Source organism: Poecilia reticulata, chromosome 17, assembly GCF_904066995.2.
Source record: "Poecilia reticulata chromosome 17, P_reticulata-male-v2, whole genome shotgun sequence".
In the NCBI taxonomy this organism is placed as follows: Eukaryota; Metazoa; Chordata; class Actinopteri; order Cyprinodontiformes; family Poeciliidae; genus Poecilia; species Poecilia reticulata.
The window spans coordinates 15,735,876-15,995,712 of record NC_088846.1 but is presented as its reverse complement, the minus strand read 5'-3'; the positions used below and the strand labels follow the sequence as shown (position 1 = coordinate 15,995,712).

At 38.7% G+C, this 259,837-nt stretch overlaps 4 protein-coding genes and 1 long non-coding RNA gene across 15 annotated transcripts; 2 read left to right on the top strand and 3 right to left on the bottom strand.

The window, feature by feature from the left end:
- Positions 1-22,873: 22,873 nt before the first annotated feature.
- Positions 22,874-120,047, top strand: LOC103479583 (A-type potassium channel modulatory protein DPP6-like). 5 transcript variants are annotated; one of them, XM_081598135.1, is made up of 27 exons: positions 22,874-23,008; positions 23,177-23,253; positions 87,373-87,487; positions 90,655-90,753; positions 96,846-96,940; positions 99,131-99,205; positions 99,304-99,356; positions 99,696-99,777; positions 104,968-105,088; positions 110,050-110,204; positions 111,028-111,125; positions 111,239-111,365; positions 112,354-112,392; positions 112,539-112,646; positions 112,736-112,827; positions 112,904-112,951; positions 113,039-113,151; positions 113,505-113,552; positions 114,411-114,509; positions 114,586-114,655; positions 116,090-116,284; positions 116,387-116,441; positions 116,560-116,662; positions 117,571-117,626; positions 117,735-117,807; positions 117,921-117,994; positions 118,895-120,047. In XM_081598135.1, exons 2-27 carry the CDS (start codon positions 23,197-23,199, stop codon positions 119,039-119,041), a joined length of 2,397 nt encoding a protein of 798 aa, XP_081454261.1. In that variant the 5' UTR covers positions 22,874-23,008; positions 23,177-23,196; the 3' UTR covers positions 119,042-120,047. The 5 variants fall into 5 exon arrangements, with proteins under 5 accessions (XP_081454261.1, XP_008432319.1, XP_008432317.1 ...); XM_008434097.3 differs by lacking the exons at positions 22,874-23,008; positions 23,177-23,253 and adding an exon at positions 32,840-32,958; XM_008434095.3 differs by lacking the exons at positions 22,874-23,008; positions 23,177-23,253 and adding an exon at positions 39,576-40,509.
- An 819-nt stretch (positions 120,048-120,866) lies between these two features.
- arhgap21b (Rho GTPase activating protein 21b) lies at positions 120,867-155,605 on the bottom strand. 4 transcript variants are annotated; one of them, XM_008434100.3, is made up of 24 exons: positions 155,389-155,605; positions 153,559-153,745; positions 143,544-143,726; positions 143,408-143,429; positions 141,088-141,180; positions 140,749-140,827; positions 140,614-140,668; positions 134,993-136,550; positions 131,592-131,738; positions 131,301-131,403; positions 131,173-131,215; positions 130,785-130,910; positions 130,395-130,694; positions 128,992-129,053; positions 128,725-128,870; positions 128,505-128,644; positions 128,239-128,397; positions 128,073-128,151; positions 127,909-127,982; positions 127,724-127,813; positions 127,466-127,633; positions 127,108-127,213; positions 123,976-124,007; positions 120,867-123,773 (listed from the first exon to the last, which is right to left on the bottom strand). In XM_008434100.3, exons 2-24 carry the CDS (start codon positions 153,628-153,630, stop codon positions 122,265-122,267), a joined length of 5,346 nt encoding a protein of 1,781 aa, XP_008432322.2. In that variant the 5' UTR covers positions 153,631-153,745; positions 155,389-155,605; the 3' UTR covers positions 120,867-122,264. The 4 variants fall into 4 exon arrangements, with proteins under 4 accessions (XP_008432322.2, XP_081454258.1, XP_008432324.2 ...); XM_081598132.1 differs by lacking the exons at positions 140,614-140,668; positions 140,749-140,827; positions 141,088-141,180; ... (2 more) ...; positions 153,559-153,745; positions 155,389-155,605 and adding an exon at positions 137,685-138,427; XM_008434102.3 differs by lacking the exons at positions 140,614-140,668; positions 140,749-140,827; positions 141,088-141,180; ... (2 more) ...; positions 153,559-153,745; positions 155,389-155,605 and adding an exon at positions 137,940-138,427.
- A 2,696-nt stretch (positions 155,606-158,301) lies between these two features.
- Positions 158,302-166,386, bottom strand: prtfdc1b (phosphoribosyl transferase domain containing 1b). The gene is made up of 9 exons (XM_008434105.3): positions 166,228-166,386; positions 165,904-166,010; positions 164,501-164,684; positions 163,988-164,053; positions 160,722-160,739; positions 159,271-159,353; positions 159,057-159,103; positions 158,876-158,952; positions 158,302-158,707 (listed from the first exon to the last, which is right to left on the bottom strand). The coding sequence occupies exons 1-9, from the start codon at positions 166,273-166,275 to the stop codon at positions 158,660-158,662; spliced, it is 678 nt and encodes a 225-aa protein (XP_008432327.1). The 5' UTR covers positions 166,276-166,386; the 3' UTR covers positions 158,302-158,659.
- Positions 166,387-170,823: 4,437 nt separating this feature from the next.
- pbx1a (pre-B-cell leukemia homeobox 1a) lies at positions 170,824-238,783 on the bottom strand. 4 transcript variants are annotated; one of them, XM_008434106.3, is made up of 9 exons: positions 237,954-238,783; positions 236,527-236,600; positions 187,525-187,769; positions 184,058-184,248; positions 183,432-183,567; positions 182,677-182,836; positions 180,478-180,590; positions 179,237-179,335; positions 170,824-172,617 (listed from the first exon to the last, which is right to left on the bottom strand). In XM_008434106.3, exons 1-9 carry the CDS (start codon positions 238,136-238,138, stop codon positions 172,525-172,527), a joined length of 1,296 nt encoding a protein of 431 aa, XP_008432328.1. In that variant the 5' UTR covers positions 238,139-238,783; the 3' UTR covers positions 170,824-172,524. The 4 variants fall into 4 exon arrangements, 3 of the variants coding, with proteins under 3 accessions (XP_008432328.1, XP_008432329.1, XP_008432330.1); XM_008434107.3 differs by having other exon boundaries at positions 179,246-179,335; positions 237,954-238,774; XR_535964.3 differs by lacking the exon at positions 180,478-180,590 and having other exon boundaries at positions 237,954-238,780.
- Positions 238,784-250,113: 11,330 nt separating this feature from the next.
- On the top strand, positions 250,114-252,454 carry LOC145548093 (uncharacterized). Its single transcript, XR_014084386.1, has 2 exons — positions 250,114-250,331; positions 250,585-252,454. It is a non-coding gene; the product is annotated as an uncharacterized LOC145548093 (long non-coding RNA).
- Positions 252,455-259,837: the final 7,383 nt, after the last annotated feature.

Below are 259,837 nucleotides of genomic sequence, written 5' to 3'. Positions count from 1 at the left end.
GTTGCCCTGCGATGGACTGGCCACCTGTCCAGGGTGTACCCTGCCTCTTGCTCGAAATGTCTTGCTGGAGATAGATACCAGCACCTCTCTCCTTACTCCACTAGCAACATGGATGTGAGAAGATAGATGGATGTTATAATTGTTTAGAGAGAGAAGCAAGCCTCATTTGCTATAAAGTAATAATATGTTCAAACATGTTCTAATTTCTAAACCAACACACTGAACACTTTTTTGCATATATTTAAGTGCAGTTTGTGTTCACAGCAGACAGAGGGCAGTATGACTCTACTTTGTACCATTGTGGAAACAAGCAATATCACATTACTCTTTGCTATGTAATATGAAAAATTAAGCCAGGCAGTTTTCTGTCCAGGTCTAAAATCTTTTTATGTATGAAATAAGCAGCGGATTGTATGTACACTTGATTTATTTCTTCCTATTTGAGAGGTGTGAATATTTGTGACATTTTAAAGACTTAATTGTGCAGATTAATTAGAAGCTAGTAAAGACCATTAATGTTAAAGCTAATTCGCCTTTACTGAGCTGTACTTCAATAATTTCAATTACTGGTTGAAATTCAGGTGCCCAAAAGAGTCTGTACTCTTTTAGTCAGTTTAAGCAATTGCTCATGTTTGAGATATAACAGGCAAGCAAATGTTGCTTTCAAAAACAAATCACTTCAGTTCATCATGCTAAAGCACAATCATTACACCCAGGTACAGTAGGTAGACAGTCAAGGAGCTCTTTTCAAGCTGTTGAGACTAATTGATGACCTTTGGCCATCAGCAGTAAGGACATTTTCAAATGAATACAGTGACTGAGAGATTAAAAGAAGTACTTTGTGAGGATAATAGCCTGCATTTTTGTGGCCTTGCAAGTCATATGTGGGTGTAAAGTTTTAAAAATAAACTGACTAATTTATTGGCGGTTGTTTTGGATAGTTCTAGTCGGAGACCAACAGGGGCCTAAGCCCCTGTAGTGATGCTCCTGACCCCTGTTGTAGCTCTATGTACCGAGGAGATGATGGCAAATCAGTTTCTTATGATGCTATATGGTGACACAGAAATCATAACTAATTGGACTTGATCGGATTTGATTTCGTATCTTCACAGTTGAATCTTAAAAAAATTGCACTTTTAGACCTGAAACCCGCAGAACTGGCTTACTTAATATATTAAAGGAAGAGATTTTGCCCTGTTTTTTTTCTTTTGTTTTTCTGTGCCACCTTGAAAATATGTTTAAGCCTGCATGTATTAGTTTGACTGTGTGTATTAGAGACAATCCAAAATAAAGCTATATGTAGTAGCTATATGTAAGCATCATAATACCGCCCTATAAGAAAGGATGGTTTAAAGACATCAGTAAAAGCACATAATTAATACAACATTTATGTCCACGATGAGAGAATGAAAGTCTCTGAGTGGACTGCACCAAAATGTAAAAACAGAAAGAGTAGCATCTTGAAAGAGTATCTGCCCTTAAATGACAAAGAAAATTCTGCTAATATTAGATTCATAAACCACAGATTGTTTTTCATGTTCATGTTTCTCTCTAATGGGTGTGTTTTAGAGATGTACTAATGGTACTCAAGGTAGGGTAAAAGGCAGTTGCAGAATAAAAGGCCAGCTGCCTGCTGAGCAGATGATAATATAATAAAGGAGTCAAGAAACATGAAACCAGATGTTGGGTGAGCTCTTTGTGAGTAGAGGAACATGTATTGTTCAATTCAGTCTTTATGGTCATATTCAATAAATCTGTAAACATATGTACTGATGAGACTTGGTGCCAGTCTCATATTTAACACTTTTAATCTGGTGTTAAACATACTTTCAATTAAGTCTCTGTATCCCAAATATATATTTTTATTGGTGTGAACATTGGTAGAAAAAAATGTATTCTCATAAAGACTTAAAATGATTTATACTTGAGTAGTCCCAATCGTTTATTAACTCAGTTATTTTAAATAATGCTACCTATTCTCAGTCTAAGTTCCAGCAAACAGCTGATTTACTACTTTTCGTGTGGTGAAAACCCTCCATTTAGAAGATTTTGCACCCCTTAAAATTGTTTTCAGTGAATTCCACATTACAATCACAAGTTTTCATGCATATAATTTGGATTCAATGATATAGAGCAGCAAAAAGCAGAGAATGTAGTCTGCTGATAATATGTAATTTTCAAAAAATTTTCCAAAAATAAAATCTGAATTTTTTTATGCGGTATCCTTGAAAATCACCTTTTGCAGAAATTACACTTGTAATTCCTTTCAGGGAATTTTCCAGAGACAGAAATTGCCACCATGACAATTTCAACACCACCATGTTTCAAGTTTGGAACTGTGTGTGTGTCATGTGCAGTGCTGGCATATGGAGTACGGTGTTGACTTTTTGCTACAACTCGTTTTTCCACAGATTGTAGTCCTTATTTTTAAACCTTAATCTAAACTTGCCTATGGGTTTCCTTCATGAAGGCCAGATTTGTAGAGAGCGATGACGATGCTTCTGTCAACAGGTTCTCCCACCTGGGCGTGATTCTCTTTCTTGTTTTGGATTACGGATCAGACAGTGCTCTGCAAGGCTCGGCATGTGTACACAAATGGTTGTACCTGATTTTATTTCACGATGTCACATTAAACAATACTGAAAACATATCTCACCTTTCAGACTTTTCTTTTTGAAAATGTGGAAAAGTGCATCATTTCCTTTTGACGTCATTGTTATGAGCTACGCTGTCTCACAAAGCCCCCGGAAACACATTAAAATTTAAGGTTGCAATATAAAAATGCAAAGAATTTCAAGGGATACGAGATGTTTTGCAATTATAAAAAGGCATAAGAAGATGAGTCATTAGCTAGATAGCAGAGCATTTTTGGTTTGAATCTGTGGAGCAGCACATTTAGTCTAACTGCCTGCGTTATTTACGTAGGAGGCAGAAGGACCCAATCCTGACTGAGACTTTGAGGCTAATTTTGATGTGTAATGAACTGAGAAAATGAGATACTGGTGCAAACTGCTCACAGAAGTCAACACTGACAAGATGAGGAAAGGAGTAGGGCTTCAGAGACAGAGTCTTAGCCTACTGTTATGCTCTTCCTCGTCTTGAGAATTGCTCCTTCTTTCAAGTACTTACAGCTGAATTATTCCCAACAAAAAAAAAAACTACCAGATCTCAGCATAGAATTAAGAAGACGTCACAGGCGACTGTCCTCTGGTGTAATGTGGAGATGTGGGCGTGATCATATTACAATATTCCTGGATCCTTGCTAACAAGCTGAGTGGAAAATAAAAGGGTTAAGCCTAATCAGTTTCTTATCCTGAGGGTTTTATTTTGGGAACATAATCAAAAATATGAAATTTTGTGGATCAGGTTATTGTTTTATTTTTTTTATTTTTATTTTTTGTATAAGCAAGTGCTGAATGTGGACTTAAAATTATTAAAACATAGAGAGGAAATGAAAAAAATGCTCAATTTACCAGGTAAGTGAACATCAGACACTGATTAAACTAAAAACTGGTTTAAATGTCAACTTCTGATTTTGTGTGACTATTCCTCACTTGGTCTGGTGGACCTTACGCTACTCTCAAAATACAAGGAAGATATTTTTTTCTGTACTGATGAAGCACATGAAAATTAATCACTGCTCTATGAAAAAAAAAAGAAATTGAAGCTGAGGGGGTTTGATACTCTTCTGGCTTATACACAAGCTTAAAAGTAAGAAGTCTTCTGAGTGCAGTGATGAACAATTCTATTGCCCATGGCTGGAAGAGCTAATTAGAATCTATTTATAATCATAGGGGAACATATCCAAAGAGTTAGGGGAGAATAGGGGACAGAGAACAAAAAGGGGGTTGCTCTAAGAAAATTTCTGCAAATGGTGGAACAGTGAAAGGTTCAGCACAGGATGACCAGGTTTTAGTCAAGACTTTCCTCCCTGAGGAATAAAACTGCTGTTTACTTGAGACTCAAGGTGTGGATCGTCAAGAAGGCTGTTTAACTGATTTAAAGGTATACTTTTCTGAAACGTTTCATGACATCTGAGACTGGATGTTATGCAATGATCTCAAGGGACAACACAAAAAGAAAAAGCGAGTCATGGGGAAAAAAAAAAAGTTTAAAAAAGAAAGCAAGGAAGCGACGAAGAAAACTGTTCTTATTTTGCTTCATACTTTAGTATCAACATTTTGCAATAAAATACAGTACATATTAAACAAGAGAGGCGAGAAAGACTAATTTCCTTTTTTCTCTGAGTCTCTCTGGCTTAATTTTCCCTCAGCACTTTCATCATCAAAGATTCCTGTGAAGAATTGGCTCTTCTTTAGGACTGCAAACATACATCTAAGTTGCCGGCTCTCTGCTGGCTGCAGCTTATTGTTTATGCGGTGATGCAGTTAAGAACAGAGACAAAGTTCACTGTGGATCACCCATCATCTGCTTGTAGGCATTAAAAGTCTTAGAATCACAAGCAAACACCAAACGGTCTGGTGCTGTGCCTTGCAACAAGGATTTCCAAACTTTTTATAAGATCTTACAATCATGAATTCCAAATTATTTTATTCAGATTTTATGTGTTAGACCAACATATAGTAGTGACTGTAGTCATTTTGAGATGTCAATACTTGCAAGGCACCGTATAGACAACAATGTCACAAACACTGCCACATAATTATCACATAATTTGAACTGTACTGTATTTAATTTAAAACAGCATTCGGATGTATTGCACTGGTATGAACTGGATAGATTTTATTTTATTTTTCTGCATAACTGGATGTAAATTGGGCCTTTTTATCTTGTGAAAGTGTCTTTGGAATACATTTGTCATAAACTGGAGCTTTCCAAACAAGCAGAACTAAATTGAAAACTATTCGAATCTACCCTGCTTTCACAGAAAGTTGATGAAACACTATGAAATACGAAGCAGTAGCCTAGAAGAAAAACTGATTTGGGGTTATTATGACCAAATGTTTTTTTTTTAATGTTTTTTTTTATGCTTCCTATGTTTTTTAGACGACATAAAAAAAATAAATCATTCTTTTATATTAAACACAGTGGCCTGTGTCCACTGTGGGGTCAAGACATTCAAAACTATACGGAAAGAATCGGGGAGAAAGGTGACAGAAAAAAACCCAAAGTGCTGCAGAGAACGTAATTATAGTTAAGGATAAAAATAGTTTTGACTAAAATAGTTCAGTGTTATTGGATGTGATGAGAAGAAACATCTACTCAGCTTTTAAATGGAGCATTCTGTCTATTAAACATGCTGCTGACCTGTAATGCCTTTCCTTCTGTCGCAGTGTAGAGCCACTGTGCCCTGCTCCAAGTTTTTTATGTAAAAAAAACAGTAAGAAAAGCAGTGAGCTCCCACACATGCATCCCCAAGAGGCCCTATTAAAGTCAAGGTTAAATCCCATTCTGCGCTGTCTCACACTTCACACTAACACCCTCTCTGAAAGTTCTCTAATATCAAGGATCCTTTGCGGCACTTGAAATCCTCAGAGACACACAGACATTGGTATAATACTACTGGTGGTGTTCTTGCAATCCAAGGTGAGCTTTTCGCCCATTTTTGCCTGCAACCTACCCTCACAATGACCCACCATATATTTTTTAAGCAAAATAAAGCATTTCAGACTTTTTTTTGGCTTGAGTCTATTTCTTTTCATCTTTCAAAGTAGACTTTTTTCTTTCATTTTGACAGAAAGAGGGAATCAATCTTCCAGGACTCCCATGTGGGAGTTCAGCATTGTCATTTTTTGTTGTTGTTAAGATACATTTGTGGAAAAAAATAAAAGATTTTCTGCCTCAGAGACTTTGCTTGTGAGAAATGTCATGTAGGATTGTCTTGAGTTTCCAGAAAATTTCATTTGTGACATTGACCATTTAATGTAGTGTTTTTGCAAATACATTTATCAGATGTATGAATCAGTCGAATAATGCTTGTAATTTCTCAAACCTGATGCTGCAACATAACAGAGATGAATTTATGGAAAGCATGCTTTTAGTGTAATCCCAGCAGAGAAGGGAACTGGACTGTGACAGAGCTGGACTGATGCAGTTTCACCTGAGTTACATAGGAAAATGAAGTGAATGTGAGAGAGAAAATTGAGATGGGTTTATGATATTATGTAAGTCTATAGATTGCAGAAACTCTATATCAACCAAGGGGATGAATGCATAAATCTAAAAAAAAAAAAAAAAAATTCCCCATGGGGTTAGTAAATTTGCTCTACCTCTTCAGGATTATGTTGTTCATAATGTTGATAAAACTATGATAAGATGTTCTATAACACTTGCTGCTAAGTATATTTAAACCGATGTGATCTTTCACGTATATGTTCAAATGTTCCTGAACATTTAACTTTTCAGCTTTTGAAACATTTGAACATCTCAGTGTGAAATTAAAATCTTCTGAATCCATATTAATGTTGTTGCTTGCAAAACTGCTGGCGATTCCAAAGCTTTGCAAAAGTGATTTCTTAGATAGCACAGTAGCAGACTTTCAAAGTGAAAGGAAAATCATTCATTGGTCAAATGAGACCGTAATGGAACTTTTTGGAGCAAATACACATGACTCTGATTCCTGCATGACGATGGCAGCATCATGCAATGGGGATGTTTTCTTCGACAGAAGTATGAAAACTGATTAGAGCTAACGGGAAGATAACAAAGTGATCCTGCCATATGAAGGCCTCATAAAATAAATTTTAGCCTTTGATGTTAAATTGCTAAAATGTGAGAAAGGCAACTTTTGCAAAAAAGTCACTCGAAAAAATACTTTAGAATTTGTTTCAGTTTTCAAGCTTTCTCGTGCATTAAATCTAATACTGATGAAGCTGTTACACACACTGTTTCCATAATGAACACTGAACCCTCTAGCCTTCACGTTAATATTCTATTGACTTTTTTTCCGACTGCTAATTAGAACCAATTAATGAAAACTGTTGTGCTCATTTCCCTGTTTTGCTTTGTGTGACAGCAGAAGGAAAGTTTTTTTAAAGAATAATCACACATCACAAGAAACGAAGGTGGATTTATGTGTGTTATACAGCCTGTTGTCCATGAAAATGAGACTGCAGAATCGCTGAATATTCACACAGTGCACTGCAAGTGTGATACTGAATACCAGACAGGAAGAATAGTTTGCTCATATTTCACCTTTCACACTGGTGTGTTGTGTGCTTACAAAGCAATGAGTGAAAGCGTTGACTTGTTTTTCGAAGTGATTTCCAGACATTTATATTTCTCTCATTACCGCTCTGAACAGGGCAATATGTCAGACACAATATTGCAGATTAATAACTGTTATGTTAGTTGTTTTTTTTTATAATAAATGTTGCCTGAGTTCTTCTGCATGACTCTGTGTTTATTATTATGCATGCTGCTTGAACAGGACAAGCAGTTAATGGAAATTATGCCTTGTGGATTTAATTGTTGGAAAGAGAAAAGTGAAATGCTGCCACCAGGCACTTAGCAGAGTGGGAAGTTAAGAATGAAAGAACAATTTCTGTAATAATTTGTTCATCTGCTTATGAAGCATGCACTGTGTGAGAGATGGACAAGTTATTCTACTAATAAATGTGCAACTCTGATTCATGCAGAACTAATAAATGTGATGACTTTCATGGATGACCAATTAGGTATGATTCCTCATTCTGGTGCCTATTTCTAGTGGTCATCTGTTGGATGCAGGAGATACCCTGAACAGGTTTCCAGTGACTATATTAACTTGCAAACAGTAAAGATTTTTTTTTACATACATGTTCCTGTGGTGCACCTAAAATGCCACCACAGTATTTTTTTATTTTTTAAATTTTTTTATGATTTTGAAATATTTTCTTGTACAATTTATTATATTTTCTTAAAAAAAATTAACAAATTACATTTTATTTGCAGTTCGGTATGTCAATCTGCCTGCATTTATAGTACTTTCCTGAAGTGGGAAACGGAACCTTTGCTTGGGGGCGTTTCTTCCAGGTTGGTTTTGGAATGGACTTAAAAACTCAATCCATAGACATAATATAAGAATAGATGCCTCATGGACTGCTCTCGCCATGTTGTTAAATGTTTTCCTTATGAACAGAGCAAGCAATTAAGGCAAGACATGATATGTTTAAGGGGATCCTCCTCGCTCACAGTTTAAAATAGATCAAGCAGATGGCTTAGAGCCAGTTTCTAAATGTGACTCATGTGTGTCTAACTTCTGGAACTTACTCTATAAAATACTTGTATTAATTTGTTTGTTTATGGTTATTGTCATAGGTAAAATCTTAGATTTTTACATGTATGTATGAGTTGAAAAACAGGACAAATACAAAACTTAAATTTATACACATTTATTGACTTGCATTCACAAATTTAGATGTCTACGCATGCATTTTTAATTGACAGTAGTCTTATCTTATACATAACTCCTTGTGTTTCCATAGCAGCTAAAACAAACAAGAACCTGACACAGGTTGCTTGACATCATCATGTCATCAATGTTCTCATCGAGGATGTCATAAAGGTTCAAAAGATTATTATTATCATTTGGAATACAATAATTCTCAGTTTGCTTTTCAACTTTGTTGGAGATGCACTTTGAGAGACGGACAATTTCAAACGCCAATTTTAGAAACTATTTCAAATTCAGTGAAAATGATTCTTACTATCAGTTGGGGCCTTGGTTATCTGGTCACAAAGGGAGCTAAAAAATTACTCTGACAAAGTATTGAAGAAGAAGAAGACACCACCACAGAGAGCTTATTCTGACGAGAGATTTGAAAATGGTTTTGCTGAAGAATCCGAAGAATACATGAGATGGAAATACTTCGGTTTTGAAGAACTTATTCCTGAAGATCATAGTGACATGGACGATTCCGCTACAATTTTCAGTACCTCTTCAGGTATCTTGACATATTTTACAGTCAAGACTCCTGAGGACATTGTGGATTTGGAAATCGTAAGTGTTCTTGATATGGAGCTGGACTTGGAAACTTGCTCTGGGGACACAGACTGATTGTGAAAGTGTTGACATTCCCGTTGAACAAATGGACCTGGCTGTTGAAGCGAGCTGTGACAGCAAGGAAGATGTGATTAATGTTGAACATGTCTGAGGATTCATCAGTGGAAGAAACCTCTTCTGTTGATGGAAACTCAAAACATACAGTTCAAGATTACGCAGACCATTTTGATGGAATGGACGCTGAAGATATGGACGTTTCCTCTAAGGAAGTCCATTCTGTAAACACAATTGCTGAGGATGTTGTGGCACATATTGAAGATGTTTCTGAGGATTCTTCAGAAGAACTATATTCAGAAGAAGAACTCCTCCCATGTCTGAGATTTTGCCAAAAAAACTCGGGAGAGGCCATGGAGACCACAAAACACATGTAGTCTCCATGGCTACATGGCTCCACCCATGTCTGAGTTTTTGGCAAAAACTCGGGATTGAGAGGAGTTTGGAGAGGCCATGGAGAAAGTCTTCCGTACAGCTTCGAGGCAATTCTGGTCCACCATCTGGCATCTCAGGAGGGGATAGCAGTGCAGCACCAACACTGTTTATAGTGGGGATGGTGTGCTGCTGACCTCGACTCAGGACGTTGTGGGCCGGTGGGCAGAATACTTCGAAGACCTCCTCAATCCCACCAACATGCCTTCCACTGAGGAAGCTGAGCCTGGGGACTCTGGGTCGGGCTCTCCAATCTCTTGGGACGAGGTCATTGAGGTGGTTAATAAGCTCCTCAGAGGCAGGGCCCCGGGGGTGAATGAGATTCGGCCAGAGTTCCTTAAGGCTCTAGATGTTGTAGGGTTGTGTTGGCTGATGCGACTCTGCAATATTGCATGGACATCGGGGGCAGTTCCCCTGGATTGGCAGACTAGGGTGGTGGTCCCCCTGTTCAAAAAGGGGGACCGGAGGATGTGCTCCAATTACAGAGGGGTCACACTCTTAAGCCTCCCTGGCAAGGTCTATTCAGGGGTCCTGGAGAGGAGGGTTCGTCAGATAGTTGAACCTCGGATTCAGGTTTGTCCTGGCCGTGGAATGCTGGACCAGCTCTACAACCTCAGCAGGGTCCTGGAGGGTGCGTGGGAGTTCGCCCAACCGGTCTACATGTGTTTTGTGGACTTGGAGAAGGCGTTCAATCGCGTCCCTTGGGGAGTCCTGTGGGGCGGTCCTCCGAGAGTATGGGGTACCGGGCCCTTTGATACACGCTGTCAGGTCCCTGTACGATCGGTGTCAGAGTCTGGTCCGCATTGCCGGCAGTAAGTCGGGCTCGTTTCCGGTGAGAGTTGGACTCTGCCAAGGCTGCCCTTTGTCACTGATTCTGATCATTACTTTCATGGACAGAATTTCTAGCCGCAGCCAAGGTGTTGAGGGGATCCGTTTTGGTGGCCTTAGGATCGCATCTCTGCTTTTTGCTGATGATGTGGTCCTGTTGGCTTCATCAGGTCGTGATCTGCAGCTCTCGCTGGAGCGGTTTGCAGCCTAGGGTGAAGCAGCCGGGATGAGAATCAGTGTCTCCAAATCTGAGGCCATGGTCTTGAGCCGGAAAAGGGTAGAGTGCCTTCTCCGGGTCGGGAGGGTGTCCAGCCCCAAGTGGAGGAGTTTAAGTATCTGGGGATGAATGAGGGAAGAAGGGAGTGGGAGATCGACAGGCGGATTGGCGCTGCGTCTGCAGTGAAGCGGGCGCTGTACCAGTCCGTCGTAGTGAAGAGAGAACTGAGTCAAAAAGCCAAGCTATCAATTTACCGGACGATCTACATTCCTACCCTCATCTATGGTCACAAGCTTTGGGTGATGACCAAAAGAACGAGGTCCTGTATACAAGAGGCCGAAATGGGTTTTCTCCGTAGGGTGTCTGGGCTCTCCCTTAGAGATAGGGTGAGAAGCTCGGTCATCTGGGAGGGACTCAGTGTAGAGTCACTGCTCCTTCAAGTCGAGAGGATCCCGTTGAGGTGGCTTGGGGTCAGGATGCCTTCTGGACGTCTCCCTGGTGAGGTGTTCTGGGCACGTCCCACCGTGAGGAAGACCCAGGACACGCTGGAGGGACTATGTTTCTCTGCTGGCCTGGGAACGCCTTAGGATTCCCCAAGAGGAGTAGGAAGATAGATGGATGGATGGATGGATGGATGGATGGATGGATGGATGGATGGATGGATGGATGGATGGATGGATGGATGGATGGATGGATGGATGGATGGATGGATGGATGGATGGATGGATGGATGGATGGATGGATGGATGGATGGATGGATGGATGGATGGATGGATGGATGGTTGGATGGATGGATGGATGGATGGATGGATGGATGGATGGTTGGTTGGTTGGTTGGTTGGTTGGTTGGTTGGTTGGTTGGTTGGTTGGTTGGTTGGTTGGTTGGTTGGTTGGTTGGTTGGTTGGTTGGTTGGTTGGTTGGTTGGTTGGTTGGTTGGTTGGTTGGTTGGTTGGTTGGTTGGTTGGTTGGTTGGTTGGTTGGTTGGTTGGTTGGTTGTTGGTTGGTTGGTTGGTTGGTTGGTTGGTTGGTTGGTTGGTTGGTTGGTTGGTTGGTTGGTTGGATGGATGGTTGGTTGGATGGATGGATGGATGGATGGATGGATGGATGGATGGATGGATGGATGGATGGATGGATAACTTATTACGTTATTACTATCTATCTATCTATCTATCTATCTATCTATCTATCTATCTATCTATCTATCTATCTATCTATCTATCTATCTATCTATCTATCTATCTATCTATCTATCTATCTATCTATCTATCTATCTATCTATCTATCTATCTATCTATCTATCTATCTATCTATCTATCTATCTATCTATCTATCTATCTATCTATCTATCTATCTATCTATCTATCGGGCGGGCGGGCGGGCGGGCGGGCGGAGGGGCACCGGACTTATCTTCTATTTGCAAAAGAAGATAAGTGAGAGTCCAAAGAAAAACACAAGGAAAAAAAATCAACTCTGTCCAAAAGAAAACAAATCAACATGGTCAGGGCGAGGCCTGCCATGCACTGTCTGGTGGATCACGCAGGAGGCGGACCCATGGTGGCGAGTCTGGAGGCAACGAACGGCACAGGAGGCAGACCTGTTGTGGCGAGTCCGAAGGCCAACAACGGCGCAGGCTGGACCCCCGAAGAGCCAGAGGCTGGCGGCCAGGTGGCTGCACAGACCCACGAAGAGGCGGAGATGGAGGCTGGGCGCTCTGGCGCAACTGGCAGATGGATCATGAGCTCCGACAGACTGGAGTCTGCCTGACTCCAAGCAGACTCCGGGGCTCGAAGGGAGCACTGGAAGGCTCACTGGGAGAGCTGGAAAACTTACTGGGAGTGCTGGTAGGAGATGAGTAGTCACTGAGAGGAGACAAGGAGTCACTGGGAGGAGACGAGGAATTACTGGATTACTTTATCCTGGTGGTTTTATTGTGCTGCTGACTGCAGTCAAGTGAACCTCTGAACGCTTGAGCAGGGAGTTAGAGAGTGGCTGGCCAAAATTAGCAATCATATATCAGATCAACCTTGAGCAAAACTCCTTTGCTCGGCGAATATTGAAAAATTAAATATCCAACTCTAAACTAACTTCACTGCAGTCGGTAACACAACAAAACCACCGGGATGAAGTTTGTTTTGGTCTGTGGCCTGCAAAGATGGCACCGAGCGACTGCACCTAAATGCCCCACAATGTCTGATGCAGTGACGTTGGTTCCAAAGACGAGATTTAGGGCAGCAATCTTGGAGCGGTCAACCGCTCCATTCAGCGTTGTATGTTTGGCAGGCACAATGACGTATCAGCGCATTTAATCGATTATAACATGCTTTGTTGTTACTGGAAACCATAGTCAAACATCTATCAGAACTACATTTATAAACAATTTTATTTTTTAATTGTATTGTTACATAGTTTTTAAAGTATTTTTTAATTGGATTGTTACATAGTTCAGCATATGCTTAGTGGGGAAAACAATAGAATAGGAATAGAATATTCTGATGTATGATGAGCATTTTACAAAGCACACAGCCATTCATAATTTATTTAATAAATTATTTAGTAATATCAATACATATATAAATATACAAACACAAACAAATAATGATTAATACTGAATAATATATATTAGATACATGTTTATATTTATATGTACATACATAAACATGCAGAGTCTAATATATATTATCTGTCGGGTGTTTTCCAGTTATAGCTTCAGAGTGATTCAGCATCTGAGACTGAGTCCAAAATCCGATGCGAGATTCATCCGTGCTGCAGTGAATCCGTCTCTCTTTAAAGATATCTCCCTCTTCTTCCTCACATTGTGTCTTTATGAAACCTTAAAAACAAAAAAGGAAGATTTGTGAGGTATCTTACTTTTGACAGAGTGAAAGAATTACATATAAATACCAGTCTTTACCACCTGTGTAAGCTTTGCTGATGAATGTTATAACAAGTAATATAAGTTTTATAATATATGTTACATTGTCACGTTTCTAATGTAGGCTCTTGTGTCAAATAATCAAAGTCTGAGCCCCGGTATTACACCAAGCACTATAGCTAGTAATAGGTATCTCACCGGTGGACATAAATATAGTAAAGTGATGTTCTAAACACAATATATAATATGTCCATCTTACTTGTGAAATGTTGTCTCGAGCCCTCACATCAATAGTCCATCAATCCGAACCACAATATTCCTCAGTGCTGAAGCATCTAATGCTGTTTTGGTTGAGCAAAGTAGGAGGGACGACCCATCCAAGATGGCCGCCGTATTTCCTGCGCCGGAGCAGCCAATGCGGGGTCTACTCTTATATTATGTCTATGACGCAATCTGGATGCTAACGACAGCGCTTCGGTCGTCACCGCTGACTTCTGTTTATTTGTCCTTCAGGTCAGTATACGGTAAAAAAAAAAAACCCAAAAAAACAACAAAAAACACCAAAACTACCCTGTAAGATGCTTTAATCGACCAGAATATATCACTGAGTTATGGTGGGTAACGTATGAGGTTCATTGTTGCCTGTGATGGAAGTAGACCAAGTTTATAAGACAATGGTAATGTAAAACATTAATATATTGTAAAAGGTTTGTTTGTTAACAAATAAAAAAAAGCAATCTGGATGCTAACGGCAGAGCTTCGGTTGTCATTGCTGACTTCTGTTTATTTGTCCTTCAGATTGTGTCATCACTATTACAGCAGTCCTGACACTCGGGACTTGTAACATTTCCATAAAACACTTGTTTTTTTGCAATTGTTGTTGGCTTTTATTATGATGGTATGCCATAAGCCAACACAAACTAGTGTGTATTATGAGAACATAAACTATACATACATTTTATATGTATTCTAGAATTGACTCAAACACCTTTGAGTCAATACTTTGCATACCCATTTAAGTGTTAAATGGGTAACATATCTCTAAGACAAGAGGTAACCAAAACCCTTTTGGTATATTTAGTTCAGTTTTATTATTTGAAATGTTGACTTAATTTACCTATTAAGCCTAGGAGAGTCCCAGGTTAAGTTATTCCAAAAGGGCATAAGACTAGCTAATTTAAGGTTCTGTGTCCAAAACATTCTTTTAGTTAGAAAAAAAGTAAATTTATGTTTTTTATATATTGCTGAAAGATAAAAAAAACCAAACAAAAAAAAACAAACCTATTTGTGCAATAAGTCGTGCTCATCTCCAGAGATAAATAAAAGCAAGCTTAGAATCGATAATTTAGCTAAATATTATATGTGAAGTTCAAATGCTTTTTTAATTCTCATGATCATAAATATGGTTTTGAACAATCCATCCAGGGAACAAAACAAGGAATAAATAAGTGGGTGAAAACTATTTCAAATTCTAGTGTGGAGCTGAATGTGAGTCTGCTGAATAAGTCATGCAAACCCGGAGTCCATTAGGGGATTGCCAGAATTCTTTTTGCTGGCTTGCAAGGGATCACTTCAAAGTTTGATGAGGCAGGTGATGAGACTGAGGCAACACACATCTAACAAATGTTTTTCCAGTTTTTTTTTTGGTTAATCTACTTGAGGGTAACAAAAAGTAAAGTAACAATCTTTTGTTGAATTCTATATTTATTGACCTGATGAGCTGTCTGACATACACACACGCACACACACACGCGCGCACGCACATACACCTATACATATATGTATATATTGTATATAGCTATAACCCTCCAGATAAAAAACGATGAGGAACCACAGGGATTCTCTGGGAGGAAGAAGAACATTTCTGTTTGGTGAATCGCTGAATTTTATAAATTATGAATTGATGTTTAACAAAAAGCAGTGCTTTAGGTCTCCTCTGAGCCTCAAATAAACACGTCAGGAAGTGAGTGGATTTTCATTTTGGAGGGAGGTTGTAGGATGTAATCTGTTCATATTAGAAAGGAAGACACAAAGGCATATTTGCTTCCCCGTAGCATCTCCTCTGTTTTTTTTTTTACCAATGAATTCTAGGTTGAAAAAAACTTTTCATTTTGCTGTACTGGTAACACACAACCTAATGTTTTGAGGCTCTCTTTGTTAGATTTTTTTTAAATTTCAAAATGCACCAAAGTTATCTGGAAGTCACATAAATACACAACAGTATTTTGTAGGTGTTTGGTTTAGATTAAGCAAGCATCAAGTAGTTTTTTCATATAAATGAAAGCCATACAATGAAAGTTCATTTCTTTGGAGGGAAGCTTTTCTCTGTCATAATTCATGATGGCCAAGGCAGTAGGAGGACTTAACCAAGCAATCGCCATGACTTTCAAATCTTCAATGTCTAACCCATTAGCTGTTTTCAACCTCCATGGACACCAACTGAGGTACTTGTGTATTTGTGGCGGTACCACCACATCTTCTGTCTTTGCTTTGTGGATTCAGCTCAGATTCCCCACTGTGTCAGGATCAGCACTGCGACTTTAGGCTTGTGTTTTTTCTTAAGTTGCATTCAGATCTTGTGAAAGCAATTTTTTGGGCTTGTTTTAAAATGTAAACTTGCATATTTGAACTTAGGATTTTGTTTGAGAAAGCCCCTTTAGCTCCCAGCTCCCAACAATTACAGCAAAACACTAGTGGCAGGTAGTTTGTCCTTCCAATGCTTCCATTTTGGCATCTCAAACAACTAGTTTATTCAACTGGATTCAGAGATTTGCCATGAGCTGGTCCAAACAAAACACAGCAGTCTCTTAGTTGTGTGTTGTAAGTAATCTGTCCTATCATTAGCTTTGTTGGCTAACAATAGCATGCTATGGTATAATTAGGTTAAAATGCTAGCATAAGCTACTTTTATTTCTAAGACTAAATGGTTTAACTTGCTAAAAAAGCTAACACTAAAACTCACATTATTAGGTATTGTGCCTCCAACAGTATGTTAGCAACTATGTAGAAGATTGAAGTAGCATGTATCTGAAGAGTGTGATTTTGAATCCTTTAAATTATCATGTAATGTTTTGAAAGCGGAGCTATAAACATTGTTTTCTTCTTAATAATTCTTGTGTCTCCTGGGTTTGTAAACAATAACAAATTTTCTCATTTGTCCAAAATTTCCACAGCTCACTGTAGTGTAGTAATGTCCAGCAGTGTCTGTTTATTAGTTCATTGTTTTGTCCTCCAATAAAGTTAATAAAGTTAATTAAGTTAAAAGAAACAACCAAACCTTCATAGATGCATTTGGTAATGCGGTTTGATTAAAGTATATGTACTTCTGATCCACCGTAAAGTATGGTCAAATACTGTAGATTCATTCAGGGAGAAAATGTTACATCAGCTAGTTGCAATGAACAAAACAAGAAATAAAAGAGTCAAATAGCTACAATTTTCTGTATCCTAGTAAACATTTCACAATCTCTCATGTTTGCCCCTTCCATACTACTTACAGCAAACTCAATATGAATGTTTGTTTTGCAATGAAATATTCATAAACACAATACCGATTATTCCCAAATCCCAAATATCATTTATCATAAGCCACAAATCACCTCAACTTCAAATCTAAATATCTGGCTTTTCAGAGTTAGATTAGCAAAAGTAAAGCAGCAAAGAATCCACAGTGTCTCCTTACATTCATAATGATGAATGGCTCATCCTCATTTCATCAAAACAACAAAGCACCCAGAAACAAAAGGCGTTGGTAGTGAATAATTGTCCTGAGTTGGAAGATGTAGACCTTTGTATGTGTAGAGCATTTCTGTCAACATGAGCTATTTCGTTCACTTTACCCTTTATAATTCCACTCCATAAAGTGAACTCAATGCACTGCCAAGGTGATGCATGAAATGGGTGTCCACAGAATAATGAGATGGAACTATGTCAGAGTGCAACTTAGCTTTGTGAGGTGACCTGATTGGAGTAGAGATGACATCTTGGCCTCCTGATGCCTGCGATAGGCATCAGGAGGCCTTACCGTCGTACCAATATTACCCCTAGAATTCAACTCATTCAAGAAGGCATAATAAAACTCAACAACATCTACAGCACTGTAGGCCTCACTTGCCCCAGTTAAGGTCAGTGCTCAACAATACGATTCAACAATAAGAAATGGACTGGGCAAAACTGGCATCTATGAGAAATTGAGCAAATAATGTGTCAAAAAAAGTCCCCAGAATCAGTTTCATAAAAAATTTTGACTGCAGTTTTAGCAAAGGTGGCATAAGCTGTTATTCCTTTTACATGTATTGCTTTTAAATAGATGGTTTGAACAGATTTAGTTTATTTAATAAATAAACTTTACATAGCTTGACATAACTTACGTCATTTCTGTGTGATATTAATTTCAGTTTGGTGATCAGGAGCATTTTAGTGTCACAAAAAAAAGCAAAAACTGAAGAAATCTGTGAGGGAGAAAAGACTTTTCACATCACTTTAGTGAAGCTGACAGGATTGAAGCTCAGATGATAAAATTGAGAGATTTAGCCATGAAATATGAAGCTTTCGTGACAGCCACTCTCGGTGTGTGTACTTTGTTCATGTTATTTGGTCTGCTTTTAAGCGCTAAACGTAATCATTTGAGCCCACACAAATCAGATTTCTTCCAGGCTTATTTTGGGCCCTATTCGTCTCTTCTCATCGACTAGTGGATAAATTCTATAACGGAGCATGACAGCTTGTACAATATTGAATTGTTGGCTCATTTTAAAGATTTATCCAGGCCAATGTGTTCCTTGTGGCAATGTAAAGCAACACAACCACACAATGACACACAATTTATTCCCCAATCACAGTCACTGAGAATTCCTGACTGTGAAGGGAAGTTGTCGTTATTTCCGTGGGGTTATTGCATCTGTGAAAGTTTTGTCAAAACTTTATAAAGACATTTGGCTGATTGGCAACAAAAGCAAATGCAAATAAGCATCTTTATTAAACAGTGGCACATAAGCACTTCCACATAATAAAAGAGAAATGTTTCCGTCTCTGGTCTGTGCCTGATAAGTAAACTCTCCCAACACCCATGTCTACTTCCATTCTGCAATAAATGGCTTAGCAGAAGAAGTTTCACTACCTTCAGAGTGGATATTTCATTTCTTATTACACTAATGCACTACAGTATCTTGAAAGGCTTCCACATAAAGAGCCACATTATTTCCTTAGAAATCCAGGACATACAGTCTTGTAAAGATGCTCTGTAATTACCGATTGGTTGTCTGTGGTAAATAGGAGCTCTCTGGAGATGTGCAGCTGAAATACGATAGGAGAGGAAGTCTACATGTTACTCTTGATCACAGGCTTGGATTAAATTGCAGGAAGGTCAGTGACTTGGCCCTGAAAACTGATGCAGGCTGTAGGTCAATGTGGGATCATTTCTGGTGTGTTGGTTTACGTGTAGTATTTGGTTTCAAATATTTTAAGAGAGTCTTGATTTAGAGTTTGTAGGAGAAGAAAAATCAGTAGAATCCATATACTGCCCAGGACTGGGAAATCAATGTCATGTTTGTTCCATCTATGGACTGAATGAATATGAATAAATTATTGACATTGTTCTCAGCTATGCCATTTAAATTAAAATTAAGGTAGATCTAGTAATTGAAAAATTAAATGAAATGTCTAACTATGAAACTAGTCTAATAACAAATAATTGAATTAATCTGAAAACCCTGAAGATGCCAATGCTATTTCTGTTTCACATGTTGCTTTCTACAATTTAAAATAGCTTTTGATAAGGAATTAAACTTTGTAGTTAAAAGATTGAGGACCAGAGCTGATATGAGGTACTGACATCAAACTTCATGGCTGCCAGGGCTCGCCTGCATGCTTAGAGGCGACAGAATATGTCTTTTTTAGATTGGTGGTGCTTGTGGCTTAACTCAGAGACGGGAAAGAAGACATGCAGATATGCTGCAATGATCTGAGTTTTTTTTTAGTTACACCCGGGGAGCTGAGCCTTGCTGTGCCCCATCCTGGAGAAAACTGAATTCACACACAATATGCTAAAGAAGAACATCACAATTTGACAGTTTTGTTACCGAACTGGGCTGCACAGTGGCGCCGTTGGTAGAGCTGTTGCCTTGCAGCAAGAAGGTTCTGGGTTTGATTCTTTTTGCATGGAGTTTGCATGTTCTCCCTGTGCATGCGTGGGTTTTCTCCGGGTACTCCGGTTTTCTCCCACAGTCCAAAAACATGACTGTCAGGTTAATTGGCCTCTCCAAATTGCCCCTAGGTGTGAGTGTGTGTGTGTGTGCATGGTTGTTTGTCCTGTATGTCTCTGTGTTGCCCTGCGACAGAGTGGCGACCAGTCCAGGGTGTACCCCGCCTCTCGCCCGAAACGTTAGCTGGAGATAGGCACCAGCAAACCTCCCGACCCCATTAAGGGATAAGGGTGCAAGAAAATGGATGGATGGATGGATGTTACCGAACTGAGACATTGTAGTCTGGCCTTCATATTTTTCATATTTTTCTTAGCGAGATGATCTTTATACCCTTAAAACATGGCACACTTAAAGGTGGAGATTGTGAATGAATGTATGCTGGTTGATTGAAATCATTTTATTTACCTTCATTTCCAGAAACCAAACGTTTTTGTCTTCTAGAACGGCACTTTTATTTCATTTTTTGTGAAATTTTTGCAGTTAGTATAAAAAAACTGAGCTTTGACTGTTGAATTGAAAATAGGAAATAATTGATGGATGAAAATAAAACAGTTTTAACCCGACCTTTAAAGATAATGTGTATTAACTGTACTGAAGCTCTTCTCAAAATGGATCTTTGGAATGTGACTCAGCTGCTAAAGTGCTTTTCTCCAGGCATTACAGACATTACATGACCTGTGCGTCAACAGTACTTCCAGGTAAAATGTGGGAGTGAAAATGAAAGTTGAGGACACTGGCATGCTGTCAGGTCATTCATGTCAGCACTTTATCAGCCATTATATTGACATCTTTTTTTTTTTTTCCAATGCCACGGTTTTGTCCAGTTGTTAAAGTCTTCGTCAGGACAGGACTTGATTTTCCACATTTGTTTTTTGTTCCCCAGATGTTAACAATGAGGCATCAAGTTCATTAAGTCAAACATTTTGAAGCAAAACCTTCTCTGCTGGCCCAACAGTTCCCGTGGTCAGTGTTGCTGGTATTTTAATGAGAAAAAGGGAAGACCCACAGGGAAAGAAATTGGATTTTCAGCAAGGGCTTAATGGTTTATTTCCTGTTGGCGTTTTAAAATTGAAGCTGGAATAAATAACTCACATTTAGGAGAAATGCATTCTGATTGCAAAAATAACGTTGGGTAGCTACTGGATTTTTGATTTATTAATGTTAAAACTGCAGCAATTTATAACATTTTCTTCAAATCTCTTTTGAGCTTGCAAATGAAAAAAAAAATGCTTCCATGTTCACTTCATAGAAGCAAGTACCGTACTTAGTCTCAGGTAATTTAAGGTCTTTTGCAGACACAGAAGCACGATCTAATACATGCAGCAGAAGCTTCACAGTTCTCTCTAATCTGAAAGGAAATGTGTTACTGATAGCAAGGTTATGGGAGTTCAGTGATGATTTTAATCAGAACTTTCAGTTACACTTATCAGGAAAGCAAATTACTCACATGTATCAGTAGATATAGCTTTAAATCTGTTTCCCACGAGTAATCCAAAAATGTGTATTCATTGACATGTTGATAAAGCTGCAAAAACAAAGTCATAAACAAGAGCAAGAGTAATAGACATAACATCTGTTATGCAGATGTGCCCTTCTTCTGCCCCTTCCACTCGATTTAATCCATCTAAAATCCCAATTTATTTGTGTTCTGTGTAATTCAGTTCCTGGTCTGAAACCTCTACTCCACTTGAGCATTTCCACTACACTATAACAACTATAATTGGTCTCCTGTGGCTACAGAACACCCTTCCCAGTTCTTCCATTAACACCGCCACAGTGCTGCCTGGCTGCTGTCCATGGTGCTGATCTGTAACCGATATGGGATTGGGAAGGAATGCTTTCATGTTACCAAGTTCACTGTCTCGTATATCACACACATTTTGATACCTCCAGCCATGACATTTGTGATTTTTTTTCCCCTTAAAAAAACGTTGAACAGAAAAAGCATACATTTACATGCAAATTAAAGTGCGATAAGTAGAATGCATGTATGCTCACAAGTTCCTGAAGAGATTCCTGCTTTTTAATCCAATCTTTTTAAGTGTTTCATGAATTCTACTGAGGTATTCTTCAATTACAGCACAGATTGCTCAGTGTATGACAGAGAAGTTGCAGGAGTTTGCATGTTGTTGTGAACATCTGTGTGTGTGGTTTGGGGGGGGGGGAGGGGGATCAGGTCTTAATATCAGTCATATTTTTCTAGGACAGGTAAAGAGTCATGCTTTATTTCATGCAATAATCTGTCTGATATAGCTTACCTCTTTAAACTATCCAGCCCAGGATAATTCGTATTTGGAGAAAGCACCACTTTTCCTCCTTCAGCTTAGCTAAATTCACTTACTTTGCTTTCGGCAAAGAACTCTTCAGCATCCTCTACCTCATTAAGCTCCTGGAGAAATCCTAACCACTGTGGGGCTGAAAGGTGACACGGTTTTGTCTTTAATCACTAGCCACGACTAAAAGCTGCTAATTACCTGCTAAACGTGGGAGTCACTGTAAAATAAATGCAGAGGGTTAACGCTCTGCACACAGAGACGGATACTTTTTACCCGGCTCTAAATGGCTACAAAGATATTTAAGTTACAAACATGAGTATATTTGCTTCCACCACAGATATCTGTGTAGGCATGTAGGTTAGATCACTTATAAGCACGATCTTATATATATATATATATATATATATATATATATATATATATATATATATATATATATATATATATATATATATATATATATATATATATATATATATAAATAAAAATTTTGACATATTCTTGACCAATTTATGTAGAGAAGCTCAGGCTCATTGTCATAAAATAGTCCTACATTCTATGAAAAAAAAAACAATAACAAATTAGGTCATGCAAAGTCATTCCAAAATACTTGCCCAATGAGCCAGTAGTTCAGTCACACTCATCATGCTTATCAGGGGTTGAGTGGAGTGGAGAAAAATTCAGCCACTTTAGAAAGTGAAAATTGTTGGCTACTTATGCTGCATGTAACCTATTTCTATCAGAAATAGAATCTGAGAAAAGCATCAACTCCAAAGCCTTGTGGAAATGTGATTACATACAAACTAACAGAAGAGTTTATTATTGCAGCTGCCACCATGTTTCAAACACACAGCAGCTATATTAGATTTTCAGGTAAGGTTGGTGAGAAAATTCATCCCTACCTGAAATTCAGGGCTTCAGGAACCCTTATTGATGCCCCCCCTTCCCGGCCCCCTCTCTTTACTTTCGAGTGGGAACTTTTGGGTGACGGTCTACCTTTGCGCATGCACAAAACGCGCACAGCTACCTGGAATGAGTTTGCGCATACTTTGATTTATCATTGGACAACACTTTGAAAAAACACATCGCCACAGGTGGGTGGTACGTCGCTCATAGTTGGACTCCTCTCACTGGTAGGCGGGTGTTGCGATTCTTCTTTCCCCGTGTGCCTCACCGTGCAGGTTTGTTTTCTTTTTTTTTCCAGACGAAAACCCACCGCGTTTAACTGGCTTTGTGACCGTAGGCGTGTTTTTAAGCGAGCCACTGACAAGAAAAGAAAGCGAAAGAGAGAGATTGCAGGTCCGACGTGATCATTCAGGCGACTTGTGCTGATTATTCTTCTCCTGCAGACGGGGTTTTAGATAGGACCATGAACTCATCAGCAGGTGCGGGAAACTACCGCAGGGGATCCCCCAAAGGAGACACGGTAAGATGCATATCAGTTTAGCTGGAAATTAATTTGTATGCATTGATCTAAGATCCACTGTATGACAAAAAAAAAAAAAAAAAAAATCTTGCTGATAAAGCGCTGCATCTCATCTCCAGTGAAAGAGGACGATCAGACTCTGTAGAAATGCAGCGTTGACACAGTTTTGTTCTTAAAAAGACTAGGAGATTTTCTGAGAGTAGTATGTGCTGGAATGAAGGAGTAAAAAGATTTGATCTTTTACTTGCTGAAACTTTTTGGTTCCGATTCAGCAGAAAGAGGCTCTGTGACTAGATGTGTGGGGGGAAATCGCTTTCTGGTGCAACTTTTTCTAAGATTTGAAAACAAAACCTTAATTCGCAGCTTTACTTTTAATTTATTATAACATTTGTAAATTATGCTCATTTTTAAAATTGTGTAGCTCTACATCTCCATGGAGCAGTTCATTTAGGTATACTTTTTATATCTCTCCCTTTCTTTTGACCCAAAATAAAACATAACAAGTGAACATACTGTGGGTAAAAACGATCTTTTTTTCCCCCTCTCGTGTTTCCAGTAATGGTTCAGCAAAGCTCTGCTATAATGTCATTTCCAACTCACAAAATGGAAGGTAACTCATATTACACAGAAGTCACATCGATTGTCATTTCAAAAGGGGCAAAATATGCTGACACACAAAATCAGGTTTCTTTCTTGTGATGCTCTGGGGAATCTTTATGACAATTTCGTCCTGTTGATGTCACTACAAGGAAAACGTATCATATGTTATGGAGAGCTGCTTTTACAATAACAATGTTGCAAGGGTTGTTTTAAGTTGTATCTTTTAAAAGTTATATAGGCCTATATATATATTTACTAATATTAATGAACAGAATAAGTAGATTGTTGTTTTTCCACTTAATCCATTATAGCATGTATTTTTCCTTTAAGTTGTGTGTTTGAGGTTCTTTCGTGGCTTTTGTAGTCTGTTGGTGCCAAACTGTCTTTACATGATTTTAAAGGACTCTTTGAAGAACAGTTCAGGTTAGAGTTAGTCTGCCCTCTGCTGGAGAGACCACGCTGTTATCAGGCTTTCTTGCTCGCTGCACAACCCAGATTGATTCAAACATATTTAACCACTTTCAGGAGAAACTCCGCCCTCGCACCTATATCTGGTCACACCACTCACAGCTTAATGCCACGAAAGCCCTGACTTCTGGAGTTTCTGAGACCAATTTTAGTCTTCAAAGATACCTTAGAATATTCTTCCATAATCTCCTGTCAATTTGCATAGAAAAAAAAAAATTCATTAAGTGTCACTGGGATTTCTGGACAGCTCAGCCATCTCTCAGGACAGAACAGCTTCTGGAGTAAGTGCTTGAATATATTTCTTAAATTTGTTACGCATCATTTAGTTGGGTTTCTTGGCAGAAAAAAATAAGGAGAAAAAGATAGCTCCTTTTTTTTTTTTACAAAGACTATTATTGTTAGCTTATATAAAATGCACCCACATTAATTTTTCTCCCTTTTATTCCCTCTTGCTTCTTACATGATAAAATTAAACTGATACAGTAATGCTGCTGCTCAAAACAAAATCAGATCTCATTACTTATTCCGTTTCAAGTTATTTGTTATGTAAGTAATTTATTATCTGTCATTAATTATCAAAGGGTGAATATCAAGCTCCAACTGAAAAGTTTTTAATATATCCTGAAGCTCTTTAGGAAATCAAGAAATTCAACAAAGATAAATTTGTGAGCACATTTAAAGACAGCATTCATTTGAGAAAAAAGCTAGAGGAATCTTCCAAAAGACATAAAAAATGAACAAAGAGTGTGTGTGGAAAAAAGCACCATGTTAAAAATTATTTTTGTCCTTCTTAATATTTTATGCAAAAAATAAAAAATAAAATCCACTGGCAAGTTATTCCAGAAAACGGCAATCAGTGCAGCAGCAGATATTAACCAGTGTATAGTCAGTGAGGGTTCTTGGTGGCTTAGAGGTGCAACATGGGCAGCTGCCATTCGCTGCATGTTTTCCTCCTCTCTCCTTCCTATTTCCTTTCTATGTACTTTTCAATAAAGACCACTAGATCAAGAAAATCTTAAAAAAAAAAAAACTAATTGATTTGATCAAACTTATATTCAGTGTCAGTCTTAATCATTTAGTGTAGACATAGAAGTGGCTTGGCTGAGACATAGCAACATCGCTGCCTGTAGATGTTTAATATCTGCCTATACTATGCTCTACACTATGGTTGTGAATATTTTCAGTTTGACCTAATTTATTTTGACTTCCACCACTGATGATTTATTTGCTTGTTTTACAAACTCACTGTTTCTTTTAACAGGTAAAGGAATTATTACTGTAGATAACACTCAAAAGACCGAATGAACCTGGAGCCCCAACCTTCGGTTTAATATTTTTAAAATCAATGTCAGCTATTTTTGGAGGAGATCTTGCTGAAATGAATGGCTTTATTTTGGATCTTCGAAACAAAATACTTTTTCTCATTTTCCAGTGTTATTTCTGAGCTGTCAGTCTTGCTGGATGGAGGACAACTTGACATTTTAAATGGCAGCGGGTTTCCACAGGGATTTTCGCTGTTTACATTTATTAAGAGGCCAGGAGGCATGAGTCTGGAGGCGAAGCCGATTCCGTTTTACTGTCTCGTAGTCGGGCAAAAATGCCTTGCAGCACATATCTTTCTGAGAACATAGGTTTTTGCTAATACTTTGTAGCACTTTTTTGGCTCTGGTTTTGGTCATTTTTGCATTAGGAAAAAAAAAAAGAAACCTTGACCATGAGTTTAGTTTTTAGTTTCCAGTCAGTTTGTATCAAGTCAAGAGTGGCTCAAGGGGTGGAGCTACACTAATGTATGCAGCAGTGTTCGTACCAACGAACAGCCTTTCCGAAGCTCTCAGCATTCATCAGGTGAGTCTTCAGTTCTTCTGCATTGAACCAATGCAATTTGAATGTTTGTATTGCTTTGCAGCAGCATAGTAACCATTACAGAATGACTCCTCTTTCCTCAAGTGCACGTAAACACAGCGCTTACTTCGATACCGTCTGCCTATTCTGCCCAATGACTGCAATGACGGCGATAACGCAGCCACGAAAAATAGCACATTGTTCAATGGAATGAAATTTGTAGACAGAGAAGCAATCAGGGATGCGTGGTAGAAAGGGACAACACCACTCAACAGCAGTCATTTGTCACCACTAACTGCAATGCTGCGTTTTGGCTCCTTGGGGAGGCTCTGGCACAGATGAGAGCCTTGTTTACAAAAACTTTCCAGGTTCTGCAGCTCCTGGCTACCCTCTGGCACATAAGGCTTTTAATCCCAGACCCTATCATGCTCCTGCATTGATCCCGGGGGCGAAGGTCTTCTTCTGTCCCTGTCACTTGTGACAGATGACCAGATAGCTGCTCATCTTGAGGAATGGGGGTGCGGGGGCTGAGCTCTTGCATCTGGATGATACAAACACAGCAGAGGCTGATAAGCATGCACACTTCGACTCATTCCTATTCTGACAAATGTCGATGTGTTTTCTATTCATATCTTTGCACCACTGCCCTGCCCTAAGATGGAGCCGGAGAGCATACTAAATAGAGCAGCGTCTTTGGGTGGAGTTTTGGCTGCTTGGAGCTTTTGATTCGATTAGCAAGGGAAGGGCACTCCAGTTTGCCTGAAGGTCAAGACTGGACCGGGGCTGAGGACATATCGGAGTGTTCTGCAGTCAAAATGTAAACTCGGCACAAACTGAGCACTCAAAATTGACAACAGCATACACGGGGGAGCTACATTTACATTTCTGAATAGCTTGCCTTTTAAAGTCGTCTTAAAGATTAAGTGGTCTATTTTGCTTGTTTAAAATTCATACCATTCCTAACCTTAGTTCACACATTTTAGAAAAAAAAATTCTAGATTTAGGATTTTAGTATTCTCACAACACTAAATATTAGTTCTTGTGTCTTTGAAGGACTAAACTTGAAGGTTTAGGTAAATCACTGATGAAGAGCATCAGCCTTCTGCTATTATAACCACAAAGTTTAAGATATTTTATTTTGCTTTAGTGAAATGTGGTTGATCAAGACAACATTTTACATTTTTGTGAAATAAAAGAAGCTTTACGTCTTTCAGATTTTCACACATATTATCAAATGGATTTACTGTAAAAATGCTTTGATCTAACCATTCTATCTTATCTCTGGCTGTATGTCTAAGGTCTTTGGTCGGCTGAAAGATGAACCTCTGCCTGAGTCTTAATTCTTTTGCAGCCTCTAAAAGATTTTCTTCCAGGAATGTTCTGTTTCATTCACTTTAACAATCACTCTGACAAGCTTCCCTGTCCCTTTTAAAGAAACAGTACCCCCACAGCATGATGAAACCACTGCAGTGTTTGCCGTAGAGATTATGTTAAGAGAAATGTGCAACGTTAACTTTGCGTGCAAAGTTAACTTCTCCTTGTAGGCTTCAGCTCAGTTAAACAGGAAAACAAAGGCTGGATGGTCTTTAATTCTTTCCTTGCACATCCTTTCTGTTTAGGCTGACTACCATGTCTCTGGTTTGAAAATGTGCCGTTTTATTTCCATTTTCAGATCAAGGTTTGAACAATAAATCATGAGGTGTTCACAGCTGTGATTGTTGCTTTAGAACATAAAAATCCTGGAAGCATTTCCGTAACTTTATTCCTAATCTATCTGGTGTATTCCTCAGTCTCTGTGACGCTGTTTCATCACTAATGTGAATTACTAACTGAGATTAAATGATGCACATGTGGACTCCTTTTACAGATAAAACGGACTGAACCAACAGCAGGTAAAATAAGTATTGAACAATTTAACGTTTTTCTCATTTTAGATATCCCCAATGAAGCTGTTGATACACGATTCACACCAAATGTTGGGAACCATTCAAGTTATCCACAAATACAAGGACATCAAATGAAATTAATCCACAAATGAAGTTATCTGTTAAAACAATGTACACAGTTAATAAGTATTGAACAAATGAAGAAAGTAACACACAACTTTTAAAGAAAACGAAATAGCAAGTCATTTGCTTTATGCAAATCAGCATCAGTATCAGGTTTAATGTTAAATGATGGACCACGAAAGGGTTTCTCGTTACCAACAAATTGCAGAGTGGTGTGATTGTTGAAAAATTAAAGAGACCTTCAGAAAACGTCTTTCAACTTCAAAAAATGCCAATGCCAATGATAACAGCTGCATTTCTAGACCTCTGAATGTTCCAGGAAATGCATTTTAAAAGAACATACTTTCACCAGAAATCAGGCACCCCACATGAGTTTACTGACAGAGGACTCAAAAGAATCATTAAAAAAGTTGAAGTAGCCCGCAAGAACTCTCAAAGAGCTTCTGAAAGACCGCTCTTAACCAAAATGGTCTCTTTGCACAATCACAGCGTAAGACTTGCTGAAGTAAAAGGCTTTCAAAGGCTGTTTAAAGTTTGCTGCGAACAATAAGAAAAACGCTGTGAACCACTGGAAGGAAATTACTTTGGTTAGATGAGGCTATGAAAATTGTCATTGCCATACAAGGCTTTCCACAAAGTATTTCATACATTTTCCACAAAAGTTGTATATATATTTTTTTGTAAATGATTACTGATTTCTTTGTCTGCGTGGATTATGTGGGTTGTTCTGGAGTGAACAACCCACATGCCTCTGACATTTTGTTGTCAGAGGCAACAAAATGTATGGAATACATATTGACATATTCAGTTTTCTTTTTACATTGTTTTGCTGTAATTTTTCTAGTTATATTGAGGGATTGCATTGTGGAGCAATTTCTATCACTGTGATATTGACTGGGTGATACTGACTACTCAAAGCTCAAGGTAGATCAATGTAAATGCACACTTAATTTTACTTCATTTGTAAAAAAATAAATAAATATGCATATCGTTTCCTCCACTTCTGCTTTGTGTTGGTAAATCATTTCAGATATCAATAAATGAAACTGAAGTTTGTGATTTTAAAATATTAAAATGCAAAAAAAGTTCAAATGCACATGGATATTTTAAGCACACACTTTGATGCTTTCCTTTGGTAAACTCCATCAATTATGCCAAAGATATCGATGTACAGCAAATGTTTTGTAAAGAAAACGCAAGGACTATCCTAAAAGGAGTGAAAAAGCATCCAAATTCTAAAAAGCCTTCTAAGATGGTGAGAGTTTGACTCATTTAAGTGCTATTTTTTAGGTGAGGTATGTTAATTAAAAAGCAAAGCAAGATTATTTTGAATTTCTAAGTGTGAATAGGAACAAATTCCTTTCCCATATATATAAGAATTTTTAAGTGACAGCAGCTTCTAAAATGCTTTGACAGCAGCTCCACACTGTGGGGATCAGCCTAAGGAGAAGGACTGCAGGTGACGACACGAGGGGCAAAAAAACCCCAAAAAAACAAACACAAAGAAATCCAGGCTGTGAATTGTTAATGTTCTGTCAGTATGATAAAATGGCCCGTCACCTCCATGCTTTGGAGCAATAACCGCGCTGACCTTTTACGCTAATTGCAATTAAAGTGACTTACTGTGAGCCGGCGATATTCATAATCATGGAAGTGTGTGTCAGGGCCGTTAATGTGGCAAAAATGAATAAAGAGGATGACCAAAGCAGAGCTTGTTTAAAAGGCCTCGGGAGGGAACGCGGCGGCATAAAATCAGCTTGTTACCAGCGGTGGCTCTAAGTATAACCACCATGTCCTGTATGAACTCAAAGACTTTATTATTCCCCATACAGGCAACTGGGCAATTACTCTTTGTGATGAGAACCTAATCTCTTGTGGTGTGCATGCAAATAAGAACTTCAGCTCATCTTTATCTTGTCTTTACATGACAGGCTTTTTTATTTATTTATTTTTTTTACAGAGAAAAAGAAAAGCGCAGCTGTTGCTCGTTCTATTTTTTTATTGTCTTATGTTCTGTGATTATACGGCCTGTCTGTAAATACGCAGCCGTAGCTGCTGTTGAGTGATTGTTGTAGGTGTTGGAATCAAGCACGTAAAATATGAACCCATCAGCCATTAGAGATAAACTGCTGCAGCTGCGGAAGGGAGATTCCTGCTATAAGTGGACCCATGAGCCACGGTGGATAAGAGATTTGGCTGACTTTTTATATAAAAGTATTTATGAGGTGCTGTGAAACCCCAAGCCAGTTAAGGGTATAAAACATGCCGCTGTCCGTGAAATAAAAAAAGTTTGGCGCCTCAAACTTTATTGTAATTCACTTTTTTGCTGAGTGATTGTGAAGGTCACGCTGAAATAGTGAACATTTTGCTCATGGCCATAAAATTATACAACTTCTGTATGGGAGTGTTAAAAGTCCAGGTCGCACTTTGCAATATGCAAGAACTTTAATGTCCCCACTTTGGTGTGTGCTCTCTTGTTCCAGGCTTATTTAATGTGCAAGCAAATGGTTAAATGGCAGCAACAGTCTGAGGAGTGATTTGGTTTCTGAGTCCATTTCTGCTGAGAGTGAAGGAGAGAGTGTGTCTGTGGGAAGCTTTGTGACTCACCCATTTTTAAATCCACATTTTGAAGGGCAAATGTCACATTTCAGTCTCATAAAACCTACAAATTTTGAAACAGTGTAACGTAAACAAGTCATAATCACCCATTCCATTGTTTTCAAACCAGATAAGTTATTCTAATGTGAATATTTGTTATGGATGTGTGGCTGTTTATGTTTTACACAGAAAGTAAGTGCAAGTTGTAGTTTGCTACTAAAATCATCTAAGTAAGAAAGGTTGGTGTTCTCTGGGAAAGTAAACAGAGGAAGAAGACAGATTTCTCCAGAAAGTCTCTCAGTTGTAATAAACATTTTGCTTCAGGTTTAGGAAATAATTGGAAACTTTAGTTTGTGTGGATTTTTTTTTTTTTTTTGTGGTTTATGAATGACAGTATATTGCTTCAACGAAGCACTTTGTTGCCTTTAGCTGGGAAAAGTGCGACGTCAACAGATTTTACTTACTTTTATTTGTCAACTTAATTTGCTGTAGTGTATAAAACCAGGATGATTATGCGGAGAAAACTGAGAATTACTGAATCTTTGCATGGTTGGCTAACATAAATGATGGCTATTCTGGTCACATATTTTATAGGGCGGAACACACTGATGCATACCTATGAGTGACAAAATAACAATGCACACCAGAAGTCATGTTGAACTAGTGCATTGGCATTTCAAATGACAGATTTAGCCTCAAGTTGTCTTTTTCAATATGGATCACAACATAAAGGCTTTTAAATGCGTTCATAAAGTGTTGGTTTGTTTGATTCTCTAAGCTACTGCTCTCACTAGTTTAGCAGGCAAGATTTTTCCTGACTTTCTCCTCCGCCCTGAATAAATTGCCATATAAATCTTCATTTTCTTAACCTGAATTTGAGCAGGGGAATTTGCTACTACTACTGTCATCGTGGACACCCATTGTGTTATGTGCTAATATCCAAGTACGGCGTCATGTATAAAGTTATGATTCTCAACTTACTTTTCCTTTATGCCCTCTTACATTTTTCTCCATTCTATGCATCTCCATGAGAGGCATGTGACTTTCTCCTAACTGCATTGAAGCTATGAGCCTGAAGGTAATTAAAAGTTGTAAAAATATTGAATTAATGAGTTATCAGTACTTATCCAAACAGCCTCCAACATTTCCACTTTCCAAAGAGGCAGAGTGATTTTTGAGTTTTCATTAAGAAACGTTTGTTTCTTCATCTCTTAAGGCGGTGGCATAATTTTAGATGAATGGGCCGCTTAGTCAACTTCATCCCTGAAAATTTCAATATACAAGACATAAATGCAACATATATAAATCAGATGTGTTTCCTTTGCCAGGTTCCTGTCCTGTTAGCATGACTTGATGAGTGGCTGTGTGTGACTGGGAGAAGGAAGGGAGGAGGCGTGTTTTATGATGTGGAGGACAGGCGGCATAAATATTACTTGTGCCTAATCAAAACCCAGCTGCAAAACCGGCTGAATTGATCTGTTTTTTTTGATGTGCATACACCAGCATTTGGAAAACACAACAACCAGGACGTGCATACACAGAGGAAAAAATGCAGAGTATGCAGTATTGGTTCTGATGGTTAGAGCCCCATTACTAAGTGTGTGTGTTTGCGTGTGTGTGTGCGCGTGTGTTTGTAGAGGAAAGGGAGGGAGAAAGAAAGGCTTTCTCACATTGAGCTCCATTTTGTTCTGTGAAAACTCTTGCTAAGAGAGTTTACGATTATGTGTGAAAGTAAAGCTGAAAAAAGAGGAGTGTTGGTATGGGGGGCGGGGGGTGTAGTAAGGACCAGAGAGATAAGTAGTGTTTGGAGCAGCCTCAGCAGATGAGACGGACCCTCCTCCTCTTCCCTCTTTCTTATCCTAAACCCGTCAACGCCCCCCCTCCCCTCCTGTGTAGGCAATGCCAGCGTGTGTGTGATTGATTCACCCGGCGCAGAGGAAGGAAAGTGTTGTGGTTGGGCTTCTGGACCCCCAGGTCATCCCTTGCTTGTAAGCTGCAGGGGAGGGCTGGAGTTGAAGGAACAGAGGGAGAGAGGAGGGGTGGTGTCTGAGACACCTCCAGCAGCCCCCAAACTTCACTGCACAAAAGGTGGGAGAGTGGGAAGAGGGGACTGCGATTGGCACTTCTCAACATGTCCGTCCTCATTGCCACCCAGCTGAAGATAGACACCAGCACTTCTTCCAGAAGGGTAAGGGGCCCTTTTAGCATGCACGGCACGCTGTGGGGGAATGTCTGTATTTATGGGTGAGTCTCCTGCTGCTGACGAGAAAAGGCTGCTGGCTGTTTTTGATAACAAGTGGACAGGCAGGAGGAGAGCAGTGGGTCCCGGTGTCCCCCTTTGAAGATTCTGATTGATAAATGCTTGTTGTTTACATTTGCTTTCCAGTGCCGACTTTTAATGAAGGCTTGGTTACATATGCTGTGGAGAACACCTACCCGCCTCATTGTTATTCTTTGTGATACCGCCACTTAATGATTTGAGCGAGGACTGGACATGTTGGACAAAAGTTGCGCATAGTTGCGCGCATGCATTGAATGCAAGGGGTTTGTGTAATACAATTCTTGAGACGTTAAAGGAAACATTCAACCACACTTTCATTCTTTGTTTTGAGAAATTTAGACTAAGCATTGGTCTCGTTTTGGCAAACAAACTGGGTGTAATTGATGCACAGAGGAAGTTTGGAATAACTAAAGAGAATTTCCTGGAAGTGTTTTTGCTGTTGCTATATAAGCTTTGAAGCTAAAAAAAAATCTATCTCAGACAGAGAAGCAGTGTGATATTGATGGGATTTGTTTATATCCGAGAACATATTTTTCAAGGCACAGGGGGAAACCAAAAGAGCTGTTTGCAACTGAAAAATCAGGAGATGCAGAATAGTTTAGATTGTGCCTCACTCTAGCAATACAAGCTTTTTCATTTCATTCATCACAAACACTTTCACGCCCATCCCTTGGTTATGCATACTTCCTTTCCTCACATATGACAAAATTGTTTTGTTTTTTTTTCTTTCTGGTTGCTCTCTCCCTCTCTCTTAGTTTTTCTTCCTCACCATCCACCACCATCCATAGCTGTCGTCTGCAACTTCCCTTAAAAAAAAAAAAAAAAGCCAGTCAAAGTCTATTCGTACAAGATCAGCCAGCATTAAACTCCATTTCCTCGCTGACTTATCTTCTGCCATTTCAATTTGGGCTCAGTGCATAGCTCCTATTCATTTGGAATATGTTGCACTTATCCTGCGTGGAAGATAAGATTCCAACAGGCAACTTGCTCATGCAAAATAAAAAAATTAAAATAAATGCACACAGGGCTTAGAAAATTATGGATTTATTGTGAGTTATAAATATCATCTGCTGGAAAATCTTGTTATTTTCATTAACTCGCAGAAAAACTTTGATGAAATCCATTAAAAAAAATGGATAAATCTCCATGTTCGTGGGTTTGTATTGCTTGAGTAAGCGTGCCGTCATGCAAACGTGCATTTGGGATGTGGTTTTTATTTGCTCATACATTAGAACTCCTGTTTTAGAGCTTCATGATTACTGCTTTATATTTGCCTTTCAAAACTATTGCATGCATTTGTTTTGGATAAATGGGCTTGTATCATCCTTTTTACAACTTTTCCTTTTCAGTTATCTTCGAGCTTGTAGCTCACAATAGTTGTATTTCCTTTCCTTTAAGTAAAAAACCTGAGTACAAGGGAACCAAGTGTAAGACAAACATTTGCTTAAAAGTGATCTTATAAACAGAAGACTGAAATGTGGTATTAATACATATAGAAAAAGGCAAACCAACCAAAAAGTAACAGCAAAGTCTCCCTTGTTAAATGTGAGTGCACGAGTTAAATATTTATTTGTCAAGTTAGGAGGAAAACTCAGGAGAAATATTTCTAATGAGGAGTCTGTTGTCCAAGCAACTGTCCACTCTCACCACATGCTTGTCCAGAAAGAGTGAATGCTGCAAATCAATGACTTGATGCAATCTGCTGAATTTGCTTAGATGGAAACATCTTTGAACCAACTTGAATGATAAACTAAACATTGTTTTTGATAACTAGGATCAAATGGATCAAATAGAAGTTCAATTGGATTGAACTGATTTTTTTAAAGTGCCTTGAGGTGACATGAATTGTGAATTGGTGCCATATAAATAAACTAAGTTGAACTGAATTATTAGATAAGTATGCTACCCAGGTATTTAAAAGAACTCTTGCAGATGTGATTTATGCTCCTCTTCTGACAAGCATTGTTACTCTTTTAGCCAGATGCAAGCTTTATTGTCTTACACCCCTCAAATTGGTCAGCAAAAAACTTGTCATTAGCAATTCATGCTGTAATTGTTTGGAACCCTTTCCTTGTATCACGATCTTTGGGTTGAAATTGTTGACAGCAGACTGTCTATGGTGGGTGAGAAGAACTCCTTCCTTTTCACCTGCTTGTTTCACAAATCACATCCACTTCTCCAAGCACCGCAGAATCTACGTATATGGAAGGTAAGAGAGATCTCTCCATAATTTTCTGAGTTCCCGATAAGCAGCTGCACATCCTGTTGACACATTTCCATTTGAGAGGTGTTTTTGTCAAGAAAATAATTTGAATTTGTGGAGAGGAGAGGGCTGTCGGGATTGAGATCGCGAGCTGTTTATAATTTTGCACATAATGTGGTTTTGTTGACATTTTTGAAATAAGCAAGTAAAAAAAAAATCCTTTCTTTCTTTAAACAGCTGAAAGTTGTACTCCGTTGTTACGCAATCATTAATGAAATTAATTCTTTGTACCCTTATGAAGGAATAGGCATCATTAAACTCTGACAATTGGATGCAACTGACTGACTTCACAATTTAGGTGGTTTTATGTTCACTTCCACCAAGTTTGAGGGTAAACTGGGGACAGACTGATGATAAGAGTCTATGTGTCCAGGCTGGAGTACAGAAGAGACTATAATCCGACACACATGCCGAAGGATGATAGACAGAAAAAAAAAAAGTTCTTGCCACGGTTGGCTCAGTTCAGCATTAAGGAAAATCATTAGAGTCCACCTAATACCAAATGGAAAATTGTGCAGAAATGTGATTATGGTGGGCTGGAAAGCCAATATATCAGCGACGTGTAGCGAGAGGGTTTGGTAATTTTCTTGTTCATCTGAGGGATGTTCAGAGGAAATTAAATATTACTGTAGTCCCTGCAGACACGACCTGATTGATCTGTTTTCTCCCCCCGTCTAATTAATTTGTGTCATTTTGTTGTGTTGAGCTGCATGCAAATCAAAACAGAGCAAAGTAGGGTCATTTCAGTTTATGCAAAATTCATCAATGTGCCTGTTGTAAGTATCTTGTGTTTTATGTTATTGGATATTGAACATTGCTAATAATGTTTTTAAAAGTTTTATAACTTAACTTTGTCTTCTCTGCAAAAAAGTGTTTATTCAGCTACCTGCATATTATCTGTCGTTCTTTGGAGCATAGTTAAAGCACATGAAATGACCTTAATGTTCATAAATCAACCAGTCTAAACATCAAAAATTGCCCTCGCAATTTGAAAATTAATTCCACATTTGCAGAATCATCACTAAAGTGAAGACATCAACTAACAACCATTAAAAGAATAAAAGAGAAGTGGGAGTGAGTAATTAATCTAATCTAACAGTAATAAATGAAAACATCAAAACTAATCTACACAACTGTTACTGTAAAAGTGTTTTTTTTTTCTTAGTAAAGAGGTTTATAATTTATCAAGAGTCTTTGGTCCTTCAGGAGTCAATGAAAATGAGTTTTACAGCTTATTTATTTAGCCCAAGAGAAGAGAGAAAAAACAGAGGAGGAACCTAAAGTTTTAGAAACTCCTGAATCTGTCAGCGTCCAACACCAGAGCTGCCAGGGGAAGGAATGGAAATGATCTATAACTAAGCTCTTAACTCACGTCCAGCCTCGATGGAAGAAAACAGAAATCTTAGACAGCTTTACACATAATCAGACAAACACAGACGTAACGTAGCAGACAGCTCAAACAACATTTTCTTAAAACAAATTGTGGGTTTTTCTCAGCTTTCATATAAATAGAATGTACAATGACAAAGAGCAAAGTATTTTTTTCATATTTTGGAGAATCTAGAGAAATAAAAGGCTTCCTTCACTGGATTTAAAAGTCTGGCAAGGGAATTTCAAGGTGAAAGAAAGCAACACTTTCTAAGTTAAAAGTCAGATCTAAGTTTGCTTGTGAACAGTGACGTGATCACACACACACACACCATCATTTGATTTCAAGAATTAGAAGAAAACTTTACTTTTTATTTATTTATTTGTTTATTTTGCAGTCCTGGAGTAGATTTCCCGGTAACACTTGTATGAATATTTCACTGCAACAGAAAATTAACTCACCCCGGGGAATTCATTGTATTGAAAAGCCTCATAAAACCCTCACTTGCCGTGTCATAAAGCTTTTAGATCCCGCACCTTATCACTCAGATTAAAATGCATCTGGTGTGTGCAGGAAATTTAATTACGCTGTTGCACAGGTCGTAGTTTGTTCCAGCTTCAACCACCGCTGTCGGCTACCCGCAGAGGCATTACACAAGCCAGTGCCGTCGTCGTTTTTATAGCTTTTATTACAAGCCTCTCCAAATATTCCACCACCCGTAATGCAGAACTTGACTGCAGCGGTGTTTGTGAGAGTACATAGCTTCAGCCGGCTGTTCCATCTGTTACACGGCGATAGGGAAGTCAAGCTGAGCTCTGGCTCCCTGGCTCGGTCCTGAGGGGAGCGTTAACGCAGTCAGGCAGTTCACAATAGCTCCCCAACAAGGTGAGGGAGATTGGAGGACATCTATCAGAGAGGCCGAGGTGGATGTCAAGTGGCTCGGACCTATTTCCCAGGGGCGCATGGGCCTGAGAAAGGCATTTATGAACCAGAGGAACAAATAATGACAGGGAACAGGAGTGTGGTTAGGGGAGACAGCAGGAAGCCAAAAGATTTTCAGTCCTCAAAACAACACAAGCATACAGAGAAATGTATACTCTTTGATGCATCAAGGGGAAATTGGTTTAAGCAACAGGAAGGATGATAGGAGGATTTGTTATCGTTTTTCAAACGTATATATTCTGTATTCTATACCCATTTCCTTTTATTTGGGTTACATTCATTATTCAATCTCAGAATCGGTGAGCCTCACGGAGCATGAGACGACTCACCATTTATTAAAGAAAATTAATGGAAACTCCCGCTTTGTTCACACTTCAAAACAGAATATTTTCATCTCCACCGCTGCACTTGCTCCATCTCAATAACCCTTTCTGTGAACGATTGCAAAGTAAACTTGATTTCACCTAATGGCAGACCCGCAGCAGTGGCATTCAACAAAAAGTCTTTTGAGCTGCTCTTTAAGTGCGGCTTTTGAAGTTGTGCCCCCGTGAAGATGACCTATTTCGCAGAAATACAACTTGGCTCGAGTGGAGTGATAGGTTGTGAGCTATCACACAGTGAGAGGCTGCCTGGATGTCGGCCTGGGTCATTCTTGACAGGGATGGCAGAAATTCTAACATTTTGACCCCAAAAAAGCCCCCACCCCCCGTCCCCCACTGTTTCCTTCCCGTGTAAAAGCCGTTATTAGAAAGCTACATAGAAGCGGGCGTTTCTGAGCATGAAATCACTTGCAGTATTCTGAGCTGAACGACGTGCAGGTGTGAGCTGACTGAAATGACAACAGATGAAAGAGATGTGTGGAGCAATTAAAAGATGTCAACAAGTATTTAATGCAACTACAATTTTATGTTAGCTGACATGCACAGGAGGCAAAAATACCACTTATGGTTATTTTGGGAGGATGTTTGATCTCTTCTTTACCCTCATAGGGCTTGCTTTTTCTACAGTGCTTTGCAGAAGTATTCATACTTTTTGAACTAAATAACATTCGTCATGTAACAACCACAAACTTGATATATTTCACAGCCTCTTTGCCGGTTCTTTTTCTTTTCTGCATTCAGCTCCAACCAGCTTCCGATTAACTTTGATCAGATTCCCTTTGCAGGGAAATCTTAACATGTATTTTTAATCTATTCTGATCGACTTCTTAGATTAATACGCTCCATGACTCGTCTGCCAGCTTAGGTGCATACAGGGTGTTGGAAGGTTTAGATTTGTGTGATACTCTTTCTGTTTTCACACGATGGACTGAACTCTGAGATGTTTAAAGGGCCATTGTTACAGGTTGGGATATTGTTTTAGGCCTTAAACTTGACGTAATCCGCTCAACATATTTACCCTGGCCTGTCTGGTGTATGCCTTAATCTTCACAATGCTGTTTGGTCACAGTTTTGCTCAAAAAGGACCTTTGATGTGTTGGCAGGAAAGATGTGTTTATTCAGAGATTGACCCTCATTTGTTCTCCACTAATGAACTGACTTCTGAAGGGCATAAATGATCAGACTTAAAGTGCCTGAACATAAATGCATGCAACACTTGTCATATTTTTCAAGTGAAAAGTTCCGAAAACCGGGCATCATCTTGCTTTTTTTGTTCCTCAACTCTCTGGTAGTTTGTGATGGTTTATCAATAAAGTCCAAAGATTTTTTTTTTTTTTACGTTTGAGGTTGTTATACGCATAACTAAAACGTCCAAGAAATGTGCATTTATATTAAACAATAAGTAAAGGAAAAACAGTATATTTTGTTTTTACACCCGAAGTAGAGTCCCTGCCAGGTGTGTGATCACCCCGTAGCGCCACAGAGAGGCACCAGTGCTCCGTCCTGTGGGACTACGTGCAATCATTTTTGGAGAAAGGGGGCTGGGGGGGAGTCGAGCCCTCACGTACGTAAAAGCATTAACAAATGACATTTGTTAAACAGAGCATTTAAATGAAAGCGCATTCAGAGAATCCGCGCACTATTGGCGAGTGATTGCGCGTTCGGCGGCGCGCAGACCCCCGGCAGCAAAAGCGACTCCTCTCTCCGTGCAGGTCACTTCTCATGCAGAGCGCGTCTGGGAAGAATACCGCCAGGCTCTCTCTGCGTCCTTCACACTTTTGTATTTTATCTCCCTCCCTGTGCATAAGAGCAGCGATGGAAAATTAGAGCCAAAAGAGACGAATGATTATCTTCGGCTCTTTTGTTTTTCTGGACAATCCCTCCGGGTCTGCTGAGGATCGAATATCTGATGGAAACTCAGCGCTTCCGCCTGCTATCTGGCTGTGAGGAGGCATCAGGAAACTGAAGACAGGAGACAACGTGTTCTGAATACAAAAGAGGGCAACTATTGACACCTTCAAGAGACCATCCGCCGTGCGCCTGGACAAAGGGGAAAGGACGTCTACAAAGGATTCAGTTTATTATCGGTTCATCACTTTGTTTGTCCTCTGCCAATACCATCTGTGGGCGCCTAATAATGAGCCAAACATTCTCATCTTATCAGAGGTAAAACTGCCTTCCCTTTTGTCTTCTTCGCATCTCCTAAAGCGCTCGAAAAACTAATACAAAACGAACAACGCAAGACTCGTCTGCAACCCTGCCATGCTGTAAAGTGTTTTTTAACCTGATTAAAAAGAAAACGCAGCACCGACATGGCTTCGCTGTATCAGAGATTCACCGGGAAGATCAATACGACCAATTCGTTTCCGCACCCACCTGAGGCCAGCCACCTTCTTGGAGGACAGGTCGCAGACGAGGAGAACGGAACCAAGTCATCTCACCAGGGAGCCGAGGGCCGAGCTCACGTCCAGTACAGGAAAAAGTGCTTACGGGAAGATGAGGATGTAAGACACTTGTTGTTTATTTGCACCATACTGACAGATTGTAATGTTCCCAAAAGGTGCTTTTTAGGTATTTTCCCTTTAGAAAGTCAGTGAAACGTAAACATGTTTTTGCAGATAAGTCTGAAGGTCCTTGCCTTGTGGTTGGTTTGAGCGATTACTTTGTGTGTCTCAGTTAAACATGGATCATTTCTTATCCAAGTTACTTCACTCTCGATTTGTTGCAATTCTTTACATGTGCACATAAGTGTGCATTTTCCGGGGGCGGGGGGGTTGTGATGATTTGGAGTTCTTTGTGGTGCTGACCGTGGTCCTGAAGCTGCACAGTACTTCAAAGTGGCAGAAATCTCTTCTTTTTTTTTCTCGTTACCTCACTCTGTGATTTGTTTAGAAAAATATGGGGCATCTGGATTATTTTTAACACTAATCCACCGGGCTCAGGCAAAATACATTTGCTATTCTGGCGTGTGCTTTCTGAGATAACTTACACTTCTGAGAAGGAAGTGCACCAACATAAAAGGGCCTTGTTCCCTTCTGCAGAGCAGTGTTTGGCTTTCGTATGTATTTATTGTAATAATAACTAAAGTGATCTTATGAAGACCTTTCAAACTGAGTATGGATTAATAAAAACAAATGACAAGGCTGAACACATACAACTAAATAATAATAATAAAAAAAAACAATCCAGATCTGTAATCCATTTTACGGTATAAATAGACTAAAGAAAGAACATAACAATCAAAATAAAGGTAAAATGGAATACTAAAGAAACAATTTAAACAATCATTGCATCATTAAAAGTACATACATTTAAAAAAAGCTATTTAAACAGAGTGAAAAAAAATGACAGCAATAATTGCTAATTGTTTAAAATATACAAGACACATTAAACAATGAATCAATAAGCTTTGCCTTAAAAACATCAAGTTACCTTTGATGTACACTTCTAATATCAATTACAAATGTTGTACATGTATTCAATCTACAGTGATAATTTGAATATTACTTTGGATGTAGATGCAATTTATCGGCGCCAAGTATGGTGTAGATTCGTTAGTCCTGTCCTGTGTGTGACGTGTGTCGACTTGCGGTTTGAGGTCTTTGTTGTTTGAATATTCATTCTGTGTTTGGACCTTATCAATAGAATTAAAGCAGTTCAAGATCTTTGCATAGTAAAAGTGAAATTACCAGCTGGGTTCATAAGATGCCCACAATAACCCTTTGAACTTTTGCATAGTTTTTTTTATTTTTTTTACAAAAAATAGCTGAAGATCAGTCAGGCATGGCTGAAAAAGGACTGGTGGAACATACAGCTAATAGTTGTCTTTGTCTGAGTTATAGTTTTCTAATTTATCTGACATGTCGGGTGCGTTCCTTGCTCTTTGTGATGCTGTTTGCTAACTAATCTGCCTGAGAAATATCTGAGGCCTTCAGAGTAAAGTTGTGTTTTTACTGAGATTAAATGTCACACAGCTATACTCTAGACTCTGAAGTCTGAAGGCAACTAGTTGCTCTAGGTTTTTCTTTGGGTTGGCTGTTTGTATCAGGGGTATGAATACATTTAGAACAATCTGTATAAAGCTTGTTTTTATCTTAGACAGTTTCTACTAAGCACAGTATAAAAACATCCTTTTAATTACATTTTTATCAATCAAAATTGTTCTTATCCAAATACCTTTTTTTGTAACTTTCTCTCAGGTTGGTAGAGCATAGAGCAGAGGTATTTACTAATTAACCATCCCTGGTATCAACCAACAAACCAAAACTGCAGAATGTTTTTGGTTTGCTCTGCTTGTTTGCAGAGAAAAAAAGTTTCCTGCCTTGAACAAATATGTATCTTTGAAGCTCCTTTGATTTATTCATTCCTGTTAGTCTAGTGAGTAGGCTGGCAACAGACTGAGTACTCACACTCTGCAGCCGTCAGTATCAATAACAAGAGGAACAGCTTAGCTTGACACAGAGCAGGCAAAAAAAAAGTAAAAAAAAGAAGGAAGATCCTTTCTCCACTCCTTCAATTCTGGCTCATTAAAACTCTTTTTTTTTACTTTAACAAACTTAAGATTGGATTTTACAGCTGTTATTGCCCCACTGGACTTCCAAGATATTCCTTAAGTTTAGGCTGTTAACCTTGAGGTGACATTCACTGCTGAGGTTCCCTGGAGTTGTGGTGGAGCATGAAATTGCCTTGTGCCTTCGGAGATGGGGAGTCCATTTCATGGAGCTCCATTTTTCCAAAACAAGTCTTGGTTAAAGATTTAAGACACTGCTGGTGTTGTCATTCATGCTGTGGATGGAAAAGCAGAAACAATAACTCAAATAGTTGTCAGGATTCACTTTTCTTTGATCTGAGCTTAACCCTTTACAAGCAACATTTTTGAAGCAATGCTGCTACTTCAAATGCTGGACTAATAGCATTTGAAGTTAAGGACACAAATAAAAGAGCTTACTTTTTTGCAAGCAATTGTGATATTTTATTAATGCGTTATTTTTTTTCTGGGCTTCTGAGAGACCTTTTGTGTTTGTTGTGAAATTGATCAATTGTTTTCATTGTCTGTATGCATCCATGAGGGTTTGCTGTTAAATCCAGAGTCACAGATAGGTTAGACTTTACAAACAGTTTATTTTTCTCCTCGCTTCCTTTTCTGCAAACACAAACCTAATTAACTGCCAAGCCTAAAGGTTAAACATTGAGATATTTTTGCCCACAGATCAAAGCCTGAGGGCCTCTGACAGAATCCTGCCTACATTAACCTTTTCTGGATGGTAGGATTAACATTGGAAAATGTAAACATTTCTGTTTCTTCACAATTGGGGCCGATATTTGAAACCCTTATGATCGACGTCAGTTTCTGCGATGTTTAAAACCTATTTGTACCTTCAGAGATGTCTCGTGTTTCACTTTTGTGTCACATTTAGATGTTGTAGATCATCAGTTTAAGATAAACTGATTAAAAACAAATAACTTTTAAAATTATGATTTAAACTAAATGGCTTAGTCAAAGTATGGACTTAAACCCAATGAACATACTGTTGGATGATCTGAGATAGAACTTTTATGATTGAAAACCCCCATTTTTAGCTGAAATAAAACAATTTGGCCAAGACTGGAGCAAAATTCTTCCACAGTGATGTAAACATAGTTATCAATTCCTCCTGATAGCATCAGTTACTAGGTATAGGGATTGTTTACTTCACCACATAGTGCTAGATTAGCTAGCTTTCCTCCCTAATAAATGAAATACTATTTTTTGAAAACTGCTTTTTGCTTAGTTAGGTTGGTTTTGTCTGATATTGAAATAGTTTGAAGGAAGATTAAAATGCAAAAGGAGAAGAAATGTGTAGCGTTCCAAATACTTTTTTCACAACGTCGTATAAAAACAATTACGCATCTAATTTTTCTTTCTCACCTGTTTAATCACCATTCTTTAATTAAGTCCCACTGAGAGAATAATTAGGATCAATTTAAGACAGAAATAAACAGTAATCAGATAAAAAAAAAGGAAGAAAAGTGAGAAAGCGATATATATTTTTCCTGCCGGTTTGTTGTGTTAACTGAATAGAAACAAATAGGCTCCTAAATCATATATCCCTCTTTTGATCGTGCGCTAAAAGTCTCTGACAGCTTGTGTGAACATCCCTGAATGATAACTATAACAATGCTTTTTTCAGCCCTAATTTTCTCCTGTGTTTGTATTTTGTACATAAAGCAGTCTTTTTTTCTCCAAAGACAGCTCCAACAGACCTCTCGCTGCTTGTGACTTAATAATGACAGCTGTGTATCCATGTGTAACTATTAGCAGTCATTAGTGAAAGCTCATTTCCCTCAGGGCCACCTTATTGTCAGGGTGGCACGCTGCAAATAAATGACTTGTTTTCTGCCCCAAGGCTGTTGTCTTAAACAACAAAATTATTCCAGAGAAGCACTTTAATTTCCTCTTTTTACCTTGCCTGTTATGGTTGCTACAGTGATACCTGTTTGATGCGTCCATGTTATACAGGAATCATGGGATTCAGTTTGAGGGGTGATCCTTAGTGCTACTGCATCTCCATGTACTCAGCTGTTTAAAAAGCAGACATACACATAACAGCAAGCACTGAATAAGTGTGCATGCTTCATTAAAAAACAAATAGTAGAGAACTTAGAGCCTCGATACGGTTAAAGGGGGCTAATTAGTGCGAACTATTTATGATCTCTTTCTGCAGAAGTGTGATGGAAATCCATTGAAAAGACACTGCCCTATGTTTAAGCTACATAGAATGTGGTTGAAAAGTGCACATGGAAATGTTCACTGACCTTGGATGTGGCTGAATCATTGTTAGACATAATCAAGCCTTGTTCAGACAGGGTTATATACAGGGTTAAAAGTCACATTTTCAACACGGTTTTCTGGTCTAAATTAAGGTACCACTTGGTACCAGACCTCAGTGTCACATCCAGCAGGTCGGAGGCCCATGTCGAAAGGTATCAGGTGAGGTGAATCAGGCATGTAATCAGGATGCCTCCTGTTCTCCTCTCTTTAGAGGCATATACCACCGGGAGGAGCACTGAGGGCAGGTCCAGAACTCACTGAAGGGGTTTATATCCAATCTAGCCAAGAATTTCACTGCTCCGCAATGAGCTAGACAGGGTTGGTGAAGAGAGGGATGTCTGATGTCACCCCCGTGATCCAATCACAGGTGGATAGACGGATGGATGGATAGACAGACAGACAGACAGTTTACAAATTTGGAAACGGAAACTAATGTTTTGTTTTAGATCTCTGTACTCCCAATGTGTTTTTAAAATGTTATCAGTAGTAAAGCATTTCTTACTCTTTGGAAGCGTCTGTCATTTTCTAATGAATGCCAGTAAATTGCATGTTTAGATTAAAGAAAAAAAATAACATAATAATTGTAAAGCAAGGCATTGCAAGTTGGAAATTACGAGTAAAAGAAGCAAGCCACAACTGTAAAGACTGTTAGACTTAAAAGTGAAATTTAATCACATTGCATGAGATCGCCCAGGGCTAACACACACACGCGCTCTATCTCAGACGCACACTCTGCCTATCCTCATACGCCTTCTGCTCAGAGATATTCCAGATTTGAGCGAGAGACTTTGGCCCAGTTCCAGAGTCTCGGCTCAGGTCTGTGCTTCCTTTGAGATGTGCAGCTGAGATAAGTCAGGCAGACGGAGCTCAACAAGAGCAGCCAGATAAAAGAAAAGAAGGCAGCGAAAAGCATTCGGCTATCCTTATCATCTCTGCGTTGAGGTTAAAAGTTTTCTTCAGGTGATGACTGCTCACTGAGGGCTGCACTAATCCAGAATGATCATCCGTCCGGAGACGCCAAAGCTCTCTCAACAGTGCAGCGAGGGATGGTTGTGCATTTTAACTATGTGAAATGGATGCAAAACTGGGAGTGACGGTGGCTTATGTTGTGCATGATCGAATGAATACAGTTTTAATTGAAAAGTAATTCTCGAAAGTAATATTCATTCTAAATGTTGCTATGCTAAAAAATACTAATTATCATAAACAAGTCAGCCTCATAATCTTTCAGAAAGCTGAATTTTATTTGTCACCCAGCAATCGCTATAGCAAATTAAAGAAGCAAACAAATGACTATGCATTTCTGAAGATTTATATTTATTTAGGATGAACAGTTATTTACACTACAATAAAAATTTCATTGAAGTGAGAAAATGATTGAAAAGCCCATAATCAAGAATGTATTCATTATTAATCAAAGAGCTATTCATAAGTAATTTCAGCAAAGGTTTGGTTTAGATTTTTTGAAGTTAGGTTCTGTGAAGTTGTTATTAATAATGTTAGTGGATATTGTCAATAATTTAGTAAGAGACAGTTCTATTTTTCTTTTTTTTTCATCTGAACAGCATCTTTGTGAATTTACACTGATTGATCCTGCCAGGTACATAATAATTAAGTTCAGTAAAATACAGGTTCAAAACTCAGAGTTTCACAAATTATTTATTATATAAAGCAGGGCTGCTTGATTTCAATAAAATATTTTATGCCAATAGTGTTGCGGAAAATTGTGGAATCGATTGTGAATAATGCTCATTTTCAAGCCACTTTTCTTTCTTCACTATGACACTGCGTCCCCAGCGTTCTCCATGAGCTCCAGCATCAGAAACCAAAGAAATACTCCTGGTTTGATTATTAAAGGCAGTTAAAGTCCCTTTAAATTATCAGATACATTTTAACCATGCAGATGATAAATGCGTGACACTTGTGGTGTCATATCCTGCTAAATAATACATCCAAGCAGAACTTTACAGTCGTGATGATGCAAAAAAGAAATTGCCACCACAATTTAGATTTAACAAATTGTGCTTCTTTAATTTAAAACTAATTACATGTAGGTATAGATTATTTCAAAGCTTTATTTCTAAATCAGCAATATAACATAATTCATAAAAGAAAACTTTGACACATATTCAGAAAATACTCTTTTGAGCGTCTATAAATTCATGTTGTGGAAATTTGGAGATGCTACTTGGGAGGGATAAGAGATTGCTCTGGCTAACTCTTAAAAAGTTCACAAGGACATTTTTGAGCGATCTGGAGGACAGCAGTCGTTGTATGCGACAGGTCAAATCTGTGTGTTCCTGTGCGCTAACCTATGAAGCTCAGCAGTGTTTATTTTGGTGCTGCTTCGGGCTGCTATCAACCTGGCAGGATTATATTATAAACTATATTTTAAATCTCCACAGTCCTTCCTGGTTTAATAATCTACTCACAATAAAATCTGAAACATATTTATTCTACAGCTAATTTAAAATGGTGCTGGATTATTTAACAAGTCAATGCAAAGAAGAAAAAATAGAGTAATAACACTTGTTAGAGCTGTTGCCTCGCACGTTCTAGGTTTGAATTTTGACCGTAATATTTCTGCACGGATCTACACATTGTCCCATGTGTGGGGTTTTCGCCATGTACTCTGACTTCCTCCCATAGTCCAAAAACATTCATGCATAGACATTTCTTCTAGTCTATTACTCACGATGTAAGAATATTAGAAGCATTTTATGAATAAGAACACTAGAAATTGTGATTGTTCTCATTGATATCCATCAGATAAAATCTCTAAGCTAAGCAGATGAAAAAGATTTATCACGTTTTCTAATGATCTTGTGAGTGAGTCCGCCATCAGACAAACACTGAGGAACAGTGCTGTGAGTGACAGATTTGGAAGGGCAAAGCCACCGCTGTCTAAAAATAAGTGTGCTGCTCAAGTGAAGTTTGATGAAGGCACAACAAGCCAGAGGGATGTTTAAAAAAACAAAGTTCCTGCTGTCAACAAAAACAAAACATTTTACATTGGACAGCTTATCATAAAAGAAGAAAAAAAAACCACACCGAAACCTAAACATAGCCATAAAACAAGATGATTATAGTTTTCAGGATTAGAAAGTCTGATCGAATAAATAATTTAGACTTAGATTTACTCCTACCTACAAAAGTAAAAAATGTTGCTTTGCAAAAGTATTCACACCCCTGGAAACATTTAAAATTTGCTGTTATACATCCGCAAAGCGTATTTTACGATTGTCGACACAAGGTGGCACATCTTAGTGAAATGAGAGGAAAAGGAAGCATGTTTTGAGATTTAGATTAGAGACCAGGACACATTTATTTTTTGTATGCTCAACTTAATTTTCTTGAACAAAAGAGTCCCGACCTTTTAAACACCAAACTAAAAGCCGAGACACAAAGACAGAGTATTTTGCTTTGGAAAGAGTGGCAAGTACAAATCCAAATCAGAAATCAAAACATTAGAGCTTACTGAACATTTCAGCCAGTATTTGGTAAAGGCCACTGAAGGCAGACATGCTGTCACCCAGTGCAGCTGCTCCCCGCAGGACAACAAAGCATCCCCAGCAGGACTTCCTGCTCAATGTTGCCATGGTTGCAAAGGTGGGGAGGGCGAGGCTGTGAGCCCTGTGGACTCACAAACACACACTCAGTATGTCTTTCTGTCTTCACAGGGACTTTGCATTGACTTCTCCTTCGCCTTACTCTTAACCTAACCATCACCAGTGCGTGCCTACCCCTAAACTCATTTCACACCTTAGTCCTAAACCTAAAACAGCACTTCTCCTCATTGATCCCCAAACTGTACAGTCGGTCCCCACAGCGTAGTATGTGTTAGCAAAATGGTCCCTACAATGTATCAAATACCAGACAATTCATACACACGCTGCAGTTTGCTGGTGGCTCAGAATGCCATCTGGAGATGACACAGCTTTCCCCTGCTCGTGTCACGGCAAATGCCATCCCCAGAGATGATCACATGTGGGTTTTTATTTTTTTGTAATAAATCCATGAATAAGTATTTGCTGATATATGCCCTCTCTTCTTTTCATGTGTTTTAGACCCCGCTGACAGACTTATTCACTATCGATCTTTGCTTTTCGGTTCCAGAAAGCATCTCAACAGGTTGTCCATCCCCCTGCCCAGCACCTCTGTGCTCTGGTGACACGCCATCGATCATCCCTCTCTCTCCCTGCTCCCCTCCAGCCCCCTCAGCAGACCTGTCAGCAGCATCTCAGCAGGCCGTCTGTCTCTCCGTTTAATGTCTCTCTACCTCTTTATGATTTACTGTGAGATTACGCAGGCAGACAGGTACTGTCATTCAGTGTTTCAATGCAGTAAAAGTCTCTTTATCCACTAATGATGGTGAGCTTTATTCTCCTGTGGTACATTTCCTGCTCTTAAAATCAGGTGAAATAACATTGCGAGGTGTCATTAAGCCTCCATATGAGAGTTTTTAGATCAATTTCATTCACATTACACTCCGAATGCCTGTTATTATGTTTCATTTATGCTTCAACTAGTTTGAGCTGGTTGAAAAAGGAAAAAGAAGAAAAAAAACAACCTTATTTTGTCCAAAATCATTTGCGTCATCGTAATGAAAGATCTGCTGTTGCTTCTTTTGTAGTTCACCTCTTAGAGGACCATAAAGATTTCTGCTGCTTTTAAACACTTTTATTTAGCTAAATATAACCCAGCTTGCTTCATGTCACCGTCTTCGCCTATTGTGTCCATATCAGGTTTTTATTTTAGAACCTCAGGTTGCATTCATTTTTTTAGATAAAGCTAGAAGAACCACAAAAATTGTAACATCTCGTGCCTTTGGAGTGCTTCAGGAGTTCTGCAGATCAGCCATTAGAGTGTATTTGTTGTATAAATCCTTCCCTTCACAGTAACAGATTTATTCCATGTACATGTTGTCTCCGAGGATATTTTAGATACAGGAAGCAATTTTTTTCCAGAGCTGCATGCACTGTGTCCACTTTACCACTAGAGACTGTTGTGTTACAGTCAATGGAGGACTGTGCGCTGCATAAAGCACCAGCAGTGGGAATATTCCTCCCTGTTATCTTTATATTACCTCCCTTACTCCAACACATAAAGAGTGTTTGCTGTCCCAGATAAGCTTCTGTAAATAAAGTCACGTAATTAAAGGATCCAATATTGAGCCAGGAGAAAACCGATAGTGTCACATCTCAAAGGGACTGAAAAAAAATATACAATCATGAAGTCACATAAAACATGCTTTGACCTGAGGATACAGAAAACAATCTTTGTTTGTTGCCCAAGTCACCAATACTGTTCTCACCTCTGACATGTAATTCAAGCAGGTGAGAGGCCAAGCCACCATATCGGTTGCAATGAGCGTGACAAGAAACCTGAAAGCAAGAGGTGCCGCAGCCCGTCATGCTTACTAATCTTTGTTTTTCGAATAAAACAGGAAGAATATTTGTTTGAATAACAAAGAGAGAGAGAGAGAGAGAGAGAAACGTCCATTTTTGTCAGCAACATTTCTGTTGGCTGGAATTACAGCAGCGGCTGTAGCTGCAGCGTCTCTTGAGTCCTTTCATACTTTTTTCCCCCCCTTCTGGGCTGAGACCAGGCAGCAGTAATGTGTTGTGTCACAGAGGCAGATTCGCTTATTGGCCCTGGCATAATATTCCTCCCCAAAGAGACACACGGATGCGCATGATGAACTGAGATGTAGACACATTCATAGGCTACCAACGGCATGAAAGATGGTCAGCGATGTCTTTTTGCAGGCTTGCTTGGCTTAATCTTTGCAAGACTTGGCAGAAACTTGAATTTAAGTGTTTTAGAAAATATCTTTGTAGTTCTTGAGAAAAAAGGATAATAACTCTCAAATCAACTACAATAATAAAGTTGTTTGCCAATGAGAAGCCCTAATCTAGTTAGATCGTGAAACAGGAGTTTGGCTAATCCCAGTTCATCACAAGGGTTTTAACTGATACTTAAAGTAGAAGCAGTTTTTGTCCACAGATTGAGACAGGACTGAAACTGCTGTTGGTTTTTGTGTTGTTAAATAAAAGAGGAAATATGTTAAAAGACATCAGTTGTGAGCTCTGTTTGTATAATTATCTATCTAAAGCCAAACTATTCCGGAATCTGTAATAAGAACTCAGCACCCTGCAATTTCACTATTTTCCACTTTTTGGATCCTGTGTAACAAGTTTAATTTTGGTATTGTGTTTTCAGGTCTTCCTGTTGGTTTAAATGATGGCACAGAGGGCTCTCTTCTGCCTCGGGGCTCTTGTTTTAGTCTTGTGATGAATAACACATGAGATAGGTTTTCACGCTGCGTCCTTGTTGGACCCGTGTGTGTGTCCCACTCTTCAGAGGAGTGACAGGAACATGACCGTTTGTCCCTCTTGCCATGAAGGTGGGTTTCTGGCTGTGGTATTCTACTTTATCTCCAAGCTGTTCTCTGTATCTGCTTTAGCAGTAACGCGTTGCATGTATCAGCTTTTATCTGTGGGGCTTTCCATTTGAGGACAGGCGCATGTCAGCTTGGACTACTTTCTTTGAAGACTCAGTTTGTATTTCATCACTTTTGCAGCAGGAAAATAATCATCTCCAGTCGATATTTCTCTCATGGATTCCTCTGAATCCAGGCTCAGGAGTCTGAATGAGGCGCAGAGCTCATTCAGGGGTGGGTCACCTCACTCCGAGCTGGCAGCCGAAGTGTTCAGCGTATGGCTCGCGTGGAGCTGAGCAGAGATGTGGGAAATAATGACTGTTTGGTGGGGAGCACTGTTGAGCGATTCAGTATTCTGAGAGTTGACAGGATGTCAAATGGTATATCCACCTAAAACAGGAGCGGCGAACTGCCTGGATTGATGTTTTTCTGCTCACCAGGTTTGCTTTTGCATTGTTGGGATGTATTTTCTAAATTTGCCCATTTGTTCATGATGGTATTTTCCAGCTGTGACATTGTCATTTGTAAGTTATGCAAAGTCATATAATCTGTCCAAGGCTCATCAATTCAGTCAAGACCTCTGTATCTCTGCCAGAGGGTCTGGATGGTATAATCTCCACGTAAAGCTTTTATTTTTTTGCCCGATAGCAATTTTATTATGTTTGTCAGTGATTTTTTTTTTTTTTCCTCTTAGGTAAAATGTTCTGTCGTCTTTGATTTTTAAATAATTTATAAGCCAAAAAAGCTTGACATGGAGTTGTCATGTCACACAGTGTATTTATCATTCCTGCAAAGCCTTGCGGGTGCAGATTGTGTGTACAGATTTGAGACACCTTATGGGTATCAGCTCCTGAGGGACACGCAGACTGCCTGCATCAGCACGTTGAAAGCGTTGAAAGCCCTGGATGCAGGGCTTCCAGCCCCATAAGATGAGTTGCTATCAGGACAGAGAAAGTTGGTATTGTGGGGGGAAACACTGCTGGCAAGGGAAAGTTGAGGAGAGACTTTTGACTGTTGAAATGGTCTATAAATTGGCAGAAGCTCTGTGTGTGTGGTGTGTAATGCTGATCTGTGCTGAAGGCAAGATGCAGCTAATGGCCCAGGTAAGTGGTTCAGTGCTGATTGTTGAGGAGGGCCTGAGCGCTCTGGCAGCACTCCTCACTCTCCTTTCGGCGTTGTGTTGCAGGAACGCGTGCGAGCGGCGGCGGCAGCAGCCACGATACGTCTGATGTTCCCTCAGTGATCCGACCTCCTCCACTGTGACTGTGGAGGTGTCGGATTTTATGCTCTTTTCTGGGGAGAAGCGGGGCAATATTGCAGTTAGGAACAGGCCACGGGGACAACACGCGCACGAACACGCCAAAACACTTTGTCTAATTGCGCGGAGTGTGGATGCTGATGCTGGGGTTACGCTTAGTGGCCTCCTGAGGTGTGTCTCTTTTGTTACTTTTTTACCGTTTCTTGCTGCTTCCACGTCACACGTTGTTGCCTCTCTGACAAAATGAAAACACACAAGTTGTCACGGGTGGAGAAACTCTGGAAGGTAAGTGTTAATTCCTCTCAGGTAAGTGTTTATCATTTGAGCCTCTTTTTAATTATATATCTCTGCAGTTTGGCATTGAGGGACATGTTTAGCTGAAACTTAAAAAAAAATGTAGGAGGTCTTGAGAAAGTGGCACGGCTGTTTATTTAAATATTTCGCTTTAAAAGAACTCTGATGATATAATGAGCACTTTGATGACAGCTCCCATTGTAGTCATTGACACTGGTGGGCACCAAATTATAGCCTGTAATTGTTAAACTTGTCAAATGTTAAGTTTAGGTCTTTCTGATTATGTATTGTAGGACAAGTTTGTGTTTAATTAATTGTTGCTGCATTGCTGTTTACAACTTAGTTGAGAGACTATTCACCGCCCAAACGATTAGGTACACCTCGTAATTACTGGGATGGACTCTTTTGTCTTCAAGACAATCTTAATTTATGACATCGATTTGTCAAGGTGTAGGAAGCCTCTCTCAGACATTTCGGTTCATATCAAGGTTATATTTGCTGTCTGCATATGCATGAAACCAATCCCTTATTCCACCACAACCTGAAAGGACTCTGTTGGATTTGGATCTGCTAACTGTGGAGGACATTGGACAGCAGTGAACTCATTGTAAATGTAATATGGTGCATCATCCTGCTGGAAGTAACCATCAGAAGTTAAATATTCAGTGGCTTTAAAGGAGTGAACACAGTCAGCAACCAACTCAAGCCAGGCATTTAAAGCATGCTCAGATGATGTTGCCCTAAAGTGTTCCAACACCATTACACTATACAGCAAATTTGGAAATGTTCCATCAACTCCTACAGAGTTAAATTCAACACTTTGAAAGTGTCTATATTGGTCCACTCAGGATGGTGTAGAAATTACACTTTTGAAAGTGTTGTTTTTGATATAGTTGAATCAACACTCACCGTAGTTGAAATTAAACACACATCAGTGTTGACTTACTCAACACTAGTGTATATTGTCAAAAGTTAACATTATGGATGTGTTAATGTAACACAGAACAGTGTAAATTATATATTAACATAGAAATCTGAGTTTTGAAATACTACGGGCAGGGTATGCTATGGTGGCACAGGGGTTAAGCACAACCCACATATGGAGGCTCTCGTTTTCAATGCAGCTGTTGTGGGTTTGCTTCCGGGTCTTCCCCTTCTCTCATTACTCACTTGTTTTGTCAATTTACTACCAAATAAAAGCCACTAGAGCACTTAAAACCATTTTTTATTCAGAAACTACTGACCATCAATAATCCCCAAATTCATTTTAAAAGACATTAGATGCCACTTGAATCAACAAAAACACCAGCACCAGTTGCAGTATATAATCTTTTATTTCAAAACATCATCAAAGAGCACTGACAGCAATATACAATATACAACCACAACAAAGGTCATACAATCATGGTACTTTGCACTGAAGGTGAAGTGTGCTTTGAAAGTTCATTGGAAGCGGCCATGGATGGTCTTGTGATCACTGATGGTGAAGTGTCTTTGGTGCTGCTCTTGTTTTTACCAACATGAAGGAGGACTTCCAGCTTGGAAAGAAAAACAGGAAATATAGCAGAAACATTAGGATAATAAATAAATATTTTAAAAAGAAGTGTGAACAAAACTAATCGGACTCACCTGTGTGTGCCACCGTCATATTCATTCAAATTACTCCGCCCACCCGGTTTACTAGATAAAGCATAAAAACGTCAGAAATAATTAAGAAATTAGTCAGCTTATAGAAAAAATTTTGGACAGCATTAAAAGTCGGGCCAACCTGTCTGAAGAAATGTGTTGAAGTCATCATAACAGGCTTCAGTCACCAACATGACACACTAGTGATGGGCTATCTGAAGCCAGGCTTCGCGGCATGTACCAGTAAAAAGGGGGCGTGTGCCATGAAACCCCGCTTCGAGGCTTGTGATGTCTTGCTGAAAACCACGTGACTGGCAACAAACGATGCCTCACATTGCATGGGTCACGTGACTGCTTCATTTTGCGTGTCGATTTTCAAAATAAAAGCGCGATGAGCCGTGCTGCTTCATGTGTAGTTGTCCATTTTGTCGCTCATCAGAGGAGAATATTTGCCTTCAGTGGCCAAAATAAAATATCTCTTTGAACTGCATTGTTGCTGAAACGTGCTACACAAATAAACTTGATTGATTGTCTGAAATGGAGCCAGCGAGAGGAAAATCTCTGACTTCTGAGAATTCTTTGAGATTATCACTCACAATAAAATTCTTCTTAGATAACAATAATTAACACCTCCACCTCCCAATTTCTCACCTTCTGGAAAGTTCCACTATTATTTGTAGTCTGATTAGCAAAGATATGACACACTAACAAAGAAAAAACATTTAGGCAGTTTTTAGATGTGCCACAGGTACAAAACACCAGAGTCAAATGGCTCAATTGCATAGATATGTTCTCCAGAGTCCTACTAATCACTTAATTATTGTATTCAGGTGTGGTGCAGCAGCAGCACATCAAATTGTTGCAGGACAGTGGCCCTCCAGGACTGGAGTTTGACACCTGTGGCATAGATCAAGAAAATCCCCCATTTTGCAGTCTACAGCCAAAAACTTAAAGAAAACGACCTCCGCAGCTAAATAACGTTAACTCAAATGGCCTCCAGATTTTCCTGACAGTTTTAATGTTTGGTTAAGATGATAAACAGTGGTATATACCGTGATATCTAAACAAATAAACGCACGTTTATTTGTTTACTCTTGCGTAAACGGACTATTGCCTCGAAGCCTGGCTTCAGATAGCCCATCACTAATCTATATGGTTTTCAACAGGTGAGGGCTCTCCTTTCACAGTTCTAATCAGATGTGATTAAAAAAAAAATTGGATCCCTGAAGGCATGTTCGGCCATGTGGGCTCCCTGTAGGTCCAGGCCAGGGGCCTGCTGCAACCCCTACCCTATCTGTTGCTCCTTCCCTGATGTGATGTCACAAATATGTTACAATTGTAGGAGGAACTGTCTGATGTTGATTTCTAAATCAACACCAGACTGAGTGTTGATTTAGACTGTTGGTGTTAATTTAGAAATCAACACTGGACTGGATTGCTTTTTGTTTAACTCTTTGGAACTCTTTGGTGAGTGTTAAGGAAACTAACACTCTTGTTATTGAATTAACACTGTATTTTTAACATGCAACACTTACACTGGAAATCTAACACCTGTCTACGCTTTTGACTGACTGAAGGATCCATGTTTTAATGTTTTGTACAACAAATTCTGTCTATATCATCTGAATGTGGCGACTGAAATCTAGACCCACTGGCCCAGGGAATACTTTTGTAATCTACTGCTTCTATCATGGTAAACTTGTGGGAATAGTAAGTTTTAGCTGACAATAGTGGCACTTGATGTTGTTTTCAGCTACTATAGCCTATATTTTTGAAGGTTTGACATGTTCAGAAATTACATTTGCATACATTGCCTTTAAATAGTGGTTATTTGAGCCATTGTTGCCTTTCTTTCACCTTGAACCACTTTGCAATTTTTCCTGGAAGCTACCAAAGTCATTTAAATCCCTTTTCTTATCTAAGGTGTCTGAAATCCATGTATGTCATTTATGTTGCAGATATTAGATGGTACACATCATATGGTTTGTTTTTATTTTTCTAAATATTCAACTTTACAGAAACATAAAAAGTACAGTTTGTGGTAGGATTTTGCCAAGTTTTGCAGATATTTTGCTCCTGAGTTCTTCCCAACTGTGAATTACGAAAGTAATTGCATTTTATTTGTTTAATATCTACCAAAAAACAAACAAACAAACAAAAACAGTCTCTAAGTAAAAAAAAAAAAAGACTACAACTTGTTTCAAGTTTCACAATCAGCCAAGGTTTCCTTTTGGCACTTTTGCTGATTTCTTTTGATTTTTCCATGATGTCAGACAAGGAAACAAAACAAGAACTCTTATGACAAAAAATATGTATGTATCCAAAAAGCCCTAAAACAGCCCTTTTATGTTTATACAATGAGAATTCATTTAACAAAAATGCATTCTGTTTTGAATATACAGGAAATTAGAAAATGTATAAGAAGCATCTGAAAATTCACATTAAGCATAACTATAAAATATGTAATGTAGTGTATTAGTATCCTAGGTTGGAATAAACATGTCAAATATATTTTTTTAAATGGAAGAATATTAAAGAAATTTCTGATTTAAACAAGTCCAGTATTTCTGAGTACTTCTGAATTTGAACTGCCCTTGCTATCTGATTAAAGATACAGTACTCCTGGTATCAGGTGCTGGTAGACACACTTTGAAGCTCTGCAGGGACGGATATTTTACCAAATCCTGGCAGGATCTCTCAGAGAGCACAGGGTGACAACTGTGTCTGTGTCTGATTTCGATAAACTCAGGCTACAGCTCATGAGCTGATGCTGATTCGGTCAGGCAGCCCCGGTCGGAGATATGCATCTGCTTTGACATGAACTTGAGCTGAGAAAGGAAACACATAAGTCCCCACAGAACTGGCAGCGTTCAGGCTGCATCAGTATTACCTGTTACTAATTCCAAGAAGCACTATCAAGTTCCCCAAATTTACTCAGCTTTTTAAAACATCATTCACATTAAATATTGTCGGTAAGATTGTGATGGACACTTTACCAAACTTGTAAATCTCATGAAATTTATACTAGTTGACAAAGATTCATGCTGTATCTCAAAAATAAGTGAGTGACATTATCAAATATTTGCAGAGAAAACTTGCCTTTCATACGTACATTTTATTATGAATATTATGCAGTACTGTATATATATTTAAGCAACAGTATATCTTGAGTGTTGCTTTGAGATCCATCAGCTTTAAGCTGTACATGTATTAAATTCTGTGCTGTAAGTGTTAGATAAATATTTAATGCAATGCAATATTGTGTGCAGGAGTAGCTGATGCAGCAATAGCTGCAACTTTTCCACTGTTCATCAGTGATTCTCATCAGCTCATTTTGAATCTGTTTTCTTACTTCTTATTAGAAGAGCAACTGTAGGATGACTGTAAGGTTTTGTTTTTCCTCGTGAACCTTTTCTTTCATTCTTTTCCACAGCAGTTCTTTAAATTAAGATTCTTCCTGGTTGATGATTTTTAAACTAAAATGTTTGGTGGTTTTGAGAAGTTACATGCATGAACATATTTTAATTATTGACTTAGAGACTTTAGATAAGTTGATATTTTTTAGTGTTTGCATTGTTTGTCTGCGAATTGTGTGCATGATGTTTAAAAACCTTTTTTCAGATCGATAACTTGGCAAAGTAATGCAGTGACCAAATAAAGCATTAAAGTTTCTCCCTCCACTAACTTTTTTATAAGAACAATCGGCATGAACAAGTAGAAAGAATCTGCCCCTTTATGGATTCCTTTTGTTTTGGCCTTTTTTATGTTCTTAAATGTTTTCTATCATCAAAAAATGTTTAAGAAAAGACAAAGTAACCTCAGTAATCACACAAATCACACTGTTTTTGTATTTAAGTCCAGTGTGGCCCAAACAGTGACTACAGTAGGTTTGGGGAGCAATTTTTATATTGGGTTATGTCAGCTTAATAAATTAAATTACATCAGCATTTGAAACCTGTGTTTTAAGTTTACTTAAGTCATGTTTGATAATAAAATAGTTTGACGATCTGAAAAAAAAAACCTAAAGAAACCTGTGATTAGAAATATAGTTTTTTACATCAATATAGAAAAAAAAAAAAAAAACTCTTTCTCATTTTTCAAAACTTGAACAATATTTAACATATTTTCAAAAGTCTCTTATTAAAACCAGTTGATGTTCTGGTTCATTAAAGGCTTGTTTCATCCAAATTACACAATGAAACTTAACATTTTTTTAACCTGACAAATTTAACCTTCCCTGCAGGCCCAAACTTTTAATTGACATTAAATGTGCAGCTGGAAGAAAAATGTGTAGTGTGTGTGTGTGTGGGGGGGGTGTATGCGTGCATGTTTAGGTGTGTGTGTGTGTGGGGGTGTATGCCTGCGTGTTTAGGTGTGTGTGTGTGCGCGCACGTGTGTGCCCTTAATTGTCTCCTGCTGTCCCTTGTTATCCTGATTACTCCTCTGTGTATTTAGTCACATGTGTCTGTGTCATGGCAAAATGAAACATATGTAATTTTGTGAATTAAAAAAAAAATCTATGTGGATTACTAGAACTAATAAAGAGATGGAGAGAATCTCTTTGTTAGTCAGGATATCTGTGGAGGCCACAATAAATGAATGAAGCTCTATTTACGCATAAGCTTTCAATTGCTATTAAACTATTCTCCAGTGTTTCTCTATCGATAACTCTTTAAAGTAATAAAAGAATACTGATAGATTTATGCAGCTTTTATTTTCCTTCTGGCAAACTGAGCTTCTGCAGTTATGACCTTTGCTATTTAATCTTTTGTAGCTCCCAGTTTTAAGCTGCTGCTGATTTCTGCTTTATTGCTTTTCACCATTCTTCTTGGTTTCCAACTAAATCCTTAAACAGCTGCAAAAATCTGCCTGCAACTTGAAACTTTCTTTTCCTTCTTCAATCTTACGACCCTCTTGTAAGCTATTGATGCCCACACAGAAAGTTTATGAGGCTTGCAAGTCCGGTTTACGAGGACTGAATCTGCAAATGATGCTCTGTAAACTCATTCTGACTCACTTTGCTTGTCTCTTTTTAATATGCATCTGCTGCCTGTGTGGCATCCTTAATGAACAAATTTATAGCTTCCGTGTTGCCAGCATTTTCTCACTTTTCTTTTTAATTATTTCACTTTCACCATCGAATGTCTTTAAGTTGTGCCCGGTGTGATCATTTGCTGTCTTCTGATTGTGTTTTCTCTCAGGGAGATCACACGGGTTTGTTAGCTAATACTGCCAACATCCAAGATAATTTTTAACGAATGAAGTCGGGACAGACATGGAGATATTTGGTTAAACACACTGAGTTGAAATGAAACACAATGACGACTGTTTTAAACATACATTGCATATTTTGTTTATGTCTGTCAGTTGAAAAGAAAACTTTCCTGACAGAATACACCCTGCTTTTTTTGTACCCCAATTTATTGCAATTGAAGTGATTATTACAGTGTTAAAAGGATGCCAATTTAACAAGTTCTTTTGTTTTTAATTTTTTTTGTGACACTGAAATGCTTTGTTAAATGAGTAACGCAAACTCAAAATGATGATTTAATTTATTACAGTAAAAGAGCTAGTCAAATGAATCTAGCCTTGTGTGAAAATATAATTGCTTTCCTTAATTGCTCATGAATTGAGGATTTAGAGCCACACTTTTAGTTACATAAATAAAACCTGTCTGACAACATTAAGAATGGAAAAAGAGCTCAAAACACATTATAGCCTTATCTAAAAAGTTTAAAGAACAGATGACAAAGTCACAGACATACATCAGTCTGGGAATAGTTACTAAGTGATGACACATCACAAGCGCTGCATGCTGAGCTTGCCTCAGTTAAAATCTGTGTGTGTGACTCAAAAATACCGTAGCACTTTTTAGGTAGAGCAAATAAACATGTTGGTCTCATATGACCAACATATTTGCGGTGTCCACTATGTGGGTGGTGGCACACTATAAATGAGACTTCCTATGGTTTTCTTCTTGAGAGTTTCCCAAAGAGGTCATTTTGTGGAGTCTACAACTTATTGTTGTCTTGTTGTTACAGCTGAGCTGTGCATCTCTGCAGCTCCTCCAAAGTTAGCAAAGTTTAGCCTGTCAGTTAAAACTGTGTAGATTCTGCTAAATCAAAGCTTGGGATGTTGTTTTATGACTTAACTCAAGTATTCAAAACCTACATCCCTAAGCCAGCTGTTGTATTCCCCATTGTTTATGATGCTGTTTGTTCATCACTGCTGTTTGTCAATAAGGAAAATGGATATTAAAGTAAATGGGGTTAAGTTCAATTGCATGTCACACCATTGATATTGTTTCTGTATGAAACAATGAAAACATGAAAAAATTATGTTGCGGTTCCAATGCGGCATCAAGTCAAAATAACTTTAAAAGGTGGATACTTTTGCAAGGCGCTACAGAAACAAGTTCTAATAACCGACAGCTTCTTTCTTTAACCTCTGGATGAAGATATCTGTGGTTTTCTCTGCACAACATCCCTCACTCTTCCAGCTTCCTGTCCAGCTTTTATCCTGTGAGCTCTGAGAGCTTTAGGATGGTTTCTACCAAGACTATTTTACTGAAGGATGCATTATCCTGGAAACGCCAGGGTGTGTCTTTGGGTTTCATCTGGAGGAGACTGAGATTCTGAATTTATAATAAGGACATAAGCTGCTTTGTGGTGAGATTAAAGTTCAACCTTATCTAAAACCGGAAAAGAATGAGGGTCTTGACATGCTATAAATGGACTGCAGGGATTGTGTGCAAAAGTTGAATAACCTCTCCAGTTTGATATTGACAGTCTACTTTAGAAAGTTTCTCTTATAGCTGTTTTCCCCAAGGACACAGTTTGTCCTCGTAGGAGTCACTTGCACCTTTGGCATTAGTTTATGTGTACATTTTTTCTGCTTTGTGGTGTGTTTTGTTGATGAAATCAAGTTTTACCTCAGAGACAAATGTTGCATTGACTCAGCTTTGGGCCTATGGGAGGCTTTGGGATCGTTGTAAAAGATTTATAGGGTAATTCTTTTATTATTGTATATGAAAGATATAGAAATTTATTCCAAGGGACAATTAGCAGCATACTACATTGTACTGCAGTGAAAGCTACTGTTTTCAGTCTGACGCAGTCATAAGAAAAAAAGCCTAAAGTAAACTACTATTCACAGAAACCTTAGGTTCAATATTGATTTACCTTGACACGCACACACACACACACACACACACACACTCACACACACACACACACACACACACACACACACACACACACACACACACGCACACACACACACACACACACACACACTCACACACATGTGATTTTATAGACTAAACTATTAGCTGTGATGTCAGGCTAATCACATCCAAAATTAAGATGACACAATTTGATAAGGCTCAAATTTGTCAAAATCTGATTTAATATGCATTCATGGACTTTTCTGTTATTGTCAGTGCATATAATTGAGACTAAAAGACCTGTAGTTAATGAGGTAACGTTTGTGTGTGTAGAAGCGCCTTCTGTGAACCCACACTGTGTGGTCAGAGGTTCTCTCAGTGTAGGTGCAATGCAGGTTATTTCTGAGCAGCAAAATCTCACAACTGTGAGAAAATAAAATGTTTTCAGATGCAGCCAGAGTTGATAGATAGGATGGAGTCAGTATAACCTAACGTGACCCGAAAAACATACTATGAAAGCAACGCTGGAGTCTTTGAAGGTAAAGAAGGAAGAAATGCTTTGAGGTTAAAGCTTTAAGGACTCACAAACATGTAATGACTGAAAAAAAAACTAAACTGCAGAAAAAACTTGTGAAGCAGAGCATCAGCAAAAAAAAACACTGTTTGATGGTCAGTTGATTTAAGCTTTCGGGCATGTTTTTTGTAAGATATATAGTATAGTGTTCTTTTCAGTTACAATTGTACACACATAGAAATAGTTTCTGCATCATCTTTCATTCCCTAAGCTTTAGAGCTGTTCAGTCTAAAGCTATTAATGCCTCTATTTAAATAAAACTTGTCTAGACACCCAAATGGTTCTGTAGAATTTGATTTAAACTAATACTATGTCATGTGAATGAAATGTTCATATCTTAAATGTTTTCATTTTTCAAAGTCACAGTTTCTTGAGTTTCATTTTAAAATGGGCTGCTTATAGTTACTACATTTTAGCATAATACAAGGCTGACAGCTGTACAAAACTATGAAGTCAGTTCTCATCATTTTTGATTATTTTCCTGTTCATCTATTGGCGTTTCATACATCAGCCCTAAATAGAGATTTTTTTTTTGCGTAAAGAAAGTGTTTATGTTGTAACACATGACATTTGAAAACTAAAAGCAGAACAAATAGAATAAAAATAAAAATAAAACAGTTTTTTGGGAGCCCTAGCTTTAGGGAGCTCATAAGGTGCCATTTTTCTCTCTTTATTAGAATTTTATCTTATATATATATATATATATATATATAAGTTGTTTTGCTGTTATGATCTCTTATTGCACATTAGGTTCAGTTTATTTGTTTAGCTCATCAGTGTGGGTAGGGGCAGTGGCCTTCATCTAATTCAATCAATACATCGGGATTTTATGTCATCCTCAATTTGCTTTGCTATGTGATGCATCATGCTGGACTCTCCACTCCACAGGTTTCTGGCACAAGAGGTGGTGCAGCTGTCAAGCAGCATTCATTCCACCTGAATCATGTGTTCTGTGCTTCTGTACTTGTTTGTGTGGACATTGAGTTCACCAGCAAGGGCGGTCATTTTGGAAAATCAAACTCGGCACATGCTGTTGCTAATTATAGAAATCCTCCTTATCTTGGTTGGTGCACGATTTGGATGTTATTATGAAAATATGATTAGGATTAACCCATAATCACATAATCACATGGATTGATTTCTGTTTTCTCTTTTAGATAGTTAGAGATCTTTTCTCATATGTAGATTTCTTTTTTGGGGGGGCTTTTATTGCTAAACGGGGCTTTGAAACTGAATTACTACCTGAATTAAATGTTTTAATGTGTATGTGTTGAATTTGCACCAAGAAGGACCTCGACTGCATTACAGCATCAGGTTATTTTCTGACAATATTTGTTGATGCATCGCACCTGAAAAATGTATCCAAGCAGTTTTAATATAAAGACATTGATACTAAATTCTGATTGTGATTAAGCAGTTCTAGTTGTTGCATAAACAGAAGTGATGTTCTATTTATTTGATGGCCAACGGTTCCTGGGTGGTTAGACGCCAGTTTTAATGCAGTGTTTGGAGAGCATTTTCTTTCAATCATCAAACAAATCTTGGCTTTACTCTCACCAGACTTATTGATCATCAACTTTATGTCCATGTCTGGTGTTACAAGATGGTAGACAAATGTCCATACTTGCTGCAAGCAGCTTTAGCCCAGCTAACAATCCATTTTCTACCAACACTCTGAGTTGCCAGTGCTGGTGCTCCCCCTGGAGGCAGCACCAGTAGTAGTGAGTAAGCAACAATTCAATAAAATCCATATGATTTATTTCCTCGTTTCTCCTTGTTTTCTGCTTATGGTCGACTTGGCGAGGTGCCACCCTCCTCCTTTTGCAGAGGAGCTCAAGGTTACCTGCTTCCTTTCTCCGTAATATAGGAATAACAACACATTATTGGGAAATGAGTCTGCCTCTGCGAGGAACATATTGGCAAGCCTCCTAAAATAAAAGCCCTAAAAGCCCTAATTTAAGTGAAATAGACCACTCAAAGAATAAGCATTATTTGCTTAAAGACAGAAAAGTATAAAATAAAATAGACTTGTGCATATTCCAAAAAAAAAGCATTATATGTTTAAAGTTTTAATGTAGTTTGTCTGTAAAAATTATACATTTCCTAAGTGCTCCATTGCAACTGAGCAGGCTTGCCTTCCCACAAGTATCGGTGAGGATAAAGAAGGGATTTTAAGAGGGCAGAGAGTTACACAAAGTTAATTTATTTTCTATTGTAAGCCCGTGTGCACGTATGTGTGTCCAAACAATTTTAGACAAGACAATGCTAGATTAATTGTTTCCTCTGAAACGTCCTCTCTTGGTAAAAGACCAATAATCAGCCTGATTAAAGACTCCAGTTCTTGTTAATTACCCATCTGTAATGTCCAGACAGTGAGAAAGTAGCTCTGCCTTCAGTCTGGGAACTTCTCTGCATTGAATCACTTTGCGATGCACAGAAGCGTGTGTATTTTTATTTAATTTTATTTTTTTCTTTTGTTTTGTTTTCAGTCGGATTGATGACCTGAGAGTACAGTAACGATCTGCGATGAAGTATGAGGCCGGGTCCACTCTGCGTTTCAATGTGATTTGCAGCAGCAAGAGAGAGAGACAGAGAAAGAGAGGAATTGAGAGAAAGACTGAAAGAAAGAGAGTTAGATGGCAGCTGCACTTTACCCAGAGTGAGACAGGTGCTCTGCCAGTCGGACAGCTGAAGGAGTCACGGCCGGCCAGAGGGCGAAGGCGGCATGACTGATGGCTGATTTGGCTGCACTGACAGCCGGCAGAGTGGCAGAGGGGGAACAGATTGTTCCTAAATCAACAGCCTCTAAAATCAGAATACATTATGCGCGGTTAAAACGTCACTCACGCTGATGTACTTTTATTTCCTTTCTTTGCGTGTTTTAAAGTCAATTTTCCCTCCTGTAAAGGGTCACCCTGTCTTGTTCCGGTTTTACTGAAGTCCAAACAAAGTCGAACAAGTTGTAATGAAACCAAGATCTTCAACGTCCAAGAACACAAAATTCACTTTTCATAGAGAATAATGATTGTCATCACTTTGATGCAATTAACTTCTGTTGAAATCCTTGAAATACATCTGGTGGTTAACATTTATGTGATGGACCAGTCATTAGTTTGTTCCAACCTGCACACCTTCAGCTCAGACTGTCTCGATGCAGTATGGAAACGCTGGATCACACCCAGTCCCATTTGTTAATCTTGACACCGACCCTTGCATAGTTTTAATATTGATCTTGCATGCTTGGCTTTGCATTATTATATGACTACGATAGTTAAATTGCTGATGTGCAGCATAAGTGTATGAGCCACAGTGGAGCCTGATCTTTGAGCACTTGTCTCCTCTAATATCTAAGCACTCTTGGATTACGTGAGACAACTGGACTGTTTCGGTGGACGTCTCTCTGGATTTTCTTTGAAGTTATTTTTCACAAATTTGATAAGAATTTTTTTTTTCCCAAAATCTTAACGTGTCTGTTATTCTTTTGGTGCATTTAAATGTTTACGTGTTTAAAATCCGTAATTTGATCTAAATGTCTTTGATCTAAATTTTCTTATCTGAAAGATTGAACAGTGTCATAAAAAAAAGGGCATTTTTAAAACGTAAGAATCGTATACTATTAGAAAAGTGCAGGAAACTAAATTCACTTTGCTTATAATGTTACTAAAACATAAAGGAAGGAGAGAATTGTATATGTAAAAGTAGCAGTAGCTGACTTACTCAGCTCTAAATTGTTACAGTGTTGTTAAAAAGAAGAGATAACACAACCACATTTTGAAACTCAAGGAACAATAATAAGAAAAAAAAAACATTCAAAAGACTTTTCACTGTACCAACTTGTGAGATTGGTACATTGGTTTAAAAAATGTAAACCAATGCCTTCTCTTTTAACAGTGTTTTTACAGTATCCCTGCATTTTCAGAAACAGATTTGTAGTATATTTATACATGTTGACCGAAGTTTCAGTAATATAAAACGACTTTTCTTTGACAACAGTAAGCCTTTTATGATCATAATACAGTTAGCGTCTTCCACTTTTTATTCCCTTTCATTTCTTCCGATGCCATTTGATAGAAGCGCAGTGTAAAGTGCTCACCATGATATTTATGACAAAGTCTGAAACAAACACGAGTCTTCAGGTGAAATGATCAATTTATAAACTAATCAAGTTTTTAAACTGACTTCATAAATGTCATAGATGCTGGGATGACTTTTTTTAATACCAAAGTGGAAAATCCTTTCAATATTCCATTGACTTTAACTACCCTTAAAGATCAGCAAATCTAATATTCATTGCAGCATTGGTTTATGTTGCATTAGATTGGCCAGGTATTGATGTCTTTCATCGGAGTAGCAGCACTACCCTGTCTTTATAATGGAAATAAAACTCCTCTGTGATGTATTTATGCAAACATGGAAGGATGATAGTTTTCCAGAGGGCAGCTGATAAGCATCACTTTTCCAGGAAATATGTACCAGCTTGTGTTTAGATGTGCTGCCTCATTTTTTCTCTCTCCTTATTCAGACTAGTGACTTTGGCTGCAGGTAAACCTAAGCAGAGGGTTTCATTTCCCATTCAGAAATCTTCTTACAGCTCGTGTAATAAGGTTTAATTTTTAGTTTCTGTAATTACAAAGAACTATGCACACAACACACTATTTTGTACCTCACGTTCTTGTTTAATTTTAGTCTGGACTAGCATAAAGATGTCAGATAAGTAGTGATCACTGGGGGGAGCTAGCATACAGTAGAAGAAGACTGTCAGGTCTATTGGCAGTTACATGAAGAGCTGAAAGATACTCCCTTGAAGAAAAAAACTTTAGTAGGAATGCATTCAAAGCTCAGAGCAGTTTTTAAGCTTCAATAGGATGGATTAATTTAACAAGGTCTGCCTGAAAATGCTTCATAGTGTAAGACATACTCACCATGATATGAGTATATCATATCATGGTGATATGATATACTCATATCACTTAGTACGGAGTACTAAGTCGTTGTAAAAAGGTGATACAGAAGTGATGCTCATATCCTCCTTTAGATTTTGAGTTGATCTGTTTTTTTTTTCTCAAAACAGATCTCAAAATTAATAATGAAAATTTTCAAGTTCAAATTCACTCCTATCCAGCATGTCGTGACTATTCCTCATGTTTCCCCTCTCTTGCTTTTTGTTTACCAGAGCCTGCCTCCTTTCTTCCGCTCTTCGGTTGGTTGCCTTCCTTTTTTAACTTAATGCCAGATTTATCTCCATTGCTGCTTTTTGTTTAGACTTTTTTTTTTTTTTTACCTCTTTGAGATCTCCAGATTGTGAGGCGAGATTTAATCTCTCACTAAATAACTTTTGGGAACATGTTGCTTTGAGCTTGAACAGATGATAAAGGGAGAGAAGTGACCGTCACACATAAAGGATTAAACAGGCTTTCAAGCTCAGGAGGCAGTGGAGCTGTTCACAGCAGTGGTGCTGAACTTAGTCTTGGCAGGGAGCTGTTCATGGACTTCCCTGCAGGCCATGAGATGAACTGTGCAACCATTGTTGGGGTTTTGTGCAGTCATGTTTAAAAGTGTTGTTGTTGCCAAAACATGGTTAATCTGCTGCATTTTGAAACGATATCTGTACACATCTGCAGGGTAAACGTAGGCCATGAAACTTTGTGACGCTGGAGTGTTTTTCTATTGTGTTTTGTCTTTTATGCAGCTGTGTTATGAACAATTTAGCTTTCTGTAACTCAGTGAGGTGTGAAGACAAGGAGAAAGCAAGGTGAGTTCAAGACCAGCTCAAAGCTGCGTGGGCCCCTCAGCAGTTTGATTCGGGAGCCATCTGGAAGTTAGTTCACTCATGGCCTCTAGGGGGAAAAAGCTTAAGACAGAGCATTCCACCTTAGCTTTTAATTTATTTTATTGTAGTTTAGTTTTAATCTGTCATATAAGATATTTTTACGATATTATTTTTATTGCGTTTTTAAATAATTATGTTTGTACTGTTTTTGGTTGGAAATATTTTTTTGTTTTGTGCTTATTTTGGCTAGCCTGGTATTTATGGTTCCTGTTCAAAGCACTGAGTCACATTTAGACAGGAAAGTGTTTATGTAAATAAATAAGCCCGCCTCCCACCAACCGCCACTGCTTAATTGTTTGAGCAGTTTGCATTGAGAACAGCATCTTAAAGGTTTAACAAGTGAGGCCCAAACTACTTTGCTTAAAGCACTGCTTGTGACCATCGTTAAGACGTTTGTTAGCTAAATGTCATACTTTTTGTTGGAACTAATAATACTTTTATTTTTAATGTTTGAATTAACTCAGTACATTTAACACACGGCTCATTCTTGAAATGTTCACTTTTTAGATTTTTATCATTTGCAAGATCTATATCATTTTCTTTTCACTTCACCACTGTGTGCTAGTGTGTGTTGGTCTATAGTGTAAAGTCCCAATAAAATACAACAAAGTTTGTGTTTGTAGCCAAAAAAAAAAGAGAAGTGGCAAATACTGTGAAAATTTAAGGACTCTCGGTGGCCCCCCGCTTAGCTCAGAGACCACAAGTGACGACTTAGTCTACTTACGCCTCCGGCTGGCTCTGGGTTAGTTGTGCTAGAAACGCTTTCTAGAACAACCCGAGGGACCGGGAGTGTGTTAATCAGTGGGATGCTCAGCTGAGTGGGTAATTTAGATGGCAGAACAAAGAGTTCATGAGGAGTTTCTAACTAAACCCCCCCCAAAGTGGCTGTTATTACTTTTCGTTCATTATTATTCTGCAGATATAAACTAATTCTGAGGTACATTTGCCTGTGGAAGTTGTCATTGTTTAGGATAATAGGGAGAGGAGCCAAACTTATTTTCTGCAAAGGTGATAATCTTCTACAAAATGCACTGCTTTGCATATGCAGAGAAAATATCCCCCTCAGATTGATACCCAGCATTTTCCTGTGCCACTGTTTCACATCATGGACTCTCTTTTTTTCTGTATCTGAGATTGTTTGTTCCTTTTCCTCTAACAGATGACTGGTTCAAAAGGCTAGGAGCGCTGCAGAGGCTGTGCACGACTTCTGAGGAAATACTTTCACGAGCAGGAGAGCACTTTGTGTGTGTGTGTGCGTGCGTGTGTGTGTGTGTGTGTGTGTGTGTGTGTGTGTGTGTGTGTGTGTGTGTGTGTGTGTGTGTGTGTGTGTGTGTGTTGTGTGCATAGCTCAAATAAGCAGACAAGCTGTGCTAACAGGGATGTGGATTGTGCATGCATAGATGTGACACATTCTTACAGCACAAACAGTGTTTTAGAACTGGAACTATTTCTGCTCGATGTGGGAGGACGGTAACTGTGCTTCTCCAGAGCCAGGCCAGCGGCAATGCTTTGTTTTACTGGCAGACAATACAGCAAACCTGCCAGGAAGCTGTGGTTGGAAATGATTTTTTGCAGGTATGGGCACACTATATGCAAAACTTTTATCTCCCCAACTTCATCAACCGTATGGTATAGAGAACATTTTTTAATCACAAATGCATTCTGACTTCAGCAAATTCCACAAATCCCACAAGAAACAAACCGCATCAAACGCACAAAGGCATTTTCTTTTTCTTGCATTGATTCCCGTTTCCATTTCCTGTGTAATGGTCTTGCCAGTAATGAGTGCCTATAATGATCTGATACAAGCTGACAGGTCTCCATATTATCAGTTACTGCAGCTCAGAGCTGAGCAGTTGCAAATGAACACTGGTATAATTTAATGCAAGTCCAAGTAGAAGGACGAAACCTTGGGCTCTCCATACCCAAGTGGAGCAAAAAATGGAGGTGTATCAGGCAGTGGTTCAATTTATGTGGGTAATGTGGCTCACCACACAGGGTGCTATTCTGTTAGGGGGTAGATACATTTTATTTGTTTATTTATTTTAAATTTTTTAAAAACAGGGACATTTTTGGTAAATTGAATTCCAAGTGGGTTTCCTGTTTTCTGTACATGTGTGTTCTCAGGAGCTAACCAAACCTAATTTAATGCTTCACACAGGAAGCCTTTACAGCTAAAATGCCATCAACTGCAGTTCTGACAGTATTAATTACTTTAATTTATAACTAAGAGAAATTCTGGGTTTGAGACAGGACAAACATCTAGTATCTAATGGAATATTGATCATTTCAGCCATTAGACAGAGCAAATAAAAAAAAAGAAATGATCTTGACTTAGACTGGAGGCAAAATACTCACAACTTAGAGTTTGGATAAGGGGTGAAGAACTTGGAAAAATGACTCAAATATATGTGGTTCTGCTACAGAGTAAGCACTGGCCATACACAACAAAAGACTAACAACATAAAAATGTTTATACACAGTGTTTCACTCACTTTTAATGAATGCATACTCCTTAGAACACAGTGTTAATTTGGAATGTAAAATTAATTTCAGGACCAAAAGGAAGGAGTTGCCAAGGGTGAACATCTCCTCTGCAGATTAAAACTTATTGTGCTCAGTAGTAATCTACCATAAGATATATACCTGAGTTTTACTTTGTTTGGTCTACGCTGTCTGAGAAATTATACAACTAAATGTATTTTGACATTTCATTTGTTTAATTGTGTCTGTTTCAGTAAGAATGATAAACAGACAACTTGGTAACGTCTCTGAGCTCTGAACATCTTGTACTTCTAGGAACTCCAGGTAGGTTGCACTCCTGGAATATAACAGAACTGGAAGACGGAGAGCTTCCTGGTGATTTCATGCTTGATTTCTCTGAAATCCATGGCAGTTAATTTGCAGGGTCTTCTCTCAACAGGTTTCTTGAGACCCTGTTGATTATTTACAGCAAAACATTTGGTGATTCTGTGATCGCACCCCAATATCTTAGCAATTTACAAGAGTGCTGCATCCCTCTGAGAGACTGTTGATAATTTATGACTTTTTTCAGAGTCAGTTAAAAAAAATCTCATTCTGGTTTATTTTGCCTAAAGAAACAAAAGTGCCTCACAGTTATGAAGATCTTGATACAACCTGTTGACCATGACGACCACCAGCATTATGCAGCTACACAACACCTGCTGTGCTTAAATTCATTAAGCATTCACGTTTATCCAGTTTTATTCCTCGAAATGATATGGTCAAAATACTGACTTGTCTAATAACTGTGCAAGCAATGTAAATTTTAAAAACCTGTAAAAAAATATTACCCCCTTTTCAAAGACAATGACTCAATTTTCAGCAGCTTGTTTTTTTGTTTGTTTGTTTGTTTTTTGCCTTGGGAGGGAATTTTTCACGCGTCCACTGAACCTGATTTGCGCTCAAATTGACGATATTTGAATAAATGCATCTGATTAAATGCCACACATTTCCAACAACAAACCCGAAAACAGTTTACAGTTTGCAGCCAGGAGTCAGTGATGATGACACCCTGAAAAGGTAGGTACACGCTGAACCTCCCACATCTCAGCGCCACGCAGCTTTTCAGCCACATCTGCTGCTGAACCCTGCGCCCACGGTCTCTTCATTATTTTACCAAATCACTGGATCTCCTTCAGCACTCCGAGCGGCTGTCTCTCCCTCCTCCTGTCTCTCCGTGTGTCGGTCTGTTAGTCTCCGCGCTCGCTCTCTCTCTCTCTCTCTCTCTCTCTCTCTCTCTCTCTCTCTCTCTCTCCCCGTCTATCTACCGCTTCATTATTCTGCACCTGCAGGCAGCAGACGTATTCTCCTCTTTCCCCCTATCCCTAAACGTCTTTTATTCACCGCCATGACTTCCACGAAAGACGCGACCGGGTCGGGAAAAGTGGCTCAGCAGCAGCAGCAGCAGCAGCAGCAGCACGACCAGGTGAGTCCCAAGGCGAAGTCGCTCGCTCGGTTTGTTCGCCTAATTACGCGTTTAGCGCTCATTAACGACACATCGCAGCTCTGCCGCAAACTGTGTGTCCAAATAAACTGCACATATTAAATTGGTGAAGGTTTGTTCCCGTTTCATCACTTTTCCCCTCACATGTTTATACTTTTATGATGTTCAGACCTGCTTCAGTTTGTATGTATGCAAGACTGTTAAACTTCCGCATCAACATCTTTGCCCGCTCCATAAGCCACAGTTGTTTTTTTTCATAATAACAGCCTGTTTGACTTTACAAAAACAGATGAGTGCAGTGGTTGTTACGGAGAGGTTTGCTAAGATAAACCTCACATGAAAATGAAAATGTCCAAAAATCAATTGCAGGAGAAACTTGTTATATTTTGTGCTTTTTTTGTTTTTACTGTATTATTTAGCTGTAGCAACTCATGCACTCAATTACGGAAGGTTAGTGGTATCAAATACGCTATTTATTCCTAGATTAAGTTGCGCAGACGTAGATTAAAACTTAGATTAAAAGGCATTTTAATCTAAGTCATTCCTTTCAAATGGATTAAAGTCTTTTTTTATGCCAGAGAAACTGCAGGGATGTTTTCTCCTGATTTATGAACCCTAGAGTCTGGCAGGATTGGCTCTCCCATCTGTTGCTGCGCAGTGCTGGTCAGCTGCCTGAACAAAAACTCCTATTTCCTGTTGACATGAGAGACTTAACTTATTGTTAGATATGTTTCCTGTCAGTTGTGGTGTTGGGGTGGGGGGAGCATTGTCTAGTAGCAACCTTTTTAAAAAGATGTCGCAACTAACTTCACTGCTATGATAGGCCTAGCTCTAGCTTTAACTCTGTCTATCATGTTATCGACAGTTAAAGTTTTTATTTAAAATATTTATCAATGACAAAAAAAAAAGCTTGTGGAGAATCGTTTTTGTAGGTGCTTCTTGGTAACACTGACCAATAAGCCACCAGCGACATGTTAATTAGCTGGGCTCAGGTAGCTACGCTAGCAGTTAGCCAGGCAAAAAACAAACACAGTTAATATCAACTTTATACTCCCAGTGTTACTATATGAAGAGCAACATGAAAAAAAGTATGAAATGTTGTGCAGTTAGCAAAATTTTGCAAGTCTTTGGTCTACTTTTTTTTAAGCGCATGCATCAAAGTCAAAATGCCTCTAAATAAATATTGCAGAAACCGTTAGATGTTTCGATCAAGCCGTGGATTTTGTTGAGAATTTTCTTTTACTTTTTTTGATATAAATGAAAGCAGTTAGATGTTGTGTATTTCATTTCATTTTTTTAGTTGAAAAACATGGCAACCATGATGTTTCTACTCAAGGCTATGTGACCAGGAAAACATCATACTGCTCCATACCTATTGCACTTCGTGTGAGGGAACAGAGGAACAAAAAATGGACAAAGCTGCATGTAGACAACCAGACCACTTCTGGGTTTACGTAACCGTGCTTCTAACACTCGTATCATAATTTAAGTTGAAAGGTGTTCTATAAAAATAAATCCATGTTTGCCCAAATGTGGAGGGAAGCCCTTGACTATTGCTTTAGTTGTGCAACAGCCGATAATCGTCGAGTATTTACCTCTAAAATGCATTTGCAAAGGCTGAAGTGGGAGCTTTTCATTACAGCAACTGAATGGGCATCAATTGAGAAGCCTTCTCTGCCTCTCCAACATTTCATTGTGTGATATTTTGTTGTTGTTTACTTTATTGGATGATGTTTTCCCTATTATTTCTGAACATTTCAAGCCTAAAATGTTTACTTTTGCATCCCACTTGCACACTTATGAAAGCAGAACTGCAGAGTCAACAGCAGCGCGACTGATCCCTAACCAAATTCTGATCAAAAATAAGGGAGCATGAGCTCCTTTTGAAGCTTGAAAGAAAATCGAAGCAGAAAGTGAGATGCACACGGGTTCGTCTGCACATCGAGGCGGCAACACGTGATCCTCAGTTGTTATTCGGCACAGGCAGCAATAATTTCACCTCTGCTAAAAGGAACCATATATGAATTTTATATCCGACTGACCTTAGTGCTCTCTTGTTTTCTTCCAGTATGGACAATTTGTACTTTTGCCTGAAAAACAGTCTTGCTCTTTGGTAATATCAGTTTCAGATACCTTCCTGTACATATGCTCTTCAATTATGCAAGGACTGAGAGATAGAGAGAAGGTGAACATATCGGTGCCAAGAAAGGAAGGCAGTGATAGATTTGTGAGTTGAAGTTCCTCCTCCTCTAAGAATCCACAGTGGAGGATTAAACAGTGTCAGTGGAGATTAAACAGCAAATCAGTCCATTCAGTTTTAATCTAAAGAACATGTGAATTGAAGGATTTTACTTTTCTTAGCAGCTGTGCTATAAACTGTCCCTAGCATTTCTGCAGATGATGTTGCTACAGCTGTCCTAAAGCAGTACGCTGTTGCTCTAATGTTGAGTTTGTTGTACGGAAACGCGTCTCCTTAATTACTGTACAGAACGCTGTTCAAAGCACACTGATTGTTTTGTTCAAGGCAGCATCAAAACAAACCTGTTGGCTGAGCTTTGGTACGACATGAACAGTTCACCCCACTTCAACACAAATATGCCATCATTAAATCCACTTTTTTAGTTCCATTTTTTTTCTTCTTCTTCAAACTTGCATCAAGCTGCATCTGTGCACAATTATTCTGAGAGCATAATAGAGCTCTTATCTTTTCTGTAACTCGGAGTGGATTTAATTTTCAGCTACATATTTTTCAGGAATATATTCAGCCGAGGGTAAAAAAGAAAGAAAGGTGGAGGAATAGCGAGAGACGTATTTTGAACTGATCTATTCTTCAGTGATTCAGCTTCAGTCGTGTTGTTGTGCACTGCGGTTCTTCTGATGATTAAAAGATACGACGGCAGTTTTGTCCAGACGCAGGCGGTAATTCATATGCTCTGAGAAGACACTTTTTTTCCCCCTCTTTCATTCTTTCTTTGTCTCGTTCATAGACTGATTAAAAGCAACAAAACGGGAGCGACATGCAAGTGGCCGTCTGAAGTTGTCATTTATTTGTGGACTTGAATGTCAAAGCAATATTGGGCTCACTATGGTTCATTTCCTCTTGAGGGGCAAAATGAGTGCATGTCTTCCATTTCTATCTGAAGAGCAAAACAATTTGGTGCAAGCTGAAAATTTAAATGAAATTTTCTCTTTTGAATCAAAACCTTGACCAGGTTCAAGTTTCTTATTGAATATGTCTATTTGGTCCTTTGGCAGAATCAGCAAAGTATTTTATCTGTAGGCTTCATGAAATGGATCTAAATCTTGAAGAAAGACTCATTTTAAAATTTTTCATTGTTAGCTTTTCTATTCTAACAAAAAAGGAACATGTTTTCATGTCCACTTTTATACTACAGTAGTTGTATTTCTTCATTATTCCATGCGATTTATTCAGTTTCTCTAATTCTATTTCAGAGCTTCACATGTAGCTTTCTTTTGGTGGCTGGAGGCAGCTAAAGGAGACATAGCTAGGAAGAGCATGCCATTGACTGACCTGCTCTGTTTAGACAAAACTGGGCAAGTGAAGTTTTAACTTTTACATCTGAGGTTTAGGGCGTTTTGTCGAGCAAAATTACACAACTGTGGAGCATATAAACTTTTAAGTCCACAAATGCTACCTTGGGCAACACACTGTACAGTGTAAAAGAATGCCGCTCTGTGTCACATCCGTGAGTACAGTGTTTGCTAATTGCTGCTGTCACTAGTCTAAAGGAGCTGAGAGGGGGTGGGGTTGGAGGAGGGGAGCTCTGTAAGGTTGAAGTTTGGCTGGAGACTGCAGCTCCAAGAAGGAGCTTTGTGGAAATATGCGGTGCTTCGTGAGAGCAAGCATTTAGGGATCCCAAATGACTGCAAGGGGACTTTGAAGAATACTTCAAACATGCATGAAAGAATCAAAGCAACACTCCAGGCATGCCTTCTGAGAGGATAGCGCTATAACATGAAATAAAGCTCAAAAAAGCTGATTTTGGATAATGCCTCACCTTTAAAATTTTACTTTTTGATTCTTAAGAGACTTAAGACCATTTCTGATTTTTAAAAAATCCTCTAAATGATTGGACATGAACAGAAACTCTAAGGTGGAATGAGGTGCAGATAGATGTACTTATGCCCTAACAATAAAATCACAGCTGTCTTGTCTCAGTCACCGCTCCAAAAGCTTTTTTTTAGGGTTTATACACAGAAACACTGGTGTTTTGCACCTCCCGATATCTTGCCAAATGTTACAAGTGGATTGGAGATCTTTGGCATGTGCCCATTCTGGCTTATTGAGCTTGAAACCATTCATTGACTTGCATTGTCACAGACTGTGCAGAAAGAGATGTTTTTCAAGCATAAAGGAAAAAGAGATCTGTTGAAAAAAAAAGATATCCAAAGTGAAGCTGGAGCCAGGAAATGCTATTAAAGGCTTCCCCTCTGCTCCTTTCTATAGGCAAAAGCAGTAAAATACTTTTTAATATGCAACTGCTTCTGTCTCGGATGACAACTTGGCAGTCTGGGGCATTATAAACCTCACTTTGCCTTTGTTGGTTCTTAAATTTAGATAATCTAAACCTCCATATTGTGAAACACTCTGTTTTGGATGTATTACTCTTGTTGGTGTACTTGTACTTTCATGACTCTGTGCGTTGCACATTTCAATGCGTGCTCTGTGCAAAAGCTTTGTGAACAAGCTACCAGCTGTTGCCACAAGCTGGCAGTTAGCAGAACCTCGCTCGATCATTGTCGTAACTTGAGGTCCTTCACAGGACAAAGAGAAAACAATAATTTAAACATTTTAGGTTCGGGTAAAATATTTATATGCGACTATTGAAGTGGGAATAAAGAGGTGAAGTTTGTATTGTGACAGTGCATCTCTGGGGATACAGTAAGCACTCCACAGCAAGAGAGAGGAAAACAAAACAAAACCTGTTAAATTCTTTTCCAGACATTTTCCTGCTGCTTTAATATTAATTTATTCCACATAGACTGGGATGGATTTTGTTGCCCATCTGTTTTGAGGACTCTTTCCAATAATTAACTTCAGCAGAGACGAGCCGGTGAATCGATGCGCTTTCACTACTGGCACACCATGTAAAGCCCATGAAGTCACCCTTAGCTGTGGTTTCACTTGTAAAACTGCAAATAACTGAGAAGTTGTTTGTGTAACATCTCCGAGGAAAAGAGCAATGTTTAAAACAGCAATTTATCATCTTTTAGATGTGCATAAGAACGTGGTCCCTCCTGTCCCTCGGGGGTTATTATTCAATGCCAGTGTTTCACTTCACTTGGCTTCACTGTCATTTCACTGCATGGATTCAAGCTTCTAAAACTCTGCAGTCACCACCACCTGCTGCTAACCAGTGGAGCTGAGCGCTGCTGCACAAATGAACGACGCACTTTAGAAAACATTTAGGTCTCATGAAAAACAGAAAAGTGGTAAGGGATGTTATTGTTAAATTATTTTGAACACATAACTAACATTTCTTTTTCAATAACATTGGACTTTTTTCTATTAAACTCAGATGGAGAATCATTTTTGAATCATTTCCCAACCCCACTCTTAGTGTGTCTTCATAAAGACATCTTATAGTCAAAGCTTCCGACAGTGTGTGTCTGCTTCTGTTATTATCAGTTCCAACTTCGGTGATCCCTTGAGTTTTCCTTCCCACACACTTGGTAAAGTTTCATAGGCACAACTTTGTTCCTTTGAGGCCATCCATAATAAGATTGCGTCGCTTACGGTATTTTTAACTGAGACGCACTGGCTGGGTTTAATTTAATTCAGGATTGTCAATTTAGGGAGTAGCGTAGTTGACTGGAAGGATTTAAGTGTCTGGACCACAGAGGAGAAAAACATCTCATCACTTATTAAATCATTTATTTCCATATGGGCTCAGATAATGGCATAAAAGCCAGAGGTCTAAATGATTTAAAGATATTTTCGACATGTTGTGAAAGATTTACTCCGTGCACTTGCAATGCATCTCCTTCTCACTTACTGCACTACATTTGTGTCACTGGCAAAAACCATATCATTACCTGTAGATCATAAAAAAGTATGAGCCCCGACGTCCAGGTGACCTCATTGGGTCGGCTCTATGATGGAGGGTAAAGTTTATCCCCAAGTGCAGTGAATGTGAGGGAATAGCAGAGTCTGGGTTAGGTAAGAATAACAATTCAGAACTGGTCAGGGTCAGGCCAAATCATTTTCTTGTGAAGATCGCCACAGATTTTTCTCATCTAAATGTGATGGAATGAACAGCTGGCCTAAATTCACACGTGCCAAGAACCAAACCAAGTCCAGGAGCAGTTACTAAACCAGAATATACGTAATCCCAAATTATGACTCTGCTTTTGCCCACTTCTGCTGCTCCGGCTAGTCTTTCCAGTGATATGTTCAGCTGAGTTCAACTATCCATCTTTAAACAACCTGTTGTTTCTGATAATAATGAGTATTAACTACATGACACTTGTCCTAATAATGTTAAAAAATTGTTTCCAATAAGCTGGGAGTTGATGATGAACATACTCAGTTTTGCCAAAAGAGCTTTTACAACGTGAACAGATTACATAAAAGAATTTAAAGGTGACATTACGTTCCTGAAAGCAATAGAGGAGAGTGACATAAAAGCTATAAAACAGAAGGTCTTTTCGCCTTTGTCACAAACTACGGCTTGAAAATTTTAATAATAACATGGCATCCATAGTTGAGAGGCTACAAACGAGGTCAATAGCTTTAATGTATTATTTTAAGGGCGTAGCCAGTAGGAATAAACGCAGTGGTGTATTTCTCTATGTTTGTCTTGGTAAAACGCTTCCAAAATGTTGTAAGAAATCTGAGAAAGAGGAGTCCATTCTACAGTAATCCAGGCAATAAAGAAAAATATATAATCTCTTAATAAGCACGTAAAGTCCCTTTCACCTAATGCGTATAGAATTATTAAACTGCTAAATTACTTGTACTTATCAAATAGTTTTTTCTCTGTGCTGTTTTTCCGCCGTACTGCCCTGCAGGTCTTATATAAACATATATTATATACATATGTAGCCTTAAGGGGAAACAGTGTCACAATAAATTTGTGGGACTTGCTTCAGTACAGGTCTTTCTGACTGTCCTTTTGAAAGCTAATCTTCACCACCTGAGCCACATTTTTCTTTGCCTTTATTCAGCTTCAATTGAGTTTGTCCCTCTGAGCCCGACTTTCCAAAAGAGTTCAAAGACCGGACAGTTAAATCTACAGACAGGCTGATGCCCGGCTATTCACGAAGCAAAAGGCAGGCTGCATGAATTCTTAATCTCACTCATGAATGCACATAATTTATTGATGCCGTTCCAGAGAAAAAGTTTATCCCCAAGTCTGCAGACTGCTGCTTTGCTCTCGGGTTTGCTGCTCCTAGACAGTGACTACATTACAACAGAGCTATATATCATGTGTCAAGTGTCCTGTATCTTTAGACAGCAGCGTTTTGCCTTTGTTTCCAGTGTTCCTCTTCTCTATTGTCTTTCTGGAGTCTTTGTGAGGACTTTATCTCTTCAGACCCCATGCTTCCTCCCACACTTAACAGCAATATTAGTTCTTGCTGTACTGTTCACCAGCAGACTCCATCTTTGCTGCAAATTTGACTCAAACAACTCTCTTGGTTCCCTTGGAAACCAGGTGCTCAGAGATCAGGAAAGATCCATTTCACACTTCAGCAGAGAGACAAAGAGATGGTTAGACAAAGGGGAGGTAGGAGGGAGAGAGGATTAGACGGAGTGAGAGGTGGGGGTAAAGGAAGCTTGACCTTAAAAGATGTGCCATTGTTTGAGCTTTTTTTCTTCCAAAAACAGAATGGAAATAGCAACAAATAGACAGAGAGAAATGTTGTTGACTCTCCTCGTGGGATTTGTCTGTCCTTTGTAGCTGTCAGAGCTGAAATGGCCTGGGTTTATTTAGAAGCGTTTGCGGAGAGGAGGTGAAAATGGCTGTTCTCATATGTTGATGCGCCTCCTGTTGTTCTAAAGCACCGATGCATGCTCCTAGAAGACGATGGCCAAAATGAAAATAATTGAAAACATTTCCCACAGGTTTTAAACTTAAATGTTTCCGGTCATCAAACTAATTTTCTTACCAGTCAAAAGATGATACAAAAGCTGTTTTCAGAGCTGTGCAAAGCAACCTTGTCCTTTGTGAAAATATACCCGTTCTCTTTTTAAATCAAGGATTAAAAGATTAACCCAATCATTTTGCCTCAATTTTATGAGCCACACCCAAGATTACCGTCTGACCTGTTAGGTCAAGAAATCAATTTAGGATGAATGACAAAGTGACATAAGTAATAAGATTCATAAAAGCAACACATGACGCCCTCCATATGAGGAAATTGAAGAAAAGAAATGACATCGATCATCTCAAACAAAGTTGGGATACGCAGATGGGGCTTTTTCCACATAGTGCCAGCTTTTTTACTTTCATTTGAAAACTATTAAAAAAGTAAAAAATGGAAGAACTCTGTAAGTCGGCAAATAATCTTTCAAGGCAGTGAGAGCTGCTTAAACACATCTCAGAACGTAAAGATGGATTTTGTGTGCCTGTGTGGGATTATTCTGGAAACAATGCTAATCTTTTTTTATACATTTTTTATGTGAGTGACTTCAGCCTGAGTTTGGAGCTTTGTTTTAGTGCCTGAGTAGGTGGGTGAAACGCTCTATATTTCACACAGAGATAAACCCCTCTGCACAGGCAAAGCAATCAGAGTGTATGTACTTAATAACAGCAGACTGTTTGAGAGTAAAGTGCAGTTTTAAAACGCGCTCCGCTACTTTCTAGTCTGACTCTTACATACCCCCTTTTTCAGAATTTGAAGTAGAAAGACAGAAATTGGGTGAATCATAAAGCGACACATTTGTCTACATATTTTTTTTTTTTAGATCGTAGCTGTAAGAGAGAACATGTTGTGTAGCTTTTTCTGTGTTTTCTGACAGTGATGGTGTTTTCAGAGAACATTGATGACATATCAGATTCATATCCACACTCTGTGGGAGATTTCACCAGGACAGCTGATCAAAAGTGCAGAAAAGTGGCCACTGTCAGAAAACTGGGTCACCTCTTCACTTATCAAATACACCCGTTTAGCTGCTTTATTATTCTACATTGTAACACTGTAAATGCCAGCGGCACACATGGGGATTATAAATACATGCATCAAAAATGGCAGAGATGCTTTAACTCTTGGACTAGACTGTCTTTTGCACCAAACAAAAATAGAACCACCCTCTTATTTGCAAGTAAACATTTTCTGAAAAAGAAAGCAAGAGATTCACGACTTTCCCCCTGCAATCATTCCCACATAGGAAAGGATTTCTTGCAGAGATTCTGTACATTCTTTTTCAAATGTAGGCTGTATTTATATAGTAAGTTGGAGTTTTTTGTTCCATGGTGTAAGTGCATACTTCGGCACTTCTTTGTCATTCCCTTTGTATCTTAAACTCAGTTACCTTTCTTAATGGGCTTTAGTTCACCCCGTTGCATATTAATACTCCAATTTTGTGCCCACACATTGCCATTTCTTCCCCGTCTACTTTCTTTTCATACTTATTAAAAGAAATCCATGCACTTAACCATGATGCATGAGTTTGGCTATGCATGGATGTAAATAAATACTACAATGTTCAATTCAAATAAATGTATTTATTTAAATTGTAGATTTAACATATGTTATATTGCAGCTTATTTTAATTATTGTGCCTTTAATAAGAATTATGTTCAGGTAAAATCTGACAGATTAGAAACCCTGATTAAAACTAACTCTAACTATAATAGACATATACGCATTTCTTCACATAATTACTTATCTTCAGCTTCCTTTAAATGCAGCTCATCTTTATGTACAAAAAGTTGTTTGAGACACAACCAACAGTGCAAAATTCCAACATGGTGGAGGGGGTGAAATGACTAGCAAGTGTTTTTGTTAAAGGTAATGAAAATGTGCATGTTTTATTAATTTTGAGGTGTAATCACCAGCTACATTTACCTGGAATTTGTTTAAAGAGATATGTTTTTCTTCTGTTTTTGACTCTCTCTCTGAGGGATTCAAAAAAACAACACTGTAAAATCTGTCATTCACCTGGTTATGTCACATTAAAAAACAAAATAACTGGGCCCAGAGCATAACTGAAAGTTTTTCATGCAAATTGACTTTATCTCACTTTTTTTTGACAGTACTTACCATTTCCTCATCCACATTTACGTTCCCATATTATGTCTGAACTTTTTTGGAAACAGAGTAATAGCAAGTAGCTCAACTTATCATATCTATAGATACCCCTATAGATACGCCTAATACATAGGCGTAGTGAACAGGACACCTCTCTGAGGGTGCGCTTCAACTCTTTGTCACTTTTAGATCACAAGGCAGCAGAAGCAAGAACAGCGTCGTTATCTGCAAACTTGCCAAAGTATTGGAAAATGTTATTTCTAGCTCAGGGAGAGGTCGGCATCAGCATGTCTCACCCATCAAAGAATGATATCGTATGGGAAATAGGATCATTTAAATCTAGGATGTTCACCTTATTCTGAACACATTTTTCCTCTGCAGCAATAAATCAGCTTATTGATGCAACTGCTGGTTTTCTATGTGTACTCACTGGCTCCAGTATTGATTTGCCTTGCTGTTAGGCAAACTGCAGAGACAAGAGGTACAAAGGCAAAGAAAACACAGGATCATTTTTAGCATTTAATTGAAAGTAACTGGCAGCGTTGCATTTTGGAGGCTTCAGAGACGCAGTGAACGCTCTCTGCCGAACAGTCGAGCTGTCTCGTTTTCACCTGTGCATGGACCCCTCGTTAACTTGTGGACGGTTCGCTGAGCTGCCCCATAAGCACTCTCGCCACGACAGGCAGCCGGAGACCAGGCCTAATTGGTAACATGGTTATGAACAGCTGGACCGATACGGGTGGCTGGAGCTCCTCAGTATCTGTGAGCAGGAAGATTAATGTGGAAAGTTGCTGTTTGTGTACACAGATCGTGACCTCCAATTTAAAATCTCTAGACAGAAGCCCTCTAGTTAAACCTTACATTTTATTCTGAAAGGGTATTTATTAAACCATTGAGTGAATATAGGTGCAATTATTCCAAACTTGCTCATAAGCAGAATAAACAATTCATGATTCAATATTTAGCTCAGGTGTGATGCAGACATTTTTAATGGCCCGTTTATGGACTTTGAGAGCCGGGTATGTGACCTCTTGCCTATTTGGATACTTTTGTTTTGGCCTTATCTTAACATTCACAATTTTGTCTTATTATTTGGCCTAAATCCAAACTCAGTAGTTTACTTGTACATGTCAAATCCTGCCTAATGTCTCCATACTATATAGATTCAAAATGTCAGATATCCTGTTGTCCTGAACTGCAGCATCACCCAAAACAAGGTCCAGCACAACTCTGAAGAAACTTTAGGTCAAGTCTCTCTAAGGAATAAAGTTTTAATAGTACGAACATGTGGACAGTCTTACCATTGGATGGAAGAATTATGATCAGGCCTGCCACAATAACACATTTTGCTGGATGAAAAGTTGTCCCAGAAGTTATTGCCATAAATGTCATTTTGAGACTATTGTTAACTAATAGCATAAAATGTTCTAAAAATGTAGGTACAACCTACATTCTTAGAACATAATTTCTAAAGAGCATTTAACACTGGAACTACAAGACATTTTAAATGCATTTTAATTAAGCAAACCAGAAACGAATAAAATTGATTATAAAGTCTTCGTAAACAAACTTGCCCTTCAAAATGTCCTGCAGTAAACAACCTTTTTTATTACCTTTGTTTAAAAAAAACTGCTCTGCTCTGTGGCATTTTGGGGAAAATTGCCACAGATTTTTGTTGCCTCCAAAGTGGAGGCAACATGTTGCTCCTGATCAGACTACCGGTCTACTGAATAAGTATGTAAATGAAGCAGTGCAAACACCTAACCAGGATTAACCTGATGAAATGAGGTTTTAATGCCACATAGACAAAATATGGAGTAGTTATTGTCTGAACTGTTCATTAGAATCCCAAGTCTGGTACCTTGCACACCCAGGTTGATTAGTTAGACACAGGAGCTCCTAACAGTGTTGATTTATAGTCACCTTTTCACTTCCCACTGGCAGCCTCTCCGCTACAAGCGTCAGCCTGACCTGGATCCCTGCTAAAACCAGATCTGCTTTTAGGAAGAACACAGCCTCATTAAAACACGAGGCTGCTGCAAATCGGTTGAATGTGGGTGTGAATAGCTGTACTTTTAGGTCATTAGTGAAGTTAGAAAATATCTTTCTTCTAAAATTATCTGTCAATTATTATAGGCTATTGAGGATAACTAATGAAATCGCTGATGCAAAAAATTACAAATGACATTTATCAATTTAGTTGCAAATATATGTTAACAAAACGGAGAAGGGGAAGAGAGAGAAAATCCAGGTAACCCTTATTTTTTTTAAAGTTAGCAGTAACTTAAATGTCTTGTTAATTCGTGCAAATATGAAAAAACACTGAGAGGATTCGGGACATTTTTAATGAGTCGTTCACGGCATTCATATAAGCTTATTAGACTGATGTCTTAGGTTTGACTAGGTCACTCAAAGGAGCTTAAATGTCACTGTAAGACACTTTAACGATGCCTTAGTGGTATGCTTACAGTCATTTCATGTTATTTCCACTGGATAACTCTGCCATCACCGTATCACTGCTACTTTGAGAATTGTGTTTTGGTACTGAAGACTTTGATTAAAGTAATCTTTGGTATTTACTGTAATATCTTTTTTTCATTTAAGGCCAGTCAAGCATCTTACAAAGATAATTTAAAATATCCAGTCTGTTTTGATCTATGTTTTTCCACAGAGATAATCTTTTTGGGGATCTTTCAGGGTAACGTCTCTGGGAAAGTGAAAGAGTTCCCATGTCTTTCCATAACCCATTCCAAGTATTTACTCTTCAGGTCTTTGTCTCTGACCTGCATTAAGAAATTCTTCATCTTCTTTTTGCTGCTTGATTGATTTCCTCTCCCCCATCCTCACACAATGACAGGTACAAATCTAATTATACCTTGTGACATTTAGATTCCCCACTGGTGCAGTCAGGTTTTGTTTTTGTTTTTTAAATTAGGTGACCTTGAAAGGTGAATGAAGCACCAGGTTTTTATTTAGGGCTTCGATTGAAGGAGGATGAGTTTAAGTGCATGCGTTTAAGAAACAAAATGAATTCAATTTAATTTGGAGTACTTTGTTTATGTGTTACATTCTTAAAAGAAAAGTAATTCAATCACATTTTCTATGGTAACAATGCTGTAAGAACAAAAGCAGGACCTGTTGGTTATCATGGAACTGGTCTGTCTATCATTTATCAGAAATTGATTCCTCAGTAGAAGGTTTTTATCATTTATCTACAGACTGGAACCACAGATAGCAGAGTAATCATTCAACAATGCCATGAGCCTGAACATTGAGTAAATTGGCGTTTAGCTCTCATCCATTGCTACTTAGTAGACCATCTGTTTCGAATGGACACAATATGTTTACAAGTGGTTGATGGTGTGTGTTTGTGCCAGGGGAATCGCACAATAACAGCACTCAGATTGCCTCCATAACCAAAAAAGTTGAAGACATATGCTTTTGGGTTTGGGCCAGTCATCTTTGGCTACCAGTCCGCCGCCTCCCACATGTCTGCTCTTAAAATGTTTTCTGTGTCCTGTGGATTTTTCCAGTAGATGCGCCTCAAACAGTGCTGATTAGCTATCTACCATCTGCTGGGCTGCGCGAGGGGAGCGGCTCATTATTCTGCCCGTTGCGCCTACTCTGAAGCCGTCGCTCCACTCCAGCTATCAGGCAAAGCTGCGGGGACTCCTCGCACGCGAGCAGCAGGGAGCGGCTCGATGATTGCAGAGTTATAGTGCACGAAAAGTGGTTGAGTTGTAAGCATCTGTCTGTCAGAGAATGGGCTGTTCTACGGCCAATCTCTGCTTCCCAGCTGCGGCGGCACAATATGCTTGTGTCTTATGTGTGATGAGATGAATTTTAAAACACCAAGTGCATCCAAGGTCATCCTGAGACATTATGTGAGATAGATCACCCCGTCTCGTGAAAATGTTGTGTTTGTGAAAGGGCTATATTTTATTTTTTTGTGATGCAACTCATGGCTATTTTAAATGACTTTATTGTCCAATGACCATGTTGTCTTTGTATTTATAAAAAATAAATAGAATACAATATACTTTATTGATCCACAAGGGGAAATTGCTTATTTGTTGAAAGCTACTCCATCTTAGATAATAAATACAAAGTCTGTAAAATATATTTATACCTAAGAGTGATAAGTTCAAAATGACTAGATATAAACAAATAAATAAATAAATAAATAAATAACAAGCAATCACATGCAATATATTAATCAATAAATGACCTATAAATGAGCGCAGAAAAAAATTGAATCAATTAGCACAGACTTGGGCATTGTAAAGCCTGATGGCAACAGGCAGAAATTACTTTCTGAGGCGCTCTGTGGTGCACTTTGGCATCCCTCATAATATATTCACATTAATTCCAATAAGTATTTCTGAGCCTTTTCAAGGCATTGCAACTGTACTGCAAGAAGTGTGGATTTTCTATAATTTTATGATTAAAATGCAAGAATATGTTTCACATTCCGTTGTTGCTAAAAATGTAAGCATTCACATCAGAATTCATGGAGGACAAGGCGTAAATCTGGATCGGACGTACTTCTCTGGCCACAGAGGACAGCATTGATACTATTGTTTGGTTTATGGTCTCTTTATGATGCGATGGTCTATTTTGCTCCGGGTTTGGGTTTGTGGAAGTTCTTCACTTTGGATTCAGACTCAGGTTGTGATTCCAAAGAGGGTGCACCAGAAAGGTTTTTGAAGAAAGCGACGCACTACAGAAGATGGATGGAAAACATCGTAATGGTGTCTTGCAGAGCTTAGAAGTTAAAGTAGTGAATGATGCAAAACAAAAAGGGTGATTAATGCTTAATGCTTGATTAAAAAATACTACAGTCATATGCAAGAGTTGAAAAGGACTAATTTAAGTAGACAAAGTAGTGTTTCACCACAATACCAGGTATGTGCTCATATCTGTCTGTTTGTACCGAACCTTGCAATATTTTTCTGAACTACTTCAACAGGGAGGGTGAAACTAGCCTGAAAAGTCACATGTTCTGTTTTTTTTTTTATTTTATTTTTTTTAGAAAAGTTTTATTTCAAGATAGGTGTTTTATTTTGACTGAATCATTAAACTCAGCTGACCAGCTTAAGCTGCCAGGAGCACAAAGAATTTTGTAATATTTAAAATGTCTATTAACATTGTATGTGTTTGTCATGTCATATTTTTGTCGTTTTAGGACCTTGTGGGTAGCGCGCCACCTCAGAGGAATTGGAAGGGAATAGCAATCGCCCTCCTGGTCATCCTGATCATATGTTCTCTGATTGTCACCTCTGTTATCTTACTGACCCCAAGTATGTATCACACAACAAAACTCTGCTGCTCAGTCAACACTTCCTTAAAAATAGTACTCTGCTTTATAATGCAAGACAACATGACCTCCTAGTGATGCATATAAATAGTGTATTTTTACATGTCATTTACTTGCATTTCAAGCTTTCTGGAGGCGCTTTCTTGCTCTTTAAATGACGACAAATCTTGTGGGTTTACTCAAACTGCAGGAAAATCTCCTCACTCTTCAACCAGACATGATTATTCGACATATTTTAACTGCGCTATTTTATCACACCGGGCATCAGAGTTTCATCTTTTCACAGAACTGCATGCGAGAAAACATAGAAAAAAAGGAAAATAAAGGAAGCACGCTGTAAACTTCTGTCCCCTGAGACATGCTTGTGTCAGCTGGTGTGATTTGCATTAAAACATGTCATTATATCTGCTCCAATTCTTCCAACCACTGCAGATGAACTGGGTCAAATTTTTAACTCAGGGTATTACCATAAATGTATTACTGATATTTAGACAATTAGTTTCTGTACTGCGTGTGTTCTAATTGAATTTTTCTAATCGGCAAACGATGCATAACAATGCAGATTCAAATGTACTGATTTGCATTAAGTGACAAAATATGTGTAGTTTGGACATTTTGTACAAATTTTATAAAAACTGATCAAAAATGTTAAACGTCTAGAGTACTTAAAAAAATGTTGCACCAAACTAAATTTTTCATTTGACTACATATTTCACACCATTTTACATATGCAGTGTTGGCCTCATTCTCTGCCTTTTGATGTCTGCAAACCTTTAACGTAAATGTCGTTTCATATATTCTTTCTGAATTTATTTTTAGAAATATCAAACTTTTAGTTTATATTTTATGTAAGTTATGAAAAGAAAAATTTAAATCATCCAATTTTCTTTGAGCTAATGTGTTAACTATGACTTCCTGTCTCTCTGGGGAACAAATCCTTCCTAGAACAAGATAACTGGTTCTAGATTCATCTCAGCCAAGTTAAGATGATTCATGCTCATAGTTTGACACAATAACAGTTTGGGCAAAGCTCACGGTTCCAAGTTGAACTAATTGTTGATTTATCATGTTTTGTCTGCAATGAAGCTTAAGGGTATATATATATAGAGGTCATAACATAAATCGCAAATTTGCATATTGATTACGCCATTTCCTGGAATCCTGTCATATTCCCTCATGGTGTATTTGCTTATTGAAGTTGTTCCATATTTTACTTTCTTATCGCTGGAATTTTATGTTTGTAAGTGCTGTCACTTTTGCCACTCTTACTGTCATCAAGTAAGCGGTGACGGGATTTTACATGAGTTTGTTGTTTGGCCTTTAAACTGTTATTTCACTGTCAGAAACACACAGGAATACTGAAGAATTGTCAGATACTGAAAGGTCAAAAAAACAGCAGCGGCACATGCTAATTGCACATCTTTGATAATTCTGCGGCCAGAAAAACTGAATAAATTCAGGTGACTCATGAGGGAGTTGAATTACCATAATGCTACTCTTTAATAAAATCCTGACTGTATTAAGCACATTAGAAGTCAAAGCAATAATGCAGTTAAATATTTATTTTAGGGCTTTAGGCACATGTAGTTGAGCCAATAAATGTAGCTGCTCTGTCATTATAATTCAAATTATGCTTTAGACTTGTGAATTAATAGTTTCTTGGAATATAATGTAAATAAAAAAAATAAATAAAAATTTCACTATGGGATTAAACATTTAAAGTGTACCAAATTAAATGATTTGATTAAACTGTAAGAGAGTTATCTAATATAGCTACTGACGGTAAAAAATTGTTAAAACAATCAGAAAGCAGAATGTTTTTTGGAGCTGTGATAAGAAAATGAATTGTCATATTAAAAAAACAACAACATTTACTTTAAAAAGGAAGGGACGTTTATCTTTTTGATACATGTCGACTGTTTTGCTACTCCAGATTAATGAAAATCTGTTAAATTTGTGAAACACTCATAATTGCCATGCAACCATGGGGACAAGATGAGACACCTGTTCAGCAGCATGAATACACACGTTTTCTTGCACCCATGGCTGACTTTACACTCAGCCCTGCAACCTGTAAACTCACCTCATATGATTTGTCACGGCAGCAGCGTTCTGCAGGCTCCTGCAGCTCAGGCAAGCTATTTTAATTTGATGACCCTCTTCCAGCAGGGCGCGTTATTACAGACAACACCATGTCTTTGGATGGTGATTCTGTGCTGGTTTATGCACAGAGACAGGCTCATCGTTTCACTGGATAAAAGGTCTTTTAATGTGCAATGCCATTTATGCCTGTATTAATTGGGATGATAATGCAGTAACAGCTCCAGCCTGATGTCAGATCCAATTTTCCTCTACAAATCAGCCTTCTCATGCTACCCCAGCTTGCAAGAGGAGAGAATTTCTCTGATTTCTTATATGCTGATAAACACTTTACAGTGTTTGACGTGGCTTCACACATTTATTGCTCGCAAACAACTTGAGGCCTGTCAAAAGATTTTAATTATCCATTTGCAAAATAATACCAAGCTGTCAGTCTTTGTGATAGCTGTTGTTTCTAAACGCAGATGCAACAGAAAACTCTGAAAGACTTCACATATTGGCCTTTTTTCCTTTCTCCTGGCCTGGCTCCCCCCGTCGTTTGCTCAAACCGCGGTTCATCTGCCAGCTTCACGTCTCATTTTGACCTTTGGGTTAACAAGGCGCTGCCAACCTTCTGCTAGATAAAAACCCCAGCATGCTACTCGCAGACCAATTGAACAACGCCAGAGATTTCTTTTTCTCTTTGCATTTTGCTTTACTTTCTAAGTTTAAGGCATGGAACAGATGTTAGAACTACTGTGATGTCTGCGAAATGGCAGATTATGCTAAAATGATAAAAATCTCACAGCAGCTTGATTTCTTACATTCTTTTCTTTGAAAATTGCTGAAGGAAAGCATTTAGAAGTTGACCTCAAAATCCCTGGAGCTTTTATAAATTCTAGCCAAAATCTTGGTTGTTTTTACTGCGATAAACCAACGGACAAAGAGAGAAAAAACAATGGTCATGTGTCTTAATTAAGCCTATCTGTATATTTGATTTCCTCAACAGAAGAGTTTATAAAGCATTTAATATATCCATGCTTATTTATCTAACTCTGATGCATTTGACAGGTGAAGATGACAGCCTCGCTCATAAGAAGAAAGTAACAGTCGAAGACATCTTCGGTGTGGACCTTCAAATCCATGACCCGGATGCTGAATGGCTCAGTGGTGCGTTTACAGTTCAGCTTTGACATTTAAAAACTGACTTCTTTGTCAAAACACAACCCACACTCAGACAGTTTGACATTTTCCTTTTTGACTCACAATGTACCATTGGTATTAAAATCTGACACATTTTTTTCAGAGGTGCAGCTTCCTGAATAACCAGCACTGATAAGAGCACATGAGTAGTGAGATTAGCGCAAATTTAAAACTCAAACAGGTTATTTTAATCATTTACAAAGCAGAGATCAAAATCAGATAAACTCATTTGCATCTAGATAAATTTAAAGTAGTTCAGGCAAGTGAACCTTGCACAGTGTGTATACAATTATCTTTTTTTTTTCCAAATTGTATCTATAGGATGTAGACCACAGATGAGATCTAATTCATTTAAAAAGCTGCAATAGTTTAGCTTTGTGAGTGAATATGAAAAACTGAACTTTCTTTGTTTTCAGACTCATTAATTCCAGAACAAGCATAGTTAAGTATTTAGTCTGTCTCTGTAGGTAATACTGTTTCTTAGTCACATATCTGTGACTATTTGCTTTCAGACAGCAAATACATTCTGACATAATGCAGACTAATTTCAGCTGCAAGTTTAAAGAATTAAAAACAGGCCATCATAACATGCAAAAAATGCTAAGCACTTTAGGTTTCTTGTTGTTTTTCTGAAGTAACAGCAGAGATCAAAACTGTCTATGTAGCTCATCCATGTTGGATCAGGAAATTTAGCGTCCCCTGGTGTTCACTAGGAAGATTGCTCCACATTATTTTAAACCACAACATGGTGCTTCTTCTTTCTTACATTTTCTGCAGACAGCAACAAACAATGTTGTTTTAATAAAAAGATTGAGATTATACTTGCTTAATTTCATTGAGAAACCACAAACTTATTTCAGTTTAGCAAGATAAAACACAGAGAAAATGCATTAAATGCTCCTTCAGGTATTGTTTCTGGTTAACTTATATCTGTGTTTAAGTTCCATTAATGAGACTTGCATAAAAGAAGCACGCTAGAAATGCACAATAAAGTAGGATTATTTCAGTACAAAACCACGACAAGTGTTGATTTTTTTCCCTCTGTTTTTGCATTACAGATTTGTATAAATTAAATAATTTGTAAGTTGCTCCTTGACAATAGCTTTTTATCCACTAGATGTTTTGGTATTGCTTTGTACACTGCTAGTGCAAAGAAAATGTCTGTTTTCAAAAACCAATTAGATAAAGTAATTCTTTATACTCATGTTAAGTATCTTGTTGTTTTTGTGTTTTTCTGCTGGTGCTAATTCAACAGAGCATTCAAGATATTTAAAGAAGGCCCCATGTGGGGGTCAGTTCAATTCAATTCAGTTAAAAAAATAATTAATCTCACAGGGAAATGAGAGCTCTCATCTCAGTTTCTTCAAAGAATCCTTATAGAACCTGATTGATGTGTAGCGCTCTGTGTTTCAGATATAGTGTTGTTTTAAACCTCAACTCATACAGGGCATTTCAATCAAAATCAGCTTTATTTGCCAAGCATGTGAACACAAACAAGCAATTTGACTTCGGTTTTGCTTTTGCACTCAAGGAAGACATTTAAAATATACATTTTGTAAAAAAAATAATAATAATAAAAAAAAATTTAATTGTAGAATTTAAGTACACAATTCTATGCTACACCACAGAACTTTAGAAAGTGACACCAAAACGAGAGTGAGAAATTTCAATCTATTACTAAAGTCTGCCATTTGGGAAAATTATGTTTCTCATTCAGCTAAAATTAAAGTAGGGTGGACCAGATCAAAACTGAATCATTTAAATGTCAAAACTCAAGTGACTTGATTTTTTTTTTAGTCACAAGTCATCTAAAAGTCTTATTTAGGCATTCCTGGACAACAACAACATGGCAATTTTCAAATGTTCTATAACGACTTCATTTATTTACATCTCTAGTAGGTTCTGGACATACTTTTTGAAACAATGGAAAATGTTGAGAATTACATAATTGTCCTAAAGTGCAAACATTCCCTCTTCACAGCTACAGAAAGTAAAAAAAAATGTCTTAATATACAACATTTGTCAACATATGTCTGATGTGCCCTTAATTCAATAAATGCAAATGTGCAGCAGGTGCAACATTCTCTGCCAAACATACACAGTGTTGAGGAGCAAAATCTGTTAATGACACTGCAAGGCAACCAGACCAAATACACTATTTGCCTTAGTTTTCATGGCATGAGCAAAACAAATAAGAAATCTAAGAAACAAAACAAAAGCAAAATCTAACAAATATAACATTTGTTTTCTGTCAGAAAACAAATGAAGTCAGCTGTGCCTAGCTGCACTAACTAAAGTAAACATGTATTCTGTTTAGGTTATCATCTTTACTTGTTATAATCCTCAAACTTGAACAGAACTCAGTGTTAAATAGAAAGAATAAACTAATCACAAATGAGTTAAAGCCGTTTCCTTTGGACTTGCTAACAACTCCACAGGAACTTGACCTGGTGACATAGGAAAGCTATTCACCAATAAAAGCTTTGCTAAATTATCATTGTGCCCTTTCAAAGGTTTGATTAAAAAATATATATGTTTTTAAGTTCAAACATCTAGTTAGCAGCTGGAAACATTACACTCAGCTTTGATCAGTTTCAGAGGTTGGACTGGTAAAACGGATGCAGTCTGGACTAAAAACTGCTGCAAAAGTTTGGAGAAGCTTGGAGAATTTTAGCTGTCAAACTGAACCATCCAATAAGAATAAAACAAAGAAGGAAACGATCACCAGGAAAAAAAAGACAGTGCCAGATTACAAACCAATTCATCCGAACATACAGATAAATTAACTCGACTTGTAAGCAAATACCATTGTTTAGTGAATCTACTTTGTGGTTTGACTTACTGCAGTGGTTTTAACCACAATGCTATAGCTTGTCTCATTAAATGCTGTTGCTCCCACACTTCTCCCGTCCACAAACACACTTGCTGCTCTAGGCTTGTTTTCAGTCTGCTGTGTGTGTGTTGACTCTACAATTAGTCTTGGCTTTGTCTGCTCTACACTAGGAGAGGATTAGAGTTGTTTATGTGACATTTATTTAAATTGGAGAAATGTTAAGGGGTCTTATTGTGTTTAGAGGTGTTCAAATAAAAAGACAAAGAAGTTTGTGCTGTCAAATAAAGACAGATCCAGGGCTCAATAAAGATTAGCCTTTTACTTTGTGAATCTTCAGGCGTTCCTTTAGAGAGAGCATAAATATTTTCTTTTCCTTATTTGACTGCAATCCGTTTCTTCTGCGTCCTCCATCCAATGAGGAAGGACCAAAATGTCAAAATGTAATAGAAATCATAGAGGAAAACCCAGTCAGTTGTTTCGCCATCTTAAAAATTAACTGCTATTCTTTACAAGCAACAAAAACTCATTTTTTTTTCCAGTGTGTTTGAAGATGCTTGCAGTCTATTGTCTTTAGAGAATTGGCTGCGGTGGAAAAGTGGCAGAAAGTCTTTAGAGTGCATGAAAAAGGCTGAATCCCATTTACTACTTTTGGGTCGTGGGCTGAATTTAATGTTTATTTTTGCTGTATTTTCATAAACTAACTGCAAACATTTCAAATATGTTATTTGTTGCCTTGACTTTGTTGAAGCCCTTAGCTTAGCTTAACTTCTAATACCTTCTGCTTAAAATCAACTTGCATGTGTACGTCTGATTGAGAGATGGCATGTAATGAACAGAACCATCTGTCCCCGTTTTCTGCCGAGCAGATTATCCTGTGATTACTTACATTACCTCCTTATTAACATATAATTACTTACATTCTCACGTGTCTGCGCCCTTCATTTGCAACTGTGATGAAAGCGCCTTCAGCACCTGACGAAACTCCCGCAATCAATTGTGTGACATTGCACTTGTCATTTAAGTTAATGCAATCAGCATTCATTTGTTGCTAATGACCTTCTGATAAGAAATCCGACGGGACAGCCTCTCACTCGGGCGGCTCTCATCAATATTTTGTAGACTTCATTCACAGAGGTGTGTAATTGATCCCTGTTGCTCTTTGATCACTTTCCGCCTCTGAAGTCTCTTGCTCACCTCAGAGTTTCTCACTCACTCCTGGCTCCAAACACAATGATTCAACCTTCACATTGATCTCTAAAACAAAGAGGCGCTGCCGTCTGTCTCACTGGCGTTCTTGTTTTTGAGATATGACGGAATATATAAAAAAAGAACGGTGGGCCCGCAGTGGTTTCAAGTCCCATCTATTTTATTAAAATATGGTTTAAAAAAAAAAAACCAAAAAACTTCTTCCAGATATAGTACAAAAAATATGGAAACTGCAAACATTTCACTGCTAATTAGTATTTGTTTTTGCCTTTTGTGCAAGGTAATATAGCTTGTTGGAATAATTCAAGAAACAGGATTCCTGCAGAAGTAGCTTTGTGGTTGCTGTTTTAAAAACATCAAAGGCATTAGAGATTTGGAGCATGGTTTTCTCTGACTTCTTTTTTTTTCCGCAGAATTTGTGTTTTAAAATTAATGCCTAACCCAGCACACTTCATACTCTACATTATCATTCAATGTGTGGGTCATGATTCAATGTTAAGATCCCACTGCTCTGTTCTCTTTCTGCACAATGAAAGCTGGCCACAGAAAAAAATGTGGCAGCTGTGCTCATCAATGCTCATCAATTTCACAGCCAAATTATTAAGACATAAATAAAACTAATATTTTGTTTCAGTTTTAATTTCTGCTACAATCCAAGTGCTTGAAATACTGTCCTATCTGTGGTTTATTTACAAAAATAAAAGCTTTTCAGTCAAGCATGCTTAGATATCGTAAATATCCACCTTCATTTTCTGTCATCTATTATACAGAACATTGCATAGAATATTACATAGAGCATGCTCTAGCTGGTTTAGTTTTAAAGCCTTTAAATAAAAAAATATATAAGCTACCACTCATTTGAGCATGAACACAGTTTGTAGAGTATGAACCACTCACACACACACACGCACACACACTTGATAAATAATGAGGATATCTTTTCACAGGCAGGCATTTTAATTAAGAGACGCAATTAATGCTAGTTTGTAATCTTTAATGTCTAACAGGAACACACTTCAGAGTAATGAGTCTCTGTTTTAGGTATAAAAGGATCAACTCTGCTGAGACATATCCCAGAGATTCCCAGTGAAATTAAGATGTGGGAGAAAAAAAAAGGAGTGTAAACAGCGTGTTTTAACTGCACCACCGGATGGCTGAGAGGCAGTAATTAATCAAAAAACCTAACTAGCTCCAGAGCATGTTAGGTGTCCAGCATCAGTGGCCATAGTGATGGACCCAATAAAGTGAGCCAACATAGTTACTGACCCAAAGTTATCTTAATAAGACACTGATTGGGGATGTCAGTGATTTGAGCATTCATCAATGAAAAAAATAAAAGACTTCTACCCTATTACAGAGTACATAACTAACAATGTGAACCGTAGCAGTTTTTAGATGAAACTTGAATTAAAGAGAAGGGAGCAAAATTACACCAAGCTTCATGAAAACTTGTTAAAAGCCGTTTTCTGACTGAGTTCAACGCTTCACCCAAAAGTTATTGGACATAATTAAGGCTCATGTTGAACCATGTCTGCATTTCTAAATGTTCTGTTCATTTCTATATAGTTTGGGAGCCATTGGTAATGGGACTGAAAAGTGTCACTTCACCTCTGCTTTACTCTGTTGACTGAGCCATGTATTCTCTCTCTCTGGTTATATTTACTGGATTTTTATTACTGTAATTATGTTTGTTTATTATTCAACAATCAAAAGGATTTATACTATCGATAAAGAGACAATTAAATCACAAATGAGTTCAGTGTGGCCTTGTGATGATAAAGAATTAATAAAATAAAATACTGTGACTATCTATGTAACTCAACAACGTTTGGAAATAAAGGATTGCTTTTAACCTTTAATCTTAATGAACAAAGGCTTGTTTACCATAGTTTTTGCTGGTTCATTCACAACTTTGTTCCGAATCTGGATCAAACAAAGTGAAAGAAAATGCTGTAGAAATGACTAGTGGAGTCATGAGATGTAAGTCTCAAACTGTAATGTCTGATTTCTGAATTGACAGACAAAGACCTGCTGTACCGATCGAGGAATGGGAACGTTCTCCGGCTTAATGTTGAGACGCAGAAAGAGGATACTATTGTGCCAAGTCAACTATTTGTGAGTATGCCTGACTGATACTGGTAGAATATGTTGCAAGAACTTGTCTTCTTAAAAAAAATAAAATTATATATATATATATATATATATATATATATATATATATATATATATATATATATATATATATATATATATATAAAACAAAAGTGTGAAAAAGAAAGAAAGAAAGTCCAGGGTTTTTAGGTGTAAGTTAAGGCATAGCTGAAGTATAGCTTTTGTGAACTTGAAGTTAGACCATTTACAAAACTAGATATTGACAGAGGCTGTTTTTACCAAGGCTTCAAATTGTTAACATGGCATTCACATGATAAAAAAAAGAAATGTCGCCACATATCAGTTCGTGACAAGAGCAGAAATTATGTTTCCAACTCTGAGGGGTTAAATAAAAACAAATGTAAACGGGTCAGTTTGTACGACATCAGTCATACGACACACTGAAAACAGCACTTGATGTTTTATAATGAGCGAGCTATCAGAACTTGAGAGGAAAGATAGATATATATATATATATAGAGAGAGAGAGAGAGAGAGATGAAGCATTAAGTGCTAAATTACACAAGAAGACAGGAGTGCATATTCTTCATCTCTGTCAAGTTACATCTTAGCGCTGATTCCTCCTTGAGCTCATACTACTCCACTCTGAAAAAGTGCACCTTTTGACTTGTTTTTTTTCTTACTACAACCACAAAGTTGAATGCATTTCATTACGGACTTTTTGTAATAGATCAATAAAATGTAGCGGACAAGTGTGATTTTAAAAGGAAAGTGATTTTCCATGGTTTTCAACATTTTTATCAATAGGATCTGGAAGGTTTTACAGAGACCGCCTGTCATTAATTTAATTTCAGTAAAACTCCAGCTATCCTGTGAATGCCCAAGTTTTTCTAAGAACATTAGTGACCAAACAGCATCATGAAGACTGAGAGACAGAGCAGACAGGAAGTTGTGGAAAAGTTTAAAGCAGAGTTAGGTTATAAAGCCCCTGCTGAACATCTCAACAAATACTGTTCAACCCATCATGGGAAAATAAAAAGCATGACCTAACTTCAAACCTACCAATACAAGTTTGTCCATCTAAACTTATGTCCACAGCATGAGCAGGAAAGCATTATGGCCCATGGTTGCTGTGGAGTCGGTGGATAGGTTCACAGATTAGGAAGAGGATTGTGTGCATTGTACTAATTTATATTAGAGTTTAGAGAAGAAATCTAATGTTGAAAGAAAGCCAAAAAATTCAGTTTGCTTTATTTTAGCTTTAAGTACATTTAAACATTTGGAAGAAGGGGCGCTGGGCAAATAAGACATGAACTCAACTTTGTCCCCACACTGAAAAGTGCTATATGTAGCATTATATTCGCCATTTAGACAAAATTATGGTGACAGCACCACATTTTCCTCCAGCATGGACAAGGAAGCTGGCGAAGGATGAAAAAACAAAAAATGAAGCTAAAAGAAAAATTGCTCCAGGCTGGAAAGGGCATAAGACTATGGTGGAAGTTCACAACAACCCAAAATACACAATCAGAGCTTAAATTGAATACTTTGTATCAATCTGTTATGACTGAGTTTGAGTTATTTTGGATAAGACTTTCAGTCAGCCAGCAGATGTTCAGAGCTGGTAGAGGTATGACCTGAAAGACTTGTTGCTATGATTGCAGAATATAGAGTCTGCATAAAGTAGATGCTCACATGCAACTCACACATTTGCTTCACTTTTCTGGATAGGTCTGTATCATAAAATCTCAATATAATACATTAAAGTTTGTGTGGCTCTAATGGGACAAAGGCTGAAATATTTCAGGGGTAGGGATAGTTTTGCAGTTTATATTCCCTCAACATTCAGGTTTCCCTTCCTGTCCCAGATATTCAATTTATCGAAGTTCGGCCATCAAATATCTGGGCACGTAATCCTCATGTTTTAAATGAGCTCCACAGTCAGCCAGCCTCAGTTCAAACACTGTCTGTGAGATCTATGAAGTGCACTCATGCAGACAAGTCGGCTCTGACAGTTCTGGATAATAAAAAAAGGATAATCTGTTTTCTGAAATTTGTAATAAATCACATACATCAACAAAGTTCTTCAAATCAGTACACACAAGAAAGTTTTATTATGACAACAGTTCTGAAAGTAAGATTAACCAAGCCTCACTGTATTACTAATGTTTCATTTTTTAAAACCTTTTTCAGGAGAGGTCAAAAGCTGCCAGATATCAGTTGTCTCCAGACATGAAGCATGTGCTGTTTGCCTTTGATATAAAACCGGTAAATAAACATCCACGATAATAAATATTACTGATGCATCCTATGGTGTTCGGATTGTGAGGTTTTGCCTGTCTAACCGATTCGGTTTGTTTCAACAGATCTACCAATACTCGTATTTGGCCAAGTACATCATTTACAGCCTCGTGACACAGTAAGAGTCTCCTCCCTCGTGCTTTCTCTCCTTCCTCCTTCCACTCACACATCTCTGCCCTTAATCTGACCTTCAGTTCACTGACGTCAGCCACATTTACCTGCTCCCATTGCTACGTTAAGGGACCTGCTTTCAGTTTAGTTCAGTTTGCTGAACTGCATTGTTTATTGCCTGTTCTTAACCCTGTACCCATCTGTGTCTGACCAAGCAGTGCTTGTCTTTAGAAACAATGTTGTGGATGGATTGGCCAGAGGAAGGGAACAAAGACAATTGAAGTGCATTGTTGATGTGCTTAAGTGTATATGTAAGTGCAGGTTCTATAAACTGTTCTCTTCACAGGGAGTCTTGGCCTTTAAATCCCCCCGAGGTGAATGAAGCTGTCCTGCAGTATGCTGGATGGGGACCCCAAGGCCAGCAGCTGGTAAGCACCCAAACCTGCTGATTGGTGGCACAGAGACAGAGACGCAGAGTCAGAATATGAAACGGTAGATATTTGTGATGCGTCTCAGTTGAATTGAAAAATGCTGTGGTGATAATCAACACTTTGTGTTGTACAGCGAAAATATTATGAGCGATAAAAGTTGAAACTCTGTCTGCTGTGACCTCCATCAATGTCAGGCAGTTTTATTTTTACACCACTCCTGAGCTGGTCGGAGCCACAGAGGCAGATGGCATCTCTGTGGCTCAACCAGTGGCTGACTCAAACGGAGGGCACGGGACTTTTTGGTTGAACTGCCAAATGTTAGTTAGCAGTACAACCTTATGCAGAGTACTGCTTAGGTATTCACATTTCACTTTTCAACCACAAACTGCAATGTGTTTTTAAAAGGTTGTATGTGATGAATCAACATAAAGTGTGCATGATTGTGAAGAGAAGAAGCAATAAAGTTTGTTTTTTTTTAGTACCAAAACATTTTTTTATAAGATTTAGAATCATCTTTCAGCTCTAAGTCGATACCCAGACCACTCCACTGAAGCTCTGGTTGTATATTTAAAGTTGATATACTGCAGTATAAGTCTTTTGCTGCCTCTAGCGGGTTTCTCACAGGATTGTCCCATTCTTGGCTCCATCTATTCTTTTATAATCTCATTGTTCCTGCTGAAGGAAAGTACTCCCACTGAATGATGTTTCCACCGCTATGCTTTGCACTGTCACTATGGTGGATAGTTGTTATTTTCAGCAGAATCTGCTTTATGTGTCACATATTTAAAAAATGTGAATATTTACTCCCAGGGTTCATTATTATACAGATATTTTGTTTTTGTTGCACATATGGTGGCCACAGTCATTTGTTGCCCTTTGGTACAGTTTTGATTTGAGGTTTCTTTGGTTTTCTAGTTAATGTCCAATATTGCAACATATTCTAAAACATCAACATTACATGAGTTAGGGGGTGGGGGGGTGGAACTATGTTTATCTACGTGATTTCCATGTTTCTGAATAATTTACTCTATAACCCTATATATAACTCTAATATAGTCTAAGGGACCTAAACCACGAATGAACCCTTAGCAGCAAACTCCTTTTAAATTAACATTTGAAAAACGCTTTGAAAATGTTGTACAACCAAAACGTGGAGCCATAGAAATGGTAAATTGCCTGCTCTTGGCTATGTACCACAAATAAATTACACACTAAATTGTAGCTGAGGGGCTCTAATATAAAATGCTTGCCTGCCATTTAGAGCAGCTTTGGATTTAGTGTTGGTACAGTAGGAAGCTGAACTGAAGCTTCTTATTAGTGGGCGGTGTGGTTCCTGATTTAAAAATATATATACATATTTGCATTAGATGGGAAAAGATGTCATTGTGAATTGCCCTTAACTGCATTAATTCGGTGAAGAAAAAAATACAACAAATTTTTAAATATAAAATTAAATTATTGTAAATTCAACAGCAGAAAACAAGTGGTTCTAAAAACATTCAAACACTGAATGAATGAAACGAGCTTTGAGGGTCTTTAATGGTCAGCTACATATTATTGGCCAAATCTGACATTCCTTCGCTTATGAAAATTAAAACAACTATCGGTTCAAACTGTTTATGCTTGTAAAAACAGTCGCCCTGTTTGAATTTTAGGGTTTTAGCTGGGACATAAGATTACCCATAATGTGGGTGTTTGGAAGGATTGCCAGGAGAAAGACTCCTCTCTACAGCAGAGTTTAGGTTTGCAGAACTGAATCCAAATGCATCACTAGATTGTGTCACTTTGACCAGTTGGAGCCAAAGAGATACTTTGCCATAATGCACATGTATGGAAAAAACAAAAAAGTGAATCTGCACAAATGCTTAATATTTGTTATGCAGCCATAGTCTTATCTGGCAAACTTAGATTCAACAATTTAAAATATTCTTGAGTCAAATTTAAAGCTGAAGAACTTGGTCATGCAACAGGATAATATCCCAACACCACAACTAATCTTTTACAACACACCAGCTGAAATAAAGAAACTCTTTGTAACAATGGACCAGACAAGTTGAGGTCATACTGTAGCATCATCCTACTGCCACTTCAGAAGCACATCAATTACAGCAATTCTCATTTTAAACCTTTAATCTCACAAAGACAGAGAAGTGCAGTAGAGCCCAAACGAGCAGAACATCCCAACCAACACAGCAGCACCATCAGTTTTGGCATTGTCAAGCCATTCTTGCAGCAAGCATCAATTTCTCATCAGATAGAACATATGCCTGTAAATATTAATGAGCCAAAGCTATGTAGTGATGAAATGGTTTAAGATTCATAAGCAACAATATGAGAAGGCCTATTGAAACAGCTAGTCTTAATGTTCCAAGCTAATGAATCATCTTTTAGTTTTTGACAGACAGCTTTTTTTGTTTTGCATTAATGTAGTTTTAATGACAGAGTGGAATATATGTTTCAGACACTTGAGCTTTAATTAAAAGAGTACCCAGAGAGAACTCATGTATGGACACGGAGAACATGTAAACTTCATGCAGAAAGGTCCCCGACAATTCAAACCCCGTTAATCTTGGGCAACAGTGCTACAAATGTACCAGCTTGTGGCCCTTTCATGTTCTATCAAATGAACGCAGTAAATACTCTGCTGTTATGAAGACCAAAACACATTTATGTCTTTAATTTTGTCTAACTAAATGCAGACCAGATCACTGGCTTTGCATTTTATAGTTTTATCTACTGAGAATGAGCAAAATATTTAACGCAAAATATATTTTTTTATATAATACACTTAAACATTTATGTTGTATTTTGAGTATTTCTTCGACTTAATCCTGTGGATTACTTATCTGCATATTTAGTATAGTTTATTATTTTTTACTTTGCTATTGTCAGGAAATTGTCTAATCCTTTTAGGCCACAAACTGCCTCCCTGGAGACAAATCTTTTGTCTGTGTTTTGTGTCTCTGTGCCGTTTTAAAGCTTTACATAGCCCATTTGAGAATATATTTGCAAAAAACAAGCCACAAGATAAACTCAGATTATCTTTTGTTATTTATAACAAGGCCTCTGCGGTCCACTTTGCATCTATTCCTACATTCAGTACATTGTGTTCAGCTCTACATTGGTGTGGTAATACTGTGCAGTTGGAAAAAGACTTGCTATTTTATCTTACTTCAGATGCATTTAGACCATGTTGTCGTTTCAGTAAAAAGAAATTCTTTCCCTCCTAATAAGATTCAAAAATAGCAATAAATTCAAGCATATACAATCTTTTTTATTATTCTTAACTTTTGTATTGATTTTTTTTGCTGTCTTTAAATTTGTTTTTTTTATGCATTTCTTTATCACACTCCCGTGTTTCCTCAGCTCCACTTTAAAGCATTCTCTTCTATCATAATTGCTCTTATTGGATAACGGCTGAGATTACAGATGCATTTCTCTGAGAAAACATTAACATTTTGAGCGTGTGATGAGACTCTGTCTGCTGGGAAAGACAGTAGATTCATTTACATACGGTAATGGTACACCTGATTGTTTCTTTCAGAGAGCTGTAGCTGCAGCTCTGCTCTTGATTTAATGAGCCTCTGAGGCTGTGCAGGAAAACAGAGATGAGCTCTTTTTTTGTCTCCATCTGACCCGGAGATGTCAGACATGTTTGCTTTTTTCCCTCCCATCCACAGTTTGTGAATGTAATGATTTCCCATTAAGTTTATCAGAACTGGAGCAATTCATCATCAAGTGTTACATCAGTGTATAAAAGCGAGGTGCGTGTTTGTGTGCGGCGGTGCGCTGTGAAGCATCAAATGTACAGGGAGATGGATCCTGCAGTGTTCTCCTCATTAAACGTCTAGCTTTTACTCTACCATGACACTCCAATCAGCCAAGCTAGGTCAACACACACCTAAAAAAAGAGGTCATCCTGACACAGCAGCCTGGATTTTACTGAATAAAATCGAAAGGAGTTTTGTGAGAATTGAGCATCTCACACCTGAATTTCAGGTACATAAACATGAGTCGTAAATGTGAGCTCCACGGCTATCTCTGATCTTTTGCTGCTTTAATCTTTGTGCCTTCAAGAATTGAGTCTTTTCAAATCTTTAATTCATCTTTAGTTCTCTCTTGTTCTTATAAAACCTAAAGGTGAATGCAGACTAAGGGAATAACACCTTTTTTTTTCCAAATTAGTGAAACTTCAGATTTTGGTAGCTTCTTAACCGCTGAGAGCTTCTTGTTCTCGTTCAGTCATTTGGTTTTAGTTCATCGAATGTAAGTTGATATTTTGAGCTTTGAGACGGCTTTAGATCATGAATCTTGACCTGGAGCTGTTTTGCAGCACAAGCAACCCAGCAGCTTTTCTCTTTTTTACCAGGTTCTGTATTGATTAGAGAAGCACTGATGAGAATGTTGATGACTTCCAACTCAGATTTCTTTTCATAGCTTCGACCTAGATTTCGGCCTATCACAGCTTCTCTGTTAGAGCCACAATGTAAAAGCCTTCCTGCTTCAACCAGGAGAAGCAACATCATATGCGGTAGTGCAAACATTGTGAAACAAGCTTTTGCTAGAGTTGACATATTAAACATCTTGTTAACATTTAGCATGGTTAACATGAAAAAACAGCAGCGTCTGTGTGCGTGTTCATGATGTTTAACTCAGATTTCCAAAAGATATCAACATGAGTGCTCAAATATGTTAAACACAGAAACTCTGCTGTACACCGGTTAGCCTTCCTGTTATCAACTGATAGTTTTGCTCTCCCAAGCTGTCTCTGACAGTATTAATGAACTTCATGTGTCGTAGAAAATGCAGTTTCCTGTTTAATAGCTTCCTACATCTCTGTGCTTCCTCTGACTTCAAATTCAAAAGTACTTATAATAACTAACGTTTGGTGTTCTTTCCTCCAAAGTGTCACGCACATTCAACAGTGAAAATTAGCTGATTCTGGTCAACACTCAACTTCTCTATATTCCTCTAATTTTCTAAGATTTGGTCTTCTTTTTCCCTTCAGGCTACAATCCCATATTAACCCAGGCTGGTTTTGTTTTAATTTGTTGTCATGTCACTGCTAATGTATTAGCAGCTTCCCACAAAATGTACACTTTCTGTGCAAATTAATCACACGACCATCTTTAATAATCACTGTACTCTAAGACAGTTTACTTGACATAGAAACTATTTTTTTTCCAGATCTTCATTTTTGAAAGCAACATCTACTACAGGGCAACATTGGATACCCGATCAATCCGTCTGGTTTCAACCGGTAAAGACGGGGTCGTCTTTAATGGTCTGACTGACTGGCTGTATGAAGGTAAGGTGTCAGTCGTCAACAGTTTGGGGATTTTTGTGATATAAAAATATGCAATTTGTTATTTGGCATCTTGGACACAAGTTTCTATTTTTTCAAAATATTCACTGTAGCCTCAATACTTGTAAAGATGTCACTTTTCAAAATGGGATTGAAAAGAAAACATGTCATTCAGATTTGGCGGATGTGGGTATAAAGACATCACTACTTGCTCAAAGTTGTTCACACACACAGTAAGAACAATGATTAATATGTTTTCATCAAAAGTGAATTATTCGTCAGGAGTTGTTTTACAATACCAAAATTTGTCAGATTTTACAGGCAAAAAGAAAATCGGACAAAGTTATACTCATGTTTGTCATGACATTTCACTGTCAAAGAAAAGACATTTTCCTTCAAATGCAGGTATAAATGTAAAACTTATGAAAGGTGAGTTAACCAAGAAAAATGTTTTATAGCTTTACAGAAAGTGTTGCACGTCTTACCATCATCATGCTACATGACTAACTATGCTGCCTGAGGTGCGTTCAAGTGCAATAGGAAATACTCACTGCTCACGTCAAATACGTAGTACTAATAAAAAAAAATTTTTACATAACAAATAATGACTGATTTCGTGGAATTCAAAGCTTAACTTAAAGTAATATAATTAACCTGTTACACTAGCATAATACTTTTAAATACAGCATTTGTTTTCACTCTCAGTTTGGTTACATTCAGGAATTTAAAACTATATTATGAGTTATTAAAAGCAGTACCCTTCTAAAGTATTCATTTCGCTTGAACACTTTATGACTTTGTCAGAAAATAACAATGAGAATTAAATTTCATGGGATTTATTTAATTTTCAATTCAAAACTTTAATAATAGATGTGGAACTCCATAATTACAGAAAATAGTTATAAGATTTCTATATTGAACTATTAATTAATTAAAGAGAACACAAATTAAATGCATAAAATAGATAAATGGTGTTTATTTTGAATAAACAAAAGCTTATACTTTAACGTGAAGTAAAAAGAAAGAAATCACTTCTTATTACGTTTTACACATAATAAGAATCTATATTTTGCATATTTTTTTAAAGTGCTCCTGTCATCCATACCCCTAAATAGCATGCAGTGCTTTTAGAAGAGCAGTAGTAGAATTAGCTATATGTTCATTCATTTGAGTATTAATTTAACTTTGTATAGCAACTCCTCAAATTGTGTAACAAGTTTATTCAGCTTATGGAGTATTTTTTAAAAATTCCTTTCACAGTATTTGTGAAATCTTTGCTCTTGTTCCTGTTCCATAATTCATATGTGAGCCAGTCTGCTGTCAAAATATTTCCATCCATTTCAGCTCAGCAAAGTGGGCAAACTATGAGAAAATTGAAAAATGTAGCATTTGGAGCTGCTTCCATACAAATCCTACTCGGCAACCACCGCTTTCTTCATCTGCCTCGAGTGCTGAATGATTACGATCACTGGGGCTCTTCCAGTGGAAACAGAAACCTGTTTGTCCATAATCTGCATCCTTGTTGACATGTGCTGTATTTACCCAACAACATTTGAAACAAATTTTTAATTGAGTCTTTGGATTCGTGCCTCTACCCACAGCAGCAGCCTCTCCCTGAGGTGAACGGTGTGCTGTGTGTGCATGGTTTGATCTGAAGCTGCACAGCTGGCTACATTTCAGTGCGCCTCCTTCCCTTTACCTCCCATCACTTGTCATTGTGTTCAAGCACTTTTAATTAATTCATGTGCACAGTGCTGCAATCTCATCCAACAGATGTTAAAAAGCCAGTAAACTTGTAATTTAATGTGAGACATTTTCTGATTACAGCATATGTGGGACAGACGTTCTAATTACAAGCCCCTTTGATAGCACTTTCTTTACAAATGCACTGAGAATAGTAATTCCATTTAATTTGTTTCTAATAAAGTTCATGCGCCTTTTGTTCCGAGTTCTCAATCCAGAATTATTAACTTGTAGTTGATTTCGAAGCAATTTGGGATGATGACTGTGAGGATAATGTGATTGTAAATTGCAGTTATTTTGAAGAAAACTTTGTTACAGTGCATGAACTTGGGGGAAGACTAAATTAGATTTTTTCTTTCATTAGATTATGTCTGTTTCAGACAACACAACATGACACATGTAATCTATATTCTTAAGTTAAGGAAAGATTTGGCTTCTTGGCTTCTGCTGCTGTTTAATCACAAGGATTTTTAACTAGAAAACAGCTAATTTACTTTTATTTTTACACTTTTATTATTTTTTTTATGTATAGCTTTACTTAGGTCAGTCAATACCTGTAAAAAGTTATTACGGATTTATGATGAAGTTGACAATCAACAAGGGCTATATAAATATCATAACATAGAATGTAACAAATATAGGACATTTTAGAGATAAAGAAGAGACACAACACAATCACTTCTAAAAACATAGAATATGACACAAATTTACAACTGTAACAAATGAAGAAACATAAAAATGACCAAAAAATTACAAAAAACTGTAAAAGAAATTGCCAGCGGCTAACAAAACCGGGAAAAAATCTTCAAACATATATGCCCAAAATACATACTTTTATTACTTACTACATAATCAGTGCTACAGTTTCATTACTTCTCTTTTGATAAAACTACTGGTTAAAAAAAAAACTTAGAATTATTATGGATGTCCCGATCAATTCCTTTGTCCCGGATAATAATTTGAATCAGCTGAGTTTGGGTATTTTTCAGATGTCATGTCTCAGTACCAAGTGCAGTTCAGTGAAATGTTTGACATCTTAAAAAGCACAATATATGCCACCTATTTCACCCTCTAAATGCAGCTTTCACTTTCCATTTATTTTAAGTTACTGCGATTTTGTACCAGAGTTTCAGCTCTTCCAACACACCATTGCCTAAGTTTTAATGTTCTCACATTGTTGTTTGTTTCGGTTGAATTCCAGGTTATTGTTTGAGAGCAAAACACAGAAAATCTTTTTTTGCTTCACAAACTTAGCACTTTGCTTTGAACACCATAAAACAAAATAATAACTAGTGTTTCAGCTGCTCTTTGTGCAGCTCTCCCCTGCAGAAATAGCCGGCAGAAAAATATCTAAGCTCATAGAACAGAACCACTCACATCATAAAAACAGGCAGAGATCTGCAGCAGCCAATATATTCTCTCTTTCATTGTAAACATCAGAGCTAAGTGTAAAAACATATGATTGACATGCAATCCTATCATTCATTAGATATCCAGAGTTGAGTTTAGTCTGGGACTCCGATATGGATCATTTTTAAAAACTTTGCTTTGCACATCCCTCATCTTAATCCATTCTCCCAAAGGCACTTTTGTGTGTACTGGGAACAGCCAAAAAAAGGTTTAAAAAGCAAGTTTTGAAATTACAGAATATCATGCTGATATTTAAAGAGAAAATGCAATTTACTGGCTTGGAATTGCTCTTTGATGTTTGACATCTTTGTCGTGTCGGCTACATTTTTCAGTTTCAACACCTGCCTTCAAGCAAAGAGTTTACACGTGATCTCTTGGGAACAGTTCTCAGCCAACTATAATCTGTAAGCTTTTGATGTGATTAGTGTTAGTAATTAGTCCTCAGTTGTCAAAACAGAAATCATACAAACTAAACATGACTTACGCTCATGACTGACGGATGAATACCACTAAATTCAGAGAATGGGACCTGAAAAGGCGTCATCAGGAGGTGGTGCGTTTGCATATCCTTTAAAGATCTGAACTGAGTGGCTAATTTAAAAAAAAAAAAAAAGGTTGAAAAGCTATTTTCTTTTCTGCTGTCCGAGGCTGTCATCGGACCATCGGATGCACAGCCAACGCCTGAAGTGAACATATTACAGGGTGTGTTAGGGTTCAAAACGTACAGTCTAATTCAACGGCCGCCAAAGAATAATGACTAACATTAATCACATTATTCATGCTCTGCTTTGTGCTCAGATGGTGTAGAAAGAGCTTATTTCAGCCACTAGCCTTGAAATTCCTTCTGCACTCCAACAAGCTCCACTCGACCTTAGAGTTAGAAATCTATTAAACGTACTCAGTGCTCAATGTTTTCCTGAGTCCACTCTGACCTCACATTTGGAGCAGTGTCAGAAATAATTATAGACTGATGACAAACATGACCACACTGCTCACCAAGGCTGATCCAATCTTTTTTGTACTGAGAGAAGGTTGTCGTTTGGAGCTCCACATGTGAGTGCTGTAGTCTGTTCTGTAGTTAAAGTGTTTTTAAAAGAGTTCTTCTGCCCCCTGCTGGAGGGAGTGTTGCACATTGGGGAGTAATATACAGTATTTTGTAAAGGGATTTAGTTAATTAAATATTTTTTATGCTTTATCTGAAAACTGATCCAATAATCATAAAATAGCAAAACATTTTGAAACTATAATTTGCTTATTTGGACTGGCTTTATAGAGGGAAAGTTTTGTTTCTATAGCATTTTTGTGGAAGGATTATTCGTAATTTAAAGGATGGTTGAAAATTTGATTTATCATATAGAATTTCTAATACCATATATATTTAAAAACAATGTAGGTACTGTTTCCACTGGCATTTAAATTAAGCCAACATTTTTTTAAAAGGACTTTTTCACATGATGTAAATGCCTTATTCAACTGCTGGGCTGCAATATCAATGCAATCAATATAACCAAGTTTTGTGTAGTTCTTGCTTGTTTCAGCATTTATTCTTACAAGATCGTTACATCTCCTGATGTCTAAATTTAAGAAGAATGCTTTAAAAACTATGTCAATTTATCAGAACGTATTAATTCTGTGATCATTTGTTTTGTTTTAGACAAATATGTCACTTTTGATCAATAAAAATGTTCTAAATAAGAGTATCATACATTAATGTTTGCCTTTTCTCAACTTTTCCTAAACTTTTACAGTATCCCAAACAAAACAAAAAAAACTTGTATATTCTTTGACACTCTCTATTCTTGTTTTAACAGAGGAGATCCTGCAGACCCACATTGCCCACTGGTGGTCTCCAGACGGACTCCGTTTGGCCTACATGACCATCAATGATACCCTGGTGCCAAAAATGGAAGTTCCATATTTCACTGGCACACCATATCCTGGCAGCCAGGACTATCATTACCCGAAGGTCAGACTGGGGCACAAACCATCACGATGGTTATACAGTTCAGCAAACTCAGGGTGTATTTAATTGATTTGCTTTGAATAAATGCATGAGATGAAAGGGAAGTCAAAGGGGGCAACTTGTAGCTGTAGTGAGGATCCTCCAGAGATGCAAACCTGCAGCATGACTTTAATAAGCAACAAACAAACACGCCGTCTCAGACCAGAGACATATGCAAGTGGAAGGGGCTTTCACAGTGTGATAAAAGGTGTTACTTTGAATCCCTTTGGTACAGGAAGTGAAAGTCCTACCCATCTTTTTTTTTTTTTAATGTTTGACGTCTGACACCTCATGAAACTCTCTCTTTGTTGAATACTCAGGGTGAATGTGTAAAACTGAATTTACACATTCAGTTTACAGTGTGAGTTAAACTTCACAAGAGGGAACAATTATGTAAGTGATGGGTATGAGGGAAAATTATGATCAGGTGGAGGGAAAAAAAATCTTTTGTGCTTTAAGATAAAAAAATATTAAGAACAAAATGAAAATCATATCTTGAAGAATTTATTTATTTATTTGCTAAAAGAGATGAAATTGCTCTATTGTTAAATCTTACAGTATGAAGTTTCAAGGCCATGTGAGCTTGAAACTTTATCCCGTACGCTGCTAACGCAGGTCTTTCCACGAGTGCTTTTAACAAGTTTTTCTCATTAATCCAACCATTTTCTTTCCTTAATTTGACTGCCTCTCTCATCATTTTGTCCATAATATTTAAACATAGATATATTACTTAATACAGGACACCATTCTGATGTTTAAATACATCTGTCTCTGGTTTTTGTCTCAGGCTGGAGAAGAGAATCCTGTAGTTCGCCTGTCTGTGGTGAGCCTCCATGGTCCTCTGCACACAGTGGTGATGAAGAAACCCGACGACCCTCGGATAGGGTAAGTGACAGAAGGGTAGCACCTCTGTGTTTGTGACACAACAAGTGACTACCGTCGAAGTAGTTTGTTAGAAGGGACGGAGGCTGTTAAAGGTGTGATATGTACTTTTCCAGGAGGGAATATTATATCACCATGGTGAAGTGGGCCACCAACACCAAGTTGGCTGTTAACTGGCTGAACAGAGCCCAGAACAACTCCATCCTCACGTTGTGTGAGACCACCACCGGAGTCTGCATCAAGGTGACGCAAACTGTGACACATTTCTGCTGCCACTTATGTTCCGTTGCCATATTTCACTTCTTGTATCCTTCTCCGTGTCTTCTTCTCTTTTGGCGCTGTAGTTCATTTTAAATAAAAACCTCACACACTATTCTGTTTAGAAACAGTCATCCGCTTTAGGTTTTTTTATTTAGTAATTTAGCCTGGAACTGAATGAAACACCATCCGGTCCAACACAAAAGCCTCTCTAAAAAGACACCAAAGTCAGGTTGTATGTCCTTTTCTTAAACCGTCAAACAAAATTAAAAGTAAAGTATGGCCATGTTTGAAATATTTAACAGACAAGACAAACCTAAACATTACATCCTTACTGCAAATTTTGTAAAGATTATATATCAAATGTTAAAATTTTGAAATATTTCATATGTTTCTTTTGACACAGTTAGCAATTGCTATGAATGTCCTGTTTGTAGACTATTTTTCACAACAGAGTGTGTTATATACATGTATATTAATATACACTTATTTTTCTTATCATTACGTTGGATACTGTTTTTTGTCAGTGATATCAACATCCCATAGAAAAACATTTTTCTTTATTTTAAAACCCAGAAATACAAGCCTATTGGAAGTTCTTTAAAGATGAGAATAATATCCGTGCAGATATTTATCAAAAATTATAAGTTGTCTTTTTGATTTGTTTAGTTTTGTTTTTTCCAAAAGTTTATGTTGCATTTGTGACTTTACTAGTTTTATTTCGCTTTAGTGAGGGCATTAATTGCCCTTATGATTGTAAGGATCGCAAACCCCTGGAATAAGAAAAGCAACATATTATTTCTATGCTTTTCTTGAATCACAATTCAGCTTCCTATTCCAATTATCTCTCCATGGCTCTCTGTAAAGAGGTGAATGACTAACATATTTTTATTTTCACTCTTGGTTTTTCCAATCAGGGTTGGTCGGGTTTTTGTGGCGCAGTTTTATGTTCTGACATTGTTATTCTTTCCAGAAACATGAAGATGAGAGTAATAGCTGGCTGCATCGACAGGTATGCGAAGGACAAAACCCCCTCCTGCTCCGTACCAAAGTAGTTGGTTATGAAATGCTCCCTCTGTTTATCTGAAGAAGTACAGAGATATTAAATTCAGAGTAAATGTTGTTTTTTTTCTAAAATTACTTCTCTCACCTGCGCAGAATGAACCTCCACTGTTTTCTAAAGATGGACACAAGTTTTTCTTCACCAGGGCAATCCCTCAGGGAGGGAGAGGGAAATTTTTCCACATCTCTGTTTCCACCTCTTTGGTAAAAGTGCAGGCATGACTCAGATTTTAAATTTTTGTTAAATACGTGAGGTTCAAGAAAAACATTTTCAGTGTGTTGTTATCGTTTAGCCTAACACCAGCGCAGACATCCTTCATTCTCTCACGTCTGGAAACTGGGACGTCACAAGCATCTTGGCCTACAGCCACGAAAAGAACCTCATGTAAGCAAAACCTCTGCACATGCGAGAGCGCTCGTTCTTCTAACCCACAGTTACTTGACGTCTTGATGATTTTCAGATATTTTCTGAGCACAGAAGACGACCCGAAGCGACGGCACTTGTACAGGTAGCGTTCTCGTAAAAGTCGTCTGGCTGCTTTTTGGAGTTTCTGGATGGCTTTGGAGGAGCGTATTAACGCCGTGTCATCCCACAGCTCCGACACGATCGCCCCTTTCAACCGCTGCTGCCTGTCCTGTGAATTCAAGTGTGGTTATGTGGACGTTTCATTCAGCCATAACATGGAGTACTTCTTGCTCAGCTGCAAAGGTGGGAGACATCTACATTCAACCGTCGCCCTGCAGTATTTCTGGTAGAGAAAATCCACAGGATTAAATCTGTATTCTGTGGAAAGCTCGATAGATTTTATTTTTTTATTGGTGTCAGACTGACGGTTAAAATCGAACAGGTTGTAAAAAGATAAGGTTAAGCCAGCTACTTACCGACTGAAAAGAGTGAATGATCTAATTCTGTGACAACTCTTACATTAGCATCGCTGATGACGTTTACTATGTGGGTGTATCTTAATAGACAAGATGATAAGTGTCAAAGTATGTTGCTTTTCATAATAAATTACTTTATATACTGTACTTTGTTAACCAATTGTGTCACTTATTATTCAGGTCCAGATATACCAAGTGTGGCTGTTTACAGAACAAGAGACAAAGAGAGTAAGTTTTTGATTTTCAGAGACAATGGCTCAACTGATTTTAGTTCCCAGCCAACATTTACATATTAGGGCTTCTGTTTGTTGGAAATCAGCTGAAAAATTGACTCCAGATGAAATTTTTCACAGTTTGTATAATAATTATTAGCTAATTACCTCTAAAGGGCTGATGACAGCTTTGAACTGATTCAGTAATTACCCATTTAAGATCTCACAAACAGCACCTTGCAAAAAGATTCATAGCACTTAAAGTCTTTTGTATTTTGTGACATTACGGCCACAAATTGTAATAGATTTTATTAGAACTTTATGTGAATGAAATACACAAAGTAGTGCATAATTGTTGAATTCTTTGTGAGGATGTCTCTACAAGCTTTGTAAAACTAGAGAGTAAAATTTGTGTCCTTCTCACTACGCAAAAAATAGCAAGATAAAATCCACTAGTTCAATCATAGTAGATGGAAAATATCAACAAACAGGAATTTTCAAGTGTTGCCACAGATTCTCACTTGGATTTACTGCTGGGCTTTCTTGCAACATTTCAATAATCCTGCCAATCCTCCAAAGAAGTCATATTTGCAGAGTGCACCAGTCATAGATGTCATTTTGAAAGATTTTCACACCTGAGCTCTGGATTTTTGCAGCTCCTCCAGAATGACCACAGACCTCCTGGCTGCTTCTCTGAGTAATGCTCTCCTTGCTTGGCCTGTCGGCTTGTTCTGCCAAATGGTCCGATAAAGGACCATTTGGGGCAAAATTCATTGAGCAGTCATCCTGCTTCAGCAGAACATCCACACGAGCTCCATACTGGCTGGATTACACTTACTGAGAGCGTCTGACTGACTGTTGTCTTGATCTGCAGAGGTGTTTGACGTGGAGACAAACAAGAAAGTAAACAACACGTACAACAACATGCAGATGCCTAAAGTGGAGAATAAGACCATCACCATCGATGATTACAGTATGTGACCCTGTACACAATATGTGTGTGTGGTCATTTCATGGGACGCCCACTGACCATGTCCTTTCTCTTGCAGCTCTGACGATGCAGATTCTAAAGCCAGCAGGTTTTACAAGCACAGCCCACTACCCTCTACTGCTAATAGTGTGAGTGTGACTGCACACTATCTATCTAGAAATGGATAGTGTGTTCTATCCATTTCCAAAAATGCTTTGTACATTTTTTCTGCTCCATCAATGCATGTAAAAGCTGTTACAGTGTTACAGGGCCTCCACCAATGAGAGCCTTTTGCCTTTGGAAAAGACAAAAAATCTAGTCTGTGTAAAATATTTTGCTTCTTGCACAAGGTCATCCTCTTTCTCTTGATGAAATAAAACGTCTCCCTTGAAAGTGGATACATAGAAATGAGCCAGTTTAATTGGCACATTTCAAAGTACGAGAACTGACTCAAATTTCACTGAAGTTCAAGTTGTCACTTAGAGAAAATGATTTTTAAAAGCTTAAGGGTTTTACAGAGATGAAAGCTATAATAAACAATCTTAGATACAATCTAAGATAGACGTTATGAAATTTCTTCTGCACAAAGCAAACCACAATGCTTGAAAAAGGAAATATGAAGAAGACCTAATTCTAGATATCCAATATACATACAAAATTACAGATAAACACAATGCAGGATATTAGAAAACACTATCTCTATCCCCTCACCGACATAATTGAATATCTGTGGACGAATACGTTTAAAGAAAATAGCCTGAGAACCTGAGATTTATATAAAGAGGCAAGTGAAAACATGGATTTCTAAAATAACCAAATTCTGTCTGTCAGTTTCAGGGCCCTTACAAAACATTAAAAGGAGAGATTAGGGTCTTTCCAGCCTCTTTTGTTCTGTTAAAAGCAGTTAATATCTTACCTGCAGCAGATTACTCTTATAGCATCTTCATTTAGCATAAAACCAGATTAGTTGATTCTGGAGGCTTAACCTTACAGCTAGTCAAAAAGAGACAAAGTTCAAAGCAGGCTTCTAGTGTCCTAAAATAACTCCTATCCCAAAAACTTCATGGCAAAATTGACTTTTCTGAGCTTTATATCATGTCTTCATTAAAACATACCTGGAGTTGCTTTGGTTCTCTCGTGTACTGTGCCTATTTACCCAAAGCTCCTTCTTGGAGCTGCAGTCTCCAGCCTCATTCATTTCAACGACACAGAAAGACACAATAGGAACGGAAAATAATCCTCTGGCATCGGCATCCTTCACATCTGACACTGTAGAACACACAACGTAATCCTCAGATTAACAGTCAGTCTGCAACTGAAAAATCTTATCAGTAATTACCCGATAATATTACTTGATCTCACCGTACACTTTGCTGTCTGCACTAAAGAAAATTTCCATATTGCATGCTGGCTTGACCTAGTGGCCTGGTTAACTGGGATAATATTTATTTGACTACTTAAAGTAGTCAAATAATGTAATACTTTAAACCTAGAAAAATAACAAATAAAAAAAAAATACATGGATGTTTTATGATATTGCAACTCGCCCAATCCGCCAGTAAAATACAATTCTTCCCTCACAGTGATGGCACACCTGGTGGGCAGATGGTGACGGAGCAGTTCCGAGTGGACTGGGCCACGGTTCTCGTCAGCAGCTTCAGCACCATCGTCATCCGCTTCGACGGCCATGGCAGCGGTTTCCAGGGCACCAACCTGCTCCACAAGGTCCGCAGGAGGCTGGGGAAGCTGGAGGAGAGGGACCAGCTGGAGGCACTCAGGTGAAACCTTTACTGCAAGTGTGAGAGGCTGCAACTCAAGGGCCTGGATATTTTCAAGCTCTCTTCGTTACCTTTTTTTTCTTTTTCTTTTATTCATTTCAGGTTCATATCCAAAGAGCCTTACATCGATAAGAATCGAATGGGAGTTTACGGGAAGGTAAAAGAGGGATGGCATTCATGTTAAATGGGATCTTCACTCCAGTTGGCCTCTGCTTTCATTGAACTAAAAAGCTTGCTCGGTGGATCTGTGTTTCTGTTTGTCCTTCTCTTTTCAGGCCTACGGCGGATACTTAGCCACAATGCTTCTGAGCTCTGAAGAGTTTACGCAGCTGAAATGCGGAGCGGCCGTCTCACCTATCACAGATTTTGAGCTTTACGGTATAATTTTCCAGGGTTTTTTTTAAGAGCAAGGGCCTGACTATTTTCACGTTGACATAACCTTGCAAGAACTTTGATGCTTCTTGAACAATTTCGCATGCTGTCTGTATTGTATCCGCACTCGATTGTCCGACAAGTAGAGGAGTAGTAGAGGACGGTATATGAAATTTAATTTTACCATTTTGCAAGGCTCTATAAATATGGGGAAATGAATTAATGTGGAAAAAAGCATTTGATTTACCTGAAAAAATCTCAAGGACAAGCTCTGATAATACAGAAAAAATGTTGTGGTCTTGATGGATTTAATGAGATTTAAATAATGCACTTATTTTCAATTAGAATCATGACAGGTTGATTTTATGGTTGTGGTGTATTTTAGCATTTTGGCTTTTGATTTACATACTGAATTCATTCTCATTAAGGAAAGGTTTGAACTCTAAATTCAGTTCTAACTGGGCCTTAGGTTCAGTTTCAATACAGTTTTTATTCATTTGTTTTTTTTTTGTGGGGAATGTCTGACAAAAGGTGTCGCTCCCTGACGAGTAAGAAGTCAATTTCTGCATTGTTCCATTTCATGAATTATGTGATCTAGAGAACAAAAGACTTGATTTCCACTCAAGTAGTTAAGGGTTCATATTTTGTGCTGAAAAGTAAAACTCCAGAATTGTGAGTTTAGAATTTTGAAATTCATCATGGTCTGTAAAACCATATTTTGTCAAAAAAAATTCAGAGATTTATATTCTTCTCCTTGCACTTTAAAATCATGCCCTATTTTGTGTTGGTCTGTTCAATAAATTCTCTATAAAACAAATAAATATGCTTCTGATAAAGTATCAGAATGTGAAAAAGTTCTAGGGTGTTATTATTTTGTTTTTCCATCTAATTTCTCCCCCCTCCCAACATTGCAGCATCTGCGTTTTCAGAGCGATACCTTGGCCCTAAGACAGATTCCAGAGTATATACGGTGAAGTGTTTTAATATTTACTACCCAAATTTTACCACACTTCTATATGCAAGTTAACGTTCAATACTGATTGAACTTCAGATACATTTTCCTTTTTCTCTCCTCTAGATGTCTAATTTGGCTCACAGAGCGGGTCGGTTGCTGGAGAAACAGTTCTTAATAATCCACCCGACAGCTGATGGTATCATATTCATAATTGTGTTTATGATTTAACGTTACAACATAAGAAGTGATAAGAGTCTGTGTCCCTCAGTCTCATGTGTGTCTTTGCTCTCGTTCTCTCCACCAACGCAGAAAAGGTTCACTTCCAGCACACAGCAAAATTCATCAACCATTTAATCAGTGAGAAGGCCAACTACACTCTACAGGTGAGCTTCTGTTACTGTAACTGTTTGTTTTTTTATGAAAACGTTTTTTTGTGACAATTTAACAGTGTCTTATCAGGCAAAATGAATTTAAAGATGATTATTTTCCAGTTAAAAATCACCTACTTGTAATTATGCTGCACTTTTGACTCAATGTTTTTGTGTGTATGAGACAAACATTTGTTTTCTTTGGCCACGTTATTCTACTACTACTACAGTTTAAACTTTACCTTAAATAACATAAAGTTACCTAATTTTTAAAGTGCAATCAGTAATACTTTTACAACAAATTGATATCAGTAATGATTTCTTGGTTAATGTTAAGTTGTCATAACAAAGACATTTTGAATAATGTCAACTTTGCATTAAAAGTGTCATACTTTACCGAATGACGCTCTATGACAACAGTCATAAATATTCATGAAGGCTTATTCATGTTCATGACAGGTGTTATGTCATGTTTATGACAGTGTCATGTGAGTCTTATTCACCCCCCTTCTAATAAAGTGTTACCGGTGAGGTTAATCTCTGTTAGCTAAGAGATTAGTTTTAACGTTTTTATAGCCATTTCCTGGTGGAGTGCCCCAGTTTCAATGTAGACTGGAGAAAATGCAGCTGCAATTGTTTGATCTGGACCTCTTTGGTCCTTGCTAACTTCAAACTGTTTTTGGTGGCAGGCTTGTGTATTATTATTTCTGAACATCTTGAAAAATGTATTTCTGGTGACATTAACAAAATGGGAATACATTCAAATGACTTGTTTGTAAATGTTTACTGATTTTGAAATCTCCAAATTTGACTCCCAGCAATTTTTCTTGATGTGTAGATTATGAATCCTTGTTTTTCTACTGTACGCTGAATCACTGCTTAAGTTTAAATAATAGTCCCATTCCTGTTTCACAGATCTACCCGGACGAAGGCCACTTCCTGCACAGCGAAGGCACACAGCAGCACCTGAGTCAGTCCCTTGTCAACTTCTTTGAGGAGTGTTTCCGAGAGCCAGAGACGCCCAAGGGTGACGACCAGGATGAGGTCGAGGAAGACAGTTAAACCTGGGCCTGCCAGGCAGCCGTGGCCACCTCCTCAATCACAGCACAATATGCAACAAATCTTTCTAACCTAAAGTCTACGCCGCCTGCCGTCCAATCTGATTTTAGCTCTATTCTGAAGCACCTGCATGTGCAAACAGGGCGTCGGGCCCGATCCCCCCTGTGCTCGACTCAACGCTGGCTACTGTTGAAGAAACCGGTCAGACAGAGGCTGAATAAAACTCCGCTAAGAGCAGCTGTTATCTCTCTCCGAAAAGCTGGACCAGTACTCCCTCTGGTGGACAAACAGAGGATCGACAACCCAAACAGGCAGGCTAAAACAAGTGCTTTGCAGATTATTCCCATGAGAAGATATAACTCTTTGATGGCTGCCAGTTCGTGATAATCTTGCCAACTAACTTAAATTATTGTGTTCCTGGTTATTCAGAGTTGTTTTTCAGATTCTCTGTTTAGTGTCTTACTGTGTGTAAGTGGATGCATCAGTCCATAGTGGCTTTAGAAGATGAAGGCACAACGTTTAAAGCTGTAACACTCAAAGATTGTATAAATAATGAAGTTTTAATAATTTCTTTGTGCCCACATTTCTCTATAGAGCTCTTGTTTTTGTCACTGTGCCTTACTGTGGGGAAGATGTTCACGTTATGAGCCCACACGACACTATGAAATGAGGAAACATGGTCCGAACAGAGACGTCTATGGATTTTAACTTTTCTTTTTGTTTTGTTTTCTCACAATACATCGGAAAGAGCGCCATATAAAATAAACAGACAACGGTATATTACAATCCCACATATGTAACCATTACTTAGTTTGCAGTTTCCCAACGTTAAACATAATTTTCTGCGTTTAGTAAGTTCTTTGCTGTATGTTCTACCAAGTCTTTTCTCCTCCCTTCATTTCTGTTTGTATTGTCTGTGGTTTCCAGTCAGCTGCTGTATAAAGTGTATAAAACTGACAAAGTCTCCATGTTATATGTTCAACTTGTATATAAAGCATTTTGAAATGTATTTTGTCTTAAATTTGTTTTCTAAATCTAAACCAACAGACTAACGCGTACAGCAAGAAATAATGCATCTTACCTGACAGATAAAAACTTCATTTCTATGACATTTACGATTAAAAACAGACTTCTAGTTTGAAAAGGGCTTATTCATTTCACGTAAAAGCAAAGTTGATGTTTGTTGTGGCCCTTTCAACATGGACCTTTTCCACATTCATCCCTGTTGTGGCGTTAAGATTACATGTAACCATGTTACACATTCATACATCAGCCGCTTAACATGAGCTTCCCAGTGAGATGCCCCAAATAAAAGAAAAAGTCGAATTTTGGGAGATTTCAGAATGTTTTTGAATTTGACACCTTTATAAAAAGCAGGAAGTACTTAAAGAAACAGGCCAATTTCAAGGCATCAAATTGCAAAGTTAAATTTCTTTTATGTTTGATATATTAAGTATTTTTATACAAACCGAAGGTAACAGTCACTTGATTATGCTACAAAATGCCTGGAAAGCTTGCAGTACGTCCTACAAGCTTCTTGCATGATTAAGGCCTACAATTGAACATAGATTCAAAAGATTTTATAAATCATCACTTTTTGTTTTACATAATGCCCCAACTTCATTATAATTGGGGTTGTATCAATGTTATAATTCAAGTTAATTTAAATTGGTTAATTTTCCTGGTACTAGTCCACATTTTTAAATAAAGTTCTCAAATCGTGTCATTTTTTATAACAAATATTCATATATCAATTAGGTTTCCATGCATATTTTTATACTAAGAAAGGACAAACAAACAAACAAACAAACAAAAAAATACTGAACACTTGAATTTCTACCATAAAATTTATTTCCAGTGTTTCAGGAGTCTGTGCACATTCTTCACAATCTGAGGAACATCATATACATACAAATAACCCCACTCAATGAAATATCCCTCCTCCGTCTCCCCACAGCGAACCTCTCTGCACAGAGAAGTACCAAACTGCCAACAACACCCACCATCATCGTTTTACAATACTGTACTTGAATCCTGGGATCTGATGGAGATGCAAAGTAAAGCAGCTAAAACATGGCATATTTGTACATTTAAATTACTCTCTTAATTTTCACAATGAACATTTAAAATTCAAGTGCCGTTAAAAACCAAGAGATGAAAAACGAGAGGGTGTATAAAACCTTTAAGACCAGAGTGGAATGCCTAAAGAATGGAAGCTCGGCATTTTTTTCCGTTACCAGCAGAATGACTGAATTGATGAAAAAAATTTAAAAAAAATAAAAATGTCATTCACAGCAACATCTTCAACAAAGACAGTATGGCACCCTTAACATTTCAATGTGAGGCACTTTCTTTTTGTAATTAAACGTTTCTTTTCCTGATTGATCCTCAGAACTTTTCATTTCATTCCACTGCCGCCCATTGAGAGATGCATGACCCATTAAATCCATCGAGTCTGAAAGCACAGCGTAACACGTGCATCGAAGGGATGTTTACTGCTTTTTTTCAACCACACAGCAGGAATGAACATGAACCGTATCAACTATTTGCATAAGTCCAGTGTCTTCTGGTCACCTTTATACCCTTGGAAAGGCCCCTTTGACAGCAGAGAGCTTGTAGGCAGTCAGTCGCACACAGGCTGTACCAAAAAACACTCTTCAAGTACACAGAAAAATAAGAATATGTACACTTTAGAATGAAAACAAGCATGTAAAGCTCTTAGTCAGTATTACAGCAAGCATGTCTGTACATTCTTCATTTGGTTACAGACAGCCTCGCTGACTTTAAACATTGTAACTTTCTTAACACAAAAATAGTTCCTCTGCGATACTAAAAATCTGTACTTTTCTTTTTTTAAACTACTTCCTATTTTTCTAAGTCGGATCCTCCTTATAGCCTTTCAACTGCACCTTATAACGTTCACTCATCCTTCAACATACTTCACTAGCTCATCGCTTCATTAGCAACAGGTCCTTTTTTTTTTGACTTATTTTGTCATTAAAAAATGAGAAAATTAAAAAGATACAAACATTTGTTCCATGCCTTGTTCAGAGGTTAGATAAATGGTTCATCTGTTTTAATAACCGCACTCACACCTGGTAAAAGACACACTCCAGACAACGTTTGTAAACATGCTCATTCACCAACATTGGTCACGTGACAGAGAATATAGAGACAGGAATACGTTTCACACACACACGCACACACACACATACAGACACACCTGTCACAGGTACTGGTAGAAGCGCGAATGGACCACCTGGGAACTGGTGAGTTTATGTGGGTGAGCGGTGGCTGACAGGCTCAGATTTTTGCTCTGTGAGATTTCTCCATTTAACGCCTCAGCGGGACCGCGCGCCAGCTCGGAGGAGGACGAGGCGCCGGAGTTCTGGGAGTTTGAGCCGCACAGCGCCCCGAGCTGCTCTGAGAGGTCCAGGCTGACCTCTGGGTTGCTGGTGCGGTGGCGCTCGCGGGCAATCCAATCCCCGATAGAGAAGTCCTGAGAGCTGCACTTTGGTTTAAGCCGATCTACGGCTGACAGCTCTGAGCGCGAGCCGACCGGCTGCGACCAGTCCCCCAGAACGGACAGCTCTGCGAAGTCTCTCTGCCCGCCCATCGTGTGTCTGCGCCTGATGTTCTTTTTCTTACTGCGCCTCTCTGGAGATCGGCTCCTCTGGCTGCCCACGCCGAACATGTCGTCCACGGACATTCGCAGGCGGACCTTCAGTCGGTCGGTTATCTTCAGCTTCCATGCCGGCTCCGTTTTATCCAGCTCGCTCCGTGACGACGAGCTAAGACTCCCGCTGGATCGACCTTTTGCCGAACCCATAGCCTGCGACAACCTGTTGGGATCTTTGTCGTCCAGGGAGGTTTCGCTTTCGGTTTTCTGTTTGCTGGATTTCTTCCTGGACAGCGTGTCACACTCGATGAGCCTGTGCGACGGCAGCGGTCGGGTGGACTCCAGAAGCTCGCTCTTCTCCGCTTTCCCGATGGTGAACACAGACAGGTCGCTCTCGCTGTCCGTCTCCACGGGCCGGCCCTCGCTGATGAGCTCGCTCCTCTCGTCGTCGGCGTCTTCACCCCCTCTGCTCTCAGACACAGACTGCACTTCGGGACTGAGCGTGCAGGTCTCGGCTCCGGTCAGGAACGTCATGGAGGACGTGGTGGAGTAGTCCGAGGTGATGGAGCAGACCTCGGCTCCCAGTCCGCCGGGGCACGCGTCCGCGCCCAGAATCGCGGTCGTGTTCCTCCTCACCCTGGGCACCGAGGCCTGAGAGCTGGTGCTGTTCATCGTACCGAGGTCCGACACGGTGTCGTCGTAGTTGGAGGGCGGGTCTGACAGAGACGACTGATGCGTTACCGTCATGCGGTAGTTGAGGTTTGGGGAACTGGAAGGTGAGGCGTATGGAGGCATCTGATGGCCGGAGGGAATGTGCTCTCCAGGGAGGGAGGCGACCGACTCAGATTCTTTCCTGATGGTTTCGTCTGAGCTGTTCCTGTGCTTGTCTTTTTTGCCGTCTTCATCCGTCTGGCCGCTGTCCTCCGCCTGGCTGGCCTGGGACCACAGAGGCCGCTGACCCACCTCCGGGAGCTCCTTTTTGTTGAAACCAGAGTCCAGGTCATCATCTGAACTGCTGAGTTGAGATTTTTCTTTATTCTTCTTGCGTTTCCGGTTGGCGAAGATTGAGGAGCGCAGCATTTCTTTGCTACACTGATTCCCTGAAATCCACAAGCCCTAGCGATAGAAAACATAAACATTATTATAGTCTTGGATATACATTTATGCTAAAAAAAAAAAAATCCCTGGTCAAATTTCATTTTTTATTTTTCTGAGAAACCAAAGATCAAATCACGCAACAAGAAACACCTGAAATGTACAAGTTAGACTTTTTAAATTAAAGGTACTGAGGTATTAAATGTTTTTTTGTTTTTCTTACCTTGGATTTATTGGAGTCAGGACATGCCGTGTCTGCATAAAAACAAGATACTCATCAGTAAACGAAGGAGCTTTAAATGACAAAAACAAGACACTTGAAGCAGAGATTAAAAGAGACAGGATGGATATAATGAGAGCAGCTGGACAAAAGCAGATGACACATTTCTGATTGAAGAAGAAGAAGACGACGACACAGGAATAGAATCAAGAAGTCAGCACTAAATGCAAAAAAGTGAACAGAGCAGCAGAAGGTGCCCGAGATGAAGGAGAGGAGGTGAAAAACCCGGCAGTAAACGACACAAAAAGCAGCTCATGCTCATGTATCGATGGAACGACGGCACATCGGGGACAAACACGGCAGTCACAGAGCATCACATGTAGCCACCGACCAGCTGAAGGCATTCTTTCCCAACTCAAGACGTCACAGAGGAGGGGGAGTCAATGAGTTTTCTCTAACTGGGGAAATTTCAGGAGGCCCTGAGTGTGTCGGATCGGTGAGTGTGTTGTGAGCTGAGCTGGTGCAGGCAAGCTTCAATGTAACAGATTTGTCTCGCTCAGAGAGCTCCTGCAGTGAGCTTAAACGTGTAGCCTGTCACTAAGAACAACATAAAAGGCAAAACAATATTGTGCAGGAAAACTTCAGACTTTAACTGCAGCTAACGACGAGAAGCAGACTAATATGCCTTTCTAAACAAGGACTTACAGAAGCTTTGGACGGCACAGAAACTATAGCAACTCCTGCTAATGACTCCAAAAAGCAACAAAAGGGAGATTAAAATAAAATCTAATAATTTATCAAAACGCTTTTAAAAAGGGCTACGTTTTACTTTATAGCATGTAAAAAATATGTATTTTTTGCACTAAAAAGCCACAAGATAAAAACCAAACTATAATAAGAAAATCCTGCTTTAATTTTCATTGTTGAATTTAAAAACCTTTCTTAAATGAACTTCTATGGTTTACAGCTGGACAAGCACCGATGAGTCTGACAGTTTTCAGTTCGACTTTCCCCGACAAGCAGATCAAAACTCCAGTCTGTTGCTAATCAATACAGACAAAAGTACAACTGCCGTTTCCAGGACTTTTTCCAAACTCAAATTTCCAGAACACTCAGTCCTTTGAGGCTATTTTAAGACAGAAAATGTAAAACCTCAGGATGCATTTATGGTTATTTAAATAGAGTGAGGAGGAAGGAAACAAGGAAAGGAGAGAAGACGAACCAAAGGAAGAAAGGAAGCACACAAAGAAGGGTGCAAGACAGATGGAAGGAGAAGGACGAAGAGGCGGTGAGACAAGAAAGGATGTTGGATATGAGGGAGGAAGGTGGGAAGAAATGAGTTACAGAGAAGGAGAGAAGAAAAAAATAGCAGGAAGAAAGGAAATGAGAATATATTTAGATATAAGAAAGGAAGAAGGGAGTGGGATGCTGGACTTATCTTAGTACCATTCAGCTAAATAAGCTGCAGGTTGAACAAACGGCAACAAACGACCTGGACAGCTCCACTGAGCCTCAAAAACCGACTGGTTCATAAATCATTTGTTCTTCTAATTAAACTCCGTGTAGGAGTCACAAAACAACAACCTCACTATCAGACTTCAAAAAACTCTTAGATGTTTTTCTTTTCTCCCCTTTGTGGTTTTAGGAACACAATAAGTGAGTGACGTGGTTCTCAAGAGTTATGCAACACAAAGAGATGACGTACTGTACAGCTAGGTGCGTCTGTAGTCAATGGTGTGAAGTTGGGAAATGTAAAACAGAGACAAAAATGTTCAAATAAAAACACCACAGACAACAAAATAAAATTTAAAAAAGCGGCACCTGAAAAAAAAAAAAAAGTAAAAAAAAAAAATTTTTTTTAAAAATCTACACGTAGAAACAATTTAGGCTCCATCTACATGCTCACGGTCACTTAATGTGCGACTTGAACGCCTGCACGCCTCTGCATCAGTAAGTTAGAACTGGGCTGGGATGTGGCTGTATGAGTGGATTGTTTGTGTGTGCCGGGGAACATCCAGCTCAGTCCCGACCCCACGACCCCGCCCTCAGACATCATGACAGATTATGCCACACAACCGGAAGAGAACCTGAGGTTGTCCGTACCATGCTACTTGTCCTTGCGATCAGCTTAAAAGACAACAAGAGACAGCAGAAGGGCTTTCAGAGAAAGTGCAGCAGTGTGGCTCTGTATCCCCTCAGTTTAGGGTACTGGTTTAAATATGAGATGTGCACAGCACAGGAACAATGACAAACATCGACTTCTCTTTCTTTCTTTATCTTTTTTTCCTCCTTTCGGCCAAATTTAAAAGAGCTGCGGGTTACTGCAGACTAGGCAGCTACACTGGGCACAACACTCGTCCTTCTTCCTACAGTCCCAGCTGTCCATCACTGACAAAACAGAGTCCATCAGGGACACCATCGAGTGATAGACGCCGCCCACTTGGCCTGTGTCAAGAGTGGGTAATGTGTGAGTGCTGGACAAGGATAAGGGAGGAGAAAGAACACACTATACAGAGAAGGGCACAGGTCAGAAAGGGTTACAACTTCCATTGTTTATGTTTGTTTTTTTTTGTCTCGTTCAAGATTTTCTTTGGGAAAGAACATGCCGGGATTATGCGAGAGATGATGAGGAGGGGAAGAAAAGAACTGAAAGAAAAGGAGTCGTCATTCAACATAGAAAAAGCACAGGGAGAAAAAAAAAAGAGTAAAGCAAAGAAATGAACAGAAATAAAACTTGGACAAATTTATATGGGCAGAAATAATAATTAATAATAATAATAACAATAATAATAACAAAACTAAACAAGAAACAAATGGTGACAAAACAAAACAGATTTTAAATTAGAAAATAAATCAATAAAAAAAGCTTTGCTGCAAGGTGTTTCTCAGCAATTGTTCAGTGATTAAGCTACTTGATGGTTTACACTGAAAAATGACTGAAAAGACTTGCTGTAAAAATACTCACAAAAACAAAGCTGATGTATTTGTTCTCACTAAAAGTATTTAAAACAATTAAAAGATGTTTTATAACATTCAGAATTCAAACTATCATCTATGTCATTTGATACATTTCTATCTGCTACTGTAATGCATACAGAATATGGCTGCCGAGGGGAAAAGCTGCTTCTGAGTTACCTGAGACTTCACCAGAAGAGGCAGGAACCCGGCTGATGTTAGTGAGCAGGTGGCCGATATTGGGCACAGGCTGAGACTGCACTGTGCTCTCCTGCTCAACCACAGCCTGCAGGATCGACAAGGGACACGGAAGAAGAGAGGAACATTATATTCAACCGCATTTTATTTGAAAGTATGCAGTCTAGTAAGAGCTAACTGTAAAGAAAACCCAAAAGGTGTTAGAGGCCACCGAAAATCCGAATCGGCAGCCATAAGACTGCGATTGGTGCAGAAACTGCAACTGTAATGTAGTAAAAAGTGAAACGGTTCAAAGAATCTGAGTACTTTTGCAGCATACTGAAAACAAAGTTCCACTTACAACGGGATCTTCACTGCCATCTTCCATAAAGAACCAGTCAAACTGCTGGACAAGGTTCTCAACAATCTTGCACTGGTCTGGCATGTGATTGACCATGTCGGTCATGTTGTCCTCCGACGTTCTGACCAGAGTCGGACCGAACACGATTGCCAGGTTGCGAGGCTCCATCTAAACACACCGCCAGATTAAGATGAGTCAGGTTATTTGACAAAGTCCTTAAAAGGGGTAAACTCAGGATCTGACGGCGACGGGTCCGACCTTATTCTGTTCACAGTTATCGGAAACCTTTTTTAGGTGAGCGGAAAGGAATTTGAGAGTTTCAAGGTGATGAGTGGGCAATTCATAAACCTGTAAAAGAAAAATAATAATAATAATAGTTTTGGTATCCATCAACACTTAGTGCTAATGCTAATTAAATGTCCCTTATGTCAGAATGTACTAACCAGCCTCTTGAGCTCCTTTAAACGCTCCACTGAGTCTTCTGTTCTACTGGCTTCAATAAATTTATCATACTTTTCTGAAAATAGGACAGAAAAAAAAAAAAAACATAACTTGGTACAAGCACAAAAACAAAGCTATTACTATATTTTGACTTTTATAATCTTACCATTTGTAAACAGAGGTTCTGGAAGTTTTCGGAAGAATGCCTTTAGTAGACTGCTAATCACGTTAATGTCCCTCCATTTCTGTAGAGATTTAGAAAATAAGCAGAGTTGCATGGCAGCAGGTCTTACAGAGGATAATATGAGACAAGTAAGCCGTCTGTCACTCACGTCTTCCTGGATGTCGATGTCGGCCATGCCTTTGGTGTTGAGCTCCTCCTGCATGTTGGAGATGGCAGCGTTGTTTCCAGGAACTCGGTAGATTCCAGTGTACTCCAGTCCTCGCTCCTCTACGACTTGACAGCACACCTCCACGAGCAGCGGAACAAACTGCACAACAATCAGTGGGACATAACTTCGCATACTTCAACAACAACGCAACAAGACGCACTGTTGAACAGTAATACCAAACAAACATTTAAAAAAAGAATCCCCACCGTGTTAGTTTGAGCAGGTGGACAATCTTCAAGACGGACACCGAAAGTGATGCCGGCTTGCTTCTTTTCAAATGGTTTCTTCATGATCCCAGCTATGCCGATTTTCCAGGCTCCCCTGTCTCGAGGCGGACTTGATTCATCTGTAAAAGGCCCCAGAAATAAATGAGCCACCTGAGATGACAGATGTTCTAACTACCGTGAATGACCCTGGTGATGTTACCTTTCAGCGCCCTTCGATCCTCTCCCGTTCTGGGCGAATGGGAGCTGTGGCTGCGGCCTTCTGTTTTACCTCCCAGGAATGCTTGCTTGATGCTGAGCGACTGCCGAGAGGACTTAGGGGAGGGCTCTGATCTGCTGCTGGGAGCACTGGCCAACATACAAAGTTAGAAAGATTAAAACAAAGACTTCACTTTTGTTTGGCATTCAATTTAAACAGTTGTTTCTTGCTCTAGGTAACCACTAGGGGGCAATGCAGTGCCCTGTATACCTCATCATGTTGTATTCTTTTATCTTTCTGCTGATCAAATCCTGGCTGGTAACAGAACCATTCTGCAAAAACAAGAGAAAATCAAGTGAGGATTCAGATAATGTAATTTATATATATATATATATATATATATATATATAAAATCATATGACAATTCATATAAAAGAAAATATAATAAAAAAACACAAAAAATAATTTTATGACCAGAATCTGTGAATTTTCTGCTACCACAGTTGTGACTGGCAAATATCCACTAAGAAACAAAAAGATCTGATATTTTTCTGATGCGTCAACGTCTCTAAGGTCTATCAGCTGGCATCAACCAGATAGATTTGTGGTGTGAAAGCTATTATCGATTGAAGCATTTTCAAAGTTATTTTTAGTAACAACTTAAAGTCAAAAGAAGCACAAAAGCTGTAAAAGAAAAATGTTTTGATAGGATCCCATCAACCACTCATTCAGGCTGATAGAACAGAACTGAACTATAGTGGGTGTTGGACATTTCCAATTTAGATTTTTTTAAATCAAGACTGGACACAGATATTGCCAGGTAAAAAAAAAAAATTAAAATTCAAAACTAACAACTAATATTAGATAAAGTAGAAGGTGTGTAAATGGCCATGGCCTTTTAGTTTTGTCACAGTGTAAAGTAAACAAAAACACCTGAATAGATCAACAAGATCCATAATAAATGTAACAAAAATTTTTGCATTTGTCAGGAAAATGCATTTCAAAAGAAAGCACTTAGTGAGAAACACACACATCTAAGAATCAGTAAAATGTAATTTTAGGTCCCATATAGAAAATCTGGTCAATATCTGAACATTTAAGACTTTCAAAATACTTTTCCGGTCCTTGTAGAAACCTTGAAATGATTTTTAAAAAGTCGGATAGTCAAAAGCCCTCAGTCTGAAACTCTATGTAACTACAGTGAATGAATGAATGAATGAATGAATGAATGAATGAATGAATGAATGAATGAATGAACATCCTTTTTGGCCTATGATGAACAAAGACCACTCCAAGTATCTAGCTGAAAGAAGTCTTTGTGATCAACTAATGCTATTGTCACGTTTCCCCTTCACACCCGTCCTTTTTTTTCCCACTCAGGTAAAACAGGTTTGAAACCAGCTTTTATTCAAGTCATTGTTGACCATTTTCTAAATGATGCTTTTGATCCTATCCCATCACTGATCTGTGTTTTGGTTACAGACATATTTGTAAAATCTTATCAGACAGCTTGTTTTTGTCCTCCATTAAACAGCTACTGGCCTCCACACTGATGATATCAGTGGAGGAAATAATGACAGCATGAGGGTCAACTCATCAGATGGTAATTAATGATCTGACTTGGCAACACACACACACACAAACACAACAAGAATCTGTCTACCCACACACACCTCCTCATCCGGGTTACTGTTTTCCTGGATGACCCTGATCCATGAGAGCATGTCTTCTCTCCCCTCCGCCTGGAACAGATACTCGCAGTCTGAGGTGGTTAACCGCAGCACATTCTTGCGTCTCGTTTCGCTGTAGGAGATGTCAATCAGACAGGCCTTGATGCTAATTCGGAGCGGGTCCTCATCAGACTGGGATGCGGCGTGAGACAGGGCATCCTTCTTATCTTTGTAGAGGGTCAGGGTGTGGCCTTGTAAGATAGCATACATCTGTTTCCAGGATCTCATGCCTCCACCAACACGCTGCAAATTGAAAGACAGAGAAATCCTTAAATGTCACATTTTGAGTAATGAACAGGGCTCATGCAGGACTGCTTGGGCATGACAGAGTACCTTATTCTTTTCTGTGCTAAGATGCCTGAAGTTAAGAAGCCCTTCTTTGGAAGAATCAGCAAATACATCTAAAGAAGACTCTCTACGAGATCCAGAGTCCCCAGTGGGTTTATGCCCGTCCAGTGTCTGGAAGGGTGAAAAATAAAGACATTTTCTGGCATTACTACATGACAGCAGAACATGACATGAAACTGAGTCAGAGGGGAGAATGACATACAACAACAATTTACAGATAGGAATAGACTTATCCAAACCTAAAAGAATTATTTTCACCAAGTAAGCACAACAAAGATTTAATACTAGAAAATTACAGCTTTTTGAAATACAATGGAGTGCATTAAAGTTCGTAACTTTGAGACGTGGATCAAATGGTTCTTTAGCTCCTTACCTTTCTCAGGCCTCTGAAACTGGCCATATGTTTGCTTGTAGATCTTTTGCACAGTGGTAAAGAAAAAGGCAAAGTCAGATGAATATGAATTGCCAAAGACAAAAGAACAAATCTCAGCATGCACTTACCCTCTTCTCTCCTCCTGATAGTTATCCAGACCCTCATCATAAGACTTTGATCGCTCTGTTTTACCAGCAGAGTCTGAGTCCAACAAAGCACTTCGCATAGACTCTGAACATACACGGTACAAATATGAAATTACGGTTTATTTTGCAACCCAAATGTCAGAAAAAGTTTCATTAAATCCAGGATCAATATCATCTATCAAGACAAAACAATGATGTGATATTACAGGGAAAAAAAAGAAGAAATGCACTATTATTAACCATAATGGCAATAGCCAACCCAATGGCATTTACCTTGGTCATGCGACAGCTGTCGATGAATAGTTGGACATGGTGAGCCTTGACTGGAGGGTGCTGTCGCTATGGACGGTGCAACAGATATCACAGCAGAGGGAGGGATGGGAGCAGCCTCTCGGTCAACACTGGGGCTGACTGGCTCATCTATGAATTGATAAAATATTCAGTGTGAGCATAGAGAAGCAAATTAACTTTAAATCGTTCTGTTCTCAGGTACAATGCATTTCTATACACTGTATATGCCTGCATTACAAAAGGCTCTTAGACTCACTGGGCTAAACTGAAAAGATTGTTACTTTAGCAATTATCTGAGGGAATTTCTCAGGGGAGGAGAAAAACAGCGGAGCAGATAGTTTTACAATGCAATTTTAATTAATTTTAAATACGTCCATCGACAACTGTTGTTGGGCTCTTTAGGCCTGAAACAGCTCAAAGTACAAAGCTGTTCTCTGTAGCCAAGGGGCTTTTGGAGCTAAATTTAAAAGCAACTGTCCTAGTTCCTGCCTGAACCCAACTTTGAAACTGGGCATAGAAATAAGGATGCCACCATCTCTCTAACAAGGCTATTTTTAAAAGTTATATCCATCATTGATAAACTCTAGGGGGTAACAGTCTTGTATTTTCTTCTAAGAAAGCAACCTACAGTAATTAAGAGCAATGTGCGATGAAGTGGTCCTTACAACATGATTCAGTAGGAAGTAGCCTTTGCAGAACAGAAGTTAAGTTTTACTGCGTCAAGAACTACCAAGCAGGAAAGTGTAAGTGTGATTCAGAATTAACGATTTAACGGAGAGGTTGGGTGTCCATGAAATCATCCCAAAAAAATATGAATACTGTAAGACTGACAGAACAGAAAGCAAAATCTGGGCCTAAGGGCCATGCCAATGTTTAGGGGTAAAGGAATTTCATCTTTTTTTAAAAATCTCTCCTCATGCGAAAAATCTTTGTAAACGATTGTGTGCGAGATTGTTTCTGACTGGGAGAATACAGTTGCATCCAGAATTACAAAATGCCTTCTGCAACCCCTTCATGACAAGCATCTTTAGCATTTAGTAGAGCCCTGTTGGCTGAAACAAAGCTGATTCATAGATACCAGCTGTTGGCAAGGTGCCTGAGGAATCCCCTCTCCCCCAAAATCTCATGAATAGAGGCATCTTGTTTAATTGTATATTTTTGGGTTAGCATGTTGCAACCAGTTTTTTCACAGATTTCCAGATGGCTATGATGGCCGGTCTAGTATCTTCCAGGGCTTCTAAAATTAAGCAGTTACGGACTTTAAGGTTCACTCAAACACTGCCATGCTTCACTGCCCACAATGTTCTTTTCAATGTATTATTTGTGCTTTAGACAAACTGTTGATTCTTAAGCCCAAAACATTAAAATTTTGATTCATTGCAGCAGAACAGAATTCTCAAATGTCTTTGGCGTATTCTTATATTTGTGAGCAAAGAGGAGTCATGTTTTTTTTATGCTTTTTTGTCAGCAGTGGTGAAAATCTTTGCGACAGACAAGGAGCTCTTCAGCATTTAGTTTAGCTGAAATTTCAGTGGTTGCTGCCTCCAAGACTGCCGCAGGTCTTTTGTTGTCAGTTGAGGGTTTTTGACCACCTGCCTCCTCAGGAATGTGATGAAAGTCATTGACAGCTTACCCTTTTCTGCCATGTCCAGGAGGCATAGCTGCTCTTCCTTTAACTTAAAAAAAAAGCAAACTGTGCCTCTAAGGCGATCTCAGAGAACATTTAGATCCTCCTTTGTCATGTTTTTTCTTAATTTTGTCCTTGTTCATCTTAGGCAACGATCGCTTTTATTCAGAAGAGATCATACCCAATTCAGGGGTTTGAAAGATTTTCATATTTAGAATAGGAAAACCTAAAATGCAATGCATGAAATTTTACTAATTTAAAACACTATTCTCCTTAACTGAGACACAAATCCCACACAGTGTCCATTATTGTAAATGAGAATTTGTTCTGAATAAGTCATCTGGTTAAATAAATAAAATGCAAAACAAAGAAAATTACAGTTGCTGTCTGCTTTGTCCAAACCTGGACTTTCAACTAAAGTCAGACCAAACCAACAGCAGAACAGACCTAACAACCTTTATCCAAATTAGACAAAATGCTAGTTTAGTACTGCAGTCTCAAACAGATTCAACAACTTCATGACAAGCACCTTTAGCATTTAGTAGAGCCCCATTAATCTGAAACAGAGCTGATTCATAGCTAGACACCAGTTTCTGGCACAAGGTTTTTGAAAAGAGGCGTCCTGTTCATTTATATTTTTGGGTTAGCATGTTGCGACCACCTTTTTCAAATCCCACCAGAGATTTTCAAATGATTATGCTGACAAGTCCAGTCTGCGTATTTTTACTTTTCAGATTGACAATTACAGAAAAATTTAAGAGGAACAAAAATCAAGAAATATTTATGTAAAGTATCTGTTGAAAATGAAGGTGTTCGCTATTTGCTTTAAGACGTCAACGATTTAGCCACATATGGCATGTAGTAGGAGTTTGTTTTGTTTTTAAGAGAGAAGTGTGGCCTACAGTAATGTGTGTGAGATGCTGGACGGCTTGTTCTGTACGATGGACAAGCCCTCACTGAGAAAGCTAAAAGGCATAAAACATGGCATGTCTGGAGAGGGGGGCTGACTCCGGCTTACTGCTGAACTCAGGACAAAACTAAAACACGACTCTTTCTGGCCCAACAGAAGGACAGACAAATATTCACTATACATAATGGATAACAGACAAAGGTAGAAGGAGGAAACAATTAACAGAAATATACAGGATATTTTAAAAGATCATTTTTGTAAGAGATGTTAATTTATATGTTCTTTTAGCACTGCAACTAATGTAGTACCTTGCTCACACCCAGACAAATATGGAGGTTAATATTTTTTTTATATATATATATTGAGAAATCTTACAGTGTAAAACAAAAACAATCAGTAAAATTCTGTTAATATTTGAATGTGCACTCTGAACCCCTACAACTTTGTAAACACTCAGACCGCAGTTTCTGAGATCCCAACAATTTAATCACCGCAGGATCCATTACTCTGCTGTTCGACCACTATGAGTTCACTGTCAAGAGACAACATCCAGGAAAACAATGCATTAACAGGGGGGGACTTCACTACATTACAAACACCACTTTACTCTGTCATAGTTAATTCAAAAGCATCTCAAACCCACTCTGATCAATAACATCTCCCTATAGAGGCTAGTTTACCTCTGAATCTCCTAAGCCCATCAAATAAAACAACTGTTAAATTTAAGTTGTTTGTCATACGTCTACTGAAACTCTTATAATAGCGTGTTATTCTATTACATTTTGCTACAGTCCCAGTTGCCATGCCAACATGGTCAGCGAGGCAATAAACGGATTACTGTCTTACCGATGAATGGAATGGCGTCCAGGGACTCGTCCAGGTTGCTGGAGCAGGAGTTGTGACGTTGCTCCTCAAGGCGGCGCATGTGTATCTCTCGCCGTGTATCGTTTGGAAGCCAGCAAGCCGCCACGTCTGAAGTAGAGTCCGCTCCTTCGTCGTTCACAGCCAGGATGTAGGAGGGGTGCCGCAGTGGGCTGGGGTTCTTTCCACCTTGAGGTTTCTCCCTCATTACCACCGCAGGTTCTGAGGGGCTCTGACCGTTTACCTGACTTTGAGAATCTTGGTGGGCTGTTTTGAGGATGCCAGGCCTCTGAGGGATCTCTCTTGTAGCAGAGCTTGACGAAGACCTGATTCCAACTACTGTTGCGTCTCTGCCTGCCTCAGAGATCTGTATGGTTTCTGACCGCATCCTGCTCTGACCTGGTTGGCTCGTGTGGCCTAGATGGTGTGCTGGGACTGAAACTCTTTGGTTGGTAAAAGAATGTTCAGTGCTTTTCCCAAAAAGCATGTCAGACAGCATTGGTGAGGAGCGAGTCTGAAGGGAATCTGGACCTTTAGAGAAAAAATTTGGGTTTGGTGCTCCTCTCATACCGCCGCCATATCCAGCCGAAGGCCTGAAGGGCACAGCGTTTCTGGGCATCGCTTGCCGGCTGGGCCTTGTGCCTTGGTCTGCCCTTGGATACCCTGCTCTCCTCTCACTGGGCCGAGACGGCTCGATAGGTTCAACATAGTCTATGGAATGAGATCGAGCTTTCAGAACCAGGGCATCTTGGGACACACTTCGAGGGGACCAGTTCCTTGCATTGCTTATTTTCTCTGAATTCCTCATCCGGTCCTGTGAAGCACTGCGTGGGGGAACCTGAAAATGGAGTGGAGGTCCGTGGTATGACCGTTCATGGGAGGTACTCCTGCGCCGTATCCCTTTAGGGACCCAGTCTCCTCTGGGAATGTGAGAAGCAGCTGCAAAGGAGGGGTGACCTGCAGTTCGCAAATTGTCCAACCTCTCCTGTATTGTCCGACTACCATGGGAATGGATACCTTTGTTGTCAATGTACTCTCTGTATGTCTGGTAAGTGCGCCAGTCAATGTTCTGATGGTTGCCTGGGTAGTTAGGTGCTTGACCTGCAAAGGGAAGCATTCCCGGACCGCTGGGATAGACGTCGGCCTTTCGAGGGAAAGGATACTGGGCCAGTGACCCCGGTCTTCCCCTAACATAGACAGGGTCCATGAAATCAACCCTCTGTGCCGAAACCACACGTCCCATGTGTGCCGAGTTGGGAGGAACCACCACAGTCCTAACGCTGTCATTGCGCATGCACACCGCTGTTTGGCTTTTGGAATATTGGCGAGAAGGAGACGGGGGCACTGTGATTTCCTTACGATACCCATAATCAAGTGATGCTGCTGGACCCCGGCAGACCTGCCCCGACGAGTCTGTCGCCTGGGCCATGCCCGTGGGCTTACAGTCTACTCTGGGGTAGCATACCACTGGTGGGTCAGGGATGTGACTAGCATTTCCACTGTAGCTATTGTAGCCACGCAGGTAGGCATCCTGGGAATAGGCCTGAAGACAGAGCAAAAAAGCCATGTTACAAGAGAGGCGTACAAACATCAAGTGGGTGCAAGATTAAACAGTGTGGCGCTAGATGCTTAAAGACAAGTCAAGTGTGATATTGAAAATTTTACTGGATGCATGTGTAGGCAGTGCCTGCTTCAGAGAGTGAGTGGAGGCGTTTCAAACAGCTGAGCAGTGTCAAAGCTCTTCATCTGCTCCTTATTTAGAATTGACTTGGTAATACTAGTGGGTAGCACACTTTATACTAAAGAAAAAAAAACATTTATTTCCAAACAGCTGCTCATTTAGCAGCAATTTTTTTAAATTACTGGTCAGGATATTCTCTACCACTGTTGGCAAAGACACAGAAATACCTTCAATTACAAATACTATGAACAACATCATATTTGGTGGGAAAAAAGTCAAAATACAATCGCAAAATGGACAGACACACAGTTCATAGTTACATACCTCAGACTGACAGACTAACCTCTTACAGACAGCAGGATGCCGAGGTCTCATAGAGAATGTGCGATAATTATCTTCCCTAGTTATCATGAATTAGTACAAAGTCTAAACTATTTCCTTGGTGGTCCTAGCAAAAAACAATAAAAATAAAAAATCCAAAGAAGAAACTTAAAATATAAAGGTTCACAATATCTATTTTTGCTACTCACAACATACTCACAACAAGCACTAAGGAAAGGTATGAGGACTTTGGCCCTGTTACAGTACAACCTTACAATAAAACTGTGAGCCACAGCAATCAGTGCTAAACTAAGTTCCTCCCTTTTTAAGTATGACTGTAACCAGTTCAGAGGTCAGCAGCCTTTATGAAACTGATGACATCCGACATAAAAAAATGAAGTAGAGGGCGAGGCTTCACTGAGATTCCAGCTGGATGCCAACTCAAGCTTTTAATCTAACAGGTACCGCAGGCACAGTGCATCGGCCATGTTTGCAGTCTAAACATTCGAGCCATTTAGCACATATTTGATCATAAACATAAATCCAAGACAGCTGTATGGTAGTAATTTACAACCACTCGAAAGAAATCCTGGGATGCTGATGACATGCATGACACATGCAAAATGATACAGCAGGTACGACATGTGGCAGGTACCAATTGTACCCTTTTCTTACCAGATTAGTTGTTTCTTTAGAGAAAGGCTGCCATTACAGCAAACAATTACGAGAGCATTGAGGAATCATGGGAGAAGAAGATGACAGCAGAGCAGAAAGCACATATTGTAAGAAAAATAACTGGTTCCAAGAGCACAGAAGATGAATCAGCCATAGCAAAGCCTGGGACTGACATGCTAAAAATACACTGGAGTTGCAGCGGCGGCACACAAGGATGAGAAAGCAAAGATGTATCAAGGGTTGCCACGTTACAACCTGCCTGTGACACTCTGTCCTGGTCGAGTTGGCAGAAGCTGAAGCATGGTTTTCATACTGCTGTTAGGTCTCCATGGCTTCATCCATCTTCAAACAGAATATTACGCTAACTGAACAAGGTGTCTCCAGTCTATGTCGCCCTCTCTCTCTCTCTTTTTCCCTCCCTGCTACTGCTCACATGACAGAAGCAGCAGCTGCTGATTATACATTCAGCTGTGATGGTACAGCTCCCCCTCCCACTTCTTCCTCCTCCCTCCTTTTTTCACTAAGCGTCAACCTGTTTGAAACACAGAGCAGTCAGCTGATTTTATCCTCTGGTTTAAGCTCATCATTCACGCTTTCCCCTCCGTTTTCCCTGCTCACTGTTTCCTCTGCTTTATAGCGAACTATTCCCTCCCTTTTCTGCTCCATAAATGTTCTAGTCTCTCTCTCTTTGCTAAGCAACTGCTGCCCGTCTCCAAGCTCTCAGTGCTTGCTGCCGCCTACAGTGTCGTGTCTCTCCGCTAGCATCTGCGATAATCCTCTGATTTTTGCAGAAAGATCATAGTTTGCTTGCGTACACTACAGATATTTTTGTGTTGCCGTTTGTCATTGGCTGAGAAACAATGTGGTGAGAGGTATCACAGCACACAGCGTAGGAGAGTGAACTGCATAAATGACTACAGACAGAAAAAGAAGCAAGCCAGGAGGAGGACGCTCGGGGAAGAGGGTGGAGTAGCAGTGAACTGGATATGACAGAGGACAAAATTAACTTACTAAAAATGAAAAATTAAATTTTCATATACGGTGCTGTGAAAAACTACTTGCACGCTTGCAAATTTCCTCTTATTTATTTTTGCTTTTTGTCACTTAAATGTTTCATATCATGAAACAAATTCAAATAGCTGACAAATACAACCTGAGTACATATAAATCAGGTTCATTTATTAAGGGAAAAGTTATCAAAAGCCTGATCCCGAAAGAAAATATAAGGGCCTCGTCTTATTGAATTGTGTATTTACCATTCATGATTACAAGCCCACACCTGATAACTGCCAGATCTGTAGAATCAAAAAGATCATGTCTGACAAGATCTTGAAATTCAAGAAAAGATGAGAAAGTTATTGACATCTATTAGTGTGGAAAGTGTTACAAAGCTATTTCTAAGGCTCTGGAACTCCAGCAAACCAAGGGGAAAGCCACTATTTACAAATGGAGAAAACATGGAACAGAGGTAAACCTTTAAAGGAGCGGATGATCAACCCAATGTACTCCAAGAACGCATGGACTCTTTCAGGAGATTGTGAAAGAATCACAACAAAACCTAAACCACTGAAGATGTCGCTTAACTCAGTGAAGGTCAGAGTTCATAATTCAGCAACACAAAAGACAAAGTTACAAGGTGAAAACTGTAGCTGACCAAAACGAACGCCAAGGTTTGTTGATTTGGGTAGCTTTTCCCCTGAATCAATGGCATCATAATTGTTTTGTTATTTTATTGTTTATTTTATTGATCAGCAACAAAATAAAAATTACAATGTATAATGATTATTTAAAGAAACAGCCCCCGACTTCCCTTAGGAATTAGGGTTCATGAATTAAATAAAGTAACAATATTTCCAATATCTAATATCTAATATTTTAGAATAATGAATAGAACATAATTCAATGTGTGCTTTATACGCAAATAAATATTTATCACTATAACATTACATGTGCTAAGTAGATGAGTGTTCAGTTGGTAATAAGTATTCAATGTGGCCCTTAAAAATCTCCAGGGACGTATACCTGTCGAGCAAATATCTTCCCAGTTTCATTGTGATATTCAAATCAAAAACCCACTAGCAGACTATAAAAAGCCCTTAGAAATTGATTTCTGTGCAAAAAGAATCTGCAATGGCTTTACTCTGGATATGGAACAGATGAGAACATCTTGATTTAGCAGAATCGATAGTAGCTACCTACGGCTCCCTGCAGCATGCATAAAAGATTAATGATGAGATTTCAAGCCTGGTAAGGTAAGAGGGTTTCCCTCTGTGACACTTGGGGGGGACACGCAGTGTTCATGGCATTGCATTTTTAAGGTTCATTTAAAACTGGTGAAGAAAAGCAAGAACATTTGCCACAAACATTAAGATTAACCTAACTACGAAAAGCACCCGATTAAAAGTGAATTAATTGTAACGTTCATGCTGCCATAATAAGCTGCTAATTTCTGAAGGAGTTAAGATAACCATTTGAAACACATTTTATTTATAAGTTTGGATAATACTATTTTGTCCAAGTCGGACAGCTTGCTACATTTTCTGGTGCTTTTCTGCAGATATTTATTAAATATATAAAACCTTTAACATAAAACCCAAGACCTACAACGCTGAAGTATATATTTTATCTCATATTAATGTCATCCAAGTGTATTTTTGCGATGCATCATTAAACAGTGAATTTGGGGCATTTTCGCAGTGGTGTCAGCTGCAGTTCTGGAGGACAGAAAGTCTCTTATGGCCTGATTAGGAGGCCCAGATAGAGAGTACTGATGGGAAAGGCTGGATGTCCGGATCTCATGACTGCTGCCCCAACAAACAATTTAAAACTACAGCAGCTCCAGGATGGACCAGACGTTATTGCAAATTTAAAAAAATGTTGTTTTTTTTCTTCATAGTCTTTTAGGATATGATGAAAAACTCAATCTCACCAGTTGCAGAACGTCCTCATCTTTTGGCATCACACAAAGCTCAAGAACGTCACCACTGAAAAAAGCAAATGGTAGTTTTTAAACAGAAAAATTACACCAAATAAACCAAGATAAATCAAACTCTCGCCATCTTACCTGTCTTGGATCAAAGTTATCACCTCAGAATAAGCTTTTCCGATTATGCTGGCTCCATTCACCTTCACTATTCGATCACCTATTCAACAACAGAGGTCTCATCCAGAGGTGTGCAAGCAGTGTGCTAAGCAAATAAAGCATTTAACAGATGCACAGGAAAACAAAAAGGAGCATAAAAATCGGCAGAAACTATACATCTGCCTGCTGATTAGCAGATCAGCAACAGCACAATGAAAACATGGTTAAACACGACTTTACTTACAGTATTCCTGCCTGTGACTGGAAATGTGCAAACTTTTAAAAACAATCTGAAAATAGTTCATGCTGACAGAGTATTACCTGTACAAAGGCCAGCTTCATGAGCAGGACCCCCTTCCTTGACTTGTTTCACAAAAATAGTGTCCATTGGTTCTAACCTATTTCTCTGCCTCCCTGGGGAAACACAAAAATGAAAATTAATTATTCCAGTTGCTTAAAATGTTAACAAATTATAATTTAAATGTGCCTATTTTATATATTATAGCAGGGGAAAAAACAAACATCAAACCAGAAACAAAATGTAAAAGAGAAAATCCCTCATGTGCAAGAAATAAAAGAAAAACAGACACAGTTTCGTTGAAAACTAGTACCTAAAATAAGATGGTGCACTGGGTATTTGTTTTGGGATAATTCTTGTCTACTGCTAAGACAGACAATGAGTCATTAATAGAGTCAATCTGTGGGGTTTTACGGACGCGGAACAGAATGACCAAACACAGGAAAACCTGTTTGCTCATGCTGCCCGTGTCTCCTAGCAGCTGCATGGCCACGGAAATAAAAGGAGAAAAGAAAGAAAGGAGGAGCGGGGCAAAAGAAACTAAGGAGGAAGAGTGACAGAGTGCTCAGCTGCACACCTCCCACTCTTTCCTTGTAAACTGAGAAATAGCTGTGGGCACAGCCAGAGAGTGGCTAAAATACTTCCCCAGTAGTTAACATTCTGGTGGTGAGTCAGCACACACTACCTTGCTAAGTCCAGCAGACGTGAACTCGAGCATGAGATCACATGACCGCTTGTGGCTGTATGTGCCATTTAAAATGTACACAATGGTCAATAACTCAAATAAAGAGAAGAACAAACTTATAAACCAGTTACCTTATTAAAAGAGTCGCATTATTTTATTCTTAAAAATGAACCAAATGATTCCAGGGCCTGTTTAAGCTCCAAACCGCACAAACTTGTGACCTTATTTTGTACACTTTAAACACAACAGATTAATCACAAAGAATCATATCATGGGAATTCCCATTACATAATAAACAGAAAAGTCTGTTAACTAAAGCTGGAAGAAACACACCCCCTCTGGTGGTGTGCTTTGGAGCTGCAGCTCCATTTCTTCAAGGACGCTATTCTTGAACTAATAAGTGAACCGACACTTTGACACTACAAATCACATGAAGGGGAAACAATTCAGAAGAAGACAAACTACTTATGTTATTTCTTCATTCTGGAAAAAAATATATAAATAATGAAATACTGATATCTTCTTCATGGCTTGGGTGCAACCACCTAAACAAATATATGTTTATGGATTTTTTTTTCACATAGAAATCCAAACAGAAGTGTAATTGCACCCTCAAAAAGTCCAGCTGTCCAGAGAAACAAAACTTTCTCTGACACTTTAAAAGGACTTCTTAGTAGAGATGTAGTTAGTTTATGAGACATACCTGCCTTTAAAAAAAGAAAATTAGTTGAAAGTATACTTTCAGCATAGAAATTGATCATTCTTGTCTACCTGCACAAAGTTTTGCTATGTTAAAAGTTAAATCAGGAAGTTACCAGTAAGCAAATGTTAAACTAATTTCCACATTGTTAAAATAAAAAAAGATATTGTGAAAGAAGGAAGGAAATGTCAATTATAATCTGCCATCTGTGCTTAAATGAAAGATTGACTTTACAGTTACAAGACATTAATATCGAAACACACAGCTGCCAGGAAAAGGGATATAAACTAAAACCAAAATACTCATGACTGTGTCACTGTGTTAGGCCTGCCTAAAAAACATGGCATCAAGTGAGCCGGTAAGATTTCCAGTGGAAAAATGAGTCATGGGCTCAAAGCAAAAATTTCCATCTTCCTGTCCTCTGTCTCTATCCCAAATTAAAATCATACCAACTTGTATCTTGGAATGAGGGAAATCCAAACTCTTGCTGTGGTGCGTCACCATCAGGTATGTGGTATACTTCACTTAATACGAACATTTTTCATTTGTGGTGTTTCATTGCAATTGTGAATTGCAACAAGTGATTTCAACTGACTACCCGCTGCTGACTTTCTCCAGCATTTTACTGAAATTATTCCCAAGCTGTATAAGAGGTGACAGAATATTTTAGAAACTGTAATATTTTAACCAGGGCCTCTTTAATGGGCCACTTGTTAGATTAAGATAAAAATGATGAAAAATGGTCAAACACAAAAAAATTCATGGAAAATTCAGAGCCGCTCTTTTTTTCAGCACTTTTTTTTATGCGTTACAAAATAAAAATAAACTGAAACAATGTGAAGTTGGTCACTGTAGCACAGAAACAGCTACAGAGTGAATAGTTGTGGCGTCATTAGAAGTCAGCGCACTGACTTGGTTGTAAATCAGAGCAGAAAGTTTAAAGAGTTTTTCTGCTTACCTCTGCGCCCACAATCTTCTTCCTGTAAACGCACAAAGATACTCAGCATTACTGTTGTGCTTATGGCCACATAATTTTGTTCATCTGGATTTTTGTTGACTCACGGTAATAAATCAAAGAAAACCTCGACATTTACCGGGAAGCAGTGCAGGCTCGACTCTGGTGGGTACACGATGAAATGCCGCAAAGTGAACCCAAACCCCAGGGATGTGCGGCGTAAGCGCACGGTTTTGGGCCTCGGCCAAGCGAACGGCTCCTCTTCTGCGGAGTACTGCACTGCAGGACAATCAGCCAAACTTCGCCTCTCTGCAGAGTCATTCTGCACAGAAAAGAAAGACGTAGGAATGATTGAGCATAAAATCTTTCTGATCTTTTAAGACAGCTTTCTTCTGTAAATAAGAACTCTTAGAAAGATTCAAAGCTGACAACAAAACTACCATAAATAAATAAATAAGTTTCAGGACAAACATGATATTTCTTGTTCATTTGTTGCATGCTAAAGCTGCTAGCAACAAATTTTTTATGAAATCAAACAAACTCCTTCTGTTTAAATACTTTTACACCAATAGAACATGTCATTGTCAGGTTTTCTATTTGCTGTGCTGATGTTGTAGTTGTTATTTAATCAAGACAGAAACTATCCTTTAAAAAAAACAAGCTACAGCATGCTGCTTCAGGTGAACCATATTAGCCATAAGGCATCTTCTTAGAATTATTTTTGGTAAATCCAATTAAATTTATCTTGTTCCCCCACCGCCCTCCATCCATGGATTTAATTGCTCCATCAAATTTTTATACTTCATTATGAATGACCGCAGAAAAAAGGATTAAAGGAGTATACAAGATTGCAAAAGATTCAAGAAAATAATTAAAGCACATGAAAATGGAACGGGATGATGTCCCCTCCTTCGTCTTTGTTAATGTCAGCTGATCAGATCAGTTTTTGTAGCCAAAACCAAACACCCAGAGCAGAAAATGCTTTTTTAATGTGATTTGTGGATCTCTGAAAATGAAATTCAAACTTTAAATATACAATTGTGTTTTTATGGTCAGTGTGTAATTGTTAGTGCAGCAAATGTTAGAGTAGGATTCATTTTTAAGCAGGATATACCGTATTTTCCGCACTATAAGGCGCACCTAAAACCTTCTATTTCCTCAAAAGCCGACAGTGTGCCTTATAATCCGGTGCGCCTTTTATATGGACCAATATTGAGCCACAACAGGTCTAGCAACTACGGCAAGCAGGTAAGCAGCCGCCGACTTCATTTTCGTCCGTAGAAGAAGAAGTGCGCGGTGCATGCTGGGATAGTTGTCAGAACGCTGGTTTGTTAATAAAATTTGACTGACCTATCTACCTACCGACCTGACAATCAGGTCGTCTGCAGGTCATTTAGCACCACGTTCTCCACCAACATGCTGTGCGCGAACGGAGAAGGGCCAGTATCGTCCGGCCACGCCCAAGCCCAGTCGCGGAAGGCTCTCCTTTGCCGACCCGAGTCGGACTGTTTTGTTGACATTTTTTATGTCAACAAAGTGGCTTTAGATATTCATCCGGGGTGCTTCGACTAGGGTTACCAAGGGACCAGCCCCTATACATTTAAAGCCGGGGACGGCAGAGGAAGAGAGACAGAGGCTGAGGTGGCAGCGTGTCGGTTGGTCTGTGTTACCCAGAAAGCAGTTGGGCACAATTTTGCAACACCAACATCGTGAGTGAAACAATGACTGGGGTAGCCTACTATATAAAGTACTCTGGTACCACTTCTTTATTATTACACATCCACATTTGTAGAATTGCGTCCCGTATAGGTTCAATACGGGATGCGTGGCAACCCTAACTGTAGTGTCTATTCTCTGCGCCTTATAATGCGGTGCGCCTTATATATGAAAAAAGTTTTAAAATAGGCCATCCATTGAAGGTGCGCCTTATAATCCGGTGCGCCTTATAGTGCGGAAAATACGGTATTGTAAGTTTGGAATAACAATAAGAGTAAAGTTTACGGTAAGTTCCCAGCTGGAACAGAGCATGTCAGTCTTCAAATTTTAAGGACACACATTCCTGTGTTTACAGTCTATTTATGGCCTCACACCTTTGTTGTTTCACATGTGTAGCAGCAGCAACAAATTTACTCAAGTTTCCCTGCAACAGTATATGTTCAGGGAAATCTTAGATGCTAAACCAAAAACAAGCAGACTCCCTCCGCAACCCCCCAACCAGTTTCAGCCATTTCTCCCTACCCCCAGAAGGACAGACCTTTCCCCACAATGTGAGGAATTTGATGAGCTTGCATTAATTGTATCTCTGTCTGTGGCTGAGATATTTGAGTAAAATGTCAAACCCATGCTGCAATAACTGAGTAGATCACAAAGCAAAGATTTTACTAGAGGTTTACCTGCTTATGAACATGGAAAATCTGCAACATGTTTCAAGCAAATAAGTCTAAACATGTTTCCCACCTGCTCCAGCTCTAACAGGAGGTAGAGAATAAGTCAAGCACAATAAAAAGGAACAATTTGCGTGCAGAAACTTAATAAAAAGAGAACATTACTTCTCACACTTGCTGAATTAATGCAAATACAGTTTGTGCCTGGAGGTGTGTGCCGTGTCAAAGCAGGTTTTAATAAGCCCGTTGCAGCCTAACTCGGATCTTGCAGCATTTCTGCTTTTCAGCAGCAAAGTTCTAAAAGGAACAAACCCTTTAAGCCAAAGCACACCAGAAGTGATAAGTTTAGCTATAAAGTATATATGAAGGAGCTCAAACGTGCATGCCTCTGAATAAGAACCAACTGTACTGCTAAGTGGGCTGGGAAAAAAAGACCTGCAGGTGCAGCTGCCATCCGCGTGTTTTGATGAAACTCGCAAAACAGGTTTTACCGTGTATAAACAAGCTTTGTCTATTCGGAAACTCTGGCACTTTCAGATTTAAGCTTGTGCCAGTGTTGGATCCCCGAGTGTCTTTAAGGAAACAGACAAACACTGAAATTCATCCTTTAAGTAGTACTTGTGGTGAGGGCTATAAATCAGCAGGACGTCAGAAATGCCTGCACCGATGCCCAACGCATCTCCGGGGTACGCCGGACCCACAATACTGGATCTATTTAGAAGGCAGTGCAGAGGGTAATTTCCACTCCTCTGATCTTTAGATGCGGACAGACAGGGGCAGTGGGCCTCCTCGCAGACACATGCCTTGCAGTGTTAGCATTGCCACTTGCAAAGTTAATACTGCTGTGACATTCCAGGTCAATAAATTCCAGACCTGCATTTCTCCCGTGGTTCCCTCTTGTGTTTAACCGAAATAAAGTACAACGGCTATAGTTAGAGAGCAGACCGGACCCCTGGGAAAACCTGAAGGAGCAGACTAAGGCAAGAGGTCAAAGGAAAAATTGACAAAAAGGAAAAAAGCAGACTTGCTACAGAAAGGAGTAAAAGAAACTTAAACATCAAAAGGACACACCTCTCCTTTCCTGTCCATAAGTGAATGCCTCTCAGTCATTCATGAATCACTAGAATGCCAGAATGATATTTGTGCTGGGTGAGGCAGCTGGGAGAACATTTGTCTCTCAGCTGGATGTCTCCTGAAAATGAAAAGTGATCTGCTCTATGTCAGGGTCACCAGGATACCACTTCACAGTAAACTCAGATTCTAGTGAAACCATTCTTTATACTTCCAGTAAAAAAAAAAAAAACTTCAGATGAAACTCTCAATTTTAGGTAATTCTCCAAAAACATGTTTTCATGTTTGGATTAGAGTGCAACATTTACAGACCCCCAGTTCTTGTAAAGCCGTGACTTTCAATTTCTCTTTGGGAATTACAACAAGTGTTTAAAATACCATTGTCTAGCTTCTCATGTTAGTAGAGGCAACAACACTGAGGAGTGCATAACAGAAGAATCACTGGACAGAATAAAGATAAAATGGCAACAGGAGTTACACATTTAAACTTCCTTTAGTCTCCTACAATGATGTTTAGCAGGATTAGCCTGGTTAGCAGTGGCAACTTAATCATGAAAACTTATAGCATGCATTTCTGTCTCTGTATGACATTTTTTAAGTGCATGAATGCTGAGGTTAAAACAACCTGGTAAGCTGGTCAAACAGATTTTTAAAAACATTACACGTCCCCTTGGTTAAAACGGAGGATATTAGAGATCCAGTTTTAAATACATATTGTAAAATCTTAAGGTCTACATGTTAATAAACTGGGCTGTTTTCATAGCTTGCCTGAACAATAATGAAGGAATAATGGGCTAGCTGTTTGCGGTACTGTACTTTATGCTCACATTTAAAAGAACTTTACAGAAGTTAACAATCTTTGTCAAATGCTTAATGTTCCAAGCTAATTCCTCACCACATGCGGCCATTTAAAGTAAGACTGTAAAGGCTGAGATTGAGGGAAACCAACCACATCAAACCCACTTCTAAGAATTGGATGATTTACTGAAGATACACAGCTGTTAATACGCCACACATTTTAGTGCCCAAATACAAGGCACACTGACAAAAACACAATTTCCGTTTTCCCCTCAATTTAAAACCCTACAATCCTTTTGCATGCAAAAGCTCTGTTAATGTTATTCAATGACACATTATCACATCACATGACATCAGACCTGAAAATGCCACAACCTCAAAATGTGAGGAAACTTGGTTCTCTGTTGGCTGCTAAATTCTATGCCACATCCCAGTTAAACCGAGCACCATGCTGTGAAAGGCCAGGGATAATGATACAGAAGGCAAAGTCCTTGACGTATCAGCCTTGGAGCTCCAGACAAGGTCAGAAGCATCATTATTCATGCTACATGTGTCATATACTTAAGTATTAAGAAGACTAAGTCCTGCAGGTCTAACATTTCTGTACAGTACGTCAGGAATTTTACGTAATTTACTAAATTGCCTCAAATTTTCAACTTGAAACGCTCGATATTTGTGCAAATTATTTTTTCGGTGATCTAACCCTTAAGATTCATTGCTCACTAGTGTGATTCAAACTTAGCACATAGTTTCACCCAGTTTTCATTTGACTCTAACATGCCATAAAAAAGGAGATATATTGACCATACAAAAATATCATTCTGAACATAGGATAAGATAAGAAGGTGTTGCATTTCTCTCTGTATATTTTTGTTTTTTCTGTCATATTATAAAAATGGACAATGTGGTAAAATCATCCGATACTGATCTATTTGGATGAAGTGGGGAACCTGCCATAAAAATTACAAATAAAACAACGTGTCAGTGTTTATCCTTTAATCTTAACAAAGATTGGCAAACTCAAATATTCACTCCAAAGACATCCATGTGCTTATTTTTCCAGGTGTTATTTAGGGACTTACATTTGCACCTTTCTATATGAGCAGAAATATTTTCATACAGTATTATTACCTTCAGTTTTACATCAGATTTTTGTCACAGTTTTGCTCTTTACAAGCAGTGGTGGAGCGCTCCACGTAGTCCTGGATAGTTTTGTTTTAAAGACCACTACATTACAAAACAATGTAATAAATGCTACTTTGTTTTAAGTAATTTAAGAAAAAAAAAATCACTATGTTGGAGATGTTTTGAATAAACGAATACCAAACACAGATGATAAACGTTTTTCTAATATGGTAGGTAGAGGCAATATTTAATTAAAATATCCAAAAACAACCAAAATCTGTTTAGACCCATAAAGGTTAAAACTATTCAGCAAATGTAAGAAGTAGTGTGACAGGGCAGTAAAAAGCACAGAGACTGTGCTAAACACACCAACTTCTGTCAAATGACCTGAGCAGCACGCAGTGCTCGCCTTATCAGTTCAAGGCCACCAGCTCCAGCATCTCTCAGTAACATTTACAGACAGATTTGATTCATATCAACATGAAAGTGTCATCTGTTTGTTCCAGCACACAGCTTTGGTTTCATATCAGCCTCTCTGTCCATGTAACTGAAACAAGAGATTTTGCACAGAATTACCATGAACGGTCGATCAACCATTCCCATGGTATAAGTTGCAACCTAAATTGTGTCGCACATGAGAAGGCAACAAGGTGCTGGTGAGGGTAGATAAAGCTGAAGACATGTTGGTTCTAGTTGTTGGAACACCAGATGGGAAATTACTAGAGATGTGCTGATCAGGTTTTTTCCTGCCGATTCCGATCACCGACACCAATCACCGATACGATCACATAATTATTTTTTTAATCATAAGCACTACCGGTTACATTATGTGGAAAAAGAAACCATGAATTCACCTTAATTTAGATAAAAACTTGTTTTTAATAACTTTTCCCAAGAAAAAAACAAAACAGGCATTGTGCAAATTGTACTGCTATCAATAATGCTATCTTTAACAGACTGAAAACACATGAAGGCTCTGAAGCGGCTAAATAATGCAAAAAGTCAAAATAAAACCTCTCAACATTGCCAAAGAAATTCAAGTACAAAACTTAACATTCAAAGGCAAATACAGGCGCCATTACAATAAAGACCCACCTTAAGCCACCTGAGTTACTGAATGAAAACTTCCTGATAGCATGGCGGCTAGCTGATTACTGCTAGTTCTGATTGGCTGTTTCTGACTGAGCGGAATAATTATGCAGAACAGGGAGGAGATCGATTATTTTTTCAGAGATTATCTGTCTCATGTTAGGACAGCGAAAGTTTTAATACGTATGTAAAATTTATTTTTTTTAGGCTGCTTAAAAGCAGCTTTAAGCAGAGGTTCGGTGTGAGAGTCACTACCAGATGGAGCAGAAGCGGCGCTCCATCTGTGAAATATTACTACCTGTATCGCGTAGCAACGGTTCAACAGCGAGAGCAGAACCAGCGTCCTACATCGCAGCTCGAAGACTTAAATAATTTTGCGAGTTATTTGTTTAGATTTCTGACCGTCATGCTAATCCGGGTGAGTGTTTGTAGCTGTGCGCTGCTTTATCTGCTATCTGATCTTCCATATGTCTTTTTTACTGCAGTGAGCCTTGATATAGCCAAAGTCCGTCAAGTATGGCACTGTTTTTATGCCATATTAGATTCGTCGTGTTGATGCATTTTGACGTGCTTCACCCCACGTGCTTCAATTTTCCACTGCAACACGCAAACTTCCCCATTCACTCTGTGTGTTATAGTTACACATCGCTTAGGATTTGTTACTGCGCGTTTGCTCAGTGTGAAGAAAAGAAGAGACCAGCTGCACAGGCAGGCTGTGAAATGAGATGTAGGTGATCGGTTTGTGTGATCGGCAACAAGAGACCGTGATCGGCGATCACCGATCATATACTTTTTCACGGAAATCGGACAATTATGATCGGTGGCCGATCGATCGGCACACCTCTAGAAATTACATGTTTCATCTTTGGGCTACTTGTTCTTGGCCTCTAGCAGAGCTGGGAAATATCACACATTTACTACAAAATCTGGATATTCTTTCATTTTTTTATTTGTCATGCAGGCTGGACACAGTGACAACTAAACAAAAGTTATCACTGTAGACTAAACAAAAGACAAACGCCAATAAAGGTGGTACTCTGGCTTTCCATGTATTTTATAATGCTGATAAGTAATTAGATTAAGATTAGAATATTATATTAGACACACAAGTACTAAAAAAATGTTAATTAAACGAACATCAGCCTACGTTGGTTTTTGCAAACATAATAAATTACGAAGTGTCATTTTAAATTGGAACTCATTCTACTCTATAGCATTACAACATTTACAAAAATATTGTAAATGACCAACTTATATCTTGACCTGAAACTTTGGTTGGTAAAAAAAACAAATAAATCACTGTAACCAACCAAATTGACTGTGACTGTTTATTAGTGACTTGCTGTGTCAGCTCTTTCTACTCAGTTTGTCACTAATGACTCACCATTCAAGATTTCATGAGTTATCTATACCAGAAGGGAAAAACATCACAGGCAAGCGTTTTACTTCAAAGAGTTGGCACAACAAGGAAAAACTGAATCACGCAGGCCATCTCTTCTGTTTTCTCCAGAGACACTGCAGACACAACCTTAACACAACAGGAAGTAACAGACTTCTTCTATCCAATTGAGGGTAAATTTGCCCTTCCGATTGCCATCAGTTAGCCATGCAATGCCTGCACAGAAGCTTCTGTAAAAGACAGCCATCCTAAATGAGACAAACAATGAGATTTAATGAAGCTAAGATTGCTGGGACGAGATTGAGGGCAGGGGGAGGTCAATATCCCTCTTGCAGTTCTAAATATGGATTTGGACTTCGTAATCTACAAGAATCAATTTAAGTTGCTGCGCATTTCTATTGTTCTACTAGAAAAGAAAAAGTAGGTATAACTCAATATAAAAAAGCCAATTATAAACAAATAAAAGTTCCAGTTGAATCCTAAAAGTCAGCTTGATATAGTAAATATAATAAAGGAGAAAAACAGAAAAATTCAAACAGTAGCAGTTTTATCAGCATCTAATCTGAAGATCTGTGCGCTTTGTTTAAATACCAAACACTATTCAGCTGATAACCCAGACAGACACTTTAGTGTCAGTTGTTTTTTGTTTTTTTCCCAGGGAAAAAGAAAAGAGGGAAACAAGACAAATTCCTCAGCAAATGCTTCTGATACAAATCAAAGATAATATTTTTCAAATCTCATTCAAAATAAAATGAGAGCATGAAAACTCTCAACTTTAGAAAGTCGACCAAACTGAGCTGCTATGGAAAAGCAGTCAGATATTTTTCTGTGAGCCAACATAATGAAGTTGTGATTTTTTTAGGACCTTCATTATGTTAAAGTTAGCTCCTGAGAACTGCCAAACTGAGCGTTGCTTTGTTGGAGACATCACGTCTCTTACTTCTTGTTTACAGCTCAGGGGGGGGGTAAGGCATGTCAGAACCTATTCTGACTGATTTCTGTCACATTTCATTTCCAAGACATATTTGTTAATTTGTCTACTCCTTGGAAAATTCTTGCGTTGTTATTTCATCCACAATTTTAATTTTCAAAACTCCCCCTGAACCGAAAGCTCCAGGGGATTTTCCAGATTAAAATTAGCATGAGCTGGTTAATGCGGTAGTTTGATTAGAGAGACGACTAAAAAGAGGATTTCCTCAGACTGAACTAAGGGTTTGTCTTTCACGCTATTACAGAGCTAACCTCAGCATTCTGAAAGATGCTTACTTATGCCTAGTCCATTTGTGTGATGGGGTCTTTTGCTATGAAACTTAACCTTTTCAGTTCACAGTTACTGCTGTATTCTGTCTGTAATTGGGTACAAGAACCAAGTCTTTCAAAAATCTGTGACTTACTTACCAGACCAGTCACCAGGATATTCACCACAATATGAAAATCTGAAGCAGGTGACACTTATAGAGGAGCAGATGGTGTCCCTGTCTGGTATTACAGGGGCTACATCTTAAAAATCTGAGGCTTAAACAAGCAGCTGCACTGTTGTTTTGTCCGCCTAACTCCATAAATCATAAGCTTAAATTAATTTTTAAGCTAATTATAGTACTTCTTTTCAATGTGTTAATCTACGCTGCAGACTAATTTAGTTACAAACTTGTGGTCATGTCTAGTTTTTTTTAGGAGAGCTTTGAAGGGCTACATGATATTGGGAAATCTTGTAAATACTGTGATGACAGTTACGATTTATGTCTATTATCCTCTTTCCCCTCTTTCTCATCTGTGCTTCCTACGCTCTGTGACCTTTAGTATTTTGGGTAATGTTATTTGTGTCCGGTGTGAACATCTGCTGCTGTGAAACTCTGTCCAACTGGTTAAATATTATGCTAGCAACAATTACTGCACTCCAATCGACTTTAAGAAATGAATATTGCACACAAATATATTGTAATGATGATATATTTTTAAGTTATTTTTAAGATGTGCTGCATTAATGCTTTAAGGGTTAGCTTTAATTTTGGGTGTTAAGCCTCAAAATGTCTTTTTTCATTATTCTAACTTTTCAGTTTTCCAAAAGGTCTTTAATCCCAAAATTGTTATGTTTTTCCCCTCTCTGTCCCAATATAACACCGCACAATAATGAGACTAGAATTAATTATCAGTATTGAGATAAACAGCAAAAACATCTTACAGAATCAAAAATAATTTGAAGCAGAACTTGCATCCACAAAAATCTAACTACCAATGCTAATGTTAGCACCACTATATTATACGTTTCTAATGGCAACTGCGCTCACCTCACAAAACGAAGACCTTGCTTGATGCCGCTCATCTTCTTCAAAAGTGGGAGCCCAACGTGATGCCATCATTCAACTTCAATGGAAATCTTGCTGTCCGTAAACGCCCACATTGAAAAGCTCCCGCAAAATCCAAGAAAAGATGTTTGGATTTATACCTCCATGGCGGCTAGCTCTCCTAGTCCATCTGTTATAGAAACATATTACAAGGTTAAGTATGGTGTTTAATTTATTAAACTTAAGAATCCACTGTGCAGTTCTGACAAGCCACACTATCCGAGACCTGGAATGGACTGGTTCCCAGTGAGAGACACTGGGAATCTGTGTATTCATAAAGCAGAACATCTCTGTTTGAGATCTAGTTGCTAGTTTAACTTTTAGAAAAAAGAATAAAAAACAGTCATTCTGTGCCACCTTATGAAGAAATAAGTAAACAATTTGACAAGAGCCAATTTTATTAATTCAGCTTTAATTGTTCAGAAAATACAATGCTGGATTTTTCTTTAACACGTAAAAATGTGGACCTATAAAAAAAAGGCGATTTGTATCATCCAGAAAAAGTCTGATCGGTTTCTCTATGAATGTAAGAATGTGAAAGAAAAAAGCTGCTCCACTGGAAAAAAATTAGTAAATAGTCGAAAACATGGCATCTGGGTTACATAATCAGATTACAAAATCTGTTCCCGTAATTACACCAAATCTTGGTTAAAAAGCCAGGAAACTGTCTAACAATAAACTAGCACACCAACAGAACAATTTCAATTTATCAATCAAATTTTATTTGTATAGCACATTTCAGCAGCAAGGCATTTCAAAGTGCTTTACATAATTAAAAAAAATTAAAACAGCCTGTAACATTGAATAAACAGTAAGAAAGAGAAAGATATTTTGACCCTTTATGTTTTAGTGCTTGTTTAAAAGTATCATTGTGACAACAGTAGGGAAGATTTACATGGATGTTTAGTCTGAACATTTTAAATATTTTTCATGTGCCAAAAATGTTTTTCTGTTTTTTTGTGTTTTTTTTTTTACAGAAGGTTGCAAGTAGCCTATTCAAAAGTAAAGAGCAATATTAACAATATTAACAACGTTATTTTAACTTTGATTAAAATAAATAAATAGAACAACTCTACATTGGTATCGGTATTCAAACGTATCAAATACAATTTCTGGATTCATAGCAGGTGTTTTTATTTACGTACATTACGTGAGCATCGGACGCCTTTTCATAAAATATGCATTATGATACTGATCTTAGCTCTAAGTAATCTAACCCAACACAAACATCATTGAATATGAACTAGGCAACATCTACAGCGATATAACCCAAAAGCTAAATTTAAATGTTATTACGGGAGAACAAAACATGGATGACCAGGTCAGCCTAATGAATGGCCAGCAACAAGTGGACTACCAGACGAGAGGCAGGGCGGAAAAAAAACTGTGGATGACTTTAAAACTACTTTACATAGTTAGTGTGTGGAAGTTAATTTTGGTTGTTATGCTGTCTCCAATAACAAAACGACAGTTTTGTGTTTTGAGAAGTCTTATCGTTTTTGTCACTATGAAATCGATAAAGAGTACGAACACAGCGTGTAGAGCTGTTGTTCTCCAGCGCTCAACAAAAGACGCTTTGGATTTGTTACTACTCACAAATTACTACCGAGAAAAGTTAGAAAGTACATATGAGACACCACACCACCATTTCGCGATTTAGTATACAGCTATGTGTGTCTGTGAATTGAGAAAAATAAACAAACAACACAGCTGCGGCAACAGGCTGCTAGCGGTTAGCATTTATGCTAACATGGTTGGAGTTAACAAAGTTACCTGTGTAGTTGAGAAGCGTCATAACAGGAGCCAAACTGAGGCAGTGGTTGTCCTTAACAGCGAGTAAACAAACTAAACACATCGTGTGTGAGTTTGTATTTTTTCAGAAGCTGTCCAAATAATCCATAAAATGTCAGTATTATCGACTTCCCGGTGATTAGTCCAATGAGTGGAAGCGCATGGTGCAGTTTTGTGGCTTGAGTCTTTTTTTTCTTTCCAGCTTTCCCGACTCCCTGGGAGTCCACCTTCAGTCAATAGGGTACTCTCCACCAATCACAGGCGGTGTTTCATTTGCGCGACCCAATCAGGTATGAGTTTACGGAATTTTGTGGTTTGTCTGCAAAACTTTGCTTTTAATCGTTCTCTCAAAACGTCGAGGACATTTGTCAAACAAAAAAGAAAAACGAAACTATGACTGTCAATACACACTAGCGTGCTGTTGAAAAGCTCTGTACTTACTGCTTTGTAACCACAAACCGCTGTAGTTTCTACACACAAGGTTAAATAAGAAATCACATGCTGTGGTTCAGTGTGAGGTCGAGTTGGGTATTTTGATGCGGAAAATGTCTTCACGCATACCGCAGCGTATTTAGATTGCATTTCTGATCAAAGAATAGCTACGATTAAAATTACATCTCAACCCAAGAGACAAATTGTGCGGATTTAAATCAGCAGCCCGTCTCCCAGGGCTTGAACAAATGTTCCTTTTATGCCTCTCTAACATAAGGGGCCACCTGTTCTTGGAGCTGGCAGCTTTTGTTGCAGAGGACTTTCATTAGGCTGTACTGTCCAGTCGATTGTGCTTTGTAGTGAATATATATTTTTAAAATTTATTTTTAAATTATGGGTTACTGGGAATATTTATTTTAATTGCCTTCAAAGATTGGGATAGAACTTAGTATTATTGGGGGCGGGGGGGCGCCAAATAAACAATTATAGGTAAACAGTCTGTGGAAATATAGAATTTCAGTATTTTCCAGGCCATGTTTTTTTGTGACTAAGTACAAAAAAATATTAGTTTGTATTTGAATTGTATTTTAACCCATCTATATAGCCCAGCCGCTGTATAAATTGTAAATTTTTGATTTACATCATAGTTTACTGTTCACTTCACTTTATAGTGGGAATTCTCAAAATATTCTCCTTAGCCCTCTTGGTTGTTACTTCTTAATAGAGCTACATAACAGCTGGCATGTACAAAATGTCCTGTGAGTCGGAACAGTGATATTTGGACAACAGTTTGAGAACCTTGCATCTAGAGAATGTGGTAATATTCTTCTGTTGAAGGATTTAATCAAGACATTATTGTGTTTGAGCTCAGTTCTGTTGAAAGGTCAGTCAGTTACCTGCAATCCCCAAAAGACCCTATAAAAGCCAAGAGGAAAACCGTTTCGTCGTTCTGGCACTTCATGTTCCCAGGTTAGATAGTGAGAGTCGAATGTCAGGTGTAAACAATGAGCAAAGGGACCCGAAGCATCAAACCCGCTTTTGTTCCTTTTAATGGTTCATATTTGGGTCACCTCTTTTTTTTTCCCTTTAAGCGTCCTTAGACTATTAACTTGAAGTTTTATGTTCCCGCTCTGGTCAAAAAAAAAAAAAACTCAGGCACAGACCAACTGACAAAGTTTTTGTCTAACCGAAGACGTGGGGTGTTATGAAAAAGGCTGACTACATTTTCTTCCTCTTGGGATTCATAGTTTTGTCAAAGGATAATGCCACCCAAATTGATTAGTGAGGAAGTAGAAATAAACCAAACCAGAGGCCCGTCTCACGTTTCCAAAGGATATCCTTATGATTTGTTTCCCCAGACTTTTTGGAAAATACTCTGTGAATTTATAAACCCTGAAGGAAAAAAATATTTGTGACTAAGCTCAACACATTCGTGTTATTTAGATCGAAAGTACACCACCTCTTATAGGCTCAAAACAATAAAAATAAAGTTTTGGAGTTGCTTAATCCAAGTCCAGACTTTAAGATGCAGTGGCTATTCATACTCACATTTCCTCCACTGTGGCTTAACTCTGCAAAGAAAAGTGAGCCAAAATTCATATCGACAGCAAAGCAAAAGACTCACTGTTAATACAAACACTTAATGGGCTGCAGTTGTTGCAGGTACAAGGGGCAATTACTTTCTGACACAGGCTCAGGTTGGTACCGATAGGTTTTTTTCTCAAGTCATCATTCAGAAACACCATTTTATGCATCTTGTTAGATACTGGTTTGATGATTTGACACATACTATATGACAAGACACGACGTCTGTCTTGCAATCACCCAGAATATTGTTTGGCTGTCTGGGTTTTCCAGTTTCCTCCATGCCCTGGTTTCTGATAAGTGAGGAACAATGAACATATGATCTTCTAGGACCTTAAGTTGCGAGAACTCATTGGAATGTTTCTCATTTAGTAGCAGTAAACAGAAATGTAAAAAAAAAAAAAAAAACAATCCTAGATGCACGAATGACTGAACTGATTTACTTTTCCTCAGTTCAGTAAATCACTGAACTGAGGAAAAGTTCCTCAGTTCAGTGGAGGAACTGAGGAACTGAGGAGTAGTAGTTTACAACTACCAGTGTAAACTACTACACTGGTAGTTTTTTATGTTTAGTGCATAAAAAACTACCAGTGTGCATTCATATCACTTTTTTCTGGTTACCACTAGTCATTTCATCCACTTAAGAATACTTTCACATTAAAAATATTTTTATTCCCCATACCCATTTTTTTTATTTTATTTATTTATTTTACAATTTGAAAACCGTGTGTTAAAAGAAACCAACTCAAACACTTAGAAATAGAAAAAGTTAGAGGTAGTTAGGACACTTAGTTTTGACAATACTACTGTACATTGTTGGCCCCTGAGCATAGACAGAAGAGTAGCCTAATAAAACTGTACAAAAGTGAAGGGAAATGATTAAGTGTTCATATTGTATTAAAATATTTTATACTTTTCATTGTAAAAGGTTTTCTTTGCCGTTTACATACAACATTACAGCATACAAATTCCTATTATCAAGGCTTTATTTAAATATAAGCAGCTTTTTATATATGTAAACAAATGTAATGTGACTATTTTCATATATTAAAAAATAGAATCACAAATACTTGTGGTGTGTTGCCCTATTGAACTATAAACATGTAAAATGAAATGTAACCACAGCTATTGGGGATTAGATGCCATCACAGCCACTTGTCAGAGAACTACAGAAAAATGTGTGGGCTTGCTGTAAAAAGGACATCCGCATGACGGAGCCTTCTGTCGCCGTTTGTCTTCAGACCTTATATTTCTTCTTTCCACTTTCACTAATAATGCAAATGTGCTTTAAAAAAAGAAAGAAAGAGGAAAAAGCACAGTCAAATGTAAGCCAAAAAAACATTCAAAACAATAGTGTATTTAGTTGATTCGTGTGTGACAGTCAGTGCAACAGGACTATTATTCCAAGGCCTCCTGCTAAACAGAGTCTTTGTTGTCTGAAATGAAGACTTACATTGAGGTCCCTAAAATACTCATTGTAGTCCAAAGCATAGCCGACCACAAAACGATTGGGTATCTCAAAGCCAACATCTGAAAGAAGTGCATTGAAAAGACAAATGTAAACTGAAAATGTTTTCTAATCGTCTTAAAGCAGAGGCTTATCGCCACAGTAAAATGTTTTATCAGTTACTTACAGTCAGGAACAGAGGCTAAGCTGTGCTGAACTCTCTTCACCAGCAACCTGGGGAAGCAAAAGCAGATACTATTCGACACCATCCGCGCCAGACTGCTTATTAAAATGTGATAATTGAAAAAAAAAAAAAAAAAAAAAGAAGTAGTTTGGTCTGTATGTGTCTTGATTGACAGGAAGGAATTTGGTGATTCATGAAACAAGCGACCACTCTTTACCCTGCAACTTTGATCATTTTGGGTTTGAAGGCTTTTACGTGCTCTAGAAGAGTCTCCATTGTCTTTCCGGTGCCAACAATGCCCTGTGAGCGGGAACACATACAAAAACAACAAAATACACTTGCTTGGGAATAAAAGCCGATGTGGAAATGCAGACAATGACGAGTTTCACATCACAGTGAAAGAGAATCTTCTCAGTGTCTCCAATCTGTGCTCTTATTACACAACAGTTAACAAGCATCAATTTCACTTTCCCAGAAATCATATGATATTTTATACAAACACTGAAAGGCTTTATACATTCTTTTGCTGGTGAATATGACGGCCACTTGACAGAGACTAAAGATGAAGAATGTTTACAGCAAAAAAATAAATAAAATGCTTGACATACACAATCAAATCCACACGTACAGCTTTACATAAGTTATTTATATGTGGTTTGTTATGCACTTGGTCAAAGCAAACGTTTAAAAAAAATGTTGCCACTGTAAAGTTAAATGGCATTAAAAAGGTTGTGCTTATAACAAATTTTATGCAAAGATTTTGTTGACGAATTACTTATGTGGAATACAATAGTTTTTAAAATATATCACTATGTGCAATATCACAGTTTGCTTAAAGTGATTTTTAAACTTAGTGCATAGCTTTTAGTCCTTTTATGGTATGAAAAGACTAAAATCTATCCAATTGTTTTTCATTTTGATTTCATTTATTGTTATTTGTATGGCTATTTCTTGCTGAATTGCTCTTTCTATGTATTTTTGGTATAAAGCTATTTGGTGTCTAGGTGCTCTGACGTGCAAATTCCTTTGCTACTGAGCAGACCACATTGTGGAAGTGTAGGAGGTTTGTTGGAACATTTTTTTATGTAAAGAAAAAACAGCTACCGGTGCAGTGAAAATTTAGACTGCATAGCAGAAAGAGATGGAACCAAAAGCAAACCCATCACCCACATATACCATATGGTAACATCATTCACTTAAGTATGAACACATGCAGTGAAACTTTTAAGGGTTCTAAAACTTAGTAGGTGCCAACACCAAAGAAACAAAATACTCCAACAAGTCCTTTGCAACTAACTACTCTGCAGATGTTCCCACTAAATAGTGCGATAAATGATAAAAGACAAATCATCCGGTCTCTGATCTTTTTAAGCAATCATTATGAATTTCTTTAACTGTGCTGTTTTTTGTAAAGCACACTGATTCCTAATACAAAGCTGAGATTTTCTGCTTCCATGACAAAGTTAGTGAACATTGTTTGAAAAGCAGGCCTCTTGTTACTTGAATATAGGTCAGGCAATTAAATAAAGTTTTCCTCATGTTAAAACCTAGTTTTTCTGGTAGGCAAACTTTAAATGGCCCCTTGCGACCTGGAAAACAGTCAGTACAGTGTATATATAATGAGTCTATTTTGCAAAATGGAAACAGTTAAGTACAAGGCTGACTCACCTCAACAATCAGCACGTTCTTATGAGAGCATGTTGGGGAGAGGAGAGAGGAGACAGAGCAAACAATAATGCTTGATTAGTAGCAGATTACTAAACCACACAGTTTGCTATGACACAAAACATAAAAAACCATGAATCACAACAAAAAACATGTTTGGTTCCTTAAAGGAACAGAAAGCACACACAGATCTAAAAGGAAAGAGTTTTTTTTTTTTTTTAGATCTCTTAATGCAGAAGTAGTGAAACATCAGCAGCAGCACCACACCCAATCACATGTTCTAACTCTGGCCTTAGATTAGTAATGCTTTTATTCATTTTCTTAAAATATGCATCTGTCCTCAAGATAAAGACTGAACCAGAAAAATCTCTGCATCATCGATATCGGAAATCTTTTCATCAGCCATACTAATCTGAACGTCGGTGTAATCGCTGAATTTCTGCAGATGCCTGTCTAATCAACAAAAAACTTGCCACAAATCACAATCTAGGCACAATCTAAGCTTTGCTTGATCTCATCTAGGCCAGGAAGTAAGTTACATATCTACAATTTACTATAGTTTGCTAATAAAATGTTCATCCAAGCATGTAATTGTGCTTTGTTTACATCTCCTTATTCCTCATCTTTAAATTTGTCCTACGGACTTATTTAAGGATAAGTCTGCAGGACAAGGAACCGATGAGAAATATAAGAGAAATATAAACTAATGAGGTATGTGTAAAGTAGAAAGAGTCTGGGGGGAAAGTGAAACCACCTATTTAAACATTTCACAATTTCACAGTTAGCTCTCACCAGTAAAGCTATGCTTTCTTAAGTAACAAAGTTGCAGCTACATTTTATTTCCAGACACACAGAGCTTGAGAATTTCGCACAAACACTTGAAATACTGCAAGAAAATCATAAAACAGCAAGTCAGACTTGCTACTAAATGTCCTTTTCAGTACAGCAGGTATTTACAGTAGACTGAATCTGGCTACAGGACAGACTCCTGTCCAGCTGAGGGAAAAGTCGAATGTGAATAATCAAATGAGGTGATGACGCATTAGATTGGCACTCTAAAAATAGGTTCACTAACTTATGAGTGCGGTAAAAATTGTTGGTGATTCATATCCGTGCACACAGACATGCACACGTTCAGAGAATTGTAATGAAAACCCTTCCAGAGCAGCTAAAGACACTGATACAAATCTCTACATCCAATTAACAAAAGCAAAATGGAACTACAAATTGAATTGAATTTATATTTATATATTTATTAAGATTGTGATGACGGTACTAGCAGAGAAATTGATGGTTTGTGTCTGTTCAGGCACAGAATGTCTTAGGAACTGGATGCTTTATAAAGGAGAATGTTTCTAAAGCTTTTGAATAGAAAAGGTGCAACAACCGAAAACTCAAAAATTAAGATTTGCTGTTTTAAACCAACTTTTTGTTGGTCTGCAACTTACAGTCAGGAGACTGAATTTTTTTTTTTTGCTAATTCTTTTCTGGAAAACAAACAAACAAAAAAAACAACTAAATTAAATCAGACTGGAAGGAAAGAGTCTGGAAATATCAAATATCAAATCTTGCTGCAGGACGGCTTTGGGCCTGAACTTTCAATAGACCACTCTAACATATGATTAGTTGTTGAGTTCACAAATTCAATTGTACAGTAGCTCTGATTGTACGACCAGGATTATTTCCTAGTGGCATTTAAGTCTTCACCCCAGCCTGACATCAACTGCAGATTCAAGCAGGATTTATTCCAGTGTTGCACTGTAATTTATCAACAAACTTTGGCCAACTTCACTGTCTGTCACTGCTGAAGAAAAGTAACCTTACAGCATGATGCTGCCAGCACAATGTTTCACGAGATAAAGTAATCATAGCTATGAGCAGAATTTGTGTTCCACCACAAATATCTACCATGTAGCAGTAAAAAATTACATTTTGGTCTGGTCCGACTATTGCACCTCTACATGTTTGCGGGGTTCCCTACGTGAATGAAAACTGGAACTAAAACTTTTTATTGCCTTTCTTTAAACAATGACTTTGTTCTTGCCAGCTTTCCATAAAGGCCAGATTTGTGGAGCGTGAAACTAACAGTTAGCCTTTCAACAGATTCTCCAACTGGAGCTGTGAATCTCTGTGTCTTGCAGACAGGCTTTCTTTGTGTGATTTTTCAGTCTGATTTGGCAGGTTTACAGCTGTGTGAAGAGCATAAAGAGCTTGAGACTTTGCATAACCTAACCCTGTCCTGACTTCTACAGTGTTTTATCCCAGCTTGCTGTATTCTTAGATCCTCATGTTGTGGTTTGTTCGACCTCTCAGCCCTTCAAGGTACAGCTCGATTTCTACTTTGGATAAAATACCCACAGCTAAAGGTTGTTTGCTAATTGGTTGATTCCTAAAGCCTTTTGTTGCACTGAATTTTATTTGGGAGTTATCAAAGCAAAGAATGCATACTATGCCTCTCTTACTTTTAGCCGTAAAAGTTGTTAAAAACAATGCATATTGTTCTTCCACTTAATTATGTGCATCTTTGTGTTGGTATATCACAAAAAAACTAAGTAAAATTCATGGAAGTTTGTGGTTGTAACTGTACAAAATGTTTTTATTTTAATCTTGTTGTATGACTATGTTTGCAACATGTTTCCAAAATTGTCTGTAAATGCATAGAAAGAGCACTAACTATTGCCCACAAAGAGATAAATACGTTTTAGACGGTTTAAGAAACGATCTTGCAACCTCTCAAAAATAGTAGTCTTGTGATCAGCCACAGTGGTCAGCACAGTCCAAGAAGACACTTTAGGAGATAGCATAGAGATTATCAGAGCTTTGTAAACAGTCAGGATCCACTCCAGCTCAAAGGAGAACCAACTGTGATCACGTGATAACAAGACAAGCAGCTGTGCCGCGAGCCTGAAGCAACAGAGCTACAGTCACCCTGCTAATCTACATACTCACTACGTCCTCACATTTTCACCAACTCCACACTTTGGTCACACTGAGATCAAGTGGAATAAACCTTTAAACAACTGCATTAGAACAGCAGGCATCTGATTGGAGCTGTCTGACCCTGCCATCTTTGATCTGCTTTATGGAACCATCTTGTCAGGTTGAAGGAGGAGGAAATTTAGAGGAAAGGCTGCCCTCTTGAGGTCACTGCGCGCCGGCTCAATAAATGCCATCTCTAGACAACTTTGGATTACTTTGCCTTCTAGCAATGCATGCATTTGGTTATAACATTTTCTTTGCCCCAGTGATGATCTCAGTGAGAACCTTACCTTTCCAGCTAAAAAAGACAGGTCTTCTGCTCCCAGTATGTGAAGATCTTCTGTCGACTGGTCATTCTGCAGAAATAAATGTGTTTTAACATAGGGCTAAGCAGCATTTAAGACTAAACTGTATAACTTAAAATCTGAATTGCATTATTTTTGTCTTCAAATTGCAAATTTGTTGAGAATAAGAATAACCTCCAGGCATAAAACAAACCGATCGATAAAGGAACTCCGCAGTCATATCGGCTATCTGTCTTGATGTTTTTCTCCCACGCTTGAACAAACACATCTGAGCTAAAGCTAGACAAAGATCCCACTGTCATAATGCTGACAGCGTAACACACACATCTTCTGACTAAGTCATGAGACACAAACCCATCAAGGCTGATAATGTCAACCATTAAAGCAGCCTCAGCATCCTTAAACCGAAGCCACTTGAGGCCAGTCTGTCTCCAGCGGCTTTCCTTCACTGCAGCAGAAAGAGGACGAGACGGGACGGGACAGGACAGGGGGGCTCACCAGGTAGCTCCTGAGTCGGATGAAGTGGACCCTCATGGGGATCGTGTGGTTGGAGTTCCGGCTGAGAGCCTTGATCCTTTCCACCAGGTCGGCACAGAACTGGTAGCCTCCTTTTAGCACGCAAAGCACCACAATGTCGTGGTCGCCGAGGTCGTCCATGATGTTCCTAGCAAGACGTTCTGTCCTGCAGAATGAAAAGAAAGACAATGATTTAGAACTTCTCCGACTTTTTAAGGTCAAAATATCCCTGCCTCACTGTTAAACTAAAACTATGGTATACTGATAATTCAAAATTACAGCAAAACATCTATACGAGATGTGCTCTACATACATATTTAGTGCATGTTAAGAATGTTACTATAGAATATGTTCTAGCATAGTTTTATGTTTGACTGTTAAAGTTACACCTTCTATTTTGAACAAAGTTTTTCATTTCAACTTTTACATTTACATGTTTGAAAAGACCCCCAGCTTTGATGTGGAGTACAGCACCAGTTTTTTTTTCCAATAAGCATTTTAGTTCATTTTGAACTAACTGAATTGCCATATTTCTGTTATTTTTCAATACAATTTGTGTGCACACCTCCAAATTGCAGCTGAGCGCAGATTGCTGGGCACTTTATGTGCTCAGACACATAAAGTGGATAAGGAATCTTACACATTATCTGTGTGAAAGCTTTCCTGAAGAGATCAGGAAAGCTTTTACATCACTAAAGAGTCCAGGAGAAGAAGATGGTACAAGGTCTGCACGTGTATAGCGCACGTGTATAGGACTCCAAAGTGCTTTACAATACATTCACACGCTGATGGCGACAGCCACAATTGCAGTGGGGCAGACTGACAGAAGTGAGGATGCTATACAATCTGAACCAACACCAGTGGGCAAGAACACAGTGACTGGGATGGAGCAGGGGTTCGAACAGGAAACAGTTATGTTAAATCAAAACATCACAGCTAAATACTTTGGAAACAACAAAAACAGAAAACTTTTATTGTTTTATTAATTCTACACCTACTAACTACAATAACAGTTTTTATGCATTAAACATCTGAATGACTTTAATGGTACATTTTATCAGATAGATATCTATCAGGCTGTATGCAGCCATTGAGGAAAATGCAGAGGTAAAACAGACAACTTTCAGTTTTGTTTTGCAACTCTTCCTCTAGCTTTTCCCCCCCATTTGTTTCTTTTTAAGTTTGCATTTAACAGAAGACAGAAAAGCAAGAAAGTCGAGCTCACATAAAGTGTATGATATACCTCTGATTTCCCCCTGACGACTAGTTAATGGACACGTAAGTCTTCCATGCAACCTCAGAGCAACCAAAGCGGGAGGTGGGGGGAACATGTGAGGAGAAAACTTGCTTAGGCCGCAGGAATCTACACAGTTTCAGTCGTGTACCTGTCCATGATCACGCCATGTGGAATGATGACACAGTCTAAATCTCCGGAGTAATGAGCGGGGTAGTTGAAGAGATCTAAACTGTAACCTGGCCAGTCATCGTTGATCTGAGAGGAGACAGTCAAACATAAACATTATTCTGTTGAGTACAGTGGAAATCACAACTTATTCACACAAGCTTTCACGCTGCAAACTCTCTGCAGCAGAAACGCCCGCCTGCCGCTTTAGTTTAGACAAAACCAATCTACACGGAGCGCAACGTTTTCTGATTGCGCATAAACTGAGCGCTTGTCCACTTCCTGTGAAGTTCTCTTATTAAATTACCACAATCCCCTCGCTTCTTCTATCGGCCCGAGCGTCAACTTCTGCCATGTTTTCCCGTCGAACACAAGAAGGGTCTTGTCTGAGGAAGGTGGTGGTGCAAGCCCACAGAGGGGTTTGGCACGGTGATGAGAGAGGAGGAGCATCAGAGTTGGGGAATGTGAAGCCTGTCGTGTATCGCCGCGGCCGCTAGAGGCGCTCTAACACAACGTTTTTATTACAGCAACATCAGGATGCGCGTGCTTCTCTTGGAAAAGGTGTCAACTTTTTGTTGACTGGCTCAGGTTTAGCGGGGATAATACACACGGTCTGCAAGGCAACTTTGTTTTCAGAGATACTATTAAAAGCTTGTGGAAACAGTTGTGCAATTAAAAACCAAGACTACCAAATGGGATTTAAAATGAAATCTCAAATATTGAATTGTTTTAAATATAGATCAATGAAGAAAAAAAATGTAAAGAAGGGTTACAGTGCTGTGTAAAGCAATTTATATCTCTTGAGCTGTGTCTGTCTGTTGTGTTTAAACCACACATTTCAGATTATTTTTTTTCTATGGGTTTTATTTGATAGACCAACACAAAATGTTGCGTTGTTATAAAGAAAAAGAAAATGTTACATGTCATTACAAAAGTTTTACAAATAAAAAATATGAACAATTTGGCATGGATATATATTTATTATGAGACCATAAAATAAAAGAAGTGTAGCCATTTGCCTTGAGACATTATTCAGTTAGTAAATTTAGTCTGAGTATGTATAATTGTATCTCAGTATAAATATAGCAGACTTATCCAAGTTGGATGGGTCACCCTTCAAGGTCTTTGAAGTCTAGTTCAGGATGTTATGCTGGTAATTAATAATTTCTTGACTGTATAGGTCAGTGAGAAACAGGGCCTGGGTGTGGTTGATTAAGTTGATATAATATAATCCCTGATTCAACAAGGAGAACAATTCTATTCTCACATTGAGTCAAGATGGCTTGTATAATTATTTTTGTCTCTGAATAGATTAAATCAACATCTAAAAAAAACCTCATTTAGTCCTTAAGCAGGTAACATTTGGCTGATATTAACATTTGAAACATTTAAGTGTGGCAAAAAAAATAAAGCAAACCCAAAAGAAATCTACATGCTTTCATTGTATTGTACCATGTCTACCCCTAACACTTAATGTCTGATTTAGTCTTTAGAGTTTTGTACTCTCTCTGTCATTTTAAGTTTATTGCACGTTGGAAGCATCTTGGAAAGAGGACTTGGTCTATTTGCCACGCTACAGTAAGCAGTTTTTTTTGTTGTTGTTGTTTTACACTTTCACGACCTTCATTTTTAAAGTCTGTAACATTACTTGGTGCAACCGTTTCTGCAATTCTTTTAATCTAGTCTTAGAAATTATTTATTTATTTATTTATTTATTTATTTATTTATTTATTTATTTATTTATTTATTTATTTAATCCATAACTTAATGATAATGATGTAAAACATATAAATTCTTATCTGGTAGAAAAAAAAAAATCTGGTTTTGACTAAAACATCTAACTAAATATTCATGCTTTTTTTTGTACACGTTTGCCAGGCTGCAGAAAATAAACTTTCTGAAAATATAAAACATGTGAAGAGAAAATGTACTTCTTTATTAAAGGAAACTGTGTTGCCATACTGTACAACGTAATCTGTCACAGTGTGCGAATGACTGTATTTTCGATAGACCACCCTGGAAACTGTGTGGACAGCATGTCCAGCAGCAGCAGGGTCTGGGTTGTTGTGTCACTACACATTAGAGAGGTCTGCTAGGCGCTGTTGAAAAGGGAAGACAAGGTGTCTGGGCCCTTCCACCCGTGCTGCTCCATGGAGACCGCCTTTAAACAGCAGTACATTGTCATCTGGGGAGGCAAATGTCAACAGCAACATTAGATTTCAATCACCCTGCACATTCTCACCACCTCAAAGGGAACAACGAGGTGTTAAAACTACCCTGCGTGACCAAATCCCTCAAAATAGGATGAAACACTTCCACGCTGTTCAAGCGATTTCACTTCATGTTTTTGTTTCAGATGCTGAGCTGCGGGCTTCTAGCTGGAATAATCAGGCTCATCCGCAGCACTGTGGTGCTGAGCGATGCTGCACAAGCCAGAAGATGTTTTTGGGTGAAGTCTTGTCAGATTGTTTTTGATGCCCTCTTTCTCTCTGCTGGGGAGAGCAGGCTGGCTCCTCTGGTGCCCTCGGGGTGCAGGGGAGCAGTCTGGCTTTGGCATTTCACACTCGCTCAGCAGTCAAAGCCTGTGACCGTCCGCAGACTTTACCGCCAACTGCTCCCTTGCGCCCTCGCCCGCATGTTGTTTGGCCAATTACGGATATTCAGTTAGTATGAAAGTAATTCTGGCAGACATGCAACTGTCCGGCCAGATAACGTCACAGGTCTGATTTGAATACAGGATATCATCATTTTTTTTTCTGTCTACACTTGATGCTTCATACAGATATCAACAGAAGTAATAATAATAATAATAATAATAATAATAATAATAATAATAATAATAATAATAATAATAATAATAATAATAATAATAATAATAAACTGACATTCAGAATAACAACATCATTAAGACTTTAAACATTTCAGATGCATCTGTGAATCTTAATGCATCTGATTGTTTCCAGTTTGTCCTTGGAGTGTCCAGTTGTGACTGATCCAGGATGAATGTTAGCACTGGTCACAAACAGGCCAAATAAAAAAACTCTTAATGGATAAGTCTTTGGTTTGGGTTAGCCTTGTGTCTTTCAGCCTTTCTTTCACTCCAGATTGCTTTGCTCCACCCAGTGATCCTGGATTAAATCCAGAAACAGCCTAAAATTTCACAATTTTATTTTATTTTTTACTTGAAACCATCTTGACAAAAAAACTCAGTGAAACTTATTCTTATCTTAAAAACAGAATAAGACATATTATATGGCTTCCACCACTGTTACTTTAGATAATTATGATACCGATTAACATGCTCTATTGTTTTTGTTTTATAATAGCAACTGGAAATACTGAGCCTCTTTTGCAAACAGTTATCTCTAACAATAAAGGGGATTAAATAGAAAATCTAGGTACATTTTATTTCTTTGAGAAATAAAATGAACCCAGACCACATTTTATTACACCATCTAGCAGCCATTGTTCTTTTTTCTTTAGAGACTTTTGCCATTTTAGAAAAACAATTAAAGAGAATAAAGCTGGTTCACTTATGTTATCTTAAACAGAAATCCTCAATTTATATTTTTCAAGTGGACATGATGCAGAATGAAAACATAAAGAAAAATGTACGCAATAAAATCCTAGTTTTACATTTGAGTAATTCACCATTTTTGGTGTATTCCAGGGGCCATGTTGCATCGCTACACACAGGTCGCACATGGTAGTTGCAATATTTTTTGTATTTCCTTTCTTTAAAGAAAATAATGTTTGTCTTTAAAAACTGCAAACATACAGGCAGTTTTGGCAAAAATTTCATAAGTTTAACTTTGAGCTTAGCTTATATGTAAAAGTCAATGTAATTTAATTTGCATAATTTTTGGGGAGTTGGATAGTCATTTTTAGAAACAATACAAGTTGTCAATAAGCAACAGATTAAGAACAAAACAAAGTCATTGCTTTTTAGGTGGGCTATGCATAAACCTCACTATTAAAAAAAAAAATCACATTTCATTTATTATTACCTGTTCTGCAGGTTTCTTAGCTAACCTCTGAAGGGAGACAGAGTAAATGCTTTGTTTGGCTTCAGCCGTGGTTCCATACAGAAACTGTAGCAAGCATAAAATGATATCTTTTAGAAACAGATTCAGGACTGGAAGAAGTAGCTGTGCCACCCTTCAACTTTAAAAGAATGATAGCATAGCCCCGCTATGAAAGCTTCACAAGCGTACTCCAATATTTTCATTGTTTTTGGTGTATTTCAGTTGAAGTGTTGCAGTTCCTGACAAACACCATATTGCAGAACATGTGCCTTCATAAGTACACATATGAATTTTGTGGTATTCCATTCTTAACACATTGTGTTTAATATAACAAGCTTTAACAGCTTAATCTCTTCTAGGAGGCTTTTCACAAGATTTTGTAGGATTGTGTTTGTACAAATTTATGACCAAATTGTTGGATTAAAAGACCTGACTCACAGAATCTGCTCTATTTCATCCCAAAGGTTTTTGATTAGTTTGTGGTCAGGACTGTGCAGGTCAGTCAAGTTTGTCCATGTCAAACCTGCTGATCCTTTTTTTTTTATTGTAGACCTTGCTTTGTTCACTCATGCACAGTCATGTTGGGACAGGAAGGGACCGTCTCTAAATGGCTCCCACAAAGTTATACATTTCATGACAAGACTTACAGTTGTACAAGTGGGATGCTACCAATGTACTGTCTTTGAACTCAGCACCTGAGACCGCACATTCATTAAAAAAAAAATGCTTGCAGAAGCTGTCTGCATACCCATTTACTTCAATCATTTTGCACGTGAATGAGAACATTTCTAGAAACAATGAGGCGCTTACAAGGAACATCCTCATTTCATCATGAGGACTCAGCATAGAAAGAAAAAGAAGCAGTTCTATACCTGCACTGTAGTACATATTATTTTAATGTGTTGAAAACCCTTTGCAACAAGGCAAGTCAAGCACAACAGGTGCACATAAACACATGTCGAAAGTTCATGAGCTAAATCACAAAAACAGAGGACCAAAAAACAAAACAAAACAAAAAAAAGGTAGCATGCCAATAAAATCAAATACAAAAGTATAAGTCACACAACATAAAAAATAACTATAAACAAGGTTGGGCTGCTTATAAAACACAATTATTTGACATAATATCATGTTCAAATATCGGATGTTTAATGACTAACATTTGTTCATAAATGTCAGAATGAACTTCGTGTTTGTTTTTAGTTCTGCTAAAGAACCTGCTGAATCACGTAATCGACCAAAGGTGTAATGCGCTCCAGAAGGCGTAGTTCAACAAAATGGGAATGTACTCTTCTTTACATGTCCATCAGCTGAGCCGTAGGTCATACTTCTTTATGTAACGATAATCGGTGACTTAATGCTCGGAGCGGCTCCAGAGCTGTGCTTTAGAATCTGGAAGAAGGATCCACTGTGTGGAAAAACTCTTGTTAACATAAAGATGTCCCTGTATCAGTGGATTGCATCTCTGTGTATTAAAAAATATATTACAAACAATTATGACAAACTTTTTTTTTTCTGTTGAAATTTATATTTTAGTATCCTCAATGCACCACTTTTTAAAATTATTTTCTTTTTTATAAAGGAGCCATGTAGATGAACTGATAAAGAAATAACGCAGTAAATATTTGATGACATAACAAACTACATGACATGTAAAGGTTTTGATTTGGTTATGTGAGCCTTTTGGTATCATCAGACAGAGAAGACAGCAAAACGTAATGTGAAAAAAAGAAACATTCTCGGAGATTTAAAACAAGAACAAGAGCTTTACAGTACCGCAGATTTTTATTTTTTGCATCTGCCTTTGTACCAATGTGCTGCAGAAGCAAAGTCAAGACTGCGTGAAAGAGTTTCCGCTGATATCCCTCGCATCTTAATGAACGATGTCAAGCTTGTCTGTTTTGATGACAAGTATTTCTTTTATTGTTTTACAGATAACATACTTCACAGGGTTACCTTAGAGGTAAAATCTCCTGACAGAACTCAGTTTTGACTTGCCGGAGACAGAGGGGGGAGGATGAACATACTTTTATCGAGCACACATTGTAAACAACTGAGCAATATTTAAGTCTAAATGGCGTACCATAGAGTAGGTGAGAGACAACAAAATGTAAGAAGATGTGCCTCTTGTTTGCAAAGACAAAAGTTTCATTTTTACAAAAACAAATAATGGTCACTGACATTTTTTTTTAACTCTTCTTAGTGGCTGAGAGGTAGAATGAAGTATTTTCAGTTAAACCAATGGTTTTATTCATCTACTTTATTTGATCATCTCATCATATTGAGTGAAAACATTACAAGTGAATAAGGAACCCCAGCCCTCTGATTATTATGTGAAACCTGTACAAACCCTCCGCTGATTGAAATGTTATTGGATTTTTCTTGCGAAACTTCTTATTCGTATCCCAAAAGTCTGTTGTTATAGGTTGAGAAACATTTTTCATTCAGGGCTAGGATTTCACAAGACCTCGCCGAAATATGGGGAGTGAATTCCTTGGTTTTTAACACTGTGAGGAGCATCGTTCGTTCATGTTTTTTTGTTTTATTCTTTCGGGGATGAGGTGTGGAGATGGAGATATTCAGTTGGAAGTATCTGAATGGACGCTCCCGGGTCCTTCTGTGGGCGATGTCACTGACGAAGGAGTCGGAGCATCTTGCCAGCCGCCGTTCGTCTGCGAATGCGAGAGAAGAAAAGAGCGCAGTGAGAAAACTTGGAAACAAAGGACACAAACACAGGAAACAAAAGGTGACAAAGAACAGGTATTGCCACCCATATTTCATGGACATTTTCAGAGATTTGAGTTCTTTTCTACTTTTTCAGAAATGTCCTTACGATATTAAATAACTTTATCATTTAGCAGGTCAAGTTTTAAAGGCAAAATCTACAAAAAAATAATCAAGGAAAAAAAAGGAAAGAAAGGAAAAATGAACAAAAACAACTACTTTATAGCAATTTTTTTGCATAACATTCACAGCTAATTTGAATATAATATATACACTATATTGGATATTACCAAAAATGACTCGTACTGTTCCTGCTCCTGTCTGTTGCTAAAACACTTAGGCACAAATGGAGAGTGTTATCAACTAAAACTTGAAGAACAATTGTTCAGACAGAATCTAAAAAAAACAAAAAACAGATTCAACAGGCTCTCTCTGAACTGATGCATAAGAATAATACTAGACGTTTTCTCAGTCGCTCTCTACAGGGATGTAATATAACAGATAAAAGATAAGACGGGCCTTTAGTGTGACTGTGCTACCAGCTACCAGCTATGTCGGAAATGCTGAAATTAGATAAAGCTCGCTTCTGATCGCCAACTCTGACAGTTTCCACCTCAGCAGGGAATGGGACTGCTTTCTAATTGGTTCCCGCAACATTCACAGGTGCACTGCAGCACCAATGTTGAAATGCTAAGCGAGGCTTGACAGGTTTCTTTACATTTTTTCCTTCAAAAATTAAGCATCATGTGTTTTTATTATTATAGCAGAATATGTGAAATTTATGCTCAAAGTTGATTCCTTTGTTGCAAAGTCAATATCGCTATCGTCCACCAGGGAGGACATTTGTTTTACAGCCAAGCATTTCAAACATACGAAAACAATGTAAAATACATAGACAATGTTAAAAACATGCAGAGCGTATGAGCAGCACGTCATAAATATATATATATATATAAGATGGAATTTTAAACTCACAAATCTAAGGTTTATTTTAGACCCACCGTAAGATACCATAAAAATGGAGACATGCCTGCATTTTTAGGAATAACTTTAGGAAAAATTTCTCTCAGATTCAGCAGATTGTGATTCCTGTCAGTATTTTCAAGAGGTAAATCCTCAACTTTAATGTAAGCATGAAAGACTTCGTCTGCAGCAGATCACTGAAATGCTAAGAAGCCTTAAAAAATATTTCTGTGCCACTTCTCTCACTTTCCTTTTCACGCGATTGACTTAATGTGAGATAAACAGAGGAGATAAAACACAGAACACACACGGCTTTCATGTATCTTGAATATACCCCCGAGATGTTTGATAAAAGAATAAATTATCACAATAAAATGCAGCTCTTTAAAAACGGAAGCCATCTCAAATCGCGATAAAAGGTCGACTAAGGACCATTTAGGACATTAATTGCAATTTCCACGCTATTAGTGAGCACTGGGAACGTGCTTTGGCAGCCTCTTATTTCCAAACCCTGTTATTTTGCGTAAAGACCGTCTGTCATCTCATTCAGAGAGAAAAAGAATTAAAAAAAAAACACATTTCCAGTCTGCAAGTGAGGCGACACCCACCAGCAATTTAAGGGGGTGTAATTGCTGTTCAAGGATAAAGAGAGAGAGGTGAGCCACGAGAGCTCAGTCAGTAAATTGTACAGAGCAAAAAAAAAAAAAAAAACACAATTTGAGCTCTATAAATATAAAGCCTCATTCATACTAGCTGTGCAAGCATTTTTTGTTTAAAGTGTTCTTATTTTTTGGTGCTTATCTAAACTTTTATTTTGATATTAAGGTCTTAGATACGGAAGCTTTTCCTGCTGCGCGCAGGTGTCTGGCTAAATTGGATTTGGATTTATTAGTTTCATTTTCTTCTAAGGATTACAATAGATAAAAAATATGTAGCAGGCTTTTTGATAGAGGAAGTTTTAAATCCAATCGAAAATGAAAATATATAAGACTGTCCACATTTATGCATCAATCTTTAACCAATGTCTCAGCTCCCCTCTTTTATTTGCCAACAAAAGTGAATGTTTTACGTATCTAGAACCACTTTCTGGATTGTGCATACAAGATAATAAAATAAAAGGAGACACAACATTAGTAACTTGTCTGTTATTACTTGTTCATATGTATATGGAACCAGGTTAGTTGCATCAAGTTGTATTATGGTTTTAGAAAGTTACAGTTTCTAATTTGTTGAGATGTCACTCCTTTCAAAGCCATGTCACAAGAAAAAGCCAGAGTGGCTGTATGGAGCATAAAGTAGAACAGGCTCCAGTAGAGATGTGCCGATCAGGTTTTTTCCTGCCGATACCGATCACCCAGATCACCGATACCGATCACGGAAACCGATCACATAATTATTATTTTTTTAATCATAAGCACTAAGGTTACATTATGTGGAAAAAGGAACCATGAATTCACCTTAATTTAGATAAAAGCTTTTAAATAGATTTTTCCAAGAAAAAAACAAAACAAAACAGGCATTGTGCAAGTTGTACTGCTATCAATAATACTATCTTTAACAGACTGAAAACATATGAAGGCTCTGAAGCGGCTAAATAATGCAAAAAGCCAAAAAAAACCTCTCAACATTGCCAAAAGATTTAAGTATAAAACTTAACATTCAAAGGCAAATACAGGATCCATTACAATAAACAATCCTGAGTTACTGAATGAAAACTTCCTGATAGCATGGCGGCTAGCTGATTACTGCTAGTTCTGAGTGGCTGTTTCTGACTGAGCGGAGTAATTATGCAGAACAGGGAGGAGATCGATTATTTTTTCAGAGATTATTTGTCTCATGTTAGGACAGCAAAAGTTTTAATATGTATGTAAAATGTATTCTTTTAGGTTAGATGCTGCAGCTTTAAGCAGAGGTTCGGTGTGAGAGTCACTACCAGGTGGAGCAGAAGCGGCGCTCCTGTAGCGCGTAGCAGCGGTTCAACAGCGAGAGCAGAACCAGCGTCTTACATCGCAGCTCGAAGACGTAAATAATTTTGCGGGTTATTTGCAGGCACGTGCAGAGGGGGGAGCTGGGAGTGCTCGAGCACCTGCCCTCTTTGCTCCGTGCCCCCAAGTGCCCTTTTGGTAATTTTTTTTTTTTTGTATTATTTTCTAAGTCCTTTTCTGACACATAAAAACATGTACTAAAATTATTAGTTTTTGTTGTCAAAGGTAACAATAAGACCGGCTTATTATAAGACATAATAAGCCGGTCTTATTGTTACCTTTGATCTTTTGCCCGTGACGCATGACGCAGTTGCCTCTCGCGCAGTGAGATAAGGCGGCTAACTGGAGGTCAACGTAGCGAACGTTCCAGATTACAGAACAGCTTTTGGTGAATTAACTGTTCACCAAAACGTTTTTGGTGAATAAAGTGGAGTAGACTTGCTACTTGTCCGATGACGGAAAACGTTGAACGTTGTATTGTTTCTGCTTCAGCACAGAGTCGCCGTTTAAGCAGAGAGGTAATGAAATACAACAGACACTGACAGGCCTCTGCGTCTGCCTTTCTCTGAAGAACTACTGAGCGGGAGGAGACAGCCAGGTGAGGAAAAACTGTTCTTATCTTTCGATTCAGTATTTCTATCATACAGACATTAGGCTGTTGTTGTTGTGATATTAGCTAGCTGCTAGCTAACGACTTTGCTAGCAAAGCTAGATAACTAAAAAGCTTCTTCCCTGTACCGTTAATGATATCAGTCATTCTTCAGTATTGTTAATGCAATAACGGCACATCGCCCGTCCAAAACCGATCATCTCCATAATGGATATATGTCCGATCTTCTAATTTCCTTTGCTGCATAACGTACATTTAATTTATTCTAGCATTAGGTAAATGTATCTTGAAGGAAAATAACACTTAAATAAAAGTCCAACAAGGATATTCATTTTGAATTAAAAATAACTCACCCTGAATTACCATGATAGATATAATGAATGTAATAAAAGTGTGTCATTAATGAAGGGGAAAAAACTCAACCCAGACTTTAAGTTTAGGGTCTGGTTCGCAGAGTATGAAGTTAAATTTGTTTCCCAATTATTCAATGGAAACAAAAAACTAACCTCAGTTAAAATAAAATTGTAATCAAAACTTTTGGAATTGTAAGGATTCTTAAAAAAAAAAAAGTTTTGTTTAAAAGACTTTTTTAAACTAAATAACTCATTTTTACCAAACATACATTTTTTTTGCACACATCAGAAATCTTTTGTTGTGATTTTGGGCCCTGCCCATGGTATCATGTGAGAATCACAAGCAAAACTTTGAGTCACAAACAGAAACTTAGAATAGCATGAAAAGATTTCTGACAAGCGCAAATAAGTTTGTTTTGCAAAAAAGAAAGTTAACTTCATGAGTCAAAAATGTGTGATTTAAATTTTTTATAAAGTTTTTTTAAGCAAATCTCAGTAGACTTTTTTTGTCATGGCAAGCATTAACAATTCAATATTTGCTTTTGTCTTTTTCATTTTTCTGCAGTTCCACATGCAGCTCTGCTTTCCTGAATGGACCGTCTTCATCTCCACTGCAAGTGCAGCAAACAGGCAGCTCTTTTTATAGATTACTGTACACTAAAAGGTTGCATTGTGCCCTTGTTTATATTTTTAATAGTGTAATTCTGTAAAGACAAAATATGTCTGGTGGTCTAGCTCTGATTTACATATCTTGCTAAATTGCGGGTTTGAATATTGAAATACTTTCCTATAACAAAATAGACCTGCAGAAAGAAATGACTAATAAAATATCTTACATAGGCATAGTGTTGTGCTCTATATGGAGATGTTCGTTAGCTTTGATTGTATATCTCACAATTTTGTAATTTATTTTTGTTTATTAAACTCTGAAAGCTGAGAGGCTTCGTTAATATTCTGTCCTAGAAGGCGGTTAGATGTGCCCTTTTTTTGTTGTTGAGCCCCTGCCCCTTTAGTGGTCTCTGCACGGCCGTGGTTATTTGTTTAGCTTTCTGACCGTCATGCTAATCCGGGTGAGTGTTTGTAGCTGTGCGCTGCTTTACCTGCTATCTGATCGTCTTTTTTACTGCAGTGAGACTCGATGTAGCCAAACTCCGTCAAGTAAGCCATTGTTCTTATGCCATATTAGATTCGTCGTGTTGATGCATTTTGACGTGCTTCACCCCACGTGCTTCAATTTTCCGCCGCAACACGCAAACTTCCCCATTCACTCTGTGCGTTATAGTTACACATCGCTTAGGATCTGTTGCTGCGCGTTTGCGCAGTGTGAAGGAAAGAGGAGACCAGCCGCATAGGCAGGTTGCGAAATGAGATGCAGGTGATCGGTATCGGCAACAAGAGACCGTGATCGGCGATCACCGATCATACACTTTTTCACGGAAATCGGCACATCTCTAGGCTCCAGTATATGTTGCTGTGTACTGCCAGTCAGCTATGTGAATAAAAGACTTCTGCACATTTTTCACTCTTACTCTACATAAATGAGACCAATTGGTCATACGGTAAGAGTGTTTTGAAACTACAGCTGAAAAGTGCCTGGAAATGCATTTTAAAATGAACTAAAAAAAAAAAAAAAAGTGGATACGCTACAAGTGACAAGTGTTAGCTGTTTGCAGGCTTAGCCAGTTCAGACAGCCCAGTTAATAAACCAGCTTGTTACATTTGTGTGGCAGTATTCTGCACAATAACAGCTACTCAATTCAGAAGGTTTTTAAAGTATTAATTTAAGTCTATGTATCAGAATTCAAATTACAACAAATAATAATGATGGATAAAGCATAATTATAGCTTTCATCATAAATATGTTTTACTATTTTGCAGCAGTGAGAATAACTGCTGCATGTTAAGCATTTTTTAAAGTATTTGTTTAAATATTATGATATTATAAACCAGGTTTTACTTGTTATCACACAGAGAGACTCCAAATTTCTTGGTTTTGTCTCAGAGGGTCTCAGATTACATTATATGACTCACAGCCAATTTCTACATTTAACAGCAACTGCGTCCAGCCTGTTGCGTGTTGCGGCAAGTTGGATGTATTAGCACTCCTATGTTAGCAGGAGGCATGTTGCGGGCTGGGCTGTCAGTGCTGCTGTTCCTGTGGATGACTGATCTGGCCAATGTGCTTGGACTGTTCGCCCAAAGCCCCGCTCTTTCTGTCCCTGTGACTGTCGTATCGATTCTGGTCAACCCCCGCGCAGCCTGTCGCCGTGGATCTGCACGCTAACACGTAGCCTCCAGTGCTGAGCGTCCCGCTCAGTCCGTCGCCGTAGTCCAGAAAGTAGCCATAGGTTGCTAGTTCCAATTTTTGATTGGCTGATTAAAAGGTTCGTCTCAGATTCAGCAAGAAATATATATGCCTATGCTTTTTTTTTGAGAAGCAAATTGAGTGACTCTTTGAGAGATTATTATTGGTGAGGGGGTTGACACCTTTGTTCTTTTTCTGTCTGATGTCAAACAGTCTAGGAGGATCTGCCTGGTACCTTATCACAATATGCACGCAGATTTGAACACTATCACGCACATCCTGCCACAAAGGAATCATTTCAGAGCTGAACAGCAAAGGGTATGTCAGGAAGAACAGAGGGAGATTGTTTACAGGTCTTACGTTGATGCCCTGCGGACTGTACATCTGGCTGGCTGCGAGGCTGTCACTGTATCCTCCGGTCTGGCTGATAACATGGCGAAGGGTATCCACCTGGAACAGCGGGGGACACAGACAAAAGGGCCCGGTCAGACAAAAGCTCTGTACAATAAAGACAGCGATGTGCAAGGAAAGGTCACTCTGATAATAAAAGGCTATCATAAACAAGAAAAGGTTACAAACAATGAATCTGAATGATCTGGCTGCTCATACAAGCTCTGCAACGGAGGAAGCAAAAGGACAAAATGATAGAGAGAAACCAAATATTAAAGCATTTTGGTAGCTGTTGGTAAATAAGTCATCAGTGTCAGAAATTAGCAGTTGCATGCAGACTGCAGTGAGTTCTCTTCGCTGTCTGCGAAGGCGTCTGTCAGAACTGTCAGGTTGTTCAAACTTATCTGCCAGTTTTATTTTTTTACTTCGAATCATATCGAATTGTGAGAAAAGATTTGCTATTTGTGATTTTTAAAAAATAAGTAAATAAGAACTCTGCAATCCCTAATATGGGTTAAAAGAAATTCAGTGGGATATCATGTTGCTAAAACAAAAGACAAGACTTTGTTAGAATTTAATGTAACTGAGAAGATGATGGCCGTTGCTCAGTTGATAAGAGCTTTTGCGTTAAATCAAGAGTAACAGCTTAATTTCACTCTGAGATGTGCATAGCTTCTTGCTTTATTATAAAATGCCATTCTAACATGCCTAACTTTTTAAATATTTAATATAAAGGCAAACCCAGAAGACATCCTTATCTCATTTAAGGCTGGTCCCCTTTGCATATTTATGAGTGACCTAAAGCATTTGCAGAGCTGATCAGAACTGAAAAGAAGTGGTGCAAACGATGCTAAAAGCATCAAAACTACAAAAAGATACCACCGTGGGTGCTGATTTCTTAATCTGTTGTGAAAGTTCTAACACTGTAATGGTCATAACTGTCCACTTGGGCAAGGTCACAGAGCCACAGTGCACCAGTGGCTATGTGAACCCGTGTCAGGAGTGCTGATGAGTCTTGCAACGTTTCCAAAACTGTCTGCCGTCGTCTATTCAGCTGCCTGACAATGCTGCTATCTACATTAATGCACCGCTGGAGGCTAAGGGCAACCTCGGACTCAGTGTGTAGGTCAAGCTAACGTGGGCACCCCCAGACTGGTCAACGACTGGATAAAGTCTCGGAAATTTGATCGGTTTTCGCCTACCTGGGACTGTATGTTGGCCCCAACCTGCCCCCCTTGGTACGAGTCCCCATTGAGGGACTGCACACTCATGAACAAGTCTCCGGAGTTTGACATGTTAAAAGAGCCAGCAGAACCTGAGAATACAGAGAGGCATGGAGGAAGACAGACAGCATAGGGAGAAAGAGAAGAAAGGCACAGAGAAAGGAGTTAAAATGATCATGCTCAAGCAAAACAGCATTAAGTCGGTTAGTCTGAGAGGATGAGACAGAGCTGAGTAAACCTTACGGCTTCCTTGATTTTTGGTCTTTGTCACTTTAAATGTTTCAGATCATCAAAACAGCTATAATATCACAGATTAACCAAGTAGATAAAAAAAAACAGTTTTCATGTCATTATCTCATTTATTAAGGGAAAAAGCTATCCAAACCAACCTAGCCCCTGTGTGGAAAAATTAATAAAACGATTTACTGACTACGGCATGTGTGGCAGCAACAACTACTGTCAAGCATTTGTAATTATCTGGCAGTAATAGTTTGAATGGGATTGACTGTAAACTGTGGGTGTTTGGCACAATAAAAGCATAGAAAATTGTGTTTTCAAAATTTTTATGAAAACTTTCAAATCATGTCAACAAAAAGTTGAAGGGCATAGATATCCCCTAGGAGAGGATTGAAACATCAAGAGATAAAAAAAATTAAATCTTGAGGAAACTTCCAGGGATTTTCATATTACCTCCTATTATTTTTCAAATGTTTAAAATTACTTTTTTTTTTTTTGCAACCTTTCTTACTGTTTTGTAAAAAGCATAATTAAATATATCTTGTGAAATGGCTAAATATGTAAAAAAAATAATTTATTTCATAAGTGAATTTAAATAAATACATTTTCAGGTGATATTCAGGAGAAAATTCAGAAATGTTGTTTGATATGTCTAATTAGGCTGAAATTACGGACTTTGATCCTTTTACTTTTTAAGTTTTTCTGTGTAACTTTGCTAATTGGCGACTAAACAACAAGCCATGTAATTTGTCTGCCTCGTTCAGCATTAAACATCACAAAACATCTTATTGCTTATTTTGAGCTCTTTGTACACCAGCCAACCTAAAAGCTACAGTGACTCCTAAAATCATAAACACATATTTTACTCAAAAATTCCTCCCCTTTGTGTGTGATGTTGAACCGCTCTTAAATGTAATTCACGCCTCATCTGTTCTCTAATTACTTTCTATGGACATGTTTCTCTTTTAGCTTACTTCAAGTTGTCAGGTTTTATTTGAGCGATTTTGTGATTCTGGCAGCAATCAGGTCGTTGAACTCAATGTATTTAACGGCAGTTATTAAATACTTTTCGAAACAGATCCAGGTTGGTTTATTTACCTTTGTTAACCATTAATAAATAAAATCATCATTGGAAAACTGCATTTAACTGTGATTAAAACAACCCCCAAAACAAAACAAAAAAACAAAACAAAAACGGCAGAACAAATCTTTAACAGCACTGCAGATAAGAAATCTTTTCCAACAAAATTGCCCATGACAGGCGCTGTAGGTCAGTAGGTAAAGAAAAACATCCACCAACAACAACAACGAGACAGATCGTCATTGCTAAACTGTTTAAGTTAAAACAAGGCTTCCAGATTATATTACTGTTAAATGTCTATGCTGCTAGTGTTTCATTAAGGAAGTAATAATTGATGTGCAGGAAGACCCAAAGAATCTTCTTCGTTCTTTAATGGACCCCAGCTCCCCAGATGTAAAGAGAGCATCAGGTAACTTGATTTCAACGCCCGGTCCTAATCCAATACAGTTGCAAAGTCTCTATATGACAAAAGACTCCGCTTGCCCTTAGAGCGGCTTAATGGCATACATGAGGTCAACCGGACAGGAGGCAGGAAAAAATTAACGTCCACGAGACCGAGAGGTCAATAACGCAGCGAGGGAGACAGAAAATGAGACAGACTGTAAAGGCAGAGCAGAATGAGAAGTGTTGCAATGACAGACAAGGAAGCCAAAGCGAATCTGGGTTAGTAAAGGAGAGAAGAGCCACTGCGTCAGTCTAAACAGAAGCCAAGACTGAAACCTCGAGCTGTGGTTTCAGTGAGAGAGCATAAACTCTGTGCATCCATATTCTCTCCCATGCGTGGAAGAACAGACTTGCAACTCAGCAGCATTTCTTTTTCGCTAAAGTAAAATACTGTGAAATGTGACACTGACGCTCACCTGCTGAGTTGGGAGTTGACGGCGAGTTGGCCTGACTGCCGTGAGCCGACACACTGGTGGCGTTGACGGCGGTCCGGGCTGCGTACATGTTGGCCTCTTCTTGGAACTTGCCAATGTTTTTCTTGTATCGGATTCTCTTGTTCCCGAACCAGTTTGACACCTGTTACGACGGCGGAGAGCGCCGGTGAAAGTGCCGAAAGTTAACTTGGAATATTAAAGACACTCCTTATCTTCGTGTTCTATAAATAAATTACAGGAGCAGTTTTGTTAAAAATATAATTTGATACAATGTCATCATCTGATACAGAATTAGATAATAAAACATGTAAATTTGTAGATGCATTCAAAAAGACTTATCTGCAAACAAAGTAACATCATCCTGATCCATTTGTTTTGATCACTATTTGCTTAAAAAATACTCTGTCCATATTTCCAAACAGTTAAATATGAAAACTAAAATAATTTAATTATTTTCAAAGTATGCAAATTTTTTTTTCTTGGTCACAAGTAAACACGTAATTTTGATGACATTTCCTAAACTGAATAAAATATTTTAGTCATCAACTCTGCTGCTATAAATACAAATTGTTATATCTGAATTACTCCCCCCCCCCCAGGCATACCCTCTTCGGAGTAAATTTGGCTTACAACTAACAGCAGTTCACTGCAGCATTATGATTCCAACATGAAAGAAAATTGGTTCATGTTCTTCAGGGAAATGTCGTAAGTCATGTAGATGAGGCGTCTCTGGTTACCTGCGACACGGTGATGCTGCACTTCTTGGCCAGCTCTTCTTTTGCCTCCTCGCTTGGATAGGGGTTACTGAGGTGGGAGTAAAAGTACTCGTTCAGAATCTCTGTCGCCTGTTTGTTGAAGTTCCTCCTCTTTCGTCTGGAAAGAAATGAGAATAAATGTGAGAAAACGTGGAAGGATATCTGTTTTTACAAATTAGTTTGCCATTTGCACTCACTTATAATGTCTTCCACATAGAAACTTCTCATTTCTCAGTGTGTCTGTGCTTAGCAGTGTTTATTTACCCTTCGGTGCATTTTCTTTAGTCTAATTCTATGTAATTTCCCTTTCGGATTAATAAAGTGTGACCGATTGACTGATAGATATGAATTTGGACATAATTTTATTATATACATTGGCTATAGTTTGCCTTGTGAAGTGCTTTATGGTGACATTGGCTGTGATTTGGCATCGCATAAATAAACTAATTTGGAAAAATAAAGAAAAAAAAAGAGAAAAAGTAATCCATCGATAAATGTAAAGCTAGAAATAAACCCATATTATTGTCGAAGCCCCTCAAAAATACATATTCCATTAGAAAATAGGAGCAGGCTTTGCTGTACTAAATCATGATGACACACACACAGACCTGGCGTCAAGAAAGCGTGAGCGCAGGATCATGACGGCCTCGCAAGTGCTCTGCTTCAGCTGCATCTGAATGGAGCTGAATTTGCGGTGGATGATGCTGACCATGCGCTCAATCTCCTTGGGCGAGATGGGTCGTGTTCGAGACTGCTCCCTCAGCAGGTTCATCACATGGGTGGTGAACTCATTGCACGCCTGAACGAACAGACAGACAGGATTCATAAGAGAAATAACTATCACAGAGGCACGACAGCTTCAGACAGAACAAAGGGGTGAAATTGGATTCTGGAGAGGCTGCGCGGTCGCCCGGCCGGCCCCCGAATTCACGCGGGCAGCGCTGACAGTGAAACAGCAGTGGTGTTAGAGGTAATAAGAATAGTCTAAATTAAAGCAGCAGACACAGCGCCACGTTTCGAGGCAAACAAATGTGGCAGCGGAGTCATACGGCGGAGGCAGTAATACTTGTGGTGCTCTGAATATTAAAAGCACTTCTCTTCAATGGAAGAGAAGATGTGACAAGTGAGGAGAAATGTAAAATGACAGCAGGCTTTCAGTCCCGTTCACGTTCAAGAGGTTTAAACTGTCTCCCGCTCTTCTCACTCCATCTTTCCGTCTACCTCTGTCTGTGTCTGAATCAGTCACTGGATATGACTGCATTCAGAGTCGAGGTGTCTGTTGCTTGTCAACACCAGGGTTACGTCAGTCAAAGTGATCCGGCGAGCAGCCGTTCTGCTCGCACACACACGCGGCAAGACACTACTCACTCATACCAACGCAGGGTGTACATAGCGCGGTGACACAAAAATGCTCAGGTGTATATCGACTGTGACAGTTAGCGATGACTAGCCTTCCTCGGAGAAGATGACAAAACCAGAAACGCTTTGACTTCCAAGGGAATGACAAGAACGTTACAGTCTTTGGAGGAGAGCTGGTGTGTGACTGATATAATGGCTGCTTGCCTGCTAAAGATAGCGTCGCTAAAAGCTTGGCTTGTCATGAGTTGTCCTGCGAGTTCTCATTTCAAAAGCATCCCACTGTTATACAGAGAAAATGAGCTCCACAGAGCATCCATTGTTTACGTGAACTATCCCTTTAGATCTGAAGATGGGACTTTTGTCCCGGCCTACAGCACAGAAAGAGGGGAGACCGGTTTCGGACACTGCAACAGTTACAGGGCTTGCCACGTCAAATGACCTCTCGTCAAGAAAAAATGTGAAAAAAGCCTTGAAATAATGTATGCTATATTATTACAGTAGTTGGAAGTTGCAGCATGTGTTTTTGTTTCCCTTGGAGGACACAAGGTTTCTGCCAGTTTCAGACAAATAAATGTAACTTTTAAAGAACTTTCAAAGATGATTATAATTTAAATGGAAGACAGACTGTGCCATAATTGCTTCCTTACAGATCTCTTCTGTTTTTCTTTTGCTACATTCAAATGTTTAAGCAAATTCAATGTTCTCGCAAGAGAGAAAAAAAAAAAAAATCCAATTGCTCTCTAAACATAACATCCAGCTACAACTTGTAACTGGCAATGTTTTTCACATGAACCTAGAATATTTTTCACAAATGATTCCAGAAATGTTCCCTCCTGGATGAATTGTTGTTGCTATGTTGAAGTAATTTTAGACAGCCAGTGATTTCTGGGAAGGTTCCCTACATGTTTTCTCCATTCGTGGACAATGCTTTAACCTACTTAATGTTGTCAGACAGGTATTTTTTAAATGATTCATTCTCTTGGATGTTGCTCATGAAACTGAGTCACAGTTAATTTAATAATGTTCAGACATGACCTGTGCCAGTTTGGTTTGAAATCATTTTTTGGAAACAGAATTTTGTGTTTCATCAAAGTTATCGCTGAGATTAAAAGTACTTTGACGGCTTAAGTGTGACAAAAGAAGCCGTAACAGAAGAAATCTGAAAGCAGCTACATTTTAATGATGATTGCCAATCTAAGTTGGAATTTTTTTCATCGCTGACATCAAACTCGCAGGATTTTACTGAATTTAACCAATCTTTAATGGATTCCTACAGTATGGCTTCGTAATAGCTGTTAGCTATTACATTACTATTCAGGTCTCTCATTTCAAGTCCAATTTTGTTAAATTCACACCTTCTAAAGATTAAGCAATTGGTAGTGGATAATGTACCTTGAAAGTTTTGATTTTAATTGCCTGAATAAACCATTTTTAGCCAGTGAGGCGGTTTCAGCAGCAGATTTCTTTCACACGTTTAGCCTTCCTGTGTGAGGAAGGCTAAACGTGTGATAAATGCAGTTGGCAGGGCTAATTGCTTCCTGTCTTCACGTGGTTTGTACTTGTATTACACAATAAAAACACCCTAATACATTAGTCATAGCTAAAAATCAGTCAAGGAAAAGAAAGTCAGTGGATGAAGAGCCATTTTTCCATTGTCTGCATCCACTTGTCTATGCAGGGGGGTGAGAGGTATTGCCTAGCTAAAAGGACTGCAGAGACACACAGCCATGCACATGCACACACACGCAATCACAATAGTGTTTTTAGACTCTGGGAGGAAGCCAGAGTACCTGAAAAGAACCCACAAACATTGGACTCTGTATATATATAGTGTCTTTGCTCCAACCACCTGGTGCCCTCTAAAGTTAACGAAAGCTGCCCAACAAGTTTACATGCTGTGGGATTTGGTATATTTTTAGGTCCTAAGACTTTGTCTTCATTTTTTGCCCATACAAATATCGAGGCAAGATGACCAACAGTCACATAGCAAAAAAGGTCAAAGTAAATAATTTAGAACATTTTATATTTAATTATGTTTATTACAGGGTTTCCTCTATCCATTTAGATAATGCTTCAGATGTTTTAACATTTTACACTCGTACGGATATGAAAGAACATAAATCTTTCCTTCTACCAAAAAACGTCTTTTGTTTAGTAAAAGGGAGATTGGATACATTTGTTTCGTTTTAATGAGTGCAGTAAAGACTTAAATATTTATACAATAATCACTGTGTTTATCTATAGCAGATGATTCTTCCTTCCATTGCTTTCAAAATTGATGCGATACTAGAGTTTGTTATACTGCCATTACATTTGAGACGTTTCAAAAAAATAAGTATGAAGAACCTTCAAATGTTACATCACAACATTAATTTTGTATCTGCTTCAGAGGCTAAGAATAAAAGTTTAAATGAACAAGTTCTTACCAAGATTGGGAGGGTATTTTTCTATAAATGGATTAAAGCATCATCAACATGGTAGATAATCTTATTAACTGAAGCTTACATGCTTGTTTATTACCTTAAGTGAAGAGAGCAAATGATAGCTGATGTGCTAATGTGATTCTCTCCGGAATATATGTAGCAAAAATTGGTAATATGTTGAAGTAAAACAGCAGCATAAATGAAAATGCAGTGAGTCTGAAAGGCCTTTCAGGATGAGTGAACCCTTGTTGCGTTTTCATCGTGTAATAAAGACTGAGATCACCGTTTCCCACCTGTTCGTACTTCTCCAGCTCCGTGTGGTAGATTTGTCGGATCTGAGATAGCTTGGCCCGGTAGTCGGAGTGTTCTGCAGAGTTATCTGCACCGACGCCACCAGTGGCCGCGGCAGCGGCAGCCGCGGCCGCAGACCCGCCGCCTTTCTCTGGTCCGGCCACACCCTCTGCCAGAAGCATGTTGTCCAGTCGCATCAGCTGGGGATCTGGAGGCTCCTCCTCCTGGGCGCCGCGGATACTGAGCACTGCAGAGGACAGACACGACGAACATGACTTAAACACACATCTTCGACTGAACTGCAAGAGTTTTACGCACATAAAAAAAAGAAAAGAAAAAGAAACCGTCCCTGCTGTTGCGAGCTCCAGGCTGAACTTGCTGAAATATGACTGTCATTATTAAAGTTCAAGCCTATGCTATAAAAATCTGCAGCTTCAGAGTCTGCAGGACCATAAAAAGGAGAAAATTTCATCAATTCGATCTATAAATTCATTTAAAATGAACACAACCCTTTAACGAGAGCTCATCTTTTTCTCTCTGTATGTACACTCTACATTTAGTCTTCAGCCAATGGGTTTTTAGCAGAAAACACATTAATACGGCATGCATGATGCATTGCAGCTGATTAGAAGCATATAGCTATAATAGAGTAAGGAAGACAGAATTAAATAACTGCAAAACATGATATAACTATTAAAAGGTAAACTGCAAGAGCAGAGTGGTAAACAGTTTATACTTAATCAGAAGCCATTAAGGTAATCTTATTACCCAGTTATCAAACTGATTCTCTTAAGTTGTGAGATGTAGTAGATTTTCATGAGATATAAAGTCTCAAATCACTTTGCAACATCAATGTGTACAAAGTTTAATCACAAGGGAGAGGTTTGATGGAGTGGTAGGCTTCCATGTTTATTTTTACATGACAAAACATGTGACCAATCATATTTGGCCACTTGGATGGACTATCATTTAGCCACACCTAGATGATGGATTCTGAATCTATATTATATTTTCAATGAGAGCAAGACTTTTAGCAGAAAACAAGAAAGTTGGACGATGTATAACAAACTGGACTGCAGCTACACTGCAAGCTGTTTTGTTGTTCATCACTTTTTTTTTAACTGTATCACAAATTGTTTATGATTAGAAAAACAGGCCTGTATTTCTACGACGATTGGAAGAGCACTTATTTTTGTCTCCAAGGAAACCTGGTGTAGCAGTTTATTTACAAACAGTTTTGAACAAAAGGTAAACGTGGATCAAACTAAAACACATCGCGATTAATATGGCTCCTCGATTTCTTGCCAACAACAACAAGGTGCAGACACGGTTCTATTTATCTGCACGATTTAAGCAGCCAGGTGTTCCACCACCTCTGTGGAAATTGTTGCTGTCCTGCCTGTTTCAGCCACCAGAAGGCTCCCTCGGTAAAGAAGCCGAGCATCCTCCTTTCCTCTGAGACGCAGAAAACAGCCGACCAGGTGCAGCCCTCCATTCCAGCCACTGTCTTCAAGGACAAAGACGCCACACTTTTTAACAATGCCCCTCTCCCGGTGCCAGAGTACACTCCGCATGTCTCCTGTCTGATGTGTGCAGACAGTGAGGGTGAATGGCAGGATGTGTGACAGAGCAGCAGAGCCATATTGCAGCTGAACAGGCTCAGGTCGCGGCGACGGCTCCTTTGTAAGGAGGATGTAAGGCTCGATCGCCCTGTGACCTTTCTGCCGAGCAGGGGGTCCAGATGGATTCCAGGGCCAGCACGGGGAGCTCCCACCTCTTTTCATCTCGCCAACCCCACCCCCCCCCACCCCCCCTCCTCCTTTTTCTCCTTTCCCTCCCTTTTTTTCTCCTCCAGCAATAACATCATCCATTCCCATCAGCTCCGAAACGTGAGCAAGCTCCGCTCAAGAGGCAAATGTCAATGGCCATCAGACGGCTGGAAAAGGTCAGGAGTTCAGATGGGGAGCAGACGCGTGTGTGTGTGGGGGCGCGCGTGTGTGTGTGTGTGTGTGCTAGTGTGCACGACGGTAGATGGATATCTGGAAATTTTTCATGTGAATCACACCGGCGGGAAATTATAACACTCGCCAATTTGATTCTGACAAAACAGTCACAGCATCCCAACCAGAGGGGGAATCTAATGAGCCTAAGAGTGATTTATTCATTCCCTCCAACTCCCTGAGTGCACAACTAAAAGCATGAAATGGATTAAATAAATACAATTAATAAGGAAAATCAAACAATCCACTGTGCTGTGGCATAATTACCCTAACCACAGCCATCAGCTTTATTTATTCCTGTTCAGTAATAGCAATGAAATCGATTAGACCTCAATGCCAGTCGGAGCGCTTCGCTGTGAACTTTGCAACCACGGACTATACATTAACGTAATCACCTGACAGTGGGAAGTGGCCTCTATTACTATAAATCATGTACGGCACAATAACACCAAAAACCTTTAATACACATTTTATAGTCTATTGTCGCGACGAAGAGGAGGAAGGGATGGGGGGAAGCGGGGGCGTGAGGAGGGTTCTCTTACTTCATCAGTCTCTGATTAGTATCTATAAAAGGAAGATGGCCATCATCTCATCTTGATCATTACTGACAGGCTTAATTGAACAATGAGAGGACACAATTCCCCTCTCCATCACCAACCTCCCCACCCCCTTACCTCGCTTTTTCTCTCCTTTTCATTTGCGCTACACTCTTGTTAAAATCCTTTTTTAGAGATGTGGGCCGCCAAACCCAGAAAAGGCAGAAGCGTTAACAAAAAAATGTAAAAAGAAAGAAAAATAAAAGAAACATAAACAGCTCCGGAGTGGCTTCCTGAATAATAAATGGGCCTCTAAGAATAAGCCTTTTGTTTATTTACTGATAAAATTAATTCCTGCTCTTGTTTTACTTCCTTAAGAGCTGGCTCGTGTCCACTGCTGCCTGTTTGCAAACAACAGGCACAGCCGGGGCGTAGTGTTAAGATTGTAAATAAACACAGCGATCAGCGCACCCACTCATAAAGGGGGGAGTCGAGGTGCGCCGGACGCATACAGACAAATACAAAACACGTTACCCAGATACCCAGATATGTGGTTCTGAACAAATGTATTTTCTGTGCCTTGTGAGAATATTTATAACCCTTGCAGGTTTTGTCATTACAATCACAAACCTCAAGGCATTTTCTAATAAAGTCTGAAAAGTGTGGCGTGCCTCTTTAACTCTGGTAGTCCTGAATGAAATGCAGTGTAACAAAGTGGTTTTAGAAGTCACCTAAATAGTAGTCAGAGTCCCCTTGTCTCAGTATAAATCGCACAACGACAAAGTTAAGGTTAAAATTGTGGAGAAATTTTAATGGCACAACTGGCAAAGGAGCTGCATAGATCCACAACTAAGGTGGGAGAATGTGTCAAGTTTAATTGTGCACTTAGCATCCGGCCTCAAGAAAGCCACAGCGACCAGAAGAAAGCCAGTGCTGAAAGAAAGCAAGAAGAAGAATCTTGTGAAAGGAAGAGTTGTGGCTTGAGTGCAAAACGCCATGTGTGGTGGAAAACTAAGACTTCACATCATTCTAAGCACACAGTCCAACATGGCTAGTACATGGGAGCGTCATGATGTCATGATGCGGGGCAACTGGTCAGAGCTTATAGAAAGATGAATGGAGAGATATCAAGGGGAAACCAGAAAGAACAAATGGTAAAGATTTAAAAAAAACAACTTGTGACTGTGGGGGAAGGACAACAACTCTCAACTTATAATCACACCTTCATGTCATACAATGGTCTACCCAAAGTCTTGACTTCAATCCAAAACAAAATTGGTGGCAGATTGATGCTCTCCATCCAATCTGGCTGAGAATGAACTATTAGTTAAAAAACTGGCCACAATTTCAGTCACAGACGTCAATGCACACCGTGGTTGCAGTAAAGAGTGGATCTACAACGTTACTGACTCAGGAGGTTGAATACAAATGCTTTTCAAGGTTTCATTCGCCAAAAAAAAAAGAAGAAAAAAAAAAAGAAAACATGGCACATCATAAAAAAAATCCTAACAAAAATACAGTTTGTAGTTGTGATGTAACAAAACATAACTTGTAAAAGTATGTTGTTTTTGCAAGGAATTGACAAATCTTCCTGAGCCCACATGTGGCTCTGAAAGCATGTTTAAATAAAAACATGTTTAATTGATGACGCTGAAGTATTCTGTCACAATTACGCAGATTTAAAATCAAACAAGGCAGGAGTGATGTCCCTGACAGCCTTGATGAAAGTTTATCCCCTCTGCCTCTAACTGGCAGCAAAACACTGGACTGGATCCATTTCCCATCAATAAAGTAATGCAATACACTCTGCAGGCCTGTGGTGCAGATATGTGTGTGTTTGCGTGTCCTTTCTTATCCACATCACATGACCCCAGAGAGGACCAGGCAGTGGCTGCGCTCCCTATTGATTGTGTGGGCACACGTCATCTAGGGTTTCAGCAGTTAATAAATCAGGCCCGCTCCTGACACAAATCTCTGAGTGTGTGCGTGTTTCTCTGTGTGGGCCTGTCACAGAGCAGTCAGCAGGAGCGAAAGCGACAGCCACATGATAATGTAACATCACCACCATTCATCCCTGCCACACAGCATTCTGAGACAAAACAACAACAACCTGGGAACCAGAAAAAAAAAAAAAAAGCAGCGTGATTTACAGCAGACATGACAAGTATCACTAATACAAACCCCGTCCCCTCCCCCGGCTCCTTCCAGGAGTTCAGCTCCTGTCCTCATCTGCATTCGATACAGTCCCAAAAAAAAAAAAATGCAGCCTTCATCAGAAGCAGCAACGTGCAGCTGACCGACAAAGTGGCGACAACCTGTAGATTCTGTTCACAGCACCGAGAACGCCAATCAAGCTACTGTTAATATAGTTAATGTCAAATATCAAAGTTTACAGAAATTTTGAGTTCTTCATTTTTATCTTGCACAGCTGAAAAATATGTATATTTTAAACGGTAGCATCAGTCTGGTATCGTAAAGCTTGAACATTTCTTCACAAACAGACAAGAAAAACACTGATTTTATTTTTATTCTAAATGCAAAACCCGTGGACTGCACAGGCATTTTCTGGTTAACAGTATCAAGGTTTTAAAAAGCTACAGATCAGTTTCAACAATACAAACTTTTCCAGTGACCCAAACACCAATGCAAACCAAGAGCAAAACGCACAAATTCAGAAATTAATGAGACGTTCAAGAAACTTTCTAATCATTTGCTCTGCAAAAAAAAAAAAATCTGTTTCTCTTGGAAGGTACCACAAATATAATGAAATGCTTGATAGCTCTAACTGAAAAAAAAATAAAATAAATGAAAGCCATACTGGTATAATTTTATGGCAGTAAAATTGGTGGGCTTCAACAGGTTAATATTTGTGGTTATTTTAACAACATGGAATTCAACTTAGTCAAGGAATAAACTAAATGTAGGATAACCTTAAATAAATACCCCCAAAGGAGTATAAATATAAAACCAGTAGCAGACCTTCACTCAGTCAAACCAAAAGTTTGTTTTTCTACTTTAACGCCTTCTCAGGGAATTCAGTTTTAAAAGCCTTTTCAGGGGAAAAAACTGTTAAATTGTAAACAAGGCAGGACTTTGGGGACAAATGACAGAAATATGCTGTATTTCTCTTCTGCTATTGAAACACAACAAATAAAGAACAAAAATAAATAAATAAATCAGACACCTAAAACCGTTTTCCATTTTTCAACTTATTTACATACAGACTGCTTGTGACATAAAGATATTCTAACTACTAAACAATCAAAACCCTTTTAGAAAACATTGTAAGACCCAAAATGCTCCTTCAGTCACAAGGTAATGGGAAGCGGTGCAGCTTCAGAACGCGAGGGCATAGTCATAAAGTACCTCTAAAGCAGCTTTATGTTTTATCAGCCATCTGAGTATCATGTGCAGAAAGGGGCCAGAGTTGAAGTGTTGTATCTGACACTGTGGTGAGGGGATGGGGATTACCAAGGACATGGGGAAAAAAAAAAAAAAGCACCAAAGAAATAGTAGAGAGACAGGCCTAGACGAGGAGATGTGGACGGTACAGGCTGGGAGGGAGGAGAGTGATGGAGGGAGAATGAAAGGCGAAAAATAGAAATGGAATAGGAAAGCGAGGTGTCAATTAAAAAAATGAACCCCGATGCATTTGGGAGGTGACAGCTGGTGGGAGACGAGCTGACAGGCGTCACATTAGGCGGATTTGGTGGCCGCTCCCCTCATCCCCTCCTTTTTTTTTTTTTAGTCATGCTTTCCCTCTGTCTCTTTCCCTTTCTGGCTTTCTCCGACTGGCGATCGTCGGTTTCTCATGTGACAGCGGCGGCGGCGGCAGCAAGCAAGAGGAAGAACTCAGCTTGGTGTTTTTCAGAACAAGTTCCCCCTGCAGCTACTCCTAATAACGGTAATTATCGTCATCATCTGAGGCTTAAGCAGGCCAGTTTGAGGCCCGAGGGGCTGGCCTGATAATGAGGCAGCCAGCGCCAGAGGAGAAGACCATTCAGAGCACCGCCCCGCCACCAACGCCAAACACCCCCTTTTTAAAAGCCTTCATTAAAATAATTCATTATTCAAAACGGGCAATACATTAGCCCCCGGCAGTCGGTCTTTCTAAAGGTGTCTTAAAATATATATATCTCATTGATTGAATCAAACTCATGCTCTGCTAGTATAGTTTCTACCAGCTTCAGGCTGTGCTGGGAACAGCAGTGGCTCAATAACTGAGGAGCTGAGGAGTAGTCACGAGCTTGGAGGCTGCAAGCAGAGACACAAAGACATCCCAGCAGAGAGAGAGGAAGAAAGAGAGAGTGAGTGTGTCACTGTGTAAAGGCAAACACTAAATACACAAAGGACTGCTAACACTCTTCTTTAAGACCTGGAAAAGGCTTAGTAATGATTCACAGTCCAAGCATAATTTTTATGCATGTTTTATTTGCACGCGACAGCGGACAGAACAGCAATTTTGAGAAATTTTAAATCCTGAAATCTGAAATAATCCTTTTACCAAAAGGACAGGTGCATAAACACAGGGATTCATCTTTGCTTAGACTTGTTCTGGTTGGTCTATGGGCTGCCTTTCTATTTGTACTCAGAGGAAATCTTTACATTCATTATTTTGAAAGATACATACAAATGAATTAACAATGATAACCCCCAACAGCTAAAAAAATGAGTTTTTAAAGTTTATACATACTGCATTTGTTTAATCAGAAACGTCTCAAAAGACAGGCATGTGGGAAAAAAATGAAGAACTCCCTGTTTGACCTGAAGAAGATGACAATGGAGCAAAACCGAGTGTTAACTTCTACTAATGCATTTATCTCCGAAGTCAGAACTGCAAATTGATATTGAACACTACATAGTTGTGCATCAGTTCCAGTTATGGGAAGCAGTCGGATCTGTCCATTGATACGTTCAGTGACCGAATACTATTAGCAAACAGGCGAATGTCAAAGTATTTCTTTGCATTTTGTTCTGTCCGATACGTTAACTAAAGGAAGTTGTATGGCATTGCGAGGGAAAAATGTACTGATAGAAATAGTCAAAAATAAGAGTAAACAGTTTTTACTTCAGATATTTTTACGTTTTATGTGGCAGAGTTTGTAGCACTGCTGCCGTGGAGCAAGAAGGTCCTGGGTTCAAATCCTGGGCCTGGAGTCTGAAGTTTGCATGATCTCTCAGTGCATGTGTGTGTTCTCACTGGGTAATCCAGCTTCCTCCCACTAACCAAAAACACTAGCGTTGAGTTAATTGGTTATTTGGTGGACTGGTTAGGAAGGAGTTTGTTTGCAGGGCTAATGATTTGAAGTTGGCTGGAAGCATTGTTCTAGAACAACAACTCTTCAAAGTCAACTTTGAGTTTATTCACTCAGAAATGTGTGCTTATTAAAATCAGAAGAAGAAACAGCCAACACATTATTTCTCTGCTCTGCTGCCATTCATGTTTGTGTCTATTCCAGGTACCTTTTATTTCCATATTTCCTTTAGACCTTAGCGAGTATAATACTTTTTATAGCATTGTTCTTGGAGGACAGTCGTTTTTAAGACTTTACTAAAAAAGGTGCAAAAAACGGACACGTACCGCAGGGAAGAGCAGTTTCATTTTTTTTCAAACTGGACTAAAACAAAACCTCAGTAGAACCCAATGAACATCTGGCTTTTGTTTGTTGAAGCACTGTACAATAGTCTTGGGTGTTTAACGGCTCATGGAAACATGACACCCAGGTGGACATGGGCATTTTTTTTCTTTTTCTGCTATCGGGAACAAAAATGGTTGGGTGGACACAATCAAGTTTTTCTGCGTTCTTCTGCCACTTCTCAATAATCTGTCATCTCAGTTGTAATGTCCACCTGCTTTTACTAAAGGCTTAATTCATGCAAGGCTAAAATTCTACCTTTTAAAAAAAATTTAAAATCCATATACTTTAAAGTTTGAAAGTGATTTTTAAATATCAGTTTAGGTCCGACCTAATGAAAGAGCGAAACTGGTAGAAGCTTGTCTAAGTTGATTAACAGAGATTATTTACAGTTTACCAGCACCAAATCCCTTCGTATGTTCAGAAAATAAATGCCAGCCCAAAGTCAAACGACAGCCAGCATAAGGATGCTGTCCTGGACAACAGTTGGTAAGGATGTGATGTGTGAAGTGTTGGGAGCCCAGAGGACATCGCCTCTGATAGTTAATGTCCTGCCCTAACTGTTGTCCGACAAGTCGTCCCCACGCAGCAGGACAAACCGTGAAACAAGAGGTCCGATAAAACAAACCCCCCTCGAGTCCCCTCGGTGTGTGTTCCTGCGCGTGGCACATTTCATAAGGCCCCGCTCTTTGACTGTTGATGAGTTTATGCGAAGGTAATTAACAGTAATTAATCCTTAATTACAGCAATTAGCAGAGTCGCAGTAAATTAAGCTACATCTGGAGGCACGGCGCAGGGGCTACACGAGAAGGGGTGGGCTTTTCGTCAAGCGAGGAGGCAGGGGCTACGTGACGGAAGCAGGCCGGGTCTGCCTGGGATGTTACAAGTTGCCGTCCCTGCTATAAGGTGATCTGCTGGGACTTCTGTTACACATGGGTAGCTGATGGGGGGAAGGGTCTGATAAACATATAGAGCAGATAGAGAACTAGGAACATTGCTGAACAGAATTGCTCCATCTCGGGGAGAAAGGCTCCCTTAAGCTAGCACACAAGGACACCTGCCATATGGCCGCTCATAGACAGCAGAGCTTGTAGTTCTGCTTCACTGTGCTCAGTTTCACTCGACAACATGTGAACATGAATTCCACACGACCATCAACAGAGAGCAAACGTGGCTCCCTCTGTTTTATAAAACCCTCATTACAGTACCTTGTAAAAGTATTCATGATCCTAAAAGTTTTTTTCTTATTATTTTGTCATGATGCAACTCCAAACTTTTGTATAGGTTGTTGGGTTTTTGTGTGGTAGCCCAACAGAAAGTATGTAAAAATATGATTGATTTATTTTTTTTAATGACTAAAATCTGAAAAGTGTGGCATGCATGTGTTGAAACTCCTGATTCAATACTTTGTAACCCCAACTTTAGCAGCAATTACAGCTGCAGGTTTTGCATGGTTCAATTGTCCATTTTTATTTACAAACAACTCAACTCGGGCTCAAACAGATAGAATAGATCGTGTAAACAATCAGCAATTTTCAAGTTTTGCCACAGATTACCGGATTTAGGTCTTCCATGATCTAAAACCCATCCTGTTGTTATGACTTTATGTTTACTCTCATTTATACAGTGAAGCTGAGCTTCAGTTCCAAGTCTTTCACAGCCTGTAATCTTCCAGGACTTCCCTGTCTTTAGCTCCATCCATCCTCCCATCTTCTATGATCAGCCTCTTGGACTTGCTGAAGGAAAACAGCCCCCACAGCGTGATGCGGCCATCGACAGGTTTCACAGGTTTTCACCACACATAATAACATTTTGTGACATTTTGGTCTCCTTTGAGCAGAGTATCTTGTTCCACACGTTTGCTTGTGGAAAACTACATGTACGACTTATGGCTTTCTTCTTAGAAACCATAAAAGTTAGATTTGTGGTGTCAACTCATACATTTCCTGTAAATAAATTCTCCCACCTAAGCTAAAAAAAAAGGAAAAAAGTTCACAGGTTTAATGATTTTGTAAGGCACTGTATTTATAGAACAGTCCAGTGAAACGTTGAGGCCTGGTGGGCAGAGTTCATTAAGAGTCTTATTATTAAATCTGTAGTATTTCCTACTAGTAAGGAAGGCTCTGAATGGCTACTTAGATTATCCTGAGATGCATCTTATATCCACTGGGAGCAATATCTTCCACGATGACAATGCTTCTCTCCGTAACGCACAAGTGGTCACTGAGTGCTTTAAAATGGCACGATAATGATGTTAGCCTACCGACGTCTGTAAATAGATACGATCCTGCTTTCCTTTCTATATATAGAACGAACTGAAACTGAGAATCTGTGAGTCCATGCATTACCCGTGCATCAAGATGTCAAAGGAAGGAACATCTGACCCAGTTAATAACAGAAACCCTCGGCTGTCATGAATGTTAATATTTGTTCTTCTTTCAGAAGTATGTCTTAAAGGTCTGATACGTTCACTACTATCACCCTTTACAGCTAGATTGAATCACAGCCACACTCCACAAGACTACAAAGGAGACTTTTGACACAAAGGAGGCTATGACAAACTGCAGCAAAGCTAATATATGTTAGCACATTGTTTAGCAGCGTAGTGGGACTTGCAAAATTATTTTTTTAGGATGAAGGTTAAATTTGCAGGAGCAACAAAGTGCAGAAAGGACAATTTTGAGGTACTTGACCCGAGTTTCTACGTAACACAGGCGCATTTAGGCGTTGAACCATTTGTTTCTCATTTCCCTACTTTCAAACTACAGCAAAACAAGTTAAGAATTTTGTTTACTCACTACATTTTTAATCCAAAATATCAAGCGCATTTTACTAATTAATTGAATAAGATTTCAAGAGGTTGTTAAACTGCCATAATCTCAGCCCACTTGCAACTTAAAATGATGCTCAGGCATTAAAGTGTCAATAAAGAAAAGCACAGTGGGTGTTATTACTCATAATTAATTATTTTATGGTTTAGACTTGATGCATATTCTGTTTCTGCACCTTAAAATTATGTTCCAATTAGGATGCGAGAGCTCTTATGTGTTCAGTGAACTTATTGGTCCATCGCTGCAGTCGGGAGCTATTTTTGTCAATTAATCTTTCCTTTAATCTTAATTGACCAGCAATTGGTTCCTGGATAAAACATCAGACAGTTAAACACATTTCAGTGTTTGTTTTATCTAATAAGCAGGTTTTTTTTTTTTTTTTTACTTTTAAATTCCAGATTTAAGCATTTACTGTGAATTTTAAGTTATTTTATGGATTTATTTTTTGACTAAAGAATTAGTCTGTATTTCAATAGCAGTAGTTATTTTTGCAAATGTCAGTCACTGTAACCGAATACTTTGTAGGACAACTAGAAGTAAGCTAACTTACAAAGTAAATTATATTTAGGTTACCCAATAAAAGGTAAGATGAACGTAAGGTAAGCTTTGGCATGCAAATCCTTGCCTTTCCATTTAGATTATTCAACTTCAACGCCTTGTTAGGGCATTCGGTAAGGTCTGAAATGACTTTCAGAGAGCAAGAAAAATTCCTGTTTAGAAACTGTGTTAAATATACCCTTCTCCATTACAAATAAACTTGTAATGGATAAAGTGACAAACATGTTTATTTAATGTTCCATACATAATAAAACTGGCATTGGATTTTCAGAGTGGTACAGAGCCTTAGCTGAACACACTGAAATCACCCCATGCCATGTAAGGTATTGAGCATTCTAGACTAATTGCAGATTCACAAGAGCACAGTATGTGAGATTTGGTCCCTTTAGCTTTTTGTATAAAAAAACCCCTCCTAAATACAGCATATAACTTTAGTTGTTGATTGCCATTCTAGACCCAGTTTATACTTTTGTCTAGAGATTAAACATGTAGCATATTGTCTCATGTTTGAGTTTTAAATTGTGGTGGATTCTTTTAACAACTCAGAAGCCAAAACACTGTTGGGTGAAATGTATTCAAGCAAATCAGACATATATCTAGTATATATAGACCAACGTGAAAACTGCAATGAATAAGCATTGTTAGACTTTGTAGAATAATGGAAGTCAAAAAAATTTTCTCATACGTATCCAGAACTACATCTATTTAAGACGTTCTAAGTCAACAAAATTGGATTAAACACATTTTTAAAACTTTTCCAGAATCCTTACCCACAGGGTGTCTGGAAATAAGCTACCATATCAAACTAACCTGAGGGGATTCTAAGCCCGCTAAAAGAACTTATACATCAACCTAATCAACAGTGTTGCGCAAAGCATAAATGTCTTCAATTTGTCATCAAGAACTAAAGTGTCTTGTCGAAGTGCGCCTTGTTGCAGGTAGACTGACTGGCTAAGTGTTTAAAAGGTTACGAAGTGGCATAAACGTGGTTACTCTTGAGAGATTTTCTTCAGCAAAAAATAAAAAATCATCTCCGAGCTTTTGCGATGGAGCTTACTGTCAAGAAAAAATAAGTCAGACTGGTTTAGCTCTGCTATAGAGTCTTGTGTTATTTATATGTTTTCACAATGAGAAAAATTCCTGTGAGTTGTGCTAGAGAAAAACACGAAAGATGATCAGTTTGCTTCATAAAAGTAATGCAAGCAATTAAAGCCTTGGACATTTTTTTGCTTATGACCTGGGGGCATGAAAAGTTCTTGCTTAAAAAAAAAAAAAATTCTGGTGTAAGCAATGTGCTTAAGCAAACAAAGAATGTAAAAGACAAACAAATTACGTTTTTTTTGTTACTCTGTCACACCTGTCCTGATGCAGAAATAATGCAAATAAAATTCGACTAGAGACTGCCACAGGGTGAGAAGAAGTTCATGGGAACACAATGCAAAGGTGTGTTGCCTCTGTGTTTGTTGGAGGTGGGGCAACGAGTTAGAGTTGTAAGAATGAATATGACGATGCAGAGCCTGCAGGCAAGAGAGTGAGATGTGGAGAAAAACAGTTGCAGAGAGCGCGAGTGTGTTTACAGCAGAGGTAGTGGTCCAAGCAGTCTAAGTGGCCTGGCTGGCAGGCCTACCACTCTACTAGCGGATAAAGCCTAAGTCATTAATCACAAGCCTATGGGATCGTCCCACTGTAGCAGAATACTAGGTCAGATGGAGCTCCTGCTGTCAATCAGCACTAAAATTGTGTGTGTGTGTGTCTCTCTGTGTGTGTGTGTGTGGGTGGGTGTGTGAGAGAGTCTGAACGGTGTGGAGCTGTAAGTGGGGGAATATGTTTTTGATGAGAATGTGTCATTCTGCCTCCAGCGTAAAAAAAAAAAAGAGGCACATAGCGGTGAGGAATTAATGCATTAATGCATGCACCAGTGTGCAAGTGCTAGATGTCATTTACATGAACACCCCATGAAGTCATCCGCTGGAAATGAAAGCAGAATTTTCTGCCCTAAAAGCTGAAGCTTACAGACAATAAAGACACTGCAGCTCTGTTGCAGAAGAACGTACTGATATACTAGCCAGACAGTCCTGTGCACTGGGAGCACACGCCTCAAACCGTTATGTCCCATCCGAATATATGACACACATGTGACAGAAGGTTGTCGAGTTCAAGTTCGAACAATGTTGACATGCCGTGAGAGGTCAAAATTAAAATCACTTCTTTCTACTACAGGCATGTGCAAGAAACCACTACAAGTCCCTTCCAATGTCTTTTTAAAAAGACATTCAGTTTCAAAACAGATAAAATCTTCAGACATAGCTTTCTTATTAACTCTGTCACCCTCCTGTGGATCTATTTGCCTTTCATTTAAATGTTTTGGGAAAACACAACACCATAGTAAAATAATAATGTCCCAATTTCCTTCCTACACTGTGGTTTGCATATTTTGATGGCCAGCAAAGCCAAACTCCCAGAAACTTTTTCTAGCAGCTTGGAATAGATGCTGTGTGTGCCAGATATGTGCCACACTCTGATAGAATCAACGCAAATACCATTCAAATAACACAGCAGTGACCTGATAGCAGCACTTAATCTCACGCCACTATGAAGACGCTTTACTCTCTTCAGGATGATCGATGCCTAAAAACCACAAGTGAAACGGATGGCATCATTTACTGTGTGATTGATTTAGCTAATTATCTGACTTGGGAGCACTCACAGAGCATTCAAATTTAATTCATAGATTGCCAGTTGATCCTTTAATATGAAAACAAAAATTAGATAACAGGGGGTGACGTAACAGGAAAGTAACCTACAAGGTCATGACACAGCAGAACCACATCACAGATTCAGAAAGGGAGAGAATAAAAAAAATAAAAAAGATCACAAGATTTGTCTGTCTTTTATGGCAAGTCCTGTCTTAAAAAAAAAAAAAAAAAACAGGACTTGTTTTTTAAGATTCCTTTATTTTTCTCATGTCTACACCAACATACATATTTATCAAAATGCCAACAACGGAAAACAACTGCAAGAAAGCAAATATAAAGACATTATACATTTTCCATTACAATAAAGACAAATAAGGTTGGTTTGAAGTATTTCTGGTTGTGAAAACCATAATTCTTTTGAAAGAAATAATAAAAAAAAGCCATGTACTAGTGTTGCGTCATAAAGGGCAAAGTGGCTTGGGTATGATATTCTGTGCAATAAACATTTAAAAACTACACCTGAGTTACACAGCTGTTTATTCAAACATTTTGTTCTTTGTATTAAAATGAAAATAATAAGAAAAAACCTAAGTGTAATAACGTATGCATTATTTTGCAGCATTATAAGCGATTGCTGGTTTGCAGTTTCGATCAGGTTATGCACAGTTTGTTCCAGACTTTTGTGCTAACAGGGATTCTATAAAACTGTCGTATCTAAATTTGATTACAGTAACATTTCATTTCCCTTTCGGCTCAATAAGGTATGTTTTAATTTGAATTGAACTGAGTGAAACTATTATACGGTTAGAATCTTACAATGAACCACAGCTTTCTGTCTTTAAAAAGGCTTAACAAATGAAAAAAAGAGAGCAGGTTCAGTGCTGTGGGTCAATCAGCGAAGCAGGTATTACGTCCAGGTTTTAGACAGAAATGTTCAACTGAGAGCACAAAAAGCAGGTGTCACTATTGAGCTCTGCCTGTAACGGCACACATGTGCAGACAGGCAGCATGTGTATCATTGCAGCTTGGTGAGCTTTTGGTTTTCTGTGCTAAGACTCTGCACTCAACTCAGACACTCAGACAACATGCAGCACTCGTGTTGATCCCGGGCTCAGCTGTGTCTATATAATGAGGTGTGCAAAAGAAGAGCAAGGATGTCCTTGTCTGAACGGATTGATAGATCAGCATACTGGGTGCCATGCATTCAGAACATACAGTATCCAGTTTCTATGTAATTATATTGTAGGGAAGACACTTTACTTCTGAGCGATATTTCCACTGCTTGACTGGCTCCTTTAGTGCAGATGGCATGGCAATACTGTGACTTGGAAAGCTCTGTTACTGTCTGCAGCAGCGAGAAAATACGGTAGCGATGGAAACAGCATTAAATGTTTTTTTTTCAGCTTTATTTGGATGTCTACTTAATCCAGCACTGCTACAGAAAAAGAAATAAGGACCAGAAGACAGGAATGACAGCCTAAACATCGAAATATTCATTTTCTCTATGACTGTACTGTAATGTGATTTGTATGTTAAAGCTGCTGTCTTTCTATAACAGAATGTTACTGTTTTGTTTAGTACGTCAACAAGAAGTCGCAAGTTAAAACAGTTATTTAAAACCCTAATTATCCTAATGAATGAATGATGAATCTCTTAAATTGCACAAAGAAGTTGCAGTTTTGCATGTAACACTTACTTTTTACATGTTGCATACATGTCCCCTGAGCTTATGTTTTTCCCCGCACCCAACATTGTTTTTTTGTTTTTTTTGACACTGCACGTAAAGTATTATTTTAAAAGTCACTGTGAATATGTTGGCGCTGCTTCACTTTTGAAATGAATGGTATCTTCTTGACACTGTTCCATTAAGAGCCAATGAGTAGTGCATGACTAATAGTGGTACTGTGGACACATTGTTCCGCTTAAGCTGTGGATCTAATGATAGACTGCATTGCTCTATGAGATGATCTAAGCTCGGAAATGTGTGTTTATAACCTAACCCAGCTTTAAACTTCTCCACAACTTTCTCCCCCATCTATGTTCTGCGTTCCTTGGTTTGCTTGTCCACACATGTGGACAACCTTTGGTAATTTGGTGATTTATGAAGTAATTTGGTTGCACTGGATTTTATTTTGAGGCCACAGACTAAAACTGGACTGAATCTTAAAAGTGTGTTATCCACACTTTTAAGATTTTTTTTTTTTTTGTGAAACATCCATCCTCCTACATCAATTTTCCACATAATGTACTGTTACAGGTTTTTGGTTGTGATGTCACTCACAAGGCATTTCATGTTTTTTTGCCTTCCACATCAAACATCTGATTGCATAATTAAGAACAACCACAGAAGTATTTTGATACTTTAAGCGAGGTTAATCATTAACAGTTCATCAGATGTGCATCTAATGTGATATGTGGAGTATTTTCTTCTATAGGTTCTCCACTTTTAAAACTGGATCGTGTTGCAGCTCCACCTCGGCCCCCTGGGCGAGACAACGCTCGTATTCTGTCGGTCAGCTTCTACACACCTGCATCCCCAGCTGGACCGCTTTCCACCTCCACCCACCAACAACACACCCCGCTCCCCCCGCAGCTCTCAACCCCTCCTACCCCAGCTCTACAGCTCTCTACTCCCAGCTGGCTGGGCTATTTATAGGCGCTGTTTCATTTCCACACCTGCAGGGAGGCAGAGTTGTCACAGTGGGCCCACCGAGCCTCTGTGGAGTGCTGCATGGGAATGAAAATGCACCTTGCTGATGCAGAGACTTATTCTTGTCACTTTCTCCCAGCAACCCTGCTTGCCGCTATTTTGCTGTGCGTGTGCAGTGCAGTATGTGGTGCAAAGATAACGTGCAAAAGGGAATCCGTGTAAATAAGATTCCCCGGTGAGGACTGTGACGGTTATTGACATGGATGAAGCTTTTGAATAATCAGGTAGGAGCAGGTGCACATACTGTAAGCAGGTGGGTTTGTTATCAGCATACAGTTGCTCACAATAGGCAGCATTGACATTACTCCTTTATACACCTAATTAACTGTAACCGGCAAGGGAATGTGCACAAAAATCGCACGTATAGTAGTTGCGATTTATTTGCCTTTCCTATTTTTTTTCCTTTTCTACTTGCTATGCCTTTCTACTTTGGGTGTAGTGGGCACAGGATCTAGTCAGCGGATTACATTATCAGTCTGACCTAGTTGCCAGCTATCTCCTGAGACCTGAGGAGCCAGGCTTTCTGCACAGCCTTCCGCTGCTACAACTCGCACACTGTGTAACTTTAATTTATCAGGGGGAAGAGGAGGGAGAAATGTGACAGGTTGACAGTTCTCTTTGCCTGCCACTCCGAGCGCTCCCTCTCCCCGCAGTTTGCTGGTTAAGGGTCCTCGCATACAGTGCATTACAGAGAGCGGCTGCTATTCAGCACCCAGGTAACTCATCAGCGAGGTTGGAACCCTCTTATTAACGTTAACGTTTAAGGTGAGACCTGCAAAGGATTATGCATGGCACAGGATGTGGGCGAAGAGCTTTGTTCCTAGACTGAAGGAGCAGAAAAGCAAATATGCTGTCGTACGTAATTACAGTTAGTCACCGCCGATAGTAGCAGAAGTATGGATCATTCACTTCAATAAATGTGCCAACGCTTAGGTGTAAAAATACAAGTAAAGGTTCAGGGTTGAGAACTTTTGCAAACCTGGTTTCATAAGAATTCACAAGCACGATACATTTTTCAAACTGAATTTCCATGGATGAAGAAAAGAAAAGAAAAATCTTTATGGCATTTTGAAAATTACATTAATTTATAAAAAAGGCCTCTCAAAGTACCTACATGAAGGGGAAACTTCTCTTTGCATTGCTCCATTCATGAAGGAATTTTGAAAAAAAGGCCTGTGGGCAGGAGCTTAATAAAGTTTATCAAACAGCAAAGGATAAGAGAGATGGGTGCTTGACATGATTTGTTCAGTCTGTAGCCACTTTTTACAGATAGGAACATCTCCTATCTGTAAAACTTAATTTTTCCTTACTACATCTTATATTTTATAACAGCTATGTGTACTTACCAGGCGGCTGTTTCACACCAGCTTTTACAATCCAGCGTTTACACGTATTATTTTATACATTACTTATTGTCTAATAATAATAATATCTAAAGGGTGAGCGCTCAGAGTTTTTTGTTTCTGGTTATACTACACATATTACTTGAAATAAAATAATAAAGACAAATTGGCTGTGATTGAAAGTTTTCCAGCAAACAAAAAATATCTCAGTTAAAACAAAAGTGACAATTGAATATTTTCGTACAATGCATTTCATTTTCTCATAAAATATTTCACTAGATAGCAACGAATGGTTTAATCACCTGGGTACAGGGATTCTCAAAGTGTGGGTCGTGCTGCAGCGATGTGGGGTCGGCACGAGAAGACGCCTCATATCTTTTCATTTATTCGTTTTTACGCGTGGAATACTGAATAGCGTTCCTCTGCAGGAATCTGGGCTCGTTTCTGTGTTCAACAACTCGGCATTTCACTGACGAGTCACCCAGCCGCATGTGGAACAGCATGGGCTAAGTTTTCTGCCTCAACAGTTTTGGAGCAAAACGTGTTTCCCGTTGTTGCTTTAAACCAAAAACAGGACTCGTCTGAGTAATAATGACACCGTGATGCTCGCAGACGCTGTATAAATGTTGCGAATACATGAAGAGAGGTGGACCGAGATGTTCTCTAAAACCTGAAATGTCTGAGAACTAACAGTTTACATGGTCGAAATGGGAGCATAAAGTGATGAAAGGTATATTAGTTTCAAGTACCGATACAACAGGAAGTGAAGTTTAAAGCGTTCATACCTTGATCATAGAACAGTATCATAATCTCAGTTCATCAGACAAAAAACACATGTTGACAGTAACTGGATAGCATTTTGCTAGTCTGTCTTCACTCTAACAGGGAACATTGAGGTATTTTAAAATTACAAATCTCAAGCCACAAGACAGGCCTAGACTTAATGGCTATTTTTAGCGTAATTATTTTTCTTCTTCTGTCCTTCCCTCCCACTCTTTACTTCACTGTTGTTTCTTGTACCCTCTGGGATGTTTAATGTTCTTTGGCCCCACAGCATCTTACATCTATTATTTTCCTTTTCATTTGCGTCTTATTTTGGTTATTTCATATTTCCCTTTGGGATAAATTAGCTAGATAGGACTAAAGCCTCCTGACTCATCGGGCCCCTGCAGAAGCATTTAGTAATCAGTCTGTGGTAGCAGAAATGATAAAAGATATTAAAATGCAGGTTGCAGTAAATTCACCCAGTTGCTAACCACCAATAATCGCCTTTTATCATAATTATACTAAAGCACAGACCAGCATGTCTTTTTGCATAAAGTATTAGGAATGTGGCCTCCATACTGGGTAATAACAATAGAGTTCCACTAATTTCAAAAAGTCAGTCATGTGGCAATTAGTCGAGTTTGGAGTGCTATTCTGAAAGAACAAAGGGCCTCCAATCACTAAGCAGTTTTCATTGGTGGAATAGAAATTATGACACACTCAGTCATGTGAAAGCCAGCACGAAGGCAATATGCTCAGAGAACAAAAGGTTGAATTAATCTGCCTGCAGATTAAAAAGAAAAAAAAAAGTTTGCAACAAAGGGAGCACTGACACCCAGAAAAGGAAGAAAAAGTTCAGCACTGAAGTGATTCTTTGCGACTCAAACCTTGAAAGAGGAAGGACACAGCCGTCCAGGAATGAAAGCGTTATAGTTCCTTCTATCTGGAAAAAAACAAAACGTGGTGCACGTTTTTTTTTGTGCAAAAAAAAAAAAACGTGATGATAGACAAGACAAAAACACAGCTCGCATAATTGAGTTGGGATTCACAATCAGAACCATCCAAAAAGAAAAAGAAGCATCGCCGGGTTATTTTGTAGGCGGAGCAGATTCGAACATGCACAAGAGAGATATAGGCTAAACACCTGACTCTTTAAGGTTTTTCACCGTTTTTCCCCAGCTGGAGAGAAAAACAACAACAACAACAAAAAAACAGCCAATATGGTTTTTCTGTGAAAATTTTGGGGGTTGGAGGTGGGGAGAGAAGTGTTGCTGCCAGATTAGGCTACGGTCTGTGCCAAGGTTATAAACAGGCTGTTATCAGGCTTCCAAACAGAATAATCCTCCCTGTATCAGCGCCCAAACATATGGGGCCACACAAAGCAGCCGCAGTCACTGACAGACACCCCATTTTTAATTACACAGAGGAGGGGGGGGGCAGGGCCTTTCTACCAGTGCCTTTCCATTTTCTGGTGGAGTTTTTCATCTGGAAGCTGTCGAGGAAATACATTTATTCCTTTTTTATCTGCTAAATTAGATATAAAGAAATTTGAAGGGATGATTATTAGAATGCAGACCCCCAGTCAATTACTCAGTAGAGAAACCACACCAAGTTAATTTTTGAAAATAAAAGTATGCCATGTATTTTTTTGTTGCTGAATCTTTGCTTCTAACTTTTTTTCTTTTAACAGTATTAAGCTGAGGCTTGAAAGTGAGCAAATATAATGTGGGGATTTCTCTGAAAATTACAGACCATGCTAATGAAAGTCAATACAGCAAAGTGACATGACACCAGACCGGGCCTAGACAGTGCGTAATTCAAATTAAATTTAAATTGTAGTCATAGGTATAGGTATTGCTGTCTAAATTTAAAAGGGAACAATATGATGATGGCAGATTGCGAAGGACTAGAACATGCTGACAATCTGCCAAAGAAAGATCACAGAATATAAATATTCAAACTTAGTGAATTTCACTCAGAGTGCTTTAGAGAACAGACACATTCACCCATTCACACTCACAAACGTGAACACATTTGTGCACTGTTACACAGATCCATAGGCAGCGTGGGGTTAATTAACATATGACAAGAGGAAGCTGGAATCACACCTACAACCTCCTGACTGTCCTCCTCCACCACTGAGCCGCAAATTGACTCTTTAGCTCATAACATAGTTCATAAAAGCTAAAAAAGCTACTTTGTATGTTTTGCTCAGCTAAGGTACCGTTTATGCAAGAGTCATCCCTGGTGATGAACCAACACACAATTATCATGATGCAGTTTTTCCTTCTGCTTACATACCTCCTGTCATAAAGTAATATACTTTACCTCAGTGTTGCTGTCTTTGTTTGCCTTACAAATATAAATTTGCTTCTACAGTTAGGCATTTGGAGACATGAATTTTCCTCCATTAGCATGTCAGCGTAATTAATGAATGTTGTGATTTACCTAAGTGGATTTTACCTAAGTGGTAAAGTCCACTTTACCTAAGTAAAGTAGAGGTTAAACATGTTCTGGGGTGTAAATCCTGCCACATGCTTTTCTTAATAAGTTCTCATATTTTAAAGCTATGTGATAAAATCATGATTTTACTGAAAAATAATTTGTAATATAATATTTTTTCCATATTCCCCATATCTGCCAAAGTGTGCAATCTGACATTCTATCAGAAAAATATACCATTAATATCTGTTTGTTAAAGGTTGCTGTTAAAAAATAAGATCAATGCAACACGGCATTTGTGGCCCTATTTCAAATATATGAGTTAAAGAAGAAATTTCTGAATTCGGGAAAGCCACGTCAGTCTGCTCCAGTCAGCGCTACACTGCTGGAGGACTTTCCTCCCATCTGAAAGAAATAAATTCCAGTTTTATAGACTGCATACAGATTTTAAAGTCCTGTTCAATAAAGTTTAAATGTCACAGAGGTGTAATAACGGGGATCATATAAAGGCTAAGCTTCAAAAAGCAATGCAAAAACGACAGCGTCCCGCTCAGCTTGCGCAGTAAAATTTTATTTGGCTGAATCGGCCAATAAAAGTGGGTTTTTGAAGGTTGTCAATGGGGTATAATTGGCCCGTTTTACAGGAGCGATCATATTTCTCAGAAGCTTTTTTTTCCCTTTCTTTTTTCTTACGGCTTGACAATGTGTCGTCTCGTTAGGGATGTGACTCACTGAGCAGTCTCCAGCTAACACAGAAGGGGCCGTGCAAAAACGGACACAGAGCATGTAAATGACACCAAAAGATGAACAGGCAGCTCACAGGCAGCTCTGGTCATCTGCGCTGCAAACCTTTGTGTGCATGTGTGTCAATTCACATGAAAGATGGAGACACACAATAACAGGCCACACTTTTGGCAGCCAAAAAGAGCCCATTTCACACACCCCCGGATAGCGGAAGGACTGCAGACCTTAATGACGTCCAATCTTCTCTGTCACGGTGGAGTGGAAGCTCACCGGGGCAAAAATCGAACGCCGGCTCAAAGTGCTGTTAACCGGCAGCAAAGACTCCATGCTGACGCAAAAAAAAAAAGCACACCTTTACTTCAGGCATTTTACAAAAAGCTCGCAAAAAGTCTGTCATCTCTTTCTTTGCTCACAGTAAATAGTTTAGAGAGTGCTGCTGCTGCTGCTGCTGCTGCTGCTGCTCTGGGAAGATGGACGGAAATTCCTAAAGATTTAGCCAAACTTTGGCTGAAACCACTTCTGAGGAGAAATATACTTAGACAAAAATGATCACTTGTAAACAATGCAAGAGACCAAAGACACAAATGAACCCAAAAGAAAAAAAAAGATTTCCAAAACAATAATTTAAACATCTAAGGAGTGTTTTTTTTGCCCTCACTCTGTGTGAGGTTTTCAGCAGTTAAGAGAACAGAACAATAAATATGCATTTATTGTTCTGCATTTTTTTTTTTTGCGAAAAAAAATTACTATTTCTTTTCACAAAAATAGTAATTTTTGTGAAAAACAATATTTTGATGGCTTTGATACTTTTTTTTTCTTTTTATTGATTTCTGTCTCTAGTAAATTAACTCCTTGTAAAGGAATACACCATAAATATGGAGCAACTGGGGCTTAGGGGTAGAGTAGTCTTCATGCAACCGGAGGGCTGTCGGTTCAGTTCCAGCTTACATGTGTCAATGCCCCCAAGGCCAGGCACTTAACCCCGAGGTGTCTCCAGATCTTCTTATTGGTGGACAAATGTGAGTGTGAATGGCTGAAACTGCACTGTGAAACCCTTTGAATTAAAGAAATTGTCAAAGTTCATTAATGAGGTGAACAAGAACGACTGCATCCATATGAATGGGACATTGCAAAAGAAACGTGTCTCTGTTAGAAAATGACAGTTTCACAGTGCCAAGGTATGCAGAGTTTTCATATTTTCAAAAGTGCTGAAAGCTTCCCCCTCACATCGTTTAAAGTCTGTTCGTAGACATGTTGAAGAAAGTGCCTGCGTGACTGGAGTTTTATAGAGCAAGACGGCACTCCCTGCCACCCACCTGTTGATACGAACGTGTGTTTCTCCCACACTTACAAGAAAAAAAACAACAATTTAACAATTTCTGGTCAAGAAAAACAGAACTAGCAATAGCTTGGAAACTAAAGAAACACCACTCATCTGTCTTATTACGGTAGCTCTGATTTATTACCACAGTTAGCATGTCTCTTGACCGTTTACTGTCTAAATGTTTTGAATTAGATACACAAAAGTACTATCAGTGTTTTGTTTTTTTATTGCAGCAGAAACTGAATTAAGTAGAGATTGCTAAACCAAAAGTGTGTGTAAAATGCATCAGCCGCCATTAAAAACATCAATACCAGAAGTGGCTAGAGGTGAACTTTCATCAACAGTCCACAAAGGGTTGAATGGAGGCTGTTTGCTCAGGTGGCAAACAGCCTGACTAATTTGCTAGCTTGTGTTACTTCTTGTATGTGCATTTCTCTATCAAAAGTTTAATAATGTATAATAATAACGTTTAATAATATATACATTATATAATTCAGCAGAATGACGACATTTAGTTGAAAACTACAATCAAATTTGGCAAGTGTTCATTCTGAATTTTGCCTATCTGTGTATTAAGACAAAACAAATTTACTGGAAAATCTAAGTGCAAAACCCAATAGGTTTTGTTGCAAAAGGAATAATTGTGTTTTTTTTGTGTTTTAATTAAAAGTACTTAGAATACACTACATAACTGTATTTATTGTCTGTAACAACAACATTACATATGATATGAACAACAACAATGATATGAAAGATTATTGTGTCAAAATCTCATTCTGGATCATGACTGTAACTCAAAGAAAAAGTACACTTCCGAGAAAATGATATAAAAAGCATCAAAGGGGACCCTTTTATTGTTTTCTGATTGCGCCTTTAGCTTTTTTTGTAATAATGACACTAAATCAAGATTGTCTGATCTTTCTAATTAAACAAAGCTGTAATTACTTTGAAGTACCCTGAGACGTTGACAGCTTTGATCCCTCTTCCTTTTCAAGGCGACGCCTCATGTCTCTAACAAATTAACCGCTTATAAAGTAATACTCGATCACACAAAGAAACGGTCAAAAAGTTGTGTTTATGTCATCTTTTCGCAACCCTGAGCAGGATGAAGCGAGCACAGAAGCCGAAAGGATGAATGAAAAAAAAAATTATTACAAGGGGAGTTGTGAGCTGGAGAGTCCGTTTAAAGAATAAAAATCAAACAGACGATCCTCTTCGTGGGAGTGACGCTGGTGGCGCTGCAGTAAAAACAGACAGACAGATACAGTGAATATCTCCACACCCTTTGCTCTGACAGGAGGCGCCGGCGGAGTCGGGGGGGTAAACGGACTGCGCCGTGCCGCACAGCAGCCCCTAATGATCTCCCCTCTGTTTCGGCGGACTGAGAAAAGCCATTACCTCCCGCCACATTACCCTGCCATCCCTCACATGGTGGATGGCTCCTCTCTCCCATGAGCACCTTGCTCCAGTCATGGCTGGCAGTGCTCACCTCCTTACCGCCTCCACCTCAACTCCCTCACCCAAACCCTCCTCTTCCCTCTGAAACCCCCAGCTCTATACATCACATTTAACACTTTGACACTAACAGTCTATAATGTTTCTATTCTACAAAATCACTCTGCCAGTTCCAGGATAGCGGAGCCGAGTGTGAGGAAAATAAATACCACTCTCAGCCAGTGGCAGTAAATTCTAAAGGAGGAGGAAAAGTACAAAAAAAGGAGCCTCTTATACACTCTTCACTCGGCATCTGAGGGGCCGTCTGGCTGCGGCGAGGGGTAATTTCAATCGATACGCATTACAGCAGCCACTGACAGCAACAGCTTTACATGCATTAAAAAAAAAGAGGAAAAAAACCAAACATACGAGCATATTTTTGGGAAAAGTCAACGCTCCTTTTGGAGCACTTTATTGCTTTATGAAAGAAACATTTCACCGCATTAAATTATTAAAATCAAAAAGTGGCATGAATAAATAAAAACCCGCCTGAATAAGAGATGTGACAAGACAGAGTTGAGGCGTGACCTTTGAAAGCGTCTCAGTGTCTCAGCAGGCAAAAGTTGTGGGATATGTTATGAGAATGTGGTTTAAAAAAAAGAAGAAAAAAAAGGGTGGAAATAGTGAAGATTTAAAAGAGAAAAAGCGTAAATGACGCACGCCTGGAAGGATTAGTCTACTTAAAAGAAGCACCCACACCTCACTGAATTACAATTTGCTTCTTTCCTCTTTAATGTAAGTGTTTACTTGGGCAAAATCCAATCATTTCATTCTCTCTGAGTGTTTTTCGTGTATATAAACAAACATTTGCTCGACCTCGCTGGAGTATTAGCTTTAATGTATCGTCAGCAAGCCCTGCTTTGAGGGGGCATTAATTTCAATTCGCCAATTTAAACACTCCAGTTTGTCGCAATCCTTCATCGCAGTAAGCCACCAAGTCAACACACACAATGGGCCTATTTTTCAATCTAATGGCAGAGCTTACTTGCCATTAGTGGAGAAAAAAGAAAGAAAGGAAAAAAAAATGCTTTTGCCTTTGAACAAGCCACTCAAAATGTAGGCCTGCATTTCAAAAAGAATTTGAATAATTAATTACAAGTTGAAACTGACATGAACCCAGAGAAACGGGGGTGGGGATGAGAGCTGGGAGCGGGGAAATATATATATTTTTTTGCCCCGAGGCCAGAGGATGTCTCGTCTTAGAGAGCTGGAAAATCCAGTCTTTCAGGTTGGTGTGTAATCTCCAGTGAATCTAATGAAACAAAGTAAAAGATAACGCCACATTTCATCACGTCGGAGACAGAGTACTTCCTTTAGCTTGCCCTGGAGGTGGCAGGAATCCATAATGTGAGGAAATCAGTCTTTTTACGCAGTTGAAGAATCACAAACCCTGTTTGACCCGACTCTCTAGACGGCTGATTTATGAGCAGATCGAGTCTTGAGCCAAAAGCCTACACCTCTCTTTCAAATGATTTATTCTGAAGAAGCCCCCCATTTTTTGATTGAGTGTTATGTTACCGAAACGGTTTTAAACTAAATGAATGGGCACAGGAACAGTAACGACTGATGTATACAGCAGGGGGAAATAGGTATTGGACATGTCAAGTAAATGTATTTCGAAAGGGGATACTGAAATAAAATTCACATCAGATGTTGGTAAGAAACCAACAAGTAATCCACACCAAAAAAATTAAAATAAAATAAAATATATCTACAAATAAGTTTAGTTGTGCTTCATAAAATGTAATAGTATAAGGAACACCAACTGAACACACGGCAATATATTTAGTATACAGAGACACAATGGACATGCAAGTCTTCAACATCTCTGATGATGATGGAGTATTTGTACTTTTCTCCAATTACGGGTCCTTGTTTTATATGAAATCTAACCCCATTACTTGCAAAATTTACTGTTGAGATGTGCAATGTCATCTCAGTATTTTATTGGTTCGTCCAGATGATCTGTGGGAAACGTCTACATGTTTGTTTTTTTTGGAGTCTTATGACGTGTGCAAAGAAGTCTTTGCAACTGAGTAAGTTCCATAATGTTTAGTTGGAAAAAAACTGTACAGGTAAATGCAGAGCAATTTGTGAGCGGTAGGAATAGAAGAAACAACTCCTCTCGTTCTTCTTCTTCTTCTTCTTTCGACTCACTTGGGAGAAATCTCAAAAAGGTCACATGGCTGCAGCTGATTCATGATGAAAGGATTTTCCTTTCCTTTTTTTCAAACTGCTCACAGGAACAGTCATTAGTTTAGAAGTATTTATTTAGCAAAGAGCATCATCATATTTTGCAGTAATAAGGTGATGAAGTCCTCAAGGAGCTTTTTTATTCTATCCATTATGAAATGCTTCCTGTATGATACCTTGCAAATGAGAAAACGGTATTTAGGCCATCAATTACGACTAAAGCAGATTTATAATAATTTGCCTTGATAGGGCAGATGATTACTTGCTAAACACTCATAAGTTCCAAGCTATTTTGTTGGCTTTTTGGGCCTTTGTGTGTTACTTACTCCCTGTTTCCTTCCTCTTTATTATGCATAATCGTTTATCGTTTATACATTTGTTTTTATTTGCTTTTATTTCTGAACTATTAGGCTTATTACCCAAATACGGTGTAAACTTTATGTCAATAGCCCCATAGAAAATGTATTCGCCAAGAAAATCATTGTTCTATACTTATTTCTCCTGCCGTATTTGGCGATAATGAGACACTTCTGCTACCAAATGTTTCTGTCTTCTCATATATGTCAAGACCACGCATTTAGAGAAGTCACCCCTTCCCTGACTTGTCCTTGTACCATTCCTTCGCAGTGAGCTCTTCTTTATTATTTAATTAAGCCACTGCGGCCGTTACATTAATAATTGAGTGTGAGAAGAGACCCAGGGCAGCCGCAGGCTCTGGCGCATCGGGCTTCCTGGTGAGGAGTGTATTAAAAATGTGTGTGTTTATGTCCCCAGGGCGTCTGTCCTGGCTGCATAAAATTGAATTGGTTATATCTAATATATCATCCCCTAAGGGTGGCTGGGTGGGTGAGGAGGAGCAAGGAGGGGCGGGTGGGGGGTGGAGAAACTGGGATGGTCGCATCCTGCCAGCAGGGAATGAGAGTTTCAGAGAGAGAGCGAGGAGGGAGACGCATGTGGCTGTGACGTTAATGTCCCTCGGAATCAAATCGATGGCTGTCCGAATCCTCATTGAGCATAGCCTTAAGCTAGAAGGCACAAGACAAGCCCAGAACCAGATTAAACCCACTCGTTACTGCAGTCTTTGTTCACTTCTGGAGTCTGCTGATGCATTCTCTGTATCGGTGAGAATTGGCTGGAGGATTTCTATTTATTTATATATTTTGATTTATTTATTTTGTTGTTGTTATGAGAACGGATTACAAGCAGATACCAAAAAGCATGCAAAGAAGAAATAATAATAAAAAAGGAAAAAAAAAAAGAAAAGAAAGAAAAGCTTATGGCTCTCATATGGATACTAAGAGGATGAATGCTGGTGACAATGTGAGAGTGTGAATGTAGAGGCAGGAAAAACATCACACATGATCCCCTCCTTTTCACTAGTCTGAGAGCCTGGCTGCAAATACCCACTCCCTCTCCCGTCTTTCTTCACCTCTCACTCTTATCTTCTTCGCCCACCATCCCTCCCCCCCAACCCCCTCTGCACCCCTCGTCCCCCACCTGCATATCCAGCGCCTTTATCCACCTCTGCACCTTTAAGGCCTCCAGACTCCGGGAGAATAAGCGTTTTAACACCACCATTAAGGTCAGGGCCTAAATTATTGATCTGCCGCCTTTATCAGCATAACGGTCACGTAGCCAGTATCACAATCTAACCCCGCCGCCCTCGGCCAGCTCGCTGCAGCTCCCTCAATTAGAGAAAGATTCTCATTACGAAGGGAGACAGTGAAGGCGAGAGTGCAAGAAAGAAGCAAGGTGGAGAGGAGGAAAGGGGGCTGGATGGGGGGGGGGAGTCCGTTTCATATGATGAAAAAGAGGGGGACAGCAGGCATCCTCCTGCCTCCTCCTCCCCTTGAAGTCTCCCATCATCACCCCCGACTAGACCCAAAGCTGACAGGTCTTATCCTCACCAAAATGCAGGCGATAAGGCAGCTGTAAAAGAATAATAAAAGAATAATGCATGGAGGATGAAAGAGGAAGGCAGGCAGAGAGAGAGAAACAGAGAGAGAGAGAGAGAGAGAGAGAGAGAGAGAGAGAGAGAGAGAGAGAGAGAGAGAGGCAGGCCAGGGAGGGTGCAGCAACATAAATAAAGATGCAGCACGGCCGGGGCTGGATCTCCTAATGAATTCGGAAGGTCCTGGATCAATAACATCAGCGCGCTGACGACACATCAGAAATGCCAAAGAAGCTCTTTCTGCTTTGAGCAGAACTGGAAGAAAAACAGGCATTTGCTTGTAAATGTGTTTAAAATGACCCCCCCACCCCCTCCAAAAAAAAAAAAAAAAATCCAAAACGGAAAAAAAAGGCCTTCATCAAATACATCAAAAATCCCTCTCTGCAGGCGGACTGAGACGGCATGTATGTGCGTGTGATGCAGATGCTGCTGCTGTGAGGAGCATCAGGAAGCAGGAAGCAGCCCTGATGCTTGGTAATGGGGATGATTTCCACCTAGGAGATGAGGTGATAGTGGTCGTGCTATCACTGCCATTAGTGGTGCCGATGACAGATGGTTTCTTTGTTTCTATTCAGATTTATTTTCACGGCTGTCAGAGGAAAAACAACGCACTGAGTACATCATTAGCCAGCGCAAAAAGCCTGAAATAAAACAACCCTTGACACATTGGTCAGACTGAATGGCGTTAATGTTCATTTTTCCTGCAAAAAATTAACAGGTCTTGCTCGCAGATTTTAAAATACAAATACAAAATATCCCTCTTAACTTATGGTTATATATGTTATGTTTGAGGCTTTAAATATGGAACCTGAAACGAATCCGAAACTGAGAGAAGTAGGGAATGATAAGACACGACGAGAGACGGATTATCACAAGGAAGGAGGGATGACAGAGACGGAGTGAAGAAAGAACACTAGGAAAGAAGTAAAATCAGATAATAGAAAGTGAGTAAGGAAGGAAGAAACACAAGCACAAAGCGAAGGAAACAAGGAAATACAAAAGGAAAAATGAATGAAAGCACATAAAGGGAAGATGAGAGGAAAGACGAGTGAAACAGGGAAAAATAAACAGGGATGAAAGAAGGAAGAGAAAGGGACAGAAAGAGGGACACATAAGGTCTGATGTAAGGAAGGATACAAGGAGGAATGAAAGGAAGGAAGTTTTGAAAGATAAATGACCTTACAGAGAGGGAAGAAAAGGAGGAAAGCAACATTTGACCAGTGGGATTGGGAGTAAATCCTGGAAATTCAAATCTTTTTCCATGCTTATTCAAACCTTGGAAAAAAAAATGCTCTGCTCATATTCCATACTTTTTTCCCCCCCAGACTGTGTAGAAATCCTGTCTGTTTGCAGTATCTCAGATCGCTGCTTGGGAAATTAGAGAATTTGTTAGGACATGAAGAGCCTCTCAGAAGTGGATCAAAGGATACGTTGACTCGGGCCACGAAAACTTGCTCTCGCTCCCCGTTCACTCATATACAATCATGGCCTAATGGCATTCCATTAACATAATTGCCAGCATAACTAGTGTTCCGTGTCTGAGAGCCATTCCCAAACTACACAGAGAAGAGAGAGAGAGAGAAAAAAAAACGAGAGGAGATGATACTGAGCCAAACTGGGACCATCCCCAAAAAACATATTGTGGGTGTTCAAGCTTCCTCCTCGCCGCCTTTTCAAAGCTGCAGCGCTTTGTGGAGACCCCCTGGGAAGAGTCTGGCATCTCAAGGAATGTGATGCCAGTGTGTGTGTGCGCGGGTGTGTGTGTGTGTGTGCGTGTGTGTGTGTGTGTGTGTGTGTGTGTGTGAGGGCACATGTTTGTATGCAGCACAGAGAGCGGTGGGTGAAAGAACTGAGCTTCCTTCACATGCTTGTATCTGCCTCAGCGTTCAAAGATTGAGCCCCGGCGCACCAAACGCAACCTGCCAGGCGAAATGAAATTCCCATTATTTTTAATTAATCCCTAATTAAAATATATTACTGCACAGATTCCACAAATCTCTCTTAATATGTAAATGTGGCCAATTCAAGGATATTTACATATCATTAATTAAGGCAAGCGCATTCTCTTAGTCTAATGAGCTGTGGCCCGGGTCTGCCAAGGAAAACTAAACGCCGGGCTCAGGAGTGAGCAAGCAGAGCCACGAGGGGACCTCTCTGTTGACTCAGGACTATCAACCACTGATGCCCGGGTGAAGGCAGACAACAACAACATCTCCGCAAGGCTCACAGGAAAACCTGACCCCAAAGCTACAAGGAAAAAAGATGCAGGTCGAATCTTTTTTTTTTTTTCCTCTTTCTTCTTCTTTTGTAGCAGATATCGGAGCAATGTGTAAGTGAGCCATCCAGACTTGCAATCACCGTCATTAGCACTATTACTTTGTCCACCCACACTCGCACACAGTCGGTGCAGCAAGTTCACGACCTCATCTGGAGAGTCTGCTGCGCGGACAGCTAAAACAAATATAGAGGAGGCGAGCTCGGGTTAAGCCTCTCCGTAACTCCAAATGCGGCTGGGTCAGAAATCACATCAGTTTATTCCCAGTCTTAATGGAAGCCACCTGACGTGACCTATTAAAACATGCCATTTTAACGGCTTTGGCATTTAATCAAATGGAAACATTCAATTTTATCAGCGCGGCGTATTTCATATCTGACTCCGGGATCTGAAGTAAGAATATAAAATAACTGTTTGAACAATGATTGGTTGGATAGTTTTGGCTGCTAATGAACCTGCAGGTGTTGCGAGATGAAAGGAAAGAATGTGATTGAAACGCTAAACTGAGACTCCACTCGGGCATCAGATTAAAGAACAGACCACTTTTCTTTTTTATTATTATTTATTAAAATATCTGCCGAAGTCAGATGTGTTTGATTGTTTTACATTCCTTTGAGGTTTACACAGAGCTCTACGCTACTACATTCAAATTAATAACATTGCATTTTCCTGAAGAAGTATAGAAACACCAGCAATAAAGTTTCTTCAAAGAAGAAATGTCTGAGCATATTAATGTACTTTTGGTCACGCTCCAGCAAACCAGAGGGTAAAACATTCAAACAGCCCCTAGATCTTTATCTCTAAAATACAATGCCTTGCAAATGTACACACTTCAACTTTGCTTTTGATTTCAGAAGATAGGCCAACATAAAGCAGTGCTTAATTACTGAAGGATGCGTTGAAAGAAAACAACGCATGTTTTTTGCAATGTTTTGCTAATAAAAATCTGAAGAAAAAAAATAAATAAATTGTCCGCATTTGTATTTATCCTCATTTGTACCCTTAAGTACGTGCAATCAACTTCCTTCAGAAGTCACACATTAAGTCAATAGAGTCTGCCTGTGTGTAACATAATCTAAGTATAAATGCAGCTGTTCTTTGAAGGCCCCACAGCTTTTTTAGGGAACAAACAACAGACAGGTCAAAAATAAAACTGTGATGAAGTTTAAAGTGGAGTTATGATGTCAAACAATATTCTGAGATTTGAAAACCGGGGCAACGGCAGGCTGATTTATGATAAATGAAAAAACACTGTAGTCTTGAGCAGTCATACATTTCCGCTTTTGGTCTATTGTAAACACAAGTCCGAGATGTACAGGAAGTGGAAAAATAATTTTAAATACTTGCACATCATTTCCTGTCCACCAACAGGGATTTATTGGGGGGGACTTGCTTCTGATAAATTAAGTACTTACAAGGCAGTACTGTTAACAACTTTACCAAATGCCCATGGTAACTTTGGATGAGCTGCAGAGAGCCAAAGCTCAGGAGGGAAAAACAGGGCAGATGTTCCACATGCTATTTAAGAGCTACAGAGAAAAAGCTGTGACCCAAAAAGCACTTGGTGGTACCACATCATGTAGTGGGATTGAATTTATTTTTTTTGTTTTGTTTTTATGCTGCAGTGACAAAGAAGCTGGTCAGGATGATTTGAAAAAGATGACATTAAATGCAGGGCAATTCTTAAAAAAATGTCTTTCACTGTGTTATTCCTTCTTTGTAGTTATGCTTTTCTTTGTGTAGTTGTCACAAAACCGGGCATTCTTCATTTTGTGTAAATTATTTTAAAAGAGGCAGGATATTTTCAAGATTTTTGCAAACTGGACAAATGATGAAGAAATCAAAAATATTCGGGAGCAGAAGACAAGAGGTTGTGACTCAAGAAAAAAACTAATCGAGCAAGTAGTTTTTTTTTGCCAGTGCTAAAATGTAAAAATCCTTCTCATAATTGTAAAAAAAAAAGGAATAACCACAAAAATCTGCGGATGTGCTAGGTTACGTTTTCCTTATCGGTGCACAGCAGTGCACGAGTAACGTGTTCTTAACTGCCCTACCAGCTTCTTAATCATGAAAGTGGAATTTGTGAAGCAGATCCAACCATTTTTTTTCCACAGTTGTTACACGGATAATACTCATGAATATTATGTTGTATTAGGGTGGTTTGAAGGAGAGTCGGGAAATGAGCTGTGGGTGCGATGTTCTTTGCTCATCCCCCCTTGTTCTCCCCTCTTTTTTTTCCAGCTGCTCTAATTTGACACCTTGAGCACAAGGGGGGTTAACTAGGTAGGGGAGTCCAAAGACAAAGCAGAATTCATTAAGAATAGCAACTCCTCTCTTGCCTCAACCTCCCTCTATACTTGCTAATGACATCAGAGGTGAGCAGAAGAGCCAGGAAGGAGAGAAAGACTGGGGAGGGGGGGGAGAGGAGGAGAGAAAGAGCGGAGGGGGATTAGCAATGTTCACAATAAATGTATTTTCAGTGGAAGTGAGTTTATAGCTCAGCTCGCAGAGAAAAACGCTTTGACTCAACAATCTCGGGAAGGCCTTGTTTGCCTCCCAGTGTATTTCTGCATCCTTTTAAGATTCACAGAGAGGTTTCAAAAATTGCTGTTTTGCTCCTGACAGTCCTAATGCACTATGATGGCACACCAACAACCGACTTCAGACCTTTGAGAAAACCCATTTATGCCACACTTTGTAGGTTGGGTGGAATGCAATCAGACCTTTTCAACATTGTGATTACCACGTACCGGCGCGGTAATCTGTGGCTGAGGAATTGGCCGGCTAATGGCAGTTTCGCATCAACCATCTATAGGGACCTTGCAGACAGGTAAAGTGGTAGTTGCAGGATATTGAAATGGCCAGTGCCAGCTGGGATGAAAGGCCTTTAAAAAAAAAAAAAGTATTAGGAACTTATTTTTTTCTCAAAAGGGGGGCAGCAGAGTGCTTAAAAATGAGGCAGCTTTATCTTTTTAGTGGTTTAAAACATCAAACGCCTCGCTTTCCCTCGCAGCCACCAAAGCTGCATCTTGATTTTAAATCTGAATGAAGCAGAGCCGCCGAGTATCATAGAATCGTTGAATATTCCTATGACGACATCGATTAAGATTAACCTAATTTTTCCTGACTCCTTGCTTTCTTTTCCGTCATCACAATGTCTCCACCACACTTTGTGGTTTCTATTGTAGTCAAGAACTCCTCAACCGATACTGAGCGAAGACAAAGGCTTTCCAGGAAGTGCAAGACGAAAACTAAACAAACGCAAGAAGATTATTTAGACAGTTGCCGTAATCACAATAATGTAGATTCTGCCACAAAAGTTTATAAACACTATACATTTTTAAAGTTGGCATGGATGTAGCTAGTAGTTTCACGCTAAAGTCCAGTAAAAAAAAAAAAAAAAGAAAAAGAAAAAAAAGAAATCCAGTTGAGACCAGAACAAGAGCAAGACTTTGAAAATGTCAGGACCGGCTACAAGCAGCAGGACATACATCAAGTGTTGGTAGTGAGGGCAGTGAAAGTCTATCTAATCAGCCAGAAAAAATGATTGCTAAGCAGAATTTGCATGTATGATACTGAATACTAAACACATAATATAGGTTTCAAGCAAGTTTTTCTGATAGCCATATTGCACTCATTGATAATGCAATTTGATAGATTGTGCAGCTTCAAAATTAAATTTTGGAAGAAAAAAAATAAATAATCAAGCTGAATTCCAAAAAGAAATCCTTCAAATGCTCGTTTCCATTTATCTAACGGAGACCTTTTTTAAGAGCAACTCTCTGGCAAACCATCTGACTCATAAATCCAATTCAAGCCTATTACTGGAGAACTTTTAAAGCTATCCTTCATTAATGTTAATGGGGTTTTTTAGTGGAGGCCAGTGGTAGTTAGGGCTACATGGCTGCTTTCCCAAGCTTGTTTAACAAGCACCAGACAGAGATGGATGCTTCTCGCAGTCCGATAGGCTCTCCGAGCCATCTATCACCCGGAGGACCCACCCACAGAGCTGGCGTTCCATAACAAAAGGGCAGGCAGGAAAGCTCCTGACTGACAGCTCTATGTGTGGCGGCTGATCAGACAGCAGACAGGGGATGTAGTAACCCTTTCCTGGCCTCGTCTCTCTGTAAAATGAGTTGTGAAGAAGAGAGCAAAAATAACGAGCAAGCAAGGGGAATCAATCAATATACAGACACGTGAGATAAATGAGACTCAAACAGACGCACACACAAAAAAAGAAGCTTCCTTAATGCTGCTGCTGAGTAGGTACAAAACTAATCAGGCAAATGAAGCTGCCCGAGCAACATAAACTCTGAACGGAGCGCTGTGTTAAGGCATAAACAGTTATTATCACAAAGATTATTACCCTTACACCTCCAGACTTGCTAATTAGCACAATAAACAGCCATGCTCTAAAATGTATGGGGGAGAGCATGCAATAAAACCAGCTGCAACATGTAGATGCCTGTGCTGTACACTGAGAGACACAAATAAGAAACTGCAGCTTCTAAACTCCAGCTAAAACACATTAAAAATAATAACATAAGCACATAAACTGCTTTGCTTCTGTTACAGCTGTAATCTTTTTACGAGAGGGCACAGTTTCTCTCAGGACAAGTATAAATATATACGTATGTATTTTTTTTTTTCCCTTGAAATGTAGACAAAACAGACAGGGGAGGGGGGGAGGAAGGAAGCAGGGTTCAGAAAAGACACACTAAATTTGGACAGTAAGTAGTATCACCCCGTCGGCGCGGTACACCGCACATTCGCAACGCCCCATTTAACCGCACACGGCGCTTCCCTCTATTGCCTTCATTTGCATACTTCAGCGGGGCCCTGACGGATGAAGACGGATGGGGCGAAATCAGCCTCACTGAAACAACTGTTTTATCAAGGTTAAACTATCCAAGAAGCTCTTAACCCCTGCGCCTTTATCGCACTACAGTTCTCCCAATATCAATCTATCAATATGATCTTATCGGAAGGCGGGGCGGCTGAAGATGCTCTCCGTAAACTCAAGTAATAGGAACATAAAGGAGTTTTATGTCTTTAGGGGCAGAGGACTGCTAAACACGGCGCTGAAGGACATGTACAATAAAACAGACTGCACGGTGATGCCGGCGAGCCGAATAAAAAACATAATGGAAGAGGAGGACGAGTTTGCCTTTAGGGGTGAAAGACATGCATGTAGCAGAGAGGGTGCTGGTTCAAATCTTGGGAAGAAATCAGAATATGTTACACGTAACATTCTGAATTCTCAACAAAAAGTCTTAACAGAAACCTTCGATATTTTCAAAAGTAACCAAGATGTCTTGAAATACTTGCGTTTGTGCCGTCTGGATCAAGCATAACGCAAAATGACAGATCCTGTCCTATCAGTTTAAACTATCACACATGCCCTCCTATTTTGGGAGTGATAGTATGTAGCGGTTTTCTAGGCGGTCTATTTGTGTTCAGCAGACGACCACATGATGCATGTTTGTATTTATGTGTGCAGAGACGCACACACGAAGTGGTTCCAAGGGGATTCACATAAGCACTTCACAAAAAAGCGTAACATCAGAGGTAGAAATGTCAGCAGTTAATCAGTGGGAGGATTTCCACATCATACTTAATTTAGAAATAAGATATTTTTAGAGCTGTTCTGTTTTTGTTAATAAGAAGTCAACTCAAATCTTCTTATCTGTAAAAGTCTCTTATGAAACTCAAATCCTGATTCCTGTTTTGTTTTTTTGGGTACTGGCTCTAATTACATGTTGAGAATCACATAGTTAAATTTAAAGAATCGCAGCTGTTCTTTAATCAGCTTTCGATATAAAACAATCTGTTTCTTATCTGTCTGGATGATGTCACCTATTCTGCATCCTCTACTCCCCACTTTGCTGTAGGAAGGGCGAAATATGAGAACGATTTCAAGAGTTTGTCTGAAACTGCAAAAAAAAAAAAAAAAAAGGAGATACATTTAGCTATTTCTATGGTTTAAAGTATTAAAGAAAATATTCCACTGCCCAGAGCCTAAACATGGCATCAAAATCACTTTAAAAGTAATAATCAATGTAATATTATTTTACCAGTAATAGGATTAATTGTATACATTTTTTCCGTCATGACAAATACATTTTGCTACATTTATTTGTCAAAGAATTTCAATTCATAGTTGTTGATGTGTCAGAAACATTAATTTTAATTGTTTAAACAGGCTTAGGGAGCAGGAGAATAATATTTTCTGTCATTTTTATCTGCACACTGTAAAGAAAAACGTCTCTAATTTACAGTAAAATACTGGCAGCTGTGACTGTAAGGAATTTAACTGTATAAATACGGTAAAAATTTATGTGGGCACATATATCCATTTAAATGCGGTAAAATTCTGTCAACCACAGCTGTCGGTTATATTACCGTAAATTAGACTTTTTTTTTTTTTTACAGTGCACAAGACAAACTTGAACAGAATAAACATTTTACAAGTCTAATTTTAAACAACGGAAATCATAAAAGACCTCATACAAGTTTAGTAAAATTCTCTCCCTGAAAACATTGTCAGCTGATGAAAGATTTGAGTTGATGAAGACCAAATCTGTTTGCAGTAAATAAAGTAATATGCCTTTCAGATGTCAACACTTTTTTCTAACGGGAACTCTACATACAAACACATCTAAACAAATGTAATTTTCTTTTAGGATCAATAAAGTGTTTTTGAATTAAACTGAAATATAAATGTATACAGATGTAAATGCTACATAGGTTTTCTAAACATGAGTTTTCCTCTGTACGTGGATGTACAGGGCGGCTGTGGCTGACGACCAAATCGCTCTCAGCCACGGCTGTGTTTCGTCAGGAGGTTCCACGTGTTGCTGCTATATTTGTGCTGTGTCTTCTACCGTGTTATTCACCGCACGCTGCAGCAAAAGCAAGGTTTTGGAGAAGCACTTTCTTCTAGAGCAATCAACAAGGTGTGTGCAATGTAGAGGGAAAAAGCGAAAAGCGCAGCACTCACCAAGCAAATGCGTTGTCAAATTTAGCTTAACTATGAGGAACAACAATGTTATGGCACTTTTCCTAAAAATTTCAAGCACAGGCAGGAAATACTGTGTATGAACCGATTTATTTTTACAGCCCTGCAGACAGCGGCGCCAGTCCAGTCAGCACATTTAAAGCCAGTTGTGTACATGGTGCCAGTGCTGGCAGAATTGGTGGGCCAGTTGTTTCCACATACAAATCGTCAGGATGCAAAACTATCTGTTCAACCTCATTAAATTACATGTAATTCTTGTATTTAGAATTTCCACTGTTGCACCTTTGTTAGCCTCGTTAAACCTGTGTGGACAGAGCATGTTAAAACTATCCTGCTAAAACTCCATTTGAAAAAAAAAAGTTTGCTGCTCATGAAATGTGGTGTCTTATTTTACTATATTTTAAACCTCTAGGTCTTTTATATATATTTATGGCATTTTGTGCCCTCACCTTAAAATTTTTATTTTACATCTTTATTAAATAACCAATCAAAGCTAGGAGGAGGGTCTTAGCGCAGTCAGTCAACCTCATGTACACGCTGCTCAATATTTTAATGGCAGAGAAACAACTTGCCTAGCTGTAGTGGGGCATGTACACAAGTATGAATGACATTGCTAACACTCTCCTCCTGGCTTTGATTGATTATTACTAGTTAGCACTGTGAGCACTGTCAACGTGGTGATAGTTTTAACAAATAAGTAAAACAAAAAAAAAATGGATTTGAACATCTGATAGTCAAATACCTAATTTTAAATTATCCTTATCTAAATTGGAGACAAGAACAATTGAATAGTACATCAGTGTTAGCAATGCACACATGCAATCCAACATGGAGTGAGCTTTTAGAAGCCAAAATACCTAAATCTACCACGTAAATTTACCAGGCAAATACAACTCACAGCATAAATTAAAATCTGTCATTTTTCTTTCCATGTTTACTGAATATTTCTGACTGCAACCAATTAAAATCTTTGAATATAACCTCATGTAATTTGACTACACCAAACTATTCATGGCACATTACAGTTCTTGTAATAGCCAGCTGATACATAATATGACAAATGAGTACACAAACATAAGAGCAAGCCACCTCCCCTCCTAACTTTTGATCTTTGAAGGGCAAAATCCCCGTTAGGAGTGGCTCTGTAATAAATGAACAGAAGTATATAATTTGCTGATTATGCTCAAGTAGAAAAAAGAAAATGACAGCAATTAACATAATTTCAGTGGGAGTTAACTGTCCAGAACTAACATCGCCAAAGGCAAGCTGGCAGACAGCAGGCACAGAGGAAATCCACAGCTTTCACTCTTCGGGTTGGGGATATGGATATATTACAGAAGCGGAAGGAGTTGTTGTGTTATCAATCCTTGTTGGTGTTACCGGGGTGATGGTTTGCATTGCAGGAAAAAAACAAACAAACCCCCCCCAAAAAAAACCACTTTGGATTCAAAAGCTGAACAACGTAAAAACAAGATCACATTCATTAAGCTTTCGGATTGATGGCAATTTAATGACTAAAAGAAGCAACATAATGATATGAAAAAGCAAAACTTTTTTTCCCCCCCAAAAAAAACGATCAAGCCGTTTTTCGAGGTAATTTCAGGGCTCTTTATCAAGCTCACCAAGAGGGTCTTAACACTGCAGGCCATCAGACCATACCCTGACCTCTGTTAACATTCATGCTTTTGCCCCACTGTGCTAAATGCTACCTGTGGTGTCGCATCTGCCCTGGGAAGTGATCCAAAGCTGCAGCATCCAGTGTCTCTTCGGAGCCCCGCGGAATTAGCAGCAACGATCCCAGGAGACAACCCGCCTGCCAATCCCTGCCCCTTCCAACACAGACTCTGACACAGAAATAGTAAACACCGCACACCAAACTTGAAAATAGCAAGCATGAGACTGTTTGATTCCGCAGCCACAAAATAACTCTTTGTGAGGCTAAATTTATCATCGTTCTGTGCCTCAGTAAGAAGAGTCTTTCTCTACAGTTCACTATCTCCTCACAGTTTTTTTTTTTTCTTGCCTGTGTTTTTCCTTCCAGTGAAAGTACCGAGGTTACCGAGGCTCATCTCTGGCCCCTTTGTCTCTCACAGCAACTGCAAGGTTTATTAACATAAATTAGAATAGCTCGCCGAGAGAGTACCTTGTCGCTACGCGTTACCCAAGGCAACCTATCCTCCGTTCTCAATCCACCTGAGCGTGTGTATGTGTGTGACTGTGCATGCATCTAAGAAAATGTGTGTGTGTGTGCGTGAGTGTGTGTGTGTGAGAGAGAGACAGAGAGAGAAAGAGAGAGAGAGAGAGAGAGAGAGTTTGGAGAAGAGGGGAATGCACTCCCTTGCATCTAAATGTGAAACTCCCTCTGAAATGAGGGAGACATATCCACACCCATCTCTCCCCTGTCCTGATTAAAATAAATGGTGCTATCTGCACTGCATGACTCACTACACCATGGCATTACTATCAGTAATTGAAACATCCAATCACGACTGAGCCATCAGCCTTGCTGCTCTTTCCCATCTGACTCTGTGGCACCTGATTGAACATCCGACTATATGGGATGTAATACACGATATGCAGTGCGGTTTATACAGAGGAAACCTGACGAGAGAGGAAGAAATACCAGGAGGAAGTTTGTGATTCTGTTTTTTTTTTTTTTTTAATAATTTTTATTTTGCGTGGCATAAGTAACTGTGCGTTCAAAGCATATGTAAATGTGTGCATCTCCGTGTACCCCTCAACATCGTGAGCAGATATCCAGTGAGAGTCGGCAGCCTCATTGATTGGTGTTGATTCCATCTGGGCAGCAAGCAGCGACTGACAGAGGATCTAAGCCGCTGCGAAAGGCAACCATTAATCTTGGTCCTGTTTAAGCAGCATGTATTAATTTGTGTCATTTTTACTAAGTCAGCCAGGGAAGAGTGCTCGCCGTCTTATGTTTGACTGTTCATCGAAGTCGGGGAGTGGGGCGTGTGGTGGTGGTGGTGGGAGAGGGGGGGGGGTCTTTTGTACAACCCCAGCGTGCTGCCAACACGCCACTTACATTTTAGTGGTGACGAGCCAGACAGCCCACCTCCATCAAATTACACAAGCACACATGAATGCATATGCAAATTTTTTTTTGTCTGATTACGGGTAACCACACAATTTTTATTATAAATTTTTCAATAAATAATAACCAACATATTAGACATTTTTTTATTATCGAGGTGTACCAAGTTTTTACAAAAAATATTGTTTCATATTCATCATACTATACCTAAAGTTATTTTTTTTTGTGAAATGCCATAAACAGCACATGAGCGATCAGCGTTTTCTCTGGCTATATGGACCATGACACGTTGCCCCTCCCCTACCTGTTGCTGTGCACTGGATACAGCATTTTCCTTATGAGACATAGGGATATTTCAAGTTCAATAATGTTATGAAAACTAACAGACCACCCCTGAATGCGCATGTTAAAGTGATACATTGTAAAACTGTAGTTGGGATGCTTTGAGAGGTAGGTACAACAAAAATTAAAAGGTTGCGGTTTGAAAGCTGTTGTAATTATACATGATTAGGTTCCTACAATTTAAAGTCTTTTTAATAAGATGCCAGAGAAACTACAGGAGTTTTTCCTGCAGTATGGTTTGTTCAGTAATGGTGTAGAGGCCCTCCATTGCTTCTTGCTGCACTCTGCTGTTCAGCTGGCTGAAATTAGATTACTGTGGTTATCCTTCACTTGCAAAACAGACAAATATTTGTCTATAAAATACACAGTTATTACATGAAAACCAAAGGAGTGCTACCTATAACTCCAAATGAGAAAACCGAGTTTTAAAACACTTATAGGCGAGCCAGAAGCAACTTGTCACGTAAGCAGCTGACTGACGCTCTACCTGAGCAGATAGCTTGACTAATTAACTAGCTAATATAAGATCACAATAATTTTAGTGTAGCTCCATAAAGAGCAGAATGGCAATAGGCACTTTTAATTAAAAACTACGAAAAATGTGCAAATATTCTATATTTCAAGACAATATATTGAGAAGGACAAGGAATGAAATTTGCCTACTTTTCTTATTTCTGCATATTTACATTGCTGTAAATTGTGAAAATAGATAACAAAAAATAACAATAAAGGAATATTACATATAACACTGTAACTGTAATAGTCAATATACATGCTACGTTATTTTAAGGCCAGTAGAAATAAAGCTGTTCAAGGTCATTATAAAATTGCAACCTCACACTGACCCAGACCAACAGCAGAGGTTTCAACTCCAACGACATGAGAATGTATGCTTTGACCGGTCAAACTGTGAGGCGCAATTCCACAAGTCTGTGCAAAATCCAATCAAATCCAAACAGCACCAATAACGAAAAAAAACAATAACCGAGGCAATTGAATTGGCAATAATGTCACCGGAGCTGTTGTGTAGACACTAAAAGCTGCTCCAGAGATAAACATCCGATAAAAAAGAAACTCCACTCCAGCCATGGAGCAAATTTCCTCTCTAAAGCGATTTTACTTTCGATAAGTGGGAGGGCATTCTTAGTGTAATGGATCCAAATATGATCAGATGCCAGAAAACTAAGAACAGGGTCGTGTGCAGGATAAGAACCCAATGGTCAGAACAATCAACACTGCTGGATCAGATGACCAGAAAGACAAACACAGTCAAAATATAAATATAAAAAAAATTGGGGCATATTTACACAGATGCGTTTTGTAACTATTTATTTCATGGATATCAGCACTATATTTAAGACTTTCATTTGAAGGAAGAATAGAAGCAGATCTTTGTCTGATCTGTTGATGAAATGAACATAATATAAGCACGGTGAAAATACTGCATCTGGCTAAATGTTAGTCTGTGACGAGGGTTAGGATGGCAACTGTTTTGAATATACTCATCTAAAATATTTAAACTGGCTAAGCTTTAACTGTATACAATTAAACTTACAAAGATAATATTATTCTACACAAACTACAGATTCTTTATACAGGTGCATGAAAACTTTTCTCTGCTTCTTAGCAGAGGCAGGCAATTGTATCATTATGAAAAATAATTAGTGTGATCAAAACGATGGTTAGAATTGTCATTTTACTGTGGACTATTTTTCCACTGTTGATTTCATCAACAATAAATGTGTTTATGCTTCAAAAGACGACTGAATGTAAATAATGTGGGCTGTTTAGCACCCAAGTTACCCTAATGAATGCAACTGTTGTCGCGATGCACCCTTTTTAATAATGGCCACATTGTATTTTTATAGCAGTAATTGTTCGCTTGAGGCTTTGACTGCTTATAGTGACAGCTTAACAGCCAAACAGACAGATGAATTTTTAAAATACCTTTTATTGTCACTTTTATTACTGTCGCAATTAATACCGCAACTTACCGTGATAAAAATCTAAGCAACGTCACAAAATCCTGACTTTATTTTTCCTAAAAAATATTGCTAATGTCTCACCTCATCTCATTCTTGTGAACACAATACGCAGTAATAAAACGAAGCCCAGTAATAAGGCATTGTTTAGACATTTTCTAACGTAGCAAAAAAAATAAAAAATAAAGAAAAGAAATGCTCAGGTGTTTGTAAATGAGCGCACAGGTACTCTGTAGTTATACATCGCAACACTGAATATGACCACTCTACAGCCAGATCTGTTATCACGGCTAATTACTACTCCCACCTCAGATATACAGGGCTGTAATTAGCCTCTTAAAACATGATTAACATGTCTCAATTAAGCCAGTCAACATTTGCATAATATATTAGCTGTCCTAATTGCAAGTGAGTTTATGCTGGAGGACAGGAGAGCGGCTGAAATACTTGCAGGTTTTCCTGAAGTGCACGGGTAATGAAGTACGAATATAAAGTGAGACATTAAAAAAAGTACAGCAGATTATTTTTATATCCTGTAGCTTACTTTTAAAGCTACAATCTGCACATCCTCCGTAAAAATATATCACATGGGTATTATCCCTCACTTGGATGAACATTTCTGGTAAGAGGTTCGTATAAGCTCACAAATCAAAGCCTGCTTTTCTCAGATAGAAAAAAAAAAAAAACTTCACTCTCATTTTGAAGTTATTTATTTTGAGGTTATTTATGAGAGAGCAGACAAAGTCCTGCTCGGTCTTATTTCCGTGGAAACTAAAACATGAAGGGGCTGGGGGTAGTGGGGGATAAACTGCTGCTTCTGCACTTCCAAGCCAGGGACAGATATACAGTCTCCCAGCTAGCACGGGGAAACCAAGGACATAGCCATTAGTTTCAGGACAGCGCCACATTGGAGACTAATGCCTCCATCTGTCACTGGATATGAGAGGAGAGTAACAAAGAGAGGCAACACTAACCCCTGAACTCATCATGGACAGCCGTGTCAATTAAATACTGAAAAACAGCAGCACTGGGAGCCATAGTGACCAGTTTATCCACTGCTGCACAGGAGCTCAACGAGTACCTCCATCATCGTTTAGTGTTGATATTAAAGGAAATGCTGGAAATAGCCATTTGACATTATCGCGATGCACCTGCAGGCTAACATCAAGCCTATTGAGGGAGTCACTGTATGAAGTGCTTATTTAATAGTCTGACAAGTCATAAATTAGTAAATGCTTGTTTAAATCTAAATTCAGTCATTTCTAAGCAAAGGTTTCTTGTTTTTGTTCTCTCTTTTTCCGTTTAAGCCAAACTTTCCAGGCAACTCTCAGGATTTTAAAAAGGCTCCCAGAAAACTTGACATGGCTGCTGAGGGAAACCTTAAAAAGAAATGTACAATCACAGGGTATTTACAAACGCTAACAATCTAGTCAAATATATTAACTATTACAGTAACAGATCATTATCAAAAAACATGTACCTTTCCGAAATGCTGGATAAAACCTGCTAAATTCAGAAGCAGCACTCAAGTCCTTATGCTCTTCAGAAGAACACAAATATAACAAGCCTGTTAATTAGTCAGGCTGTCGGCTCAGGCAGCCGGCAGTCAGCTGCTTAACAGAAATGTGACTCGTAGTTTGTCGACTGTAGTTTCATACAGTTGATAAGTTTTCACACCAGGACAGTTTTTCGCTACTGAAAATATTTCCATAAAACCGAATATGTGAATATGTCTTCATTCTAAGTGAGCTAAACGTGTGGAAGCCTCATGTCATTCAGCTGATCAGCAGTGTGCAGCAGCAGCAGGTGGGGGAAGAGGGCATTAGTCTACTGCATCTCTCCCATCACTTACACACTTTCTTTGAAATTTGGCTAATGAGGACTTTTGTGTTGAAATGCATAAAAAATAATTACTAAATGAAATCTTCAAACATCTTCTAGACATATATGCTAAACATTTTTGCTATCTTTTCTGGAAGTGGAAGTTAGCTTTTTGTTGTTTGTTGGCAACGTAAAGGCATCATCTTTAGCCGAGATTGACAAGCATAAGAAAAAGCACAGATGCTGGGCTTACAAATTAAACTCTATTCCTCACCTTCCACTGAGATATTCTGTCTGTGTTTCCTTATCTTAGACAGAGGTGATGGTACGGTGCGGTGTGTATAATATTTCCAGTTAGAAATTATGATTATTCCGCAATCACAGCCGTTTTTCTTGCATGAAAGCAAACTTGAACTTTGTCTTTGAGAAAGAGTCTTGCAAGAGCACAGTCTGTCCTACAGGAATGCTTAATGACACTACAGATTAAAATGTGTCATTTCCATCCACAAGTATAGTACTAAATATGTAATTACTGTCAAATTAATAAAAATATGGGATCTTTTGCCATGCAGGTGTATCATAAATGTTTAAATCTTATCTGTTGTACACTGGGTCATTAGAACTATTTTGAACATTTAAAGGAGCGGCATGGCCATTTCTTTATTCTTTTTACAATATTGAAACTGTAACTTTTTTAAAACCCTTTTCTCCTCCCTACCTGTAAGCCCATGCCAGCGCCACGCTGTTAAATAATAACAGTTCTTGTCTGCTTCATGCCGAAAAGCGTAATATTTTTCACTTGCCTTCCCATTCCTGTAAGAAGCCTTAAAGAGCTCTGATTGCTGTGAATATCTAAAATGTTTTGCCTAATTAGCATCGCAGGCTCTCGGTAGGACTGCTGTTAGCAGGACAGACTGATTCATCAGGTCTCTAGCTTTGATAAGTTCAAGCGGTGTAATGCATTATCCGTCTGATCACATTAGTCATGCAGGAGCTCTCCATCTGACCCGAGTCTGCATGGATGTAATGTGAGGCCGCTGACACAGAGAGGCCTGACGAAATGAAACAGTCCCAGGCCCGCAGATAGAGAGAAACTGGTGGTGGTGGTGGGGAGTGAGCCTGAAATCTGACACCCAGAAACACCGACTTGGTGTCTGGCTTCTCTTACTTAGTCAACCTGTACGTGCCAGCTTCCCTCGCCGTAATGGTTCCAAGCAAACAAAGACGCTTTCCAGCCCTAGTCACAGGATACGAAGCAGAGCGCAGGAAAACAAACCCGAGTGCTCTTAGTGACTTCGCTTACAATGCCGAGAGTTTAAGATTAAAAAAGGCAGAGGGCTCGGGAGGGCGGGAGGAAGATGTTTCTGTGAAACACGACCTTAGCTGCCAAAAGACCGTCTCTAAGTGAGGTAACACAAACCTTCGCTGTTGGCTTTCTATAAGCCAGGCGTGTGGACCTGAGCTTGTTTAAGCTTGCTAAATACTCCAACGCAGTGACACTGCAGCGACCCCGGCACAAATCAAAAGGGGAGCGAGGTGGCGCGGGGTCATCAGTTAAGGCTTCCTCTGTCCACTATTGGCATGCACTCCCGCCTTGTTTGTCAGCTGCCTGCCAATGGACACCTCACTGCGGCAGTGACCCATATTGCTGCTGTCAACGCTCACACCGCCGACACAGAGCGAGGAAGAGGCGCACATGGCTCGTACATGCAGCAAATGATTGCTAATGTGGAGAAACTCTTCCTCTCTTTGGTAAAAAGGTTGAATTGGAGCCGGCGTGCTCGTCATCGCTTCTCTGAGACACTATGACTGCAACAATGTAAAAAGCAAGGAGAAGCTGACTCTTTATAAAGAATATAAAAAAGTCTTGACAAATTACAGGCTGTACTCCACTCGCATACACTGCACTCAGCACATTTGGCTGTAAATGCCATGGTGAAGGTTTGAGTCATTTTCTCTGTCACTGCAGTGAAAGGATTTTCAGTTTCGTCTGCACAAACCCTCCTATAGGCGAAGATGAGCCGCAGCTCAGCTCTTCAATTTCAGACAGGGGGAATTTTTTTTTTAGGTGTCTCTGGGAGTGTGTGTTCGTGCGTGTGTGCGTGTGTGTGTGTGTGTGAGTGGGGGTGTTTACGTTATTCATAGATTCTAAATGCTTTTCTTCATAAAGCTGGAGAAGACATCGAGAGATTTGTGATGTTTAGGTTAGGTGAATGTTCGTCGAGTAAAACAGAAAAAAAAAAGAGCAAAGCAGTAAGAGAAAAAAAATAAAAGCTCTTTTGAAACATGTTCATTTCCAAACTTGGTACTAAACATAGGGGAGGACAATTTGCAGTCTGAGGGGAGCCTCTCTCCTGTCAGAGGCTTGGTTGCCAAGAACGGTGGGAAGAGGGGAGAGGCAAAGGGGGAAAAGCCAGGAAAAGGTCCAAGTCACTTTGTTCTTCTTTTTGGAAACGAACTCTGGTTGAACCCAGGGAGACGCCAGACAGTTTACAAAGAGCCAGGCATTACTCTTTCACTTTTCCGAGCCTTGCAATTTAGGAGCCAGGGCCCCCAGCCTGCACTGTAGCTTCCTCCGCAGGGGCCTGCGCTCTTTGTAAATCTGATGAAAATCTCAAGTGTCTACATGTTTTCCCCTCTTGTTTTTAGAGAAACCTGTGCCAAACCCTGACTCATACAGATGAAATGTCAGCGCAGAGAAGTTCATGTTATATTAATGAAAACAGTATTGCCTCCATGCGGCTCGGCCCCTGTGTTTATTCTCAGCCATCTCGCACGGCTACGACGCGACAAGCCGGGCGACAAAGTGACAAGGCTCCCTCTCAATAACCTCGCAGACAGCCTCAAAGTTGTGCTCTCAGATAAGCTTATATTGGATATTTCGTTTTATTTCCTCTCTTGAAAAGCGCCGCTCTGCTCTGCCCCGTCCCTCCGAGACAACTCGCAGCCTTTCATCGCGTGAGCCGCTCTCCTGTTTTTAATCTGCTGTTAAATTAGTGATAATTCACGCATTCCTTTTGGTGGCTTTGACCCTTGTCGTGAACATAAACAGAAAATACCTCTGCGTGGAAAAACTGTTCACTTAGCACACAGCTTCAAGCCCTACAGAGAGGGGTGAGGAAGGCTAAAATGATAACACTGCTGTCCAACAGCAGCCGGTTTTCTCTGCTTTTTCACATATGTTTTATGATACCTTGTAGGTTAAAAACAGGACGTGGTATTTATACAGCTGAATCCAATTATAAAAAAAAAAAAAAGTGATGGTGAGACACAAAGATGGTGCGTCCTTACCTGTTTTCTCCTTTATTTCACACAAGACGTTGAACAGAGCAGGTTTCATTCGATGGCAATTGAGTGCGTGTTTCCTAAAAAAAGAAGACAGCACGTCAATAACCAGGTCAATACTCGAGCAAACAAACAGACATCTATTATTATTATTTTTATGTATTTCTAATGCGGTCATTAGAAATAAAACATGGGAGCAGGGTAATATTATGCACCGATTGTTCAGCCAAAGATCTGAATAAGCCAATTTTTCCTTCACTGACTTTAATCTGTGATCAGCAAATCAAATCAAAAGCTCACCTTTTATCTTTTTTTTTTTTTTCAAACTGCAAGAGTAAGGTAAAATTTACACAGAGTTATCTAAAGACCAACACTGGTCAATTTTCCTTTCATGGGCTCTAAATGGTGAACAATAATTTAAAAAAAAATATAGGAGCATGGCAAAATATTCACCATCTGGAATCCAATTTTACCTTCATTGTGTTGGTCTTTTCAAGTTTAAATAATGTATTGTTTTAAATTGGAACATTTCAACAAGAAGAACAAAAATACTGAAGCAGTGTAAAATATACACAATTAAATCCTCCAGAGATGAGAGGCAACCAATTTCCCTTCACTGGCTCTGACTGATGATTGGCAGGTCAAATTCTTACAAGTAAAATCTGGTCAGTTTATTGATGCATTATTGTTGTGTATTTTTTTTTATTCTATTTTGCATTTATACTACCACCATTAACAAAGAGGTAGCATTTTATCCTCTTTTATGGTCAGTAGAATTAAAAAATAAAACAAATATCAGCGTCAGACAACTGCAAATTGAGATTGTAGAATCGGCAGGTTACATCTCGACCAAAACAAGAAATCGGCACAGGCTAGGAAAAGCTTATTGGTGCATCAACATAAAACTTATTTTCAAATTAGCTGTGCTAAATGTCGAAAATGTAGATTTTTATAACGCAAAATCTATCCAGTTTGCACCCCACCTCTTAAACATTTGCATGTCTTATTTCCTTAATTTCCCGTCTTTATTTTTAGTGCTGGGTGTAAACCACAGAAGAGGATCTGCATCCTGTTATTATGGCACAGGATTACAATGTAAGCTCCTTTGTAACAATTAAGCCAAAAGACTCTGAGAGTAACTGAGCTGCCAAGTCCCCTCATAGATAAAACAAGTCTGGTTTGTCTTAATCCGCAGTAATCAGGCGCTAATTAATAAATTCTGATAGGAAATGATCACACAAAAGTTGTCAAATTATGAAATCTTCAAGTTTTTAAGGTTTTGTTTGTCGCTTTCGCGCAGTCTCGGCACTTCAGTGGGCGTTATTGCTTTCATTTACAGGCAGTTCTCTTACAAGCGAGTATTATCTCCCCCCTTCCTCTGATGTTTCCATCTTTTCCCATAAATAACACGAGTGTTTTTAGTTGCGTCTCACCTTGCCTGCGCTTCGTCTAAGCTTTGGTCTGTGATGGTCATTATTTGCTGTAATATGTCTCCGATGTCCTGCTTTCTTCCGTCTCCGTCCGTCCCCGCCGTGCCATCCTGCATATGCTGCGCCAGGCCGGGGTGTCCGGCCATGCCTACCCCGTGGGAGTGCATCAGCCGCGGCTGCTCGTCCATCCCTGACCACGGTCCCCGCTGCCTCCCCTCCAACTTTTTTTTTTTTTCTTGTTGTTTTTAATTTGATGTGAAAAGGAAGGGGGAAAGGAAGAGAGAAAAAAATCCTCGGGAAATTCCTCTGGATTCCTCGCGTCTATCTGAGCCCAGACACTCCTCCTTTTTTCCTTGGTAAGCTTTTCTGGATTTGGGAGGAGGGAGACTGACAAACCCTCTCTCTTCTCTTCTCTTCTCGTTTCTCTCTCTCTCTCTCTCTTTCTCTCTCTCCCTCTCTGTCGGTCTCTCTCCCAGCTGGTTTAGGTGAAATCTGATCTGAATCGCTGCATTTGGCTTTGGCCACTCCTGCACCGCTACGTTAGGGACGAAGGAAAACCAGCATTGAACATTAAAGGTTCCTAATCTGATTAAAAGTGGAGCGCGCTGTGCTCCTCCGCTGTAGGCTGCAAATAATCGGGACCTTGATGCGCCAAAAAGGCGCTGAAAGTCTCAACTTGCCGGCGTAGGACCTGAGCGCAAAAGTGGCCCACCAACTGTTATTGTTTCGCTTATGTCTGGTAACTGACTCATAATCAGAGTATGGGATGAAGAGCCTCCGCCCCCTTCGAGCCACGATTGGAGAGGAAGGAGCGCGCAAGTCCCACCTCGGTCCTCTCCGAAAGCGTCAATCATTCTCCTGGTGGAAGGTGGGACACTGTAATAAACATTAAGAGATGTGACCGGGCCGGGTGGCAATGCGGTGATGGATAGAGAGTGAATATGTTGCCTAATAAATAATTGTGAGTGGCAATGGAGCTCTGACCCAGCAGGGCGGCATGGTGGTGCTTGCAAAAGACACTCTGTCAGCCAGACTATATATTTTCCCGCTGAATATTTACATTCGTATAATCAGTCAAAGGAATAGTAAATCAACATGGATTTATTGAAACATGCTGCGGTTTGTGAAGAGCATCTCATGAGCCTCGAGTTGTAACAGAGACCCACAACAGGCATCACCCCGTTCATACACCTTGGGCATTCACAAGCAGGGCTGCTCTTAAAAAAAAGTGTGTACTAGGGCAGCAGCCTAGGCACCTGAGATTTTGTGGGTCCTCAAAAAAAAAAAAAAAAATACAGGAATGGATCATTCACAAAATAATTGTTGTATTTTTGTTAGGGTAAGAAATATACTAAGATTAGGTTGTAACAGTATTGGTAAACTTTAAGCCTTCGTGAAGATGATACAGCCGATGAGGCTGATTTTGTATATTGACTGCATACAGTTGAAGAAATTTGGAAGTAGATTGTATTGTATTATCATTGAAGAAAAACAAGACAAGAATCATTTATGAAGATAGAGTTAAACTCTTATTGAAGATTTTTGCTAATCTTAAACTGCTATGATTGGGATGAACTTAATGTAACTCCTGTACTTGAATGATCACCTATTTAGTGATCGTTCACCAAATAGATTAATAATGATTACTTGTATTTAACAATTGGTAGTTTAAAACAGTGAGGTTTGGACTGTATTCAGTAACATATCGCCAAAACAACATATGAAATGATGAAATACTTTATTATCATAATATTGCAATGACAATAAAAGGAAATTCATAATGACCATTCCTTCCTATTTTGACAGTAATGGTGCAGTTTTTACAGGAAATGCAGACTGACCCAGGAGACTTTTTCTGGGAGGAACAACACAATCGCCTCTCGCTGCACTTCTTCTGTGCCTCAAATATTGCATCACAGTGAATTGTCAAACATAGAAACAGGTTACATTTCTGTGTTTTCAGAAGGTGGCAGTAATGGCAAGGTCGCCTGTTTGGGTAAAAGGAATGTCACAGCTCATCCTGAGCAGCAGCACAGAAGCCTTTTCTGGTTCAGATATGTGTGAGATAAACAAATGGAGTAATCAGGCTTGCTCCATTTTACTTCACAATGACCATTTTTAGCAACAGCAAGGACTGGCCAAAATAAAAACTTTCATGTTTGATGTAACAAGGTGAGTGTTTGCATTTCTAGAAATAACAGCTGAAAAGACATTGTGTCCTTTGAGATATTTGTGGGTTTATAGGAAAAGTCAATTATGAACCCCCACTCACCTTTTGGCAATCACATCCTCTTAATTGGGAGTTTCTGGAAGCTTCTGGCTCTCAAGTCTTGATGTGTTTGCAGTCATTTTAAGAAATGACACAGGCCATATAGGTGCAGTTAGTCAGTGACTGGTAAGTTAATTAACCTCATCTGTCCTCCCACTTTGTTCGATTTGTTTATTTGTTTGAGTCTGTGTCACATTAAGATGATCAAAATAATGTAGTATTTTCCACTTCGCCATCATTTATTTTTTTGGGGGACTTTTATGAGCCACAAATGCAGCCAATATTCATGAAGTTGAACGCAATCTATTGAAAGCCACAGTGTGATATTCAGCCTAATCAGCATGGTCCATGTGCTGAACATATTTTGTTGGGAAAAAAAATACAAAAATATAAACAAGTGTTGGCAACAAATAATATAGTACTCATGAGACTAAAGTGTATTTAATGGAAAACATTGGTTTTTAATCTTAATCATGAGGACACATCAAAGTTCAGTCATTGTCTTTGCATGTTTCAAGTTTTCATGGATTTAGAAAGTGGAAATAACACAAAGAAAGCAAAGCAGAAAAAAAGACGAGGGAGAAAAGAAAAAAAAAGAACATAACCTTCTCCTTTTTGTTTGCTTCACATAAATTAACCAAACCACAAACAAACATTTAGAGAAGGAAAAGGAAAAGTAGGAAGAACTTTTCACCCAACTTTTCGTCCACCCCTTTTGCATACATTTCTAATACTTTTTTTTTATTATTTTTTTTTTTTTTACAATATTCAAGTTTTCTGGGACACAGCTTTTTTAGGCTTTAATTATCTGTAAGCCATGGTCAAATATTTGTCTGTACATGTTAATCTATATGAAAAACTTTTTCATAATACTCATATTGTTTTAGATGTATAGATTTGGTGATACATGCATTAAATATATATGCATTGCCTTAGAAACCTTGCATTTAGTAGACTATTCACAAATAAATGAAATATGTATATATTACTGTGTCATTTTTGAAAAGTTTGTAAATTTAGTCATGCAAAGCTTTTATGTTAACACACGTCGGTATATTCAGACATGCGCTAAAGGTCGGCCAGACATCAAAGATTGTTTTTTGGGAGATTGAGTTTTCTGTCACAACAGAGGAACTGGGTTGTTAAACACAAACTGGACAGGAAATGCTTCTAATGCAACAATTGTCATACAATCTAGAAGCCATTAAGCATTTGGATTTTAAATATTTAATAAAACACATACTAGAAAGTTGGACAAGTTTCTTAGAATCTTCGACTTTTACAATGAAGAGAAAAGCAAATATAGCACAAAATTAAAAAAAATAAAATGAATACATTTGTGAGGAACAAATGTAAGCAACAACAAAATCATTGCATTGTTAGCTACAGTCCGTTTTAGAAATTCTATGCAGATATTGGATAATAAACATAGAATGCCAAGACTATCGTGTTAAAAGTTCTTTTAATTTTTGAAAACTAATTTCTCCTACTTCATTTCAGGCCAAAGTTATTAAAAAACTACTATGGAGCCACATTGGACATCATATGTCCAGTACAAACAAATAAAACATTTGTACAACAATGAGTCAATGTCAGAGGTTGGGTTGCATTTTGACTAACGAAGGCTGGACATAGGAAGGAGAGACGATGAGGGTCTTGAATATAAAGAGTTGAATAGTTTCTGTAACTGACCACCAATGCTAAATGTCAAATCTGCAGAGGATTTTCAATATTTAAAAAATCTAAAAAGGTTAAAAAATGTGTAATCCCATTTGACCTAATTTCTGCTCTAATGGGAACTTTTGAAGGTTTTCTTAAAGAAATGTCTCAACTGTTTATAAGCAGCAATAAGGATGTTCATTTTGTCTGCAAGACACATTTTTTTTCATTTATCATCATTAAAAAAAGAGGAGTATCAACATCAATGTTCACAAATAGCTGTTTTTTTTTTTGTTTTTTGTTTTTTTTTAAAAGCCAGTTCATAATGTGGACACAGTGCAGTTATGTGCCTCAGAGGCCGGCCTGCGCCTTCTTTCACTGGGCCGACAGAAATCGATCAGTCAGTTTTCTCATTACGTGCTGAATAGGGAGGTAGGCTAGTAATTGTCACAAGGGGCAGGGAGAGGTTGAGGGTAGTGGTGGTGATAATGTCTGACACTCAGGAGTGGGAAGACGGTGCAGCACAGCCCTGAAATGGAAGTCTACAGTCCAACCCCCATCCAGCTTTATCTTCTCCTAGGTGTTGCAGGGTCACGATGTGAAAAGGGCTCTCTTGTAGGTCTTTTAGAGATATAAATGTGCCACAAAAAAAAAAAGCACTACAGACATGATGAGAAATCTCTCTATACATTTTACCCAGCTTTGACGCTCCCTCAGGTTCCGATCCGTGAAAGCGTCTCCAACAAGCGCTCGCCCTGCCTTCTCAGTTCCGATTTAAAAATCAAAACAGCATTGATTATTGTGAAATATGATCTAAAGAGCTCGTTCTTTTCACTTTAGATTCAAATTTATTCCAGTGTAAGCCAATAAACAGAAATGACCTTACTACTTGGATGTTGGCGGAAAAGTAAACTCCAAGCAGAATAAATAAAACCTTGTTTATGACTCTGATTGCAGTATTTCAGAGAAAGCAGCACTTGCACCCTTAATGAGCGAGGGGGGGGAAAAAAATCATTTGACATTGCATATTTTCTCTCCGTTAAAACAGAATGTGTTGCTGTAGCATTAATATTCTGATAAAAAGTGGGATTTGATTTTAATTGCAAATGAATTTTGATGTAAAAAATATGCCTATAAATAGTGCATGTTTTTTTCCTCCAGAAGCTCCAGAGTTGTTCTTCAGAGAATAAAAATGTTAATGCAGAGCATGTCGGTATTCCCAACAGAAACGCAAACTAGTTGAATTTGTGGAGTTGTGTTTACCAGGATCCAGAGAGGCTGCTCTGATGAAAACAGAAAGAGGATGCGCCGAGCATAATCAGGCATTTATGACTGGAAAACAACAAAATGTAAGCATTATATACACATCGCTTTGCAAACATATCCATACTCCATCTTTCCATCATTTCATTACATTATAACCCATATTCTAATGCATTACTGGGTTCTTCTGTGTCAGAACAATTAAAAGTTATCTGTTGGGGGTGGGAGGGAAAGAATACATGGTTTTAAAAAAATGTTACAATTAAATTTGGAATTTTTTTTATTTTCTTGAATAAATTAAAGTGGAAAGGAATGGGGGAGAAGTTTTCCACAAGTTGTTTAGGGGACATGGACAATTTGTGAATGAAGGTGCTCTGGTCAGATTAGTGAAAAAGGTTGGCATATTTTCAAAAATTCTAAGTGTGAAAAAAAAATATATCACTGCAGATTAAACTGGACGTACTCTCCTCACAGTGACACATGGCGGTGACAGAATCACCCACTGAGGGGACGCTTTCCTTCATCAGGTACAGGAAGTTGCTTAGAGATGACCGGAAATAGGTGAAGAAAAAAAACAAAAAAAAACAAAGATTGAAAAAGACTTTGCACTGGGATCACCCTCTAGTGGAATACACTAACATTAAACATAAAGCCAATAATAGTTTTGATAAAAGCTTATTATTGTCTTGGAAAGTGTCAATCAAAGGGCAGACCTAAATCCAGCATATAATCCGTAACAAGAAATTAATCTTCACTCTCTACATCTAGTATGTCTGAGCTTAAGACACATAGCAAAAAGACTTGCAGGCATAGTTGCAGCAAAAGGTGGTTCCACATTTACTGCCAACTGCACACCACACTGTTTTCAAATTTTATTAGTAAAATATTTTGGCAGAATGTATGCCTTAATTCTACTTTACTACTTTGTGTTTCTCCGTAAAATGAAACTGAAAGAAAAAAAAAAAAGGTACGCTAAATTGAAATTTGTGGTTGCAACATAACACGTATCAAATGCATATTCATGCATTTTAAGCTGTTTATAAAAGGATAAAGCGTGACTTACACCGGAAGCGGTTCTTGACACTTCAGGATTAATAAAACACTCCACAGTTCCTACTCTAGCCGCCGGAGCGGGGTCAAACAGCTCCTCCCAGAGAGAGCTGCAGGTCAGAGCAGGGTAAGTTATGTATGAGGCAGGAACACACCTCGGGAGAAAGCAGCGACTGCCTGGCACATCTCTCCAGGAAGTAACCTTGATGAAAAATTCAGTTGTTTGCAGCTCCTGTTGTCCCTCAGGCATGAATAAAGTGGGGCCCAGACAGAGAGAAAAGACCTGGGCTCAGCTTGAAACTACTCACTGACCCACTGCCGAGGAGCACACGCAGCGGCCAGCATTAGGAGATGGGCATGAATTAAACTTTAATCAAGCCTCAAATAGATTAAGCGACAGCAGCCGAGTCAGCATTTCCATACACTTACTTTGCTGTGGCTGGCCATCTACTTCTCAACTCTTGCAAAATGAAACTGAAATCCGCCTCCCCAGCCGTCCTCCTCTCAATTCAGCTTTGCATTTAAAGAAATTGTTTATTTAAGATGTGTAAATGATATGTATGTATGAAAAATATGTGGATGAAGATTTCTGTATGAAGAACAGATTTCAGTCATATTTATATTTATACTTATTTTCCAAGGTTGTGATAAACAAATCATGAGTTTTCTCCTTTCTTCTGGGAGTAACCATCAACAAATCCATCCATAGGTGAGGATCACTGATGAAACATAGATGGACTAACAAATGAACAGAATCACCTTTTGTCTCAGCTGCTTTTTTCCCCCCTATCTGAGCAGTTGAACTGTTCAGACACAAACAAACTCCTGACCTGCAGTATTATTCAAATAAAGTGAAAAAGACAATACTGTTGTTTGACTATTAAACAACACTCCAAAACGCATTTCTGTGTCAGTGCTAGGTATTATGTATTTAGCATATCTAAAACCATGAAAGTCATACTAAATCACTCTGCAATAAGATAAAACCATGCAAAACATATTTATAAGACAACAAAACGTAAAATTACCATAATCCATCCATCTATACAGGCAGAGTACATACATCCTGGACACAAATGTCAATCCATTGCTGAGACTGAAACAGGACAAACCGTGCAATCACACTCATACTTAAATACAAATGCAGCAGACTGACTAACCTAATGTTTGTCTTAGTACCCAAAGAAAATCCAGTAGAACATGCAAACTCTGTGCATAAAGTTCCCGGGTCCCAGAACCTTAATTCTACAAGGCAATGGTCACAACAACTGTGTCATCACACAGTGTGACTTGTGCAATGCAAGAGTAGTACAATCCAGTCCATCTGGAAAGGAATTCACACCAGTTTCCAGTTAAAAACAAGGGGGGGGGGGAGGGGGGATCAGTGGAATTTGTTCAATATTGTTCAGAAAAACTACTGGCTCAGATACAACAAATAATGTCTTTATACGCATTTGATGCACTAAAATGCTGGGCTTACACATTTACCAGCAGAGGTTGCGTACTACTAGTATAGCATGTTAATAACTGCAGCTAAAAATGCAGTGGTATGTACGCAACAACAATTTTTGAACGCGAGCTCTGATTTTCCCCTCAATACTTTAAGGGAAGATTCCAATTATTCTTGAGATAATTCCAAGCATCTGTCTCATCCCGACTTTAGAATCATGGTTGCCTAGTTTACGTTGTCATGTCTGGAGCGTCAACAGTTGATCAGTTGTATTTAGAGAAGACCGTATGAATGTTGTTGGTATTACAGTGTTGAACAAGTTCAAATTATTTCCTATGTCCCCATTGCCAAACACAAGGCTGACAAGTAAGTGAATTTCTAGATTTAGTAATATTTGTATTTGCCCAATTATTTGGACTGTTGATTGGTGGTGGTGTGGAAACATTCTAACTGTTTTGTAACATTTCCCAGCCTGAAGTTTCACAGCAAACTTCTACAAACAGTTAGTGAAGATTTAAAAAAAAAAAAAAAAGTCAATTGTTGAAAGAAAACATTGTGTTATTCTCGCAATTGTCATTCTGTGCAAATCCAAGAGATTTGCATACTCGCCGATATGAAATATTCAATGAATCTCACGCTGTAGGTGAGGTTTACTGAACTGAAGGTTTCACAAACCTCCAAGCGGCACTTTTATTCATGTTTCTGGTGTGGAGGATGCCAGTGCGTCTCTGTGCAGCTGAGGCTGGGTTGGGGTGAAGGATGACTGATGTGAAAGGGTTGACCTGTCACATAGCATTTGACTTACTATCCTTGGAACATAATAAAAAGGGGAGCCAAATGTCGAGTGATACAAGTGATGCATCCTCAAACCACATATCCACACAGAGAGAGGGATGAGGAGATGAATGGTTTATAATAAAACCAAAAGCCCAGCAGCCATTCTGTGCATGGCATGTAAAAATAGTAAGCTTCTGATTTTCATGAAAATACCAGTCACTGGTGATTCTTGCTGTGTGTGTCGGCTAAAGGATTTCCATGAGTATCTCTGCTCTTGCTGTAGGGCCCCATGTAAGCCCTTGGACCTCTTGGCAAAGCGTGGGTAGCGCCTGGTGGGGGGAGATGTGACGGATGCCGGAGCCTCGGAGCCTGCTCGCTGCTCTTTGAATTTTCCCAGACTCATTTGCATTCATAAAGAGCCTACTCCTTGTCACAGAGTGTTTTCTCTTTTAGACTGCCTCCAAAAAATCCCGCGCGACTCTTGGTGGGAGTGCGCCGGGAAAATCTGACTGTCAAAGACGACAAGACGAATGAATCCTTGTGTCAGACGCGTGTGGCTTCAACGATGACAGATGGAGGAGAGCTGTCCCTCCGTCGATCGGCAGGCTTCATTTTGGAATAAATAAATCTGAATTTCGCCCCCGCCCATAATTACAAGTGTTGCTTTATTTGACAGCTCTCTGTGTTAGTTGAAGGCAGTGTGTCTGCTGATGTGTTTGTGTGTGTTTGGTGGGTGGTGGCGCTGACCAGGTGACAGCTTGATTTAATTTTATGGAGGCGGGAGCGGCGATGTAGTGAACTGGTTTTCAATCGTGACATTTCGGGCTTGCGTTTTGATCAAGCATCAGTGTATACCTGTAACAGCGCGAGGTCGCAAACATGCCATCAAGAGACCAGTCGTTCACAACTTTTAGGCCTATCCTTGTACAAAAATGCTTCATTTCCAAGAATCAACAACATTTTTGTGTGTGCAATTTTTTTTTCCCCAACTCACTGTGTAGTGCTTGCACTGTGTTACATTGTTTTCATTAAGTTTCTGTATGCATGATCTAACAATGTAACCATAGGGAAGGGCTATTATGCATGGTTAAGGTGTCCAGAAATGTTTCATTTTGAATGATATCAATCAGTTCAGTTTGGGGTTGACCAGTGGAAATACTTACCTAAGCAACAAATCGTGAAATAAGATTTAATATCCATGAAAAAGAGATTCTCAGTTCAGCACCAGGTGCGATGCAGTTGATCAGATAACCGTGTGTCATTAACTACACATGATGCTCAGCCATACTTTCTTACAATTTGCCCAACCAAGGCTAGCATCCTTTGACTGGAAATGAAAATGAACAACAGTGTCTTTACCATTGAGCAATGTTGCCTTTATTACTAAAGGTCACTCCATATAGTTAAAGTTAAAGAAAGCTAGTACCATCAAATTAGATTTTTTTTTTAGATAAAAAAATAAAATAAAAATTTTAATATTTAACAACTTTTTTTTTTAAAGGGCTGCACAGTGGTGTAGTTGGTGATACTGATGAACAAGAAGGTTCTGGGTTCAAATCCCTGCTTGTGATCTTTGTGAATGGTTGAATGTTCTCCCTGTGCATGTGTGGGTTCTCTCTGGGTACTCTGGCTTCCTTTTTCTGACCAAGAACATGGCTGTTAGGTTAACTAGTCTCTCTAAATTTCCCTTAATTAACTATGTGTGTGTGTTAATGGTTTTTTGTTCTGCATTTCTCTGTGTTGCCCTGTGATGAAGTACCGACCTGTCCAGGGCGTACCGTGCTTCTTGTCCAGTGACCCCTGGAGAAAGACATCAGCCCCTCCATGACCCTGCGAGAATAAGCAGGAACAGACAATGGAGGGATGTTCTAGAAAGTGTAATCAGTATGAATATGAAAGAAAACGTCCAACATTAGGTCTATCTGAAACATATAAAAGAATAGTTACTTCAGTCTTTGGTAACATTGCATGCAGCAATGTTACACCTGAACCCAATGTATGCACATTCAGTTTCTATTTTGGCTTAGTTTCTTTTAAAAAAATGGGCCAATAAAAAGTGGCACACTAGCAGACATAGAGACCACATATATTGATGGGTAATGGAATCATTATTATTATTAATCTACATAAAGAGAGTACATTTTATAGAAATGCAACACAAGAGCAATATTTCAACGTTAAAAACAGGGGGTGCTTTTGCTGAGAGAAGCCTTGATTTCACACATGTGCTTGTTCTACATGGAAATCAAAACAAGGCTTTGAGGAGCTTATTGTTTCTTTAAAAAAATTTTTTAAAAAAATCAAGAGAAAACAACACTGCAAGTTGAATGTCAGCAACACAAATTCCCTAAACCTCAAAGAGCACCGTTCAAGTGGAGGATGATAAAAAAGGAAAACATCTGCTGAGCCGAGGACAGTGCCAGGACTAGACAAAGCCATGTGTCTGGCAGGCGGATACCTACACACATACAACGCAGACACACATGGACACGAAGCCAACCATTCATCCATGCGTGCATGCTCAGAAACGGGCTGCCCCCAAACTTGCAAACGAGTAAAATAAAAAAAGAAAAAAAAACTGAAGCAAAAAAAATCACCACCCCCTTCCCCCCATACACATGCACAACCTTGCACGTAACATCCTTTGTGCCAGCACTCCAGCACAGCAGGGTGCATCGAGAGCGAAAAAGAAAAGAAGAAGGTAGAGAAAAGAAAAACAACTTGGATTTGGTTGGAGAGATCACTGTTCAAACAAGACTAATCTGCATACTCGGAGGCTTAGAAGTGAATATGCATGAGAGAATAAAACGCTATGCCTCGAAGCAGACCACCCGCTCTCTTTGGATTATTGTGCCCACCTCCGAGCCTTTTATCTCCTTTTTGGCAAGCGATCAAGCTGATTTGGTGCACACTTGCTGATGGCTTTGCACAACAACTTAGGAGATGTGAACCTGTTGAAAAGGAAGAGACAAATCAAGAAAAAGAGTGATTTGTGACCCAGAAATTTCAGCAACATATGTAAACAAGTCTTCCTGGAAGGTCTATTTGCCCACATTCTAATTTAATGTCTCATTTAGTTAAGTGTAACCAAAATAAACAGAGAAATAAGTGAAACAGACAAAACGAGCATTTGGAACCAGTGCACAGTATTAAACACAGAGCTATGATGGCCTATCAAATATTGAAGAAATGTCTGCTGGAACCTTGAATTCACATTTCAGACAGACTTCCTCTAAGACTGTCCTCGCCAATGAATGAATATTTCATTCTGGAAAATAGAGTGGCCCTGAAAGGCACCATTACCAAAACCTAATATCTGAGGAAAAACATTCTCCACATTTAGCTGAAAGTTACGGTGAAATGATGAGAGTCGTCCATGCATAACACAATCTGATGGGGTAATGTATTGGCATCACATTAGCATGACTGCGTTTGACCGGGCGTCGTCGCGAGTGTGAAGGTTTTCCCCAAATGATTCAAATGAGACACTGCAGAACTCAGAGCACATGGGTTTTCAATTCATCATCCCACTCATTTTTGGAAGAAGAAACAATCGTCAGAAATGTTTAAAAAGTCTACTCACGACAAGACACTACGTTTACATGCAGAACAGCAATCTGGTGCTTTCAGGCTCTAATCTAATTTGGAGCAATAAAGGTACATAGTCATTTCCTTTTTCCTCAGCTAAGCCGAGAAGGTCCTCGCTGCAGCATGCAGAAAGGGGCGGGGACGGACCACTGTCAGCCTCATACCTTATATGGAAATGGGACCATTGCACTCCGGAAGTGAAGGGGGCGCTATTTTCCTAATTTCTAGTATAAATACCTTAAAGAAGCGGGTTTGAAAGAAGTTTGAGAGGGTTCATGTGTTCGGCACACGATCCAAAATGGAAAAGGCGCAAAGTCAGCAAAAGGTATTTTTACCTTCTTTAAAATTTTTATCACATAGTAAATCAATACGCTTTTCTAGATGACGTTGAGCATATAATAAACAGCTGTAGACTATTGAAATGCGTAATTCATAGAAGGTAAGGTTAAATTTAGCATGTAGCATAGCTAATTATTTCCCTGCAGGGCACCATTAGATAAAAATAGAAAAGTAAATAAAATGTATAATTGATAAGTGTATTTTATGCTCAAACTTTGTTTTTTTATTTTATTTAACAGATCCACGTTTCTATTTGTAACATTCGTAACGGAGAGAAGATTATTCCGTATTGCACGAATGACGGATATTTCTGTCCTCTTTGCTCATACAAAGCCGATGAGTCGTTCAAGGTACAGAATCACATAACAAGAACTGCTACGGTTCAACATAACGGTATGTAAAGCTACACTTACACTATCATTTATTTATTTACCTTCTTAACAGTTTTGTAGTTGTTTTTTTTTTTCATAAAAAAGACTAGAAAAAGGTTAATCCTTTTTGAAATATGTTTTTGCACGCCAACATTTCTGGAAAGTCTAACACTTTTTATAAACTAAAAGCTGCCATCATAGGTGGGTGTAGTTCCCTCTACTTCATATATTTATAGTAGTAAATAACTGCAAAAAACACTAGTAAGAGTAACAGTATTAGGTGATATATCTACTATTAAGTACGGTTTTACTGATCATAATGTGCAGTGTAATATTACCCATTTATTTCTGCAGACATGAATTAAAATGAAGGTATGTGCACTGATAGTTATTTTAAAAATGGAAATTAAAAATATTAATATAAGTCAACAAATAAAGGTTAGAAGAAACCTGTGTGTCGTGTTTTTTATGGGTTAAAATATGCTCTTCATTCTGTGAAGTAACTCGCATTAGGTTGCATATCAACAAAATCTACTCAAATAAGAGTATAACATATGACAAAATAGTTCGTGTATGTATATATCCATCCATCCATCCATCCATTTTCTTACACCCTTGTGTAGTGGGGTCGGGAGTTGCTGGTGTCAATATCCAGCTGGCGTTCCGGGCGAGAGGCGGGGTCAGGGGTCACCCTGGACAGGTCGCCAGTCTGTTGCAGGGCAACACAGAGACACACAGGACAAATAACCATGCACACACACACTCACACCTAGGGACAATTTAGAGAGACCAATTAACCTGACAGTCATGTTTTTGGACTGTGGGAGGAAACCGGAGAACCCGGAGAAAACCCACCATGCACAGGGAGAACATGGAGACTCCATGCAGAAAGGTCGGGGCCTATATATATATATCTATATAGATATATAGATATATATATACTGATGTGTTATAACATTTTTGTTTTATGTTTGTAGCTATTACACTGTGTCGTTGCTCTATTTTTAGTGGGAATGAACCATTTCTTGTTTAAATAGATGTTGTTTTAATTATCTTCTTTTATTTTGTCACTGCAGAATTCCAAATCTTCAGATGTGGCCGACCCTTTAGAGTCACATCTCACTTTCATTGCCCCTACTGTTTTTTAACCATTGACAGAAGGGATAGGTTTGTGAATCATTTAGTGAACCACACAATGACTTTTGACATGGTGTCCAGCTGTGTATTAGCACAGACTCCTGTCCAGCCAGCAGCTACCAACATGCAGGGAACACAAGCTCCTGTCCGCTCAGAAGGAGAATAATAGTTGTTTTCCACAGTCTTTCACACATTTCAGTTGTCACACATTGTTCTTTTTTGGTGACATCTTTGTAAATTTGTTCTGCTGACATTTGGATTTGTTCTGTCATCCTTTAGTTTTTCACAATGTGTTCTTTAAACATTATGTAAATTTTTTAGTGTTCCTTTTGTTGTAGTTCAGTTGATTTATATTATTTAGTTTTTTGGTAGAACTGTTGTTTCCAGGAAAAGTAACATTGTGGCTCTAATATATTAAAGAGAAAGTAGAACCAATAAAGTAGTTGTAAATATATTGTAACAGCATTGTTTAACAATTGGATAACCTTGTTTTAAAATTTTGAAATACAAGCAAAGATAATACCTTTCAGTATTTCATGTGTAACGTTTCATATACTTTAACAATGACTGGAAGAAATAAAAATTGTCTTTGCAAACCTCAGTCGTTTATGTTTTAGCAATCAGAATCAACAGTTTTTATTTAAATAAAGCAACCAAATACAGAAACATGTTCAGTTAGAAACATACCATAATACAAAGATTAAAGGTATGCTGAGCGACGGTGGAGACCGGGTGGAGGTGATGGAAACTCGGGTGAGGAGCAGTTGTTCACATCAAGCCGGACTTTATGAAGGGTAATTCAAGAAGATGAGGAGACCGGCGCCGATAGGCTGAGACGGAGGCGCATGATGAGCTGATTGGCTGAATTGAAGAGCGTTAGAATGTACACATAAGCCTGATTTATTTATCTGGTGACTTCAAAGAAGCTTTTCATACAGAAACAATGATTAATCCACAGTGGATCATTCTCTTGTCATTAAACTTTCTAAAACCTACTTTCTCTGAGTGTTTCCAGTTTGAAGCTACATTTAAAGTTTTACAAAAGTCTCTCTGGGTTTTGCAACAATTGAATATTTGAGCGCAGTTTGTGAATCAAATACAACTGGTAGAGTTGATATAGAATTTCTAAATTGAATAGTGGGACACCAGTCCAGTGTCTTTTATCAGATTACTGGTTAAGCTGGAGTCCTTACAGGAAAGGTTTCCAATGAGACTTTATGGTAAACAATGACAATAGTTGAGCTCACCTGCAACCAAGCATAATAGTTTTTGGCACTAGTTATATTTTAGATTTAAATTTATTTATTATAAGAGTACGTTTCACTACATCACAATCTATTAATTGAACTACAGCGTTCTTGAAGTATTTGGTATCTGTTTTCTTAATCTAGGATGGACTGGTGATCTGCCCAGGGTCATGCGTGCGTGTATGATAATTAATGGATGGATAAATGTGTTCCTAAATATTTTTAAGCCTTTTGTTTCAGCTAGATTGGGTGACAATAGATAAATACATATACATAATAATTCATTATTGTTGCTTGTTTTAATTTTTTTATTACTAATGTAATTTTAACATTAAAAACAATAGTTTTAATTATTTTTTAAAGGGACATACCACGTTACATTTTTATTTCTATTATTATTATTATTATTATTATTATTATTATTATTATTATTATTATTATTATTATTATTATTAATGCGGCTGGTACAGGAAATAGCGCCACTAGCGCCCCCTTCACTTCCGGATTGCAATGGTCCCATTTCCATATAAGGTAAGAGGCTGACAGTGGTCCGTCCCCGCCCCTTTCTGCATGCTGCAGCGAGGTGTACTTGGCTAAGCCTGGAGCCAGTGCAGAGGTATGAGATCACTTTCATCCGTCTGTTGGTCTGGCTGATTGTTGGCAATGCTACACTGTTTTTATGAAGCTAAATTTGGCGAAGAAGTGTAAGTAAGAGCTAAAGTACAACCCAAAGTAGTTAAGGGGTTTTAGCTGCTCAATTAGAAAATTCATCTGTGCATTTTCAGTAACACAAGAGATACTTGCGAAGCCGGGATTAATACAGCACACGGAGCTTCAAATAAAAGGGGTACTTTATTTAAAAAAAAAAAACACTTTTACCTCTGAATTGCAAAAAATGAAAAGAACGAGGTTCAATATATGGAGAAATGAATGATCCGTATTTTATCAGTAGAAAGCCTTAGCTTCAGTAAAATGGCGGGCTAACAACGCTGTTAGCACTCAACAGAGTAGCAACGGAGCTTCACATAAAAGCTGAAATCTAACAACGGCGTATGACAAACGGCAGTGGCACCTCTAGAAGAAGACAAACAGAAAAACATAACATTAGCATCATCTCTGCAGCTTTGTCCACGGAAAATAATTCAGTTCAAACATTAATTAACGAACATCTGGATTCTTCGCTCATGTGGCCATAAAGTCGTCTTCTGCAACAGGTCTCGGCTCACAAAAAATGTCCTTCTCTTCCGTTTTACCAGTTAGAGTGCCGCGGTATATAAATAAAAGGGTTTTTTTTCTGCTTCCGGCAATTTTAGACCTCTCTGTAACAACAGCACCACATGCTGACAAAAAAAAGAATTACAACCAGTCGGTGAAGTAAAAGCGAAACATGGTTCAAAGAATCTTAGCTCAAGAAAGGTAATTGTGGTATTATTATGATGTTGTTGTCCTGGACTTTTTACTTAGGAGGGATCTTCTCGATGAGTTAAAATCCTCAGTCCAACTTATTTAGGCCAAATAAGTGATAACATTGTTTTGCAATAACAGAGAAGTAGTTTACCATTACTGGTTCAGCACTGGTCCGTCGCCATGCGTTATGGGAAACACAAAAAAAGCCCCGGTCAACAGTTTCCTGTAGCTTTTCTAGGTCTCTGTCTCAGCTACACCCTAAACAGGGCGTTCCCCAATTAAGCCATTTCCTTATCCTTGTATGCATGTGCATGTGCGTGCACGTGTGTATGCGAGCATGAAAGCAAGTAAAAGAGACAAGGGAAAAACACAGAATCATTTATCCATAACAATGTTGCACTGTTCTGTTAGTCAATTCGTATTTTTGGGGGGAGATTGAGAAAATTGTATTCAGAATAAATGAAAACTGGATAACATAAAGTGTCAAAGCTTCACTGTATAATTAGATGAGGCAACAGTTCTTTCTACGTTTATCATTCTAATTATGGTTTTGACCGAGAACAGAAAATGGCACTTTTCTTCAAACCTTTAAGTGGCTTTAGCACACGTATCCTGCCTTAACATTAATGCTGTCAAAAAACAAAGCTCAATGGTGGTGGCCCTCCGCAGCAGGATGCCCATGAATATCAAGACAAACAAAACAAGGAGGTGAAGGCGTTGCTTGGCCTACAAGTTCCCCAGAAACGAACCAGTCCAGGCATCTGTGGATTGCATTGAAACAAACCCCATTCATGGAGAATGTCCCGTGCAACCAACAGAAACCTTCTTATCGTTTTGACACCATGAGGGAGACCAACGTTACACTTGTAATGTACTTTAAATGATCAGATTGTGTCCATTAAGCTTTATGCATGAATGCAGCTGAAAATCATGCAATGCAACATTCAAAATCAGTACATTTTAAGACTTTTTTTGGTGAAACTTTTGTATGAGGAAATAGTTTATACTTAATATGAGAAACTGTCTTGATGTATTATGTTGTTGTTGTTACGTCACTGTTGGCATCAACATTAACAATATTTTGTAGTTAAAACTATTCTATCTATTATTAACATATTATTGAATGTATTGCACTAATCAAGTAGTAAAGTAGAAAGAAGATGAACTTATTTAAGACATATAAACAATATGACATTATTTTCTGATGTTGCTGAAGAAGGGGTGGGTTTTAATTAGTTTATACTTCTACCGACTCCTTGGACCGTTTATTGTTATTGCATTGTTGTAATTTTATTGCAACTTGTCACAGTCAATAAAGTAAAGTAAAGGTATCATTTAATGCTGATTTGTATTAATAAAAGCTTAAAAATTATACATTAAAAACTTGACAATATGCATAAAGTATACTAATCATATACTGAAGATTAAATCCATCTCGGGTATGAATAATTTTGGACTTAATTGGGACTACACTTTTAAGCTTAAAATTCATTTAAATGATTTCTTCTAGCAGAAAGAGGTGCCAAGTATTCAAGTCAAGTCATATCTGTATAGTACCAATCAGCAACAAGGCAGCTCAAAGTGCTTTACATCATAAAAACACAAAAACACAGAGTCAAAGAACACACAGTCAACGACTGAAGCATTACATTTTATCAAGTGCCATCAAGTGTGTCAAGTGTTAACATTTTCAGACAAATTTATGCCAGGACCTGTTGATGGCTTTGAAAAGCACTTGGTTTCCCTGCATGTTGCTGACCAACTTATGTACAAATATTTAAATATTAAAAGCCTGTACGTGTAGTCTCAAACATGTTGCAACATAATTAATAATACATTAATGCCAAGTAGGTGTATATAATCTTCTGGCCAGCATTTCATGTCAGTGTCAGTATTCAAACATGTTTTATTATTTTTATTTGGGCTGCGTTTTGCACGTAAAGCAAGCAGAGGTCATCAATACCTTCTTGTTCATCTTTTAATTATCCTTGGCACAATAAAGTACGAAAAGGAAAGATGGAGACAGAGATATTTTTGGTGTAGAAATAGTTAAAGCCATTAAGATGTACAGTATCTCAGCCCTGACCCCATGCCCTCCTAGGTATCCCTCTGTGCAGAATTCTTATTCCCTACCAAACTGACAAAGTGTTTTTAATCTTTTCTTTCCCTCTCTCTTGGAGATTGGGGAAACAAAAATCAATAGCTCCTGGCAGGCGATCTAGCAGGCTGGTGAATTACAGGGTGTACGCTGCTACCGGAGCGCTGCATCACAGGGACCTTGAAATGAGAGACCTTGGGAGAGGCATCAGAGACAGAAAGGGTTGCAGGGTCACTCTGGGTCCGCAGTCTGAGGAGAGGGGTATTTACTGCCTCCACCGGCCAGCCGCCATGAAAAATAACTGCCATGTAACACGCAGGGAGGGATGGCAGAGGTGAGAAAAATGGAGGGAGACAGACAGAGAGATGAGACACACACAGAGAGCTTCTAGGTGTTTGTATATGAGCAGTCTTGGGGGAGTTCAGGTTGATGGGTGTGTATCCACGTTATGTGCTTTATGCAATGCAGGTACGATGTCAGGCGGAAGACCGATGCTTTTTTTTTTTTTTTCCCCCTTCTCTCCCAAACGGAAAATGATTCATTAGCGTTTGGTGATTTAGAACGTGGCAGTGCTGGCCGATCAATATGCATAGGCCCATCTGTCAATACGTGATTTCTGCTGGTAATTAGCTGATGTGGGCCAGTGGTTGTGAATATTGCCTGGCAACTGACAGCCTGGTTGTTTTCTGTCAGCACTGTCAGGGGTGGGGGAGCATGCACAGGTGGTGCTGATCAATAAAATACAGCAAAACCCGGAACCAGACCAGATAAATACAGACATCTGGCATGATAAAACGACTAGAAACGTCTACATTTATACGTTAGTGTAGGAACAACTTAAACTTATACTAAATCATTTTGCAAATGATGTATTGTAACAGTTAAAATCTTAAAGGCTTAGAGTAAAAAGAAAGATTTTTCATTGTGCAAGATTTCAGCATCTGAGACATTATCAAGAGAATATGTCAGATCACTCAATTATACAGATTCAAGACAGCTGGCAGCTAGACAATTAAGACTGTTCAAATGATAATGATGATTATGATGAAAAAATATATTTTAATTGCTTTGTTTTCCAATGAACAGATTTTTATAAGCTTCAGTGGTTACTGGAGACCATAAGTTTTCATTAACTGCATACGTGTCGCAACCTAAACCAGCTCAGCTGACACTTTTATCAGTGATTCTGAGATAAAAAAATAATCTTTTTTTTAAGATAATTACTGTGGTCAGATTAAGCAGAATGAATGAATGAATCAGAAATCTATTTGGAGAATGACTTTTTGACCTTTACACTTCATGATCTTTACCACAAAGGAAGACAGGAAATATTTGTCAATTTAAAATAAAGATGTCTTTAGATACTTACTGAACTTATTAAAAATCTAATGGTTATCAAGAGTTTAATGTTCTTTCAGGAGAATACAAACAAGCGTATGGCCTAGTTTTGAGTTGCAATATCCATTTTTATCTAAGAGGTTGATGTAAAAAGGGAGGAGGAATTTAATGTATTGAAGCCTTAAACAGTCAGTTTCCAGCACCAGAATCACCACAACAGATCAGTAAAAGAATGCTTTGCTTCATCAGAACCAGACTGTTCAACTTTGGCAGAACAAGCTTGCATGTCTGTAAATGTGGATCCACCTCTTTTCCTGGCTTGTGAAAGATTCAAGTTCTGTTTCAACAGTGGTCCTGTCTGTTAGAGTGGGTTCTCCCACTGGTTGGCTTTCAGCTCTAGAGTCTTTGCAGGTTTCCTACTTTGAAAAACTTACCAAGTTGGAGCAATAAAAACACCCAGTAGACACTTCTTCACTGGAGTGACTTGAACCAGTTGTGCCTCTGTCCGCTCCACCCAGATTTGTCACCATTAGTAGCTCCTATATGATTCTTGCCCGTTTTGTTGCAACCACTTCAGGAGTAGAACAAGCCGCGCCAAGTGCAAACTGCATTCGTTGACTGGCTCAGGAATTACGTCACTGCATGAGAGAAGGCCGGACCTTAGAAACTTCTGGTGTGCATCTTTTGCCTTAAATCCAAAGGTTGCATGTTTAAAAAAAAAAAAGAAGAAAAAATTATACAGAGATTTTTATGATTAGCAAACTAGTCAGCTAACCTAAATTGCTTTCCTTATGTTTGGGATATCAATAAGTTTCTAGAAGACAAAATTTAAAACCACAGCCTCAAGTTTCAGCTCCTGTGGGCTCCTGGCCCAACCACGTTTCCACATTCCTGCCCATATTCACACCCACAATAATAAGGAACACATGCTAATCTAAGAGGTTATTTTCTGCATTATAATAACTTGAAACAAACCTGCTCAGTCCAAAATCCAGGGCCAAAAGTCTTAAAAACTGAAAAGAAAAAGATTTTACTTGGAATGACAAAACTACCACAAAGAGCTGAACAACAACCTTGTTGAAAGACTGAAGCAACAAATGCTGCAGGTGTGATTTCAGTCTTTGTCAGTTTGAGTCTTTGAAAGAGGAAACATGTTTGTGTTTATGGGTTTATTGTATCAGAGATTTATTTGATTTAAAACCTAACTTTTTATTTAACAACAAACTGACAAAACTAATAGAATATCAGCTTACCTTTGAAAAATACCTTTCACGCTAGTTGGCGTTTGTGTATTTATTAGAGAATGCTGCTGCTCTGACTCATCCAGTTTTGGTAAGAAAGTATTTTTAGGGTCAATGATTGTAAAATGTTCTTTGCAAATGCTCATTCTATGTTTCTGACCCAATGCAACCAGGTTTCACCAATATTTTGTAATGATTTCACAAAATCTTTTCTGTCACCAAAATACATACCATATCTAATACTCTAATCTTGATTTTTTTTTTTTTTTCTGAAAGTGTTACTATCAATTCAAATCCCTTGTCTTCATTTCTTCTTCCATTTTACTTAATTTATTTAAATTCTTTGTGCTCTTTCTAATCTTTCCAGTTTTGTAATATTCTTCTGCTTGAGAAGGCTTTGGTTTAAGTTAGTGTGAAATGATAAACAGGGAATGTTCAATGTAAATTAGTTCTGGACACACAAAGATGAACTGTGAAAAAATATCAAACAATATGAAATTGTCTGATAACTTGTTCAGTGTGGCTGCTCCTTTGATCAAATTATAATTTTCATAGTTTTGAGCACTTCCAAGCCTTTTGCCATGTTCTCATCCTTCTCTTCTTCTTGTCCTGCACAGGACTCTCATGATAAGAGAGTTGTCACCTCTGACTTG

Excerpts from the sequence above, each read along its gene's own strand:
- pbx1a (XM_008434106.3), bottom strand. The coding sequence starts at position 238,138 with ATGGACGAGCAGCCGCGGCTGATGCACTCCCACGGGGTAGGCATGGCC. Across the intron at positions 236,601-237,953 it reads TTAGACGAAGCGCAGGCAAG|GAAACACGCACTCAATTGCC; the intron begins GTGAGACGCAAC and ends TTCTTTTTTTAG. Across the intron at positions 172,618-179,236 it reads AGGGCATCAACGTAAGACCT|ACGAACGGCGGCTGGCAAGA; the intron begins GTAAACAATCTC and ends TCGCATTCGCAG.
- prtfdc1b (XM_008434105.3), bottom strand. The coding sequence starts at position 166,275 with ATGGCAGAAGTTGACGCTCGGGCCGATAGAAGAAGCGAGGGGATTGTG. Across the intron at positions 164,054-164,500 it reads TCCGACTCAGGAGCTACCTG|AATGACCAGTCGACAGAAGA; the intron begins GTGAGCCCCCCT and ends TTATTTCTGCAG. Across the intron at positions 158,953-159,056 it reads CTTAGCCTCTGTTCCTGACT|ATGTTGGCTTTGAGATACCC; the intron begins GTAAGTAACTGA and ends CACTTCTTTCAG.
- arhgap21b (XM_008434100.3), bottom strand. The coding sequence starts at position 153,630 with ATGATGGCATCACGTTGGGCTCCCACTTTTGAAGAAGATGAGCGGCAT. Across the intron at positions 128,398-128,504 it reads CACCTGCTCAAACTAACACG|TTTGTTCCGCTGCTCGTGGA; the intron begins GTGGGGATTCTT and ends ATTGTTGTGCAG. Across the intron at positions 128,152-128,238 it reads ACATCGACATCCAGGAAGAC|AAATGGAGGGACATTAACGT; the intron begins GTGAGTGACAGA and ends AAATCTCTACAG.
- LOC103479583 (XM_008434095.3), top strand. The coding sequence starts at position 40,318 with ATGGCTTCGCTGTATCAGAGATTCACCGGGAAGATCAATACGACCAAT. Across the intron at positions 40,510-87,372 it reads GCTTACGGGAAGATGAGGAT|GACCTTGTGGGTAGCGCGCC; the intron begins GTAAGACACTTG and ends TTGTCGTTTTAG. Across the intron at positions 113,553-114,410 it reads CAGAACAAGAGACAAAGAGA|AGGTGTTTGACGTGGAGACA; the intron begins GTAAGTTTTTGA and ends CTTGATCTGCAG.